General features: G+C 42.5%; 3 protein-coding genes and 1 non-coding gene across 4 annotated transcripts; 1 reads left to right on the top strand and 3 right to left on the bottom strand.

Moving 5' to 3' along the window:
• Window positions 1–23,348: 23,348 nt before the first annotated feature.
• banf1 (barrier to autointegration nuclear assembly factor 1) lies at window positions 23,349–38,721 on the bottom strand. The gene is made up of 3 exons (XM_078230598.1): window positions 38,626–38,721; window positions 29,905–30,047; window positions 23,349–23,708 (listed from the first exon to the last, which is right to left on the bottom strand). Exons 2-3 carry the CDS (start codon window positions 30,028–30,030, stop codon window positions 23,562–23,564), a joined length of 273 nt encoding a protein of 90 aa, XP_078086724.1. The 5' UTR covers window positions 30,031–30,047; window positions 38,626–38,721; the 3' UTR covers window positions 23,349–23,561.
• Window positions 38,722–55,374: 16,653 nt separating this feature from the next.
• Window positions 55,375–147,019, top strand: pygb (phosphorylase, glycogen; brain). Its single transcript, XM_078230211.1, has 20 exons — window positions 55,375–55,857; window positions 74,439–74,540; window positions 79,933–80,011; window positions 84,049–84,152; window positions 86,551–86,682; window positions 88,101–88,212; window positions 103,905–103,987; window positions 106,529–106,672; window positions 111,844–111,936; window positions 114,039–114,185; window positions 122,122–122,285; window positions 125,413–125,527; window positions 126,343–126,444; window positions 126,929–127,076; window positions 131,803–131,861; window positions 135,934–136,075; window positions 137,765–137,972; window positions 138,831–138,965; window positions 141,956–142,022; window positions 145,863–147,019. Exons 1-20 carry the CDS (start codon window positions 55,615–55,617, stop codon window positions 146,013–146,015), a joined length of 2,532 nt encoding a protein of 843 aa, XP_078086337.1. The 5' UTR covers window positions 55,375–55,614; the 3' UTR covers window positions 146,016–147,019.
• A 6,324-nt stretch (window positions 147,020–153,343) lies between these two features.
• On the bottom strand, window positions 153,344–153,536 carry LOC144504918 (U2 spliceosomal RNA). Its single transcript, XR_013499715.1, has one exon. It is a non-coding gene; the product is annotated as a U2 spliceosomal RNA (small nuclear RNA).
• Window positions 153,537–163,017: 9,481 nt separating this feature from the next.
• Window positions 163,018–283,502, bottom strand: abhd12 (abhydrolase domain containing 12, lysophospholipase). Its single transcript, XM_078230210.1, has 13 exons — window positions 283,099–283,502; window positions 263,933–264,057; window positions 261,980–262,085; window positions 245,714–245,833; window positions 242,424–242,454; window positions 229,196–229,241; window positions 200,869–200,998; window positions 196,523–196,560; window positions 194,204–194,283; window positions 188,433–188,515; window positions 181,406–181,484; window positions 176,785–176,900; window positions 163,018–164,543 (listed from the first exon to the last, which is right to left on the bottom strand). The coding sequence occupies exons 1-13, from the start codon at window positions 283,275–283,277 to the stop codon at window positions 164,510–164,512; spliced, it is 1,167 nt and encodes a 388-aa protein (XP_078086336.1). The 5' UTR covers window positions 283,278–283,502; the 3' UTR covers window positions 163,018–164,509.
• Window positions 283,503–288,291: the final 4,789 nt, after the last annotated feature.

Here is a 288,291-nt window from a genome sequence, read left to right as displayed (position 1 = left end):
GGTCCCAGATGGTTATACTTCCTGCATTTTTCATCCCACACCTTCTCAAGACTTCCGCAATTGTCTTCGAACCGGATGGTAACATCCAACGCCGCGACACGTTGATCTTTTTCCCTCTTGAAAATAATGTCGGGTTTCCAAAGGGAGCCATCTTTGACAATTAGTCATGGCTCCAGGTAGGATGTCCAGCCGTATTTTCTGACATAATTACGTAGTTGATCTAAGATTTTATTGTGGCGCTTTATCCTCATATTCTTTACAAATGGGCAGAAGCCAGAAATATGTCCAATTGTTTCTGTCACTGCCTCACATCGTCGGCAGATTTTTATGGCTAAGGGTCTTCCTCTTGTTAGAGTCGCCCTTGTGGGGTATAGATTACAACGTAAAAGTATATTGTTGATAAACCGGTTGGAGTTCAACTGAAATGCAGCTTTAATCCAGCTATTTGATATTTTGTCATTATTATAATAATAGATCCCAACTCGTTGGCATTGTAGCCTCCGCCATTTATCAAATTCCCATTCCCTCCACCCCGCATATTTGTTTGGTGGCTTCTTGGGACCTGCTTCCTCCTCACGAAGAAGTGGCATTGCTGCCCTGATCATGTCCATATCATCATCGTTACCTTCATCAGTATCGGGTACGAAGTCCTCGATCTCTCTCAAAACATTGAGAGTGCGTAATTCCTCGATGTTATCATCGATGTTCTGTTCACAATACTGGAATGAGGCACGGATGATCCGGTCCTTGGAAGCGGATAGTGATTCCCATTTTCGAATGACTGCAGATGGGATTTGCACTTCTAATTTGGGAATCCCCAGACCTCCATTCCTGATACGGGAATAAAGGACTCCATCCGTTATGTGGGGGGGAAGATGTAGGAATTGTTTAACGGCGTTCCTGATTATTTGCTCCAACTTAATGAGCACATTCTGTGAGGCTTCAGAAAGGATCAAGTGAAAGTACAGTCTAGGGATAACATGAACTGTCAAGATCTCCACGCATTGTCTTGGCCGGAGAGCTGCAGCCTGCAAGCTAGATACCCAAGCTTTCAGTTTCCAAGCGCCTTCCTCCACGCCTGCCCATGGATCTATTCGAGCACCCAGGTATTTTTCAGTCTCACCTGGGGGGATATAAGAGACTACCTCCTTCCAAAGTTGCCAATTCTTTAAATGATTGTACAGGAAGGTCTTCCTCTTAACCGTAAAATGGAAGCCTTTTGTCTTATTGATGTTAATAGACAGTCCTGGATGGTCACAAAAGGACTGCAGAATCTTCAGGTTTCGTCCCATCCCGACAGGTGAATCGCTCAGGAGAGCAATGTCATCCGCAAAGGCCAAAGCCGAGCAGCTGACTCGTGCTCCATCCAGGGTCAGACCCGAGTTGGCCTCTTCCAGACTGCAAATCAATGGATCCAGTGCAATGTTGAAGAGGATTGGTGAGAGTGAGTCTCCTTGCTTGACACCCCTCTCAATTTTTATTGGGGCGGTCTTGGACTTATTGCCCTCGATCACCATTGTGTTACCAGTGTAGAGGTTCTGAATGAGCTCCACAAAGGCTTTTGGGAGGCGTACACGCTGTAGTGATTTCAGTAGTATATGCCCCACAGAGTCAAACGCCTTCGCCAAATCAACAAAGACAACTGCAAGGTCCTTTTGATTCTTCTTCGCTCCCTTCATGATGTTTTGTAGCACGGCAATATTCTCGTTGCAACCGGGAGTTGCAGCTAAAAACCCTTTTTGTCCAGGGTTAATGTCGACAGTGTCGCTCAGCCTCTTAGCCATGATTTTAGTGAAGAGGCGTAGCAGCATGGGACCTATTGTGATTGGGCACCAGTTATCAATGTCTTTCAGGTGTTCTTGATCCTCACATTTAGGAATCAAGACTGTTCGACTCTGTTTCATGGAATCAGGAATCGTCTTTGACTTCAACCAGAGGGTGAAGAGGCGGGGTATTCTTCTGTCATGTGCCTCATGTATGTTGCGGATGTCCTCGATCTATTTACCATCCGGTCTAGGTGCACTGGCTTCCTTAATCCCCTTGATGGCTGTGGTCACCTCTTCAGCCACAACTGGCTTCATCAACTCTCCATTATCCATTTTTCCGGTGTAGGCGGTGTATTTAGTGATGTTAGCCTTATTGTTCTGCTTGGAGAGTTTCTCACGAAACCTTTCCTCCAGCTCCGTATTGGATAGCGGGCATAAAGTTGATGCGGGTGCCCCCATGATCTGCCGGGCAAGTTGACGCCTATTATTATAGAGCAGTTGGGTTGCTCTGAAGATTTGTTTACGCTTTGTCCATCGTTTCTTTGCTCCAGTATTGACATCATTCTTGGGTCTTCCTTTATCCTTCCTATGCAGACTCACCCGTGGTCCTTTCGTCTCCTTCGTGTCTTTCACACCGTTCATCAGCTGGTCGGTGATACTTTCCATTAGCCCAATTCCCAGGGCAAGACTATCAGGATCATTCCTCACATTCAGGAGCTCTTCGGCCTGTGTGAGCTGGTCATCCACATCCCTATGTGTAGGGACTAAGGCCGGGGGCCGTCTAGCCAATCCTGTACGCGAGTTCGGATCCACAACATCGACCTCTTCCGGTTCTTGTTCGGAGTCCGGGGGTTCTTCCACAACAACTGCCATTGCAGCAGCTTGTGCCACCTTGAATTTTCCTGCAAGTAGCCTGCGTTTATCAGATTTGTTTCGGCTCTTTGGATGTTAATACTGTATGGATATCCTTATTGGTGGACCTGTACCCCGCAAATCTTACCTCCAACTCTTCAAGTAATGTTAACTCTTCCTCTGACCATATAGATGTTTGCCTTCCACGTTTTGTCAGAACCTGCAGTGCGTTCTTCAGGCGTTTGGTATTCTGAAGAACAGGATGTCGGTGTCTTTCATGCTGAGAGAGTCCCCATGCCGATGTGAAAGTAAGTTCACACGCGCTGCACTGATGTTCCCCAACTGTCAAGGATCACATCTCACCTTTACACTTCGGGTAGTGGCAAGCGATGGAGTGATACTCTCCAGATTTACCACATCACAAACATTTAGTCCGAATTCATTTGATCTTATGCACTGTATTAAGATGTTTGTTAAATTCACCGACCGTTAGAAGGATGGTGTCGCAGGACTTGCAGAACAACGCATCGGTAGGGTAATGGATGATCACTTCCCTTACCTCTATCCGGTCTTGAGATGGTTCAATGATTACTGGTTCGATGAAGGCAACCGCATCTTCGGTACCTACATCTTCATCAATTACGGCGATGGTAGCCAAAGTTCCCATTCCAGTTTTCAGGGCTTGATACTCTTTATTGTAGAAGGTGCGTGTGGTTATCACGACATCCTCCGCTGGATGGGCCGTCCAGTCGGACTCCTCCAATAGGTTGTTCGTCATCAACTATTGCAGTGACTGACTCTTGTGGTCTGGGGCCTGAGTACATCACCCAATAGTGCTGGTAGTATTGTTCAGGTCTCAAGATCGCATCTTCCGTTTGAGTGGAGACCGATCTTGTTGCAAGTTCATTAGAACTAAATCCTGTGTGACCTAACATTTTGAATTTGTCACAGTGAGCGGTCATGGACTCCACTGCGGGGTGGTTTTTTCTCCGGGACGCTACCCCTCCGGACTCCTGCCTTCTGAGCAGATTCTTCAAATTTTCTTTCACCTTCACGTGGTTTTCTACCTAAAGTCATTTGGCCCTCGGTAGCAAGCTACCAAGGTTACCAGCGGGGCCAACGAGGAGGCACGACTGTCACTGTGATCGACAAAAACACGCCAAAATGATCACAGTGGTAACTACCCAGAGTTAACTCTCCAGTGAGACCCTTCTAAGAGAGTCTTGGTTACCCCCTAGTCTCTACCTCCTCATTGGATTGCCCAAAGTCCTGAACTTTCAGTCGCACTGAAAATGAAATTAGAAGCCAAAAATGCTGAGCAAACCAGGAAGCATCTGCGGACAGATTAACAGGCCTAATGTTTCAGCTTGATGACCTTTTGTCAGTTCAGAAAAAGGTTCGCTGTAACAGGTTTTAAACAAGTACAAAGACAGCGAGGGGGTGGGGGGAGAATAAAAGGGAAGGCCTGTGATGAGATGGAAGACAGAAGAGATTAAATTATAAGAGATGATGATGTAAAGCAAAAGATGATGGTAACGGGACAATGAGAAACAAAAGATGGATCTAGAGACAGTGTAAGTGGGAATTGCGCTATCATTTTTTGGATTGCAGCTGCCATCCAAAAAATGAGTCTGATCTGAAATTGCTGAATGCCATGTTAAGTCCAGGAGTTTGTAAAATGCCCAATCAAAGTTAAAAATGAAGAATGGAAAAAGATCTGCTCAGTATTGTCAACATTGGCTTTTATTTCAGGCTTCCAGTATCTGCAGTGTTTTGCTTTGGTAGCAGTGAAAGTGACCCTGGGTGTCCACTGAAAATTGCCGAATGCTCCTGGGATTTAAGACTGAGTTAAGACCAAATCCAGAGGGTGGATTCCACTGTTCCTCAGACCTCGCCCCATGAAAGCTAAGAATTTCTGTGACTGCCAACGTGATTGAACCATTGATTCATTCTGTCCTGCTCATCCAATGTGAGATCTAAGAAACCAATCCTCCTTCACCACCTGATTACAAGTGGATTCATTTCTCCTTTTTAAATACATATTGTTACGTAATTCATGGAAGTTATTCAAACTTCAGTTCAATTGAAAGTAGAATCTGAAGCTGGAAATACACAGCTTCCAAAAATGGTGTAAATAAATTTAATTTTTGGTGTACAACTTGCAGCTGTAGCAATTGTTTAAGCATACTGTGCATTATTGCTGACGCTGAACCTTTGAAAAGAAAGGTGAAACCTTTATCATTTATTGGTGTTCTCATAGCGAACCAGGTTTTCTTGGATAGTTTTTTTAGCATTGATGGTATGATCATTGAACAACACAGAGATAGACCATTTGGCCCATCAAGTTTATACCAGGTCTTTGCAGAACAGCCCAGTTGGTCCACTCCCTGGCACTTCCCATTTCCCTACACTTCTGTTCGCCAGGTTTTTATTTGATTCCCTTTTGAAAATGAATATTGAATCTGTTTCCAGCATCTTAACAGGGAGTGTATTCTAAATCCGAATCATTGGTTTAGTAAAAGTTCTTTTTCCTGTTTCAGGCCTGCTTATTTTGCCAGTAACCTTAAATCTGTGCCCTCTGGTTTTCAACCCTTCAGCCATTAGAAGCAGTCTCTTAATTTAGACTGAACCCTTCCCTGTTCTATGGAGAACAGCCCAACTGCTCCCTCTATCCACATAACTTAATCCCTCATCATTGGAATCATTCTAATCTCTATCATACCCTCTCCAAAGAGTCAACATTCCGAAAAGAATAAACTGCCACACATCCAGTTTTAGTTGCAACGCTGGTTTGTTTCCTGTCTGAGTGAGAAAGGAAAAGGACAAAGAGAGCAAATGCAATTAGAATAGTAATCATTGTAAAGCTGAGTGTTTTTCTTTTGTTGTTTGATTACAGCATTTTTGGTTAGATTGAGAATTTGTAGCATATTACATTAATCTTACCAGCAACACCTCCCAGTTATAAACCATTCATTAAATAATTCAGTTTTTTAAACTCTTCAGAAACTTTTTTTTAAACAACTTTATACAGCATTATATTCTCAAAATTTGTAATAGGTCATAAAGTATCTTCAAGAGTAACTAAATTTGCAGGACACGGACCCAGAATTTGCTGGGAAATACTGCTGTTACTGTGCAAATAACTCAGAAAATTGTGACAGGGAAGAAATACTCCATGAGCTGTGAATCTCCACAAATTGCTGGTCAGTTTGCACCACTCCTCTAATGGCCTCACTAAAACAGCAGCCTGCTCTCAACCCCACTGTGAGTTTCAAGAAATTGGTGCATTTGCGCTGTAAGTTGGGATTCAATGCCACAGAAAGAGAGAACTGGCAGATAAAAACACAAAGAATGTTTATTGATGAGACTGCAATGCCACTTGATCTCTCCAACCCAGGAAAGGAACATTTGAAATTGAGGAGTCTTCTTCCTGCAGGTAATAACTTGTTTTTGAAGGTTGTTCTTAAATTTTAAACATTTACAACTTTTTACTTTTCTGCCTTTTTTCTCTAGTTTTCTTATTTCTTGTTCATCGTGTCTATTTCATCATTCTTAATTCTTAATCGTTAGTGAAGTCGGAAAATATACCTCTATAGGCTGGTATGAGTCAAAATACAGTCATGCTTTATTCTCATAAGCTTATGAGAGAACTTGACCCCTTGAAAGCGGAAGCCAAAATTCTCTCTGAACACAAGAAGCGTGGATATTTATACATCAGGGTTCCCAATACAAGCCATAAAGCAAAATCCAGTTAACAGTCCTTGATCATAAATTATAGTTCCTTTAACAGCTTCTGATAGTCTCTGGATCATGGTTAGAGACCATCTGGTATCCTTGGGTCATAAAGCACAATTTTTCTGGTTGTTGCAGTCAAGGTGTCACCTCTGGTCCCCTGCTCTTCCCGCAGCTTTTCCTTTGAAGTGACTGAGTGCAACTGTCCCAGTGGGAGTCCTCCTTCAAACGGCCATTCTCGCACTCTACCATTTGGTCGCTGCTTCCTCTGTTTAAGTCATAGACAAGCCCACGGGAAAGAAAGACTTACCCCCTAACATCTATATTTAACTGTCTGTTTTATCAGAATGATATAAACAAGCGAGGGAACCATGAACAAATGGCTTATGGTACAGGAGCAATATAAACAAAGGGGTGACTAGCCACAAGTAAACGATATGTTTATGATACATTCCAGATACAAAGTTCAATCTTTTAGGCACAAAATACATTGAGTACAAAAGAAAACATTAACCCTTTCCCTTCTTCAGTTAGAAACATTGAAGATAGGAGGAGGCCATTTGGCCCTTCGAGCCTGCTCCACCATTCATCACAATCATGGCTGATCATCCAACTCAATTGCCTAATCCTGCTTTTTCCCCATAACCTTTGATCCCATTCACTCCAAGTGCTATATCCAGCCACCTCTTGAATACATTCAATGTTTTGGCATCAATTACTACCTGTGGTAAATTCCACAGGCTCACCACTCTTTGGGTGAAGAAATGTCTCCTCCCCTCTGTCCTAAATGGTATACCCCGAATCCTCAGACTATGACCCCTGGTTCTGGACTCTCCCCCCCACCATTGGGAATATCCTGTTAGCATTTTATAAGTCTATGAGATTCCCCCCTCAATTGTCTGAATTCCAGCGAAAACAATCCTAACCTAGTCAATCTCTCCTCACATCAGTCCTGCCATCCCCAAAATCAGCCTGGTAAACCTTCACTGCACTCCCTCAAGAGCAAGAACATCCTTCCTCAGGAAAGGAAACCAAAACTGCACACAATATTTTAGGTGTGGTCTCACCAAAGCCCTGTATAATTACAACAACACATCCCTGCTCCTGAGCTCTAAACCTCTCTCAATGAAGGCCAACATGCCATTTGCCTTCTTTACCGCCTGCTGCATCTGCATGCTTACCTTCAGTGACTGGTGCACAAGGACACCCAGGTCCCGCTGCACACTCCCCCCTTCCAATTTACAGCCATTCAGGTAGTAATCTGCCAGTTAGCAAAATTCACTGATGATTCTCATTCATCTAGGTCCTAGATGCTTCACTGCCATTATCAGTTTGAAGTTCCAGCAACTAACACAGAAATTATGAGCCGAATGGCTTCCATCTGTGCCATCAGGTTTCTGTGGAATTTCCTGTTGGTGGGGAATGCATCCCTGCCGATTGCAGCAGCCTCAGCCATTTAATGCCTCAAGGAGGTTTGATTGGAGACGGGACTTCCATCTCCGAGAGCTGCTAGCCAATCTGACTGGCCAGCTGCTCTGTACTCGCAGAGCACCAGTGGTTGCAGTGGCCAAGACTGGGACTGCAAACCGTCCCCAGATTCTAAGTCCTTGAAGTCCAGGGCAAGTTAAATGCAGGGGATCTCGGAAGGGGAGGCATGGTAAGATCTAGAAGTGGGGTGGGAAGGGAGGAAGCACCCACACGGGCAGACCTAAGGAAGGAAAAGGGGCTGCTCAGTGGAGCTCACACTAGTCCCCTTCACATCTGAGGCTCTGACAGGCTAATTTGCTGGGCTTTCCCCACCCCTGTACTCCACCTATCAGCCTCAAAATTACAACTTAGTTTTGCCAATGTACGACCAGCATTCTTTTGGTCTTCTTCTTCTGCTGAACTTGACTAAAAGCAAGTTTATTAGTTAGTTAATTCATTTGTGTCACAAGTAGGCTTACATTAACACTGCAATGAAGTTACTGTGAAAATCCCCTAGTCGCCACACTCCGGAGCCTGTTCGGGTACACTGAGGAGAGTTTTACCAGGCCAATGCACCTAACCAACACAATTCTTTCGGACTGTGGGAGGAAACTGGAGCACCCGGAGGAAACCCATGCAGACTCGGGGAGAACGTGCAAATTCCACACAAACAGTTACCCAAGCCAAGAATCGAACCCGGGTCCCTGGCACTGTGAGGTAGCAGTGCTAACCACTGTGCCACCATACCGCTGTTTAATATGCTGTAATGCTGTTTAATAGGAAAAAAGTCACACTCCATCTGGGTCCACAATATTTTAACATTAGATAACTCTGAACATGAGCATGTTTCCACTTATAAATATCTTGGCATCTGGCTGGAACATGCTGATGTTTAATTCCCATATTAACATTTTACAAGCTAAGGTTAAGTCTAGACTTGGTTTTCTGTATCACAATAAATCCTCACTCTGCCAGATACACCATAATTCAAGTGTCTGACCTGATTTTGAAGACGGTGACCTTATTTATAAAATGGCCTCCAAAACCTTTGTTGGGAAAGTTAGACGCCCTCTTTCACTCTGCCATTAGAATTGTGACTGGTGTCCCTTTGCACACCCATCGCTGCGACCTGAACATGCTGGTTAACTGGCTTTCATTGCATACATGCCATCGACTCCACTGGCTTCTGTTCACTTATTCAACCTTGCTTGGGGAAAACACCTGCCTATTGGAAAAGGTTGTTACATTTTACTGTCACGTCTTATAATCTGAGGTCATGTGAATTGATCACTCCAAGAGTGAGCAGTCTTTGGTTGTAATTAATTTCAGTTTGCAGCTGCCAGTCTCTGAATGAGGTACAACTAAAGCTGAAGCTACCTAATTTTTATTACTGAGGATGCCTTTCCCCAAAAGGTTAAGGCTTTGTTGCTGATACTCTGATTTGCTAAACTGTCAATTCTCTTTATTTGTATTTTATTTTTAGTGTTGAAATTAATTGTATTGTGTAATTTCTATCACTACAGCTTTAGCCTCATGGCCAGGTCATTATTGTAAATGAGAATTGGTTCTTGATTGACTTATCTGGCTAAATAAAGGTTAAATACAATTCATTTTAAAATGTGGCCAGGTGGCTAATAATTGACCACATAAAGGCCTCAATTGGGGCAAAGGTGGGCCTCCCATGGTCTTGCCCAACCCACGCAAAATTACGGACAGGGCGTAGAGATGGCCCTCGGAGAATTTTGCAGGCCCCTCCTTTCTGCAGCCCTGCTGGTGGGAGACAATAAAATTCTGTCTTGTGTTTTTAAATTAAGATATTGAGCTGAAGGGTGAGAAAAGAAGTCTTATGGGACAATTGCCCATTGTTTGTCCCAACAATAGTTGGGCAATATTTTGTTTCTGATTTCCTCCCAGTCTGTCACCCCACACCCATCACCAAGAATTAATTGGGCGCTAGCTACTTCCAAATGCATGGGACACCTGCCTATAACAGTTGGTTCCCTTGAGGCCCAGTATCTGCTTTTGGACCCTCATGCCATATTTTGGCAATGCTTGTTAAACATACAGGCTCAGCTCAATTTTTTGCCAAATCCACAGCCATCCCAACCAACAATCCTGTAAAGGCTGCTGGGGGACTGCCAAAAGATGTTTGTTTGCCTTAATATGGAGCTGGAAGTGGTGTTCAGAGCTCAAAGCAATGCTGTTAGACCATACTGGCAATATCCTGCTTTCCTTTTCCATCCCTATTGTATCAGAGGTTCACTGGCCACTTTGAACAGGTTTCTGCCAAAAACCAATTTACTGGCTAATGTGTTTGATGGAAGTAACTTGTTACGGTGTTCACGTTTACCCCTACCATATTTTAATGGAACCAAAGAGTTTAACAACCCTGTGCACAATAAGAAGGGAATATTTGACAGCAAACTGAGTCCTGAGATTTCCTGGCCAGGCAGCAACTTAGTTATAAATATTTATCACTGTTCTTTGGAAACATTTCAATCTCCTGAGAAGGAATTATTTCCAAAACGCTGTGCAGAGTTTTCTGTCTTTCCTCAGGACTGGAATCTGCTTTTTAAAAAGAAAACTACACTTTAAAATATATAATTTGCTTATTGAGTAGCCAAAGTAAGTACTCAGGGATGTAATATTTTCCTGAGTATTTGGTAACTGGCAAGTATTCAACTAAATCATAGAAGATTACAGCACAGAAGGAAGCCATTCAGTGTGGTGTTGGGGCAGGTCCTCTGAAAGAGCAATTCACCTTGTGCCACTCCCCTGCCTTTTCCCTGTAGCCCTGCAATTTATTTTCAGATAATGATTCAATTCATTTTTGAAAACCTCACTTGACCCCTGCTTCTACCACACTCAGGCAGTGCATTCCAGATTCTAACCACTCGTGTGAAAAAATTTCTCCTTATGTCACTATTGCTCCTTTCACCAATTGCCTTAAATCTCGCTCCTTCCACCAATGGGAAGAGTTTTTCCCCACCTACTCTATCCAGACCCCTCATGATTTTGAATCCTTCATCAAATATCCCCTCAATCTTCTCTTCTACAAGGAGAACAGTCCCAACCTCTCCAATCTTTCTACGTGACTGAAGTTCCTCATTCCTGAAACCATTCTGCTAAATCTTTTCTGCACGCTCTGTAATGCCTTCACCTCCTTCCGAGTGCCTCGGACCATTCACAATGCTTTCAGTTGAGACTGAGTTAAGTTGCTTTTGTACTCTATGCCTCTATTAGGGAGACATAGTGGTTAGCACTGCTGCCTCACAGTGTCAGGGGCCAGGGTTCGATTCCCAGCCTTGGGTCACTCTGTGTGGAGTTTGTATGTTCTCCCTGTGTCTGCGTGGGTCCCCTCCGGGTGCTCCGGTTTCCTCCCACAGTCCGAAAGACGTGCTGGTTAGACGCATTGGCCATGCTAAATTTGCCCCTTAGTGTCAGGGGGACTAGCTAGGGTAAATGCACGGGGTTATGGGGATAGGGCCTGGGTGGAATTGTGCTCGGTGCAGACTTGATGGGCCGAATGGCCGCCTCCTGCACTGTAGAAATCTATGTCTATTGATAAAGCCCAGGATGCTGCATACTTTATTAATGGCCCTCTCAACTTGCCATCGTTGACTCTTGCCCATTATTACCCATGTCCCTCTGCTCCTAAATCTCCTTCACAATTGTAGCCTTCATTTTATATCATCTCTTTTTATAGGAAGTGATAAAGATGATTGATAAGGGCAGAGCAGTGGATGTCTCTTAAGGTTAACGTGCAGGTTCAGTCGGCAGTTAGGAAAACAAATGCAATGTTAGCATTCATGTCGAGAGGGCGAGAATACAAGGGCTAGAATACAGGGATGTACTTCTGAAGCTTTATAAGGCTCTGGTCAGACCCCATTTGGAGTACTGTGAGCAGTTTTGGGCCCCATATCTAAGGAAGGATGTGTTGACCTTGGAAAGGGTCGAGAGGAGGTTCACAAGAATGATCCCTGGAATGAAGAGCTTGTCGTATGAGGAACGGTTGAGGACTCTGGGTCTGAAAACATTTGAGTTTAGAAGGATGAGGGGGATCTTAATGAAACTTACTGCGAGGCCTGGATAGAGTGGACGTGGAGAGGATGTTTCCATTGGCAGGAAAATCTAGAACCAGAGGGCACAACCTCAGGCTAAAGGGACGATCCTTTAAAACAGAGATGAGGAGGAATTTCTTCAGCCAGTGAGTGGTGAATCTGTGGAACTCTTTGCCGCAGAAGGCTGTGGAGGCCAGGTCATTGAGTGTCTTTAAGACAGAGATAGATAGGTTTTTGATTAATGAGGGGATCAGGGATTATGGGGAAAAGGCAGGAGAATGGGAATGAGAAAAATATCAGCCATGATTGAATGGCAGAGCAGACTCGACGGGCCTAATGGCTTAATTCTTCTCCTATGTCTTATGGACTTTAGTAAGGCCTATGACAAGGTCCCTCATGGCAGGCTGATACAGAAGTCACATGGGATCCGTGGTGAGATGGTAAGATGGATACAGAACTGGCTTTGTCATAGAAGACAGAGTAGCAGTGGAAGGTTGTTTTTTTTCTGACTGGAAATCTGTGACCAGTAGTGTTCTGCTGGGACCCACTTTTTTAATAATATATATATATATAAATGATATTTGAAGAGAATGTAGGTGGTCTGATTAGTAAGTTTGCGGATGACACAAAGATTGGGGAGCTGCGAATAGCAAGGAGGATTGCCAGAGGATACAGCAGGATATAGATAGGCTTAAAGCTTGAGTGGAGAAATGGCAGATGGAATTTAGTCGGGACAAATGTGAGGTGATGCATTTGGAAAGTCTGATGCGGGAGGAAAGTATACAGTAAATGGCAGAACCCTTAGAAGCATTAACATACAGAGGGATCTAGGCGCACAGGTCCACAGTTCCTTAAAGTAGCAACACAAATGGATAAGGTGGTCAAGAAGGTATATGGCATGCTTGCGTTCATTGGTGGGGGCATAGAGTATAAAAATTAGCAAATCATGTTGCAGCTGTGTCGAACTTTAGTTGGGCCACATTTGGAATATTGCGTATAGTTCTGGTTGCCACACCACCAGAAGGATGTGGAGGCTTTGGAGAGGGTACATAAAAGGTTTACCAGGATTTGCCTAGTTTGGAGGGTATTAACTATGAGGAGAGATTGGACAAATATGGTTTGTTTTTACTTGAATGTCAGAGACTGAGGGGCGACCTGACAGAAGTTTGCAAAATTATGAGAGGCATGGATAATTGAAGTCTTTTTCCTAGGGTAGAAATGTTGATTACTAGGGCACATAGGTTTAGGGGAAAGGAGACGAGAGGCAAGTTTTTTACACAGATGGTAAATGCCTGGAATGTGCTGCCAGAGGAGGTGACAGAAGCAGATACAATACCAATGTTTAAGAGGCATCTTAGCAGATACATGAATAGGCAGGGAATGGAGGGATACGGACCGCATAGAGGCAAAAGGTCTTTGGTTTAGAAAGGCTTTGTGTGTCAGCGCAGGCTTGTGGGTCGATAGGGTCTGTTCCTGTGCTGTACTGCTTTTTGTTTTCTCTGGGCTCTTCTACCTAAATGAATCATTTCACTCTTCTCTGCATTAAATTTCATCTGCCACTCGTCCACCCATTCCACCAACTTGTTGATGTTCTTTTGAAATTCTATTCTCCTCGTGTTTCACAATTCTTCCAGGTTTTGTATCATCTGCAAAATTTTGAAATTGTGCCCTGGACACTAAGTTGTAGATCATTTATCATATAGGTGGCGGTACGGTAGCACAGTGATTAGCCGTCTCACAACACCAGGGACCGAGGTTCGATTCCGGCCTTGGGTGACACTGTGTGTGGAGTTTGCATGTTCTCCCCAGGTCCTCCTAACACTGATCCCTGGGGGACTCTACTGTAAACCTTGCTCCAAACAGAAAATTCACCACTACTCTTTTCTGTCACTCAGCCAATTTTGTATCCATCACAAAAAGTGAGTATGCAGATAGAGCAAGAATGTTGTCCTCTTTTATCAGAGTAATGGACCATATATATACAGATGTTGTACTTTAGTTACACAGGGCATTGGTGAGACCACAACTTGAATACTGTTTTGGCCTCCTTAAGGAAGGATGTAAATGCATTGGAAATGGTTCAGATGAGGTCTACAAGATTGATACCTGGCATGAGTAAGTTGTTTTATGAGGAAAGATTAAACAGACTGGGATTGTTTCCACTGGAGCTGAGAAGAGTGAGGGGTGACTTGATTGAAGTATATAAATATCCTGAACAGTCTTGACAAGGTGGACGCGGAAAGAATGTTTCCTCTTGTGGGTGAATCCAAAACTAGAGGACACTGTTTTGAAATTTTTCGGACAGAGATGAGAATTTCTTTCCCTCAGAAGGTTTATGACTTTGGAACTCTGCCTCAAAGGGTGGTGGAGGTGGGGTCATTGAATATTTTTAAAACAGAGGTAGATTAATTCCCTTCACAAGAATCTACGATTATTGGGGTAGATGGGAACATGGAATTTGAAGCACAAACAGCCATGATCTTACTGATAGGTGGAGCAGGCTCAAGGGGCTGAATGGCCTACTTCATAGAAACCCTACAGTGCAGAAGGAGGCCATTCGGCCCATCGAGTCTGCACCGACCACAATCCCACCCAGGCCCAACCCCCACATTTTAACCAATAATCGCTCTAACCTACACATCCCAGGACTCTAAGGGGCAATTTTTAACCTGGCCAATCAACCTAACCCGCACATCTTTGGACTGTGGGAGGAAACCGGAGCACCCGGAGGAAACCCACGCAGACACGAGGAGAATGTGCAAACTCCACACAGACAGTGACCCAAGCCGGGAATCGAACCCGGGACCCTGGAGCTGTGAAGCAGCAGTGCTAACCACTGTGCTACCGTGCCGCCCCGACAGCTCCTATTTTGTATTTAGCTGCTCTTCCTTTATTCCGTAAGCTCGACTTTGCTTACAGGCCTGTGTGGCACTTTATCAGATGCCTTTGTAAGTACATATCAATGGTATTATCCTCATCATCCTTCTCTGTTATCTCATCAAATAAACTCCAAGTTAGTTAAACACAATTTGCCTGTAACAAATCCATGCTGGCTTTTCTTCATTCACCTGCATTTGCCGAAGTGACTATTAATTTTGTCCTGAATTAATATCTCTAGAAGCTTCCCCACCACTCATCACCCTTTTACTGTTTGAATGCCTGAAGAAAACTTTTGGATTCCCTCTCATGCTCTCTCTTTGCTACTGTTTGCTTTTTCAGTTCCCCTCTGAATCTTCTATATTGTGCTGGTTCAATTGTACGATCCACCTGACATCGAACTTTTTTCTGTTTCATCTTAATTTCTGTTTCTTTTATCATCCAATGAGCTCTGGATTTGTTGAGGCTGCCTTCCCCCTGTAGTGTTCAACTACAGTTCAATTGCCTGTTAATATCTTCCAATTTATCTGGGTCAGATCTATTCTTACGCCATTGAAGTTGGCTTTCCCCTTGTTAATTATTCTTACTTTGGATTGCTCCTTGTCCTTTTCCATAACCAACTTAAACTTTACGATATAATGATCACTGTCCCCTAACTGTTTCTCTACTGACATTTGATCCACATGGCCTACCTCATTTCCAAGAACCAGATCCTTAATACCTCCTTTCTTACTGGACTACAGCATACTGCTGTAGAAAATTCTCCTGAACACACTAGGAACTCTTGCCCTTCTCTGCTCCTAACAACTAGCCCAGTCTATATTCAGATAATTAAAGTTTCCCCCATTTTCAATACTCTGTAATTGTTGCACTTCTCTGTAATTTCCTTGCAGATTTATTCCTCCGCAGGTATGAGATTTGCCAAAGATAAAAAAAAGTCCCAGAATTAGTGATCAAAGACAAAAAGGTCACCAAGTTTTCTGTGAAAAGGAATTGTGTAATTATAGCATTTGTGTTTTTTGTGATCTTTAGTGATATGCAAATACTTTTTGGCCACTTCAAATGGGCGGAATTATTAGGCTTTAATTGGGTACAAATATTAGTCTTCCCTTTGTTTACCTTGTGTAATAGTGCATTTTCATTAGTGAGCTGTAAAGGATTTATTTACAAGGATCTACAAGAGCAGCAGCAGTATTTCTGCAGCTAGTTCTGGAATACCTCTCCCTAAGTAGAACTCCTCCCCCTTTGGTGATTCCCCATTCTGAGTCCCAATTGGCCACCCAGGGCAGTTGACCCTTCAAGGGTCAATCACCGCACCTTTTATTACCATCGAGACTGTAAACCAATAAACTTGTGCAAAATCACCGAAGTGATTTCAGCATTCAGTGCTGTTAGTGCATGTAATACAGGATGAAGTCTAAAATAACAGAACATGGCCTGGCTAGATTATTCACATATGAAGCAAAGTAAAAGTATGGAAGTGCTTTACAAACTACTTTATAATGTGACCCCACTTTAACTTCCCAGCCTTTTCTCAACAGCAATTAGGGACAAACAACAAATACTGGACTTGTCAGTGCTGCCCACATCCTATGAATGAATATATAGACTCTTAAATGGTGACAATGTAACCATTCTGGATACATACTTCTCCAGATCAGGCCAGGGTTGGTCCCTGTTCTCATGGAGTATTTTGTCCTTGGGCATCTTCTTCAGTATAAATGCCTACTTCTATTCTCACACCAGTTTTTCATGAAAACCAAATTCTCTCACTGCAGTAGTTATTTGATGAGTTACCATATGGTATGACATTTACCTTCAAATCAGCTTCATATTTCGTTTGTTTTATTGACTCATCAGGGGACCTGATGAAGTGTATCCCAGGACGTTGTGGGAGGCTGGGGAGGAAATTGCAGGTCCCCTAGCCGAGATATTTGAATCATCGATGGTCACGGGTGAGGTGCCTGAAGATTGGAGAGTGGCAAATGTTGTGCCTTTGTTTAAAAAGGGCTGCAGGGAAAAGCCTGGGAACTACAGGCCAGTGAGCCTCACATTTGTGGGTGAGCAAATTGTTGGAAGGTATTTTGAGAGACAGGATCTACAGGCATTTAGAGATGCAAGGACTGATTAGGGACAGTCAGCGTGGCTTTGTGAGTCATGTCATGTCTCACAAATTTAATTGAGCTTTTTGAAGGGATAACCAAGAAGGTAGATGAGGGCAATGCAGTTGATGTTGTCTACATGGACTTTAGCAAGGCCTTTGACAAGGTACCGCATGGTAGGTTGTTGCATAAAGTTAAATCTCACAGGATCCAGGGTGAGGTATCTAAATGGATACAAAATTGACTAGAGGGTGCTTGTAGAGAGTTGTTTTTCAAACTGGAGGCCTGTGACCAGCAGTGTGCCTCAGGGATCAGTGCTGGGCCCACTGTTATTTGTCATTTATATTAATGATTTGGATGAGAATATGGGAGGCAATGTTAGTAAGTTTGCAGATGACACCAAGATTGGTGGCATAGTGGACAGTGAAGAAAGTTATCTCCGATTGCAACGGGATCTTGATCAATTGGGCCAGTGGGCTGACAAATGGCAGATGGAGTTTAATTTAGACAAATGCGAGGTGATGCATTTTGGCAGATTGAACCAGGGCAGGACTTGCTCAGTTAATGGTAAGGCGTTGGGGAGAGTTACAGAACAAAGAGATCTAGGGGTACTTGTTCATAGCTCCTTGAAAGTGGAGTCACAGGTGGACAGAGTGGTGAAGAAGGCATTTGGCATGCTTGGTTTCATCAGTCAGAACATTGAATACAGGAGTTGGGACATCTTGTTGAAGTTGTACAAGACATTGGTAAGGCCACACTTGGAATACTGTGTGCAATTCTGGTCACCCTATTATAGAAAGGATATTATTAAAGTAGAAAGAGCGCAGAAAGGATTTACTAGGATGCTGCCAGGACTTGGTGGATTGAGCTATAAGGAGAGGCTGAATAGACTGGGACTTTTTTCTCCGGAGCTGAGCTGAGGGGTGATCTTATAGAGGTCTATAAAATAATGAGAGGCACAGATCAGCTAGATAGTCAATATCTTTTCCCAAAGGTAGGGGAGTCTAAAATTAGAGGGCATAGGTTTAAGGTGAGAGGGGAGAGATACAAAAGTGTCCAGAGGGGCAATTCTTTCACACACAGGATGGTGAGTGTCTGGAATAAGCTGCCAGAGGTAGTAGTAGAGGTGGGTACAAATTTTGCCTTTTAAAAAGCATTTAGATAGTTACATGGGTACGATGGGTATAGAGGGATATGGGCCAAATGCAGGCAATTGGGATTAGCTTAGGGGTTTTAAAAAAAAAGGACGGCATGGACAAGTTGGGCCGAAGGGCCTGTTTCCATGCTGTAAACCTCTATGACTCATTTCTCTTTGTTGTTTGACACACAGGGATCACTGTCTGGACATAAGTATTTGCATAAACATGATTTCATTGAGACATTGTATTGTGTGCCAGGTCAACTCGTATACCACAATCCAATATAGATATGGAGGTTCTTATTCCTTGTTGACATAAAGCTCAGTGATGCCCCTCTTTCCCCGCCTGCGCACACATTGGCCAAAGATTTCTGGCCCTTCCTATTGGCAGGATCTTCCAGTCCCACCAATGGCGACCCCCTGCCCCACTGCAAACACATAGCGCATTCTCCGGTGGCAGAGGTGCAGGGCACACAAAATTCTGTAGACATCGGGACTGGGAGATTCCACTGCTAGCGAATGGCAGAATATATCCGCGGCTGGAAAATCCCACCGATTGTAACCATGCTCCCAAATCCCCCACCAAGAGGCTGGATAGGCTGGGGTTGTTTTCCTTAAAGCAGGCAAGGCTGAGGAGGGATCTGATTGAGGTGTATAAAATTATGAGAGGCGTGGATAGGAAGAAATATGTCCTATTTCCTCGGGAATCAATAACCAGGTGGCATAGACTTATGGTGAGGGGCAGGAAATTGAGAGGGGATTTGAGGAAAAACATTTTCCACCCAGAGGGTGGTGGGAATTTGGAATCCACTGCCTGAAAGGGTGGTGGAGGTGGGAACGCAGCATTTAGATGAGCATTTGAAACGCCACAGCATACAAGGATATGGAGTGCTGGAAATTGGGATTAGATAGGTGCTTGATAGCTGATAAAGACATGATGGGCAGAAGGGCCTCTTTCTGTACTGTGAAGCTCTATGACTCATTCAGCAGTTCTTTTTCCCAACACCCACCCCACTCACTCATCAGTCAGGCCTTTCCAACAGCCTTACAGCAGCACAGAGCCTCCCATTACCATGCACCACCTTCTCATGCCCAATTGGAAAATAAACAGATTCTTTGTCCAAAAAAGCACTGCTGCCTCAAAGCACCAGGGACCCGGGTTCGATTCCAAGCCTTGGGTGACTGTGTGGCGTTTGCACATTCTCTGCGTGGGTTTCCTCTGGGTGCTCTGGTTTCCTCCCATAGTGCAAAGATGTGCAGGGTAGGTGGATTGGCCATACTAAATTGCCCCTTAGTGTCCCATGATGTGTAGGTTAGGAGAAATTAGCGGAGTAAATGAGGGGTGACGGGGATAGGCTGGAGGATGGGCCTGGATAAGATGCTTAGTCGGAGAGTTGGTGCAGACTCGATGGGCCAAATGGCCTCCTTCGGCATTGTAGGAATTGTATGAATTAGACGATTCTTAATTGTCAAATAGCCTCTCCCCTTCCTGCCCCATCTCCAATATTTTTAAACTGAGCAACAACGAAAAAGAAAAACAATTCTTTATAATGTCCCTACCTTTTTTCTCCCACATTTGCTTGCAGCAATAACCTAGAGATTCACCTTCAATTTCTGGAGACATCAGGGCAATCCAAAATACAGTGGAGAAAACCCATCTTGCATTCTTAGTGAATCTTTCCATACCAAAAAACTAGCATTTGCTGATCTTTTCTCATTTTTTTTTACTCCTTGACCCTCTCCTTCACTAAGAGTACTCACTTTTCAATCTCAAAAAAATTACGAGTATTCTTCAAAAGATAAATAGTTTACTATTGAAAAAGCTCAAGTCAATGTTTGCCATCTGGGAAGATTCTGTTATTCCAGCAACAAACTCCTCAGCCAGGTTCAGGCCTCGAAGGATAAAGTATTTGCCACCAGCACTGGCTGGTGCAGACATGATGGGCTGAAGGATTACATTTCCTGGAAGCTCTTAAGAGTTGATTATAATTATTTGATTAAGTAGTATACAAAGAGCAACAGATACTTTGGTAAAAGCCAAGGTAGTTTATGAAGCCAGGCCACCATGGTTGAAAACCAGGACCCTCTCAACCAGTTGACACACAGGTTCTGCTGTTCTCTTGCCCTTTCCCCCCACTGCCCCCACTTCTGAAACTCAAGTTCCACTGTGCCCTCTTTTCCCCATCCACTACAAGCCTCAGAATTCCACTGAGCAGCCAGCAACAGAACACATCTGTCCAGTGGGATGAATGGATCCAAGGTCGGCAATAGGTTGACAAATCACTGTTGGAGTTCAGGTCAGGTAGAGATTGAGCTCACTAACCACACAGAGGCAGAGATCAGAAAATCATTTCCAAAGGAAGAATTCCATGCAGAAATCTGCCAATGGCAGAAATTTCTCACCCCGGTTTTCTACCTGTTCTGACTAGATGGTGCTCTATGACTGCACTGAGCAATTGCACCTTTTTATCTGTAACTGCCACCCCTCCTCCTTTCATGAACACCTTGTATCCAGGAATATTTAATACCCAATCCTGCCTTTCCTTGAGCCAGGTGTCTGTAATTTCCACATCATGGCCGCGATTCTCCCATTGCGGCCTGCCACTTTTATGACGGGTCCGGCTGGGAGACGCACGTCTGCAGCCTTAAACGGGGATTTGCACATATACCAGGAACGCATGCGCATCGCCCAGAACCAGCAAACAGGCATCGGCCAGACCACGCTGGAAACCAGCAGGAGGGCAGGTAAATAGTTTAAATCTGTTTATAATCTATTTTAAATATGTAGATTTGTTAATTATCAGGACCTGAAAGAATCTCCCACCCCGCCATGAGTACTTCATTCCAGCGGGTTCAGACTAGCTCCCCACGTTCGGGGAGCTAGTGGGAGATCCTGCCGGAATGAAGAGGGGCAATCGGGGCCCCCCCAGGGGGTCGGGCGGTGGGGGATGGTGCCCCCTGGGCATGGGCACCCTGGCAGTGCTGGCCTGTGCCCCCTGGCACTGCCCAAGGGGGCAAGGCCTAAGGGTGATCAGTGGGGTGGGGAGCCCCACTTCCACTCTGCATTGGGATCGATCTGAGATAGTGGGATGGCAGCGATTGGGGGGGGGGGGTCTGCCAGGGTGAGGATGGTGGGGGGATCGTCACTGCTAGAGGATGGGGCCTGGGCATCGGGGCGCTCCAGGACGGGGCGGGGGAGGGGGCCGCGATCGGACTGTGCGGGAGGCTATCGGGGCAGCACTGCGGGGATCCTGGGCTGGCTAGCAAACAGGAGTTTGACAGTTTGGGGCCACTGCGCATGCGCAGAGTTCCAGAACTGTCAAACTCCGGCGTGAATAGGTCCTGCTCCCCCCCCGGGTTTTTAATGAGACTCACGAATGGGACCTCTTCAGTGCACAGAGTGCGGAGATTCAGGTGAGAAGCTGAACTGTCAGAACCGTTGGGATTTAGAAGTTTTTCTGACAATTCAGCACTTTTGGGAGAATCGCCCCCCCCCCCCCCCCCCCATATTTCCATGTGGTTATCAACTCACCAATCTTATTTATCACACTCTATGCATTCACATACATGGACTGTAACCCTAATTTAAACTATTAGATTCCCTCATATTGAGTCAACCTAATTCTTACTCGAGTACTATCTCTCCCAATGTTCTTTTACATCTTCGTATCACCTCCTGGTTCCCACACCCCTGCCAAATTAGTTTAAACCCTCCCCAGTAACAAATCATTCAAGAAAGCAGGTCCCAGCTCGGATGAGGTGATACCAATGTCCCAAGAACCTAAAGCCCTCCTTCCTGCACCACCTCTCCAGCTAAATGTTCAATTGCTCTGACCTCTTATTTCTGTACTTGCAGGTATCAGGAGTAATCTGGAGATTATGACTTTTGAGGTCCTGCTTACTCATTTCCTACCCAGCTCTTTGAATTCTGATTGCAGAACCACATCCCTTTTTCTACCTATGTCAATCCCAATGTGGATTACATCCGCTGTCTATTAATCCTCCCCGCTCAAAGTGCTCTGCAGCTGTTATGTTACATCTTTGACCCTGATACCACGGTGGCAACATGCCTTTCCCTGGATTCATGCCTGCAGCCACAGAAATGTCTGTCTGTTCCCTATCAAACCTCCTATCACTATTGCTCTTCCAGTCTTATTCATGCTCCCCTGTACAGTTGAACCAGCTGTGGTGGCATGGACTTTGGCTCAGGTTGCACTCTCCATGTTAAACATCACTTTCATCAGTATTCAGAATTCAGTACTGGTTGGAAACTGAGATGAACTCAGCGGACTCCAACACTACCTGCCTTGTCCTCCTTGACTGCCTGACAGTCCCTAATTCCTCCTCCACCTACAGACCCTTATGCTGTATGTGACACATCTGTAAAAGTGCGATCCACAAAGCTCTCTCCAGCACAGATACTCTAAATATAATGGTACCCAATATTCTGTACTGAAAGCTCTCCCAGATGCCCTATCTGTGTGTGGAGGCCCACCCTCCAAAAATACTGACATTCTTTGAGATTCATCCTACAGAGGAAGACAATGTAATCATTGCAGGAAATGTATTTTGAATCAGTAAAGGTGAACAGATGGTAATGTGTTATAAGAAACAAGAGTGGAGAGCATAGAATTTGTGAGAATGATGCATACATAGAATCCCTACAGTACAGAAGGAGGCCATTCGGCCCATCGAGTCTGCATCAACTTTGACATAGCATCTTACCCAGGCCCACTCCCGCAACCACACATATTTACCTCGCTAATCCCTCTAACCTACACATCTTTGGACACCGAGGGGCACATCCAATCTGGCTAACCTGGACATCTTTGGACTGTGGGAGGAAACCAGAGCACCTGGAGGAAACCCACGCATAGGGGAGCACATGTAGACTCCACAAAGACAGTCACTCAAGGCCAGAATTGAACCCAGGTCTCTGACATTGTACGACAGCAGTGCTAACCACTGTGCCACCGTGCCGCCCATCTTCAGACAAACTCAAATCTCTGACCCTCCCAAATTCCTGCAATATTCTTGGCTCGGTGGACCCATTTAAAAAAACTACAATTTGTTAAACTTTGATGTCAGATGTAAAGCGGGGGTGTAATTCTAAGGATTATAACTGCTTGCATATTGGCTTTTTTGTAAAGAAAGGATTCAGTCCATAAACATTCAAATTACACATGGTTAAAAGTCCATACTCCACATTGGAAAATAGGTGATTTTAATTTATTATATCTAATTTTTCCCTTAACCTTTTTTTTAGATTACTAGTTTTATGGCTATTTTAGCCCTGAGCTTTTTACCTTATTTTCTTTGTAAGAGCAAGGGCACACAGACAAGTTTGCCCATAAGCATTTATTGAAGCCTGTACCAGAGGATTGATGTTGCATGCAAAATTGATTTGTCTACAAAACAATTATTTAAACTGGATTGTAAGTAGTGAAATTCACATATGCGTAAGATAAACTTTAGACATGCTTTGGGCAAGCATGGGGAAATTGGTGTTAGTCTGCAACACATTTATTTAAGCTAGATCAATACATGTTTTGGACAAGAATCTTAACTACAGGAAAGCATTGCACCATTCTTGTAAACAAGTAGTGCACTGTCCAGCTTGTTTGCTGTTGGCTCCACAGATATCTTTCAACCAATCTTTAAACAATTCATCGTCCTTTCTCAAAACAAGGAACTGACCTAACACTACATATGCCTGAAAAAGAGAAAAGAAAATTGTAAATTTGTTTTAGTAAACACATTATGGTTTAATTTACTGAGAGCTTAATGTCTGTGTATAAAAGGTACAGACAAATACTAATGCTCATCACACTGACACAGCAAGTTGCAGTAGTAACACTGTCACCACGAAGATCACTGTTTTACGCACATACAGCACAGAAACAAGATATTCGGCCTAACAAGCATATGGTGGTGTTTGCACTCGCAAGCCACCTTCCACCCATCTTCATATAATCTCATTAACATTTTTTTTTCTTCCTTATGTACTTATCTAGCTTACCCTTAAATGTATCTATGTTATTCACTTTACCATTCCTTGTGGTCGCAAGTTCCATTTTAACCACTGTGGGTAAAGAAGTTTCCCCTGAATCCCCCACGCAATCTGTTGGTGACTATTTTATATTTATTATCCCCCATTCTGCTCTTGCCTGCAAGTAAAATCATTTTCCCTGTTTACCCAATCAAACTCTTTCATAATCTTGAAAAATTTCTCTCAAGTAACCCATCAGTCTTTGCTTATCACAAGAATCGTAAGAACTAGGGGCAGGAATCAACAATTCAGCCCCTCAAGCCTGATCTGCCATTTAATACAATCATGGCTGATCTCACCTCGGCCTCAACTCCACTTTCCTGCTTTCAAACCCTTACTAATTAAAAATCTGTCCACCTCATCCTTAAATTTCCTCACATCCCAACATCCACCATGCTCTGGGGTAGTGAATTCCACAGACACACAACCCTTTGAGAGTAATAATTTCTCCTCATCTCTGTTTTAAATCTGCTACCCTTTATCCTAAAACTATGACCTCTTGTTTTAGATTGCCCTACAAGAGGAAACTTTTTCTCCATATCTACTTTGTCAATCCACCTTATCATCTTGTACACCTCAATTAGATCTCCTCTCATTCTTCTAAACTCCAGGGAGCATTAGGCCTAAACTACCCAATCTCTCTTCATAAATCACGTCTGGAATCAATCTAACGAACCTCCTCTGAACTGCCTCCAATGCAACTACATCCCTCCTCAAGTAAGGGGACCAAAACTACATACAATATTCCAAGTGTGGTCTCACTAATGCTTTGTACAGGACAGTACTTTTATATTCTATTCCTTTAGCAATAAGTGGCAAGATTCCATTTGCCTTCCTTATTACCTGCTGTATCTGCATACTAGTTTTCTGCAATTCATGTACAAGAATACCCAGATCCCTCTGCACCATAGAATAACGAAGTTTCTCTCCATTTAGATAATGATTTGCCTTTGTATTTTTCCAAAATGGATAAACTAACACTTCCATCTGTCAAATTTTGCCCCATTCACCTATCCATATCCATTTGTAAATTTCTTATTTCATTATCGCAACTTAACATCGCACCTATTCTAGTGTAATCTGCAAATTTGGCTATAGTACCTATTATCCCTGCATCCAATTCATTAATATAGATTATAAATAGTTGGGGCTTGAGGACTGAACCCTGTGGCACCCCACTAGTTACATCTTGTCAATCCGAGAAAGACCCATTTATCCCGACTCTCTGCTTTCTGTTCGTTAGCCAATCCTCTATCCAAGCTAATAAATTACCCTAATCCCATCTGAACTAACCTTCTGTATTAACCTTTTGTGTGGCACCTTATCAAATGCCTTCTGGAAGTCCAGATATACAGGATCACTATTATCCATCTTGCTTGGTACATTTTCAAAGAACTCAAGCAAATTAGTCAAACGTGATTTACCCTTCCTAAAACCATGCTGACTCTGATGGATTGTGTTTTGACTTTCTAAATGTCCTGTTATTACTTCCTTTATAATGGATTCAAACAATTTCCCAACAACAGTTAACCGAATTGACCTATAGTTCCTTACATTTTGTCTCTTTCCCTTTTTGAATAAGGGTATTATATTATCATTTTTCCAATCCGCTAGAACCATTTTTGCATCCAGGGAATTTTGGAATATTATAACCAATGGATCTACTATCTCCAACACCATTTCCTCAAAGACCTGGAGAATTGCCTGTCTTCAAGCCCAATAGTTTGCTCAGTACTTTTTCCCTAGTGGTGATGATAGTTCTAAGTTCCTCCCTTTCTACAACCTTTGCATTTACTGTTACAATTGAGAAAATACTCATTTCCTCCGCCATGAAAACTGAGGCAAAATATTGATTTAGCGTCTCAGCTATTTCTGCATCCCCCACTATTAATTCCCCAGCCTCATTTTCTAGAGAAAAGAGCCCCAGCTGTTCAATCTTTCTTAATAAATGTAGCTTCTCAGTTTTGGTAACATTCTAGTAAATTGTTTTTTGCACTTTCACCAGTTTCTCTACGTCCTTCAAAAATGTGGAGTCCAGAACTATTCACAGTACTCCAAGTGTACTCTAACCAAAATTTTACACAAGTTTAACACACCTTCTCTGCTTTTCAATTCTATTCTTATAAAAATGAACCCCTTTATTTTCTTTGCTTAATTTTATACCTTATTAACCTATATTACATTTGTGTATCTGTACCCCTGATCCCTCTGCTCCTTAACAAAGGCAAAATACCACAGAACTGGAACTACTCAGCATGCCAGACAGTATCAATGGAAATTAATGGCCCAAATATTAGTTGGGAGGCAATATAGGGATGGGATGAGAGGCATTTTACTATATTATAAATGCAATATCGATATAACTATTTTTATTGCAACATAGAAGTGAGGAGAGAGCAGAGTGGGATGAAGAATTGAAACGGAAGCTCAGGGTCATTCTAGTAGACTGAAGAGAGTGTTCTGCAAAATTATCACCCAATCTACGTTTGCTCTCTCCAGTGTGGAGGTGACTACATCGTGACTGGTGAATACAGTAGACTAAATTAAAGGAAGTACAAGTATATCACTGTTTCACTTGGAAGGAGTGTTCGGAGCTCCAGACTACGGGAAAGAAGGAATTGAAAAGGGCAAGTGTTACATCTCTTTTGATTGCAATGGAAAGAGTTCAAGTTTTGGACATGATGGGATATGGGTCAAGTGAAGTGAGTAGTCCCTTTCAAATGCTGAAAGGGGAGGGGAAGATGTAATTCATGGTGGTATCATGCAGGTGGTGACAAATGGCAAAGAATGATTTGTTGAAGGTGGGGACAAGGGGGAACATATTGTGGTTCTGGAAGGGTGGAAAGAGGGGAGGGCAAAAGTGCAGGAAATGTGACTGACATGCTAAATGGTCCAAGCAACCAGAGTGGAGGGGAATTCTCAATTAGGGAAAAATGGGGACATTTCTGAGGCTTTGGAGTTGAAGGTGGTATAGTCACTGGAAGTATGGAATAAAGTTCTTACAAGACGTATGGGAATCATTGTACAGAAATGATAGACAGGTCAGGAAAGTGAAAAGTGGGAGATGGACCAGGGAGAGGGGGCGGAAATTTCAAGCAAAGTTGATTTGATTTTCTAGTTTAGGGTGAGATTAGAAAGTGATATAGGTACCAGAAAAAGAGGGGAACAAGGGGACCTCAGTTAAAACGAGAGCACTATATGACTGTAACACTACATTCTGCACTCTCTCGCTTCCTTCTCTATGAACAGTATGTTTTGTCTGTATACCACGCAAGAAACAATACTTTTCACTGTATGTTAATACATGTAACAATAATAAATCAAATCAAAAGCAAAGAATGGTCTGGGCATCCCACAAAACAAAGGCATAGTCAGGGTCCATAAGAATTCCTATAGCAACTTTTTTTATTTGGAAGAAGTGCAAGGAGTTCACGGGGAGCTTTTCAATATAAGAACATGTTCAGCTAGATGGAGAAAGTGGTGATGGATGAGGGTTGAGTGGGTCCTCCCTTCAGGAGGGCTGTCCTGGGTAGAGAATGGGGATTTAACAGGTCTGCAGTTTATAGTGAAATAAAGATGTATAGGGCAGAAACCTGGAAACTGTTAAAGTGTGCAGAGCATCAGGAGAGTTGCGGATATAGGTTGGAAGATACTGGACATTAGACAGGAAGAAATAGGTTGCATGGGTCAAGAACAGGCTGAAATGAAGGGTATATCATGACAAACCTATTTGTGGATCATGTGCAGGAGATAAAAGCAGGCTTTGCGGGGTTGGGAAACTGAGGTTGGTGGCTGTTGGGGGAATCATTCCCAGAGGAGATAAGGTCAGTCAGTGATGTTATGGGAAATGATAGCATGGTAGGAGACAACATTTCAGCTTTTATAAGGTAGAGCTCTGTTCACCAAACAACAATAGGACTAACCTCGTCAGCATGTTTAATGACAACATTAGGATTGGAAGAGATTAGAAGCATAGAAACATAGAAGGTAGGAACAGGAGGAGGCCATTTGGCCCTTAGTGCCTGCTCTGCCATTAATCACGATCATGGCTAATCGTCCAACTCAATAGCCTAATCCTGCTTTCTCGCCATAACCTTTGATCCCATTCACCCCATGTTCTATATCTAGCCGTCTCTTGAATACATTCAATGTTTTTGCATCAACTACTTCCTGTGGTAATGAATTCCACAGGCTCACCACTCTTTGGGTGCAAAAATGTCTCTTCATTTCCGTCCTAAATAGTCTACCCCGAATCCTCAGACTGTGACTCCTGGTTCTGGACACACCCACCATCGGGAATATCCTTCCTGCATCTACCCTGTCTAGTCCTGTTAGCATTTTATAAGTCTCTTTGAGATCCCTCTCATTCGTCTGAACTCCAGTGAAAACACTCCTAACCTAGTCAATCTCTCCTCATACATCAGTCCCGCCATCCCCAGAATCAGACTGGTAAACCTTCGCTGCACTCCCTCGAGAGCAAGAAATCCTTCCTCAGAAAAGGAGACCAAAACTGCACACATTATAGGTGTGGCCTCACCAAGGCCCTGTATAATTGTAACAACACATCCCTGCTCCTGTACTCGAAACCTCTCGCAATGAAGGCCAACACTTCTTTACCGCCTGGTACACCTGCATGCTTACCTTCAGTGATTGGTGCACAAGGACACCTAGGTCCTGCTGCACACTCACCTCCCCCAATTTACAGCCATTCAGGTAGTAATCTGCTTTCTTGTTTTTGCTTCCAAAGTGAATAACCTCACATTTATCCAAATTAAACTGCATCTGCCATTGATTTGCCCACTCACCCAACCTGTCCAGATCATGCTGAAGGATCTCTGCATCCTCATCAGAGTTCACCCTCCCACCTAACTTGGTATCATCTGCAAACTTTGAGATGTTCCATTTTGTTTCTTCTTTCAAATCATTTATATTGTGAATAGCTGGGGTCCCAGCACCGATTCCTGAGGAGATGGAGTGTTGTAAGTTCCAGAGGTTAGAGTAGGTTAGAATGAAGGGAACAGAGAAACTGAGCTGGCCAATGCTACACCAGTAGTTCTCAATAAAAGAATTGAGAGAAAGTGGGTGAGTTCCAGGTGGAAGGAGAATAATGAAGATAGAAGAAAGGCTCTGTAGTGTGGGGGTAGGCAGGGGGAGCATGGCCGAATAAGTAGGTACAGAGGCAAAGGAAGAGAAGTTCAGCATCATTTGGAACTTGCAGTCCTTGACACTCAAAAGAAATAAAAATAAAATTGTTAATGTGGCAGATGGAGCAGAAGATGAAATCAAACTGCAACAACTCGAGAGTAAGTCAATGCTGTTGGAGAGATCAAGAGCGGACATGTGGGGGCAATGGTTTTGAGCATGTATCTCGGCTAGTGGCAAGAACATTGGTTCAAAGAATTTTTAAGATCATGAAGATAGCTGTCATCATGAGTGGATCTGAAACAAGAAGGATGGAAATTCAGTTGGAATCTTCAAAAACTAAGAGTCAGAAATAGTTTGGGGGGGGGGGGGTATGCGTATGAAATTGACTTTTAGTATAGACACCTGATCAAACATGAGAAGAGAAGCAGAAAGCAATGAAAGCAAACAAGGTAAAAGAGACAAATGCAAATCTTGTCAGACAGAAGAGCAGAACTTCATGATGATTGGCATTCTGGAAGTGGCAGTGAATTAAACACTAGTAATAAAAACAAAATACTGCAGATGCTGGAAATCTGAAATGTAAACAGAAAGTGCTGGAAATACTCAGCAGATCAGTCGACATCTGTGGCAAAGAGAATTAGAGATGTAACAAATTATGAGCCAGCACATTTAATTTACAAGGAATATGTAGCCTCCTTCTATCAAAGTATGTTACCTTATCAAAGCCTCGCTCTTCCAGTTTTCTTCCAAGTGTTGTTCCAATACCAGCCAAGGAGGAAACTGACTTGTTCCCCATAGGTTCAGAAACAAAGTTCCTGTGTTTGTGTGACGTTGAAATCATTGTACAGGATTCTGAACCTGTTGACAACAGTAATCAATAGTTATACGAAGCTCCTGACCTTCTATTTTGTTCCACTTTCTCCAGCCTGTTCTCCAACGATATAATCATCACATTTCTACCCCGTTTCAGCTCTGAAACAAACTTGAAGTATTAACTGTTTCTTTCTCCACATATGTTGCCAGACCTGCTGAGTCTTTCCTGCATTTTTTGTTTTTATTTCAGATTTCCAGCATCTGCAGTATTTTGCTTTTATTATAAACAGGGGAAGTGAAGTCACAACCTCTTCTAACACACTAAAGCAGGCAAGTATAAAGGTCTCAGGCACTCAAAGAAGCCAGGGAAAAGGTAAGTAAGGTTCTGGTGGCTCGGATGGTTGGGGGGAGGCGGGGGGCAGGAAGATAGGAAAGGGGTGGAGGAGTTGGGGTGTCAGTAGGGTGATTAGGGCATGGGGGGTCAGGAGGTAGACATGGGGGGAGAAATCAGGGAGGTAGTTAGGGAGGGTTGAGATGGTGGTCAGGGTTTGGGGGTTAGTTGAGGAATTGGGAAGGTAGTCCAGGGTTGAGGAGGGTAGTCAGAGTGGAGGTCGGGGGAAGTCTGGAGGTCTGGGAGAGTAGTCGGGTGTGGAGAAAGTAGTCAGGAGGGTGTCGAGGGAGTTGTTTGGAGTAGTCCAGCAGGGAGTGGTCAATAGTATAGTTACCCAGGAGTTGGAAGTGATTTTAATCCTTCTAACTTTTCCTGGGTAACTATTCTGCAAAGAGTCAGAACCATCCAAAGACTCCGATTTAAATCAGAGTTTCAGATGATTCCTGGTGCAACAATATTCCTGCAATTTTTTTTGCCCTTCAAATATTTATCCAATTCTCCTTTGGTAGCTCTTACTGAATCTGTTTCTACCACCCTATCAGACAATTCATTACAAATCCTAATCATACATTGCGTAAATGTAATCCTCATGTCGCCTCTGGTTCGTTCTCAGACCCTAAATTTATGCTCTCAGCTGATCAACCCTTTAGCCATTAGAAATGACTTCACTTAAATAACTTCTTCATCATTTTAAACAGCTCCATCAAATCTCTTCTTAATCTTCTCTCCTCAACGGAGAACAATTCCGTTCTCTCCATTCTATCCATGGAACTATAATCCCTCATTCCTGGAACCATAATAGTAAAAAAAAGGCAATATACTGCTGATGCTGGAAATCAGAAATTAAATGGAAATGCTCAGCATGTCTAACAGCATCTGTGGAGAGAGAAAAATGAATTAATGCTTGCCACGGATGGGGGAGATAAACTCAAACCCCAAATTTCCTTCCTTTCTGTCCGTAATCAGTGTATTCTATTTTTATGTATGCTTCTAAACACCTGTGAGTCTGTAGTCAATGTTAAAAGTACCACCAGCAGACTTCCATGGGTTTAAACAAAGAGGATTATTTATTCACACACCTCAAAAGATCTAAATATTACATACTTGCACACCACACATTCAGGAAAGGTATAGTTAAAGAAGATGGTGCATTTCTACAAGAATCAAGCCAAACTAAATAGTTAACAGTTGATCTGTCTTTGCAGGTCCAGTGAAGAAGAATGCTTTTTCCCATTCTTGAATTGTAGTTCAGATAAATTCAGATATCAGGGTTACTGCAGGGTTCCTTCAAAGAGAAGACTGTTTAGCAGGTCATGAAGTCAGGCACTCATTGTACCAGAAGATCCAATTTCTTTACAGGTGAACTCCGAGCTTTGAAATCAGGCAGGGAGGCTTTATAAAAACATTTTTAAGCATATGGTTCTTAAAAGATTAAGGAAACATTGTGTTTAGCTGCAGCTGTTGTCTAGTCAGTATTATTCTGCAGACTGCAACATCCCCCACCCGCCCCCCCACCCTGCCCCCTGGTCTCCTCTGAGTTTTGGGAGAAAAGGATTTTAGTATGTGACATCCAGTTTCAATCACATGGTCAACAACCATTGATATGCAATAGAAGATAAATGGTGGTCTTTCACACTTAACTTGTGGATGACTGGACTCTTTGTTACATTGCAAATCTGAAGACCTGGGGGTAATTTTCCCGTGCGGCCTGCCACGAGGAAGTCCCGTCCCCATATGGTCTAGGAGTTCATTGATTCTTTATTTTGGAGTAAGCTTCGAACAATGGCAGGTGTGAATTACACAAAGGAATGCTTTCTAGGCATGTCCATTCAAGGGGGTTACCATCACCCAGTATGATTCCATTTGGAACTTTCTGGAAGCTCGATAGTCGGTGTTGAGGTTGCAAAGGTCATCTGACCCCCTTGACAGCCATCTTAACAGTTCATCAGAGTCCATTGTTAAATAAATGAATTCAGTTCCAGAGGTTTCCATATGGGCATAAACCATGTTTAAAGTTAATAATTTGGCATGCCTTTTACTGGGCATGACATAATTCAAATCATCACCAACCGCTCCTGTCCCAAAAAATAAATGGCCATAGGTTATGAGCTGAACTTATTGAATTCAGTGTGGAGTTTGGAAAGTTGTAAAGTGCTTAATCGAATGTTGAAATGCTGATCTGCAAGATTTCACTGCGCTTCACTGGAACAGTATAGGAGGCTGAGGAAAATGGTGGGGCGAATTTTCCCGTTCAGCTCGCCACGGGAATCATAGTAGGCAAGGGGCAGACCATGGAAAGGTCCTTTGACCTCGAGCAGGATTTGCTGGTTTCAGGGCAAGCGCAGCTGGAAAATCCCACCTGGTATGTAACTGAAAAGCCATGATGTGAAGGTGGCTGGGGTAAACACAGTATGAAGTCTCACAACACCAGGTTAAACTCCAACAGGTTTATTTGGTAGCACAAGCCACTAGCTTTCGGAGCGCTGCTCCTTCATCAGGTAAGTGGGAGTTCTGTTCACAAACAGGGCATATAAAGACACAAACTCAATTTACAAAATAATGGTTGGAATGCGAGTCTTTACAGGTAATCAAGTCTTAAAGGTACAGACAATGTGAGTGGAGAGAGGGTTAAGCACAGGTTAAAGAGATGTGTATTGTCTCCAGCCAGGACAGTTAGTGAGATTTTACAAGCCCAGGCCACAGCGAAAACCGCACCGACCTCCTCAGAAGACAGACACAGGACACGGCGGACAGAGTATCCTTCGTCGTCCAGTACTTTCCCGGAGCGGAGAAGCTACGACATTTTCTCCGGAGCCTTCAACATGTCATTGATGAAGACAAACATCTCGCCAAGGCCATCCCCACTTCTTGCCTTCAAACAACCGCACAACTCAAACAGACCATTGTCCGCAGCAAACTACCCAGCCTTCAGGAGAACAGTGACCACGACACCACACAATCCTGCCACAGCAACCTCTGCAAGACGTGCCGGATCATCGACACGGATGCCATCATCCACCAGGTACACGGTACATACACTTGCAACTCGGCCAACGTTGTCTACCTGATACGCTGCAGGAAAGGATGTTCCGAGGCATGGTACATTGGGAGACCATGCAGACGCTACGACAACGGATAAATGAACACCGCTCGACAATCACCATGCAAGAGTGTTCTCTTCCTGTTGGGGAACACTTCAGCGGTCACGGGCATTCGGCCTCTGATCTTCGGGTAAGCGTTCTCCAAGGCGGCCTTCATGACATACAACAACGCAGAGTCACTGAGCAGAGACTGATAGCCAAGTTCCACACACATGAGGACGGCCTCAACCCGGATCTTGGGTTCATGTCACATTATCTGTAACCCCCACGACTTCCCTGGGTTTGCAAAATCTCACTAACTGTCCTGGCTGGAGACAATACACATCTCTTTAACCTGTGCTTAACCCTCTCTCCACTCACATTGTCTGTACCTTTAAGACTTGATTACCTGTAAAGACTCGCATTCCAATCATTATTTTGTAAATTGAGTTTGTGTCTTTATATGCCCTGTTTGTGAACAGAACTCCCACTTACTTGATGAAGGAGCAGCGCTCCGAAAGCTAGTGGCTTGTGCTACCAAATAAATCTGTTGGACTTTAACCTGGTGTTGTGAGACTTCTTACATTTGCAGACCAAATGGAGGTGTTCTACAAAGTGGTCATCAATTCTGCATTTGGTTCCTCCACTATCAAGATCGCACCATGAATAGTAAATATAGTATACTAAATTGGAAGAAGTACAAGCAAATTCTTTTTCACCTAGAAGGAATGTGTGGGAGTGAAAATGTAGGAGATGAAGGGCAAGATTTGCATCTTAAGTATTTCAAAGGATCCCTACCGTGCAGAAAGAGGCCATTCGGTCCATCGTGCTTGCACCAACAACAATCCCAGCCAGGCCCTATCCCCGTAACCCCACTTATTTACCCTACTAATCCCCCTGACACTAAGGGTCAATTTAGCATGGCCAATCAAGCTAACCTGCATATCTTTGGAGTGTAGGAGGAAACTGAAGCACCTGGAGGAAACCCACACAGACACAGGTAGAATTGCGTGGGAATGTGCTGTGGGAAGAGGATGTGCCAGGGATCACAGAGAAACCAGTCCATTTGGGAGGTAAGGGAAAGCTGTGTTTGGTGATGACATCATGTTGGAGGAGGCAGAATAGCCAGGATTTTACGACCTCGCTCGGGTGAAGCTCATAAAATCCCGCCCGAGGCCAACGGAGAATTCCGTTCTGCGAGCCTCGCCTGCCCCGATTCCAGGGCGGGCATGGCGGTAAAATTCCGCAAATATAATGAACATGGAGTCTAGTGGGGTGAAAGGTGAGAACAAGGAGAACCCTATCATGATTCTAAGGGGTGAGACCAGAAATGTGGAAAATTAAATGGGTATGGAACACTGAATTGTTAGATGTGATAGAAAAGAGAAACTCAGAGCGGAATAGAGTCCATACAAGAAACATGCATAGTCAAGGTAGCTATGGGATTCAGTGGCCTTATAGTGGACATTGGTTGATAGTCTAGCCCCAGAAATGGCAAGAGAAGTTGAGTGTTTCTTTACTTGTCTCATGATCACTCCCTTTTGCCTTTCACCATTACACCTTTTGTCATTTAATGTCTCCTGCCTTTGGTGCTTTAAGAACTATCCTTTTGTCCTTTCCTCGCCTCACCTTCCCTCCCTTCGTACTTGCTTGTCACATCATTAACTTTTCAGGTTCTGATCGACTTGAAACAGTTTCTCACTCCAAAGATGCTGCCAGATCTGAGAATTTCCAGCGTTTCTGTTCTATACCATTCTACAAAGCCTTCATGTCCTTCCTAAAGGAATAAACATCTCATGTCCATTGTGTTGGAAGGACTTTTCAATCCCTGTCTGTCTGTGAAGAGGGAAATAGAAATAGAATCAAGGCTTATGAAACAAACAGGTGGTGAGGGCAGTGCAGTCAGACTTCTGAATAGGAAGTTGCGAAAGCTTTAAACCACCTCAGACAGAAATGGTGGTGGAACAGTTAAAATACTTACATTGAGTAAGGTATAAAGTCAGGGTTTTTTTGTATTATTATGTAGGATGAATTGTAACTATTGCTCTGTGTGTTCAATTGCAGTGAAGCAAAAAAGCGTAATGGCATTCAGCTGCCCTTGCCTCACCCAGGGGCAGCACAATGGCAGTGGTTAGCACTGCTGCCTCACACTGCCAGGGATGTGGTTTCAATTCCTGGCTTGGGTCACTGTCAGTGCGGAGTCTGCATGTTCTCCTCATGTCTGCATGAGTTTCCTCTGGGTGCTCCAGCTTCCTCCCACAGTCCGAAAGACGTGCTGGTTAGGTGCATTGGCTATGCTAAATTCCCCCTCAGTGCACCCAAACAGGCGCCGGAGTGTGGCGACCAGGGGATTTTCACAGTAACTTCATTGCAGTGTTAATGTAAGCCTACTTGTGACACTAATAAACTAAAACCAGTTGTTTATTCATTCAGACCTCTCAGGGACAAAGGAGGGGAATTATGCTTAGAACCAAAGGAAGTAGGAGAGATCCTAAACGAATACTTTGCATCAGTATTCACAAAGGAGAGGGACATGTTGACTGGTATTGTCTCAGAGAGATGTGTTGACCCGTTAGAAAAAATCTTAATTACAAGGGAGAAAGTGTTAGGTTTTTTAGGAAACATCAAGACAGATAAATCCCCAGGGCCAGATGGCATCTATCCTAGACTCCTCAGGGAGGCAAGAGATGAAATTGCTGGGCCTCTAACAGAAATCTTTGTCTCTTCACTGGACACAGGTGAGGTCCCAGAGGATTGGAGGATAGCAAATGTGGTCCTGTTATTTAAGAAGGGTAGCAAGGATAACCCGGGTAATTATAGGCCGGTGAGCTTGACGTCCATGGTAGGGAAATTGTTGGAGAAGATTCTTAGAGATAGAATATATGCGCATTTAGAACTGAATAATCTCATTAGCGATAGACAGCATGGTTTTGTACGAGGGAGGTCATGCCTCACAAATTTGGTTGAGTTTTTTGAGGAGGTGACAAAAATGATTGACGAGGGAAGGGCCGTGGATGTCGTCTATATAGATTTTAGTAAAGCGTTTGACAAGGTCCCTCATGGCAGGCTGGTGCAAAAGGTTAAATCTCACGGGATAAAAGGTGAGCTAGCTAGATGGGTGGAGAACTGGCTTAGCCATAGAAGACAGAGGGTAACAGTAGAGGGGTCTTTTTCCAGTTGGAGGTCTGTGACTAGTGGTGTTCCACAGGGCTCTGTACTGGGACCTCTGCTGTTTGTGATATATATAAATGATTTGGAGGAAGATGTAGCTGGTGGGATCAGTAAGTTTGCAGACGACACAAAGATTGCTAGAGTTGCGGATAGTGATGAACATTGTCAGAGAATACAGCAGGATATAGATAGGCTGGAACATTGGGCGGAGAAATGGCAGATAGAATTTAATCCAGATAAATGCGAAGTGATGCATTTTGGTAGATCTAATGTAAGGGGGAGCTATACAATAAATGGCAGAACCAGCAGGAGTTTAGACACACAGAGTGACCTGGGTGTACAAGTCCACAGATCCTTAAAGGTGGCAGCACAGGTGGAGAGGGTGGTGAAGAAGGCATATGGCATGCTTGCCTTTATTGGACGGGGCATAGAATATAAAAGTTGGCATATGAAGTTGCAGCTGTATAGAACGTTGGTTAGGCCACATTTGGAATACTGCATCCAGTTCTGGTCGCCACACTACCAGAAGGACGTGGAGGCTTTGGAGAGAGTACAGAGAAGGTTTACCAGGATGTTGCCTGGTATGGAGGGTCTTAGTTATGAGGAGAGATTGGGTAAACTGGGGTTGTTCTCCCTGGAAAGACGGAGGATGAGGGGCGACCTAATAGAGGTGTATAAAATTATGAAGGGCATAGATAGGGTGAGGGGGGGCAAGGTTCAACACAGATGTCAGGGGGATGTATTTTATGATGTGGAGATGCCTGCGTTGGACTGGGGTAAACACAGTAAGAAGTTTAACAACACCAGGTTAAAGTCCAACAGGTTTATTTGGTAGCAAAAGCCACACAAGCTTTCGGAGCTGCAAACCCCTTCTTCAGGTGAAAATACTCTTTGTGAAGAAACACACTTCTCACCTGAAGAAGGGGCTTGCAGCTCCGAAAGCTTGTGTGGCTTTTGCTACCAAATAAACCTGTTGGACTTTAACCGGATGTATTTTACACAGAGGGTGGTGGGGGCCTGGAATGCACTGCCAAGCAAGGTGATTGAGGCGGACATGCTGGGATCGTTTAAGACTTATCTAGATAGCCACATCAACAGACTGGGAATAGAGGGGTACAAATGAATGGTCTAGTTGGGCACATGAGCGGCGCAGGCTTGGAGGGCCGAAGGGCCTGTTCCTGTGCTGTATTGTTCTTTGTGCATTCTGCTTCTGAAGTAGTTGGATTTGAACTAAGTGTTATTGTCCAGGAATATTCATATGTACAGTTGGATATAGGACAGTAAGTCAACTCCCATAACTGGGGCTCAGACTGTTTAAAGTGGCAACAGCAGACCCGAATTTGTACCAGTCAGAAAAAGGTAATAGTGAAAATCACAATTACAACCAATGGCTCATTTAAGCACATTCCCCTAATGCCAGCCTCCCACTGCCCGGTTTCAGCAAGGTTTTAATTCAGTGCCAAGCATTCATAGGTTATCCAATTACCTAACTGCACCAGATGGCAGATTAAAAACACAGCCTATCCTGGGTTAAACTAGTTTTGAATTTCTGAATAATTTATCACTTGCTGTGGGGGATGGGGAGAATAGGTTTTTTAAACAAGGAAAGATGAAGATTTGTTCCTCACTGCTTCTAAATCCTCACATTCCCTCTAAATCCTCACCCTCCCTCTGATTCGACTGAGGGAGGGAATGAGGGCCCAAAGGCCACCTCAAAGCCTCCTTCATCCGCCCCTCATCCCCACTGCCCCTCTCCCGCTTTCCCTCCTCTTCTATCCCCCTCATTCCCATATTCTCTCCTCCCCATTCCTGTTTATCGCCTCTCCCGTTCCCGCCCCTTGTTATTTGCCCTTTATCCTCACCCACTCGCCCCGTGCTGCCCTCAGGGCTCTCAGATTCTCCGTCGCCGCCGCTTTCCTGTTGGGGGGGGGACATTGGGGGAGGGGATTATTGTTCAAAGCCAAAGGCCGGTAGGACTCACCACGTGACCGGCTCGCTCTGCCCGCTCACGCTCTGCCCCGTGCCTCCCGCCTCCTGCCCAACGGCCGTCCCGCTCGCCGCTCGCGGAGCCCCCTGGCGCAAGAGCCACCAGAACTCCTCCCCTAACGGCTGCCACGTGCTCGGCGCCGCCAACCTGGCGCCCATTCACAAGCCGTCAAATGCAGAGATTTTGGCGGGAACCAAAGTGGGATTGTGAAGAAATATATGTGTTTAAGGTGTAGTCTTAACAAACACGACTGCGATCATAGAATAGAATCCCTACAATGCAGAAGGAGCCCATCCAGTCTGCACCGACTTGCCAGCATCCCACCCTTTCCCCATGTGTTTACCTCACTGATTCACCTAACCTTAACATCTTGGCTTCCTCCCATAGTCTGAAAGATGTGCTGGTTAGGTGCATTGGTCATGCTAAATTCTCCCTCAGTGTACGCAAACAGGCACTGGAGTGTGACAATTTGGGGATTTTCACACTAACTTCATTGCAATGTTAATGTAAGCCTACTTGTGACACCAATAAATAAACTTAACCTCACTGCCTCACAGCACCAGGGGCCCGGGTTTGATTCCCAACTTGGGTCACTGTCTGTGCAGTCTGCACGTTCTCCCCATGTCTGTGTAGATTTCCTCCGGATGCTCTGGTTTCCTCTCAGTCCAAAAGACATGCTGGTGAGGTGCATTGGCCATGCTAAATTCCCCCTCAGTGTACCCGAACAGGCGACTAGGGGATTTTCACAGTAGCTTCATTGCAGTATTAATGTAAGTCTACACCAGTAAATAAACTTTATCTTGGCACACCAGGGGGCAATTTAGCATAGCCAATCCACCTAACCCACACATCTTGGCACATTAAAGGGATTTTCACAGTAACTTCATTGCAGTGTTAATGCAAGCCTACTAGTGACACTAATAAACAAACTTTAAACTCAAGGGCAATTATTTAACATAGCCAATCCACCTAACCTGTATATCTTAGGAGTGTGGGAGGAAACCCACGCAGACATGGGGAGAACGTGCAGACTCCGCACAGTCACCCAAGCCTGGAATTGAACCCGGGTCCCTGGCGCTGTGTCACCCTAATGGATTAGGAGGTTATATATCCCAATCACGGTAACTCTATCCCCCTCTACAACCCTCTCCAACATTTCTGTATTCCCCACTCCCGGCCCTGAGCCCTGGAATTCCCTTCCTGAACCTCCTTATGTGTGTCTCTTCTTTCATTCCACCCCTTAAAGCTTAAAGTTTCCATTAAGCGTTTGGTCAGCTGCCCTAATATCTCCTTTAATTGGATGTTTTTTTCTGTCTTATTATACTCCTATGGAGCGGCCTGGGATGGATTTCTATCTTAACGCCACTATATAAATAAAAATTATTGTTTGTTTTAAGCTCCTTAGAATATTTATTATCTGATTGGTAATGTTTCATTTACTTGGAGCAAGATTTATCCATATTACACCAATGCAAAATTTGTCCTGAAATCCTGTAGGCAGCACGGTGGCACAATGGTTAGCACTGCTGCCTCACAGTGCCAGGCACCCAGGTTCGATTCCTGGCTTGGGTCACTGTTTGTGTGGAGTTTGCATGTTCTCCCCGTGTCTGCGTGGGTTTTCTCTGGATGCTCTGGTTTCCTCCCACAATCCAAAGATGTGCGGGATAGGTGGATTGACCATGCTAAATTCCCCCTTAGTGTCAGGGGGACTAATTAGGGGGTTTATGCATGGGAGTTATGGGGATAGGGCCTGGGTGAGATTGTGGTCGGTGCAGACTCGATGGGCCAAATGGCCTCCTTCTACACTGTAGGATTCTATGATTTAAGTAATGAAATGACATCTTTAAAGTGACACTTTTGACAAGAAAATATTTTGATATGTTGTATCTGCATTTTATAGAATAGAGTCCCTACAGTGCAGTGGAGGCCATTTGGCCTATTGAGTCTGCACTGTCTCTCTGACAGAGTATTTTACCCAGGTCCTTTCCCCCACCCTATCCCCATAACCCCACACATTTACCATGGCTAATCCATCTAGCTTACGCATCTTGGGACAATTACTATGCATCTAAGGGACAATTTAGCATGGCCAATCCACCTAACCTGCACATCTTTGGACTGTGGGAGGAAAGCGCGGCACCCATGCAGATACAGGGAGAACGTGTAAACTCCACACACACAGTCACCCAAGGCCAGAATTGAACCCGGGTTCCTGCGTGGTGAGGCAGCTTACCACTGTGCCATTGTAATGTAACTCGTCTTGTTTCTTTAAATATTCATGTCAGAACCAATGAAGAATTATTAATGAAAGACGGGCAGGATCAGATTCGGTGTTAATTTTCAAAAGGGAATTGGATATACCTAAAACAGCCAGCGGCCATGGGGCAAGGGTTGGGGAGTGGGATTAATTGGATGACAATGGGCTTGATGCTCTGGTGGCAGACGGACTTCATCCCAGATAAATGCGTAGTGGTCCATTTTGGCAGGTCGAATGGGATGAAGGAGTACAATATTAAGGGAAAGACTCTTAGTACTGTAGAGGATCAGAAGGATCTTGGGGTCCGGATCCATAGGACTCTAAAATCGGCCCCGCAGGTGGAGGAGGTGATTAAGAAGGCGTATGGTGTGCTGGCCTTCATCAATCGAGGGATTGAGTTTAGGAGTCCGGGGATAATGATGCAGCTATATAAGACCCTCGTCAGACCCCACTTGGAGTACTGTGCTCAGTTCTGGTCGCCTCATTACAGGAAGGATGTGGAAAAGATTGAAAGGGTGCAGAGGAGATTTACAAGGATGTTGCCTGGATTGAGTGGCATGCATTATGAGGATAGGCTGATGGAGCTTGGTCTTTTCTCCTTGGAGAGACGTAGGATGAGAGGAGACCTAATAGAGGTATATAAGATGTTAAGAGGCATAGATCGGGTGGACTCTCGGAGGCTTTTTCCCAGGGTGGAAATGGCTGCTATGAGAGGACACAGGTTTAAGGTGCTGGGGGGTAGGTACAGGGAAAATGTTAGGGGAAAGTTTTTCACACAGAGGGTGGTGGGCGAGTGGAATTGGCTGCCGTCAGTGGTGGTGGAAGCAAACTCAATAGGGTCTTTTAAGAGACTCCTGGATGAGTACATGGGACTTAATAGGATGGAGGGTTATAGGTAGGCCTAAAAGGTAGGGATATGTTCGGCACAACTTGTGGGGCCGAAGGGCCTGTTTTGTGCTGTAGTTTTCTATGTTTCTATGATGGGCAGAATGATCTCCTATACTATTAGATTCAATTTGTAAAATTTGCTCATGGTAAACTATGTACAAACGTCTGATGTGTAACTGCAACTGAAGATTGCAATCTTGGAGGAATATTGGAACAAGATTAGCCTATTCAGCACCTTAAGCCATTCAATTAAGTCTGTATCTTAATTCCATTAAAAGGCAATTCACATACCAGTTCACATATGGACTGAATTTGGTTTGTTCAGCACAGGATCAGGATGCTGGCAAATTAAACATAAGCATCAAAAGGAAGATGAAGAGGATGACAAAGACCAGCACAAAGGGGAAATGAAGGGCAGTTTAAGAGCAGGAAGACATGCCCCAATCTTGTTGAAGAGTGAATTTCAATCAAAAAGATTGAAAAAGAGGGAAGCAAAGCAAAATCAACACCCTTTTCTACGGAGATTCAAAATATTTTCAGGCTTTTGATGCAAGATCATGCTGTGAATGCATAACTGATTTGCAATCACAACCCAAATATCGAATGAAGTGGCTCAGCTGGTAGCACTCTCATCTCTGAGTCAAAAGGTTGTGGGTTTAAGTCCCATGCTTGAACACTTGAGTACTTAATCAAGGCTGTTATTTCGGTAATTATTGAGGGTGTGCTGCACTACCGCAACTGTTGTATTCTGGATGAGACATTAAATCGAAGCCCGGTCTGCCCACTCTCATGGATATTAACCAAAAGCTCAACTGCACCTTCATATCAACATTGTGGATACAAAGGCAAGTCAAAGGCTGGGAATTTGGCACGGAGTAACTCACCTGACTTCCCAAAGCTTGACCATCATCTACAAGGCCCAAGTCAAGCGGGTGATGGAATACTCTCCAGTTGCCTGGATGAGTGCAGCTCAAAAAGCTTGATATCATCCAGGACAAAGTAACCTCCTTGATCAGCAGCCCCGATGGACTGCAGCAAAATCGTCAAACCTCCTATAGCACCTTCCAAACCCATGAGCTCTACCACCTAAAAGACAAGGGAAGCTGATACAAGGAAACACCACCACCTGCAAGCTCCCTCTACACCACACACAGTCCTGACTTGGAGCTACGTGACTTCACTATCACTGAGTCAAAGACCTTGAACTCCCGTCCTAACAGCACTGGGTGTGTCTACACCAGGTAGACTGCAGTGATTGTCAATGGCAATTAGGATAGGTAATAAATACTGATGTTGCCAGGGACACTCACCATTCCATGAAAGAATTAAAACAAAAATGTTACAGCACTATTTGGAAGAAGGACAAGTGAGTTCTCCCTGATATCCTAGCCACTATTTATTCCTCATTGTGCGACCTTGCTCTGTGCAAATTGGCTGCAGTGATTTCTACATTATAATACCAATTACATTTCAGAAGTATTGCACTGATTGCAAAGCACTTTGGTAACCTAAAGTTGTTAAGAATTATGAATAAATACTTTATTTTTATTTTCCATTAACAACGGGCCTAATCAGAATGTGTGACCTGGTATCATCCAACTGAGTCAATAACGCTTCCCCAATTAATATGGGAAATTCCTTAACGACATAGATGCTAATTATATTTTCATAACTTCACCAAAGCTTCACCTACAATGCAATATGCTTGCCTTAGCATATGAAATAGGACCAAGAGTAGGCCATTTGGTTCTTTGAGCCTCCTCCCATTCATCAAGATTATGCCTGATCTTCTAACTCAACTGCACCTTTATATACTATCCTTAGAGCCCTTAATTCCTTTAATAGACAAAATTCTAGCAATGTGTCCTGAATATACTCAACAATTGAGCATTAACAACTTTCTGAGGTAGATAATTACAAAGATTCACAATTGTTTGAAGAATGTTTTCTCACCTCCATCCCAAATGATCCCTTATTTTAAGATTGTGACTCCAAGTTCTAGATTTCACAGTCAGGAAAAGTTTTCTCAGCTAGTACCATGTCAAATCCCTTAATAATTTTATATGTTTCAATTACATTCTGCCATTCTTCTAAAATCCAGGGAGCATAAGCCTAGTATGCTCAATCTCTCCTCATAGCATAATCGCCTCATCCCAGGAACTAGTCTAGTGTTGCTTTGTTGCATTCCTTCTAGTAAATATCCTTAAGTAAAAGACTAAAACTGCACATAATATTGATGGTATATTCTCGCCAAAGCTCTGTATAATCGTAGTAAGATTTCTTCACTCTTATACCCCAAACCCTCTGTAACAAAAGCTAACATTCCATTTGCCTTCCTAGTGTTGCTGTATCTGCATGGAGAGTTTTTATGATTCATGAACAGGGACACTCAAATCCCTTTGAATGCAAAGATTTTCCATCATTCAAAAAATGTTCTGCTTTCTTTATTTTTCCTCGCAAAGTGAATACCTTGATTCTAGGCCACATTGTACTCCATCTACCATTTTATATAAAAACAGAAAATGCTGCAAAAGTTCAGCAGTTCTGGGAGTATCTGTGGAGAGAGAAACAAAGTTAATATTTTGAGTCCATTATGATTTCTTTGGAAATGGAGAGCAGTAGTAATGTGATGGGTTTTATGCTGATGAACAAAGGGAGGGGCAGGTGGAGCAAAATGGTCAGGGATAGGCTAGAAAGCAGGAGAGATTAAATGACCAAGATGTCTTGGAAGTCGACAAAAGGAATGGTAATGATAGTATTAAAGGCTAATTGTGGTTCAGAGTAGGTACTAATAGCAGAATAAAGGTCAGCCCTGTCTGGAAGCAAAATAGTAGAATGTGTTAATAGCTGAAAATAGTTCAGCACTGTCTGAAAGCAAAAACATTTGAACAAGATAAAGATTGGCACTTGGGGTAGGAAAAAAAGCAAAATGGAGGACAGAGTTTATGGTCTGAAGTTGAACTTAATGTTCATGCCAGATTGTAAATAATCAGAAGATGGTGTGCCGTTCCTCCAGCTTGCATTGGGCTTCACTGGAACATTGTTTCAGTGTTCCAGGGCGGCATGGTGGCACAGCGGTTAGCACTGCTGCCACACAGTGCAAGGGACCCGGGTTCAATTCCAGCCTCAGGTCACTGTGTGTGTGGAGTTTGCACGTTCTCCCCGTGTCTGCGTGGGATTCCTCCGGGTGCTCCGGTTTCCTCCCAGAGTCCAAAGACGTGCAGGTTAGGTGGAATGGCTATGCTAAATTGTCAGGGGGACTAGCAGGGCAAATGAATGGGGTAATGGGATAGGGCTGGGTGGGATTGTTGTCGGTGCAGACTCGACGGACGAAATGGCTTCCTTCTGCACTGTAGGGATTCTATGGCCTGTATCAGGCCAAGGATAGAAATGTGAGCCGAGAACCAAGATGATGAAATGAAATAACAATTGAAGATCAGGGTCATGCTTGTGAACTAAGCTAAGGTGCTCCACAAAGTGGTCAACCAATCTGGGTTTCGTTCCCTTAGTTCCGAGGAGACTGTATTGTGAGCATCGAATACAATATACTCAACTAAAAAGAAGTAGAAGTAAATTGCTACTTCACCTGCAAGAAGTGTTTGGAGCTTTGAACAGTGAGGAGGGAAGAGGTAAAGGTGTTATACCTCCTGGGAATGCATGTAACAGTGTTGTGGGAAGGGAATGAGATGTTGGGATTGATGGCGGAGTTGATCAGGGGTCACAGGTGTCACTTCAGAATGCTGAAGGGAGATGAGGGGATGGTGTGCCACAAATCATGCTGGAGTTTGCAGAAATAGTGGAGAGTGAACCTTTAATTATGGAGGCTGGTGGGGTGGAAAATAAGAACAAGGAGAACCTTCTTGTTGTTCTCGGAGGGAGGGGAGGAGTGAAGGCAGAAGTATGGAAAATGTGTCGGACACGGTTCAGGGCCTTGTCAACTATGGGGGGGGGGGGGGCGGGTGGGGGGGCGGTGGGATCTTCAGTTTAGGGAAAAGGAAGACATGTCAAAAGCATTGTTCTGGAAGGTAGTTTCGTCAGAATAAATGTGACAGAGATTGAGAAGTTTTGAGAATGGAATGGAGTCCTTACATGAAGCAGGAGGTGTCGTTGAATTAGCTGTGCGAGTTGCTGGGCTTGTAATGAATTTGGTAGATGGCTATTGTGATGATACTGTGCCTTTAAGAAATGTATTCATATCATGTTTCTCTGTATTACATGGTGCTGATTTGTCTGGGTACCATGCTGAGAATGCAGGCTAATAATTGATTTTAGCTAGGGATGGGTTTGTTTCAATCTGAGTAAATATTTTTTTTTTTATTTTGGTTTTTTCACTCGGGTTTCAGTGTAGGGTTTTGATTAGGTTGATGACGAAGTAATGTGCTTAAGTGGAGGAACTAAGCTTATAGGGAAAAGCAGGCAGTTACTGCCAAGTTCTGAAAGAAGCAAGAGGTCTCTCTCTCTGGAGGTTACAAGGAGAAAAAGGTCTTTCTCCCTATGTCTCCCTCTCTCCAGAGATGTTCTGGAAGCTCAAGGAGTGGCAGCCCAAGTAAGAGTACTTAAGATTGTGTGTTGCTAACTGTTTTTGAAAAGGAGTCTAAGAGAAATATTGCTTGCTAATAGAGATAGGTTATCAGTTAGGAATTGTATCTTGCCATGTTTAAGTATTTCAATTGGTAAAAGTTAAGCTAATTCATTTGTTATAGTTAAACTGTATCATTAAATGAAGTTTGTTTTGATAAAAGTTTCCGAGTGTGTCAACAGAATCACACCAGGGGTGAAGCATCTTATCCTCACATTAATGCCAAAATGGAAATACTGTTGGGGCCGAGTCAGTCTTCACGATCCGTACCTTAACACTAACAGCAATAAGGAGATAGAGAGGCCAAGGCAGGGAAGGGAAGTTTCAAAGATGGACTACGTCAATGAGAGAGAAGGATGGAACTTGAAAGGAAAATTAATGAATTTAGGCTGTTCGAGTTGAGAAAATGAAGGGGTACTAATACAGTCAATGTACCAGAAAGAGAGTTGTGGGCAGGGGCTTGAGGAGGTCCGGACAAGGAATGGGTCACATGCCCCACATGAGAAAGCTGATATAACAGGGGCCCATGTGGGTACCCAGTGTTACACCCTTTATTTGGAGGAAGTGAGACAAGTTAAAGGAGAAACTGTTCAATGAGAGAACAAGTTCAGCCAGTTGGAATAAGGTGATGGTGAATGGGGATTGTTTGGGTCTCCATTAAAGGATGAAATGCAAAACCCTCAGACTGTCCTATGAGAATTGGAGGTGTAGAGGGATTGGGTGTCCATCAAGGAGGCGGTTAGGGCCAAAATTTTTGAAATGATGCAAGGTGCCAGAATGATCACAAGTGTAGGTGAGAAGAGATGACACGAGAGAGAAAATAGTGTCAAGATCGGAGAAAATAAGTTCATTGGGACAGGAACATGCTGAGATGGGTCTAACAGGATGGTCCTGTTTGTGGATTTTGGAAAGGAGGTAGAAGAGGGATGTCTGGATTTGGGTGTCTAGGAGGTTGGAGACTGGAGATAAAATCTCCAAAAGAGATGAAGTCAGTGACAGTCCTGAAAACAGTTTGATTTCAGTGATGGGATCATGGTCCAAAGGGAGGTAGGTAGAAGTATCAGAGTTGGTGCTCAGCCTTTACAATGTAGAGATTGATATGCCTGACAACAGCAGCACCACCCTTGTCAGCAAGTTCAATAACAAAGTTAGGTTGGACCTGAGGGAACAGAGTGCAGCAAGTTCAGAGGGAGACAGCTTGGAGAAGATGAAAGGAAAAGAGAAATTAAGGTCCCTGATGCTATGCTGACAGTTTTCAACAAAAAGATCAAGGGTGGATAAGAGGCCAGAGGGAGCACGTCCAGGTACAGGGAGAGTACTAGATGCAGGTGAAAGGATCCATTGAGCAGGGCGAGGAATACTGCCCAAAGTAGTGAGCATGGAAGCAAAGATAATGGAAGAGCAGTTCAATGTCGCGCTAAGCCCAAAATTCATTGGAGTGAGCGAGTATAGGGATAAAGCTGAGTCCTTTCCTGAGCACAGACCATTCAGCGTCAGAGGGCATAAATGTTGCTTTAACAGCTGATCACATGATTTGATGGTGATGTCATTAGGGTGTTTCCACAGGCTGCTGTTTTACTTTCAGTTTGTACTCTGTGCTGTGCTTTTTCAATAAAACCTGTCGTGTTAGTTTGAATCTACTTGTGCAAACCACATTTTCTTTTTGTTAAAATCCACAACCTCAAATATAGGACATTATAGAAAGAAGATTGGCAACGAGTTGTGATTTTCTTACACAATGAAAGAAAAGCACAACTCGTTGCCAATTTTCTTTCATTATGAACATCGAGAAAAGATCCTAAATAGTAGAAAAAAATTGTGGGTCCTCACACTTCAAGTATTAGAAAGCTGGGGAGAAGTAATGGCAGGATTAAAGATTGAAGTGCCAATAAAAGACTCGAGTAGAAAAGAGCCCTCTGTGGTTTTTAAAGAAAGGGGGTTTCTAACCAAAGGGTGTGATTCTAGGCAGTATTAAAAAGGGGAGCATTGGGAAAACAGTAAAGTAAAAATATATACTGAGTATTCTAGAATCAATATTGCCTGTAAGAGAAATGGTGGGTGTTGGGGACCATATCAGAAACTCCAAAGTATATAAAGAAGTTAGCCTAAACCTCAACTTCTGTTTGATTTTGGCATTAGTATGAGCATAAGGTGTTTCACTCCAGGTATAATTTGATTGACCCACCAGGAATCTTTTATTAAAACAAATTTTATTTAACAACACAATTAAAATATAACAAAGAATCAATATAACATTTACCAATTGAAAGTACTTAAACATGACAAAGTATAATTCTTAACAACTATCTATCTCTAGTTCCAATATAAGTAATATCTCCATGGAGATAAATCCTATTTCAGAACCAATTAGCACCAAAAACAGATATGCTCGGGTGAACACTAGATTTCAAACTGTTTCATAGAAACCCTACAGTGTAGAAAGAGGCCATTCGGCCCATCGAGTCTACACCGACCACAATCTCACCCAGGCCCTACCCCCATATCCACCCGCTAATCCCTCTAACCTACGCAGCTCAAGACACTAAGGGGCAATTTTAGCACAGCCAATCAACCTAACCCGCACATCTTTGGACTGTGGGAGGAAACCGGAGCACCCGGAGGAAACCCACGCAGACACGAGGAGAATGTGCAAACTCCACACAGACAGTGACCCAAGCCGGGAATCGGTTTAAGGTTTAACACCTCTGGACAGATACAGAAAGACATTTGCCTTCTGACTCCCATACAGCAGTTTCCAAAGAAATTCTACCTTCAAGCAGCAACACTTCAGAGAAAGAGACCTGTTTTCTGGCAGATTCCAGTCTCCAAATCCAGAGAAAGGGGCGGACAGAGAAGTATTTATTTCTTCTCTCTACAGACCCCAAACAGCAACTGAGCTGGGTTTCTCTGTGCGAGCCTTGCCCTACCCAGTCATATGACCTTACTTGTCAATCAACCTAATCAAGCCCCACTCTGAAAAACCCCAGAGAAAAACACAAAAATAACAATCCTGCATTATTCCAGATTGAAACAGACATTTTAGCAATTAAGATCAATTATGCTCCTGCAGTAACAACAGGGGCCGTTGGGTACAGACAAAGTGGCATCGATAATAAACCAGATTGCTAAAACGAATCCTACACAAGAAACATGGCACAAATACATTTCATAAAGGCACAGTATCATCACAGTGGGTCAATTAGGATCCATCGGCTCTTTCAGTGAAGAAAATGAATCATGCAGTTCCAATGAGCAGTGTTTTCAGTACTTTGTGTATGCAAATAAAGTTGCAAGCAAGTTGTTCATATCAGTTTTGCTCAGTACAATAAGATGTAAAACCTTAAAAATGCTCCGGAGCTTTGTTCATCCAGCAAAGCCAGGGACCAAAACCTATGATGACTTGACAAAGATCCTTGAAGAGCATTACTCTGCAAAACCATTGATCATCGCAGAACGATTCAGGTTCCACCAAAGTAATCAAGTGAAAGTTGAAAGCATTGCTCCGTTTGTGGCAACATAGAAACTAGAAGCAGAAGTAGGCCATTCAACCCTTTGAGCCTGCTCTGCCATTTACTTTGATCATTATGGCTGATAATCAAATTCAATATCCTGATACCCCCTTCCCCCCCCTATCCCTTGATCCATTTAGCCCCAAGAGCTGTATTTAATTTCTTCTTAAAATTACACAACGTTTTGGCCTCAACTACTTTCTATGGTAGTGAACTCCATACATTCACCACCCTCTGAGTGAAGAAATTTCTCCTCGCCTCAGTTCGAAAAGATTTACCCCTTATCCTCAAACTATGACCCCGAGTTCTGGACTACTACTTCCCCTACTACTGGGAACATTTTTTCTGAATCTACCCTGTCTAACCCTCTCAGAATTTTGTAAGTTTCTAAGTTTGTAAGATCTCCTCTCACTCTTCCAAACTCCAGTGATTATAATCATAACCGACTTAGTCTCTCCTCATATGACAGATCTGCCATCCCAGGAATCAGCCTAGTAAACCTTCGCTGTAAACCCCACTAGTCACTGTACTCCCTCTATAGCAAGGACATTCTTCCTCAGATAAAGACACCATACTCCACATATGGCCTCATCAACGCCCTATACAATTGCAGCAAAACATCCCTATTCCTATAGTCAAATCCTGTCATTATGAAGGCAACATACCATTTGCCTTCTTTATTGCCTGCTGTCCTGCATGCTTACTTTCAGTGACTGATGCACGAGGACACCAAGGTCTTGCTAAGTATCCACATCTCTCAATTTACATCCATTCAAGTAATAATCTGTCTTCCTATTACTACTATCAAAGTGGATAGCCTCACACTCATCCACATTATACTGCATCTGCCATGCATAAGACCACATATTCAGCCTGTCCAAATCACACTGTAGTATCTCTGCACCCTCCTCAGAGCTCACCCTCCCACCCAACTTCGTATCATCTGCAAATTTGGAGATAATATTTGGAGAGTTTAAATTTGGAGAGTTCCCTCTTCCAAATCATTAATATACAACGTGAATAGTTGGGGACCTAGCACAGATCCCTGCAGAACCCCACTAGTCACTGACTGCCAATCAGAAAAAGACCCATTCATGTCAACTCTTTGCCTCCTATCTGCTAACCAGCTTTCTATCCATCTCAAGACATTACCTGCAATCATGTGATTTAACTTTATATAGTAGTCTGTTATGTGAGACCTTGTCAAAACCCTTCTGAAAGTCTAAATAAACCACATCCACTGGTTCTCCTTGGTCAATTCTACAAGTTACATCCTCAAAGAATTCCAATAGATTCGTCAAGCACGATTTCCCCTTTGTAAATCCATGCTGACTTTGTCTGATTATACCACTGCCTTCCAAATGCTGAGTTATGAAATCCTTGATAATAGACTCTAGCAACTTCCCCAGTACCAATGTTAGGCTCACTGGTCTAAAGTTGCCTGTTTTCTTTCGACTTTTTTGAATAACGGGTTTACATTAGCTATCCTCCAATCTGTAGGAACCAGTGCAAAGTCCTAAGAATTTGGGAAAATAGCCACCAATGGATCTACTATTTCCAGGGCCACTTCTTTAAGTACTCTGGGATGAAGATTATGGGGACCTGGAGATTTATCCACCTTCAGTCCCATCAATTTCCCCAGAACCATTTCTCTACCAAAGCTGATTTCCTTTAGCTCCTCACTAAAACTTGTTTCTCTTAGAACTTCTGGTACATAATTCATGTCTTCCTTTGTGAAGACTGAAACAACCTTAAAAAGAGTGGCACAACGTTATGAGTTTGGTGAGTCATTAGAAGATACTCTTCGAGATCGTCAAGTTTGTGACCTCCAAAATGAAGCTATCCAAAGAAGATTGCTTACTGAACTTGCTTTGACTTTAAAGAGAGCAGTAGAAACTATGTTTTTGATGGAACTGGCTGTTAAAGAGGCTTCCCAATATGGTGCAGGAATGAAGATCCACATGTTGGGAACTGCTCATAAGCAATCAGAATAGCAACAAGCATGTAACAGATGTGCCAGAAAGGGCCATTTAGCAAGTAAATGCTGGAACAAGGATAGTCGATGCAAGAATTGTGGCAAAATGATCACATTGCAAAATCTTGTTGGACTAGACTAGCTACCCTGAGAAGAATATTCAGAAGAAAAATCTGGTACCTTCAAGAAAAAGGGCAAGTTGCATATCTACAACATGGAAAAAAAGAATTATGACTGTGAAGAAGAGAACGCCCAGAAATATGATGAAGTGCTCCAACTGAATGTCTTATCCATATAGAAATAATAGCAAATTGGATTATTATTTAAATGGAAAAAAATTACAACATGCTGCTGTGCAAAGGGACCTGGGGGTCCTTGTGCATGAGTCGCAAAAACTCAGTCTGCAAGTACAACAGGTGATCAAGAAGGCAAATGGGATGTTGGCATTAATCGCGAGTGGGATAGAATATAAAAGCAGAGAAGTCTTGCTGCATCTGTACAAGGCATTGGTGAGGCCGCAGCTGGAATACTGTGTGCAGTTTTGGTCCCCTTACTTGCGAAAGGCCTTGGAGGGAGTGCAGAGAAGGTTCACCAGGTTGATACCGGAGATGAGGGGTGGAGATTATGAGGAGAGATTGAGCAGATTAGGTTTGTACTCGTTGGAGTTTAGAAGGCTGAGGGGTGATCTTATAGAGGCCTATAAGATAATGAAGGGGCTGGATAGGGTAGAAGTGGAGAGATTCTTTCCACTTAGAAAGGAAACCAGAACTAGAGGGCACAGCCTCAAAATAAAGGGGGGTCAGTTTAGGACAGAGTTGAGGAGGAACTTCTTCTCTCAGAGGGTGGTGAATCTCTGGAATTCTCTGCCCACTGAAGTGGTGGAGGCTACCTCGTTGAATATGTTTAAGTCACGGATAGATGGATTTCTGATCGGTAGGGGAATTAAGGGTTATGGGGATCAGGCGGGTAAGTGGAACTGATTCACTTCAGATCAGCCATGATCTTATTGAATGGCGGGGCAGGCTCAAGGGGCTAGATGGCCTACTCCTGCTCCTATTTCTTATGTTCTTATCACATAGATTCTGGGTGATTCTGAAGTGAAGTGGACAAACTATCAGGATGGAGGTTGATACTGGTGCTGCTGCACCATGGCTGATCAGACTCTTCAAGCCTTTTATGCCCACTCTCTCCATAACCCTTTATGTTGTTGTTGTTCCGAAATCTATCAATCTCTGCTTTAAACATACACAATGCCTGAGCTTCCACAGCCCTCTGGGATAGAGAATTCTAAAGATACACAACCCTCTGTGTAAAGAAATTTCTCTTCATCTCAGTCCTAAGTGGCATTCCCTTATTTTGAAATTGTTACCCTTGATTCTAGCCTCTCCAACCAATCTTACCTGCATCTACCTTGTCTATTCCTTTAAGCATTTATAGGTTTCAATGAAATCACCTCTCATTCTTTGAAACTCTTGAAAATAGAACATAGAACATAGAACATTACAGCGCAGTACAGGCCCTTCGGCCCTCGATGTTGCACCAACCAGTGAAACCAATCTAAAGCCCTAATCTAAATAGAGGGCCAGTTTGCTCAATCTTTTCATAAGACAGTCCTGCCAATCCCAGAACATGTCTGGTGAACTTTTGTTGCACTCTCTTTATGGTAATAATGTCCTTTCTGAGATAAGAGGAACAAAACTGCACACAGTACTCCAGATGCAGTCTAACCAAGCTCCCATACAATTAAAGCAAGACCTCACTACTCCTGTATTAAAGGTTAACATTCCATTAGCCTACCTTTCTGCACCTGCTTGCTAGCCTTCAAGGACTTATGGACAAGGACACCCAGGTCCCGTTATACATCTACACTTTCTAAGTTCTTACCATTTAGGAAATACTCTACACACCTGTTCTTTCTACCAAAGCTGATTACCTCACATTTTTCCACATTATATTCCATCTACCAAGTTCTTGCCCGTGCCTTCTTAGCGCAGTAGGCAGCGCGTCAGTCTCATAATCTGAAGGCCAAGTTCTTGCCCACTCACCAAGTCTGTCCAAATCTTCCTGTAGCCACTTTCAGTCTTCCTCACAACCCACATTCCTGCCTAGCTCTGTATCATCTGTTGACTTAGAAATATTACATTTTGTCCCCACATCCAAATCATTGATATATACTGTGAGCAGCTGGGGCCCCAAGTACTGATCCTTGTGGTACTCCACTAGCCACAGTCTGCCAACACGAGAATAACCAGTTTATTCCTAACCTCTGATTTTTGCCTGAAGGCCAATCCTCAATGCACGACATGACAGTATGTTATCACCTATCCCATGTGCACCTAGTGATGCTGTTGGTACTGGAGAATTATTGGCGGGCAACTCTCTGAGGTGTAACTTCAACAGGTTGACGACAAGGCAACCGTCCTTCTGCGGGGTTGGCTCCATCCTGACCTTTAACCGGGGAGGGGAATTTTATCCCGTTTCTTTAGCTTTGATTATGTTCCAAATTTCTGTAAAGCACCTTAGTGCCTGAGACCCTATAATCGTATCATCCTTGCTGCCCCTTCTGGACTCACTGCTTAATTTTACTGTAAACTCTACTCGAAAGTCGTGCCATTTCCTTTGCTGCTTTTGAATTTATCCTTTCCTGAATCATCGCACCTCATCCCCCATTTTATAAAGTTAATGCTTTGTCTTCTTGCTGAGACTGCTGAATTTTTTTCAGCCTCTTATCGACAGTTCTAATAGTAATTTATCGCAAAAGGTTTGCAGACTACTTCAGTATTTGGAAGCTGTAGCAATGTGAAAAATAATTGGATTTACTCACTCAAGGTTAACCTTAATCATTGATTTCCTGGTACAGTAGTCAGATCCAATCTTTTTGCTTCTGAGGCTCATCTACCTTGTTAGAATTCTAAAGACCCCCTGTAATACATCAGTTTTTTAAATCAATATCAAAATACCAAATCTTCCCCATGCTTATATGGGGCTGCTTTCTTGGTACTTGATTAGGAAATCTTCCACCAGGGAATTTTCACAGGAGGTGCACAGTGAATGCAGTCCATTCTTGCATTGATCAATTGACAAGTTTTAAAAAGTTTATTTGTATTTGCAATGATGGGGGTGCAGTCTATTTCAGTGGGGATCTGATCTACCTCACTGCGTTATGGGGGTCACCACCTCTCTGTTTATGTGGGGTGCAACCTATTTCATTCCTCAGATGAGGATGCATGCTATCTCACAGTTTATAAGGGGGTGCAATCTTTCTCAGTTTAAGTGGGGATCCAATCTGCACCTTTCTTAATCATGAGGGTCTATCTTACTCTGTTAATATGGGAGTGCAGTCTATCTTACTGTTCATATGGGGTGGAATCTACCACTATATGAGATCAATCTGTTTCACTTGAGGTGCATTCTGTTCCAATCAGTTATGGGGCGTTCCCTCCCTTTTACGTGGGGTGCAATCTGTAATTTGGCTCTCTGCGATTATGCACTTGGCGACATGTCACTCAACGTTGGGTGTCCCCCAACCCTGCTTGGGGTGCAACTTTCTGTGTGGCGTCGTTTGCAGTGGAGGAGGCTCGCAAATGTTTTGCATGTTCTGCCTTTCTCCCTCCCCCTTCCTGTGTCCAGAGCGCTACGTACTGAGCACGTCTCATAGCAGGAAGGACGAGGCGCAACCAACGATTGGGCTTAGTCTGAGCGGAGCCGGAGCCCTGTGCAGAACTTCGCGTCTCCCATTGCAGTCCCAGAACCTCCTCCCACCGAACAAGATACCATGGCCACCCCACTGACAGACTTTGAAAGGAGGAAGCAAATAAGCGTGAGGGGGATCGCCGAGCTCGGGGACGTGGTGGAGTTGAAGAAAAGCTTCAACAGGCATCTGCATTTCACACTGGTCAAGGACAGAAATGTCGCCACCCCTCGGGATTACTACTTCGCCCTGGCTCACACCATCCGCGACCACCTGGTTGGACGGTGGATCCGCACCCAACAGCATTACTACGAGAAAGATCCTAAGGTGGGTAATGGACTATACTCCACCAACCAAACCTAGTCACGTCCCAGCTCGGACGGGAATCATTACATCTTCCGCTTATCAGCCGTTGATTGATACTGCTTGCACAACATTGCATTGGAAATTTACCCCTCCATTGCAATTGAAGTGTGCAAGAGTGAGAGAGAGGAACTTTTATATAATGGCTATGCAAACATATCTTGGGAATTTATGGTCAGACCAGTTTTAAAACGGTTGAATATTAATCTAAAAAAGCGCCCCCTCAAGCATTTGAATGTTTTTTCACATTCCACATAACATGTTCTGTGGTTTATTTGTTTTACATCCTCATCCTGTACTACAAAAGAAAATGACATAATATGGAGAATTGTGAAAATCGAGGAATATCTGCTAAAAATATTTACAGGAAGCTTTCGATTTTCTTGTCTAAACAAGTACTAGTCCAGTCAGATGCAGCCCTTAAATACTGTGAAATTGTCTTAGGTTCGTAGTTTGAAGTTAATTATATTGGGACTTGCATAGATTTGACCTGAATTTGTCCTGTGTGGTTTTGGTTTAGTTTGGTTATACCGTAAATCTTTAAGGGAATGCCGCATAGTATATACGCGCTTAGAAAAGTACTCTACTTGATTTATCCTGAATCACTCTGATTAGAATCATTAGAAGTGATACAGCTTAGAGGCCATTCTGGCTCTCTGCAAGAGCAGATCAGCTAGCCCCACTCTCCAGCGCTTTCCCTGTAGTTCTGGATTTTCTTTTCTCTTCAGGTGCTTATCCAATTTCTTTGGAAAGCCACAATTGAATCTACTTTCACCAGACTCTGCAGTAGTGCATTTTAAATCCTAACCACTCGCTGTGTAAAAATGTTTTTCCTCGTGTTGCCTGGTTCTTTTGCTGTTCACTTTTTATATTGGTGTCCTCTGGTTCTCGACCCTTCAGTAAGAGTTTTAACAACACCAGGTTAAAGTCCAACAGGTTTATTTGGTAGCAAATACCATTAACTTTCGGAGCGCTGCTCCTTCGTCAGATGGAGTGGAAATGTGCTCTCAAACAGGGCACAGAGACACACAAATCAAGTTACAGAATACTGATTAGAATGCAAATCCCTACAACCAGCCAGATCTTAAAGATACAGACAATGTGGGTGGAGGGAGCATTAAGCACAGGTTAAAGAGATGTGTATTGTCTCCAGCCAGGACAGCCTGCAAGTCCAGGAGGCAAGGTGTGGGGGTTACTGATGTGTCAACCCTTCTGCCAGTGGAAGCAATTTCTTCCTATCTATCATTCATGATTTTGAACATTTCTATCAAATTGCCTCGCAACTTTCTATTGAAGGAAAACAGCCTTGTTTTCTCCAATCTGTCCAATTAACTGAAGTTTCTTACATCTCTAGAACCATCTCTCAAGTCTGTTTTTGCACTCGAGCCTTCACATCCTCAAAGGTATGGTGCCTAGAATTGCACACAATATTGCAGCTGAGGTCAAAACTATATTTTATAAATGTTCATTAGAGAAAATGATGGAAACACTCCGCAGATCTGGTAGCATCTGTGGAGTGAAAAACAAGAATTAACGTTTCGGGTCATGGTCTTTCACTAGAACTGGAAAAGTTAGAAATTTAATAACTTTTTAAGGACATGAAATGGAGAAAGGTGGAAGAAGAACAAAAGAGAAGGTCTGGGATTAGACAGAAGATGGGAGACATTAAATGCGCAAGATTTGGTGCGAATAGTCAGTGAATGTTAATGGGACAAGTAAAGAAACAAAAAATGGGCCCAGAGAAGGTGTACATGGCAGAATACTGAATAGCTACTGTCCAAAAACAAAAATGAGAAAAACAAGATAAAGACCAGAATCTGCAGAGAAAAAGAAACAAAATGGTGAGGTAGAGATTATAGTCTGAAATTGTTGAGCTCAATGCGGCTAGAGGGCTACAAAGTACCAAATTAAAAGATGTGGTGCTGTTTTCGAGCCTGTGTTCAGCTTCATTGGAACTCTGCGCTAGGGTGTGGACAAAGATGTCACGTAAGGCCAAAGTGAGAATTAAAATGGGAAGTCACTGGAAGTTCGAGATCCGGCTCATGGACTGAGCAGAGGTATTCCACAAAACGTTGACTTAATATGCATTTGGTCTCAACATAGAGGAAATTACATTGTGAGCAGTGAATACGGTGTACTAAATTGAAAAGAGTACATGTGAGTCACTCATTCATCTGGAAGGGATGTTTGGGTCTTGGATGTTGAGGAGCATGGAGGTAAAAGCATAGGTGTTGCATCTCCTGCACTTTGAAGTTAGTAGGATCCAAACCAGTTGAAGTCAAAACCAAGAACTTTACTGAGAGTTTATTGACTTTGTTCAGTCTCACAGCTCTCCTCTTCCACCAATGTACCAGTATGCCGTATTTAAACTATTTTTAGTGTACCACTAAAACAAACAAATGAACTAATAATCAGATTAACTAATTAACAGCTGCTTAAAGGGTAAAATCCCATATTTATATTCCCTTTTGAAATCCCCTATTTGTATATGCTAAAATATGTAATTAAATAACGCCCTTCACATGTGTATCCTAATAGCATAATTAGCATATCATTAACATTAGATGGAATGGTGGCATGGGAAGAGATGGGGTTTTGGGGTTAGCAGAGTGTTATGGAGTGAACGGTCTCAACGGAATTCTCAAAGGTGAGAGGAAATTGTTTGGTAACATAGAAATTAGAAGCAGGAGTAGGCCCTTTGAGCCTGCTCTGCCATTCATTTTGATCATGGCTGATCATTGAACTCAAGATCATGGCTGATCATTGAACTCCATATCATGATTTTATTTCCCCCCTTCCTCCCCATATCATTTGATCCCTTCAGCCCCGAGAGCTATATTTAATTTCTTATTGAAATTGGACAATGTTTTGGCCTCAACTACTTTCTGTGTAGTGAATTCCGCACATTTCACCACCCTCTGGGTGAAGAAATTTCTCCTCGCCTCAGTTCAAAAAGGTTTACCCCTTATTCTCAAACCATGACCCTTAGTTCTGGACTCTTACTGGATCAGGCAGAAATAGCAGAGGATGATCAATTGAATACGGAGGCTGGTGGGGTGAAATGTGAAGACAAGGGGAATCCTATCATGGTTCTAGGAGAAAGGGTGAGAGCAGACGTGTGGGAAATGGGTCAGATACATTTGAGAGCCCTTTGAACCATGATTGGGGAATGGGGAATCCACAGTTAAGGAAATGATACATCAGAGGCGCTGGTATGGAAGGTCAGATCATCAGAATAGATGCAATGGAAAAACTGGGAGACTGGAATGGAATCCTTACAGGGGACAGGGTGTGGGCATATGTAGTCAAGATAGCTGTGGGAGTCCTGTTTGTGCATATGGAGAAGAATGTTGAATTGGAATTGTATTGGTTGGGGGACGATGAGGTTGAAGACTGTTGAGGGATGGTCTCTTGAGATAAGTCACCGACAGTCCTGGTAATACAAACTTGGTGTTCTACGGTGGGGTCATGGTCTGGAGTGTGTAGTGTAAGGTGTAGGAGGAAGTGTCTGAGAGTTGATGTTTGTCTTCTGCTAGGTGGAGGTCAGTATGCCAGACAACAACACCACCCTTGTCAGCAGGTTGATAATGAAGGTGTTGGTGTAAAAGCTAAATACCGTGAATGCTGGACATTTGAACAAAACCCTGGAAAAACAGCCTCTGTGGGGAGAGAAATATAATTAATGTTTCGAGACCAATAAGGCTCTTTTTTTTGTGGGAAGAATTCACTACATTAGTTTCATGCTCATGTTTCCGTCTTTGACCTGCTGCAGTGTTCTAGTAAAGCCCAATGCAAGCATGAGGAACGGCACTTCATCTTCTGATTAGGTGCTTTTACAGCCTTTGGACTCAACATTGAGTTCAACAACTTCAGACCGTGAAATCTGTTCCCCATTTTGTTTTGCTTTTGCCACGTGCCAATGTGTATCTTGTTTTTCATATTTTGCTTTCAGAGAGCTGTCCTTTGTTCTACCATTGACAAATACTTTGTTTCTTTACAACCATTACATTCCTTTTGCCTTCTGTTCCATGAATCTTTTCATTTAATCTCTTCTGCCCTCTAACACCTATCCCCTGACCTTCCTTCTTCCCCTGTCTGACACTCCAACCCCACCCTTTTCTCAACAACATAAAATCATCACATTTCTATCTCTCATCAGTTTTGGACTAGGTCATTTTGTATTTGAAACATTAACTCTGTTTCTCTGCATAGATGCTGCCAGACCTGCTGACTTTTCCTGGCACTTTCTGTTTTGCTGTGCATGTTGGCTTTTCTTCATTAATTCACACTTGTCCAAGTGGTTGTTAATTTTGTCCAAGATTATTGTTTGTAATAGTTTTCCCACGACTGAGGTTAAACTGTTTGGCCTGTAGCTGCTGGGTTTATCCTTGTACCCTTTTTGGACAAAGGTGTAACATTTGCAATTCTCCAGTCCTCTGTCATCACCTCTGCATCTAAGGAACATTGTGAAGAAGGGAGTCAGTCAGTTTAGCTCAGTTGGCTGGATGATTGGTTAATGATGCAGAGTGATGCCAACATGTGGGTACAATTCCCGTACCGGCTGAGGTTATTCATGAAGGCCCACCTTCTCAACCTTGCCCCTCGCCTGAGGTGTGGTGATCTTCAGGTTAAATCACCACTGCCAGTCAGCTCTTCTCCCTCAAAGGGGAGAACAGTCTATGGTCACCTGGGACTATGGCAACTTTACCTACTTATAACTGGACATCAGAATGCATGAAATATCTGGGGTAAGCGCTCAGATTCTTTCTCCCTTCCATGTGATGAAATATCTATCTGTATGCAGTCTGCAAGTTCTCCATAATAATAAAGTGGCTTTCAGACCATTGATTGAGATAATGCCATCCAGATTGGATTAGTGTAGCAGCATTATCAAAGTGTTGCAGAAAATAAATACTCAATTAATTTATCTTCCCCTTGAGGTTTTTTAAAATAAAAGAGAGAACTTGCATTAATGTAACATCTTTCATGACTTTTTGGTTGTAAAACACTCGAGACATGCCAATTTATTTTTGAGGAGTAGTCACTGTTGTAGTATAGGACAATATGTTCACGGGAAGGACCCACAAACAACAATGAATTAAATCGGGACACTAAGAGAACTCCCCTGCTCTTTAAATGTCGGATCCTTTATGTTCACCTGAGATGGTAGATGGGGCCTCCGTTTGGATGGCACCTATCATTTCAGCATTTCCTCAATACAGCATTGGGAGTGCTAGGCTAGATGTTGTGCTCAAGTCTCTGGAGTGAGGTTGAACCCTTGACACAGAAGGGTTACCCCTGAACTGACTCTGCGTTTGATACTAAATTATTATTGCAACTGTTGCTGAATCATTGTGGAGTGGAAGAACAAAACTAATTGCCTTAAATGGTCTTAAACTAAATTTTCTGGCCTCAAAACTAACCACATGTGAGATTCAACCTGGGCAAGTTACAGAGACTAGAAATGCTTATGTGCAGGGGAGAACCTGGTGTCCAGACAGATTTAATTATTTAAGTAGTCTGCTGTATTCGCGTTTCTTATCCTTGAACTAATTAACAAAAGTCTCGTGTCTCTGAATGTTTGTTTGGATTATTGTATAATGTGCATGTACTGTTAGATAAACTCCACCTTTGCACTAATTGACCAGTATCTTCGTGTAAACATTCTAAAATGCTGAACCCTATGTCCTGGCACTTAATTCAAGTTTTGCAAGCTACAGAATATAGAACTTTAATTATTTTCATTCTGAAACAATTCTAATGTTTTGTGGTCACCAGTTTAATGTGCCAGGTTAACTTAATGACTAAGTATGCTTTCTCAAAAATATGATTTAACCTTTTTTAAATATAAAATTCAAAACTTCTCTAACAATGTGCAGTGTAATTATTACTGAAATTTAGGAACTCAATTTAACCAAGTTATTAAAATAAGATGCTTGGGAATTGAAGTTGGATTTGAGTTGAAAGGGACTGAACTGGATCACTTTCAGTTAACAGAAAAGCTAGGACTTGACTTCATTCGGCTTGTCTGTGGTGATTTAATTCCAATGTGTCGGTGTATTGCTGCAGTTGAACTTGGCAACTCTGGGTGCATTATAGAGAAGAATCCGTTTCTGGAAAGAAAGACTTGTATTTGCATCACAACTTTCATTACCTCGGGGCACCCCAAATTGCAGCACAGATAATTAAGTGCTTTTGCAGTTTGGTTAATGCAGTCCTACAAACAGCAGTTTCTGTGGTATTGGTTGATGCCAAGTATTTGTCAAGGCACGTAAGTAAACTCCCCTGCTCTTCAAATAGTTCCGTGGGATCTTTTATGCCCACCTGATGGGGCAGCCTCTGCTAAATGTCTCATCTGAAAGTTGGCATCTTCTCAAAAGTGCACCTGAGTGGCAGCCTGAATTTTGTGCTCAAGCCTTTAAGGTGGAAATTTGAACTCCTGACCTTCCCAGAATTAAGGGTGAGAGTACTATCACTGAGCTGTGATTGTTGCAACACTCAATTAAATTTTAAAAAATTCTTTGGGCTGATATTAAAGCAACATTCATCAGTAGTTTTCATAAGTGTCTTGAGAAAAATGACACGTTCAAGAAGGAACTAATTGGTGCAGCCAGCCTGTTACTTGCAACTTTGAGAACTGAAACTTGTTCCTTGCAAGTTCTGCTCAGTGTGTCCTCTTCTGCTTCACACAGGTGATGGATTTATTTTTGCAGTTGTGACATTAAGGTATGCAATGTTACTGAGTCAAGCTGGCAAATGTTTTATAGGATACAATGTGGCATGGTTTTGGCATTTGAAAAGTTTCATTCAAATGAGAGTGACCGGAAGTTCAAAGCAACACACAAAGGAACAAACATGACAGATAATAGGAGTAGGCCGTTCAGACCGTTGAGTCTGTTTCATCATTTGATTAGATCATGGTTAATCTGTATCTTAACTCCAATTATTTATCTTGATTCTGTAATCCTATTTTGCCTCACAAAAATTTAACAATCTTTGTCTTGAAATTTCCAATTGACCTTGCCTCATGAACTCTTTGAAGGAGAGTTCCATCTTTCCACTACCCTGGCATCTGGCCTAGTTCTAATTTTAAAGTTGTACTCTGTTCTGGACTGCCTCACCGGAGAAAATAGTTCCTATTGAATTGTTTAGTGTTGTTGGACACCTCTATTAGACCACACCTTAATCTTCTATATCTAAGGCATTTGGGATCTAGGTTTAATCTAACCTAATTTAAAGGACAGTAACTCTGAAAGTGCAATACTGCCTTGAAATGTCGCCCGAATTGTGTGTTTGTATGTGTGGAGTAGGACTTGAACATGCTATCTTCTGATTTGAGCGAGAGTGATACCACTGAGCCTTTGTGGGATATTTTAGCTTACCAGCAGTAATGTGAGAAGGGTGTAATTCTGTATTTTAAAACACCACCTAATATTTAAGATTTATTGGGCCATTTCTTTCAAAAGATTGTGCTTTAAGTCACTTAGAAACATAGAAAAACCTTACTAAGAAAATCTTACTAAGTTCCATGTACTTATCTAAAAGTCCCTATCGAATCCACTTCCTCCACTGTTACTGGCGTTCCATTCCACACACTCACCACCCTCAGTGAAAAACCTAACCCTGCCTGACATCTCCTCTGTACCTACTCCCCAGACCTTAAACCTGTGTCCTCTTGTGGCAATCATTTCAGCCCTGGAAAAAAGCCTCTGACTATCCACTCGATCAATACCTCTATCAGGTCACCCCTCATCCTTCATCTCTCCAAGAAGAAAAGGCCGAGCTCACTCAACCTACCCTCATAAGGCATGCTCCCCAACCCAGGCAACATCCTTGTAAATCTCCTCTGCACCCTTTCTATGGCTTCCACATCCTTCCTGTAATGAGGCGACCAGAATTGAGCACAGTACTCCCAAGTGGGGTCTGACCAGGGTCTTGTATAGTTGCAACATTATCTCACGACTCCTAAACTCAATTCCTCAATTGATGAAGGCCAGTACACCATACGCCGCCTTAACCACAGCCTCAACCTGCACAGGTGCTTTGAGCGTCCTATGAACTCGGACCCCAAGATCCTTCTGATCTTCCATTCTGCCAAGAGTCCTACCATTAATATAATATTCTGCCATCCTATTTGACCTGCCAAAATGAACCACCTCACACTTATCTGGGTTGAACTCCATCTGCCACTTCTCCGCCCAGTCTTGCATCCTATCAATGTCTCGCTGCAACTTCTGACATCCCTCCACACTATCCACAACACCTCCAACCTTTGTGTCATCAGCAAACTTACCAACCCATCCCTCCACTTCCTCATCCAGGTCATTTATAAAAATGACAAAGAGCAAGGGTCCCAGAACAGATCCCTGGGGAACACCACTGGTGACCGACCTCCATGCAGAATATGACCCATCTATAACCACTCTTTGCCTTCTGTGGGCAAACCAGTTCTGGATCCACAAAGCAATGTCCCCTTGGATCCCATGCCCCTTCACTTTCTCAGTAAGCCTTGCATGGGGCACCTTATCAGATGCCTTGCTGAAGTCCATATATACTACATCTACTGCTCATCCTTCATCAATGTGTTTAGTCACATCCTCAAAAAATTCAATCAGGCTTGTAAGGCATGATCTGCCTTTGACAAAGCCATGCTGACTATTCTTAATCATATTATACCTCTCCAAATGTTCATTAATCCTGCCTCTCAGGATATTCATCAACTTACCAACTATTGAGGTTAGACTCACTGGTCGATAATTTCCAGGGCTATCTCTACTCCCTTTCTTGAATAAAGGAACAACATCTGCAATCCTCCGGAACCTCTCCCGTCTCCATTGATGATGCAAAGATCATCGCCAGAGGCTCAGCAATCTCCTCCCTCGCCTCCCACAGTAGCCTGGGGTACATCTCATCCGGTCCCGGCGACTTATCTAACTTGATGTTTTTCAAAAGCTCCAACACGTCCTCTTTCTTAATATCTACATGCTCAAGCTTTTCAGTCTGCTGCAAGTCTGCACTACAACCATCAAAATCCTTTTCCATAGTGAATACTGAAGTAAAGTATTTATTAAGTACCTCTGCTATTTCTTCCGGTTCCATACAAACTTTCCCACCGTCACACTTGATAGGTCCTATTCTTTCACGTCTTATCCTCTTGGCTCTTCACATTCTTGTAGAATGCCTTGGGGTTTTCCTTAATCCTGCCTGCCATGGCCTTCTCATGACCCCTTCTGACTCTCCTAATTTCCTTTTTAAGATCCTTCCTATTAGCCGTATACTCTTCAAGATCTCTAACATTACCTAGCTCCCTGAACCTTTTGTAAGCTTTTCTTTTCTTCTTGACTAGATTCATTACAGCCTTTGTACACCATGGTTCCTGTAACCTACCATAACTTCCCTGTCTCATTGGAACGTTGCTATGCAGAACTCCAGACAAATATTCCCTGAAACTTTGCCACGTTTCTTCCGTGCATTTCCGTGAGAAAACCTCTTTCCAATTTAAGCCTCCAATTTCTTGCCTGATAGCCTCATAATTCCCCTTACTCCAATTAAACACTTTTCTAACTTGTTTGATCCTATCTCTCTCCAATGCCATTGTAAAGGAGATAGAATTATGATCACTATCTCCAAAATGCTCTCCCACTGAGAGATCTGACACCTGCCCAGGTTCATTTCCCAATACCAAATCAAGTACAGTCTCTCCTCTTGTAGGTTTATCCACATACTGTCAAGAAACCCTCCTGAACACACCTAACAAACTCCTCCCCATCTATACCCCTTACTCAAGGGAGATTCAAATCTATATTTGGGAAATTAAAATCTCCCATCACGATAACTCTGTTATTATTATCCCTGTTACTATTGGGCGGCCTATACAAAACACCCAGTCAAGTTATTGACCCTTTCCTGTTCCTAACCTCCACCCACAGACACTCCGTAGACAATCCTTCCGTGGTGTCCATCTTTTCTGCAGCTGTGACACTCCCCCACCTCTTTTGCCTCCCTCCCTGTCCCTTCTGAAACATCTGAAACCCGGCACTTGAAGTAACCAGTCCTGTCTCTGAGTCATCCAAGTCTCTGTAATGGCCACCACATCATATTTCCAAGTAGTGACCCACACTCTAAGCTCATCCACTTTGTTCACAACACTCACTTGATGGGATACCCGAGACACTGCATATTCCTTCAGAGCTAGTCAGTTCTTCGTTTTGACCACTGATAACAGAATAACTTGCAACACCTTTTGTTTGAATAAAGGGGTGGATAAATTGCATTTGTTTAATTGGAAATAACTTGCATTTTATACTGCTTTCACAATGCCCTAAAGCATTTTATCATCTATGAAATGGCTTTGTAGTGTAGTGACTATACTAATGTTTTTCATTGACTGTAAAGCACTTTGCACTAGTATATAAATGCAAGTTCCTTCTTCCTTTCTGCTTTGAGACTCATTCAAACATAGTTCTGCTTTAAAATAATAAAGCAGCTGAATTTTTCAGCTCTGCAGTCAGCAATAAATAGTGTTAGTCACAACAACCCCAACTACAATGGCATATTGACTGCCTTGTCATGCCAGTTGACCCAAATATTACACTGCCTGCACCATAGTACAGTTGGTGTAGGCAGGAGTGAGAAGGCCATTTTTTTTCTTAAACTTTGTGAACAAAGGAAGAATAGGGTGCTCTGTGCCTGAGTGCACATTCTCCTCCCTCTCTCTCTCTCTTTCTCCCCCCCCGCCCACCCACCCCCAACATGCACAAAATATCACCACACCTTCCAAAGCCCACTCATACCACATTCCACAGATAGCAGGAATAGACCATTTGGCCCTTGAGCTTGTTCCACCATTCAAAAGAGGTCATATCAGAGCTGTGGCCTAACTCCGTTTATATACTTCGCCCCATATCCCTTACTACTTTGGGTTAAAAAGCTCCCCAATTTAAAATTGGCAATTGATATGCTATCAATTGCTGTTTGTGTAAAAGTCTCAAACTCCAACTACCCTCGTGTGTAGAGGTGTTTCCAAATCTCTCTCCTGGCAAACCATGTTTTTTAAAGCTCTGCTTCCTAGTTGTAAACTTTCCAAATAGAGAAAATAGGGTTGAAACCCAATCAGTTCACCTTTCATAGAGTTAAAACTTTGATCATAAAACCCCATAACCATCTAAATTCAGGGAAATACAATCCTGGGGCAAGATTTTCCATGGTGTGTATTGTAACAGTGGAAGGACTTGCCAATGGCTAACAGCAGATCTTCTGGTCCTACCATTCAGTGGGGCACCCCACGCTGCCAGGAAACCCGCGGTAGGGGTTTACAATTGTGGGACCAGAAGATCCTGCTGGCAGGACTGGTTGGAAAATCTTGATCCTAGTTTGTGTAATCACTTATTGTAATTTTGCCATATTCTGGTAAACCTACACTGCGCTTCCTCCAATATCTACACATACTTCCTTAGATGTGATACCCAGAACTGTTCCCAGTTCTCCAGGTGTGTTTTTACCATGGCTTTGCATTGCTGAGGCATTATATCTAGCCCATCGTGTTCTACTCTTCTCGATGTAGAGACTAGCATTTCCATTTGCCTTTTGATTGTTTTCTGAGTCTTTCCATGACATTTTTATTATCCAATTCCAAACCACTTTGCACCTCAACTATTTCCAGGTTTATACCATTTAAAAATTACTCTATCTGTTTTGGGTTCAAAGCTGATGACCTCACATTTCCTACATTGAAATCCATTTGCCACAGTTTTGGCCATTCACCTAATCTTGTCATTTTACTGCTTACGATGTCACTGGCAAATTTGGATATATGGCCTTCTATCCCATAATCTAAATTAATAAATATGGGACCCAGATCGTTAGCAGAATAGTATAACATAGAAAAGCAATCCGGTCAGAAGGAATACAGTGGTAGTAAGTTTCAAGGTTGTAAGACCAGGCTGGAGGGTCTCTAATGCCAGGAGTATTAAAGGTAAAATGGATGAGTTAAGGGCGAGGATTGGCACGTATAATTATGATATTGTAGCCATCATAGAGACAAGTCAGGGGCAGAATTGGCAGCTCAATGTCCTGGGATATAGAATCTTTAGGCGAGGAGGAGGCATTGCATTATTAGTTAAGGAGGCAGTTACTGCAGTAAGGAGAGATATCTTGGAAGGGGCATCAAATGAAGCTTTGTGGGTAGAGCTTAGGAATAAGAAAAGGAAAGCTACGTTGCTAGGCGTTTACTATAGACCCCCAGATAGTTAGCGGGAAATTGAAGAGCAAATATGTGCACAATTCAGAGGGATGTAAAAATAAGAGGGTAGTTATACTAGGTGATTTCAACTTTTCCAGCATTAATTGGGATAGCTATCATGTTAAGGACTTAGATGGAGTAGAGTTCTTAAAAAGTATGCAGGAAAATGTCTTGGGTCAATATGTAGACAATCCAACAAGGGAAGGAGCTGTGCTGAATCGAATTCTGGGGAATGAAGCTGGACAGGTGGTTGATGTGTTGGTGGGAGAGCATTTTGGTGATAGCGACCACAACATGGTTCAATTCAAATTTGTTCTGCACAAAGAAACTGACAAGTTGTGGAAAAAAGTTTTGGATTGGGGGAGAGTAGATTTTAACACAATTAGGCAGGATCTGGTCAAGATAAACTGGAATGAGTTACTTTTGAAGAAATCTACAGAAGAGCAGGGGGGTGGTGTTCAAAGATGAAATGGGGGAGGGTCACACCCAACATGTTCCCTCTAGGGTAATAAGAAGCTGAAACAAACCCAGAGAACCATGGATGACTAGAGACATTCAGTTTACAATGAGAAGTTAAAAGCCTCTCTTTTCCAAGTGTATAAGGAGAGTAAGTCTGCAGAGGCATCAGTGGAGTACAGAAAGTACAGGATGGAGCTTAAAAATCAATTGGGAGAGCAAAGAGGGGATATGAGAAAGCTCTGGCTGGTAAAAGTAGGGAAAATCCTAAGATATTCTATAAGTATATCAATGGGAAGAGGACAACCAGGGAAAGAGTAGGGTCCATTAGGGATCGAGGGGGAAATCTGTGGGTGGAGGCAGAGGACATTGGTCAGGTGTTAAATGAATATTTCACATCTGTCTTCACCCATGAGAATGAGGAGGTAGTTATGGAACTTGGGGGGAGAGAGACTGAGGCTCTAGAGAAAATTATCATAGGGAGTGACAAGGTATTGATGAGCTTAAAAGTGGACAAATCTCCAGGTTTGGATGAATTGTGTCCGAGGCTGTTGTGGGAGGAAATTGCAAGGGCTCCGACCTAAATTTTTTATTCCTCCCTGGCCACCGGGGAGGTGGCCAGGGAGTTTGTGTCTTTATATGCTCTGTTTGTGAACAGAATTCCCACTCACCTGAAGAAGGGGCTTGCAGCTCTGAAAGCTTGTGTGGCTTTTGCTACCAAATAAACCTGTTGGACTTTAACCTGGTGTTGTTAAACTTCTTACTGTGTTTGCCCCAGTCCAACGCCGGCATCTCCACATCATCACCGGGGAGGTGCCAGAGGACTGGAGAACAGCTAATGTGGTCCCACTATTTAAGAGAGGTTGTAGAGACAAGCCAGGGAAATACATACCAGCGAGTCTCACGTCTGTGGTTGGGAAACTGCAGAAAATTCTGAAGAGAATCTATCTCCATTTGGAGAGGCAAGGTTTGATCAGGGATAGTCAGCATGGTTTTGTCGGAGGGAGGTCATGCCTAACAAATTTGATTGAATTTTTTGAGCATGTAACCAAGTGTGTGGATGAGGGTAGTGAGGTTGATGTAGTTTACATGGATTTCAGCAAAGCCTTTGACAAAGTCCTACATGGGAGACTTATTAACAATGCTAAAGCACATGTGATACAGGGTGATCTGAAAAGGTGGATTCATAATTGGTTTAGTGGTAGGAGACAGAGGGTGGTGGCAGACGGCTGCTTTAGTGACTGGAGGCCAGTGACCAGTGGCGCACTACAGGGATCCATGTTGGGGCCCCCTATTGTTCGTCATTTTATATAAATGACAGATGACTATGTGAGGGGGTGGGATCAGTAAGTTTGCTGATGACACAAAGATTGGCCGGGTGGTTAACAGTGAGGCTGAGTGTCTTGGGTTACAGGAAGATATAGATGAAATGGTCAAATGGGTGGATAAACGGCACATGGAATTTAACCCTGAAAAGTGTGAGGTGATGCACTTTGGAAGGAGTAATTTGACAAGGAAGTATATTATGAAAGGTCTGACACTGGGAAGTTCCGAAGAACAAAGGGACCTCGACGTGTTTGTCCTTGGATCTCTGAAGGCGGAAAGGCAGGTAAAAAAGGCATATGGCACACACTCCTTTATCAATCGGAGTATAGATTACAAAAGCAGAGAGGTCATGATGGAGTTGTATAGAATTTTGGTGAGACCACAGCTGGAGTATTGTGTGCTGTTCTGGTTGCCACATTATAGGAAAGACATGAACGCACTGGAAGGGGTGCAGAGGAGATTCACCAGGATGCTGCCTGGGATGGAACATTTAAGTTCTGAAGAGTGTTTGGGTAAACTTGGGTTGTTTTCATTGGAGCAGACAAGACTGAGGGGCGACCTGATTGAGGTGTTCAAGATTGAGGGGCATGGACAGGGTGGGTAGGGAGCAGCTGTTCCCCTTAGTTGAAGGGTCAGTTAAGAGGGGATATGAGTTAAAAGTGAGGGGTGGGAGGTTTAGGGGGGATTTGAGGAAAAACCTTTTTACTGAGGGTGGTGATGGTTTGGAATGCACTGCCCGGGAGGGTGTTGGAGGCGGGATGCCTCACATCCTTTAAAAAGTACCTGGATGAGTACTTGGCACACCATAACATTCAAGGCTATGGGCCAAGTGCTGGCAAGTGGGATTAGATGGGCAGGTCAGGGCTTTTCATGCACTGGTGCAGACTCAATGAGCCGAAGGGCCTCTCCTGCACTGTAGTATTCTGTGATATGGTGATACTATTTTCTTTGACATGTTTTAATTTTTTGCCAGATGGAAAGATATGTTTAGTTTGTCCCTTTCTTGCTCCAATACTAAGAGTAGAAAATGACTAGGAATAGTCAGTTGGATGTATTGGGCATTGAGGAGGTGTTGAGATGGATTGTAAGAGACATCTAAAAGAAGGAAAGAGGTTAGTGAGGGAATTAAGGTTAGGGCCGCGACAGCTGAAGGGATGGTTGCCACTGGTGGAGTGATTAAAATAAGGGATGCACGTGAGTCTTCGGAGGAATGTTGATTTCTCAACGATTTATAGGACTGGAAGCGATTCCAGAAATTGGGACGAAGCAGGACCACGAAGGAATTTGAAAACCAGGATGAGAATTTTAAAATCAAGACATTGCTCAACACTTGTAGTTTAGTGAGCATGGATGATTGTTGAATGGGACTTGGTGTGAGTTAGGATGCAGGCAGCAGAATTCTGTACAAGTTTAAGTTTGTGAAGGATGAAAAATGGGAAACTGGCCAGGAGTGCGTTGCAATAATGTCTAGAGATGGATGAAGGTTTCAGCAGCAGATTAGTTGAGACGGGCAGAGTCGGTGATGCTACAGAACTGGGAATAAGCTGTCCTAATAATGGAATGTGGTTGGAAACTTATGTCAGATCAAATGCAATGCCGAGTTTGAACAGTCTGATTCAGTGTCAGGCAGTTGCCAGCAGAGGAATGGAGTTTGTAATAGAGACCAAAAGCATTGGCTTTGGTTTTCCCAATAGTAGTTGGAGGAAATTTCTGCTTATCCAGGAATGGATAATTGATGAGTACCCTGACAATTTGAGATGGTGATGTTGAGAGACATAGTCGTGAGGTAGAGCTTACAAATGGAATTTTAAGTTGTTGTCAGAAGATATCACCAAGGGACAACATATAAGAAATAAGATGGGGGACAGTTAGACAATGAAGAAAAGGCATCAGAAGAGGATAATGTGGTCAACAATGTAAAAGGCTGCAGATTGGTCAAGAAGGGTATGGTTGGATAGTTCACCAGTCATGGAGCATGTCCTTTTTGATAAAAGCTGTTTGGATACTTAATTAAAAAGCAATCATGTGACCTAACTAAAGAGAATGTTTTTGGTCTAAAAATAGGTAAGAACACCAAGATGGTTGACAGCCTAACAAGGGATATGATCAACTGACCTCTTAGGAACTTAGTTTAAATGATAGCAATGGGTTTTTATTTTCTGCATATAGGAAACATAATTTGATCTGGGCAAGCTGTTCACTCATGAAACAACTGAGAAAAATACACCTGACCATTCACACAGGACTCCTTGATATGGCTGGAGTCCATAGAGGAAAGCCTCCCAGCGACATGCCAGAGGCACATCCTGCAACACTGGATCCACTGTTCTGAGGGCAACAGCATGCCACCCTAAGGAAAGGTTCTCCCTCTGTTGTGATGGTCTGACAGCTTACAAGTCTTCAGTGGCCACCTCCATCCTGAGTAGTCTTTATGGCCTCCTATCTACAAGGGCCACACACAACATTTCCCAATGGGGCTACCAGATGTCCAGAATCTCAGTTTCTCCTATTGGCCTCCTGGTTGTGGAGGCTGCCTGCTGTCTTTAATTGGATGGGGCACCTGGAGATGGCCTCTTAATTGGCCACCTGCTCAAATCTCCTTCATGGTCCCTCCATGAGGTTCTCCAGGTTCCTGCCCTAGGACTCTGCCAGGTTTTGGGATCAGGACCCTGCAATTGAAATTCAGCCCATGTTTTGCAGAGTATTAACGCAGGTCTCTGGATTACAGAAACATTACCACTATGTTAGTATATCCCATACTGTTTAAGTAGTCTAGGAGTCCAATGTCATTGTCATTTTAATTTTTGAAAGCCAGTAAATATTTCCGAAACTGATTTCACCAAGCCATAATTCTACCACAGATATTTAAAACTTTAATCTGCATCAACAAAATTGGCATGTGGACAGTGAGGAAGGTTATCTCCAATTGCAGCAGGACCTTGATCAATTGGGCCAGTGGACTGATGAATGGCAGATGGAGTTTAATTTAGACAAATGCGAGGTAATGCATTTTGGTAGATTGAACCAGGGCAGGACTTACTCAGTTAATGGTAGGGCATTGGAGAGTGTTACAGAACAAAGAGATCTAGGGGTACATGTTCATAGCTCCTTGAAAGTGGAGTCACAGGTGGACAGAGTGGTGAAGAAGGCATTTGGCATGCTTGGTTTCATTGGTCAGAATAATGAATACAGGAGTTGGGACGTCTTGTTGAAGTTGTACAAGACATTGGTAAGGCCACACTTGGAATACTGTGTGCAATTCTGGTCACCCTGTTATAGAAAGGATATTAAACTAGAAAGAGTGCAGAAAAGATTTACTAGGATGCTACCGGGACTTGATGGATTGAGTTATAAGGAAAGACTGAATAGACTGGGACTTTTTTCTCTGGAGCGTAGGAGGCTGAGGGGTGACCTTAGAGGTCTATAAAATAATGAGGGGCATAGACAAGGTAGATAGTCAATATCTTTTCCCAAAGGTAGGGGAGTCTAAAACTAGAGGGCATAGGTTTAAGGGGAGAGGTACAAAAGTGTCCAGAGGGGCAATTTTTTTCACAGGGTGGTGAGTGTCTGGAACAAGCTGTCAGAGGTGGTAGTAGAGGCGGGTACAATTTTATCTTTTAAAAAGCATTTAGATAGTTACTTGGGTATGATGGGTATAGAGGGATATGGGCCAAATGTGGGCAATTGGGATTAGTTTAGGGGTTTCAAAAAAAAAAATAAGGGCGGCATGAACAAGTTGGACCGAAGGGCCTGTTTCCATGCTGTAAACCTCTGACTCTGATTATCTTGCTGTTATCTCACTGCTGTTCTTGGGGCTTTCTCATGCACAAACTAACTGCCACATGTGACAAACACTTCTAAAGTTCTTCATTCAATGTAAAGTGTACAGAACCTTAGTTAGGCCTCATTTGGAATATTGTGTACAATTCTGATCGCCACACTACCAGAAGGATGTGGATGCTTTGGAGAGGGTACAGAAGAGGATGTTGCCTGGTCTGGAGGGTATTAGATATTAGGAGAGGTTGGATAAATCCGGTTTCTTCTCACTGGAACAACGGCGATTGAGGGGCGACCAGATGGGAGTCTACAAGATTGAGTGGCATGGACAGAGTGGATAGTCAGATGCTCTTTTCTAGGGTAGAAAAGTGAAATTCTAAAGTGCGTGGGGGAGAAGTTTAGAGGAGTTGTGAGAGGCAAGTTTTTTTTACACAAGAGGGTGGTGAATGTCTGGAACGCAGTGCCAGGGGAGGGGGTGGGAGCAGGTACGATAGCGGCATTTAAGGGGCATCTAGATGAATACATGAATAGGATGGGAATGGAAGGATATGGACTCTAAGTGCATACGATTTTAGTTTAGGCAGACATCGTGATCGGCACCAGCTTGGAGGGCCCGAGGGCCTGTTCCTGTACTGTACGGTTCTTCTTTTGTTTTGAGGTGCCCTGAGGTCACAAAGGTGCAATATAAATGTAACTTTTCTTCATTGCTATAGTAAATTCTTTTTTCCCTCCTGTGTTTTTGCAGCGTATCTACTACCTGTCTCTGGAGTTCTACATGGGCCGAACCTTGCAGAACACTATGGTGAACCTGGGGCTGGAGAATGCCAGTGATGAGGCCATGTATCAGGTATGGTGTCTGACAGCAGTGCCATTGGCTGGATCGTAGTATTCTGTTACCTAGTCTGGACTGCAGCATAATATTACCTCGTTCATATTCAGCAGTTTGATGCATAGATGTGATAAGCCAATGTGGAATTATAGGAACCTATTATTAGTTAAGGTGAGGCATATTCGAGCTACTTTAGGATTATATAGTGAAGGGTAATGGTGCTGTAATTTTTCTTTTCAGTGTTGTTTAATTTTCATATTGTCATATGGTTTTTAATTCCACTGCTTCGGCCAAGGTCTTATCACATTCTACATACATTCAAACTGACCAACTGTGAACAGGGACAAAATCTCTCGTTTTAAAATGAGTCTATTCTGTTATTTATTTGTGAGGGAGCAGCTATAAGAGGATCATGTCTTTCGTTTGATTGTGATTTTTTTCTCTCCATTCTTTATCCCCCCCCCCCATCTATTTGATTATTTAAAAACTTTCTATTTCTTAATTGTTTCTTCCGTTCAACGTTTGAGCTGAGCTTCACACACTGATACAACTATTTAATTTCATGTCTGCAATATTGTCTCGATTTCAAGTTTATGGCTTCCTGACTTCACTCCTTAAAAGCCCCCTCAGGGTCTCCTATTTTCTCGATGCTCCTTGCTCCCAGTATATTGAACTGGAAATTCTCATTTTCAATTTGCAAGTCTTCATCACAGCTTCCTCTAATTTCTTCCTCTCCCCAACCTTTACCCTTTCTGTCCTCCTATGTATCCCATCCATCTGAGAGCTATCCTAAGTTTTTTCAGCCATCTTGGCCTAACTCTCTGGAAATCCCTTTCTGAAAACTTCCTCCTTTGCTACTCCCCTCCCTACCTTCTGGGGTGACACAGTGGTTCGCACTGTTGTCTCACAGCTCCAGGGACCTGGGTTCAATTCCGACCTTGTGTGACTGTCTGTGGAGTCTGCACGTTCTCCCATGCCTGTGTGCTCCAGTATCCTCCCACAGTCCAAAGTTGTGCAGGTTAGGTAGATTACGGGGATAAGTCAGGGGAGAGGGCCTGTGTAAGATACTGTCAGAGAGTCAGTGCAGAATCAATGAACCAAATTGCCTCTCCTGAACTGTAGGGATTCTACCTATGATCTTTAAAAACCTCCTCAAAACTCCTTTATTTGCTCCCACCGTACTATTGGTGGTCATCTGCTCAGGATCTGTTTTGCTTCTGTGAAGTGACTGAGATGCTTTCTGTTAATAACGTCTTGCCTTGATGGTTTGCCTTTAATATAGTAAAACACCCCAGGCCACTTTGCAGGAGTGTAAATCAGACAAAATGTGACACAGCCAGAGAAGGAGCTATTAGGACAGTTGACCAAACACTTGTTCAAGGAAGTCGGTTTTGAGAAACATCTTGAAGGAAGAGAGGTGGAAAAGTTCAAGGAGAGAAATCTTGAACTAAGGACATAGATGATTGAGAATGTTGGAGGAAGGAAGTGGGAGATGCACAAGTTTCCAAGTCAGAGGAACTCTGAGTTCTCAGAGGTTTGTAGGGCTCAAGGTGCTTGCTGAGAAAGGGAGGAGAAAGAGAATGAAAGAAAGGGGACGATTCTCCCAAAACAATTCTAAATGCCGAATTTGCGAGAAAACTGGAGTAATTCACACTGGTCTTTTCAGTGGAAGCTCGCACTATAATCTCCCACACTCTATGCACTGCAGAGGCTGCCAGCGTGAATATCATTAAATTTCAGGGGGTGGGGCCTATTCACGTCGGAGAGGCTGAAATCAGTGGGCCTCTGCGCATGCGCAGTGGCCTCACACTGTCAGCCTACAGTTTGCTGGCCAGCTCGATTGCAGCGGGATGGGAGAATCGCGCCCTCCATATTTTGTTGGTTAAAAAGAAAAAGGAGGCTTATGTTCGGATGAGACGTGAGCACTCGGGTAGTGCACTAGAAAGCTTTAGATTGGCTAAGAGGGAGTTGAAGAGCGAGCTTAGAAGGGCTAAAAGGGGACATGAGAAGACTTTGGCGGATAGGGTTAGAGAGAATCCTAAGGCGTTCTATAGGTATGTCAAGAACAGAAGGTTGGTTAGGGCAAGTTTAGGGCCAGTTATAGATGGCAGAGGGAAGTTATGTGTGGAACCGGAGGAGATTGGTGAAGCATTGAACCAATATTTCTCTTCGGTGTTCACGCAAGGGGACATGAATATAGCTGAGGAGGACACTGGGTTGCAAGGGAGTAGAATAGACAGTATTACAGTTGATAAGGAGGATGTGCAGGATATTCTGGAGGGTCTGAAAATAGATAAATCCCCTGGTCCGGATGGGATTTATCCAAGGATTCTCTGGGAGGCAAGAGAAGTGATTGCAGAGCCTCTGGCTCTGATCTTCAGGTCGTCGTTGGCCTCTGGTATAGTACCAGAAGATTGGAGGTTAGCGAATGTTGTCCCATTGTTTAAGAAGGGGAACAGAGACTTCCCCGGGAATTATAGACCGGTGAGTCTCACTTCTGTTGTCGGCAAGATGTTGGAAAAAATTATAAGGGATAGGATTTATAGTTATTTGGAGAGTAATGAATTGATAGGTGATAGTCAGCATGGTTTTGTGGCAGGTAGGTCGTGCCTTACTAACCTTATTGAGTTTTTTGAGAAAGTGACCAAGGAGGTGGATGGGGGCAAGGCAGTGGACGTGGTATATATGGATTTTAGTAAGGCGTTTGATAAGGTTCACCATGGTAGGCTTCTGCAGAAAATGCAGATGTATGGGATTGGGGGTGATCTAGGAAATTGGATCAGGAATTGGCTAGCGGATAGGAAACAGAGGGTGGTGGTTGATAGTAAATATTCATCATGGAGTGCGGTTACAAGTGGTGTACCTCAGGGATCTGTTTTGGGGCCACTGCTGTTTGTAATATTTATTAATGATCTGGATGAGGGTATAGTTGGGTGGATTAGCAAATTTGCTGATGACACCAAAGTCGGTGGTGTGGTAGACAGTGAGGAAGGGTGTCGTAGTTTGCAGGAAGACTTAGACAGGTTGCAAAGTTGGGCCGAGAGGTGGCGGATGGAGTTTAATGCGGAGAAGTGTGAGGTAATTCACTTTGGTAGGAATAACAGATGTGTTGAGTATAGGGCTAACGGGAGGACTTTGAATAGTGTGGAGGAGCAGAGGGATCTAGGTGTATGTGTGCATAGATCCCTGAAAGTTGGGAATCAAGTAGATAAGGTTGTTAAGAAGGCATATGGTGTCTTGGCGTTTATTGGTAGGGGGATTGAATTTAGGAGTCGTAGCGTTATGTTGCAACTGTACACAACTCTGGTGCGGCCGCACTTGGAGTACTGTGTGCAGTTCTGGTCCCCACATTACAGGAAGGATGTGGAGGCTTTGGAGAGGGTGCAGAGGAGGTTTACCAGGATGTTGCCTGGTATGGAGGGGAGATCCTATGAGGAGAGGCTGAGGGATTTGGGATTGTTTTCGCTGGAAAGGCGGCGGCTAAGAGGGGATCTTATTGAAACATATAAGATGATTAGAGGTTTAGATAGGGTGGATAGTGATAGCCTTTTTCCTCTGATGGAGAAATCCAGCACGAGGGGGCATGGCTTTAAATTGAGGGGGGGTAGTTATAGAACCGATGTCAGGGGTAGGTTCTTTACCCAGAGGGTGGTGAGGGATTGGAATGCCCTGCCAGCATCAGTTGTAAATGCGCCTAGTTTGGGGGCGTTTAAGAGATCCGTAGATAGGTTCATGGACGAAAAGAAATTGGTTTAGGTTGGAGGGTCACAGTTTTTTTTTTTAACTGGTCGGTGCAACATCGTGGGCCGAAGGGCCTGTTCTGCGCTGTAATGTTCTATGTTCTATGTTCTATATGAATTTTAAAATCGGGGTGGGATTCTTCAATCTCATATATGTAGCTGCCCCGCTACAAGTGAAAAGAGAATTTGCCGTTCCAGGCAAAACGCCATTCATTTTCAGCGGCACCAGAGAATCTCAGCCAAAATCTGAGGTTTTCAGCCCATTTCTAACTGGACCAGGAGCCAGTGCAGGTCGGCAAGCTTGACTATGAGCTTAAATGTATGGAAGGCAAGTCACTGTTCTTGCAAGGTGGATTACATTAACATCGGAGCTGAATATTTTCCATTCTGCTTATAGGTATATGTTTCTGCTAGTGACTTAATAAAATTACTGTACAACTTTAAAAATTGTGTTGAAGCAAATACCAAAACCTGACATTGATTTTAGCTCCTTCTGACTGCAGTGCTATAAAAATCCCATTTTGAAACCTATAAATGAAACAATGAATGTACTGGCAATCTGCAACTGCACAGGTGGTAATTGTCTTTCTGTTTTATACTTCATTGCAGCCTGCAGTAATGTGCTTCAGCATTCTTTAATATTTTCTTGCTAAGCGCAGTTTCCAAGCAGCAATGAGCACACTACTTCAACCCAAAGAGGATTTTATTGCTGCACCATATGCTCATTACTTAGGAAGTTGTATTGATTTATTCAACATCTAGGACATTGGCATTCAGCGCACAGTTTCACTAGCCAAGAGCAGTCATTTTAGCTAATGGATGGAGAGACTGCATCTCCAATTGAATTGTATAGAACAGGAGGACGACATTTGGGCCATCCCTCCTGAAAGAGTTATCCAATTATTCCTACTTCCTCTGCTTTTTCTCCATTGTGCTGCACATTTCTTCTTTCCAGGTACACATTCAGTTTCCTTTGTAAGTAACTATTGAATCAGCTTCCACCCTCTTTCTGTTAGCACATTCCCAATTTTAAAAAAAAACGTACTGCATTATCTCCACCTTGGTTCTTTTTCCAATTCTATTAGATCTGCACCCTGTGGTTACTGACCATCCCTCCCCAGGCCTCCCCAACAGTGAAAACAATTTCACCACATGTATTCTATTCAAACTTCATAATTTTGAACACGTCTATCAAATTGCCCCATCAAAGTGCTGACACAGGCATTTATTTCCATATGTGGTCATCGCTAGCTAGGCCAGCATGAGACCAAATAGCTAGCGCCGCTGCTTTAAGAAGTTGTAACATTCTACGAATTAGAGAAATAGCAAAATGCACAATATAATTTTGAGCTGTAGTAGCAAAATTGTTTCTACGCAGTATTCTGGTAAAACTTTGGACAGAGAAGGCAAGTCAGATCACTTTTACCCTTGAACCAATTGTAATTCGAAGTGAACAGAAAAAGGGGAATAGAAGTAAAACCACCTGGAGTAGTTCTGATGAAGGGTCATCATAGATGCTGCCTGACCTATTACGTATTTCCAACATTTTCTGTTTTTATTTCAGATTTACAGCATCTGCAGTATTTTGCTTTTCTGTGAGCAGGATATATTAGCAGAGATTAAATGTTTAATTCTTATTTGGTAAAACTTTCATTCCTCCCAACTTCTAGCTGGGTTTAGATATTGAAGAACTGGAAGAAATTGAAGAAGACGCCGGACTTGGCAACGGAGGTCTTGGAAGATTGGCAGGTAGTCAAAATTCTCATTTGATAATCCATAAGATTTATTTCCACCCTTGCTTTGTGCACACACAAAACAAAGTGTAAGTTTGGTTTATGATGTGGAGATGCCACTCGCCTGATGAAGGATGAAGGAAGTTCCGAAAGCTCATGCTACCAAATAAGCCTGTTGGACTTTAACCTGGTGTCATGAGACTTGGACTGATACTTATTTGAATTTTGTGCCTTTCTCTGCTCTCCCCTCACATTTATGTAGATAAACTTTCTGGGAGCTATGTTCAAACCCATTGAGGGGTTTGTCTTAATACTGTAACTCACTGTGGGAGATCTGGGATTGAATGACTTGTTGCCAATATGTCTACCTCCCATCCCCCTTCCAGTTGGCAGCAATGTGTACAAGTCTGGATCCCAAGGGGCAAACGAGAGTGGTTTAAATGTGGAGTAAGCTTCGTAATGGCTCTGAAATGGGCCTTTCTTTTGCATCTCCTCTTCTAACTGTTGATTGGGGCAACTGGGCAGCAGCCATTTTTTTTTTGCAGTTATCCTGATACATTGTTGGAAGAAAGTACAGGAAGAAATTATTGTGTGTCTTTCGCATCCTTTAGTTCGCCAAAGCACTTTTGGTTAGTAGCTAATTTTCATGTAAAGCCCCACAACTGCAAAGGGATAAATTACTAGATCATTTGAGGGTGGGGTGGAGGGGGGAACAGTTTAGATGTTTGTTGAGGGATAAATATTGGACTAGAACTCCAGGAGATCTCCTGCTTTTCTTCGAAATAGTGCTGTAGAATTTCTTGCCTCCATCTGAAAGGGCAGATGGAGCCTCATTTTAATGTCTCATTTGAAAATATTGGTTCCTCCACCAATGAACTCAACTTTGACAAAGGGTCATCTGGACTTGAAACATCAGCTCTTCTCTCCTTACAGATGCTGCCAGACTTGCTGAGATTTTCCAGCATTTTCTCTTTTGGTTCCTCCACCAGTGTGGCGCACTCAATACAGCGCTACCTCATTCAAAGGGCATCTTGCCATAAAAATAATTAATTGACACTTGCTAATTACATTTGGTCTTTATTTTTATCCTGTTTCCTTTTAATGACTAGCAAAGGAACAAATCATGTAAATGCACCATTGTATTCAGAAGGAAAGTTTTGCATTTGGAAAATGCTTTCAGTGGCATCTGCATATCCCAAAATGCTTCACAGCCAAGAAATAGCTTTGAAGCATAGTCACTGGTGTGATGTAGGAAAGGTAGTGGCTAATTTTCACAGTATGCTTCCACAAACAGCAACGTGATAATTTTGTTTGTGATTTTTGTTCAAGGATGAATAAATAGTGAATATTGGAGAGAACTTGACTGCTTTTCCTCAAAATCATGTCCTGGAATCTTTTATGTTCACCTGACATGTCAAACCTAGTCTTGGTTAAATATCTCATCAGGAAAATGGCATCTCCTGGCACAGGAACACTTTCTTAGTAATGCACTGGGAGTATCAGCTTTGATTTTATACTCCAGTAGAGTGGGGCTTGCACCCATAAGAATATATGAAATAGGAACGGGAGTAGACCATTCAGTCCTTCGAGCCTGCCCTCCCATTCAATATGATCGTGGCTGATTTTCTGACTCAAGTGCCAGAGCACTTTGTAGCGAGCTGGAGCTGACACCTTGGGGTACAGTTTCCACTTTGTTGCAGTTTCTCTCCGAAGTTTGCCAGTTTTCCATAATGAGATTGTAGTTGAAACTTCTCCCCAAACTAATTTTTTGTTGCTGGACAAAAAATCTTTCATGAAGCAGTGCAACCAGGCAGTGTTTTAGAGTATAAATTTTCATTTGCTTGTATTATAAAATGTGATGTATTTGAGTAGTACATACAAATTAGGGACAGGCCACTTGGCACCTTCAGCCTGCTCCATCATTCCAAAAGATCATGGCTGATCTAATTTTAACCTCAGCCCCGTATTCCTGCCCACCCCTGATAACCTTTCACCCCCTTGCTTATGAAGACTAGCGAATGCTTTAAAGACATTCAAAGACTCTGCCTCAACCACCTTTTGAGGAAGACCATTCTCTCAGCCCTCAGAGAAAATTTCCCTCATCTGTCTTAAACATATGGCCCTTTATTTTTCTTATAGTGACCCTCTAGTTCGAGATTCTCCCTCAAAAAGAAACATTTTTTCCATATCCATCCTGTCAAGACCCCTCAGGATCTTGTATGTTTCAATCAAGTCGTCTTTTGCTCCTCCAAATTCCCAACGGATACAAGCACAGCCTTTCTTTATTAGACAACCCATACATTCTAGGTATTAATCTAGTAACCCTTCTGCACTGCTGCCAATGCATTTATATATTTTTTAAAATGAGGCCATTATTGTATATCGAACTCCAGATGTGGTCTTTCCAATGACCTGTATAACTGAAGCATAATCTCCCTACTGTTGTATGCCATTCCTGTTGTAATAAGTCTTTGCCAATTACTTGCTACTCTTGCCAACTAACCTTTAGCAATTCATGCACTAGGACACTCCGATCCATGTGCGTCAGAGTTCCACAATCTCTCACCATTTAGATAATTTGCTTCTTTATTCTTCCTGCCAAAATGGACACTTTCATATTTTCCCACATTATACTCTATTTGCCCACTCATTTAACCTATGCATGTCCTTTTATAGCTTTCGTATGTGCTTTTCAGAGCTTACTTTTCTACCTATCTTTGTGTCATCAGCAAATTTAGCAACCATACATTGGTCCCTTCATCAAAATTTATGTAAATTGTAAAGAATTGAGGTCCCAGCACCAATTCCATGGCACACCACTCATCACATCCTGCCAACCAGGAAATGATTGCCTGGTGCAGTTTAATGATTACAGCTGGAAGTGGATCTATCACTAGAAATAAGGGAGTAGAAATTTGTCTAAAGCAGTGGCACAAAATAGGAGGTGTTGGATTGGACATCTTTTATCTGCAGAAGCTGCTGTAATTAACTGCAATGGAACCAAAAATCAACACTTGGGCTGAATTTTATGGCCCCGTAACGGAGGGAGCGGTGCTGGAAAATGCGTCAAGCCTTTCAAAAGTCCAATGACTTCAGTGGGAGTGGAAAATCCTGCAAGCTGAAAATTCCACCCTCTATGTATAAAATATGGCTGATCCACTATCGCCCATTTTGTGAGCCATAGGTGAATTTCTACGCCAAGTAGGTCTAGTCCATGAGTAACCTGAATTTAAATAACTTAAACTTACTGAACAATTTTAGCCTTTTTGGCACACAGTTGTCAGTTTTTAAATTTTATTTAACATTTTATGAATTTAGCTGTTGTTCTTTCTGGCTAAAAATATGCTTATTTTAAACGCCTCCTCTAAGGCGCACAACAGATGTAATTGACAGAATTGTGCAATAGTGATTAATTCGAGCTGGGGATATGGCTAGTTTTGTGGGTGGGGTCAACATCCCGCACAATATTTTTTTAAAAACTAGCTCAAAAGACCATGCAAACTTAATTTGCATTGGGTGTAACTTGCATTTTAAATTCATCGATCATAGAAACCCTACAGTGCAGAAGAAGGCCAATCGGCCCATCGAGTCTGCACAGACAACAATCCTACCACATGCCCTATCCCCTAAACCCCACACATTTACCCCACTAATCCCTCTAACCTACACATCACAGACTACTACGGGGCAATTTAGCATGGCCAATCAACCTAACCTGCACATCTTTGGACTGTGGGAGGAAACCGGAGCACCCAAAGGAAATCCATGCAGACATGGGGAGAATGTGCAAACTCTACACAGACTGTGACCCAAGCCAGGAATCGAACCCGGGTCCCTGGAGCTGTGAGGCAGCAGCGCTAACCACCGTGCCGCCCAACTTTGAACTTTTTGTGCTGGGTTCACCAATTTCAGCCAAGTTGCATTGCAAAAATCAATGCCACACAGTGGAGCTTTACCCTCTCATTTGTAATATGGTGATCTAACATTGAAAAGTGAATGTACCAATAAACCAATGCTAGCACTTTTGCTCATTGTTTGTATTCTTGTATTTAGCCTGTTTCCTTGATTCATTGGCCAGCCTGGGTTTGGCAGCATATGGCTATGGAATTCGCTATGAATTTGGTATTTTTAATCAGAAGATTCTTAATGGCTGGCAGGTGAGTTTGCTGAAATGATTAAATTCCCTAATCTGTTGATCAAAAGAGTCAAAAATAAGTGTATTTGTTATTGCTGTTGGACCACTTCACATACAGCTATCTGCCAACAAAACCGACTCAGTTGACTGTAGAACTCAGGTAGCCAGCTGGTGAAAGATAGAACATTGGAGCCTAATCTGTGTGCGCTTATAAGCTTTAATATACAGAGAAACACACTGGGTGAGATTCTCAGGGCAGGTTCACTACGGGTGAAAATCCCGTCATGGCCGCTAACACTCGAGGGCTATAACAGGATTTATGTCAGCGTGGTCTCCGTTTGAGATCTGCCGTGTGCCCCACCCCACTAGCAACGTAATCTGGGCCTGAACCTGGTTTCTATCAATTTAAATGGATTATAATAACATCATACAGCTTCATGCTGTTGCTTCCAGGAATCATTGCTGATTTTTGAAAACAAAAACTGGTCATGAAGACCAGGCTGGGGGTTCAGAGGTAAGTATTCCCCCTGAGTGGTGAGAGACATGGCTGTGCCAACCTGGCAGTGTCTGAGGCAAGCTCTGTTTCCCCATTGGAGAATTCCCTTATAGGGTGAGGGGAATGGATGATTTTTGGGGAGGGGGAGGGGGGTTTGCAGGCAAGGAGAGAGACTATGGGAGAGGGGGTGCTCTGGTGCTTGCTGGGGGAAGGAGGGTGGTCACCCTGATGTTTACTGGGGGAAGAGGTGGGTGGGAGGAGAAACCAGTGGGTTTCACACAGCTTTTCTCACCTGATCCAGCACTCTGCAATTTTGGGAAAATTCCACCTACTCTGTATGGTGCGCTTCCAAACAGAAATACTTATTTCATTCTGTTTCTATGTGCACCTGAATGCAATTAAAACCTAACATCTACAATTAACATTGGCTGTCTGCAAGCCAGTCTGCAAAATTAAAGCTCTTGGAATTGAAGAAAATCATTGAGATGGTTCAGGTGATTAAAGACAGAGTGTGGTTAATGGATATGTACTTTAATTGGAAAGACAAGATCAGTAGTGTCCCAAGAGGATCTCTGTATAGTTATTAATTTTAGCTTGGATCACAAAATAGAGAACTATATATCTAAGTTTGCCAATTACAGAAAATTGATTAATGTAGTAAGTTGTGTAAGAGCATAAAATTAGAGATTGGTAGATTAAGGGAGATTAACTATGGCAGGTGGATTTCAATGCAGGCTAAGTGGTCATCCATTTAAGATGAAAGGAGTATCATTTAGATTGGGAAAAGTAGGAAATGTGGAGGTCCAAAATGTTTCAAGGGCTCCTGCAGACAGATAATGTAGTTAGGTACAAAAAGCAATCTCTTTCACTCAGTACCAATGTAGCTTTTGATGACAGTTTACATTTAGAAACAATTAATGTACAATTAGCAAGTCGTCATTGATTCTTCCACAGCACAGTATTCGTAGAAACAAAGTCCTACCTGCATGGCAATGAATGGGTTGATCTGACATTACAAGCCCTGCGTCTGATTTCAGTCGTTATCCAATTTAGATGCTAGTCCCTTTACATGCATGTATGTGATTTTTGTTTCTTGCCTTGGTCTGGTGGACGTGGCCGAATGAAATGGGTTCTGAGGCCCTTCTGTTTCTTCCAGTAGGGCCTGCAAAACAGTAGGTATCCATGATGATTTTGCTACAAATCTTTGACCATTTTCGCCATTTACCAGGGAGACCATCTGTCCCCCACCAGAGAATTCCAGACAAATAATATGCGCAGAGGGGACTGAAATCCCAAATTCCTGCACTGCAGCATGAACTTTTTATCACTGCTTTCCTTAAGGCAGAGAGCAGTCCCAAGTGTAAGGCTGGTCAAGGTGATGTGTGTGGCACAATAAAATTGTGAGCTGTGGCCTCTTCTGCTTAATGAATAACTCTTGAATGCCCACATTCTGGACCCATCAACAACTGTCTTTATGCCGCCAACTCTTTGTTTTCAGTCTGGAGTTGCACTAATTTTCAAGCATTAAAATTGAGTTACAGTGGGAAGAAGTTTGGGAAGCACTGGTATAGATGCACTTAAGGGGTAGCTAGACAAACATCTGAGGGAGAAGAGAATGTGAGGTTATAATAGATTTAGTAGAGGAAAGGTTAGGAGAGGCTCCAGTAGAGCAGAAATGGTGGCACTGGTTGAGCCAAGTGATCTGTTTGTGTGTCATTACCTTTGTAAGCTACAATTTTGAGCCCTTAGATTTGTCACAAAAAATTAAAATTTGCACTGTTTTTATATTACATTCCATTTGATCTTTTTTCTAATCTCTCAAATTGCAGGCCTTTAGAAAACAAAACAAATCCGCAGGAGATAAATTGCAACTGTTGCATTCCATTAATTTGTTTGTTGTTTTATTTACTTTATTCATTTAAAGGTGGAAGAAGCTGATGATTGGCTGCGCTATGGTAACCCTTGGGAAAAGGCACGGCCGGAATACATGCTCCCTGTTCATTTCTATGGGCGGGTTGAGCATACCGCAGAAGGCTCCAAATGGGTCGATACTCAGGTGTGTACCGCTTAACCTGCAACGTGTAGGATTTTTAGGGGAGAGCCATAGGTTTCAGTCACACCATCGAAGCTACTGACTATACCAACCCCTAGGAATTTTCTGTCCGGAACAACAATCGTTCATTTCATCAGTTCCTCGAGCCTTTATAGCTTTCTTGAGGAAAGTGTTCCGGATAGTCGCTACCTTTTTTTTTTGTGGAAAAACTGAGAAAAAAGTATTCATAGAATTAAACAAAGAACAACAAAGAACAGTACAGCACAGGAAACAGGCCCTTCGGCCCTCCAAGCCTGTGCCGCTCCTTGGTCCAACTAGACCAATTGTTTGTATCCCTCCATTCTCAGGCTGCTCATGTGACTATCCAGGTAAGTCTTAAACGATGTCAGCGTGCCTGCCTCCACCACCCTACTTGGCAGCGCATTCCAGGCCCCCACCACCCTACTTGGCAGCGCATTCCAGGCCCCCACCACCCTCTGTGTAAAAAACAGCACAGAAAAGCTTATCATTCCAATGTCAGTTCTCTGAAATAGCTATCCAATTAGTCCCAATTTGCCTGTTTCCCTCCCCATAATTTAGCAAATTTTCCTTTTCAATTACTTTTCCCTTTTGAAAATGACTATGGAACCTGCATCCACTGCACTTTTTGGGTAGGTTCTTCTTTTAAGATGGTTTCTGGCAAGGAGAGGGAAGGCAATGTATTGGTGTGGGAGAGAGTGGCATGAAATGGTAAGATATCAGTTTGTGCTCATACTTTTGTGTTATGGCTGATCTTTATGTGCCACCAGAGAAATTGATGAGACAAAGCAAGATGCTTTCCATCAAGATCAGAAAATGAATTTCATTCCCACAAATCTATAGCATCCCATTCTATGGTATAACATTTTGGGATCTAAAGAGGGAAAACAGTCAGCTCTTGCCAGAAAAAGACGGTAGTGCTAGCAACTTGGACGTTCATATCATGCGTAGGTAACTAAACATTGGAAGTCTGAAGGGGAAGAGGATATATTAGCTTTGCAGAGTGACGATGCAGATATGTCACAATCATGAATCATGAGATGTAAATGGTTAAATTGCAAGTTGAGGTTGCAGGTATTACTTAAATTCGCTTTGAGTTCAGAAGATTGAGGAGTAATTTGCGAGACACAAAATCTGGAATTCTTTGCCCCAAAAGGCTATAGATGCTAAGAGGCAATTGAATTTCACAGTTGAAATCAATAGGTTTTTGTTAGGTACGGGAATGAAGAAATATAGAGCAATAGAGGATAACGGGTAAGAGGCAAATCAGCCATGATCTCATTGAAAGGCAGAGCAAATTCAAAGGGCTGAATCAGCTACCCTTGTTCCAAAGGAAAGTATTGCATCTTTGCTGCTGGTGAGGAGTTCTGTGTCAAATAATGACCCTGTGTTAATGAAAACAGGTTGTCCTTGCCATGCCCTATGACACTCCAGTGCCGGGATTTAGGAACAACACCGTCAACACCATGAGGCTGTGGTCTGCCAAGGCTCCCAACGACTTCAACCTGAAAGACTGTAAGTTGTCAGAAAACTTCTCTGCAGTTGTGAAAACCTTGTTCCTGGTATCAGTACAAGCTAATATGACTATGTATTCAACAATGATTGGCTTGTGGTTTCCATCATGTACATATTTAGTGGTCCTTGTGTGAAAGAATGTATCTGAGCAGGTATTGAGGGGATGTGAGAGTTGAGATCATAGCCATGGTTTTGGAGATGTCTGTAGGAGATTTTTGAAGAAATGTTCTATGCAGGTGGTTTGAATGGCTGAGGAATCCAGCCCCAATGATGGAACAGATGCAGAGAGATATTAAAAAGAGGAATTGAGGAAACTGGTTGGAAAAGACAAGCTGCAGTAGTGCTCTTGTCTGAGTCAAAAAATTGTGGGTTCAAAACTCAGTCCAGAGTACAAAATCTAGGCTGACAGTTTCTGTGCAGTACTGAGAGTGCTGTATTGTTGGGAGGTTTCATTTTACAGATGACAGATTAAACTGAAGTTCCATCTACCCTCTCGGGTGGATGTGAAAAAGAGCATAGCATTATTACAAGGTAACAGCAAGGGAGTTTTCATGTGTTCTGAACAATCTTTATTCCTCAACCAACATTACTCCTGACAGATTATCTCGTCATTTCATGTTTTATTCATTTGTGGGATGTGGGTGTTGCTGATTAGGCCAGCGTTTATTGCCCTTCAGAAGGTGATGGTGAGCTGCTGCCTTGAACCACTGCATTCCATGTAGTGTAAGTACACCCACAGTGCTGTTAGGGAGCAGTTTCAAGGATTTTGCCCCAGCAACAGTGAATGAACAGCGATATATTTCCAAATCAGGATGGTGAGTGGTTTGGAGAGAAGCTCCCAGGTGGTGGTGTAATTAAATATGGGGGTACTTAGTAACCACTGTCCCCTTCTACACAGAGTTCTGGGATATCTGAAGCTGCAAAGTGCACAGATGGGGAAGGCCAGGGAAGAAACTTTGGTGCCTTTGATTCTTGAGAAGTTATTTGTTCATGAGCAAAGTTTTCAGCAGCCTTGGGTGTGGTTGGGTCTTAAGCAAACAATGGTCCAGAGCAAAGAGATGATCTTAGTGACCTATCAAACATGAATCTGTGCTCAGGACTGAAGGGGCTGGATTTTTCCATTGGTGGTAGTGATGGCAATGGTGCTCGCTTTTCAATCAATCCACCTACCTACCATGAAACCCTTGGCAAAGATTTCATTTAGGAGGAAGAATTCCCTCTCAGCATCAGCTACAGAGTCCCAGTTGCACTGTATAGCACAAGTGAAATTGGCAGGCAGGTGTGGGCTCATCATCCACTCACTGCAACGCAAAACTGGGTAAATCAGGTTGCAAAAGTGAAAAGGCATTGGAACAAAGGATTAAATTGGATTTACTTGAAATGATTCATATAATTTTAAATATTTTAAAATAAGTACAATTTTGATTAACAATTTTGCATATGTATTGAGGAAGTCGGATAAATCATTTTTACATTAAAACACGTAGACATTCTGATTAAATCATGCTAAAATGCCACAGATTTTGCTTTTAACAAGATTTGCCAAACTTTCATGTTGACCTTTTAACATGATTGCCGGAATTTTACCACCTCACCCGCCACTGAACCGGAGCGGGTGAGGGACGGACAACGGAAATGTCTGTTGACCTCGGATGGGAATTTCCAGTCTCGCTTGAGTGAGGCCATAAAATCCCACCCAATGTATCTAATTTGTTCAAAAATGTTGACAGAACAATTAAACAGCGTGATACATCTTAAAACATAGTCAAATTAATATTATTTAAGACAACCTTTGAATCCATTTGAACATTTAAAAGATCCTATTGGTGTGGGCCTCTTAGGTATTTGCAAAATGAGAGATTACTTTTAATGCCTGTACTCATTTTCTGGGGAACTTGTTCACTGTTATTTGCTATTAGGTGGACTTTTTTGCCTTGCATAGTTAAATGAAAGGAGGCTTGTTTCCATGTTAATTGAATTCCTAACTGTTTGCAACAATCAGGACTCCATTTCATGCCTCTCCAGCTTTGTATAAGTGTTTTTATTTTTCCTCCTCCCCTTCTGAACAATAACGAAGTATAATAAATTATAGGTGACAGTATTGGTTTTCCCTTGTTTGAATGGTAAACTTGTATTTTTGGAGAGCGATGAAAAATGTGAACGGAGGGGAGGAGGGGGTTGGAGTAGCAGTTGGCCCAGTTCTTAAAGTACAAATACCACCTCCAGCTACAAAGAGACAATAACAGCAAATCATTTGCAGTCTTTTTCTTTCATTTGTATATGGCTGAATCTGCCAACTTGCAGCAAAGCCTCTATTCATCTGTCTCTCTAGTTTTGGATGATTTAAGTGACACTTGGTCAAACTGCAGATGGAACAGTGAAAGGGTTTGTTTCTTTTACCCCACTTTGTGTGCAAGGGAGGGAAACTAATGTCATGCATGATTTCTTCTCTCCCTCCCATCCCCGTTATTCTTAAATGCAGGTCACTGTAGCATACATCTGAAACATTTCCCTGGGTCAGAATCCATTTAGTTAGTATGTTTTATGAATGCTGATCGAAAGACCCAGTATCTGACTGTGGTGTTAGCTGTATTGCACCAATGGATATCCCAGCAGTTTGGGAGTTATTTTTCTAAACAGGAGTCCTTGCAATGCTCATGAGCTGGTTAACATGCAGTTTTGATGGACAGCTCCTCCGTTTTTAATCAGAGATTTGCAGAGAGACTATTCGGTGATGCTAATCTTGCAGGCTGGCCAGTCATTTTTAATTTACTATCCCTAACAGGAATTGCATGTGGCTAAAATTGATGGTCTGGAAAAGACTATCTGATCACACTAATCTTGTCCCATGAGTGCTGGCACATCATGACTAGATGCTTGCTACCTGCAGCCATGTGATGTCCTGGCCTGTGAAAAATTCCCTTCCACCCTCTTCAGGTGATCAAATCTGGTCCAGGAAATCGCAGGGATCAAATGCTATCTATGCAACCACTTACCTTCTCCATGATTTAATCTGTGTCCTAGTCATGTCTGGCTCCCTCCTGAAGGCGTGTAGAGTTGGTACATAGTACTCCAGTCAGCAAAATATTCCAATGATTGAAAGGTAGTCGTCTTTAAATAATTTTCAACCTAAAACACCAGTGAAGCTGAGTTTTATTCCGAGCCCATGTGTTGCTTCTAGAGTGTACTTCTGTTGTGCCATTTCTGGAGTCCATCGCTCAGTACATGTCAACAATATAGGTGCGAAGATTCTCCTGTGTGTGGTTCATCCGTTGTCATGTGCTGCTTTTGCAACACCTATAGCTAGCTTTGCCCACCCTCCAGGGTTGTCTTTGATTCTCTTGAACATTGGTACAAGGAACTCTGGAAAACAAATCAGAGCACATCAAATAACTGTTGTTTTTTATTTGCTTGAATATTTTTGCCTATTAATTATAAATAAACATGGAAAAACTACAGCACAAAACAGGCCCTTCGGCCCCACAAGTTGTGCCGAACATATCCCTACCTTTTAGGCCTACCTATAACCCTCCATCCTATTACGTCCCATGTACTCATCCAGGAGTCTCTTAAAAGACCCTATTGAGTTTGTCTCCACCACCACTGACGGCAGCCGATTCCACTCGCCCACCACCCTCTGTGAAATGGGACTAGTTAATGGCTGGTTGACTTGCAGTTAAGAATCATCAGGGAGGTGGTATCAGAGTGGTACTGTTACTGGGCTAATAATCCAGAGACCCACCACGGCAGATTATGATTCACTAATGCCCTTTAGGGAAGGAAATCTATCATCCTTACCTAGTCTGCCTTGCATGTCAACCAGATCAATGTGGTTGTCTCTTAAAAAGGCCTAGCAGGCCACTCAATTCAAGGACGATAAATGTTGACTCAGCCAGCAACACCCACATCCCATGAATTATTTTTCAAAGGGGGAGTCTGTTTGTCTTCCAGTAGCTGTGGGTTGGAGATCTTGTGTGGCCTATGCAGTAGCATGGTTGGTAGGGTAGATGGTTATGTGATGAAACCCCCTCAAATCTATTCAACCAGCATTAACAAATCCTCAGACACCTACTATGGTGTCTGAGGATGAATTTATGATGTGTATAGGAGAGGGAATGCTTGTGTATGAGGTGCTTTATGTAAAATGTGGCGGCCTGCTGTAGACTGTTGGAGCTATCTGAGGTTCCCGTGCAAGGAGCGAGTGGGATATTCTCAAATGACTGTTCGGAGGAATTCTTTCTTGCCTGACTTGCAGGGAGTGGCTTGGTCAGAAAGCCACGGGGAACCTGTGCTTAGGGATTTGCCCCACACTATGGTGTCCATGAATTGGCTTGGATGTCGTCCTAATCGATGGACTGACTTTCAGTTGCGAGGTGAATTGGTCAGTGAAGGCCACAGGAGCAGGAACGTAAATGCTGGAGTTGATTGAAATAGAGGAGGTGGGGGTCGATCAGATGAACTGTTGATCCTGAGAATGTAGAGATTGGGCTAATGTTACGCCGCTGTTTAAAAAAGGAAGGAGACAAAAGGCGGGTAACTATAGGCCGGTCAGCTTAACGTCTGTAGTAGGGAAAATGCTGGAATCCATTATTAAAGAGGAGATAGCAGGGCATCTGGATAGAAATGGTTCGATCAATCAGACGCAGCATGGATTCATGAGGGGAAAGTCGTGCTTGACGAACATGTTGGATTTTTATGAAGATGTGACGAGGGCGGTTGATGGAGGAGAACCGGTGGATGCGGTGTTTTTGGATTTCCAAAAGGCGTTTGATAAGGTGCCCCATAAAAGGCTGCTGAAGAAGATTTGGGCACACGGAGTTGGGGGTAGTGTGTTAAAGTGGATTGGGGACTGGCTATCCGACCGGAAGCAAAGAGTCGGAATAAATGGGTGTTTTTCTGGTTGGAGGAAGGTAACTAGTGGCGTGCCGCAGGGATCGGTACTCGGGCCGCAACTGTTTACCATTTATATAGATGATCTGGAGGAGGGGACGGAGTGTAGGGTAACGAAGTTTGCAGACGACACAAAGATAAGTGGAAAAGTGAATCGTGTGGAGGACGGAGAAGATCTGCAGAGAGATTTGGACAGGCTGAGTGAGTGGGCGAGGATATGGCAAATGGAGTATAACGTTGATAAATGCGAGGTTATACACTTTGGAGGAAATAATAACAAATGGGATTACTATCTCAATGGAAACAAATTAAAACATGCTACCGTGCAAAGGGACCTGGGGGTCCTTGTGCATGAGACGCAAAAGCCCAGTCTGCAGGTACAACAGGTGATCAAGAAGGCAAATGGGATGTTGGCCTATATTGCGAAGGGGATAGAATATAAAAGCAGGGATGTCTTGATGCACCTGTACAGGGCATTGGTGAGGCCGCAGCTGGAATACTGTGTGCAGTATTGGTCCCCTTATATGAGGAAGGATATATTGGCATTGGAGGGAGTGCAGAGAAGGTTCACCAGGTTGATACCGGAGATGAGGGGTTTGGATTATGAGGAGAGGCTGAGGAGATTGGGTTTGTACTCGTTGGAGTTTAGAAGGATGAGGGGGGATCTTATGGAGACTTATAAGATAATGCGGGGGCTGGATAGGGTGGAGGCGGAGAGATTCTTTCCACTTAGTAAGGAAGTTAAAACTAGAGGACACAGCCTCAAAATAAAGGGGGGTCGGTTTAAGACAGAGTTGAGGAGGAACTTCTTCTCCCAGAGGGTGGTGAATCTCTGGAATTCTCTGCCCACTGAGGTGGTGGAGGCTACCTCACTGAATATGTTTAAAGCGCGGATGGATGGATTCCTGAGCGGTAAGGGAATTAAGGGTTATGGGGATCAGGCGGGTAAGTGGTACTGATCCACGTCAGATCAGCCATGATCTTATTGAATGGCGGGGCAGGCTCGAGGGGCTAGATGGCCTACTCCTGCTCCTATTTCTTATGTTCTTATAAGAGGGATGGGGATTTGGAGGCCTCTAGGGATCAATGGGGTGGGTTTTAGGGGACCTGGTGGTGTGATCAGGAATTCAAGAGGGAAGGTTTTAGGGAAATGCCTGATTGCAGGTAGGTAGATGGATCTGGGAATTAGTTGCGGGGGATGCATTCTTTGAGACCATAAGCAGCTTGCACGATTCACTTTTCTTCCCACATGGCGACGGGCCTGGCTGCCGATGGTGCATTTCCAGCTGTAGCAAGATGAAGCCCCTAATGGTTCAGTAACTACCCTGAAGGGGTTTGTTAGGGGAATTCACTGGGGCATCCAATCCGGAGGGTCCTACATGTAGCCAAATCCAGCTAAACACAAAGACTTACGAGAGACAATATGTAGTTAAAGACGTTCTTTATTTGACCAGTACATATTGGGGGAGAGATGTGGGATGGATTCCAGCTTCACTCAGAAATTACATCGCATGAACACTTCTGATGTACTATTTTCAAAGATTCTTATTCCCTGCTCCACCTGTCATCCAAATGGATGATCCAATTACATTAATGCACACTTTACCTCGGTCAATAGCATTTTAGCCCTTAGCATAATTAGGCACTCATTGGTTAACTGGACCTGGAAATCTTTCCCCCTGCTACTACCTTGCCTATGCAAGTCTGACAGGTTCAAGGTTCCCCCTTGCCACTTGGCTGTGGAAACTGAAAGGGAGAATTTTGCCTAACTAGTTATACCTTATCGTCACAGCTGCCACAGAGGCCAAGAGTAAAGAATGGAATGGTCCTTCATTTTAATTTGCGATTAAATCCTTCTATGCATACCACTATCTTGGTGTCTTCCAAAGCCTTTCACCGAGTAGGTTCTATACTTAGTTGCTCCAGCAAATGTGGCCTGTCTGGTTCTGCTTTTTCCTATTATGCTTTTAGGGCCACCCTTGGCCAAAGCTTACAAGACATTCAAAACTACATTTTAAAATTACAATATTTGTTAACAATTCACAACTATTGATATTGTGTTTAATAGACAATACCTTCATATATGTGGGAGGCACACCGTAATACCTTTGGTATAAGGCACATCATGGTCCCTATTTTAAACTAACCTACTTTGGTTTAAAAGCCCCTGAATAAGCAGGGATTTCAACATCCCCTGCTACAGGCTTCAATTGGTGACAGGACAGAAAGGCAGACCGTGGGCCTTCCCACCAGGGACTTAATCGGGGTAGAGGTGATGGTGTCCCTATCAACCAGTATTCTGCCTGATTAAATGCCCCTGCCTCCAAACCCACCACAGAGGAGAGCATAAAATCCTGCCCATTGTGCATGAGGGTAATGGGTTTGGGTTTGAACTACCTGAGGCAGTGTGTGAGAGGAGGAGGAGGCATGATCCGTAAAAGTGTTTGGAACTAGTGAATGCACTATGTAAGGAGGGAAAGAAGTTGCTAAACAAAGCCTTTTTTGCCATGAGGCATTCGCTGTGTACGGATGGGAAGGGTTGCAAATAACTTTGAACTATCTGAAAAAAGGCTGGGAATGGGTCAAGCCAGGAGGTAATACAAAGATGTAGGGTCACAGATTCAGGACATGATTGCCAAATGTAAATAACTGTTTCTTCATCCAAACAAAAATATGTGGCTAAAGAACCTTGTTTATTTTCACGAAAACAGACCAGTGCCGTACAGCTAGCCAGTTTCAGATCTATTTTTAGAAGAACTGCAGCGAAACAATTGGCTGGGTATCAAATCTCTTATGCCGTTAGATGTATTCCCAGCCCCCATGAGCAGGAGATCAGAGTTCCAGCCTGAATTCTGGGTTGACATCCAGTGTCCAATGGGAATAGAGTGGTGATTCCCCCCCCCACACCCTCCTGTTTTGCTGAAGCATTGAATTCAGCACATTGTGTTTCTTATGGATTGCCAACTCTGTGTTGACATGTTCCCAGAGGTTACTGCACGCGACCTCTAACCACTCCACTCAATCAACAGCTATTGTTTTCCCACCCCCACCTAGTGTTGCACAGAAAAAATTTTTTTTATTGCCTCTGAAGTATTTCTCCCTGATTGGACACAGCCGTGTCCAAATTTAATGTCTAATTCTTGGATAATCGTAAAATCTCTACAGTGCAGAAGGAGGCCATTTGGCCCATCGACACTGCACCGACCACAATCGCACCCAGGCCCTATTCCCATAACCCTATATATTTACCCTGCTAATCCCCCTGACACTAGGGTCAATTTAGCATGGCAATCAACCTAACTTGCACATCTTTGAACTGTGGGAGGAAACTGGAGCACCCGGAGGAAACCCACACAGACACAGGGAGAATGTGTGGAGTTTACACAGTGACTTGAAGCCAGAATTGAACCCGGGTCCCTGGCGCTGTGAAGCAGCAGTGCTTAACCACTCCAGCACAGTTCTGTAAGTTGGTTACCTTGCAGCACAGAACAGTCGGGTTTGTAAATTCTTTATTGGTGTATTCTATAACCGAGGTCTAGGTGGACAAGGCCAAATAACCCATGAGGATCCTCCAGCATTGTTGAGGCAAGTCTTATAGACCGAAAGGACTTTACTTTTAACATAACATCATTCACAGCTTTTAGAATGTCTCAAAGCTTCATTGTTAATGAAGTACTTCTGTAGTGTAGTCAATGCTGTAACACAGGAAAAGATGTAGTCAAATTATGCGTAGCAAGATCTTGCAGCCAGATAAAATGAAAGGTCATGGACTTTAAACATCATTTAGAGAGAGAAACAGAATTATAATGTTGGACCTGTTGAATATTTTTTTGCATTTTTGGTTCATTTCAGGTTTCCAGCACCTGCTGTATTTTATTTTAGTGTTGGGATGATCGGATAATCTGTTTTATTAATGTGGGTTGAAGGATAACTAGGATGCCTTGCACTTCAAATTTTCATGTTTTGTCCAACGTCAGTGAAGCACACTTGTACAACTATCCCTGTCACCAGTCTCAACTTGGTTACCTTCAATTCATGGGCTGCATGATCCCAGATCAACCATTCTTGTAAACTTTCTAATAATACAAACAAACCATGGCTTATACTTGTGTAGAACTGCTGAGTTGGATTTTGATCATGGCCCCCAAAATATAATGAGCGGTAAATCAAAACCAGCAAAGGTCAATTTTTAGCCCAACATGTGGAATCAAAATTGGTTCAAAAAGAATGAATGGCATTTATGCAGAGCCTTTCATGACTTCAGGACATTCTCTAATGTGCAATACAGCCAGTGACTGTTAAGGAACCATGTTTATTTGTATGAAAACCTACTTCAACCAATTTATGCACAGTAATATCCCACTAACGACAAAATAAATGACCAATTAATCTGTTTTAGGTTGGGTTGATGGATAAATATTTGCCATGATAGCAGGGAGAATGCTTTTGATCTTTGAAATATGGAATCATTTAAGTGCACCTGAGAAGGCAAACTGTTTACATCTATTTGGAAATATATACTTCTGACAGTATAGCAATCTTTAGTACTGCACTGGAGTGTGACCTGCCAACATCAATTGATGCTAGAGGTTACCACCAAGCAAGCAAACTGCTAAATGAGACCTGTGACAGGTGTTGTTCCATTGTGTTCTGTGAAGGTACTCCATCAAATTGAAACCAGTCTCAATATTTCTAAAAGGTCTTCCTTAGTCTCTGGCTGCCAGCCTTTGCCTATATCTGCAGGTTCTGTGTACAGAATTGTTTGGAGAGTTAACACCACGATGGTTGCAGCCTCGGAAGCAGATTGCACTCTGCTAAACAAGCCCATCGTTGAAGGGTGTTGGTGCAGGGCCAGCAATGCAGCTTAAACAGTGAAAGCAGATTCCAATCCTGTTACTCAATCCTGGTTTGTGTCAAATCAGATTCTATTTCAAGGCGTGTACTGACTAACATTCCTTTCAAAGACACTAAAATGAGGCCAACTTGTCATGTAATGAAACAAATAAATAAAATTTACTCATGAAACATTAGTGGGTCCCCACACTGGGCAGCTCTGAACATATTCCAGGAAGTACCATCTAATGACCTCTAACTGCTCTGTCCCAACACTCCTGCCACTGCTTGTCTATTCTTTTGGCACCCTCCTTTCCATGCCAATTGGAAAGTGAATAGAAGCTTTGTTATCTGATTGGCTGGTTCATAATTCTGGAGATTGTCAACTGGCCTCCATTTTCCTATGTTTTCAAATCCCTCCTTGGAGTTGCCCTTCTGTATCACCGTGACCTACATCTCTCCAAGAACTTCCTTCAACTCTGACCTCTTGTTCAATCCCCTAATTCCTTTGCTCATCATTAGTGGCAGTGCCTTTAGCCACCTGAGTTCTGAGCTCTGGATTTTTCTCCCTAAAACCCTCTGCCTCCCCAGCTCGCTTTTCTGTCGTGACTCTCCATAAAATCTGCCCCTCATCCTGATATCATTTTCTTGGGTTTGCTGTCATTTGATTTACACTGTAAAATACCATAGGATATTTTTACTCAGTTAAAGATGCTGTATAAATGTTAGCTCTTGTTGTACTGGCATAATTTGCAGCAAGGAAAACTAACAGGTTTATCTATAAACTTTTTCCAGTCTTTTCTAATCCCTTTGTGATATCAAAATGAAATGTTAGTTTCCAGTACAGGAGTGAGATAGTTAAAATCTTGACCATTCTTCTCCTTTATATGGTGCTGTAAGTATGGGCGAGTGACATGCTCGCTGAAGTGCTGAGTTTCCACTGAGTAGATTATAAACTTGAGAACTTTTGGCACTGTGCTATGAACTGTTTGTTGTGACATTCTTCACAGTTTGAATGTAATAACATTGAGACAATATGTAAATCGATTAAAGATTTCTCCAAGTGAAAATAAAAATGCCTTGGGTGCGACCTCATCAGATCAAAGGCTCTCTGCTCCCAAAGAAAGAAGGAGCTTGCATTGTTCCCTCCAAGGTGAAGGAATCATGATCATAAATCATAAATCATGATCATAAATCATAATCCCTGAAGAATCAGTAACAACATAAGGAACAGGACACGCACAAGCAATGCTCGTTTTTAAGATGCGTGCATACTCTGCAACACATCATTCTTAAAAGGGCTCTGCAGTGCAACAAACATGTCATGTGCTCAGTGGGAAATTAGAGGGAACACTATGATGTCACGAAGTACATTGCAACCAATGAAGTATTTTTGAAGTGTAATCACAGTTGTAATTGAGGAAAACATGGTAGCTAAATAGTACACAGCAAGCTCCCACAAACCCCACATTTACCCTGCTAATCCCACTAACCTACACATCTTGAGACATTAAGGGACAACTTGGCATAGCCAATCCACCTAACCTGCATATCTTTGGACTGCAGGAGGAAACCAGAGCACACCCACTGGGAGAGCATGCAAACTCCATGCAGTCACCCAAGGCCAGAATTGAACCTGGGTCCCTGGCTATGTGAGGCAGCAGTGCTAACCACTGTGCCACCCTATGATTCTGTGCTCTGCTTCCAATAATTCGTGGCATCTTTTACATTCACCTGAGAGGGCAGATGGGCTCTAAGTATGACATCCCATCTGAGACACTGATCTCGAAGAGGACAGCGCTACTTCAGTACCTTTTCTTTAATGTTTTCATGGGATGTGAGCGTAGTTGGTGAGGCCAGCACTTGTCCATCCCTGCCCTTGAAAAGGTGGTGGTGAGCCACTGCCTTGAACCACAGCAGAGATGTATTGTAGATACCTGCGTGGTGCTTTTAGGAAGATGTTCTAAGTTTTTGACCCAGTAATGGCAATAAGTATTGGTCATGCAAGAACTCTGTCGTCTTGTTCCAGTGCAGTGGAAGTGTCAGCCTAGATTTTGTACTTGAATCTCTGGAATAGGACTTAAACCCAGCACCTTCTGACTGAGATGAGAGTGCTATGAAATATAACCTTGTAATGGGTAGGGTGTGTAACACTTGTATTGTGCCACTGAATTCCCTTGATGATTGACTTTAGCTATTTACCAAATGTAGAAGTGGAGATGCAGCTTTCCACGTCTTTTCCAGGGCAGTTTTACTTCAGCCCCATGTGTGTAAAAATATCTATACTTTTAGGGAAGCCAGGAGCATTGGTTAAACCCTTGCACAATGCAGTAGTATCTCATGTGTACATAAGTGCGTGCGGGGATGTTGTACCCTGTTCTGTATTACACAACCTCTTGCATTGGATTCTCTTATTTCTGAAGTTGCTGCCTTATACTGGTTGACAGTAATTCAGCAATAACAGGGAGGTTTGCACAAGACTATAGGATTTGCATGTGTCTGGAGTTTCTGATCAGTTCCACTGCATCTCCCTCCCAGTCCTCCTAACCTGCCAGTTTCCAGCTGCTTCAGACTTTAAAAGTAAAAGCAGAACTTTGCAAAATCAGGCAAAATAAATGGCTGTTATGATTTTGGGCTTCACTCATTTTTCTCATGCTCAGAAAACTCCTGTAACCATGAGCTGTTTATTTATTTATATAAAATAATTGGCATTGGTTCATTTCTTCGATCCCCTCTATTGGGCAGCAGACCCATCTCTAAGATCATTAAGACCCTGACCCAATGCAAATCACATTTCTTGGCAAGCTGGAACATGACGTGGAATCTGCTCTTACCTCCCAAATATCACCTGCAATGGGAAAATACAGCTGAGTTTGAATCCCAGATTGAGAATTTGAATACTATTTTAAACTGGTACGTGTAAAGGTAACTAGGGAGTTGTTGAATTGTTGTAAGTACCCATGTGGCAGACTAGGGGAATGGTAGCGTATTGCTGATGTTTCTGGTTTGGTAATCCAGGAGTCTGGACCAATGTTACATATACACGGCAGCTATTGGATTTAAATAAATCTGGAATTAAAAGCCCATCTGGTTTAATAATTCCTGCTGTCCTTGCCCAGTTTGGTCTTAATCTGACTCCAGGCCCACAGCAGTTTGGTTGACTCTTGGCCTAGTTATATTGTAAGAAGTTTAACAACACCAGGTTAAAGTCCAACAGGTTTATTTGGTAGCAAAAGCCACACAAGCTTTCGAGGCTCTGAGCCCCTTCTTCAGGTGAGTAGGAATTCTGTTCACAAACAGAACTTATAAGACACAGACTCAATTTACATGAATAATGGTTGGAATGCGAATACTTACAACTAATCCAGTCTTTAAGAAACAAAACAATGGGAGTGGAGAGAGCATCAAGACAGGCTAAAAAGATGTGTATTGTCTCCAGACAAGACAGCCAGTGAAACTCTGCAGGTCCACGCAACTGTGGGAGTTACAAATAGTGTGACATAAATTCTGATTCTAGGATCGCATGATAAAGACTCAGGAGGAAAAAAGCAGAAATATTTATGTGAAATAGTGTGACATAAACCCAATATCCCGGTTGAGGCCGTCCTTGTGTGTGCGGAACCTGGCTATCAGTTTCTGCTCCGCGACTCTGCGCTGTCGTGTGTCGCGAAGGCCGCCTTGGAGAACGCTTACCCGAATATCAGAGGCCGAATGCCCATGACCGCTGAAGTGCTCCCCAACAGGAAGAGAACAGTCTTGCCTGGTGATTGTCGAGCGGTGTTCATTCATCCGTTGTCGCAGCGTCTGCATAGTTTCCCCAATGTACCATGCCTCGGGGCATGGTACATTGGGGAAACTATGCAGACGCTGCGACAACGGATGAATGAACACCGCTCGACAATCACCAGGCAAGACTGTTCTCTTCCTGTTGGGGAGCACTTCAGCGGTCATGGGCATTCGGCCTCTGATATTCGGGTAAGCGTTCTCCAAGGCGGCCTTCGCGACACACGACAGCGCAGAGTCGCGGAGCAGAAACTGATAGCCAGGTTCCGCACACACAAGGACGGCCTCAACCGGGATATTGGGTTTATGTCACACTATTTCACATAAATATTTCTGCTTTTTTCCTCCTGAGTCTTTATCATGCGATCCTAGAATCAGAATTTATGTCACACTATTTGTAACTCCCACAGTTGCGTGGACCTGCAGAGTTTCACTGGCTGTCTTGTCTGGAGACAATACACATCTTTTTAGCCTGTCTTGATGCTCTCTCCACTCCCATTGTTTTGTTTCTTAAAGACTGGATTAGTTGTAAGTATTCGCATTCCAACCATTATTCATGTAAATTGAGTCTGTGTCTTATAAGTTCTGTTTGTGAACAGAATTCCTACTCACCTGAAGAAGGGGCTCAGAGCCTCGAAAGTTTGTGTGGCTTTTGCTACCAAATAAACCTGTTGGACTTTAACCTGGTGTTGTTAAACTTCTTACTGTGTTTACCCCAGTCCAACGCCGGCATCTCCACATCCTAGTTATATTGAACAGAGAGAGAACCACAAAACAGAAATAAAACCAGATCCACTGCCCAGCATTGACTCGGCACCAAATGTGATGAAGGCAACTCAACCCTGGTATCGCTGATTTGTTCTCCTCACTAACATCCCAAAATTGGGAGAGCTGTCCCACATATTAGTCGAGCAATACCCTGACATAGTCGTAGTCAAAGAACAAAGAACAAGAGCAAAGAACAAAGAACAGTACAGCACAGGAAACAGGCCCTTCGGCCCTCCAAGCCTGTGCCGCTCCTTGGTCCAACTAGACCAATTGTTTGTATCCCTCCATTCCCAGGCTGCTCATGTGACTATCCAGGTAAGTCTTAAACGATGTCAGCGTGCCTGCCTCCACCACCCTACTTGGCAGCGCATTCCAGGCCCCCACCACCCTCTGTGTAAAAAACGTCCCTCTGATATCTGAGTTATACTTCGCCCCTCTCGGCTTGAGCCCGTGACCCCTCGTGATCGTCACCTCCGACCTGGGAAAAAGCTTCCCACTGTTCACCCTATCTATACCCTTCATAATCTTGTACACCTCTATTAGATCTCCCCTCATTCTCCGTCTTTCCAAAGAGTACAACCCCAGTCTACCCAATCTCTCCTCATAGCTAAGACCCTCCATACCAGGCAACATCCTGGTAAACCTTCTCTGCACTCTCTCTAACGCCTCCACGTCCTTCTGGTAATGCGGCGACCAGAACTGGACGCAGTACTCCAAATGTGGCCTAACCAGCGTTCTATACAGCTGCATCACCAGACTCCAGCTTTTATACTCTATACCCCGTCCTATAAAGGCAAGCATACCATATGCCTTCTTCACCACCACCTCCACCTGTGTTGCCACCTTCAAGGATTTGTGGACTTGCACACCTAGGTCCCTCTGTGTTTCTATACTCCTGATGACTCTGCCATTTATTGTATAACTCCTCCCTACATTATTTCTTCCAAAATGCATCACTTCGCATTTATCTGGATTAAACTCCATCTGCCACCTCTCCGCCCAATTTTCCAGCCTATTTATATCCTGCTGTATTGCCCGACAATGCTCTTCGCTATCCGCAAGTCCAGCCAACTTCGTGTCATCCGCAAACTTGCTGATAACACCAGTTACACCTTCTTCCAAATCATTTATATATATCACAAATAGCAGAGGTCACAGAATCAGACCTTACAACCGACATCCCAGACTCCTCCATCACCATCCATGAACATGTCCTAACTCCTGACCCACCAACAGACCAGACCCAGTAGAGGTGGTGGCAGTGGGAATACAGTCCTGACATATTGGTAAAATGGCTGGGGGGTTTTTTCTCTTTATTGGCTGGTTTAAACTGGCTTCTTTCTGCACTGAACTTTTCTATGGGCAGGTCATTGTACTGGTGATATTAAATGGGGAAAGTTGTGTGTTTTGTTTCATAGTTAATGTTGGTGACTATATCCAGGCTGTGTTGGATCGTAACCTGGCTGAGAATATATCTCGAGTGCTGTACCCCAACGACAATGTAAGTATGCCATTTTGAACTTCTGCTTCTCTGTTTACCGCACCTCCATCCCCCACTTCCTGTAAGCAATGAGTGGAATTTTGATTCTATGATGGGGGTTTTCCCCAACAGTTGGAATGAATAGGATCAATGTGGTGGGACCCTGTGCTGCTCCTAATCGGGTGGCCCTGCAACATTGAAGTGTAGTCAGACAATTAACTGGGCAATATCTGCCTCCAACACAATCCGAGGCCAGCTGGTCTCCATTGGCGGTGGCAGCACTAACAGGTGCCAATAATTCTGAGGCTTTCGCAATGAATGATTACTGGATCCCAGGAGACTGAGTGAGGCGAGTGGGAAGCAAAGGGGTTTTGATGCAAGGGAAAGGAATGGATTTTTCCGTGGCCGTTCCCCTCCTGATGCTGGGTCCCTTAATCAGGCAGGTTTTGTGGATTTGCTGGACAGCCCTTTTAAGAGGCACAAAAACAGCGCAAGTCCCATTAAATCCTCGAGCCACTATTAAATCCAAACAAGTCCCCCCCCCCCCCCCTTAATTCTCCCAAAACTGGGAATTGAATGTGGATATTCCCACCTGTTTCTCCATGTGTCCCTACCATCATAGCCACGCTGGCCGGCTCCATTAAATTTCGGCCAGTTACACTAGAGACTTTCCACAAACATCAAGGCACTCCCAGAAAGCAATTGTCATAATTCTCTTAAGATGGTGCCAGCTATCCTAAAAGAGTTGCAATGTCACTTTGATAAATACTCTCGTATGAAGCAAAGTTCCTGCACCCTTGCTTAATGCTGATGTCAAAGATTATGAGAAAGAAAAGACTGCCATGGGGGGGGGGGTGTAGCATTAGCTGATTGTAGAATATTAAAGAACATGAGGCCATTTGGCCCATTATGCATGCATAGCTTCTTCAATGTGCTGACCAGTTAGTCCCACTCTACTCTTTTGCCATTGCTCTGCAATACTTTCCCTTTTAATTGTTAAAGCTTCTGTGTTTCAAATGATCTCTAGAAAAGAGGAGGCTGAAAAATGGCCTGATGGAGTTCTTAAAAATTATGAAGGGGTAGTTTTAGAGAAGATATTTCCGCTTGGCAAATTCAGGAGAAACTACAAAATTTACCACCAAGATGAGTAGTTAAGGTGAATAGGATCAATGTATTTGAGGGGTATCTAGCTAAACATATGAGGGGGAATATATGCTGATGGGGTTAAATTGAGAGGTAGGGGGAAGCTCATGTGGAACTTGGAGGAAAGGGATAGAACAATTGGCTCAATGACCCATTTGCCTTCCATTTTATGCAACTCTAAGTGGACACTTTAGGCCTGAATTTTCAATGCCAGGAAGGCAGATTTGGGACAATCCCCAGCTCCTCGAACTCAACCAGGGAGGAAATGTCCTGGCTGCCAATTGCAGAGGTGAGCTGGTCAAAATGCCTGTCTTGGTGCACCAGAACTGTATTGATGCCGCATGTCCCCGCACCAACTACGCCCATGACTCTCTACCTCATAGCCCTTCTTGCCTCTTTCCTCTTCTCCAACCTGTGGCTCCTATTAATTACACTCCTCCCCTGCCTCTACCCATGGCCCCCATTGCCTCTTTCACCCCGCCTCTCCACATTGCCCCTCGCACCCTGCATGTCAACCATGCCTATGTAAACACCCCCATGGCCCCTTTACAATCCCTATATCAATATCGTGCCAATCCATGCTTCCCAATCCACCATCTTTTAGACCTACATGCCAACTCTCTCAGTATACATCATGGGCAGACCTCAGGACCCACGCTGAGATTAAATAAAGTTCGAAGTGTCTGTTGCAGACTTAGACAAGTTACTGCCAAGTCTAATCTGCGCATGCTAATGAAACTTGGACGTTACTGAAGGCATAATTGACGGGCTGTAATGCGCATGCTCAAATTTTGAATTAACCCAATGAAAATGAGAGGTGCCATGTTCAGGGGTGGAACTTCCATATTTCGGCCTCCACCATTTTTTTCAATGGCGGAGGGGCTACCCGTCATTCTGAAAATCCAGGCCTTGCTGATAGCTGCTCTGTGTGCGCTAGCTGATCTTCTGCTGTGGTCTTCTTGGAAAATGTGGCCTTGAGCACAGGTCATGTTTACAAGAAATGCAAGAGGAATGTTTTTTTTTGAAAATCAAAGGTGGCGGGGGTAAGTACGTGGAACAAATTACTGGCATGAGAGATGAACAGTAAAACTCCTTGGGTTTCAAGAAACAACTAGATGTCCTCTTGTGGATAAGTTAGTTTGAGGGTTACGAGAAATGAGCCAAGATTAGGCGAGATAGATAGAGCAAATATTTTCCACTTCAACTGCCTAACATGGTTATTGTATAATATTTGAAAGTGAGACAGTGTCTTTCAGCCCCTCTTTAGTGACCCTGCTTTCCTCCTCTGTCTCCCAATCCACCCCCACACAAAATGATTGGGCCCATGCAACGCAGTGGGACCATTATCAATGTTTTAGTACATTTGCCTTAAGCTTGTTGACTTTGTGATAGAAAGTTAAATATCATCATACCAATTAGTTCTTTGAAGGTAAAGAGCTCCGTTTAAAGCAAGAATACTTTGTGGTAGCTGCCTCACTCCAGGACATCATCCGTCGCTTCAAGTCCTCAAAGTTTGGTTGTCGGGATCCAGTCCGAACTTCATTTGAAACTTTCCCAGACAAGGTAAGCTTCCCAAAGGTGATGCATTAGCAGAAGTTATCTGCAGCATAATTTAATATATTTTGCAATATTTATAACCCCCAGCATCCTGGGGATTACATTTAACCAGAAATTTTACTGGACCAGCTACATAAATACTGGGCCAGCCAGAGGCTGGGAATTCTGCACCACATAACTCGCCTCTTCACTCCCCAGTGTCTTTCCCACAACAGGGCACAAGCCAGGAACTTTCTCCAGTTGTATACACAAACTGAATAAATTTTACATTTTTAAAAAGACCCAGAGTATTATGAAAAAAGCAGAAGAACCAACATTAACCAATATTTATCCCTGTCAACATCAACAGATAAATCTGATTACTATCACATTGTTGTTTGTGAATCTTGCTCTGTGCAAATTGCCTCCTGCATTTTTCATATTGCAACAGTCACTACACTTGAAATTACTTAACTTCCCAAAACAGATTGGAGTCAGTTATGAGGACATAAAAGTGTTATATAAATGCAAGTATATTTTTAAACATAAGCTTCAAAAATCACCAATTTCAATAAACATAGAATTATTGCAGCATAAAAGGAATCATGACAGGGTAGATGTAGGTGGGATGTTTCCCCTGGCTGGTAAGTCTAAAACTAAGGGACACGGGCTCAGAATAAGCGCCAAACAATTTAAAACTGATATGAAGAGGAATTTCTTCACTAGAGGATGGTGAATCTTTGGAATTTTCTACCTCCGAGGACTGTGGAAGCTCAATCACTGAGCATGTTCAAGACCGAAATCAGTAGATTTCTAGAAACTAATAGTGCGGGAAAGTGGCACTGAGATAGATCAGCCATGATCTAATTGAATGGCAGAGCAGGCTTGATGGGCCAAAATGGCCCAACTTCTGTTCCTGTTTCTTGTGTACATCGGAGATGCAGTTCTTATTGGTGATCCCATAGTTAAGGGGACAGATGGGCATTCTATAAACCTATATTCTATATCATGAGTCCTAAGGGTGCGTTGCCCTCCAGTGCTAAGGTAAAGGAGATCATGAGGGATACAAAATATTCCGGGGGAAGTGAGTGAGCCAGGAGTTGTGGTGCATGTCAGTTCTGGTGGCATAGAGAGGAAGGTACTGAGGTCATGCAGTCAAATTTTCAGGAGTAGGGAGGAAGTTGTGGAGGTCTTGAGGCGCAATCAGTAGCATTCCTGCATCTGAACCAGAAGCTCTGGATTTGAGTCCCTCCCCATGACATGATGGCCAAGGAAGGTGTTCACAACGCAACCAAACATGTTGACTATCAACGTACAAATCTTTCCAACACAAGCTTGGCAGTCCAAGTGAGGGAGGTTCTCTGCACATTTCCAGCAAGACTACTACATCCCTGTACCCCAATCTGGCAAAATTAGAATATGAAAATATAATGGCAGTTAACATACAAAGGAACCCAAAAGTCTTTGACCAGCATGTATATAGTAATGGGTAGGAGGAGGTGGGATGGGCCCTATTAGGAATAAAGAAGGCTTATATGCTTAGCGATGCAGAGCAAGGCTATGAATACTTGGAGAAAGTTTGTATCAGTGTTTAATAAGAACAAGGATGCTGTCAAAAATTGATAGAAGCAGAGTGATAAAGGTACCGCGCAAGGCTGGTTATGAGAGGAGGTGAGTCACCTGGTCCAGACAGCTTGCATCCCAGGTTGGTAAAGGAAGTGGGTGTGGTGATAGCAGAGGACTTGCGATAATCCTCTCTCCTTTTTCTCCCCCGCCCCCCTGTTGTTGGGGAGTCATAGTGACATCTTAGCCATGGTAAATGTGTGGGTTTACAAGGATAGTGCAGAAGGGAGGGTCTGGGTGGGATGCTCTTTCGGTGAGTCAGTACAGACCTGATGGGCCGAATGGCTTCTCTGCATTGTAGGGATTCATAGTAAAGGGTGTAAGAATGTTGTTCTTAACTATAGGTCATTCAGTTTAGCATCAGTGGTGGGTAAGGTTTTAAAAACAGTAGCCAGGGGGAAAAGACCAACACTTGGGAAGGTTTGGAGTAATTAAGAGCCAGTACCAGTTTGTAAAAGGCTGATCGTGCTTGAATGTTTTGATGAAGTAACAGAGAAGGTTGATGAAGGGAATGCAGTGGATGTTGTCGACATGAATTCTAAAGTGTTTGACAAACAACTGCATAAAAAGCTGGTAAAGAAAATTGAGGCTCGTTGAATAGAAGGATCCATGGCTGCTTGGATTTAAAAAGTGATTTAAGAGTAGGAAACAGTGAGTCATAGCAAATAGCTGTTTTTCAGACTGGAGAATGGTAGACAGTGGTATGTATGTTTCCGAGCCAGGACCACTGTTTTGTTTTTAATATATACATGGTTTGAAATTTTATCCAGTATTCCAAAATTTGCAAATGATACCAAACTTGGAGGTGTGGCAAGCAGTGTTAGTGAGCAATTGCCTGTAACAAGGCAGAAATAGGCGAGCAGAATGGACAGATAAGTAGCAAGTGGAATTTAATACAGAAATGTGAGGTCCTTTTGACAGAAGGGATAGGGAGAGGCAATATAGAGTTAATGGCACAATTCTGAAGAGTGTTCAGGGATAGAGGGATCTGAGGGTTCACAGAATTATGGAACGAGTAGAACAGACTGTCTGTAAGAGCTGCCCAACTAATCCTATGTCCATGCCTTTCCTCATAGCTCTGAAATGTTATTTTAATCTCTTCAGATACTTATCCAATTCATGCACATAGATCTTTGAAGGTGGAAAGAATTATTGATAAAGTATATCGAATCTTGGGCTTCATAAATAGAGGAACGGAATACAAAAGCAGGGTAGATCGGCTGAACCTTTATGAAGCTCCGCTAAGGCCACAACACGAGTATTGCATCCAGTTCTGGCCACCACACCTTAAGAAGGATGTGAGGGTCCTGAAGAATGTACAGAGGAGATTTATCAAAATGATTTTAAGAATAAGGATTTCAGCTACAGACTTGAATTGGAGAAGCTCGGGTTGTTCTTGGAGCAAAGGAGTTTGAGGGGGGATTTGATGGAGGTGTACAAGATTATGACAAGTTTAGATAAAGTAGACCAAAAAAAAGCTTTTCCATTAGTGAATGTACAAGGACGAGGGGGACAAATTTCAGGTTTTGGCCAAGAACTGAGGGAACACTTTTTAGGCAGTGAGTGGTAATGACCTCGAACTCACTGTTTATGAAGGTTGTGGAAGCAGAAATGATCAATAATTGATTTGAAAAGAAGATTTGTTGAAAACCTGAGGGAAATAAACTTTTGAGGCTTGAGGGATAGAGCAGGAACTGGGCCTGACTACATTGCTCGAGAGAACTGGGAAGGACTTGATGGACCAAATTAATTTCTTCAGTGCCATTATGGCTCAATGACCCGCAATATTTATTTCTCAGTTTCTTCTATGTCCATCTACCTGTTTCTTTCTTTCCATTCTGTTTTGTTTTTCCTTATCCCAATCAATTTAAGCTGGTTTTGTTCCTGATATTTAAAAAGAAAAAGAAGCTGCATTGGTGTAGATGACTCAATAAGATGAACAAAATGCATAACCAAGCAATTGTTTTCATGCCAAAATCGATGGACTTTGATTGCTAATGGGACTGATTGCTCTGCCAAACAGGAAGGGCAGAATAAATTAATGAGTTGAGAGAAGTGTGCCTTCAGTTGGCAGCAAGGTTATCGATTCATAGAATGGTTGCAGCACAGAAGGAGATCATTTGGCTTGTCTTGTCTGTGCTAGCTCTCTACCAAGGATTGATGTATTGGAATTGTCACTGGGCATGTAATCCAGAGAGCCCGGGTAATGCTCTGGGGACCAATTTTGAATCCCACTATGGCAGATGGTAGAATTTGAATTCAATAAAAACCTGGAGTTAAAAGGTCAAATGATGACCATGAAGCAATTGTGGATTGTTGTAAAAACCCTACGTGTGATTCCAGGCTCACAGCAAAGAACTCTGAAATACCTTAGCAAGACACTCAGTTCAAGGGCAATTGGGATGGGCAACAAGTGTGAAGCCCATATCCCATGAAAGAATAAAAGAAACTCAATGGGTGCAATCTTACCTGCCGTTCACGCCACGCTCCCACTGCAGTGAGGTCAAAGAATATGGCAGTCAGCCATATCTCCGTTCACTGCAGCAGGATGGGAAAATCCCGGCAGCATGAACAGTGATGAGATTCCAGCCAATTGCCTGCCTTTTTACTCTGTACCCCTGTAATTGTTTCCTTTTCTAATAATGGTCCTTTTGAAAGCAATGATTTTTCTGTTTCCAGCATACCCTCAGGCAGAGGGTAATCACTCATTACATTTTTTTTTAAAATCCTCGTCGCCATTACTACTTTTGCCAATCATCTTGAATCAGTGCATTCTAGATCTGTCTTTCTGCCAATTAGTACAGTTTTATCCTGTCCTTATTAACTTAGTCCAGACTCCTCTTGATTTTTAACACCTCTATCAAATATCCTCTTAATATTTTCTTCTCCATGGAGAACAGTCTTCTTCAGTCTATCTGCATCACTGAAGCTCCACATTCCTGAAACCATTCTCCTGAATCTTTTCTGCATCCTGTCCAATGCCTTCACATTCTTCTTAAAGTCTGTTGCCCAGTGTTGACACAATACTCCAGTTAAGGTAGAATCGGTGTTTATATCGGTTTATCCAAACTCCCTAGCTTTTGTACTCTAAACTCCACTTATAAAACCCAAGATCTTGTGTGCTTTATTAAATGCTTTCTCGGCCTGCCCTACTTCAGTGATCTGTGCACGTGTACCCTTGGATCTTCCTGTTCCTGCACTCGCTATAGAATGTTTTTTAATTTTATGTTGCCTTTCTTCTTACCAAAATGAAACACCTCGCACTTTGAGGTGTAAACTATGTTCTATTTGCAGCAGCAAGGCACATTCCATGATGCCAATGGCTCCTGCAGTAATGTAGAAGAAAACGCTTGCATTTATATAGTGCTTTTCATGACCCTAGACTGTCCCAGGATGTTAATGTGCTTTTGAAGTGCGGTTACTCTCGTAATGTAGGAAACATGGAAGCCATGTTTCACACAGCACATTCCCACGATCAAAACATTAGTTCTGTGTTCTCTCCACAGATGTTGCCTGGGATTTTCCAGAAATTTCTGTTTTTGTTTGTATTAAAGTTGATATTCCTTTGTTCACAGGTTGCCATTCAGCTCAATGACACCCATCCGGCCCTGGCCATTCCCGAGCTGATGAGAATCCTGGTAGATGTGGAGAAACTAGATTGGGAAAAGGTATGGGTTTGACGAGTAATTTCCATTTCTCATTTTCAAGCCAGTAAACACCATCCTTGGCACTTTGCAACAACAGTAGCATGTACTTGTATAGTCCCATTAATGTAATAACACGTCCAAAGATGTTTCTCAGGAACATTGTCGATCAAAAAGAAATATTAGGGCAGATAATCAAAGCAGCTTGGTCATAGAGAGGTTTCCAATATGTTTCATGAGCTACAACTTTAATTTATTTTGAGATGCTGACTGCCCATCCTATTGAATCTCTAATTTGTGTTCTGTACAAGAATCTTAAAAGCAAAATTTAGTTTACATGAGTGACTATGTCGTTGTTAGAATCATAGAATCCCTACAGTGCAGAGGGAGGCCGTTTGGCCCATCAAGCCTGCACTGACAAATCCCACCCAGGCCCTATTCCCGTAACCCCAGGTATTTACTCTGCTAGTCCCCCTGACACTTGTTGGGATCTGGTCTGGCTGTGACCTAGCCTATTGCTGGAAATTTCATGTGCAGTCTGTTCTGACAGATGCCTCTCCTGAGCCCACAGCAGGGAGGCTGCTTCTCCATTGTGCTATTGTATCAATGGTTTCCCTGCGTAAAGCAGCTACCGTTTTGACCAGTAAACCCTAATTAGTTCACTAATGTTCTTGGGGGAATGAAACCCGCATCCTTACCCTTTCTAGCCTCCATGTGACTCCACTTCCCCAATGACGTGGTACACCCTGTTACGCATTGATCAGTAGCTACCACAGAGAAGAGTAATGAATCCCTACAACTAGTGGTTGTAGTAAAACATGATGTAGGTTTATTAAGAAGGTGTTGCTTATTCCAGGTCTAATATGGAAGAGCAACAAAAGCCCCCAAATCTCTCTACTTGCGTCACTATGGATCATAAGACATTATACCAGGAGAGATGCAACCACTTTAAATACATTAACTTCTTAACTATCCTTTGAAGTAGCCCAGCGATCACTCTGTTGTATAAAACTTTAACACGCCAGAGGTTGAATCATTACAAAGCAGCCATTTCAAACAAAATAATTAAATTAACCTGAAATTGAAAACCCAGCTGCCGCCAATAACATGCAACTGTTAGAGACAGTTAAGAGATTTTGTTTTTGTTTGGGAAGAGAGGAGAGAAGTTAACAGCACAGTGAGGGAGCACAGCATCACATTATGTCGGGCACAGTTTGCACCATCCTTTTTTTTCGGACAATGCGCCTTTAATTGAACTGAGTGGGGAAGAAGGAAAGCAATCCATTCATCATCAAGATCAAGAACACTTTGGTTTGAGAAATCTGTTTCAATCTGCTTGTCTCTAATCTACATTGAGTTCTCACTCTTATTCATTCTTTAAACATCACTGGCAATGATTGTCCATTTCTTGTTGTCCCGAAAATTTGAAGTGAGCCTTCATCCTTAACTGCTGCTGTCTGGGTTGGATAGCGGTTTTACACAAATGAATGGCTAGTTAGGCCACTTGAGAGAGCAGCTAAGAGTCAACCATGTTGATGTGAGATGAAGAGTTGCATGTAAACAGGGCTGTAAAAAGGCAACTGGTTTCCTTCCCTGGAAGGGCATAAGTGAGTTAGTTGAGTTTTACTGACCTAAAAGAGGCTGCTTTAAAGCAAGTAAGACTTTCATCCTGGCAAATAATTCTGAAATTAGGCAACTGAACTACAAAGGTGATTTTATACTCCTAATTATGCTCATCAGTGCAGGTTCCATTCAGTCATTTGTGATCAACTTTCTGCCAGTGCTCACCACCTAGTTAGTGGATACTGCTAATTCTCCCTTTTTGTTTAGAAAGGACTAGTCTATTCAATGGGAAGAGCCAGATAATTGGCTGAAGTATCATTTAACATAAAACCGCCAAGTATGTACATAGACCATCTTGGTAGTCACATCGTTGACTAATCAGAACAATCAATCTTTATCAATTAGTCTACAACATGCCCAGATATGAGATGAGGAAGACACCAATGGTGGTGAGCTTGGTAATCATAGGGCCAAAGCTACCTGAATCACCAAAGCATGTTACATTTATTGTGCCTCACATTACTCTTGTACTGAATTTTTTTTTTTCCTTTTTCTCTTGAAAGGCTTGGGATATAACCAAACAAACCTGCGCTTATACCAACCACACGGTGCTACCTGAAGCTCTGGAACGCTGGCCAGTTCAGATGTTCGAGCATCTTCTGCCGAGACATTTGCAAATCATCTATGCAATCAACCAGAAGCACTTGGACGTAAGAAATATTTGAACAATTTCCACGTGCTCTCCTTCACTTTCCTTTCCATACTGAGCTCTTTATCTGGTTCAATTTTCCATTGCTTGGGATGAGAGAGTTACCCTATGACGTGAGGCTGAATCAATTCGGCCTATTATTCTTTGCAGTTTAGAAGAATGAGAGGGGTTCTGAAGGTGCTTGACAGGGTAGGTACTGAAATATTGTGTCATTTGCTTGGGAATCTTGATCAATGGGGCACAACTTTGAGAAAAGATGACGATTGTTCAGGGTTTAAATGAGGAGAAATGTATTCACTGTGTTGTGAATCTTTAGAATTCTTTCTGCCAGAGGATTGTGCGTGGTCTATTGTTGAATATATTTAAGGCTGGAATAGACAGATTTTTGATCTCAAAGGAGAGAGGACAGGAAAGTGAAGTTGAAGCCCAAGACAACCACTGTTGCATGGCCTTCTCTTAACTCTTGTGTTCTCTGCTCTTTCTGACTTTTAAAACCCAGGCTTGGCTTCACCTGATTATTGACTCCCTGACTTATTCCATTCAATCTCTGAGGTATTCTACATGGTTCAGCTTTGAAGAACAGGATTAGGCAACTCAGCTCCTCGAATGTGTTCTGCTATTCAATTAGATTATGGCGGATCTCTACTTCAGCTTCTGCTGTTGCCCTATATATGTCTTGGAAACCTTTACAGAAAACTAATCGATACGTCTTGAAAATTTCAAGTGTTCCATACATCTGTGGCCTTTGGAGGCAGAGAACTCCAGGATCTCTTTTGGAAAACAAAGTGAAGGGAGAAATCATTTGGATTTACAAACCTTACACAAAATCAGTGTGTCACTTTACTGTTTTATTTCATATTTGAGATTCTGAAAACAAATGCGTTTATTTTCTGATAACACTCTAATTCAGAGGTGCACCTGCAGTGGAGGAAATGTAACAGCTGGAACTATCATTCACCTTAATTGTTAAATATGTTAATGATGAACTTAGTAAGAACGTGAGTAAAGGATAGGCCACACAACCCCTCAAACTATTCTGCTATTCAGTAAACCAGCACTAGAGGGGACACAGAAGAGGCCAAAATGTTGGTTCAAGGGGGAACTTGAATGGGTGCTCTCCTTTAGCTGAGGTTTGAGATTGTCTGCCCAACTCCAACAACAGAATCCAAAATGGCTATTGACGAGGATCTGAGAGCTGCTGGTCTGTCCTCTCTGGCAAGGGATCACTTTGATCTAATTCAATGGGTCACACACTGCCTTTACACCCCGCCCAATATTACCTCCATTGAGTTCATTATTAACTGCTTTAACATCCTGACCGGCACCTTCAAAGTTTTGTGAAGAAACATCTCCTTTGAGATGTGTGTTGGTGTGTATTATGTCTCTTCACTCTTTCTGTTATTGAATTTCATCTGTTGTGTATCTGCCATTCCTGAAGTCTTTTGCAATCTTCCTCGACATTTACCACACTTACAGATTTGTAGATGACATAAAACTTGAATCATTTATCCCCAGGATCAAGTGACTCGTGTACCAAAAATAGCTGCGGTCCCATGGAGAGTGTCATTGTTTCATTCACCACAATACTTTGATTTTTGTTCCTTATCTAACTGTGTACCCCAGCTGCTGTTATCTTTTTATCCCATGGGCTTCAATTTTGCTTAAAAAATCCCTAATGTGTTACTTCATCACCGAGCAGTTCTTGTACACAACATCAATTGCACCACCCTCATCCATTGTTACCACACCCCAAAAACTCAATCACTTTAGTCAAACACCATTTGCCCATACCAAATCTATGCTGGCTCTCCTTTATTAGTCAATGCTTGTCCAAGAGTCTGTCAGTTTTCTCCTGGAATATCAATTCTAAAAATCTTCCCCACACCAGAGTTACAATTGGCAAATTTATCCTCCAATCTTTCGGCACGAGTTCTATATCCGAAGAGGATTGAAATGTTGTGGCCAACGCCTCTGCAGTTTCTTCCCATCCCTCAGCCAGGTGACCTATCTATTTGTACCAAAAAGACTGTTAGCAATTGGAACCTTTTTTATTTTTAACTCGTCCAGTGGCCTGGCAGCTGCCTCATTTGCCAAAGCTTTAGTAAAGTCCTCAAGGTTGGAAAACACTGATGCAAAGTACTCCTTCAGTTCTTCAGCCATGCCTTCTGCCACCACCAGGAAATCTGCATTTTGTTCTTTAAGTTGCACCATCGCTTCTCCTACAGGCAGATTAGCAGAAAAGGGCTTTTGGAGTCCCTTCTATGTTAGCCAACAATTTATTCATATATTGTCTTTGCCCTCTTCCTTTTTTACTTCTACTTTTCATATTCAACCTGATTCTCCCCATCAAACTGGTATCCGTCATGCACCCACCCTTTCTACTTCATTCTTCTGCCTATATGCTTTGTCATCCGGGGAGTCCTGGCTTTTGTTGACCCTTTTCCCCCTTATGGGAATGTACTTGGACTATACTTGAACTATCTTCTTTAAAGGCTCTCGTAATTTTCTTTTAAAAAATTCTGTAATTTCTCTGAAAATCTTGTGTAAAGATGTTCTTCCTAACATGACTGAATGGCATAACTCTAATTTTAAAGTTATGCATCCTCTTCTGCACTCCGAGGAAACAGTTTATCTCCAGTTACCACATCAAATCCTTTAGAACATAGAACAGTACAGCACAGAACAGGCCCTTCGGCCCACGATGTTGTGGCCGAGCTTTATCTGAAACCAAGATCAAGCTATCCCACTCCCTATCATCCTGGTTTGCTCCATGTGCCTATCCAATAACCGCTTAAATGTTCCTAAAGTGTCTGACTCCACTATCACTGCAGGCAGTCCATTCCACACCCCAACCACTCTCTGCGTAAAGAACCTACCTCTGATATCCTTCCTGTATCTCCCACCACTTTAATCATATTAAGCACCTCAATTAGACCACACTTTAACCTTCTATACTCGAAGAGTATTTAATCCTTAAACATTCTTTTTGTGGTATTTTGGCAATTCTTAGCACATATCGATGACATAATTTGAAGCTTCAAAGGTTGGTACCTGGCCACATGAGGGAATTGATTTAACATGTAGTTAACACTAATTAATTGAAAATTAATGGCTGTTGGGTTAGTGCTGGTGGCACATAAGCATGTAATACATCCTGGTGGTGAGATTTCCATTTGAAGTTGACAGCTGTGTTTATAATTCCAGTTTTACTGCTGTTCAATTGCTCATGAGAATAAATCTTAACATCTGTGTTTCAAATCAGGATATCACTCAGAAATGAGATGGGAAGGGAGGTAGGGTGTTCTGGGGGAATGCATTTTTATCTTAATTCCAGGATTGTTGATCTGTCAGAATGGTTCAACATGTGTTGCAGAATCTACCTGCTTTTAATTCAGATGCAGGTCTTGCTTGGCTCAATTGGTTTAATTCTCTTCTGAATCAGAAGGTCAGAGGTTCAAGCCCAACCCCTGAGGCTTCAGCACATTTCCTATTCCGGTGCTAGGGGAGTGCTGCAGTCAGAGGTGCTATCTTTCAAAATTAACTTTAAAGAAGGCCGTTGTTTTCTCTCTATGGACATAAAGATATCATGACACTCTTTCTATAAAGAGTAGGAGAATTCATCCTGATGTCCTATTCAATATTTTGGGGGTTTTCAATCTTTTTACTTCTGAGGTCCACCCTTTAGTGCTATAAGAATTTAAAGGACCCCAAAAACATAGCACAAGTATTTTTATTGTGAAAATTACTTGTACAGCTAAAGACCCAGCCCCATCTCCAAAACTCTGCACATTTACCACAACTAATCCACTGAAGCTGCACATCTTTGGACCCTGGGGAGAAACCGGAGCACCTGGAGGAAACCCATGCAGACATGGGGAGAATGTGAAAACGCCACACACACAACCAAGGCTGGAATTGAACTTGGGTCCCTGGCACTGTGAAGCAGCAGTGCTAACCACTCTGCCACCGTGTCCCACGAAAACTATTTATCTCAAAAACTAAGGGATAGATTTCCTTGAAACCTGGTATATGGTATTGCCCAAGGAAGAATTGATTAGCTTTTGGTGCACGTGAGTCCAGATCCTGGAATATCTAGGAACCTTGGAAAATGGGGCAAAGTTTTTTTGGGTTTTTTTTATTTAGAATGTTGTGGATTACCGCAGCTGCTGGGATGGAATTGTCATAGCTGCCAAAACGTGAGCAGAGTTTTCAGTAAGTGAATTGGCCTGAAGTCTGCTTAGTGAGATGGAAAAAATGTTTTTTTTTGTGGTGACAGCATCATCCAGGCAAGGGAGAAACCTCAATGAAGAGCTGCGTAATTGTAGTAATGTTGAATTAGCACAGCTTGGCAGAGATATGCACTCTGAGTGCCCTCTTATGTTATGTTTGTTTTGCTCATTGTGAAACTTGGTTATAGGACCAGGTCAAAGCTTGGATGAGAGCACAGTTACCAGATTGAGGTTCAAACCAGGGATATTGGCATCCCATAGAGGTTCAGGTGTAGGGTGCAATGAAGAAATGCAGCAGCAAACTGTCTTGTGTCTGCATGAATGGCAGAGGGGCCATTGACTGAATAAAAGGTTGTGAAAAATTATTTCAGGAGATGGGGAGAGTGAGGTATAGGTTGTGCAAAGCCCTTATTCTACATGTTTTGTTTTTGACAGACCCCCAACCCTCGCAACCAAATATTTCACATTTAATATTCTCATTCTTGTATTTAAGCCCTTTCACACTTTCATCCATCCCGTCCCCCTCTCTGGAGATCTCCAACTTTATAACCTGCTGAGTACTTTGCATTCCTCCACAAAGGCCTTTAGTGTATCACTGCTCCCAGCCCCATCTTTTATAGAGATGAGGGAAGGAACAGGTATGGGGATCTAGGAGCATAGCGAGGATGGGAATTGTACATGAGGTATTGGGGGGGACAAGAAGTCAATGTTAATCAATGAGGTGGGATAAGATGCAAGCAGCCGGGAATTAGATGAAATGAAGTACAGCCTGTACCTGCTTAAAAAAAATATTACTGGGTCTCTGATAGTGTGAAATCCTTCTAAGGAATTCAGTAAGTAACCTTTCGACACTGAGCAAACAGCTGGTTTCTAATTTTGTGTTGAATAACATCCAGCACCCCAGCTTTACAGAAATGTGAAGGCAGGGGCGTGGGAAGTAAATTGCTGTCAGAAAACTATGAGAAGAGGCAGCCTTTAGAGACAGTTGTAACATGGGTGAGGGGGTCAGATTGGGTGCGAGCGGGGATTTAAATGGCCAGATAACGAAAACCTGTTAGGAAGCTGGCTCTAACCTGCCAATATCTAGCTTTTACTTGGGCAGGGCAGGGGCAGGCAGCCAACCTGCTTCCAGGAGAGGTGTTGGTATTTTAAATATGTTATCCACTGAGCTCAGGATCAGATCTAGCTGGTTCTGAGGCCTCTTCTCCAGTCTTCTGTACCAACTGGAAGCCAACCCCTGGGCAAGGGATTTATCAGTGATGGAACTAAAATTCTACAACCTGTGGGAGAATCCAGAGTTCTGGTTTTTCTGTGCACTGCTCCACTCCCCCACTCCATCTCCAAGCGTTTCAAGAAGACATAACTGACACTTGGCTAAAAAAGATGTAGCAGCAAAAACAGTGAGAAGAACTCGAGGAGCTCCAAGCTTTAAACTGAAACAAATGGTTACAACAATGAGAGGCTACCTTAATTGCACACTCCTACTTCATAATCCACTCTGATCTCCTCTTGACCCAAACTCTTTGCCCACTTCATGCCCCACTTTGCGCACTGGAGTCTCAGGCTAGCCTCACCATTCCACTCAAGTGATGGTACATGCCACAACGCGATGCAGCTCGGGGAAGCGCTGCTTTGAACAATTGATAGTTTAGTGCCGATTGCTTTCCCAGCTGGGAGAGGTGAACTGTACAAGTCTGTGGAGTCAGACACTTTAGGAACATTTAAGCGGTTATTGGATAGGCACATGGAGCACACCAGGATGATAGGGAGTGGGATAGCTTGATCTTCTTTTCAGATAAAGCTCGGCACAACATCGTGGGCCAAAGGGCCTGTTCTGTGCTGTACTGTTCTATGTCTATGTATTTTTATTTGGCAATCTCATGTCTGAAAGTAAAAAGGCTTTTTGATTTGAAATGAGAAGTAAGTGGGTGAAGTAAAAAGTTCAAAATCGGAACATGTAGTTTTGAAAGTACTGTAAATATTAGAGAGGTGTCAGCTGATTCGGCAAACTTTACATTTAGCACATTTGCTGATCACTTTTTTGAAGGGCACCTTAATCTTCTCAGTTACCTAGTGGGTGGTGGACCCCAATCCTTGAAAAACATCACTAAAATAAGTGGTCTTGCCACTATCACATTGCTGTTTGTGGTTTTGTGAGACAGTTGAGCATAGGAATAGGAAAATCATGTTGCAGCTGCATAAGACTTTGATTCGGCCGTATTTGGAGTATTGTGTACAATTCTGGTCACACTACCGGAAGGATGTTGATGCGTTGGAAAGGGTGCAGAAGAGATTTACCAGGAAGTTGCCTGGTTTGGACAATATGCACTATGAAGAAAGGTTGAACAAACTTGGATTGTTTTCGTTGGAGTGTCAGAGGATGAGGGGGGACCTGATAGAGGTCTACAAGATTGACCGGCTTTGATAGAGTGGATAATCAGAATCTTTTTCCCAGGTTCAAAGAGTCAATTACTCAAGGGCTTAGGTTGAGAGGGGGAAAGTTTAAGGGGCAAGTTTTTCTCACACTTGGTAGTGAATGCCTGGAATGCACTGCTGGAGGAGGTAGTAGAAGCAGATTCTATAACAACGTTCAAGAGGCATCTAGATACATGAATAGAGGGGTGTGGACCACGTACAGGCAAGAAAATATTAGATTAGAGAAGCATCTGTGTTGGCACAGACTTGATGGGCCAAAGTGCCTGTTCCTGTGCTGTATTTTTCTTTAGTTGACTGTTTTCTACATTACAACGGTAACTAAACTTCAGAATCTTTTTTTGGATGGTTTGGAACATTCTGTCAGAAAAGACACAATATAAAATTTTTCTTTCCACCAATGTTAGTAGTGTAACAATTGGGCTTAAATTGCCACTCATGCAATTAAGATGAAGATTTACTCAGGGAATTTAATGGGTGCGGATCATCTGCTCCTTCAGCTTGAGCACAATCTAGGACAGCAGGATCTCTTGTTTCTATATTGCAGTTTCCAGGCAGCAGGTGATCAAGGGGGTCATCCAACCTGACTCTCTGCCCCTCTACTTTCATGGCTGGGTGTCCCTGGAGAGGGAGCATACAGTGTCCATGGGCACCATTGAGGCCTTCTGTGTCCGTTGGGCACCACAGGGACTGAAGTGCCTTCTTTTGGTTTAATATTTTAAGTTTCATTTGTGATTCTTTTCTGTTTAGGGCAGTTTCCCTTTAAGGGGCTACCCTTTTTGTTTGAAAATAAATCAATGACGCACACATTTCGGTCATGTCTCTTATATTTTGAACACACTTTTCTGTCAAAATATGGCATGTTTGACGAATATCCCTTTAAACATTCAGTGGAATATGTAACTATTCATAGCTTTTTACAGTGAGCTAGATAACGTTCAATCCAGCACAACTTGCACGCGTGTTATGATAAGATCAGAATCAGTTCACACTGTATCGGTCCTTGTTGTCTTGTTCAAACTCTTCAGATTTGGGCCTGTTATTTTTAAAAAAGCTTTTGGAGAGAAACTGAACATAGTAACCAAAGATTTAATCTTAAGTATGTTGTTTGCCAGCTTATAGGGTTCTTTTAAGGTTGTTTTTCATTCCCTACCCACTGATATTTAGATGTCCTTCATTGTAACCCAGTCAGCGTGCTCATTAGGTTAAAGGACTAAAATAATCTTTTATTCTTTACTAGTTCAGGTTGACCCAAGTGCTCACTTTTTGTTCTAGAATATTGCAGCACTGTATCCTGGTGATATGGACCGCCTGGCACGAATGTCGCTGATCGAAGAAGGAGATCCCAAGAGGATTAACATGGCACACCTGAGCGTTGTTGGATCGCACGCTGTGAACGGGGTTGCACGAATTCATTCAGAAATTGTGAAAAGCACGATGTAAGTGGTGTCTAAGCAACAGATAAATGGTTGTCCTTGTGTAAAGGAAGAGTTAACTTTTGCTTTTAAGTGAGCTTCTGGTCACATTATCTGACTGGAATCCCTCTTTACTAACCGCACCAGTGTTTTAGCTGATAACGTGGTTCAGCAGAGGTCTCGAGCAATCTGTTTGCGCAGCCTTGAGAATTACCACATATATCTCATATAGAAATATAGGAACAAGAGCAGATTATTCTGCTCCTCAAGTTTGTTCCGCCATTTGGTTGATTTGTATCTTAACGCCCTTTTCCTTCTTTGGTTCCCTATCACTTTAGTTCTCTTGACTGTTTATATTCTCTCCATGTCTGTTATAGCCTCAACAGTTTTTTGAGAGAGTTCCAAATTTCCATGATTCTTGATATGAAGAAATGCTTCTTGACATCACATCTGAATGGTCCAGCTCTAACTTAAAGGTTATGCCCAATTAGAGTCATAGAGATGTACAGAAACAGGTCCTTACAGCCCAATTTGTCCATGCCAACCAGGTTTCCTGAACTGAAGCAGTCCCATATGCCTCAGTTTGGCCCAAATCCCTCTTAAACCTTTCCCATCCATGTATCTGTCCAAATGTAATTGTACCTGCCTCTGCCACCACCTCTGGCAGCTCATTCCATTTACGCATCACCCTCAGAACAACATTCTGACTTGGACATTTATCGCAAGGTCAACGTTCTGTCAGCACCTTCACAGGGACTGTCGTGGTTCAAGAGGAAGGCTCAACAACACCTTCTGTACGGCAGTTAGGGATGGACAATACATGTTGGCCTTGCCAGTGATTCCCACATGTTACAGAAATGAGGGACATGGTGAAAGTCTTTCTACAATGCAGGAGGAGGGTGAACAAAAACAAAGGTCTTTTTTGTAACAGTGAAGCAAATGGTCTCTTTAGCTATGTCATGTATGGATATACATTTTTTATAATTAAGTTTATAGATATAAACAAGTCCCAGCTATTGGTGAGTGTTTAGTACACAGTCTAAAGCATTAGGTATATGTAAACTCAAAAAGTCAATGTAAAATTTTACCTTTTTTATTGTGGTAAGATAACATTCACAAATTACTTATGAAGTAAACTTGCACTTGTTAAATACAAATATAAAAATTTTAACTTCATGGAGTGCTTTTTGATTGTTATGGCTGACATGACACTTGTTTAGATTCATTTTCACAAGTTCTGAATTGATGCCACATTGTACCATCAATGTTAAGTTGCAACCCTCATTCAAATGAACTGTTTGTCAGATTATGGTTGAACAGTTGGTCTGAAGTATATGACTCAAATTCTACTTGTGATGAACATATAGAACATAAAACAGCACAGTACAGGCCCTTCGGCCCTCGATGTTGTGCCGAGCTTGGTCCGAAACCAAGATCAAGCTATCCCACTCCCTATCATTCTGGTGTGCTCCATGTGCCTATCCAATAACCGCTTGAAAGTTCCTAAAGTGTCCGACTCCACTATCACAGCAGGCAGTCCATTCCACATCCCAACCACTCTGAGTAAAGAACCGACCTCAGACATCCCTCCTATATCTCCCACCATGAACCTTATAGTTATGCCCCCTAGTAACAGCTACATGCACCCAAGGAAATAGTCTCTGAACATCCACTCTATCTATCCCCCTCATCATCTTATAAACCTCTATTAAGTCACCCCTCATCCTCCTATGCTCTAAAGAGAAAAGCCCTAGCTCCTCAACCTTTCCTCATAAGACCTACCCTTCAAACCAGGCAGCATCCTGGTAAATCTCCTCTGCACTCTCTCCAATGCTTCCACATCCTTTTTATAGCGAGGTGACCAGAACTGCTCACAGTATTCCAAATGTGGTCTCACCAAGGTCCTGTACAGTTGCAGCATAACTCCACGGCTCTTAAATTCAAACCCCCTGTTAATAAACACTAACACACTACAGGCCTTCTTCATGGCTCTATCCACTTGAGTGGCAACTTTCAGCGATCTGTGGATATGAACCCCACGATCTCTCTGTTCCTCCACATTCCTCAGAACCCTGCCGTTGACCCTGTAATCCGCATTCAAATTTGTCCTACCAAAATGAATCACCTCGCACTTATCAGGGTTAAACTCCATCTGTCATTTTTCGGCCCAGCTCTGCATCCTATCAATGTCTCTTTGCAGCCTACAACAACCCTCCACCTCATCCACTACTCCACCAATCTTGGTGTCATCAGCAAATTTACTGACCCACCCTTCAGCCCCCTCCTCCAAGTCATTGATAAAAATCACAAATAGCAGAGGACCCAGCACTGATCCCTGTGGTACACCGCTGTGGTAACCAGTCTGAAAATTTTCCATCCACCACCCCCCCTCTGTCTTCTATGAGATATGATCTGGAGATGCCGGCGTTGGACTGGGGTAAACACAGTAAGAAGTTTAACAACACCAGGTTAAAGTCAACCTGGTGTTGTTAAACTTCTTTCTATGAGATAGCCAGTTACTTATCCAATCGGCCAAATTTCCCTCTATCCCACATGATGGTTCATTTAAAAGCTCTGGTGGGGATGAATGTTGTTCCATGAATGAGGTATTTATGGTACTTGTTTTCTTTTCGATATTACAATTTAATTTGGAATAACTGAGTTTTAAAAGTTATATGCAGTGGAGTAAATTGGAAATTCACTTCTACGTATTGTCCCAATTCCAATTTGCTTATGCTTGATTGTGGAGGAAATAATCATCCAAATATGTTTGAAACATCATGCATCAAATAGAAAACACATTTCCAAAAAGTAATAATTCTCTTGTCCACTTATTGCAGTGATCCTAGCCCTGAATTTAGCACCATTTTAGCTCTACGTTGCAACAGTGCCTACACGTCAAAATTAGGAGTGAAGTGTAGGCACTTGGTTGTGAAGTGTTTTGGGCTGTCCTAAAGTCATGAAAGATGTTAGATAAATGTAAGTCTTTTTCTCATTTTGAATAACCTACCGAAACAACCTGTGACTGGGTGCAATTTACTTCTAAACATTTTGTTTAATCGCATCTGCCACTCCTCTAATCTGTCACCGCAAAGTCAAGTTAGCATGAAAATAAAACCACCTCATCTTCGTCTTTGACTTCATTTTCCAGTTTCAAGGATTTCTATGAAGTTGAACCAGATAAATTCCAGAATAAGACGAATGGGATCACTCCAAGACGTTGGCTATTGCTATGCAACCCTGGCCTTGCAGATATCATAGCTGAGGTAAGAATTCTTTGGTTGGCAGAGATAGGGATAGAAACTCAATTAACAGTGAGTTGGTCTGAAAGGAACTTTAATAACTACACAGCCTTGTTTAAAAAGTTGTAGCAAGTTGGAGGGGCAGAGAGATATCAGAACAAGAAAGCATTTTGGTGGAGTATGTTCCAAATTTCTACTGCCGTTTCGATTTCCTGACCTCACTCATTGATGACCTAGCTCTAAATGAAAACCTGTCCCGCCAGGTTTTCACTATTTACCCAATTGAATACTTTCATCATTTTAAACACTCCGATTAGATTATTCTCCATTTCCTATATTCAAGGAAACATGAGTAGTTTGTTGTTTAACCCTAAGTTGTTCTAACTTAGTTTTCTGTACAAGTTGTCTCTAAAACTGGAGCAATGGCACTCTCTGCTTTCATGATCCTGTGACAACTGTAGATTTGCAGAGCTTAAAAGATATTGGAGCATTTTTATGAAAATAACTTTGACTTTGCCTTGTGATTTTTAAACAGCCATACATTTAACCCTCCCAGTACCTCCCTGCCTTGCCCCTCTCATTTTAAGATATTCTCTGAAACACGTCTCTTGAACCAGTCTTTTGGTCATTTGCCCATATACATTATTATGTAACATGTTGTCTTTTTAAAAAAATATCTCCTGCAAAGCACCTTGGGATGGTTTCCTACATTAATTGCAGTATACAAATGGAAGTTGTTATTATAAATGGAGGAAGTTTGCCCTTTGCAAAACGCTCTGCTTTTTCTCAGCCCACTTCATACTTAGCCAGCGAGAATAACAAATCTTTTTTCCCTGTAGAGGATTGGAGAGGGTTTCATCACAGACCTGTACCAGCTGAAGGAATTGTTGAACCACGTTGACAACGAAGCTTTCATTAGAGATGTGGCCAACATTAAGCAGGTACAATTAACAATTAAATAAATTCTTTTTCTGTAGCTTGTGTTGTGTGAAATTAAGGATCATATAAGTTGGAAGATGTCATCACTTCATCTATAGGTGTCACCCTTGGCTCAGTGGCACAACTCTCTCCTTTTTGAGTCAGAAGGTTGTGGGTTCAAGTCATATTTCAGAGACTTGAGCCCCATAATCCAGTGAAGTGCTGTCTTTCAGATGAGACATGAAACTGAGGCTCTTTCTCCTCTCTTGGGTGAATGTAAATGATTCCCTTGAAGTCGAGAATGGAAGTTCTCCCCAGTGTCCTCTCCAGCGTTTGTCTTTGAACCAACATCAATCAGTAAAACGTTGGACCTTAACTCTATCTAAATTAGCTGCTGTATTTCCTGCATTATAAAAGTGACCACACTTCATGAGTACTGCTTTTTGTAACATTAAGTATGCAATAAAAGACTGATGAATTATTTGTTGGGATGACGTTTTATTTCAGGAGAACAAACTGAAATTTGCCGTCTATTTGGAAAATGAGTACAAGGTTAAAATAAACCCTTCCTCTATCTTTGATGTCCATGTGAAGCGGATCCATGAGTATAAGAGACAGCTATTAAACTGTTTACATATTATCACTCTCTACAACCGTAAGTCCCAACTGTAAATGGTTCTTTTTGCATTATTCCTATTATGCATCCTTTGTCAATGACTGTCAATGTTTGCCTAAAGGAGAATAAAGACGTCATATTCAGCCCCTTATCTGCACAGCTACCACTAGTTACCTTCTATAAGTAGGTGGTTTGGGAAGGTAGCACTGAGTTTCTGCATACCATTTTTACATTTTGGAGGCTGATTTGAGTTCTGATAAGAGCCCTATGAGTTTGATCTTTCGTGAGAATGGGCTGCAAAGTAAAATTGGTCCCAATTGGCACACTTGGCAATCTTGCTGTAGCCATTGAATAGCTAATGAAGAAAATAGAAAGTGCCTCAATGTTGCAGTACATTTTATTGTTTTTAAAGTTTGGAGCTGAAGCACATTGTGGTTGTAGAGGAGAGAGTACTTCACATTGTACTGATCCGCATTGTACTTGACCTTGCGAGTCAGATGCTATGTAGGGAAATTAAATAAGAGTTCCATTTTCCACAAATAACATGAATATAAGGTGCTGTTGAAGGAGCCTTGGTGAGTTGCAGTAGTGCATCTTGTAGATGGTGTGCACTGCTACCATTGCATGGATGTGGAGGGAGTGAATGTTTTAAGGTGGTCAATGAGGTGCCAATCAAGTGGGCTTCTTTGTCCTTTAGGTTGTTGGAACTGTACTCATGAAGGCAAATGGGAATGTATTCTGTGATAGTCCACCACCATTCACAACTGGGTGTGGCATGACTAGAGCTTTAATTGGACACTAGTTGTGGAATCACTTAGCTCCATCTGTCGCATGCTACTTCTGCTGTTTAGTATGTATGTATGTTGTCCTGCGTTGTAGCATCACTAGGTTGACATCTAATTTTTAGGTATACCTGGTGTTGCTCTAGGCCTGCTCTTCCACACTCCATTGAACCATGGTTTGTCCCCTTGATGGTAATGGTAGAGTGCAGGATATGCTCGGTCATGAGATTACAAATTTTGTTTGAATACAATTCTGCTGTTGCTGATGGCCCACAGCACCTCATGGATGCCTAATTTTGAACTGCTAGGTCCATTCTGATTTGCTATTTTGCACACTCTTTGATATCCATGGGTCTTAGATTTGGGAGTCACGCCCTTTTTTCTTTACAGGAAAATAATTGTTCTGAACTGTCTCTATCATGTCCTTGAATATCTCCCACTATTCTGACACTGACTTACTTTTCAGTTAGTTGTCTCCAATCCAATTTTACCACATCATATCTCTCAGTTTATTAAAATTGGTCTTTCACCAATTGAAAGCTTACTCTTGGCCTGTCTTTGCCTTTTTCACAGTAAGGAGTCTAACAACACCAGGTTAAAGTCCAACAGGTTTATTTGGTAGCAAACGCCACTAGCTTTCAGAGCACTGCTCCTTCGTCAGGTGAGTGGGAGATCTGCTCACAGACAGCAAACAGGGCATATAAAGACACAAACTCAATTTACAGAATAATGATTGGAATGCGAGCCTTTACAGCTAATGAAGTCTTAAAGGTACAATGTGAGTGGAGAGAGCAATAAGCACAGGTTAAAGAGATGTGTATTGTCTCCAGACAGGACAGCCAGTGAGATTTTGCAAGTCCAGGCAAGTTGTGGGGGTTACAGATAGTGTGACATGAACCCAAGATCCCGGTTGAGGCCGTCCTCGTGTGTGCAGAACTTGGCTATCAGTCTCTGCTCAGCGACTCTGCGCTGTCATGTGTCGTAAAGGCCGCCTTGGAGAACGCTTACCCGGAGATCAGAGGCCGAATGCCCATGACCTGCTGAAGTGTTCCCCAACAGGAAGAGAACAGTCTTGCCGAGTGATTGTCGAGCGGTGTTCGTTCATTCGTTGTCGTAGCATCTGCATGGTCTCCCCAATGTACCATGCCTCGGGACATCCTTTCCTACAGCGTATCAGGTAGACAACGTTGGCCGAATTGCAAGAGTATGTACCGTGTACCTGGTAGATAGTGTTCTCACGTGAGATGATGGCATCTGTGTCGATGATCCGGCAGGTCTTGCAGAGGTTGCTGTGGCAGGGTTGTGTGGTGTCATGGTCACTGTTCTCCTGAAGGCTGGGTAGTTTGCTGCGGACAATGGTCTGTTTGAGGTTGTGCGGTTGTTTGAAGACAAGAAGTGGGGGTGTGGGGATGGCCTTGGCGAGATGTTCGTCTTCATCAATGAAATGTTGAAGGCTCCAGAGGAGATGCCGTAGCTTCTCTGCTCCGGGGAAGTACTGGACGATGAAGGGTACTCTGTCCACCGTGTCCTGTGTTTGTCTTCTGAGGAGGTCGGTGTGGTTTTTCGCTGTGACGCGTCGGAACTGTCGATCGATGAGTCGAGCGCCATATCCTGTTCTTATGAGGGCATCTTTCAGCGTCTGTAGGTGTCTGTTATAATCCTCCCCATCTGAGCAGATGCTGTGTATACGGAGGGCTTGTCCGTAGGGGATGGCTTCTTTAACGTGTTTAGGATGGAAGCTGGAGACATGGAGCATCGTGAGGTTATCCGTGGGCTTGCGGTACAGTGAGGTGCTGAGATGACCGTCCTTGATGGAGACGCGTGTGTCCAAGAATGCAACTGATTCCGGAGAGTAGTCCGTGGTGAGTCTGATGGGCTCTCATTCCACGTCCGTGCCCTCATCCCACATACTCCCTGGGTTGGAGATCTCTACTGCCTCCCGAAGATACACAAGGCAAACACACCCGGCCGTCCCATTGTATCGGGCAATGGGACCCTGTGTGAGAACCTCTCCGGCTATGTCGAGGGCATCCTGAAACCCATTGTACAAAGAACCCCCAGCTTTTGTCATGACACTACGGACTTCCTACAGAAACTCAGCACACATGGAGCAGTTGAACCAGGAGCACTCCTCGTCACAATGGATGTCTCGGCACTCTACACCAGTATCCTCCACAATGATGGCATTGCTGCAACTGCCTCAGTACTCAACACCGACAACTGCAGTTTCCAGATGCAATTTTACAACTCATCCGCTTCATCCTGGACCACAATGTCTTCACCTTCAACAACCAGCTCTTCTTCCAGACACACGGAACAGCCATGGGGACGAAATTCGCACCTCAATATGCCAACATCTTCATGCACAGGTTCGAACAAGACTTCTTCACCGCACAGGACCTTCAACCGATGCTATACACTAGATACATCGATGACATTTTCTTCGTTTGGACTCGTGGTGAACAATCACTGAAACAACTCTATGATGACATCAACAAGTTCCATCCCACCATCAGACTCACCATGGACTACTCTCCGGAATCGGTTGCATTCTTGGACACGCATCTCCATTTAAGGACGGGCACCTCACTGTACCCCAAGCTCACGGATAACCTCACGATGTTCCACTTCTCCAGCTTCCACCCTAAACACGTTAAAGAAGCCATCCCCTACGGACAAGCCCTCCGTATACACATGATCTGCTCAGATGAGGAGGATCGCACCAGACACTGAAAGATGCCCTCATAAGAACAGGATATGGCGCTCGACTTGTCGATCAACAGTTCCGACGCGCCACAGTGAAAAACCACACCGACCTCCTCAGAAGACGGACACGGTGGACAGAGTACCCTTCGTCCAGTACTTCCCCGGAGCGGAGAAGCTACGGCATCTCCTCCTCCGGAGCCTTCAACATGTCATTGATGAAGACTAACATCTCGCCAAGGCCATCCCCACACCCCCACTTCTTGCCTTCAAACAACCGCACAACCTCAAACAGACCATTGTCCGCAGCAAACTACCCAGCCTTCAGGAGAACAGTGACCACAACACCACACAACCCTGCCACAGCAACTGCTGCAAAACGTGCCGGATCATCGACACGGATGCCATCATCTCACGTGAGAACACCATCTACCAGGTACACGGTACCTACTCTTGCAACTCGGCCAACATTGTCTACCTGATACGCTGCAGGAAAGGATGTCCCGAGGCATGGTACATTGGGGAGACCATGCAGACGCTACGACAACGGATGAATGAACACCGCTCGACAATCACCAGGCAAGACTGTTCTCTTCCTGTTGGGGAGCACTTCAGCGGTCACGGGCATTCGGCCTCTGATATTCGGGTAAGCGTTCTCCAAGGCAGCCTTCACGACACACGACAGCGCAGAGTCGCTGAGCAGCGACTGATAGCCAAGTTCCACACACACGAGGACAGCCTCAACCGGGATCTTGGGTTCATGTCACGCGATCTGTAACCCCCATAACTTGCCTGGACTTGCAAAATCTCACTGGCTGTCCTGTCTGGAGACAATACACATCTCTTTAACCTGTGCTTATTGCTCTCTCCACTCACATTGTACCTTTAAGACTTCATTAGCTGTAAAGGCTCGCATTCCAATCATTATTCATTATTCTGTAAATAGAGTTTGTGTCTTTATATGCCCTGTTTGCTGTTTGAGCAGATCTCCCACTCACCTGAGCAGCGCTCCGAAAGCTAGTGGCGTTTGCTACCAAATAAGCCTGTTGGACTTTAACCTGGTGTTAGACTCCTTACTGTGTTTACCCCAGTCCAACGCCGACATCTGACCAATTAATGTTGATTTTGCCAGTGAAGCCAAAATGGATTTTTAAAATTTGTCAATGCTGGACTAGTGATAATAACTAATAATCATAGATGTCCTCATATTGATTGTAAACACAAGATGAAAGGTACCAGCAATAATCTTCCATTTTGAAATGATCTCTCTTCTCTTTCAGGTATCAAAAAGGACCCGAACAAAACCTTTGTGCCAAGGACAGTCCTGATCGGAGGGAAGGTAAGGAAAAGCAGAAGACCAAGAAGGGATCTCATTTCAGCAGCTAGTCACATTCTTTTCATAGAACATAGAACAGAACAGGCCCTTTGGCCCACGATGTTGTGCCGAGCTTTATCTGAAGCCAAGATCAAGCTATCCCACTCCCTATCATCCTGGTGTGCTCCATGTGCCTATCCAATAACCGCTTAAATGTTCCTAAAGTGTCTGACTCCACTATCACTGCAGGCAGTCCATTCCACACCCCAACCACTCTCTGCGTAAAGAACCTACCTCTGATACCCTACTTTTTCAGGGAAGCAAATGTTTCCGGTCATAGAAGATTGTGTTTGTAGCTGGTTCAGTGAAGTGCTTTGACCAGATTTTCAGAAACACAGTAAGATATGAGAGTGCTTTGATTTTAAAATTCTCATCCTTGTGTTGAAATCTCCCCCAGCCTCATCCCTCCCCATTCTCTAAACTCCTCCAGCCCCACAACTTCCCATGATTTCTATGCTCCGCCAATTCTGACCTCTTACGTCCTCACATCTGTCATCCCAGCATTGGCTGTTTGTCCTAATCTCTGGAATTCCCTCCTTATACTTCTTGCGCCTCTACCTCTTTCTGCTCCTCTAAAATGCTTCCTAAAATCTAGTCCTTTGGCAAGCTTTAATTCATTCATCCTAATGACCTTGTGTGGCATCAGATTTCATAAGATCATAAATAGGAACAGGAATAGGCCATTTGGCCCATTGAGCCTGTTCTGCCATTGAATAACATCACACCTGATCTGATTGTGGCCTTAACTGCCTGTCCCCCATAATCCTTGACACCCCCACCCCCGTCAGTGAAAAATCTGATTAACTCCGCCTTGAATATATTCAGTGACCCAGCCTCCACTGCTCTCTAAGAGAATTCCATATAATGGCTGGAATTCCAACATAAGGGATGGGAGCAGAGTTGGACCATATGGCCATTGTGGCTACTCTGCCACTCAGTACAATCATGGCTGACCTTGAGCTTCAACTCCACTTTCTTGCCTGTTCCCCATATCTCTCGATTCCCTGATAGACCAATATTTTCTATCCCAGTCTTAAATATAGTCAGTGATGGAGCATCCACGACCTTTTGGAATAGAGAATTCCAGAAGTTCACAGCTGTTTGCGTGAAGACATTTCGTCTCATTTCAATCCTAAATTATCGACCCCTGAGACTATACCCCAATGTCTAGATTTGCCAGCCAGCAAAAACAACTTCTCCGTGCCTACCATGTCAAGCCGTTCCAGAATCTTATGTTTTCAAAAGATGATCTTTCATTCTTCTAAACTCCAGAGAATCTAGGCCTAATTGACTTGGTCTCTTTTATCCCAGGAACCAACCTTGGCTGTACTGCCTCCAAGCCAAGTATATCCCTCCTTAGGAGACCGAAACTGCGCGCACTATTTTAGGAATGGTCTCGACAAAGCCCAGTACAAGACTTCCTTATTATAATACCCAGTCCCATGCAATAAGGACCAGCATGCCATTTGCCTTCCTAATTGCTTATCGCACCTGCATACCAACTTTGAGTTCCTGGTAAGAGCACACCCAAGTCTCTCTGAAAAATCAACATGCCTTGTTTTAAAAAAAAAAATCTGCTTTTCTATTCTTGAGTGAAGTGAATCACCTCATACTTGCCCAAGGCAGTAACCAACAATCTTAGTAATCTATCGCTGGAATGCTGCGAGGGTTTGCTATGCCCCTTTGAACACTCCGATCCGTAGCCATGATGACAGCACACTGCTATGGCAGCAAGAATGAATCTGATTGGAGTTCAATTCCACTGCAACACTGAGATGTTGAGTGTTTCCGCTTGTGCTGCAGTGAAAGCTGAGACAGCAGCCACCAGATGCTGCATTGTGGCTGGGTCCCCCAAGTATTGAGACGTTGGTGGATTGGATAAGTTCCAAGTTCTCTGCGCTGCTCTATGCCATGTTGGAATAGGACTCCTCCATTCTCCTCTCCTTGCCAGTTATGAGCTAATGACTGGCAGACTTTTCAATGTACCAAGCATCTTGGCTTGCATGCTTACTAGAGTTGTTCCACGTTTGAAGTGAGTCTCCTTGCAGAACTTGTCTGTGAACTTTATTCGCCAATTGCTGGTATCTGAAATGGTAGCTGAGAGTGTCCGATCAGGTGACTGTGCTTCTCTATTGGAGGTCTGGTGAAGATCTTGCCCTTCACAGTCAGCAGCTTGCATTTCATGCCAATTAGCAGGATGAGAATGATGTGGGATTTGGAGAGGGTCATAAATCAGAAACATAATGCCCATAACTTCCTCCTTCCTCTACCCCCAGCTTGAGTGAGGAGGGTTGGGCGAGAGTCGGGCTGCACAATTTCAGTGAGGGCAAGTTCATTGAGTGGCAGTCCAATGGAAGTTAAGGGTCAATGTAATCCTAAATGGTCTCTGTAATGTATGCAATGGCCTCCACTAAAGCTGACTTCATGATGTGGAGCACAGTCTATTCCATGGTGATTCAGACATGTTTGCACTCTTCCAGTTATGCACTGCTCTCTATCCTGTTGAGAGCCACCTTGTCCTGCAAGAGAGGCAAAAACATCAGTGATTGTATTGCACTGTTTGGGTGATGTGGAAGCTGAGAGGTTGATGCGAGGGTGATGATGTTGGAGGTGCTGAAGAATTATCTGAATATTAGACCTGAGTCCTAACTGTTATTGCAATAGTGATGGGGTATGTTGCACTGAGCAGCATGGGAGGTTGGTGTTGTATTGGGTAGGAGGTATCGTGTGATGTTGCATTCATTGACTTTGACCACTGGTTATTGAACCTGCAATGCTGCTGCTTGGGCCTGACTCTGTGAATTGACCACCCTGGCTATTTGCTGCTACTCCCTTCTAAGGGTGCCCATTGAAAGCCCCCTGGAGAAAACAAGCCACCTCCATGTCAGTCTTTTTGAGTAAAACCTCCAGCACCATATCCTTACACCTTGGAGACTTCTTTCTTCCCGGTTTCTCTACGTGGGGCACTTCTTACTGCTCCATTCCTGCTGAGACTGTCACCAGCAGATGCTTGAAAGGTAGGTTGTCTTTGAGATTCAAGCTAGCTGGAATACGTGCTTGCTGCTGGGCTTCCTGTTGAGGGTTCAGCCAGATAGCAGCGTTGGTTGCATATCGCTGCAATCATGAAAATGAGGAAGCAGCACGACGTTTGTGTGCTGCCTGTCTCAACCAGAGCGAATTCAGACAAATTACAATCCGAACATGGGAGCAAACCAGTTTTTAGTCATTTAATCTTCATTTGTATTCCTGTTATTCATATTTATAATAACTCCAAAGGGCTTGCAATACAAAGGGGTGAACATTTGTTGTGGTTGTGTAAAACACTGGTTAGATCCCATTTAGAGTGCTGCCTTGGCCAGGCTACTGCGCCCCCGGAAGATGTATTGATTTTGGAAGGGGCGTAGTGCAGATTTGCATTAATGATGTTGGTATAAAAAGGGCTAAGTTATGAGCCCCCCCCTCCCCCCAACTATAGAAGATTAAGGGTGATCTGTTGAGGTATTTCAGATGATTAAGTGTTTTGATGGGGTAGCTAGTGTGAAAAGTGCAGAACAAGCAGGAAATTACTTTAAAATTAGAACTGGCCTTTCCGGGGCAATGTTGGGGAAACATTGCCAAACACAAAGGGCAGTGTCAATCTAGAACACTCCTCCAAAAACCTGCCATGTCTCCGTCAATTGAGAATTTCAAAACTGATGCTGATAAATTTTGTAATATGGGATCAAAGTGGATGGTGGAATTAATGTACAGATCACCTATGATTTAATTGAATGGCGAAAGAGACTTGAGGGGTAATGGCCTACTGTTTTCTAAAGATAGTAACTTAGGCTACTAAGATATATTATATATATATATATATTACATGTGTGTTTGTTTGAATATATTTATGTATACACATACATACATGACTGCTCACCATCTGACTGACTTATTTTCATATGTCCATGTATCCATTTTTCCAGATGAAACTGCTTTGTGTCTCTCCTACAACTGGGCTATGCTATCTGCTTAAATGTGTTTTCTTGGTTATTTACAGGCAGCTCCAGGCTACCATATGGCCAAGATGATCATCAAACTTATCACTTCTGTTGGAAATATTGTTAACAATGACCCCATCGTGGGTGACCGACTGAAGGTCATCTACCTGGAGAACTACCGGGTGTCTCTGGCTGAGAAAGGTACCGCAGACAGAGTCACAGGAATGGAATGCTCTTGTGCATGTATTGAAATTTGTTGGCTATTGCCAGAGAGAGAACAAAAACTATGAGAAGTGGTTCTCCTGAGCCAGTTTCAGAAACTCTTGGCTGTAAATTTATATTAACAATATAATGGCAGAGCAAGTGGGGATAAGAAATATGCCATATAGCCTGGTGAGTTTCTACATATTAGTTAGATCATTGTGATTTTGTATTCTAACTTAATCCATTTTAGTCCCACAACCTAAAGTCCACCAATCTCAGTTTCAACATTTTGAACTGATCCAGCCTCAACAGCTTTTGGGATTGAGGGGAAGTATTTCCAGATTTCGTCCACTTTCTTTTTTTTTCTGTGAAGAATTATATCCTGACATCATTCTCAGTGGCTTAGCTCAAATTTTAAGGTTATGCCCCCTTGCTCTAGACTCTCATTAGAGGAAATAAATTAAGGGAAGACTTCTGATATAGCTGTTTGAAAAATTTTCAAATCTCAAGCAAAGTATGAATGAGAAATCCTTCAGCATTCTTGGCCTGCTGTTTCCACGAACTAGTCACAAACTATCCAATTGTGGACTGTGCTCTGGGGGGATTCTTACCAAAAAAAACTTGATGGGCATGAAAACGGGAGAGTTTCTGACCTGTTTTTTGGGCAAGTTCAAATCCAGTATCTTATCCACTTAGTGCAGGAATAAAATGGGCTAAACTATTCCTCACCTGTAGGGGATGGGGCTTAAATCGTCAGCAAGCCTGCTGTAGCAGCAGCGGGCACTATTGCACATGCGCAGACTTCTGCGGCTGCACATGCGCAATGGCAACCAGGTCAGAGAGTGAGAGAAATCTGTCAGGCCTCTGCTGCTGCAGCCGGCCTCGACCCAGCACTTCCCCCTCAGGCCCCATCCCCTAGCTATCGCAGATTGATCGTGAGTCCTATCCCACCCTGAAATATTGCCACCCAGACTAATTGCCTGCAGAGCCCACAGGATCCTGGCCCCCGGTAGGCCCTGTCTCAGGCTCATCAATTACATGTAAATCAGCATTTCAATATATTTAAATTTATTCAGCCTCGCGCTAGAAATGGGTGCCCATCGGCCGGTGGGGCACAATGGTAAGATCGCCCTCCCCCCGGAATCTATTTAATCTCATCTCCCTGATTCGAATTTCAAAAAATGAAAAAGATGTGCATCTCCCTCCAGTGATCTGACTTCAAAAGTACTTAATTGGTTAAGTGTTTTTGGATGGTATGAGGTTATAAAAAGGACTACATAAATTTAACTTCATCTAATGTGACAAAACAGCTACTGACAAGAACTGATACAAGCATTTCTCCAAGTCTTGTATCCTTCGCCCCACCTTTGGCAGCTGTGCCTTCGGCTGTCTAGGCCCTGAGCCTTGGAATTCCCTCCCTAAGCTTCTCTCCTCTAAGAACCTGCTGAAAACCCACCTCTTGGACCAGGTTTATGGTCATGCTGTAATATCTCCTGATATGTCTTGGTGTCACTTTGTCTGTGCAGAGCCCTAGGGCATTTTATCATGTTGAAGATGCTACATAAATGTATGTAGGTATAATTTGAAAGAATCAACTCAACAAGAGAAATGAAACATTGTCAACATTTTGAAAAACACAGCTAAGCTGATGCTGCTTTCTCCCTCTCCCTTCACTTCTCGTAACAGTGATCCCTGCATCCGACCTGTCTGAACAGATTTCAACAGCTGGTACAGAGGCCTCCGGCACAGGGAACATGAAGTTTATGCTGAATGGAGCCCTGACAATAGGAACCATGGATGGTGCCAACGTAGAAATGGCGGAAGAGGCTGGAGAGGAGAACCTCTTCATCTTTGGGATGCGAGTGGAAGATGTCGAGGCACTCGATAGAAAGGGGTTGGTAATAAATTAATGTGATGACTTGTTTTAACACAGCAATTTAGATCCCTTTGTCTCTTTGATCTCAGCCATGGTTTGGTCGTCACATCCCTGCCTCTGCATCAGAAGGTCGTGGATTCAAGCTCCACTCCAGAGACTTGAATACAAAATCCAGGTTGATACTCCACTGCAGTACTGAGGGCGTGTAACTGTGTCTGAAGTGCCATTGTCATTTAGATGGGTCATTAAATAAAATCTCTATCTACTATCTCTCTGCACCAATAGAGGAAGAAGAGGTGGGGGAACTTAGTCCAGTGCCATGGCCAGATTTATCCCTCAATTGGCACCTCACAAATTGGCTACAATGTTTCCTACGTGACTTCACTTCCAAAATGCTTCATTGGTTGTCAAGCTCTTTGGGGCATCCACAAGTTGTGAATGGCACTATATAAATGCAATTTATTTTATCAACACATTGCTCTTCTTTTCTGTCTGCTGTTTGCACCATGGAAGTAATTGAAAATAGTATTTGAAACTTCCATTGTAGGTAACAATTTCCCAGGTTACCTGTCCCAATCAGTAATCCTCCTGCATGGTTACAGGAGGAACATTTCTGTGAAAGTTAATGATTCGTATTTCCTCTATGGTGTTTCTGATTCCTCGTCTGTTTTGAATGGCCCTTAAGAGACAGCCCAGGAAATGGTTTATCTGCAACTTACTGTACAAAGATGGGTAAAGTTGAGACGCCTGTCAGTCATGAAGAATGAAAAAGCTTGGTAGACCAAATGGCCGCCTCCGCTTCCTAAAGTTCCTTAACTACACCTGTGGAAGAACAGTTTGTGCACAAATTACTCTTTGATTTTCTGTCTTGTGCAGGTACAATGCTAAAGACTACTTCGATAAGCTGCCAGAGCTGAGACAAGCCATGGATCAGATCAGCTGTGGATACTTCTCCCCTAAAGAGCCAGAGCAGTTTAAAGACATTGTTAGCATGTTGATGCACCATGACAGGTAACTGGCATCAGATAGATAAGCTATTGATGGATTACCCACTGACATAGTTACATTACTGGCTGAGTACTCCAGAGAAAAAGTTCAAAACCAGCCATGGCAGATGGAAAATTGAATTGTTTGACTTTTGCCGGCACGGCCAGCATTTGTTACTCATCCCTGATGCCCTTGAGAAAATGCTGGTCAGCTACCACCTGAACCGCTCCAGTCCATGTGGAGTTAGATACAACTCTTGGGGTGAAGGGGATCAAAAGGAGTGGGTGAAAGGTGGCATCAGGTTATTGAGTTGGATGATCAGCCATGATAATGAATGGCGGAGCAGGCTTGAGGGGCCAAAATGTCCTACTCCTGCTCCTATGTTCTGTGATACACCCACAATGTAGTTCAGGAGATGTCTGATACTTGTGTGACAAAAATGTTAAGTTGTTACGTAACTGCAGATTCCTGAATGTTGTCCCGGTACTGTATGAAGTATACACTTGCCCATTACAAATCTATGTTGGCTCTTATTTGCTCATCCAAGTGACTCTTCATTTTCTCTTTAAAGAGGGCGATCTTACCCAAAGAGTTCTAAGTGCTAAACAAGTGTGAAAACAGGAGAGAATCGTGCTCATTTTTTGGGCAAGCTCCCAGTCACAATCGCACTCTCCAGCCTTGCCCCCGACCATCTGGGGGGTTCCATTGGCCTCTGTCCCCACCAGTGAGGCCATCACATCTGGTCCCCATTGGTGGAGACTGGCGTGACAAGCCAGTAAGATCGCACCCATAGTTTCTAAAAACCTCCCACTACTGACATTAAGCTAATTGGCCTGAAGTTACAGCTTCATCATTCTCCCCTTTTTTTGAACATTTGAAATCCTGCATTGCTTTGGCATCAAAGGAGGAGTAGGAAGATTATGGCCAGAACCTCCTCGCACCCAATCTATCTATCTCTTCAAAAGCTGTCCATTTTCCTGTTACGTTTCTGTCTGGCAAACTTTGACCACAATTTACCCAGACCAGTCCCCTTCTCAATTCGCTGAAATCAGCCGCCTTCCAGTTGAAGTATTTTTATTCTATATTCCTCTTTGCCTTATTCCTCTGTTTTTGCAGCTCAGTAATATATTTGTAAATCAGCCTTTCTAGTTCCTTCCCACTGTTTGGTGGCCTGTAAAGTACATCAAAAAGCATTTTAGCTACACTGTTGTTTCTTAACTCTAAACAGATTCTGCCTTTGACCTCTCAATGACAATCTCCTTCTAACATTGTGAGCAAGGGCGGCACGGTAGCACAGTGGTTAGCACTGCTGCTTCACAGCTCCAGGGTCCCGGGTTCGATTCCCGGCTCGGGTCACTGTCTGTGTGGAGTTTGCACATTCTCCTCGTGTCTGCGTGGGTTTCCTCCGGGTGCTCCGGTTTCCTCCCACAGTCCAAAGATGTGCGGGTTAGGTTGATTGGCCAGTTTACAAAATTGCCCCTTAGAGTCCTGGGATGTGTAGGTTAGAGGGAATAGCGGGTAAAATATGTGGGGGTAGGGCCTGGGATTGTGGTCGGTGCAGACTCGATGGACCGAATGGCCTCCTTCTGCACTGTAGGGTTTCTATGATTTCTATGATATTTAACACCAGTCTCTCCCCTTCCTCCATGCACCTAGTTTCTACTTTATAATGCTATGGCCAGGATTCTCCCAAGAAAATTCTACGTCCCCTATTTGTGGGAAAATGCGAGTAAATCCTGCTGGTTTTTTCAGCATGATTCACTCTGAAAATCTGTGGGTGGGGCCTATTCCCACCTGAGGTCGGCAGCATAGTGCTGAGTGGGCCACTGTGCATGTGCCGATTTTTGTCAGAGCTGAAATTAGTTCATGCGCAGAGTAGCCCCACATTGCCGGCCCCAGATCGCTGGCCAGTCCCATACCCCCAATCGCTGGCCTCTCAGACCCCGATCACCCTTTCCCTCCTCCTGCCTGCGATCCCAATTGCAGAGCAGCAGCGGGACCCCGCCCGTCTCCACCAATTGGCATTGCCCAAGGAGCACCCTTTTGCCCGTGACCTCTTGGGTGTTTGGGGGGGGTGGTCGTCAATGGCCTTTCTTCCCTCCAGCGAGGTTGGCCACCTGCTCTCCGTTAGTGGAGAGCAGTAGTTATCCCTGCTGGAGTGAAGCACTCCAGGCGGTGGGGGGGGAGACACTAGCGAGCCCAGAGATTTCAGTCCCAGGCCCACTAATGAAATGGGAATTGCAATTTCCATATGGGAACCAGCTCTGCGCTGGTTTCCGCCACGGAGACGATAACTCTGGAAATCTTAGTCTGCGGGATTCGCGGAGGCCGGAGCACCCAGCAGGAAGCCTGTGAAACGGCCTCCGCTGATGTCTCCTGGCCCGCTGTGCTGCTCGAGCGGCGCAGCAGGCTGGGAGAATCGCCCCTTGCACCTTTATTTCAACCCCTTCTTAAGTTAATTTAAACCCTCCTCCCAGGCACTAGTTAACCAATCCATAAGGATATTTGTCCCAGCTCTGTTCAGGTGCTTTCAACAGGTCCCTCCTCCCATTATATTATTTACTCCTTAACAAGAGCCACTGAGATTTCAAACATAACAAACCTTGCATATTAGATATCCAAATCTTTAGCCTAGATGTTTACTTTAGAATCTATGATCCGCCAGCTCCATTCTTCGATTGTGTGTTTGATGTGAGAAACCACTTTCTCCTCCGTTTTCACCCCAGTTATGATTCACTCAGCTCCATCTCATAACTTTGTATCCCTTTAGATATTAATTTAGCTGGAATATCAAACGGGAAAATATACCAAATGCTCTTTGACATTTAAAAAAAAAAATTCTCATTTGAAACCCTGGCCATACATGACATAAGCTGAATTATTTATTCTAATTACCAATGTGCTTCTATCTGGCATTTGTGTCTAAGTACTAGTTTGTTTAATCCTTCTCTTTGAATTGGTTGTTTGCAGGATCTCTGTATTGGGTACTTAATCTTGGCTTTCATTTCTTTCAGGTTTAAAGTGTTTGCTGACTTCGAAGCATACATCAAAAGTCAAGAGAAAGTTAGTGAGCTTTATAAGGTGAGGCTCCTACAAGGCTTACTGTGTTAATGCAGTCTCCAAATACACCTGGTGAATCACTCCTTGGCTTGTCAACTCTGGACTATATTGTATGGGAGATTGCCTTGCGTGACCTCCAGCTGCTCCGCCCCCATCCTTCCATCATTGGTCACCCAGTCCATCATTAATGATACCCACAATTTACTGTGCTCTAAAGCCATTGTATCCATTGAGTGGTTTGCCCTCTGCACCAGGGTTGTTATAAATGCCAGGCTCCAGTTTATTGAAGGAAGTGCTATGGCAGTTTATCACTGATACTGCTCTACTCAGGAAAGGTAGGGCAATACCCAGATGCTACGGTCTAGCGTCACAAATACCATACCACCCAGCAAGAAAGGCACATCACCATCCTAAATAGGAAACGAAATATGAATATGGCAGACAGTGGAAGAGGAAGTATAAAGGTGGGATATGTGGAGAAAATTCTAAAGTTATATCCAAGTAGAGGGGGGGAGAAACAGAAGTCCCTCAATCAAGCAACTAATGAGGTCGGCAGGGATGCCAGTTGAATGCCTGGGGTCACATATTGGATTTGCATTAATCAATGAGTTTTGTGCTCATCACGGAGAGGATTATTAGTGTTGAGCATGGATAATCACCAGGTACAGTCTATGATCAGAATTGAAATAATGCAAATTAATTTCATATAAGATCGTGATGGTTAACTAATAAGTGATTTTTAATCAGCTCTGTCAGTACTAGATTTGAACTCATTTCCCAGGGTGATCACCTAACCCACTCAATATTCTGATTACCTCTGGAAAGAAATGTAAACCTTGAGTTTTGCAAGGTGGTTAAATCCTTTTTTTTCACATTTTTAGTCAGGCTTCATTGCCTGTATTCCAATCAAGCTTGTTTATGAGTGATATAGGTGCTGGAGGACATGGAATAAATCTGGGTAGAAATGGCAAGGGGAAGAAAACCCTGGTGGGAGTAATCTATTGGTCCCTAAAAAAAATAGTTCCACAATGGGGTACAGTATAAAGCAGGAAATACTGGAGGCTTGTAAGAAAGGTATGGCAATAATCATGGTTGATTTTAATATGCATATAGACTGGATTAATCAAATTGGCAAGGGCAGCCTTGAGGGAGAGTTCATTGAATATATCAGAGATTATTTCTTGGAGCAATATTTTGTGCAACCAACCAGAGCAGGCTATTCTGGATTTGGTATTGTGTAATGAGGTGGGATTAATTAATGATCTCGTAGTTAAGGATCCTCTAGGGAAGAGTGATGCTAGAATTTCAAATTCAGTTTGAAGGTGAGAAACTGGAGTCCCCCACAATATTCTGAAGTTAAACAAAGGTAATTATATAGATATGAGGATAGACTTGGCCCTAGTGGATGTTGGTCTCTTGGAGAATGGGACTGGGGAGTTAATAGTGGGGAACATAGAAACGGCGAGACACTAAATCAGTATTTTGCCTCGGTTTTCTTGGTGAGAACACTAGTGCTATCACAAAGTAACAGGTAATGCAGAGGCTATAAAAAGAAAGGAACTTGAAACAATCATCACCAAGGGGAAAAAGTCCTAAGTAAACTATTGGAATTGAAGGCAGACAAGTCCCCAGGGCCGGATGGCCTACATCCTAGAGTCTTAAAGGAAGTGGCAGTGGAGATAGTGGATCCATTGGTTATAATATTCCAAAATTCCTGGTTGCAGGAAAGGTCCCAGTGGATTGGAAAATCTAATATAAAGCTGTTATTCAAGAAGGGAGGGAGGCAGAAAGTAGGAAACTGCAGACTAGTTAGTTTAACATCTGTCATTGGGAATTGTTAGAATCCATGACTAAGGAAGTAATAACTGGATATTTGGGTGTCAGCGTGGTTTTATGAAAGGTAAATCATGTTTGACTAATTTGCTGTAATTCTCTGAAGATGTAACGAGCAAAGTGGATATTGGGGATCCAAAGCAGCGAGTCAGGGTAAATGGATCTTTCTCGGATTGACACCATGTAACTAGTGGGGTGTCACATGGTTTGGTCCTTGGGGCCCCAACTATTTATAATCTATATTAATGACTTGGGTGCAAGGATAAAGGTTCAATAGTCAAATTTGCAGATGACACAAAGAATAGGTGGGATAGTAAGTTGTAATGAGGAAACAAGAAATTTACAAATGGATGTGGATAGGTTAGGTGAATGGGCCAAAATTTGCCAGATCGAGTTTAATATGGATAAGCGTGAGGTCAGAAAAATAGAAAGACAACTTATCTAAATGGAGAAAAACTTCAGAGCGCTTCGGTGCAGAGTGATCTGGGTGTATTTATGCATGAATCGCAAAAACGAATATGCAGGTAGTAGCAAAGGCAAATGGAATTTTGGTATTCATTGCTAAAGGAATAAAATATAAAAGTAGGAATGTGTTGCTGCAGCTGTACAAGGCATTAGTGAGACCACACCTGTAGTACTGTGCGCAGTTTTGGTCCCTTTACTTGAGGAGGGATGTAGTTGCATTAGAGGTGGTTCAGAGGTGGTTCACCAGATTGATTCCAGAGATGAGGGGTTTGTCTTATAAAGAGAGATTGAACAGTTTAGGTCTATACTGTCTAGAATTTAGAAGAATGAGAGATCTAATTGAGATATACAAGATGATAAAGGAGATGGATACGGTAGACGTAAAGAGGATCTTTCCTCTTGTAGGGCATTCTAGAACAAGAGATCATAGTTTTAGAATAAAGAGTAGCAGATTAAAAACATGAGAAATTACTTCTCTCAAAGGGGCGTGAATCTGTGGAATTCACTACCCCAGAGCATGGTAGTAAATTGAATAAATTTGAGGAGATAGACATTTTTAATTGGAGGGATGAAGGATTATGGAGAATGGACAGGAAAGCAGAGTTGAGGTCGAGATGAAATCAGCTATGAACCTATTGAATGGTGGAGAAAGCTCGGGGCTGAATTACCTTCTCCTGTTCCGAGTTCTTGTGTTCTAACTGCAGCAAGCAGAAAAGAAAAACACAAACAGTAATAGTGTCGGGAGTAAAGGATCCAGGGTAGAATTAGACTTGGTAAAGAAAACACACTAGCACTGATATGATGAACCAGTGGTCGGATTCTATATTGTAATAGTCATTGAATGTAATGGCATACAATCAGATGTTTTGACTCAGAGCACTGATATTGATCATTCTAAGGTACTGATCAACATAAATAGAATCCCTTTAGTGCATAAGGCCATTCGGCACATTGAATCTGCACTGACAGTGATCCCATCCAGGCCGTATCTTCGTAACCCCACATATTTATCCTGCCGACCCCCCTGACACTAATGGACAATTTAGCACGGCCAATCCACCTAACCCGTACATCTTTGGACTGTTGGAGGAAACCGCAACACTCGGAAGAAATCCACGCAGACACGGGGAGAACGTGCAAACTCCACACAGACGGTGACCCGAGCTGGGAATTGAACCCGAGTCCCGGGCACTGAGATAGCAGTGCTAACCACTGTGCCCATGTGCCACCCTTGGTGATCGTGATCATTAAATCTGTAATCCCCTGTATGCAATGTCCCCAAAAGTATTGATTCGAATTGTGTCTGTGACAGAATTAATTATCTGAATAAATATTATGGAAGGGTTGTATGTGTATCTCAGTCAGAATCTCTGACTTGGTGCCTTTTTCAGCATCTGGCCTGTTTCTGTTTGGCATCAGTACTGTTTCAGCCTGTGCCCTGGCAACGGTGCTGCTTCCTTCCATCCACCTGTGGCCCAGCACGATGCCACTCCTGTCATGTATTTCACCAAGATTTTTTTTTCTGGTCGTGTTTTGCAAATCAGTTTTGTGCTTTGTTCACAGAATTCAAGGGAATGGACCAAGATGGTTATTAAAAACATCGCAAACTCTGGCAAGTTCTCAAGTGATAGAACCATCAAGCAGTATGCCAGAGAGATCTGGGGGGTGGAGCCCTCTGATGTGAAGATTCCTCCTCCAAATGAACCCAAAGCTTAGAATATCAAGTGCCTACAAGTTATCATGATGGGCAGCGTTTGCAATCTAAGCCGATATGTTTTTGTTTAATAACTCTGCCCATATACCTGATTAGTGTTTATTATGGTAATGGCATTAGTCTTTGTCTTTATAAAACACACCTTATTTACTTTATTAAGAACGTGTTTAACTGAAAGGATGTTTGTCTGTTACCTGATCAGCTTTTTTTTTAAAGATAGATTTCTTTAATATGATGTATTTGCCTGCTCCTCAAAGGATTAACATTTTGAGCCTGCATTGTTATTTGTTTGCACTCGACATTCTGTGATCTTGCTCGTGTCCAGTGGGCCGAGCTCAATCTGGAATTGCCTGTTGTACTGTTTCTTCCATTATTGCCTTTAACAGGTGTGCCTGCACTGTTTCATTTGGTGGATGTTCTCGAGTGCAGTATTAGTAATTATAAGCAAGCAAGTCAGCGATTTCCTTGTGCATGAATGCGAAGACAATTTTACTGAAGTTGCGAGCACTCGAGGCTTGAAACAAAAAATTTAAAAGAATAAATTAAAATGTTCACATAGCACATGTGTGACAGTTCCTTCATTCAGAATCATGGCCTGGCCTTTTTTTTTGTATCATTGATTTGTTGGACATTCAAATTGACTTTGCAGTTCAAAGTTACCTCTTCAGTGAAGCAAGCAAAGGGGAACAGTCAGTAAAACAATGACCTATTGGATGTACTCAGTTAGTTATTGATGCCTTCTCGATCCGTTATGCTGTGTATTCAAGCGACCCAATCTAATCTATTGATGACCTGATTTTTTTTTTAGTGAGATATTACCAATTTCTTGTGAGTTTTGTTAAATCTGGGTGTGGTTTGAAGAGTGTGTGTTAGCGTCTGGTTAATCGGAACAGTTACTTTCTGCTGCACTGGTGTTCCCTGGCCTGGTTTACAAAAGGTCCTTTCTACCTCTGGTTCACCATTACTAAAGGCTCTGGAACAAGAAATGGTAAATAGAAACAAAGGGAAAATAAAAATAATGTAAAGAATTTTTTTTTTTAAAAAAGCACTGTTTCTATTAGTAAAACGAATTTGCATTTATTCAATGCCTCAGGATTGAGGTAATGTAGGAAACATGACAGCAGTGATCAAGTCATCTCTTTTGGTGGTTAGTTGAGAGATCAATGTTTGCCACGACACTAGTGAAAATTCCCCTGTTTTTCTTCAAACTGGAGAAATCGTGGGTGAGATTTTCTGGTCGCACCTGTCATAGGAATCACAGAAAATTCAGGATAATTTAAAGGTCCGTTGACCTTGGAGTGGGAATTTCCAGCCTTTTGGGGCACGCATAGCTGGAAAATCCCACCTTGTATCTTTCGTGTCCACTTGAGAGGGCAGATGGGACTTTGGTTTAATACCTCATCTGAAAAATGTCACCTGCAGCACGCCCCAAGTACTACTGAGACTATCAGCCTGGATTGTGTGTTGAAGCCACTGGAGCAGGACTCGATCCTGCAATCTTCTGAGTCCAGATTGAGAGTATTGGTACTGAGCCGTGAGTGACATTGCAGAATCTTTTGTTCGTTCGTTTGGGCACAATTTTCCTGACCAAGAGAATGAGCAGCGATATTGCTCCTTTGCCAAAATCTAACTAGGGCCTTCCACCCCCATCCTATTCCGTTCCCTGCACAAGCTTTAGTTGAACTGAAGTTGAACTAGTTGCAAGAATACAACTACCTGGCTCCTGATCTCATCACAGCCAATTCGATTAATTCCACATGATATCAAGAAACAGCTGTAGGCATGGGATATTTGAAGTTTAATGTTTGTTTATTAGTCACAAGTAGGCTTGCATTAACATCGCAATGAAATTACTGCAAAAATCCACTGTAGGCATGGGATATTGCAAGGGCTACGGGCTCTGACAATATTCTAGCAGAGAGGTCTTGTGCTCCAGAATTAGCCACATCCCTAGCCAAACTATTCCAATACAGCTATAACACTTGTATCTACCTGCCAATGTGACACATTGTCCAGGTAAGTCCAGACAAAGCAGGACAAATCTAACACGGCCAGTGACCATCCCATCAGTCTACTCTCGATCATCAATAAAGTATAGTGTCAGCAAACTTTTGATTTACCTTGGATGTCTAGCTTCTTATCCAGCTAACTTGATCCTTACAGCTGTCTCTTTAGCTCAGAGCACTTGTTTTACTTCAACTTCATCCCAACAGGACTTTGTTCAACTTCTTGTTTTTCCTTTAATTTATCTGTCTTTCTGAGGCATTCTTTTTGTCCCCCTGCTTGATTTTTGGGACTTGCCTTTTGTCCTTTTGGAAAGTCTGCTCTCTGCAGCTCCCTTGTGCTGTCCAGTTTCTCCTGGCTCTAGCTTACAATTAACTCAAAAGGTTCTTCCTGTCCTAGGGTGGCCCCTGGTTGCTAAGCACCAGCCTTTGCTTTCACATTGTAAACCTAATTAGCATGTATGCATCTAAACCAAACTGAAGTAATTAACCTTTCAAATACAAAATTAAACTTAGAAATACAAATATAGATCATTGAAAACTACCTTTATGTAACACCTCCACAACTGCTGCACAGTGGCACCAGTGTACCATCTACAAGATGCATTGCAACAATTCACCTCTGCTACTTTGGCAACATCTTCCAAACCTATAACTTCTACCACCTAGAAGGACAAGGGCAACAGATGCATGGGAACACCCTCTTTAACAGTATTGCTGTTGTACCTACACCACATGGACTGCAGTGGTCCAGAAAAGGAGACCAAAAATGCACACAATACTCGTAAGTGTGGCCTCACCAAGATGCTGTATAATTGCAACACATCCCTGTTCCTGTACTCAAAACCTCTCACAATGAAGGCAAACATACCATTTGCCTTCCTTACCGCCTGCTTCACCTGCATGCTGACCTTCAGCGACTGTGCTCCTTCAGGCCGCATGAGAAAGCATTGGATTCTCTTGCTGTGGCTTCGCTCCTTATCCACTTTGAACACCCCTCTGGATCACTTACCTCTGTGGTGGTATATGCTTGTGAGCAGCCACGGTTCAGAGGTCTGAAGGCAGTGGCCTGTTGCCAGAAATTCTGCTTTTGCATACTGGGCCCAGTCTTGGCAGGAGACACCAACTAGCCAAAGAGACCTTTGCAGATGAGGCACAGGAGTTGGAAGTTTCCTTGACTTCATTTTGCAGAGGGATAGGTAATTTATCCTCAGCCTTGGCCTGTCCTTACCCTCTACCCCTACCAGCATAACTCCCAGCCTGGAGTTAAAATCAGGCCCTTGGAGAACTACTTGATGCAAGATCTGACATTTCCTTTTTCTCCCAACATAATTTTCCTAGTTTCCCATTAAGGGTCACTTCTCATTCTACATTGTGTTCCATCTAGGAGACGAGTGCCACCCTACATCCTGCTCCATCAAATGCCATAGTGGATGTAGTTCAGGTGTAGTTTGATGAATTCCGTCACTTACATTGTGGTAAGCATTGAAACTTCCTTGTGGCTGTATTACAAAGCAGTTAACTGACACTGTGCAAGAGTTGTGACCAACAGCCTGATGGAGGCAGATTCAACCGTGGCTTTCCAAAGGGAATTGGGTAACAATCTGAAGAGGAAACATGTTCAGGGCTACGGAGAAAAGGGAGGGGAGTTGGGACTAGGAAAGTTGCTCTTGCAGTGAGCTGACCCAGCCATGATGGGCTGAATGGCCTCCTGTGATTATAACCATTCTGTGACTCATGCAGTTGGTGGGAAAATTGAGGGGGGGTAGTTATAGAACCGATGTCAGGGGTAGGTTCTTTACCCAGAGGGTGGTGAGGGATTGGAATGCCCTGCCAGCATCAGTAGTAAATGCGCCTAGTTTGGGGGCGTTTAAGAGATCCGTAGATAGGTTCATGGACGAAAAGAAATTGGTTTAGGTTGGAGGGTCACAGTTTTTTTTTTTAACTGGTCGGTGCAACATCGTGGGCCGAAGGGCCTGTTCTGCGCTGTAATGTTCTATGTTCTATGTTCTAAAACTTTAAATTAGTTTGAGATGATGTAGGAGCTTTCTCTCACATGCTCTGTTTCTCCTACTTTTTCCTCACTCTTTTTCACTTCCACTCGTTTTCCCTCACTTTTGTCTCACCTCTTGCTTTTGTCATCTCCTCTTTTCCATACTTGCAAATCTTTCTAACAGTCAGAGCAGAGTGGAGACTTGGACAAGCAGCATGAAAACAGAGAGAGTCAGTGAAGGATTTTCAATAGGGCAGTAATACAACAGTAACCAAGTAACAGTAACCTTCAAAATGCATTTGAAGGAGCCAGGGAATAGGAGCTAAACGTGATCAGGGAGTAGGCAGTTAAAGGACATGGGGGCATGGGATCTGGGATTGTTCTATTTCCATAAAAACATATCCTGCAAACCTGTGCCAAATGTTAGTTAGAGCTTCACGGTTAGCAAATGACTGCATCTGTGGAATTGCCTCACATGGGTGGTGCGGTGGCACAGTGGTTAGCATCGCTGCCTCAGTGCCAGGGACCCAGGTTCAATTCTGGTCTCAGGTCACTGTCTGTGTGGAGTTTGCACTTTTTCTCCCCATGTCTGTGTGGGTGACCTCCGGGTGCGCTGGTTTCCTCCCGTAGTCCAAAAATGTGCGGGTTAGGTTGTTTGGCTCTGCTAAATTGGCCCTAGTGTCGGAGATTAGCAGGGTAAATGTGTGGGATTATGGAAATAGGACCTGGGTGGGATTCTGGTTGGTACAGACTCAATGGGCCGAATGACCTCCTTCTGTACTATAGGGATTCTATGATTTTATTCTATGAAGCCAGGACCCAATAATAAACCAACTGGATGCATACAGGACTCCACAGGTGCATATTTTGTGAATATTCATATTTAGTGAAAATTACAAAATAAAACCTGCCAAATTTATGGCAAAGTAATGAACGCTCTAAATCTTAGATTCAAATTCAAAACACTGAAAAAATTCATGAGTGAATTACACATTGTGAACATCCAGCTCTTGCCACTAGATGGCACACCCTATCAAAGTACATCAGCAACTGAAGCAACACACATCATTGCCATATCATCCTGCCCTGATTTGATCCAATATTTTCTGAAGCCGCAACCTCTACACACACATTCCCTGCATGCAAACACCAGCAGTTGATTTACTTAAAGCATCTATTGTAAGCACCAAAATGCACTTTGAAGCACTGATCCAATTAATCCCACTCCTCTGCTCTTCCTAAAACCTTGCAAATTTTCCCTTTGCAATATGTATATCCAATTCCCATTTGAAAATTACAATGATATCTGTTTCCACCACCATGCAGTGCCATCTAAACCAAAACTCTCCGGGTCAAGTATGTATTTTTCCTCATCGCGTCCCTGGTATCTTTAACAGATTCTAGCAAGGAAATTAAGAGTTCATTTCAGTGGGAGGCTAAGTTTATCTTCAAATCACACAAGAAACCAATGTTCTTGATTTTTTTTTAATGGCTCATCTATTCTTAGAATAGGGCTGGACTTGATTAAAACCAACATTTATTGCCGGTCCAATCGGGTATCTGTACCTGCCATAGTATCAGAAGGGCTTGTATCAAAGTTACAAATGACATATGTTGGTGGTTCTCAAACTTTTTTGTCTGCGAACCACTTAACCAGGGCAAAAAACCTTTACAAGCCACCTAACTGTCCCAATCCACCCCATGTCACTTGCCAACACAAAAACATTCATCAGAATTAATGGGAAGAATGGCTCTGCCTTTGATGAGACGCCAGTGAGGTGATGATTAGTCCCCAGTTGGAGAATTTCAGGCTCATGTCAGGCTCCGTGTTCTGCCAGCTCTTCTTCGTTTTTGCCCTACAAGTATTTAAAATCTGATGTACCAGTTGCATGTTGTTAGGAATGGCAGCACATGCTACAGAATGAAATCAGCAAGTCCAGAATACTCGCACAGTACGCCGAGCCAGGGGTCCATTACACCTTTCTCAGAAAATACTAGCACACTGGATGGGTGGGTCCACCGACCCATGTGATGAGGACAAAGTCAAACTAACCTTCCTCACTCTTCTTGACCTGCGTCACAGCTTATCACATCATCCTTCCCCATTGCCGCTCCACCATCCAGCTGGGTTAGGCTGCAATCATCTGGTTCCATTCTTATCCATCCGCTGATAACCAGAGAACTGTCATTAATAACTTCTCTTCCTATTCCTCCAGCTATTTCTGGTATCCCTCAGGGACCTATCCTTGGACCCCCTCCTATTTCTCATCTCCTTGCTGTCCTTCAGCACCATCATCCGAAAACATATCAGTTTCCACATGGATGCCCATGATAACAGCCATCGCTACCTTCACCCCTCTTGAAATTGTCCCAAACACTGCACGTCGGAGACTTAGGCTAGATATGTGGAATTTTCTGAGATACTTACCCTGAAAATGTTATACAACTTACCCTGGAAATATTCACAATCTTGATGAAATACTTGAACTGGAGAGATGAGGCTTCAACTGCATATCACTAAGACTGCTGATTCCCACCTCCATGACATTGTCAATCTGTGTCCTGCCACAGCTCTTCTACTGCCAGAATCCTCATTCTTGACTTTGTTACCTCCCATCTTCATTATTCTTATAATATGAGTGGCCTCTCATATTCTCATATTCTATCCTCCATAAATGTAAAGTTACCCAAAACTCTGCTGCCCATGTCTCAACTTACACCAAATATTATGCACCCATCACCCATGCTCTTAGTAAAATTGTTTCATGGGATGAAAGCATCAAAGGGAAGGCCAGCATTTGTTACCCATCCCTAATTACCCTTGATCTGAGTGGGTTTTCAAGACATTTCAGTGGGCAGTTAAGGATCAACCACTGTACTGTGGGTCTGAGTCATATATAGGCCAGATCAGATAAGGACAGAAAATTTCTTTCCCTAAAAGGACATTAATGAAATGGAAGGATTTTTACAACAATTGATTAATTGTTTCATGGTCTCTATTTTTTTTTGTTTATATCCAATTCAATCCAATCAAGTCCAATTCAGAGTCTCATCAAGTGAGACATTCCCGATCCAAGCTGACAAGACAAGGCTCTCAGCTCCTGTCTTGGGCTTGATCTACATGATCCAAGCTGATAGGAGTAGGCATTGCACCTCCTCCAAGGCTTGATCTCATTTGCATCTTAGCCAAAAGGCCTAGATTTTTTTTTTGTATTTTTATTCCAATTCAATCAAATCAAGTCCAATTCAGAATCTCAACAAGTTGAGACATTTCTGATCCAGGCTGACAAGACAGGGCCTACACTCCTGTCTTGGGCCTGATCTACATGAGCCAAGCTGATTGGAGGAGGGGGAGGTTTCCTCCTCCAAGGCTTGATCTCATTTGCATCTTAGCCAAAAGGCCGAGATGCCGCTTTTAAAAATTGCTTCATATGAACATGAAGCTTAAATGTAACCCAATGACCTCGACCAAACGCAGCATCCAATCCATACTACACTTGATCTTAGCCAAAAGGCCGAGAAGCGATGGTCACTATTCTTAGACTCACTTTGGATTCCAAATTTTATAAGTTGAATTTAAATTTCACCCACTGCAATGGTCTCTCTTACACTTTCCTCTTTTAAGGCATCCTTAAAACCTACCTCTTTGATAAAGCTTTTGGTCACCTGTCCAAATATTTCCTCCTGTGACTCAGAGCCATATTTTATTTTGTGATGCCTCTCTTCCCTAAAGCCATTTCATTTTCAGATTTTTGAAAATGTTATTCAAATTCTCAAACTGCAGTGGTGGGATTCGAACTCGTGTCCTCTGGGTTTATTAATCTAGTAACGTAGTCATAACATTGCCACACGCGTAACTTTGTCCAGAGCAAGACAGGAGGCAAAGACACTTGGGTCAATTTAAACTTGATGAAATTAACATGAATGGACTCAAAAATAATAATCCACTTGCTGCAATTTTCACAAGAGTTGAAGCTGTTACCTGTTTCAGGTGGGAGGTCACTTTAAATCTGCAAAACTGGGTCCTATGACATGACCGACTGTCATTTCAGGACAGGAGCTGCCAGGCATCACACCACATGATCTCTAGCTAATTTCACTGGGGATAGAGCCATAGGGGGCCGAGAGCAGCTTCCTCTGGACAAACTAAACTGGGTCACTGCCATCCTGCTCTTCCTCACGTGTTTCATACAGCTTTCCCAGTACAGTGCAAGTCTGGTTCCAAAGTGCCGCATGGGAATCTCCATTTGGGGAAAGGACAACTTGGTGTGTGATAAGGACCCCCCCACACACACACACCCCCCCACACACACACACACACACAACTTCAGCATCTTGTCGATCAATGAGATACTCAAAATTAAATCAACCTTCCAGTGAGCCTGAATGAGAAAGAGACAAGGCATTGAATTAACAAGACTGTGATTAGTGTCAAAGCAAATGACTGCAGTTGTTGGAATCTGAAACAAACAGAAAATGCTGTAAAATCCCAGAGGGTCTGACAGCAGCTCTGGTGAGAGAATAGAGTAAATGTTTTGAGTCGGGATGACCCTTGGTCAGAGCTTAGTGAAGGGTCATCCAGACTCAAAACGTTAGCTCTATTCTGTCTCCAGTGATTAGTGTAATTAGGTCTCAAATTTCTCACTGGAACTCAAACATACTTGCCTACTTGTAAATGTGGACCTCATACATGTACTATTATTTCAGCCTGAAATATCCTCCTGGGGGCTGAATCTGTGCCCATCTTACAAGCTACATCTTAGTATTGTTACAAAGACGTGCTTTAAGATGCAATTTCTATTTTTTTCTTGCTGAAATGTTTGAAAACTGAGTCCCCCAACACACAATGGAAAAATTGCCCAGACTACTGCAACACATCCAATTTTGCATTTCACCAAATGCAACAAAGACAGTCCGCTTCCTGAGGGGTGTGAAAGATTCCATTCTCTGTCGATTCACATCATCCTGAGACTTTTCAAATGTTTCTAAGATGAGACATCAAAATCTGAAACAGGTAATAACTGCAGCAGACATGAACTGATGGAATTTATCTGGGCTATACACCCAGCAAAGGTACTTCAAAGACCCTTTTACCAAGCCAGAGAGGGACACAGGCTGTTTGAAGCCATGTTCCCTCTCTGTCTCTTTCTTTCAAAAGTGCTATGCCCGGTTTGCAAAGTAGCCTGAAATCCTGAAAAATCTAATGCAAAGACATGGATATCCACTCCATACAACTACACACAGAAAGACAAGTGAACAAAATGGCCACAGCATGGAACCACAGCATCGAGATCAACCAAAGAACAGCTAACTGCACACTCTTTTATTTTAACCTTCATGAACTGTAAAAAAAAACCTTATAAGCCTATTCTCTTACTCTGCCATTTGTACTGGTGAGCGAGTGTGTGAGTGTGCGCGTGTGTGCGGATCCAGACAAATGCATGTGGCTATATGAATATTGGTTGTGATTTGCCTAGTTTTGGTTTAGGAAGCAGTTTCAATAAACTTCTCTTGCTCTTTGTTAAACCTAAGAAAACTGAACAAATTTGTTATAACTCAAAGCATAAATAGTGGGACTCTTACAAAAGTAGCAAAGTGCTTTCTCTTTAGATTCTCTAAAAAAGAACACATTATGGTCAAATAGGGGAGCATTTCACCCTGCCTCACATGGTCCACCATTGAATGGACCTAAATAATCAGGACTGAGAGAAATGTCAGACCCACATCAGCACATTTCTTTTCAGTCTTACAATTTAAAGGTTTTAAATCATATTTTGCTATAAAATTAGATTCAAATAAACAGATAATGCAGAGAGGGTCTCAGGGAGGAAGAATGATGAAAACATTGCAATTAGAAGTTCAAAAGAACAATTTTCATTACTGCTGCACCCGAAAATCTGGTTGCAACGTCGAGAAACTGATACATGCATTTGAGAGTGGCTGGGCTTTGGCCAGTCTGATGGGTGGAAACTTGTTCAGGTGAGGATTTGATGTTAAAGATGCATGTTATAATTAATTATGTATTAACCTAGGCCCACAATTCATGATCCTTTCTTTAAGCCATGATGTGTTCGGATTACAGGCATATCTGGACAAACGAGGAGGAAACCCGGCCACTGTTTGTCACCTACCTCCTTACGCAACGGTTAAGGATCTGAAGTAGAACTGTACACCCCCCATGAATGTGAGGCCACACGTATCAGTATGAAACAAAGGCAGCCGCGGTCACGGGCATTCAGCCTCTGATCTTCGGGTAAGCGTTCTCCAAGGCGGCCTTCATGACACACGACAACGCAGAGTCGCAGAGCAGAGACTGATAGCCAAGTTCCGCACACATGAGGACGGCCTGAACCGGGATCTTGGGTTCATGTCACACTATCTGTAACCCCCACGACTTGCCTGGGCTTGCAAAATCTCATTAACTGTCCTGTCGGGAGACAATACACATCTCTTTAACCTGTGCTTAACGCTCTCTCCACTCACATTGTCTGTACCTTGACAAAGACTTGATCACCTATAAAGACTCGCATTCCAATCATTATTTTGTAAATTGAGTTTGTGTCTTTATATGCCCTGTTGGTGGACAGAACTCCCACTTATCTGACGAAGGAGCAGCACTCCGAAAGCCTGTGACTTTTGCTACCAAATAAACCTGTTGGGACTTTAACCTGGTGTTGTGAGACTTCTTACTGAGCTCAACATACTCAGGATCATTTATTTTAAAATATACACTACGTAAAATCAGTTAATGTTTAAGCAAAGTCCTAGAGTCAGCAGCTTACAAAATGTACAAGATCAACTGACTTTCCTCAGTCAAGACATTGCTTGATGCTGATATGCTTGAAGTTCACAGGACTATTTTACCATTCTGTCTTGTCAGCATGTGGCAAAGAAATCTTACTAAAACCGTGACAAGTTTGAAATACGCAAAACTTGCTGCACCTTTGCCAGAAATGAAACATAACAATTTACAGCATAGACATGGAGCAGTTGGGGAAAATGTTCTTTGATGGTGTTCATACTCCACACAAGCCTGTTACCTTATTTCATATAACCCTACCGACAAATCCTTCTATTCCTTTCTCCCACAGGTACTAAATTGTGCCCTTAAATGCATCTTCACTTATTCCATTTGATAGCAGGTTCAATACTTTAATTATGCTCAAGTAAATAAGCTTTTCCTGAATTCTTTCCTGTATTTCTTAGTGGTTTTCTTATATTTATTGCCCCTAGTTTTGATCTCAACCACAAATAGAAACAGCTTTGTGAAGGGGTTCAATAGTGTAGATGCAGATTCACAAATCTCTAACACGGTGGCAAAATGGTTAGCACTGCTGCCTCACAGCACCAGGGACCCAGGTTCAATTCTGGGCTTGGCTCACTGTCTGTATGCAGTTTGCCTGCTCTCCCTTTAGGTTTTTAAGAGAGCTTCAAGATTTTAGGTGTCCAGATCACCAACAACCTGTCCTGGTCCCCCCATGCCGACATTATAGTTAAGAAAGCCCACCAACGCCTCTACTTTCTCAGAAGACTAAGGAAATTTGGCATGTCAGCTACGACTCTCACCAACCTTTACAGATGCACCATAGAAAGCATTCTTTCTAGTTGTATCACATTTTGGTATGGCTCCTGCTCTGCCCAAGACCGCATGAAACTACAAAAGATCGTGAATGTAGCCAATCCATCACACAAACCAGCCTCCCATCCATTGACTCTGTCTACACTTCCTGCTGCCTTGGCAAAGTAGCCAGCAAAATTAAGGACATTCTCTCTTCCACCTTCTTCCGTCAGGAAAAAGATACACAAGTCTTAAGTCATGTACCAACCGACTCAAGGACAGCTTCTTCCCTGCTGCCATCAGACTTTTGAAAGAACCTACCCTCACACTAAGTTGATCTTTCTCTACATCCTAGCTATGACTGTAACACTACATTCTGCACTCTCTCATTTCCTTCTCTGTGAACGGTAAGCTTTGTTTGTCTAGTGCGTTAGAAACAGTACTTTTCACTGTATGCATGTGACAATAATGAATCAAATCAAATCTCCGTGTGCGTGTGGGTTCCCTCCGAGTACTCCGGTTTTCTCCCACAGTCCAAAGATGTGCGGGTTAGGTGGATTGGCCATGTTAAATTGTCCCTTAGTGTCCCAAAATATGGAGCTTAGAGGGATTAGTAGGATAAATGTGTGGGGTTACAGGAAGAGGGCCTGGTTCAGATACTCTGTCTGAGGATCAGTACAGAGTCAATGGGCTGAATGGTCTCCTTCTGCACTGTAGGGATTCTATGAAGTCACCTTCTCTAGAGTACCAACAAGGCAAGAGCATTTGTGAAACATAGCTAGCAATTCCTACTCTTTTTTTCAAAATTCATTCTCGGGGAGGGCAAATCCAGCATTTATTACCCATCCTAGTTTTCCAAATAGGAAGTGGGAGTGGATTTTCTGCTTGAACAGCTGCAGTTTAGGTGGTGAACACACTCCTACAATGCTGCTAGGCAGGGCGCGCCACAATTTTGATTCCACAAGGCGCTGAAGTATTTATAATCAAAATGTAATAATCCAGATTTAAGAAATTGCTATCACTGGCAATGGAGCAATGATGGCAAACACTAACTGCTTTTCCTTTATTAGCTGCAAAATCCAGACCAAACTATAATCTCTGGCATATGGGCTGTGACTCTGACGTATCCTTTCTAAATTATGAAAATACAGATATAATAGTCTCCTGTGCTGGTAGAACAATGCAGCATCAAAAGCTACATTTAGTTGTGGTGTTACTGAATGCGTCACTGAAGGTAACACATCTCAAATTATTTTTCACCTCTGCCAACGCTGTAATAATATTGATTTTAGTTGCCCCCCCATTTAGGTTTTTAAAATTAATTTGTGAATATGTTCATTAATAGCTGTATTACATAATAAACTAGAGTGGTGAGAGAGCTAATGCATTTTAAATGGCAAAAGCAGATAAAGTGTTTGAATAATTCCACATCATTAATGAAACATGAAGAATACCAGAAGCAGTTCTTGAAGTGGCCTGGTTTCGGTCTGCCTGCAAAAAAAAATCTCTCCTTCAGGATCACTTATACACACCCAAGAAAAAAATCTGAAATGTTTGGAAAATGAGTCACGGTTCCAATTAATCATCTTTAAAACTCAAGCTGCCACAATTGTGCAATTTTTCTTTACAGCTTCCCAGAGCATTCTAACCTGTGAATTAGTAACTTCCAATTATTAAATTCCTTCATTATTCAAAAGAACCCAAGGTCTCTTGACATGAATCAAATATGTTAAGGTGGAATGCACTTTATTTAAAAAAAAATTAGAATTACAAGTAACCAATAAGCAAAGTACGAACATATAATTAACACATTCTACTCTCAACTAAATTGGCTGCCTGCTTGCTTACCGATGATACTTCAACAAATTGCACAGGGAAGCTTCATTAATAAAGCAGTTTTTCCTCAGCACAGACCAGCTATCTGAAGGTGACTAAATTAATGTGGGGGAATTTAGAGCTTCAACAAGCGTGAAACACAAATGATTAATTTGTGACTAAGCACCTGACTTGCAGAGAACAATTACAGGGCTGCTCGCTTTTGATAAACAAGATAAGGGAAGTTTTACTTTGAACATTTTGATTTTAATTCAGCCTTGACTCCATGTTTAAGCTGACAGTGAGCTTCAGTGCAGATATCAAATGTCAGTAGACACACAGAGGCCACATATACCGCAGAATTAGCATTACAAAACTATATTGCAAGTTTAACCATTAAATAAACTGAAGCAACCCTGTAACCAGTAGTACTTACGACAAAGTAAGTAAGAATTTCTCTCTGTTTCACACAACCATGGACAATAGCACCCAATACTGGCAGCCATGATTTTCTATATAGCTGTCACTGCTAGGATCAACAAGATTTAATTAGTAAAGCATTTTTCCAGAAGACTCTGGTCCCCACCTGCAAAATGATTAAAAATAGTTACACAGGTTAGATGGTAGCCTCATTAAGTAAATGCTAACTATTGGTTTTAGACTTTAACAGAAACACCACAGCTCAAGAGGCGAATGCTATTGCTGGGGACCCAATGTTAAGATCCTGTTTCAAACAAGTTGGTTGCCAAAGATACCTTTGAAGATGAATGGGCCAAAAATCTTTCATGTTTATATAGTGCCTTTCGTGACCTCAGGACAACTCAAAGCAATTTGGAGCTAATGAAGGCACTTTTGAAGTGTACTCACTGCTGTAATGCAAGGAAAGCAGCAGCAAATTTATACAGGATCAAAACAGCAGAATAAATGAAAATGAAATCATGTGTTTCAGAGCTGTTGGCTGTGGGACAAATATTGGCCAGGGCACCAGGAGAACTCCCAAACTTCTCTTTAAGATATTGAATGGAATTGTACGTCAGTCGGAGAGGGCAGATGGTGCCTCGGTTGGAACAACTCATCTGAAGGATAGTCTCTCAAGGATCCGCAGTGCCTCAGCGTTGCGCTGGAGTTTGTGTGCTCCAGGTTCTGTAGCTGGCCTTGCACCCACAACCTCCTCTCGCAGGGGTGCAAGTGCTGCAAATGAGCCAAGGATGTGACATCATGGTTATTTTCAGAACTGCTCTAGAAATGGATATAGCAGGGATTCAGGAGAACCCATGCCAAATTTCTACTCAGGGATTCTTCTGCACAATAGTTGCTCACTGAAGTAGGGGCAAGAATATCAACTATCCATGCAAGACATTTTATCAGTGTTTTTATTTGGCATGTACACATGTCCCAGTTGAAACAAGTCAATATCTTGTTAAACTCCATTTTTGACAGATGGGGATTGGAAAAGTAAAATGAAATGTCCAGATACCCAAGGATCAACTACATTGGATCAGTAGCACAGTCCGTCATCAAAAGATAAATTACAAACTAAGTCAAATTTCCTATGCTACAGACGTCCACTTGGATCCCTGTTATTTCCCCAGAACATGTACACAGGATAGAGAAATAACATCCATTGAACCAGTGCTTCTTGAAACTGGATAGCCAGTAAGGTTTCCACTTGAGAGAGACACTGACAGATCTGGCTTACACACTTTTGCTAGGTGACCTTAGACAACTCCAGGGAAGACATTTAAGTACATGAGGTACATGAAGTACATTTGTTATGCTTGACAAATCTATTGGAATTCTTTGAAGATGTAACTGGTAGAGTTGACAAGGGGGAACCAGTAGATGTAGTATATTTGGACTTTGGAAAGTGTTTGACAAAGTCCCGCAGTAAAGATTATTGTGCAAGAACAAAGAGTAGGAATTAATGGGTGCTTTTCAAATTGGCAGGCAGTAACTGCTGGAGTGCCACAGGGATTGGTGGTGGAACCCCAGCTATTCACAATATATATTAATGGTTTGGATGAGGGAACAAAATGTAACATCTCAAAGTTTGCACATGATACCAAGTTGGGTGGGAGGGTGAACTGTGATGAGGATGCAGAGATCCTTCACAATGATCTGGACAGGTTGAGTGAGTGGGCTCATCAATGGCAGATGCAGTATCATTTGGATAAGTGTGAGGTTATTCATTTTGGAAGCAAAAACAAGGCGGCAGACTGCTACCTGAATGGCTGTAAACTGGGAGAGGGGAGTGTGCAGTGGGACCTGGGTGTCCTTGTGCACCAGTCACTGAAGGTAATCATGCAGGTGCAGCAGGCGGTAAAGAAGGCAAATGGCATGTTGGCCTTCATTGCGAGAGGCTTTGAGTACAGGAGCAGGGATGTGTTGTTGCAATTATACAGGGTCTTGGTAAGGACACACCTAGAATATTGTGTGCAGTTTTGGTCTCCTTTTCTGAGGATGGATGTTCTTGCTCTCAAGGGAGTGCAGCGAAGGTTTACCAGGCTGATTCCGGGGATGACAGGACTGATGTATAAGGAAAGATTGACTAGGTTAGGATTGTTTTCGCTGGAGTTCAGACAAATGAGGGGGGCATCTCATAGAGACTTATAAAATTCTAACAAGACTAGACAGGATAGATGCAGGGAGGATGTTCTCGATGATGGGGGAGTCCAGAACCAGGGGTCACAGTCTGAAAATTCAGGATAGACGATTTAGGACGGAGTTGAGGAGACATTTCTTCACTCAGAGTGGTGAGCTTGTGGAATTCGTTACCCCAGGAAGTAGTTGATGCCAAAACATAGAACGTGATCAAGAGGTGGCTGGATACAGCACTCGGGGAAAATGGGGTCAAAGGTTATGGGGAAAAAGCAGGATTAGGCTATTGAGTTGGATGATCAGCCATAATCTTAATGAATGGCGGAGCAGACTTGAAGGGCCAAATGGCCTCCTCCTGCTCCTATGTTTCTAGTTTCTATGAGGCAGAAAGGAGTTGGATATGATGGATAGAGTGAAATGAAGAGAAATGGAAGGAGGCTCACAGGTGGAGCATAAACACTGGTGCTGCTGGGTCTGCGTTGTAAAATCCTACATGTTATCCCAGCTGAAGGGGCTGACTACATATCTTTCTCGAAGCCGTAGCATGTCTGGTCTTGCTGGTGGAGGTATCCTACCCTACTCCTCTGGGAGGGACAGACAAACCTCTGTCCAACTGCTGAAACAGGTCAATGTGATTCTCACTAAAACAATTCCAGAAATGGGACAAATCTGAGAAATAAAAAACAGAATCCCATTCCACTGGGAATTATATTGCCTCCCGAAACATGAGCCCGTCATCTTTTGCTTGCTTCAGCTAATGGTTCTATTTTGTTGGCCCAAAATTTTGTATTTTTGTCACAGCTTTCCAGTATTTCCAAGTTTTAATTTTATGCTCGAAGCTGTTTCTGTAAATATTTAATAAGTAAGCTGTACTATGCATCTACGCAAGGAGTCTGCTTTCTCCTGCTGACTGCAAACTAGGCGGTTGTTTCTAATCTTCTTCATTGTAACATTGTGTTAATACAAGTTCTGCTCTTTTTAATAATTAATACTATATTATTTATATAGATGTATACATCTTGTTCAGAACATATTTTACAGCAACTGATTTTATTTCAATTTTAGTAGCATGTTATGTTGTTTCCCAGAAGCAACCAGTGATTAACACATATTCCACACAAGTATTGTTACAGCTGTAGAGTTGCTCAGTGTACTAGAAGTGCGTAGGCAACACTATGATAACAGTTCACAATACAAGTAACAAGCAGGACAGTTAGTTGCAATTCTTTTGGTTTGTTCTGGTGATCATACTAATGCCCACAGTTTGCTTACATCACATTAGAGATCTTCCACAAACTTCTCAAACTATGTGGATTCATTAGGACACGTGACAGTCTTACAGTGGTATAATTGATGCAAAGACAAGTCAACATTTGATTCAGTTTTAAATATTTGACTTGGAATTTAAGGAAAGTTGGGTGGAATTTTGTGCTCATCAAAATGATGGGAATTTAAATAGTTTGATCAATTCTATTGCCCATTTCAGCATCAAGATCTCCTAGATCAGGAACAGCACAGTCAGCTATACAATACAAAGCTACTCCAATCTCAAAAGACTATCAATGGATGGAACTTTCCTGCTTTCCACACTAGTTATCATTATGGCCTCCCTAAGCAGGGTTGTTCATTTTGTGCTGTGGGGGCTTCTTAAACCCACCAGGAATTGGGAGGAGGCTGCTCAGTCATTTTGCATAGGACCATTACATCTAGCAAGTTGCCATTAATCTTCAGCTGATTGAGATACACAATTGCCGTCCCCACCTACCCTCATTCACTTTGAGGGAGGTCACAAGAGCAAGAGGCAGACACTGAGCATGAAATAGGAAGGAAGACAAATTATTTGTTTAATATACTAGATAATGTCATTGTTTACAGCTGACATTTGCCTACTTGAATACTTTGATGTTAGTATACTGAGACAGAATCCTCTGAACTCAGTCTAAAGGTACGAACCTTCAAAACTCTTTGCACCAAACTGAATTCAGGGAGGTTATTACATCTTATAACATTTCATCATAAAACCTTCACCCAGCAAAACAGAACTGAAAAGGCATGTCCATTGGTACAAGCGACACAATTGGACTTAAGAAATGATTAGGTCTGAACTCTCAAAAATAAAAGTATTGCAGTTGAAAATAAAGTCCTGTGATTCAGTAGCAACAAATGGAGGGCGATGATTGAGAATCGTAGTTCAAAATTACCCTGATCATCTATCATTTATTTTTGCACTTTAGAAACTTAACCAATTTTTACTCTGCAAGAATTCCATGATTGTGGTCATGAAAACAAAAACGTATGCCTTCATTTCTTTATAACAAGAACTAAACTCTCAAGTACTAATTAAGTCCTTCACTTTGTTCTTCAGCTGTGCTGATGAGCTCCCTCATGCGTGACAAAAAAAATCCAAGCAGAACCATTTTGGTTTCGCGTTCAAATGAAATAGGTTTGTAGAATGCAAATCAACAGAAGTCATGCAAATTGCTTGACATAAACTGAAGTCTTCATGCAGCTCCAAAGATGTCCACCTCGTTACTGCTGAGAATTTGGGTCACTTAGGAACTTCCTGGGTCAAGAGAAAAAGAGGAATATTTACAATGATTCAGAAACATTTCTATTACTCGTGGATATTCTGCAGCATTACTCATGGTGAGACAGTGATGCTGTTTTGTAACAAGTCCTCCCTAAGCCCAGACAACATCCTTTAATCCTATTTCTTACAAAGCTAGAATTGTCGCCAGCCAGTGAACAGTACATCAATCCCCCTGCTATCTCAAACTATCCCCACAATAAGATATCTCCATAACACTTTTCTCACCCACTCAGTTCGTACAAAAGTCTGTCTTTCTTTCTCCCCCCTCAGATATGGTCTAAATCTCTTTCCTTCTGTCTCCTGGTGTACTTTCCAAAAATCAAGGTGGTCTTGCTTCTCTGCACTTACAACCCATAGCAGATCTCTCACATTTTCTCTTCTTCTCCCACACTCAACAATATTGATCCCCCAGTTTGTCCCCCTCTCTTCAAGGCCACAGCACTGAAGAAGTTAGTGATTGGAGATGGACTCCAAAACTCGAGCATATTGGGACTACTGTTGGTTTATCAATGGTCATCAAGCTCTTTGTGCAAATGCCAACCATTTCAAACATTTTTACCCCAGAAGCCACTAAGAAATTGTCATTGCCACATAGATCCATCCAGCTGGGAATTTGGCTGGTGCTGATGAATGATTAATAGGGACAATGGATCGGATCCTGCAGAAGTGACCTTGAGGGAACAGGAGAAGTCATTTCAGGATCATAAGATCAGGAGTAGGCCATTCAGTCCCTCAAACCTGCCCCATGATTTAATTGGATCATAATATGGTTGGAAATGAGCTCCACTTCAACCAGGCTGCTATTGTCCTGGTGAAACAGATAATTATATATTTTTTTTAAAAAGAGGTTGGGGGGGTCATGTGAAGGAGGATTTAGAAATCTAAAAAGAAAAGTTGTGGCAACAGAGCACTTTTGTGATTTGGTTAAAGACAAATCGAGTGGGGCCAGAAAGGACAGAATGTTTAACGGTAATTTTTTTTCAGCGTTCTTCCAATTATAAAATATGCACACACTAAACAAATCCATTTCAGATAGGTTGGCTTCATATAGCACACCTTTGCTGATAGCTTAAGAGGCCAATCCTTGAAAGGCAACTTTTGCCACAACTACCGCACCTGAAATTACAAAGTGTGCTGTGGGTTGCTGTTTCCAGCATTACTGCTGCCATAATCAGTGGTAATAGTTCATCAGCAAATAACAACTGGGCAAAGAGTGGTTAAAAAAATAAATTTAAAATCTCTATCTGAATGCATGGAGCATTGATAACACTAGTGTGGCACAATTGGGTTTGATATAATCACCATTACAGTTACAAGATTAAGATCAAGAAAGAAACATGTTGGGGTACATAACATTTCAAAAAGACAGGGAGAATGGGATGAAGTAGGTTTGATAACGGATGGCATAAGGACAGAGGTAAGAAAGGACCCTGATTCAAAGATCAGAAAGTAGAGTCAGTATGGATGGATCAAGAATACTGATGGAAGCAGTTAAGGCCCTGAACAGTAGTTATACCAATGGACAGGGCATTATGCAAAAAATATTTGGAGCTTGGAACAAAGGCAATGCAATAGCCACGGGGAATTTTAATCTTCTAATAGAATGGACAAATTAAATGGGGAAAGGCGAGTTTGCAAAATGCTTTCATGACAGAACAATGCATTGTGCATCCAAGCAAAAACAAGCTACTTTACATCTAATGTGCAATCAGGATTAGTTCTCTCATTGTTAAAGATTTACTGGGAAAAAGTGATTGTACACAATTGAATTGCATATTAAGTTTGAGAGAGACGTACGCGAGGCCAAATCTAGAATCTTAAACAAAGCCAATTAAATACTATTGAGGTGAGAGATTCATTGGATAGGTAAACAAAATGGTAGATAGGGCAGCAAATGAACATTGAAAAATATTTAAACAAATAGAATCAGAGAATCCCTACAGTGCAGGAGGCAGCCATTCGGCCCATCGACCCTGCACCAACAACAATCCCACCCAGGCTCTATCCCCGTAACCCCACACATTTACCCTTCTGATTCCCCCTGACACTAAGGGGCAATTTACCATGGCCAATCCACCTAACCTGCACATCTTTGGAGTGTGGGAGGAAACCGGAGCACCCGGAGGAAACTCAGGCAGACATGGGGAGAATATGCAGACTCCGCACGGACAGGGGCCCGAGGTTGGAATTGAGCTCAGATCGCTGGCGTTGTCAGGCAGCACTGCTAACCACTGTGCCACCCAAATGCCCAAAAAATATTTGTTTCACTAAAAAAACAAAACCTCAGAGAGAGAAAAAAAAACAGTCCATGGTTTACTTGGAAAGTTAAGAATAGTATTAGATTAAAAGAAGAGGCTTACAACGTTTTGAAGTATGGTAGCAAGTCTGAGAATTGAGTGTTTTAGAAATCAGCAAAGGACGGCCAATAAGTTGATGAAAAGGGGGGAAAATGTAATAAGATAAATTAGCCAGGAATATAGAAACAGATAAGAGCTTTTATGAGTACATAAAAAATACAGTAGCTGAATGTTGATCATGGGGAATGGAGGAAACTGCAAAGATCTTGAACAATATTTTACATTTGTCTTCACAGTAGAAAATGCAAATTACATACCAGAATTAGAGAATAACAAGGGGATAATAATATTGAGGAATCTAAGTGATTAATATCAGCAGAGAAAATGTATTAGAGAGACGTGAGGGACTAGAGCCAATAAATCAACAAGATCTAATGACTTCAGATACCGAAGCAGTCTATATGCAGCAGGACCTGGACAACATTCAGGCTTGGGCAAATAAGTGGAAAGCAATATTTGTGACAGGCAATGACCATCTCCCCATGACGTTCAACAGTACTACCATTATCCCCCACATTCAACATCCTGGGGATTATCATCAACCAGAAACGTAACTGGACTAGCCATATAAATACTGTGGCTACAAGAGCAGTTCACAGGCTGGGAATTTGCACAGAGTAACTCACTCCCTGACTCCTCAAAGCCTGTCCACCATTTACAACGCATAATTCAGAAGGATGATGGAATGCTCTCCACTTGCCTGGATAAGCGTGGCTCCAACAACACTGAAGCAGCTCGACACCATCCAGGACAAAATAGCCTGCTTTATCAGCGTATTAAACATTCACTCCGTCCACAATTGAAGCACAGCACAAGGTACACTACAGCAACTCACCAAGGCTCCTTCCAAACCCATGACCTCTACCAGCTAGAAGGACATGGGTAGCACAATACCACCATTGGCAAGCTCCCCAGGCAGACTATAACAGTTCCCAAGGCGGCAGCTAACCATTACCTTCTCCAGGCAATAAGGGATGAACAACAGATGTTGGCATTGCCAGTGACAAGGAAAACAATTTTAGGGTTCTAGAAGAGTTGTGGAGATGGTGGATGTACTGGTGAGGATTTTCCAATATTCCCTAGAATTGAGAATGGTTCCAGTGGATTGAAAGTTAGCAAATGCAATACAGCTATTCAAAAACGGTGTAAGAAGGGAAACAGGGAACTACAGGACAATTAGCCTGACATCAGTTGTCAACAAAATGCTGGAAACTATTTGAAGGAAATCATAACACTGCACTGAGAAAATCATAGGATAATTTGATAGATCCAACATTCTTCTAGGCAAGACAAGTAGTGTTTGGCAAATTTATTAGAATTTTTGGGAAGATAATACTAGTAAGGTATATAAAGAGGAGCCAGTAGATGTGGCATACTTGGATTTCCAAAGATGTTCTTTGGCGGGGGAATATATTAGCATGGCTGGAGGATTAGTTAACAGATGGGAAGCAGAGAGTTGAGCTAAATGGGGCATTTTTCATGTTGTCAGGCTGCAACTAAAGAGCAAAGAACAGTAACAGCACAGGAACAGGCCTTTTGGCCCACCAAGTCTGTACTGACACAGATGCCTCTCTAATCTAATATTTTCTTGCCTCTATGTGGTTCATATCCCTCTATCCCCTGCCTATTCATGTATCTATCCAGATGCCTCTTGAACATTGTTATAGAATCTGCTTCCACCACCTCCTCCAGCAGCGCGTTCCAGGCATTCACTGCAGTCTGTAAAAAAACTTGCCCCTCTCACTCTCAAACTAGGCCGCCGAGTAACTGACCCTTCGAACCTGGGAAAAAGACTCCGACTATCCACTTTATCCAAACCTGTCGTAATTTTGTAAACCTCTATCAGGGTCCCCCCTCATCCTCCGATGCTCCAATTAAAACAATCCAAGTTTGTTCAACCTTTCTTCATAGTCCATATCCTCCAAACCAGGCAACATCCTGGTAAATCTCTACTGCACCCTTTCCAATGCATCAACATCCTTCCGGTAGTGTGGTGACCAGAATTGTACACAATACTCCAAATATGGCCTAACCAAAGTCTTATACAGCTGCAACATGATTTTCCAATTCCTATATTCAACACCCTGACCGATGAAGGCCAGCATGCCATACACCTTCTTGACCACCTTGTCCACCTGGGTTGCCACCTTCATGAAACAGTGGATCTGCACACCTAGATCCCTCTGTATGCTAATATTTCTAAGGGGTCTACCATTTACTGTATACTTTCCTTCTGCAGTACACCTTCCAAATCGCATCACCTCACATATATCCGGGTTAAATTCCATCTGCCATCTTTCGGTCCAGGTCTCCAGCCGATTTATATCCTGCTGTATCCTCTGACAATCCTCCTCACTATCTGCCACTTCCCCAATTTTTGTATCATCTGCAAATTTACTAATCAGATTACCTACATTTTCCTCCAAATCACTTATATATATTACAAACAACAGAGGCCCCAGCACTGATCCTCATGGAACACCGCTTGTCACAGACCCCCAGTTAGAAAAGTACCCTTCCACTGCTACTCTCTGCTTTCTATGTCCAAGCCAGTTTTGTATCCATCTTACCAGCTCACCTCGGATCCCGTATGACTTCACCTTCTGTATCAGCCTGCCATGAGGAACCGTATCGAAGGCTTTACTAAAGTCCATGTATACAACATCCACTGCCCTGCCCAATTTTTCTTGTCTCTTCCTCAAAGAATTCAAACAAGTTTGTGAGACACGACCTCCCCTTCACAAAACCATGCTGCCTATCGCTAATAAGCCTATTTTCTTCCAGATGTGAGTACATCCTGTCCCTAAGAATCTTCTCCAATAATTTCCCCACCACTGATGTAAGGCTCACAGGCTGTAATTTCCTGGATTGTCTCTTCTGCCCTTCTTAAGCAGAGGAACAATGTTAACTACTCTCCAATCCTCTGGCACCTCACTCGTGACTAAAGAGGATACAAAGATTTTGGCCAAGGCCTCAGCAATTTCTTCCCTCCCCTCTCTCAGTATTCTGGGATAGACCCTATCCAGCCCTGGGGACTTGTTCATCTTAATGTTTTTCAAAACTTCCAATACCTCCTCCCTTCCTATCTCAAGTCTGAGAATGTCAACATCTTCCTTTCTACACTCACCATCCACCACATTCTTCTCCTTTGTGAATACTGATGCAAAGTATTCGTTAAGGACCTCACCCATCTCATCTGGCTCCTTGAGTGGAGCTACCCTTTCCTTAGCTACCCTCTTCCTCCTTATATACACATAAAGTGCCTTGTGATTTTCCTTAATCCTGCCTGCCAAGGGCATTTCATGGCCCCTTTTTGCCCTCACAAGTCGCTGTTTAAGCTCTTTCCTGCTATCTTTGTATTCCTCAAGAACCTTATCCTTTTTCAATTCCCTGAAATTTATGTATGCCTCCTTCTTCTTTTTCACTAAGTTCACAATCTCTCTCATCATCCAGGGTTCCCAATCTTGCCATCTTTATCCTTCAATTTTACAGGGACATATTTGCCTTGAATTGTTAACAACTGACTTTTAAAAGACTCCTACATATTGGATGTGGATTTACCCTGAAACAGCCGTCCCCAGTCTACATTCCCTAGCTCATGTCCAATACTGTCGTAGTTAGCCTTCTCCAGTTTAGTACTTTCACCCTGGGACTACTTCTACCCTTTTCTACAAATATCTTGAAACTTATAGAATTGTGATCACTGTTCCCAAAATGGTCCCCCACTGAGACATCAATCACCTGTCTGGGCTCCCAGAACAAGGTCTAAGATAGCCCGTGAGTTGGACTATCTACATATTGCCTCAAGAAGCACTCTTGGATGGGGCAGAGTTTGTTCAGTGTGTCCAAGTCCCTAGCACTAAAGGAATCCCAGTCTATGTTGGGGAAGTTAAAATTGCCCATCACAACAACCTTGTTTTTTTACATCTTCACATAATCCGCTTCCCATAGTTCCTCCACTTCACACTGGCTGTTGGGAGGTCTGTAGTACAACCCCAACAGCGTGATTGCACTGCTTCTGTTCCTGAGTTCCACCCATATGGCCTCACTGCATGACCCCACCAAGGTGTCTTCTCTCTATATAGCTGTAACATTCTCCCTAATCAGTACAGCAACACCCCCACCTCTTCTGTCACCCTATCTCACCTGAAGCATCTAAATCCTGGAATGCTAAGCTGCCAGTCCTGTCCTTCTTTCATCCAAGTCTCCATAATTTTCACAACATCATAATTTCCACGTAGTAATCCAAGCTTGAAGTTCATCCGCCTTACCCGTCATACTCCTTGTATTAAAGCAAACACACTTCAGACCATTTGTTCTGTCATGTTTTGTACATTCTCCACATGTTTTATTTCTCTTGGCCTTATTGGACCCATTCACGGAGTTCTCCACAGTCTCTGTACTCTGTACCATGGCCCTTTTTGTCTTTGGTTTCTCTGCCTTCCATTTTTCCCCTTTCTGCCTTTTGTTTCTGTCACCACTTTACTTCCCTCTGACTTCCTGCATCGGTTCCCACCTCCCTGCCACATTAGCTTAAACCTTCCCCAACAGCACTAGCAAACACTCCCCCTAGGACATTGGTTCCAGTCCTGCCCAGGTGCAGACCGTCATATTTGTACTGGTTCCACCTCCCCCAGAACCGGCTCCAATGTCCCAGGAATTTGAATCCCTCTCTCTTGCACCATCTCTCAAGCCACGTACTCATCTTAGCTATCCTGACATTCCTGCTGACTAGCACATGGCACTGGTAGCAATCCTGAGATTACTATCTTTGAGGTCCTACTTTTTAGTTTAACTCCCTAATGTCAGTTTGTAGGAACTCATCCCGTTTTTTTTACCTATATCGTTGATGCTTATATGCACCACGACAGCTGGCTGTTCACCCTCCCCCTCCAGAATTCCCTGCAGCCACTCCGAAACATCCTTGATCCTTGCACCAGGGAAGCAACATACCATCCTGGAGTCTCGTTTGCATCCACAGAAATGCTTGTCTATTCCCCTTACAACTGAATCCCCTATCACTATAGCTCTGCCACTCTGTCCTGCCCTCCTGTGCAGCGGAGCCAGCCATGGTGCCATGAACCTGGCTGCTGCCACCTTCCCCTGGTGAGCCATCTGCCCCAATAGTATCCAAAACAGTGTATCTATTTTGGAGGGAGATTACCGTAGGGGTCCCCTATACTGCCTTCCTACTCTTCCTTTGTCTGGTGGTAACCCATTCCCTATCTCCCTCAGTAATTTTTATCTGTGGTGTGACCAACTCACTGAACATGCCATCCACTTCTTCAGCATCGTGGATGCTCCAAGTGAATCCATCTGCAGCTCCAGAGCCGTCAAGTGATCTAACAGAAGCTGCAGTTGGACACACTTCTTGCACGTGAAGGAGCCAGGGACACTGGCATGCCACCTAGTAACATGCCACGAAGGTCATTGCTCCGGCCTCAACTACTATAGCTCAAGTGAGTGGACAAATGAAGTATAATGTGGGGAAGTGTGATGTTATTCACTTTGGTCATAAGAAAAGCAGAGTAAAAAGCATGGAACTTTTAAATGTTGGTGTTCAGAGGTAAGCGTACTTGTACAAGGGACATAAAATGTTAGCACACAGGTGCACATGCAATTAGGAAGGTAAATGTCATGTTGCTTTTAGTGCAAGGGAACTGGAGTTTAACAAGAAGGTAATCATGCTACAGTTGCATTGGGCTTTGGTAAATCCACACCTGGGGCAACGTGCGCAGTTCTAGTCAAAAAGAGGGTATTTTTGCCTGTGATGTGGTACAGTGCCGGTTCACTATATTGGTACACGGCTGAGAGCGTTGTACTATGTTGAGAGGCTGAGTAAATTGAGCCTGGACCCAAGAATGGGAGGTGATTTAATTGAAATATTCAAGATTCTGAAGAGGCTCAACAGGGTTGCTTCCCCTTACTGGAAATCTGGAGAAGAGGGCATACACTTAAACTGAAAAGGTTGATCATTTAGGACCTAGTGAAGAGAAATGTCTTCACTAAGAGGACTGTGAATCTTTGGAATTGTCTACCACAGAGGTTGTGATTGATAGATTTTTAATCTCTCAGAGAATCAAGAGAAAAGGGAAGCAGGCAGGAAAGTGGAATTGAGACAGAAGAACAGCCATAATTGTACTGAATAGCACAGCAGGCTCAAAGGGTGACATCGTCTACTCCTGATTGTCTCTGAATGGGCAGAAAGCATTCTGAAGGGAGAGGGTGAGCAGCTAGAGGTCATGGTACATTTTGGTACAAAACGACATAGGTAGGAAGAGTAATGAGGTCCTGCAGCAGCAGTTTAGGGAGTTAGGTAGAAAGTTAAAAAGCAGGACCTTTAGGTTGTAATCTCAGAATTACTCCCTGTGCCACGTGCCAGTGAGGCTAGAAATAGGAAGATAGTGCAACTCAACACGTGGCTAAACAGCTGGTGTAGGAGGGAGGGTTTCAGGTTCCTGGACCATTGGGATGTCTTCCGGGGCAGGTGGGACCTGTACAAGAAGGACTGGCTGCATCTAAACTGGAAGGGCATAAATATTCTGGCCAGGAGGTTTGCTAGTGTCACACAGGAGGATTTAAACTAGTTTGGCGGAGGGGTGGGAGCCAAAGCAAAGGTGAATTAGCTGAAGGGGAACCAGAGAGTAGGGCCAGTAAGACTCAGAGAAGGAGCAGGCAGGGTGTGATTGCTGATCAAAGAGGGTCTGGTGGACTGAAGTGCATTTGTTTCAATGCGAGAAGTGTAACAGGTGAGGCAGATGAACTTAGAGCTTGGATCAGTACTTGGAACTATGATGTTGTTGCTAATACAGAGACTTGGTTAAGGGAAGGACAAGACTGGCAACTTAATGTTCCAGGATACAGATGTTTCAGGCAGGATAGAGGGGGATGTAAAAAGGGTGGGGGAGTTGCACTGCTGATTAAGGAGAATATCACCTCGGAGGGCTCATACAGCGAGGCAATATGAGTAGAGCTTAGGAATAGGAAGGGTGTAGTCACAATATTGGGGGTTTACTATCAGCCGCCCAACAGCCAGTGGGAGATAGAGGAACAGATAGGTAGACAAATTTTGGCAAGGGTTGTTGTGGTGGGAGATTTTAACTTCCCCTATATTGACTGGGACTCACTTAGTGGTAGGGGCGTGGATGGGACAGAGTTTGTAAGGGGCATCCAGGAGGGCTTCTTGAAGCAGTTTGTAGATAGTCCAACTAGGGAAGGGGTCGTCCTGGACCTGGTATTGGGGAATGAACCCAGCCAGGTGGTCGACGTTTCAGTAGGGGAGCAGCTTGGGAACAGTGACCACAACTCAGTAAGCTTTAAGGTACTGATGGATAAAGATAAGTGTGGTCCTCACGTGAAGGTACTAAATTGGGGGAAGGCTAATTACAATATTAGGTAGGAACTGAAGAATGTAGATTGGGGGCAGGCAGATGTATGAGGGCAAATACACATCTGGCATGTGGGAGGCTTTCAAGTGTAAGTTGATAGGGATTCAGGATCGGCACATTCCTATAAGGATGAAGGATAAGTATGGCAAGTTTTGGGAACATTGGAAAACGAGAGATATTGGGAGCCTAGTCAAAGAGAAAAAGGAAGCATTTGTCAAAGCTAGGAGGCTGGGAACACACGAAGCAAGTGTGGAATACAACGAAAGTAGAAAGAAACTTAGGCAGAGTAAGGATGGCTAAAAGGGGTCATGAAAAGTCATTGGCCAGCAGGATTAAGGAAAATCCCAAGGCTTTTTATACATATATAAAGAGCAAGAGGACAGCGAGGGAGAGGGTTGGCCTAATCAAGGACAGGGAAGGGAATCTATGCATGGAGCCAGAGGAAATGGGCGAGGTATTAAATGAGTACTTTGCGTCAGTATTCACCAAAGAGAAGGATTTGGTGGATGATGAGTCTGGGAAAGGGTGTGTAGATAGTTTGAGTCATGTTGAGATCAAAAAGGAGGTGGTATTGGGGTTCTTGAGAAACATTAAGGTAGACAAGTCCCCAGAGCCTCTGGGATATACTGAATACTGAAAGAAGCAAGGGAGGAAATTGCTGGGGCCTTGAGAGAAATCTTTGTGGCTACAGGGGAGGTCCCAGATGATTGGAGAATAGCCAATGTTGTTCCTTTGTTTAAGAAGGGTAACAAGAATAATCCAGGTAATTACAGGCCGGTGAGCTTGACATCAGTGGTAGGGAAATTATTGGAGAGGATTCTTCGAGACAGGATTTACACCCACTAGGAAGTAACTGGACATATTAGCGAGGAGACAACATGGTTTTGTGAAGGGGAGATTGTGCCTCACTAACTTGATCAAGTTTTTCGAGGAAGTGACGAAGATGATTGATGAGGGTAGGGTAGTGAATGTTGTGTACATGGACTTCAGTAAAGCCTTTAACAAGGTCCCGCGTGGCAGACTGGTGCAGAAGGTTAAGTCGCTTGGGATCAGAGGTGAGCCGGCAAGGTAGATACAGAACTGGCTTGATCATAGAAGTGGAGATGCCGGTGTTTATTAGCATTGATTAGCTTGATTAGCATTCCAATCATTATTCTGTAAATTGAGTTTGTCTCTGTATGCCCTGTTTGTGAGCACATCTCACTTCACCTGACGAAGGGGCAGTGCTCCGAAAGCTAGTGGCATTTGCTACCAAATAAACCTGTTGGACTTTGACCTGGTGTTGTTAGACTTCTTACTGTGTTGATCATAGAAGACAGAGGGTAGTAGTGGAAGGGTGCATTTCTGAATGGAGGGCTGTGACAAGTGGCATTCCTTGTTTGCAACTGGATTAATTAGTAAGTTTGCAGACGACACAAAGGTTGGTGGTTTGTGGATAGCGATGAGGACCATCAGAGGATACAGCAGGACATAAATCAGTTGGAGACTTGGACGGAGAGATGGCAGATGCAGTTTAATCCGGACAAATGTGAGGTAATGCATTTTGGAAGGTCTAATACAGATAGGAAACATACAGTAAATGGCAGAAACCTAAAAAGGGTATTGATAGGCAGAGGGATCTGGGTGTACAGGTACACAGGTCACTGAAAGTGGAGAAGGTAGTCAGGAAGGCATACGGCATGCTTGCCTTCATTGGCCGGGGCATCGAGTCTAAAAATTGGCAAGTCATGTTGCAGCTTTATAGAACATTAGTTAGGCCGCACTTGGAATATAGTGTTCAATTCTGGTCGCCACACTACCAGAAGGATGTGGAGGCTTTGGAGAGGGTACAGAAAAGATTTACCAGGATGTTGCCTGGTATGGAGGGCATTAGCTACAAGGAGAGGTTGGAGAAACTTGGTTTGTTCTCACTGGAATGACAGAGGTTGAGGGGCAACCTGATGGAAGTCTACAAGATTATGAGGGGCATGGACAGAGTGGATAGTAAAATGCTTTTTCCCAGGATGGAAGAGTCAATTACTAGGTGGCATAGGCTTAAGGTGCGAGGGGCAAGGTTTAAAGGAGATGTACGAGGCATGTTTTTTTTTTACACAGAGGGTGGTGGGTGCCTGGAACTCACTGCCGGGGGACGTAGTAACTTTTAAGGGGCATCTTGACAAATGCATGAATAGGATGGGAATAGAGGGATAGGGATCCCGGAAGGGTAGGGGGTTTTAGTTCAGTCGGGCAGCATGGTCGGTGCAGGCTTGGAGGACCGAAGAGCCTGTTCCTGTGCTGTAATCTACTTTGTTCTTTTGATTCTATTTCTTATGCTCTTATAGTTGATCGATGCCTGAATCCCATTTACTCACCTTAGCTGCAGCTCCCATGGTATCTTTACCTCATAAAACAGATGTAGCCACTGAACTGGGGCGGATAGAAGTGGAACAGTAAGAGCACCTTACTGTTAGAAAACAAGAGTACATTTACCTTAATATTTGAGGGAGCTGTGGGCTCTTGTATATGTACTTGTGCCTGTAGCCAAGGTCTTTGTGGAAGGGAATAAATTGCACTTTCCTACTATGTGACGATGCAATGTCATAAAGCTGTGGAGAAACAGAAAAGTTTAAATGCTGATGGAACCGAGAAAGATCATTGCTTTCAAAAGTTGTCATTCTATGAAGACAGACCAGGGCCTGCTCACTTGATGCCAAATGAAGAAGATTGCACTAGACCAAAAATCCGCTCAGATAACACAGTGATAGTAAAACTCATCTCAATAATGCACCATATACACCCAATACACCCACTGTGACCATCAGCATAGTCTTTTATATGCTCTTGCATCTATGCTTTTAACATTAGAGTGAATACCTCTGTAAAAATGTTTTGCATCCTCTTTTTAAATTGCTGAGAGCCTTGTAACATAGAAGTTCTGAATGTTTGAAATCTTTATCTTCACAGCAGCATCCTGGAGATTAATCTTCAATTCCTGAAGACTCCAAGATAACACTGGAGGGCTGGCAACCCAGCCTTGAGACTTTTTCCACAACAGAGATTGGGCAAGGGAAGTCAAACCTCCATTAAGCCATCAACAAATGGTTCAGCGTTGCCACTCCGTGCCATAAATAATGATTAAAATGATATCAGAGGAGACCATTTGGCATAGATTCTCTGGCTTTTTCAATTAACAATCCAGTTAGGCCACTCACCTGCTCTTGCCTCTTATCCCTGCAATTTTTTTTCCTTCAAGTATTTATCCAATTCCTTTATGAAGGTTACTGTTGAATCTGCACCCAGCACCCTATCAGACATTCATTGCACTAAAAGCTCTCTCATGTCGCCTCTGGTTCTTTTGCCAATTACCATGAAGCCCTCTGAGCATTCATCCACTAAAAACAGTTTCTATTTATCGACTCTAAACATTCACAATTATAAACACCTCTATTAAATCCCCCTTTATCCTTCTCTGCTCGAAGGAGATAAACCCCAACTTCTCTAGGTTATCAATATAACGGCATTGTTTATCTACATTCCTTATTAACAGGACATGTTGTTCACATGCCTGACACCAGACTCCTGGAGCAATTGAGTTCCAAGTAGAACAGCCGCAGCAGGAGATTCCCAGGAGGGCAGCAGAAATGCTTTAGGGATGTCCTCAAAGCATCCCTGATTAGACCAAGCATCCCTCCCAATTCATGGGAGTGTCTGGCTTGTGACCGGGAAGGCACTGAGCACATGGAAAGACTTCATCGAGAACATCGGCTTCTGATGAAAGTGAGGTGGTGTGGGATAGAGGGAAAGTTGGCCGATTGGATAGGTAACTGGCTGTCTGATCGAAGACAGAGGGTGGTGGTGGATGGAAAATTTTCGGATTGGAGGCAGGTTGCTAGCGGAGTGCCGCAGGGATCAGTGCTTGGTCCTCTGCTCTTTGTGATTTTTATTAATGACTTAAGAGGAGGGGGCTGAAGGGTGGATCAGTAAATTTGCTGATGACACCAAGATTGGTGGAGTAGTGGATGAGGTGGAGGGCTGTTGTAGGCTGCAAAGAGATATAGATAGGATGCAAAGCTGGGCTGAAAAATGGCAAATGGAGTTTAACCCTGATAAATGTGAGGTGATTCATTTTGGTAGGACTAATTTAAATGTGGATTACAGGGTCAAAGGTAGGGTTCTGAAGACTGGAGGAACAGAGAGATCTTGGGGTTCATATCCACAGATCTCTAAAGGTTGCCACTCAAGTGGATAGAGCTGTGAAGAAGGCCTATAGTGTGTTAGCTTTTATTAACAGGGGGTTGGAGTTTAAGAGCCATGGGGTTATGCTGCAACTGTACAAGACCTTGGTGAGACCACATTTGGAATATTGTGTGCAGTTCTGGTCACCTCACTTTAAGAAGGATGTGGAAGTGCTGGAAAGAGTGCAGAGGAGATTTACCAGGATGCTGCCTGGTTTGGAGGGTAGGTCTTATGAGGAAAGGTTGAGGGAGCTAGGGCTGTTCTCTCTGGAGCGGAGGAGGCTGAGGGGAGACTTAATAGAGGTTTATAAAATGATGAAGGGGATAGATAGAGTGAACGTTCAAAGACTATTTCCTCGGGTGGATGGAGCTATTACAAGGGGGCATAACTATAGGGTTCATGGTGGGAGATATAGGAAGGATGTCAGAGGTAGGTTCTTTATGCAGAGAGTGGTTGGGGTGTGGAATGGACTGCCTGCAGTGATAGTGGAGTCAGACACTTGAGGAACATTTAAGCGGTTATTGGATAGGCACATGGAGCACACCAGGATGATAGGGAGTGGGATAGCTTGATCTTGGTTTCAGATAAAGCTCGGCACAACATCGTGGGCCGAAGGGCCTGTTCTGTGCTGTACTGTTCTATGTTCTAACATGCAGAGGCAAAGTCAAGGCATTAAAGAGAGCACTCAAATTTCCAAATGCCTCAACCACCTGAGCAGCGAAGCACCTCCTGGCCGCAGTGACACAGTGTACAGTTCACATATTGGACTTACCAACCATCTCGGGGCTCAAAGCAGAGTGGGAGGAAATCATTCACGATCCCAAGGAACTACCTAAAAAGATTCCTTATCTATGGAACTATTCTAATAAATCTCCTGCGCACCCACTCAAAGGGGGCGATTCTCCCACCCCGCTGCTCTAATTCTCTAGTGCAATGGAGTGGGAGAAGCTCAAGGCCGGGCATGCGTGGGATTCACTACATTTCTGGCACCGTCAGATCTACGCCGAAATCCGGCGGGAAGACCAGGTAAGAGATTTTAATCTGTTTTTAATGTAATTTAAATGAGATTAGGGGGCCCGGAACGGAATTCTCCAAGCCCACTAGCCTCTCCCACTCCACCAGAGCATTTCACTTTAGCGGGGCTTACAGTAGGTCCCCACTTTTGGGGAACTATTGGGACGACCCCACTGGAGTGAAGGAGGGGGACAATTGGGGCTCCCAGAGGGTGGAGTGGTGACCCCTGAGCATGGGCACCTTGGCAATGCCAGCCTGTGCCCCCGGCATTGCCGAAGGGGCAAAGTGCCTATGCCCGGGGGCACCATGGCACTGCCCATCAGGCATGGGGTGGGGCCTAGGGGGCAATCGGTGGGGGTCCTGCTGCTACTCTGCACAAGGATCAGTCAGGGCAGGAGGGAGACCAGCGATCGGGGCGGGCAGGCTGGAGACTGGGGTGGGCCTGCTTGCTGAGGGGTCAGCACTGCTGGGGTGGGGATGGGGAGTCAAGGCTGGCCCGGGAATGGTTGGGGGGGGCCACGATCAGGCCAGGGGGTTTGAGGGCAGCACTGCAGGGTTCCCGGGCTGGCCAGCAAACAGGAGGCTGACAGTGCGGGACGACTGCGCATGCACAGAGGCCAGCTGGTTTCAGCCTCCCGGGCAGGAATAGATCCCGCCCACTGAAATCTAATGATATTCACGCTGGTGGCTTCTGCAGTGCACAGAGTGTGGGAGATTCTAGTCTGACCTCCCACCGAAAAAAAACAGCGTGGATTACTTCTGTTTTCCCGTGAATTCGACACTTCGAACTGTTTTGGGAGAATTCTGGCCAAAGTCTCTCATGCTCTCAAAGGTTCAGTGTCCAGAGTTGGATACAGTAACTCCACCTGAGGCCACTCGTATTTTGGATAGGTGTATTAAAGTTATTTTAAAATCACTGAAGATCGATGGAACTCTGGCAAATTAAATTCTCCGTAATGTGATTATGGAATATATTCTGACTAGTTCCAGTGGATAAGGCTTTCCGATTGGGGATGAATTAAAAATAACCGCAGCTGCCTTTATTTCAGTGTGATTGTAATCTCTAAAGAATCTTTTCCAACTGGTAAAGTGTGAATGATATTTTTCTTTGTACTTATTTTTAGAAGTTTTACTGAAAATCTGATGAGCAGCAGGTACGTAAGTGCAAGTAGCAAATTAATTAACTAATTTTAATTAACTTTAATAAAGGATTTATATTTAGATAAAAAATGGAAAACTTATAATAATTTCGCAACTTCATGACTTCCTGAGACATATTACAGTTAATGAAGTATTTTTGAAGTGTGGTCACTTGTAGTGAAGGATTATGAGGCAGCCAATCTGGACACAGCAAGCTCCCATGAACAGAAATGTGTTAATGACCAGGTTTGGGTGTTGGATGAGGGATAATTATTGTCTAGGACATTGACGAAACCTTCCTGCTCTTCTCTGAATAGTAGCATGGATTGGTTTCTTACTTCCATTTTAAGAGGACAGACAGGGTTGTAGTTTAACATCTCAACCAAAAGATGGCACCTCCAATAGTGCAGCACTGCCTCAGTATGACACTGTGAATGCCATCCTGGGTTACCTGTTCTAGCCTTTGCAGTGACCTTGTGTCTCAGAAGCGAGCGTTGCTACCACTGAGCAATAACTGACATCAGTTTAATATCAAAGAACAGGGTTTAACCCTGGAAATGAAAATTAACAGAATTATCAAAAACCTCAGTGGACCGCCATCACAATCTTACATTTGCAAAACTCTAAGTTGTAAAGGTTCAATAAGAGAAAGATATTAAACTAATAGAAAAATCATCACAAGTTCATTCAAGCACTGGAAGTTAGTTTGTGCCTAACAGACCTTTCTTCCCAGGTGAAAGGGGATGACAGCATCATCTTCGGCATGAAGAATCAGCAACGGGCAGGTGATATGCTGCACACTGCAGGAAAAACAAAGGAACAAGGCAGTTGACACATAATTGAGCAAAACACAACATGCAGTGATGAGTGACAGAAACAACCTTATGTTCAGTTTCTCTTATTTTTGCTTAGCTTCATGCAAGTCTTTTAAATGCTACACTCAAAATGGAAGTGACACCTTCATTCAAAATCGACAAGTTTCCTTGAAGGGAGCTGCCACGTTTAATACCTCTATTGCACAGTTAAGAGAATGTGACTTTCTGTAGCCCCATCAGGGTTAGATGACTTGAAAGGATATGGTGGACAAATAGTTTAGCCATCCGCTGCCAGATCTGATTGGACTATGTATAGCACCACCTAGTCCTGCTCTCATCTGTTAAAACTGCTCCAGGATCATCCCGGATTGCCCAATTAACCCCGGTTTCTTTATTTACTGAAAAGCATCCTCTTAAATCATCCTCTTAAAATCCTCTCCCCTCCACCCTCACCGCCAACAAGTGAAAACAGATCATGGACTTCTTTGTCACCGAGACTGCATTTATTCAATCAGATGCCTTTGCCGTGTCCCTCCCACCAGGCCAAAATTCCTCTAAAGCTGCCCTAGCCCTAAACTCGTATCTTTCTCTGGTTTCTCTCCTATTTCCCCATATGCCCTCTCTGAATACATATTGCCTGTGAAATTCACCTCCTGTTCCTTTAATCTTATTAACCGTTAATCTGTGGACCACCTAAGTTCCCCTGATCTCGTGTTATTCCTCTCCCCTTTAAAAATGCCATTTTAACTCCTCTCCTGAAAGAAACTCTTGACCTCAACATCCTTGCAAACTACCACCTCATGGAATTCATTCATGGGTTATGGCTGTTTCTGACAAATCTAGCATTTTATGCTCATCCCCAATTGCTCAAGCAGTGCTTGGGGCCTTTTAATATCATATATAGGCCAAACCAGGTAAGGACAGCACGGTGGCACAATGGTTCGCACTGCTGCCTCACAGCACCAGGGACCCGGGTTCAATTCCCAGCTTGGGTCACTGGCTGTGTGGAGTCTGTACGTTCTCCCCATGTCTGCGTGGGTTTCCTCCGGGTGCTCCAGTTTCCTCCCACAGTCCAAAGATGTGCGGGCTAGGTGGATTGGCCATCCTAAATTGCCCCTTAGGGTCAGGGTGACTAGCTACGGTAAATGCTTAGGGTTGTGGGGATAAGGTCTGGGTGGAATTGTGGTTGGCGCAGACTCGATGGGCTGAATGGCCTCCTGCACTATAGGATTCTATAATTTCCTTCTCTAAAGGGCATTAGTGAACAGGATGTTTTTTATGACAACTGATGTTAGTTTCATGATCACCATTATTGAGATTCACTTTCAATTCCAGATTTTTATTAATTGAATTTAAATTCCACCAGCTGCTATGGTGAGATTTGAACCCATTTCCCTTGAGTATTAGCCTAGATTACTAGCCCAGTTGCATTGCCACTGTGCTACCTTCTCCCCTGCACACCCCATCCTAAGCTACCCTTTCATCCCCATTGTCTTTGAATGTGTGTTGCCTCCTAAATCTGTGCCCATCTTTCTCAGAACTCCATTTCTGAATGCTTATCAGGTTTCCTTCCATAGTCCCAAAATGGTTCTCAGAGTCACAAATAGCATCCTATGTCTGTAACAAAGACAAAAAATCCAACCTCATGCTTCTTGGCTTATCTGCACCCTCTGATATGGGTGATCACAACATCATCCTCCTCCAACTCCTCTTCCGTTATCCAAACTGGTTGGGATTGCTCTCACCTGGTTCCATTCTAATCGTACTTGGTGTATCACTTGCAATGGCTTTTTTTTTGTTCCAGAACTATTATTTGCCATCTCCCCAAAAGGATCAATCCTCAGCGCTCTCCTATTTCTTATCTACTTGCTGAAAGCAGAGTTTTCACATATACCCTGAGAATACCCAGCTCAACCACACTAGTATCTCCCCAGGATTCCTCCATATTATCAGACAGCATAACCAACGTTCTTGATGAGCACAAATTTTCTCCAATTAAATGTTGGGAAGACTAAAATTACTGTTCCTGGTCCCCGCTCCAAACTCCGTTCCCTAACTACAGACTGACTGCTCCTGGCAAAAGTCTGAAACTAAACCGGTCTGTCTGCAACCTAGAGATCATATTCTATCTCGAGATGAGCTTCCAATGACATTTGCACCACCACACGACCATTTAATCTCCATCTTTTAAAGTCACCCAACTTCAGTCCTGGTAAGCAATGTCTTGATTTTAAAATTCTTATCCTTGGTTTCAAACCCATACCGGCCTCACCCTTTCTTATCTTAAGCTCCTCCAGCCGCAGAACCCTCAGAGATAGCTGAGCTTATTTAATTCTGGTCTACTTAACATTTCTACTTCAATTGTTCCACCAATGGTGGCCACACCCTCAGATGCCTGGGTTTGGAGTTCTGGAATGCCCTCGCTCCCGACATATCTCCTCCTCTCTACCTCGTCTTCTCCTTTAAGATATTAAAGGGGGTAAATGGGTGTTTTTTTGATTGGTGATCAGTGACTAGTGGTTTGCGTCAGGGATCAGTGTTGGGACAGCAATTGCTTACGATTTACATAGATGATTTGGAGTTGGGGACCAAGTGTAGTGTGTCAAAATTCACAGATGACACGAAGGTGGGTGGCAGAGTAAAGTGTGGGAGGACGCTGAAAATCTGCAAAGGGATACAGATAGTCTAAGTGAGTGGGCAAGGGTCTGGCAGATGGAGTACAATGTTGGTAAATGTGAGGTCATCCATTTTGGTAGGAATAACAGCAAAATGGACTATTATTTAAATAATAAAAAATTGCAGCATGCTGCCATGCAGAGGGACCTTGGCGTCCTTGTGCATGAATCAGGGAAAGCTGGTATGCAGGTGCAGCAGGTAATTAAGAAGGCAAATGGAATTTTGTCCTTCATTGCTGGAGGGATGGAGTTTAAAAACAGCGAGGTTATGTTGCAGTTGTATAAGGTGCTGGTGAGGCCACACCTGGAGTACTGTGTACAGCTTTGGTCTCCTTACTTGAGAAAGGATATACTGGCACTGGAGTGGGTACAGAGGAGATTCACTCAGTTGATTCCGGAGTTGAGAGGGTTGGCTTATGAGGAGAGACTGAGTAGACTGGGGCTATATTCATTGGAATTCAGAAGAATGAGGGGAGACCTTATAGAAACATAAGGTTATGAAGGGAAGTTGTTTCCACTGGCAAGTGAAACTAGAACTAGGGGCATTGCCTCAAAATAAGGAGAGCTGATTTAGGACTGAATTGAGGAGGAACTTCTTCACACAAAGTGTTGTGAATCTGTGGAATTCCCTGCCCAGTGAAGCAGTTGAGGCTACCTCATTGAATGTTTTTAAGGCAAGGATAGATAAATGTTTGAACAGTAAAGGAATTAAGGGTTACGGTGAATGGGTAGGTAAGTGGAGCTGAGTCCATGAAAAGAGCAGCCATGATCTTATTGAATGGCGGAGCAGGCTCGAGGGGCCAGGTGGCCTACTCCTGCTCCTAGTTCTTATGTTCTTATTCCTTTAAATCTCTCCCTTTGACAAAGCCTTTGGTCAATTGACTAAATATTGCTCATCACGGTCTTATTTTACTATATAAATAGGAGTCATTTGTTTGTTCTTTGTATTGTTTGGCCTACAGTAATTGACTGACACACTGACTTTCAAAACAAGTTACTATTCTTTTTAAAAGTACAAAAACAAGCAAGTTTATGCGTCTCAATGGAAAAATATGCATTACGAAAACTGATAAAAATAAAAGCATCCATGCCAACTAGGGCAAGCGATGGTTAGTTTTTTTCACTTCACTCAGGATGAGTTGCTTTGTGTAATCATATGGTATTAAGCGAATGGGAATTGAGTTCATACCGTCACAGAATTTTGTCTCGCTGGGGAAAACATGAATATTAGCTCTGCAAGCCTGTGTTCAACTCTCACAAGGACTATGTTTCGAGTTTGCTCACAAATAAAACTACAATTTTTAAAGAGCTAGATCAGGCACTATGGTCTAAATGGCCTTTCCCATTTCATATCATGCCTTCCCTCCCCTCCGCCCCCCAGCCCAACTCACCAACCCCCTCACCCACCCCCAACCTCCCTGTCGCACTCTTTGACATGACGTTTATTTTTCAGTTTCTCTCAAATTTCCTTCTCTCCTGAGAAAGGATTTAAGAAACTCTCTGGTACCTTACTCGATGTTAGTCGTGGCTCAGTACAGTTCCAATCGTGATTTGAAGCTTTACTCCAGCTTTGCGATTTTGTGCTGACACTCTCGTAAGGTACTGTGAGAGTGCGGCACTGTCAGAGGGGCTGTCTTTCAGGTGAGATGTTAAATCAAGGCCCCCTCTGTCCTCCCAAGGTTCACATAGCACCATTTCAAAGATATGCGGGGGAGTTTTTGTCCCAGTCAAAAATCAATCCTCAACCAACATCGCTAACAAGATTATCTGGACATTAGAACATTACTGTTTGTGGAACCTTGCTGCATGCAAGTGGGCTGCCGCATTTCCCCACATGATAACAGTAACTACACAGAGGCGCTTTAGGATGTCCTGAGATTTTAAAAGGCCAAATTAAAACAAGTCTTTCTTTCTCACTCAAGGAGTGAGCCTCAGCATTGAGGGCAGCAGGATATTTGCCTATTGCCAAACATATCCTCACTCGATTCCAGTGGTAGCCAATAAATATTTATCAGGCTTGAAAACTTGACCAAATTCCTCTTTCTAACTCAGGTACTCGTGCTAACTCCCAGCAGAGATCTGCTACCTGAGCAGAGTTCAGAGATCTTTTAGGTTCAGCTGCTTATTTATCATCACTCACTGACGGCGGCGGGGTGGCACAGTGGTTAGCACTGCTGCCTCAGTGCCAGGGACCCGGGTTCAATTCCAACTTCGGGCAACTGTCTGTGTGGAGTTTGTACGTTCTCCCCGTGTCTGCGTGGGTTTCCTCCAGGTGCTCTGGTTTCCTTCCACAGTCCAAAGATGTGTGGGTTAGGTTGATTGGCTATGCTAAATTGCCCCTTAGTGTCAAGGGGATTAGGAGAGTAAATATGTGGGGTTATGGGGATGGGACCTGGGATTGTCGGTGCAGGCTCAATGGGCGAAATGGCCTCCTTTCTGCACAGTATATTCTATGAGCCATCAAGTAAAGTCTGCGTTTATTTTAATATTTAGACTGCAGCCCCAATTCCTGTGAGTGAGGCAGAGTCAAACAAACCGTCCTGTCTTTAAGGATGCCTCCTTGCACTATCTTCTCAACCGTCCTCCAAAAAAGAAAGAAAGAGCGGCACGGTAGCACAGTGGTTAGCACTGCTGCTTCACAGCTCCAGGGACCTGTGTTCGATTCCCGGCTTGTGTCACTGTCTGTGTGGAGTTTGCACATTCTCCTCGTGTCTGCGTGGGTTTCCTCCGGGTGCTCCGGTTTCCTCCCACAGTCCAAAGATGTGCAGGTTAGGTTGATTGGCCATGCTAAAATTGCCCCTTAGTGTCCTGGGATGCATAGATTAGAGGGATTAGCGGGTAAGTATGTAGGAATATGGGGGCAAGGCCTGGGTGGGATTGTGGTCGGCGTAGACTCGATGGGCCGAATGGCCTCTTTCTGTACTGTAGGGTTTCTATGATTTCTATGATCTCTCAACTTTATGTGATGATGGAGGATAAAAACAACAGTTCCAAAGAACTGTCTACTGCTGGAGAGGTTTCAGGGCAGGAGAAGCATCATTTACTGGAGGGGTTTTTATAATTAGAATATACACCGAGGTAAAAAAAATTGAGGCAACATTAAAACGCCTTTGATGTAGTAAAAACAGGGACACTACTGATGCACGGCAAGGTGGCAATTGGCCAAATCCAGACTAAAAAAAATTCACTCAAGAATTTTTGCTCTGGAAAAAATAAAAAACCAAGGATTGCTTGCTGAGCAAAAATTTTCAGCAATGCAGGAACTCGGGAAGAAAAGATCATTGACTGCTGAATCTTCAGAGATATTTAGTTGATTTTTGTATTTTATTGCTGAAAAAAATTAATGTTTAAACTGGAAAATCGTGACAGGCAAATATTTCAAAAATGTCACCAAATTACATGGAAAATATAATTTACTGAGTAATCAGGTTAAAACAACAACCAGAACTGGTTGGAATATTGTACAATTAGCAACTGGCTTCAAATGGATGCAAAAGAAAAAAACATTTGTATTTATGCAGGATCTTTCATATCCTCAGGATGCCCCAAGCATTTCATTGTTAACAAAGTACTTTTGCAGTGCAGTCATTGTTGTAACGTAGGAAAAATGGCTGCTAACTTGGGCAAAGCAAGGTCTTGCAAAAAGCAATTTGTTCTTTCACGAACAGGGTCATGGGTACATTTATGTTCACCTGAGGGGGCAGAAGAGTCTCAGTTTAACTTCTTATCTGAAAAACAATACTTCTGACAGGACAGCACTCCCATAGAACCATACCAGAAAGCATCAACACTGTAGCACATCTATTAAAATCGGTCTGATTATTATGGGGGATGTCACAGGAAATATAGAATCTCTACTGTGCAGAAGGAGGCCATTCAGCCCATCGTGCCTGCACCAACAGCAATCCTACCCATGCCCTATCCCCATATCTTTACCCTGCTAATCCCCATGATGCTAAGGGGCAATTTATCATGGCCAATCAGCCTAACCCGCACATCTTTGGACTGTGGGAGGAAACTGGATCACCTGGAGGAAACCCATGCAGACACGGGGAGAACGTGCAAACTCCATAAGGACAGTGACCCTGAGGCTGGAATTGAACCTGGGTCCCTAGTGCTGTGAAGCAGCAGTGCTAATCACTGTGCCCCCCAAATATACTTATATAAATTCCACAAGGAACAAATGGTATTGGAAATAGCCAAATATTCTTTTCTGAAAAACAATACTTTGAAGTGCCCTTAAAAATAACTGACTTACTTCTCATCGCTTGGGAATATAATACCACTCTCGGTGATTGGATCCAGGAAGAACCAGTCAAAGCCGGGTAGGTACCTATAGATCTGAAATATCAAGTCAATAAGTATGTCAGAATGTTGTAGTGCGATCTCTGAATGTTACATCACCTGCACACAGAAATCAATGATCACTGTTACAACACAGTGCACAGCACGCCATACTCAAAGGACAAGAGAATACATTGATAGGTTAAAAAGTTGGAAGCTACAATTCTGCTGTTGTCAAAATAATGCTACTCCTTGAAGGGTCGGTAGATTTAAACATGCCAAGTTTCAAACAGATTTCAATAGTTTGCTCACAAGAACGGTGTCAGCTTTTTTCTAATTTTTCTTTCCTTATCAGTATCTTCCTACTACTTCATTTTCTCCCCTCAACTCCTCAGCCTCATTTTATGGCATTCTCCATTTATCCGCTTTCCAATTTCTTCTTATTTCTGCATTATTTTGTAGAGGCTGATTGCCACAGGTTACTGGAAGGAACACTGGATGGATCTTGGTCTTTATAGCCTAGAAATAACTGGGTTCCTTTGTTAACTTTGCTTCCCTGCTCTCTGCCCCACTCCCCCTTTCCAATAATCGCATTCCCAGTTCCCAGCTTTGGAATGCTCATCTTTTTCTTTTCTTTAGTCTCGAGAGTCATCAAATCCCTCTCCCAACTCGTGTTTGAACAACTGCACAATTACAGTTTCTTTCTGCAGGACTCAAAAGTACAAGTCCCAAGAGGAAAACAAGACACCTGAGCTCAAAGTTGATGCTTGGGGGGAAATACTGAGGAGAATAAGGTTGGAAAGGTTTACTGTGCAAAATGTTCAAAAATATACTTTCAACACAAAACAAAATATGGTACAATAATCTACATAAATAACACCACATGTACACACATGTAAAATATAATCCATTGATCAGTTTAAACCAACAACCAGAAGCTGCTGAAACATTCTGTAATCAGCAATTGGCTTCAGATAAATGAAAATATCTTCCCATCAGTACCAAGACACGACACTGCAGTATATAAAGGCATTTGGGGAGGAGGAAATGACTGGGGCACTTAGGAAGAGAGGACAGACTGGGGAGCTATGGAGCAACAGCCTGCAAATCAAGATTAGAGTTAAAAGTTGTTGAATCATGCATGTGCTTGGATCTTCCTCAACCTGTGCTTGGGATGAATCAACAAGAAATAAAAGCTTGCATTTAGATCACAACGTGACAGATCTCAAAATATCTCAAGAACTTCATAAACAAAGACTGACTTTGAAAACGAATGACTGATGTTATGCAGGCAAATACAGCAGCTGGCAATGAATGCTGGCCTTGCCAGCGGTGCTCACATCCTAAGAACGAAAACAATGCCATTTTGCAAGCCTATTTGAAGATTTTTGTTCTAGACTTTCAAATACTGGCATGAGGTCTTGGTTTTCCACCTGAATCCTGCGTCAGACAAATGGGGCTTTAGTTTATGATCAACCCTGAATGACAGCACCTGTGACACTCATTTACTACATTGGACTGGAGCACATTATGTGCTCAAAATCAAAAGTGTTGATTCAACTATTTGGGCAAGAGAATTCTCCAACTAAGCCAAATTCAAAGTCCTATTGCAGTTTATATTTAATGGTGCCCAAGAACCAATAACATTCCTCAAATCAAACTGATGGTCAAATACCAACTCAATTTGAAGAATATATCATGGCAGCAGAGCGCAATCATTATGAGCTGTTCTGTATTAAACAGGAATGTCATCATTTTATTCATAGTTCCATAATTGCATTCTCACAGCCAGAATACTGGGCAGAATTCTCCCAACCAGCCTACAGTGGGTTTGGCAGTAGGCAGGCGCGTGAATCCAGTGGGAGCCAAAAAACTTTGGAAACCTGCCAGTGTAAAATCCCACTGCAATTCTCCCAATCGCTGGCAGATGGCGGAGACACAATGTGCAACTCATGAATGCTCATTTAAACAGCTGCCCATTGCATCCCGTCAGGCCTTCCAATCTTGCATCACACCAGCGAGAATTTACATTGGCGTCAATTGTGAATGAGTGGTGTACACAAGGCGGCCCTCAGTTCACCAGAGACTTTAGGGTGGGTGCCACAATGTTCTGCCATAGTGCTGCGCTGCTCCTGTTGCACTGTTCACCACTGCCGGGGCAGACGGGTTCCTGCCTTACATCTCCATGCCGAGCTGCTCTTTATGGTTATCACCGTGCTGCTGGACCCATGGACCCTCCTGTATCACCAAGTCAGATCAGTACAGTGCCTGGCGTTGGGGAGTCCAGGGTTCTCCCTCCCCCTGGTGCCACACAGCAGTGTCTATCTGGACAGGACTCAGGCAGCCATCGCTGCACAGGTTCAGAGTTCGACTGGGGGTGGGTTGCAAAGTGAGGCTGGGGATAGGCCATGTAGCCTTAAGGCGACAAGGGTGGGGGCAATGTGGAAGGAGGGCTGTATGTGGAGGGGGAGGGCTGGGCATGGGCTCATGATGGCATGAAGAGGGGCAAGGAGGTGGATGAGGATGAAGAAAATTGGAAGGCAAAGGGAAGACCAAGAGGAAGGAAGCTGGACCCCAACAAGGCTGCATGAAAAGCTCACAAAGGGCGTCAAAAGGATACCACATCGTTTACTGCAAGGAGATTCCAGGTGCAGTGAATAGATGTCCAAGTGGAGGGTGGGTACCTCGCTGGTGATGGGCTCAGCGGGAGGGTTGTTGAATCAAGAAACCGACTTCTCCTTGAGGCTGCTAGCTTTTCCCTCTGGATTGCTGACATCCTGCACGGTCTGGTCAGACACGTTGGCTGGAGAGAGTGATACGAGTGTGTTGGACTGGTGTTTAAATATGGTAAGAAGTCTCACAACACCAGGTTAAAGTCCAACAGGTTTATTTGGTAGCAAAAGCCACTAGCTTTCGGGGTGCTTGCTGTCCCTTCGTCAGGTGAGTGGGAGTTCTGTTCACAAACAGGGCATATAAAGACACAAGCTCAATTTACAAAATAATGATTGGAATGCGAGTCTTTACAGGTAACCAAGTCTTAAAGGTACAGACAATGTGAGTGGAGAGAGCGTTAAGCACAGGTTAAAGAGATGTGTATTGTCTCCAGACAGGACAGATATTTATCCCCACGACTTGCCTGGACTTGCAAAATCTCACTAACTGTCCTAGCTGGAGACAATACACATCTCTTTAACCTGTGCCTAACCCTCTCTCCACTCACATTGTCTGTACCTTTAAGACTTGGTTACCTGTAAAGACTCGCATCCCAATCATTATTTTGTAAATTGAGTTTGTGCCTGTATATGCCCTGTTTGTGAACAGAACTCCCACTCACCTGACGAAGGAGCAGCGAGCACTCCGAAAGCTAGTGGCTTTTTCTACCAAATAAACCTGTTGGACTTTAACCTGGTGTTGAGAGACTTCTTACTGTGTTTACCCCAGTCCAACGCCGGCATCTCCACATCATGTCTAAATATGGTGCCAGGACTTTTGAACCCACTGGCTGGCAGCAGGTGATGAATCAGTTGCCGGCCTGCCAGGTGACTCGGAGGGAAAAATACTTGTGCATAATTAATTAACGAGGTTCCAAGCATTGAATCTGGCGTGGGATCCCGCTAAATACATCTGCTGTCCCACAAAGAGTCCTAGTTGCATCTTTCAGCTTCTCTCATTTTGCCCGGGCAGCCACAATGCTGGTTGCATCGACTTATCATCGACTGGCCTTAGGTCTGTCCCTTCTCCTTCTTCCTGGCAATCCCATGTCCATTATCCCGTTTCCTTTCTCGATGCAACAAATGACTATACTGTTTCAATCTCTTCTCAGCAACTTCCTTCAATGCTTCAATAATCTTCGTTGACCTAGCTTCATAGTTGTAATAAATAACAGTTGCCATCTGTTGCCATTTGGAAGAGAACAAGGAAACCCGAGTAGCTTAAATATTTTATTACCATTAAATAAATGCTTCTAATAAAGATACAATGATCACGCAGGATTCAAGGTAGAATAGAGAGCTAATTAAAATAGGTGAAGCACTTTTGATGGACAATGGTACCTCAGTGGCAGAATAAAACCAACTGAATCATTCATTACAGCTATTAACACATGATTCAGCATGATTCTTTCTGGTGAGAACTGAAAAGATTGACAGCTAACTGCTCCCAAACGTCAGCCTACATTTCTCTAATATACTTATCTAATAAAATAATATATTTATATATTTCTCTAATATATAGATCGGCAGCATGGTAGCACAGTGGTTAGCATTGCTGCTTCACAGCGCCAGGGTCCTGGGTTCGATCCCCAGCTTGGGTCACTGTCTGTGTGGAGTTTACACGTTCTCCCTGCCTGCGTGGTTTCCTCCGGGTGCTCTGGTTTCCTCCAACATTCGGAAAGATGTGTTGGTTAGGTGCATTGACCCGAACAGGCGCCGGACTGTGGCGACTCGGGGAATTTCACAGTAACGTAATTGCAGTGTTAATGTAAGCCTTACTTATGACTAACAGATAAACTTTATATTTAGATGGCTGTATATCTACTAAAGCCTAAACTGAGGGTTGATTATTGGACTGTCCAACAACTTAAGATATTATTAGAATCCTGTGAAATAATATGGTAGAGGTGGTGTTATAGTGGAGTCTCCAGCAATTACAACAATATGCCTTCATGTAGGACCTCGTAACATAATAAAACATCCCAAGATGCTGCACAGGAACATTATTGGACAAAATCCTACTTAAGGCCACATAAAGAGATAGGAGGACTGATGATCAAAAGCTTGGTTGAAGAGGAAGGTCTTGAAAGGAGGCAAGGTAGAGTGGTGAAAGCATTTAGCGAAATAATTCTAGAGCTTAGGGCCTAATCAATCTCTCTACTACAAGCAAACCAGAAAATATATATAGGAGCTTTAAAAAGTGCTTTCTTTCATTTTCTTTGAACACTTTTGATCGTTAGTTATTACGATATTGGATATAGGAAAAAGAGCTGCATAACGGAGTTTTAAAATCATCCAAATGAGTAACTAAGAACATGTTGGTTTCAAATTGACATGGGAAGGTGGTGTTCCACAAGAATAGAAATGTTGGGTGGACAGAAGCACAACGGCAGGGTGATCGAATGCAGGATGCCATGTCTTGAACCTCCCTGGAATGCAATTCAACTGGATTTGGAAACCCTTTGCAGGGGCTGTTGAAGGAGCACTTTTTACTGGGGTATTGCAGTAATTGCAGCAAAAGACCTGTGGCTGTTTGGAAGCTGACTCAAATTCTGGAAGGTTGCAAGGAGAGATGGAGATCAGAGCTGAGCAATGACGTTAAAATATGAGGAATAAAAACAGTAAGCTTGGAGCTTGAAACAGACAAGGCAGGAAGACCGAAATCTGCCCATCATGGCTCACAAAAATAACAAAGTCATTTTTATTTGTGAATCCAAAAACCACATTTCCTGTGGGGAATTATTAGTCCAATTCAAACTTTAGGTCCCTTTTTTGATTCATTCAAGGAATGCGAGCTTTGCGGTCTAGGCCAGCATTCATTGTCCATCCCTAATTGCCCTCGAGACAGTGGTGGTGAGCTGCCTTCTTGAACCGTTGCAGTCCAGTTCTGCAAGGAATTGGAATCAGGATTGGTGTTACTGTGGCGATCAAATGATCTATCCGTACCAGTAAAAATGGGGCCTCATGCATATCTGTGGTGCATGGAAAATAATTTGTCCTTTTAACAACATCATATCACCTACAGACCACCTACCAGTGAAAAAGGGTGGCTTTTGGCTTCCTCCCGAATGTTCGTGAAAGGAGATTCCAGTATTAGAGCATCTGGCGGGGCCTCTAAGAATGAAAGCAGTCATATGTAACAAAATTAAAAGCACAAGATCAATATTTTAGAATCATACTGTAATAAATTGAAAATTAAACAACATTCATTGGCTGTACATTTCTCAAACCTTCCTGTGAAACTAACATCTTCAGTAATAGCAGAGTTTAATTTTGCTGGTGTACATTGCAGGTGTACATTGCAGGTGGAAAGGCTGTTTATTGAGAGTAGAAGACTCTTTCAGTGTTCAACGTATTACACAAGCAGGTCTCAACACTTCCACTGCCATTATACCATCAAAATATATTACAGCATTTGAAAAGCTTTGCACTTCCCATGCTTACCCCACTACCCTGCCAATGAACAAATAGAAATAGGTGCAGGCATTCAGCCCCTTGCATCTTTCTGCCATTCAATTAGATTACGGCTGCTTTGTATCCCAAATCTGTTTACCCACCTTTGTCCTTATCCAACAAAAAGATTATTCATCCTGGCCTTTTGAATATGAACTGATCCAACAACCCTAGTCTTTTTGGGGGGGGGGGGGAACGCGTTCAACATTTTAATTAACTTTTATATGAACAACAGGTTCCTGATTTCATTCCTAACTGACACCTTTAATTTTATTATGTCCTTTGTTAAACTCCCCATCATGGGCCATAGTTTATCCACTATTTTAAAGACCTCAATTAGGTAACCCCTGAAACCTTCCTGAACTTGAGAATACAAACCAAGTTTATGAACCCTGTCTTTGTAATTTAATTTTTTTAACAAGTCCTGGTATCATTCTGCAGCCTTTCCAAGGTCAAAATATCTTTCTTAAGGCCTAAAACAGAAACTCGTTCTGCTGGTGTAGTCCGACTGAGAGGATGTACAATAGAAGTATAATTTCCTCACACTTGAAATCCAAAGTTCCTGAAATAAAAGTCAATTTCTTGTGGTTTTTTGAATGCTTTTTGCAATTTGTTTATGCGGACACCTAAATGTTTGGTACTTTTCCAGTAACACAGTGTACCCAATCACAAGGTCAAGAGCAAAAACCTCCAGAGTTGCTGCTGATCCCCGAATAAATGAAGTTGATACCATTTAGTTGAACATTGACATTTAACACTGCAACTTAGTGGGGTGGTGGGTGGGAAACAGTGGCCAGGAAAGACTATGTAACTTTGCTGAATTATATTTAGCATTGACTCATCATAACGTCAAATCCATAAAGCAAATCATAAAAGAAAATGTAGAGTTCATCAAACCTATTCCCTCGAGTGTAGCAGATACAAGTTGTATTGTCACAGCCTTCTCTTACTTAAATTTCTTGGAAGAGGTGATTAAATTCATAAATCTTCCAGGAAAGAAAATTTGTTAACTTTGTACGAAGCCTTGAATAATGTGCTTCATATTGAACCATTAATCAATCACTTCTGCTGAATTCATTACATAACCTCCAATCTCATTTCTAGCTGGATAATAATCCAACTATTTTAAGGGAGTGCAAGGTTTGATCACTAATTAACTTTGATGAAAGTTAATTTCACACATTCCTCAGCCTTAGATTATATAACATAGCTCTCAGCATATAAATCAACCACTGAAGCCCTCCATTGTTTCAAAAACGGAGGTTGACTTATATGCTGAGTATAAAATGTGAGCTATCAACGTGGGTGGACACCATTTTGAAATGTGGTGAACAAACATAACATTGGTAATTATTATTGTGATATGACAAGAATACAAATGAGACACGTTGGGCAGGATTCTCCTGTCTTGTCTATGGCGGGACCCCTTCTGAGCGAGAATGGAAAATTAGACCAAATTCCAGCTAAAATGTCACTCACTTTCAGCGGCACCGGAAAATCCCATCCGCGAACGAGGACAGATGATTTAGGGCTTTAGTTCAACTTGTATGCAATCTACATTAGAATACTATATAGAGTTTTGGTCTTTGTGTTACAAATTGGACACAGAAGCACAAAGAAAGATTTACAAGGACATTACCAGAATGGAGAGAGTACAACAATCAGCAAAGTCTGAAACACAGTTCATAAGAATGTTGCTACTTCATTTACAAACTAAATTTTGTAGCAAGCTGAGCTGATTGATTAGTTTGCGGTCTTGGAACTAATGCTGAGTTACTCATTCTAGAATGCATAGGGTTAATTTTTGCAATGCTGATTGTTGCAAGTATAGATGCAATTTCAACAAGAAAAGCAAGGATGGTTGCAGCAATTTAACCAACAAGTTGATGAAGCACTTTACCTTTTTCACACAGATGCCGTACAACGTTTGTGGCAACTCTGCAAAGAGAGGAGAGAAATTATTCTCTACTTCCAGTATTAGGTACACTAGAGAACACAACAAATTAAAAATTCAGAATGTCTTTATTAAGCGAGCACGCAACAGATGTTCTATTTTAATCTGCGTATACCATCCCACTTACTAAATCATTTAACCATTCACAAATAAAATCACTTGTTAACCAATACACAATTCAACAAAAGACAAGAGTAAAGTACTGATGGTGAAAATCTGAAATAAAAATAGAAAATGCTAGAATACTGGCAGTATCCTTGGAGAGAGAGAGATTGGCTTGAGGGATGACTTGAGGGCCCTTTAATAATGTCGGGTGAGCCCCAACTCTGGGATTCCTGACCCCATTGCCAGGATTTCCTATTTTCAGAAGTGGCAGCTCCATTGCAGGGACAGGCATGTCTTAGTGCTCTGTAATTTTGGTGGAGTTAAGCCAGCTTTTCAGAGTCTTGGTTCATGGCAATTCAAGGGATGTCATGAACCATAGTCTGTATGAGGACATCTTTTGCAAGGCAAGTTCAAAAGGTCCTCCTCATGGCTGCCCAACCACCCCCCCCATGCCCTCTCATGCTCCCCATGCCAAGCTATGCTACAACCTCTATGGCCCTTCATGCATCCCCATGCTCCATGCACAATGTAGAACAAAATAACCCTATCATGACAGTAGGATTGTGAAAAAATGTTTTTAAAAATCATCCATTGATAACTTTTCACTTTCCCAAAAGCACTCCTTTTTACTATGGCCCAATAAGAGAGTCAATCATTCAGACACTTCAAACTATCAAAAGCTGAAACTGCAAGCACTTGAACCCTCTATCTTGTGTATATAAAATTGTGAAATTGATAACTCTGGCTTTCTGATCTATCAAACAACATTTTCCCTGGGGATCAGGTGTTTCAACTGGCTAATGGATTTCTGGGCTTTCACCCAAGCCTCATTCCTGTCTGAGAGCCCAGAAGTGTAATCCTGGCTAAGAACCCAGGAACCCATTGGTGCACTAAACCGATTGAGCCCTGAGAAAGATATTGCTCGATTGTCAGCGCTGGTTCGCTAATCCATGCTGTCAATTTTACAATGTTTATTTATACAAGATAAATAGGTTTGAAGTATAATCAAGTGCCTACAGTTTCAGCTCGTAATCCTTAAACTTTTTACTACAGTCCAATAAACAGTTAAAGTGGCAAATTATCAATTAATTTTTAAAGCTTTTTTTACACTTCCGACTACCACTATTATGTTCATTGGTTATTTACAGTGTATAGTGGGTGAATGGGCATTGAAGTTCCCTAGCTTGGCATGGGAATATGGGGGGGTGAGAGGGGTGGAGGTTGGAGGGCCAGTTCTTATTTTAACTGGGACAAAGTCCCACAGCACCAAGGTTTTAAATAGAGCATCTCCATACCCAAATGTCCCTATGGCTGCCTTCGAACCCTTCCCAGGTCAGCTCGACTGACTGCAGCCCACACTCACTCCCACCACAATGAAAATCCCATCCATGCAGTTACTTTCTCCCGAGGCAGGTGGGCTGAGCCAAGACTCTTCCTGCAAACTATCTTGAGGATGGAAATCCAGCCAAATGTTTGGGATGAATTACCCTTTGTCAGATCGGGAAACACTTGAGAGATGAAAGACTTTTAGGCAAGGAAGAAATAAATATTGCAACAAAAGGGTGGAAAGCAGGAGAGAATGAATAACAAAAGGGATGATGATGCAAGGCAAAAGAAGATGGAACTGTTTTTGATGATTGTTGATCAAAAAGATTCTGCTTTTCCTATTTACACCTCCGGATGCATTTTTCTTTCTTTTATTATCCCATTCTCATTTCCTTTGGGCTCACACCATCATTGTTTTGATCATTTAACCTCTCCTGCCCTGTGCTATATCACAAATCCTTTTTTTAAAAATTACCTGCCCTGCCATTGCTTTTCACCTACAGCAGTGGCTATGACCTGCCCAAGAGCAAGCCCTTTGCTCATTTCTCTACTTCTTACAGTCTTGCACTTTGCTGCCAATAGGAACATACCATTTTCAATGACCAGCTGCCTTGCTTAAAACTGGTACATCTTGAAGGACTCCCAATTCTGAAAAAGGATCACTGACCAAATGAAGCATTACCTCTCTCCACAGGTGCTGTCTGATCTGCTGAGTATTTCTGTTTCTCAATGCAACAAACTTGACTTCATCTCGTGTCACAAGGTCAAAATAATCAATCATTGGCTGCTTCTCTGTTCTGACAATTGATCATTTAAATATTATAGCATCGATTATGCTCAGTTCAGTTATATCTACTGAGACTACATTGCATTAAGATAAATAAAATCTGTATTGTGCATCTTAATATTTCAAATAACTTTTTTAAAGAAGGTAAATGTAAAATTCAGAATATTTAATTTTTTCTTTGCTTAGCTCTCTTTCATTTCCCTCGGTATATTTGTCTACCTCATGCCACATGCTGGTTTGTGGGAGGAAAAACCCCAAATTTATACCTCTCCTCAGCAAGAACAAAATAGAGGCAATATCTACGCAGACTTAGTTGATACCCTGAATGCACCAAGCCACCAGAAATAACCACTTAGTAATGCCATTTTACATGGTGATATCATTAATAAGTAATCCTACAAACATGTGGGATGAGTTTTAGATGAACCGGCAGAATAACACTGATATGTTCAAACACAGTAAGAAGTTTAACAACACCAGGTTAAAGTCCAACAGGTTTATTTGGTAGCAAAAGCCAACTTTACTACCAAATAAACCTGTTGGACTTTAACCTGGTGTTGTTAAACTTCTTACTGTGTTTACCCCAGTCCAACGCCGGCGTCTCCACATCATGTTCAAACACTGCAGTAGAAGGTAGAGGAATGTAGGGTTGTGCCTGGGATTCCCTACAATGCAACATCGAAATTGTTACTGTGCCAGTAATTTCTAAATAAAGACTATACTGTTTAAATTAATAGACCTAACTTTACCACCTGTAGGACAGGTAATTGCACAGGAATGTCTCAGAGCCTCACTCCATGTCACATACTATCATTAGCTCAAAATTCTGCAATTCCTTACCTAACAAGTGCGGTGGGAACAACTTCCCAACAGGACTGCAGCAGTCCAAGGCAGCCCACCATTTTCTCAAAAGCAATCCTAGATGCTCGTGAGTGCTGGCCTTGCTGGAGATGCCCAGATTCCCCAGGATGAATTTTTTTTTTTAAAGCTCTTGAATGAGATATTGTGCATTACTTTAGTGTTCCAACTTTTGCATGCAAGACAGTGTTGTATAAACAGATTAAAGTGAAGTACATTGGCACACAGTTGTTTACAGTTAAACCTACTGTTCTGGTGCATGTGTAAACACAAAAGACAGAATTAATTTAATTTGTATTGTGGCAAAAATACATCTTTCCACAGCACAAATTACTTCTTTCCTGGTACCCTCAATACGCTGACTTAATATTTTTGTAGGGCCCTATAAAAGGTGAAAGACGGAGCAAATACTTCACAAATTAAAAAGAGGACATCAATGTCTTGACAAGCTGGAGATATTGTTACTTTCCAAATTTAGATTGGGAAGCATCCCTCCAAAGTTGGTCTTAAGTTTTCTCATGTTGTCTTATTATCAGAGCACAGCAGGCTAATCATACCTGCGTCTGCACACTGATTGGAGTAGGATTAATTGAATAGTTCAATGTTCTTTCCCCATAGCCCTGCAAATGTTTTCTTTGCAAATATTTTACAATTTCCTTCTGCTTCCACAACCTGTGGGCAGTGAATTGCAGATGTTTAGTACCACTTTTCATTTAAATTGTACTGGCAACTGCTGCATGTGCAGAGGATGCTGGAACATATCTGGATGGCTCCAATAGGCCATTTCTATCTCTCCCTGAGACACTTGGCAATTGTAACAAATGTGCTGGTAATGAATTTTCCGTCGTAGTTATAGCCCTAAACATAATTTTCCTCAATCAAGATGGTATTGATGTAATTTTAGCCATGTGACTAACAGTAGTTGATGTTAGGAAGCGTAACGTAGCCCCAATCCTTATGCATGCATCCTCCTTCTCAAAACTTTTATTAGAATTACTGAATTATGCCAAAAAAACTTCTTAACCTCTGAAGCCCACATAAGCAGACAGAGATGGAAAGTCTGAAAATGTCTTACTCTATTGTTTTTGTGGTTCGGATTATTCTTCAAAAAATATTTTAATAAAAATAAAACAATTGCAGAAAGTCACCAAAAGCTCCTTGAAATAATTGAGGATTTCCTTACGTGAAAGCCAGCTATAAACAATTAGTTACTTACCCTGTGCCTAGTGAGTGCCCCCAAATGTAGACTGAATTCTTTCCACTCCTGGCTTTTAGCCAATTGTAAGTATAGACAGCATCTGTGGTCATTCCCCTCTCTGAGGGGGTCCCTTCGGAGTCTCCCCATCCTGGATTCAAGAGACAAACCAAGATAAAAGAGCTGTTTTACAAACTTTAAGAATCATATTTTGACATTCTTTGAATCTTGCAAGCTGGGAATAACGCCCTCCCTTTGACATTCAATGGCATTACATCACTGAATCCTTCACGATCAACATCTTGGGGGTTTACCATTGACCAGAAACTGAACTAGACCATCCAGCTAAATACAGTGGCTACAAGAGCAGGTCACAAGTTGGGAATTCTACAGAGAGTAACTCACCTCCTGGCTCCCCAAAGCCTGTCCACTATCTACAAGGAACAAGTCAGGAGTGTGATGGAATACTCTCCACTTGCCTGAATGGGTGCAGTTCCAATAAAATTTAAGCTTGACACCATCCAGGACAAAGCAAGCATCAAATCCACCACCTTAAATATTCACTCCCTCCACCACTGAAGTACTGTGGCAGCAGTGTGTACAATATGCAAGAAGCACTGCAGCAACTCATAAAATAGCACTTTTCAAACCTCGACCTCTATCACTTAGATAGACAAGGGCAGCAGATGCATGGGAACACCATCACGTGCAAGTTGCACTCAAGCCACATACCAGCCTGACTTGGCACATACTGCTGGCACCTCCCTCCCTGACTCAGTCCTCCCGGCCCTCTCCATGCAATGTTTCCATCTCCAGCCATTATGAGTCGCAATTTATCTGACATCGGTGATGATTAGTTATTCCAGGGTGCCAAAACAATCCTGTATTCCGCTACATGCATTGGCAGTTTCAATGTTTTTCATACCACAATCTGCTGCGGCAAAATTCTAATGCAGGAAATTATATAGTGTAATCGTGAACATGTTTGCAGCCTGGGAAAGAATGCAGTAGATGTAAGCAGAATTTACTGAATGCCATTTGGGTTGTCTCTACTGGGTCATATATGGCATTCTAATCCAGAGACAATTCCATAAATCTGCTTCAGCTTTTCTTCAGATCTGCTGTACTTTATAACTCAGGGCTCTTCAGTTGCTGGCTTTGATGTTACAGGCAGTGCAAATACATGTGTCGCAAGTGTGCTTCCTGCAGCATCACTAAAATTGACCTATACCATTAGCTTGCAGTGGTTCTCCTCAATTTTTATACGCAAATGTATCACCTCACATATTTCTACATTGAATTTCATCTGCCACGTGTCCACTATTTCCACCAGCCTCAACCTCGTGAAGTCCATTACTGTTTATTTATTAGTGTCACAAGTAGGCTTACATTAACATTGCAATGAAGTTACTGTGAAAATCCCCCATACTTCCAAGTTTCATGTCATCAGCAAGTTTTGTAATTTTACCCAAATTATCATTCATTAATGATTTTAGAATAAATGTCACATGCATGATACTATCAGGTATCCTTCAGTTGCAGTTTTACTCAATATTTCCTAACCTTGTTACTCATGCCCTCTAGTTTAAGTGAACTTGCCTAAAAGTTGGTCATTGCCAACATCTTCCAGTTCTGACGGAAGATCAACCCGAGACATTAACTCTGTTTCTCTCTCCACAATGCCAACCGACTAAGCATTTCCAGCATTTTCTGTCCTTACTTCAGATTTCAAGCACTGCAGTATTTTATTTCTGTTAAGTATCTTGCTTATGTCCACTTCCATTTTTAAAAAATGCATTATGTTCTGTCTCGGTTTTATTTTCTACAATGAAAACAAGGCAAATTACCTTCACATCTTGGTATGTGGCACTTTTCTCCAAAGGTGATGAGAATTGCACTTAGAATGCAAGGCTCCAATGATTCATGCAAAATAACTACTTTTGATTTCTAAACAAATGCCCTTGAGGGGGAAATTGCTTGGAAGCATTACTTGTGACCTTCATGTTCGTTAGTTAAACATTGATAGTCCCATGTGCAATGTCTTAACACTGTTTTTTCTCAAAGTAGACATGTTTCACTTATTTGTCAAATGCTTACAAGAGATTATTGAATCAGTGGAGGAGGGCCATCTATAATGTTACAGACTTTCAGAAGTTCAATATGCTGGGCTTGAAGAATACCTAGCTGAATTAAGAACTGCTTTGGTGATACAAAATGATAGTCTATAATAAATGGAAAATGCTCAGTCTCAGATTCAGCAACTGACAAGAATCTTATAATCTAGTTGCACTCTTTCCCCATGGCTCTGCAAATTTTCCTTTTCAACTATACATTAATTTTCTTTCAAAAGTTAATATTGAATTTGCTCCAGAACTCTTTCAGGATGTGCATTTCAGATCATAATTTGTTGCATGAAAAATTCTCATTTCATCTGTATCTTTTGCTAGTTACTATAAACCTGGACCCTTTGGTTAAAGGCCATTTGCCAGTGGTAACCATTTCCCCCTTTCTATTCCATCAAAAGTCCTCCATTTTGAATATCTCTGTAAAATCTCCCTTAACATTCACTGGTCTAAAGACAATATCCCATCCTCCCTAGTCTCTCCATGTAACTGTAAAGTCTCGCATCCCTGCTACCATTCATAGAATCCCTACAGTGGATGAGGAGGCCATTTGGCCCATCAAGTCTGCATCGACCACAATCCCACCCACGCCCTATCCCCATAACCCCATATATTTACCCGAGCTAGTCCCCCTGACACTCAGGGGCAATTTAGCGTGGCCGATCCACCTAACCCGCACATCTTTGGACTGCGGTAGGAAACCGGAGCACCCGGAGGAAACCCCCGCAGACTCAGGGAGAAAGTGCAAACTCCACACAGACAGTGACCCAAGCCAGGAATCGAACCCAGATCCCTGGCGCTGTGAGGCAGCAGTGCTAACCACCGTGCCACCCCACCAAGGCTCAAGCAATACTAGAGATCAGAAGAATCTGTTCTCCTAACATGACCTAGAGCACTGGAAAAGATTTCCAACAACAGTACATAGAACAGTACAGCACAGAACAGGCCCTTTGGCCCACGATGTTGTGCCGAGCTTTATCTGAAACCAAGATCAAGCTATCCCACTCCCTATCATCCTGGTGTGCTCCATGTGCCTATCCAATAACCGCTTAAATGTTCCTAAAGTGTCTGACTCCACTATCACTGCAGGCAGTCCATTCCACACCCCAACCACTCTCTGCGTAAAGAACCTACCTCTGATGTCCTTCCTATATCTCCCACCATGAACCCTATAGTTATGCCCCCTTGTAATAGCTTCATCCACCCGAGGAAATAGTCTTTGAACGTTCGCTCTATCTATCCCCTTCATCATTTTATAAATCTCTATTAAGTCTCCCCTCAGCCTCCTCCGCTCCAGAGAGAACAGCCCGAGCTCCCTCAACCTTTCCTCATAAAACCTACCCTCCAAACCAGGCAGCATCCTGGTAAATCTCCTCTGCACTCTTTCCAGCGCTTCCACTTCCTTCTTATAGTGAGGTGACCAGAACTGCACACAATATTCCAAATGTGGTCTCACCAAGGTCCTGTACAGTTGCAGCATAACCCCACGGCTCTTAAACTCCAACCCCCTGTTAATAAAAGCTAACACACTATAGGCCTTCTTCACAGCTCTATCCACTTGAGTGGCAACCTTCAGAGATCTGTGGATATGGACCCCAAGATCTCTGTTCCTCCACAGTCTTCAGAACCCTACCTTTGACCCTGTAATCCACATTTAAATTAGTCCTACCAAAATGAATCACCTCACTTTTATCAGGGTTAAACTCCATTTGCCATTTTTCAGCCCAGCTTTGCAGCCTACAACAGCCCTCCACCTCATCCACTACTCCACCAATCTTGGTGTCATCAGCAAACTTACTGATCCACCCTTCAGCCCTCCTCCATGTCATTAATAAAAATCACAAAGAGCAGAGGACCAAGCACTGATCCCTGTGGCACTCCGTAGTTGGTAATGTATCAACCAATTCCCTCAGAATGGGGGTGGATCTGGCTGGAGAACACATTTTATGCAATGGGGGAAAGCACAGAATTGAGATACATTTTGGGAGCATTGAGTGGGGAAGATGAGTACAGAGATCTGAACCACTGAGGAAAGCATGGTATGTGGTGGGTGGCGATGTGTGTAAAGACACAATGGGAGTAGGAATATCCAGTATGTGGGGGTGGGGACAGATGTTTGCTTACTGACACACTGGGAATAGGTGTGCCCAGTAGCACAAGAGAAACCAAAGTCCAGGCTTCTCAGCATGCTGTTAAGTTCTGCCTCTACAGTACGCAACCTTTGGCTGTGACAACTTCCCACCCAGATGCACCGTGAGTCACAGGTTTGGCATCGAGTCAAATGGGAGTTCAACGAAGGAGGGCACAAGAGCAGGTAAGTTTGATCACTGACCAGAGGTGGGGCAAGGTGTTTAACTCCTGATCAGAAGGACAGGGGAAGGGGGAAGAATTCCTTGTTCCTCTTGGGCCACTGAAGGGCTATGAAGACAATTGTCTTCTTCTGGATTTTACTCACCTTGCTGCAGCTGCCAGGTTTCCCCGCGGCCTGGGAAACCCAGCTGGTCACCGGTAAGCCTGATCAAGCAAAGCTGATCGAGTCAGAGGCTTTCAACCTCATTAACGTATTTAAAGTGCCAAACTTCCTTCTGCGAATTGGTTGCTCCCTCCCTCAGAAAAACCGGAAGTCGGCAGATGGGAGCTAGATTCCTGATATGCTTTGAATTTTTACCCTTTAACCTTTTCCACCCACACACAATCCCTCCTAACCAACCCATAATAATGTTTCCAGGCTCCATTGGGATTGGGGTTTGGAGGGGTGGGGGTGGGGGGGGGGGGGGGGGGGGGGGAATAGGTGAACTTGGGTGTCTTTCCCAAGTTCAGGCAACTTGCTCAATTTTTTTAAAATGCTAGCGATAAAAACAAAATGCTAAACAAAAAATGTTTTTTAATTGAGATGATTGACAAGCTCACAAACAGTCTAAACATTTCGCAATCTGAATACTGAAACTCAGTCTCAGTTTCTCCTGGAATACCAAAGTTGTTTTGTGTGAAGCAGTGGGCTCTGAGCACACACAAGTTGGACACCAGACTGCTGTTTCTGCATGCCAACTTCAGAAACAGCATCAAGTTGGCAAGACCCAAAGGGAACATATTGCACCTGCATTTTGCATTTAAAATTTACTAATGTTAAGGTTTATTATTCAAGTAATTCATTGCATAAGCTCAATAGCCCAAACCCCTCCAGCATTCTCACCACAGAATACAAGTAAAGCTGCCCACATTCTCTATACGGGGCTTGCGCAGAATAGAAATAAGGATCATTAATGACAAGTCGGCATGTTAAGCACAATAATTGCAATCACATTAAATACAGTCCTTTGCTAAAAATAACACACTTATACATACAGTTCTAGGCACACTTGGAATTCTATCTAAACTTCCGGTTAACGGCTTGCCAAATTCCCCTGCAGATAACAACTAAGCTTATGCAGAACCACGGAACTGATGAAATGGTCTGCAAGGGAGGACGTGATGGTAAATTAAATTATATTCATATGATTAAGAGGAGAGTACAGTTTTGTGTCTGTTTGAACTGAGTGGTGTATGTCAGAAATATTTATTTATCCTTTTGTGAAGCACAAAAATGGGCAATATTTTAAATGACAGTGCAAAATGAAATCTAAAATGTCACAATGGGGCAGAGGTTAGCCGAAAGCTGCAGTGCTTTGGCAAAAATATGCCTCAACTAGTGTAATTGATAGACTGCAAGTTTATGAGCTTATTATTTTCAGGTCAGAGTTATTTTAAAGCTGGTATTCACCAGTATAGAATAAATGGTTGAAGCTGGCATTATAGAATCATAGAATAATACAACACAGGAGCCCATTTGGCCCATCATGTCTGTGCCAGCTCTTTAAAAGAGCCATCGTTTAAAGAGTTGCACTTCTCTGCTCTTTTATCAATTTCTTTTTGATTTAATTTGTCACATGTATTAGTATACAGTGAAAAGTATTGTTTTGTGTGCTATACAAAGCATACTATTCATAGAAAAGGAAAGGAGAGGGTGCAGAATGCAGTGTTACATTATAACAAGAATGTAGAGAAAGATCAGCTAATATAAGGTAGGAACATTCAAGAGTCTGATGGCAGCAGAGAAGAAGCTGTTCTTGAGTCGGTTGGTACGTGACCTCAGACCTTTATCTTTTTCACAATGGAAAAATGTGGGAGAGTACGTCCAGGGTGCATGTGGTCCTTGATCATTTTTGAAAGTTATATAGAATCTGCTTCCACCATCCAGTGTATTCCAGATCAAAACAACCTGCTGCGTAGAAAAATGTTCTTCATCTTGCCTCTGGTTCTTTTAACAATTGTTCTCTCTTCAGGTTACCAACACTTCAGTCATTGGAAATAGTTTCCTTTTATCTATTTTCATCAAAACCCCTCATGATTTTGAACATTTCTACTCAATCTCCCCTTATCCATCTCTGCTCCACAAGAGAACAAGCTCAGTGGTCACTCCATGCAACTGAATTCTTTCATCCCTGATACCATGCTAGTAAATCTCATCTACATCCTTTCTAGAGCTTTGACTAAAAAGTGTGGCTACCCAAATTGGGCACAATATTCCAGCTGGAGCCTAATCAGTGTTTTATAAACGTTTGGCATAACTTTGTTTTTCAGCAGGATTCTTACCGGAGAGTGAGTCAGACAGACTGCCTTCTCAGCTGCTCTGAACCAGCTCTGGGGCAGGGGAGGTAGAGTTAACCACAATTCCTCTTTTTATAAAGCCAAGGATTCAGTTTGCCTTTTCAATAGTCTTTTCAGGCGGCACGGTAGCACAGTGGTTAGCACTGCTGCTTCACAGCTCCAGGGACCTGGGTTCGATTCCCGGCTCGGGTCACTGTCTGTGTGGAGTTTGCACATTCTCCTCGTGTCTGCGTGGGTTTCCTCCGGGTGCTCTGGTTTCCTCCCACAATCCAAAGATGTGCGGGTTAGGCTGATTGGCCATGATAAAATTGCCCCTTAGTTTCCTGAGATGCATAGGTTAGAGGGATTAGCGGATAAAATATGTAGGGATATGGGGGTAGGGCCTGGGTGGGATTGTGGTCGGTGCAGACTCGATGGGCCGAATGGCCTCTTTCTGCACTTTAGGGTTTCTATGATTCTATGAATTTGTCCTACCACCTTCAAAAGGCTGGTGTATTTATACTACAAGATTTCTACAAAGTTGTACCATTGAGTTTATATCATTTCAAACAAAATTTATCATTCCACAGTTCTCTGTGGGTTAACTTGCATCTGGTGTGTATCTGTTCATTTCACCAGCCTATGTCCTCCTGTAATTTGCTACCATCACTTTCACTGCTTACCACATATTACATTTCATATGATCTGCCCTGTAAACAAAAGAAGGCATCACTAATATATCAAAAAATTCCAACACCTGAAGAACGTCATTGCACACTTCCTGCAAATATGAAAAGAACCTTTGTCCATTACTCTTCTTTCTGCCCTTTAGCCAATTACACATCCGCGCACCCACCGTTCCTTTAAATTTCATGACCAAAAGCTTTGTCAAAGAAGTAGGTTTTAAGAAGCATCCTAAAAGAAGAAAGCAAAGTAGAGAAACAGAAGTATAGGACGCGTATTCCAGAACTTGGAGCCTAGGCAAACTGAAAACACAGCCACCAATGGTGGAGCAATTAAAATTGGGGGTGCACAGAGGCCAGAATTAGTGAATGCAGGTACCTTATAGGGATGTGGGACTGGTGGAGATCATAAAGATAGGGAGGGGCATGGCCATGGGACGATTTGCAACCATGTTAAGAATTTTTTTTAAAATCAAGATTTTTCTTGGCCAGCAGCCAATATAGGTCTCATTTATGTTAATTTAGTACCTCAGCCTCCACAAAAGATCTTCTGTTCGCTCTCTAATTAGCCCACCCTTTCAGTAACTAACATTGTATTATTTGGATGCTTATAAAAGACTTTTGGGTTCCTTGTTATGTTACTCAATCTATTCTTGCTTTGCCACCCCCTCCCTCACCATTTATCTTTTCAGCTGTCTTCTATACTCTTTTCTCTGACATTTATCATGAGCCTGCTTTTTTGGATTGGCTTTAATTTTGATATAATTGTAATTAAAACGACCTTGATTAGTGAAGCTGGACTGTGAGGTGGCAGCAAATTACTTTGTGCAATCACTTATTGATGCCATGTTTCAACTGGGATAACCCTAATAATTATGAATGTACAATCCAGGACAGAACTGAGGTATATAGACCAAGGTGGTTATTGGTACTATCCTTGGCTTGCTGATCTCAGGCATGACAGTGCAAGGTTTGCCAAAAGTGACTTGCATCTGCACTTGGAAGGGAGGAAAGCAAAATCATTCAGGATACAAAGGAAAGCATTTGTATGTACACAGCAATGTGCACAATCTCAGGACATAGCAAAATGCTTTACCGCCAATGACTTACTTTAAGTGCAATCACTATTATAATGCAAGAAAGCTCAACTAATTTGCACACAGCAAGGCCCCATAAACAGCAGCGAGATAAATTACCAGATTATCTGTTTCAATGATGCCAATTGAGGGGTAATTATTTGCCAAGACAATAATAAGCTATTTTTCAAATGGTGTCATGGAATCTTTCACACTCACCTAGGAGAACAAACTAGCCTTTTGTGTAATGTTTCATCCAAAAGACCAAAAGTGCAGCACTCCATGTAAAGTTTGCTGACTGCTTGTTTTTGAGCCAGAGAAACTAGTGACTAAGAACATTTGTTGCTGGCAGAACCAATGCATTGATCTATTAAAAGACTGTATTTTCTGATGATCAAACAAATCAGAAACATTTTTAGGTCTGCAGATCAATATGTGTCAAAGTTCTGTTCTGAAGATACATAATGAACATAGGTTTGAAACTCTGGCTGGTTGGAAACTGGAACTTTTTAAAAGTCTGTTAAGCCGAGCAACATCTATGTCAGCTAGGGTGTCAAGATTTTAACTTTGAAGTGAGCTTGCATACCGACAGATACCATGGAGAAATTCTGCTCTGACAGGGTTCATTCTTGAATGCTGCAGAGAAAAATTCAGTTTTGGGTTTTGTGTGAATTGAAAGTTCTCCTATCTGATACTAACTACTGAAATACTGAGGTACAACTGAAATGTTTGCCCAAAAAGTGCAAGTAACTGAAATCAAATTTGACTGTTTTATTCATTGACACCAGGAGATTACAAACACAAAGTTAGTTTATTTCTCAGCCATGGAAATATTTATCACCAGGTGACTACAGTAAGAAAACACATCAATTCTGGAAGTTCAAACTAGATTACAATAATGTTGAATTTGTGTTGAAATGCATACTCTTTATCTGATGCACTGCACCTCTACTTTCTCAAGAGACTAAGGAAATCTGGCATGTCCGCTATGACTCTCACCAACTTTTCCAGAAGCACCATAGAAAGCATTCTTTCTGGTTGTATCACAGCTTAGTATGGCTCCTCCTCTGTCCAACACCGCAAGAAACTACAAAGGGTCGTGAACAAAGCCCAGTCCATCACGCAAACCAGCCTCCCACTCATTAACTCTGTCTACACTTCCCGCTGCCTCAGAAAAGCAGCCAGCATAGTCATGGACCCCACCCGCCCTGGACATACTCTCTTCCGTCTCGAAAAAGATACAAAGCTGTGAGGGCACGTACCAACCAACTCAAGAACAGCTTCTTCCCTGCCGCTATCAGACTTTTGAATGGACCTGCCTCATATTAAGTTGATCTTTCTCTACACCGTGACCGTAACACTACATTCTGCACTCTCTCCTTTCCTTCTCTATGTACAGTATGCTTTGTCTGTATAGCACGCAAGAAACAATACTTTTCACTGTATACTAATACGTGACAATAATAAATCAAAACAACTTGTCAAGGCTTTTTTTTGATAGCATCACCACCTGGAAGGATAAGGGTAGCAGGTACAAGGGAACACTATCACTTCCAAGTCATACACCATCCCAACTTGCAATGCATAGCATCTTTCCTGTATCCTCACTGGGTTGGAATCCTAGAACTCCCTACCCAATAGCACTGTGGCAATACTTGCATTACATGGGCATCAACAGTTCAAGAACATGGCCCTACCATTATATTTCTCAAGGACAATTAGGGATCAGCAATAAATGTTGCTGGTGAATTAATTAATCAAATATTGAGTTTGTACCTTCCTAATGGGTGTTGCGCTTTAAAAAAAGCAGATGGTTTGAAAGTTGGCTGAAGCAAGAAAATGGGCTCTTTCAATAAATGAATTGAGAGAGCTTGGATTAAAATGAGCAAAGGTGGCAATTTTAAAAAATTATTTATTCATAGGTCATGGGCGTCACTGGCTGGCCAGCATTTATTGCCCATTTCTAGTTGCCTGAGGGCTGTTAAGCGTTAATCACATCGCTGTGGCTCTGGAGTCACATGTAGGCCAGACCAGGTAAGGACGGCAGATTTCCTTCCCTAAAAGGACATTAGTGAACCAGATAGGTTTTCCCGACAATCATTTCATGGTCATCAGTAGATTCTTAATTCCATGTTTTTTTAAATTGAATTCAAATTCTACCATCTGCTGTGGCGGGATTCGAACCTGGGTCTCCAGAGCATTAGCTGAGTTTCTGGATTAATAGTCAAACAATAATACTACTAAGCCATTGGCTCCCCAGGCCATTGCCTTCCTGGCATAGCATCAGGATTTTGGTATAACCGAAAACCTACTGTAAATGAAGTTGATTGCACACTAACACCCAAACAGGCAAAAGTGGACTTCCTCAGGCACCATCACTTCCCCTCTCTCTGTCCAATGCTAAGCTGTTCTCGTCATTTTAATTCTGGCACAACATGACCTAATCAGACGTTGAAGATTTACTTAGCCTTCACAGTGTGTGTATTTTTCTTACCTTTATAACAGCTGTGGATCACACAAATTAAAAATAAAGTACATGGCAGTTCTCGGCAAAGTGCCAAATGCCGTGGCGTTTTCATTGCGCTAACACAATTATAAAAGTTCTTGGCCACTCAGCATTTCATCTGCTGTCTCATCAATGAAATGAATCACATTTATCTTTCACTGCACAAAGTTCAAAGAAAGGGCAACCATCAGCAGAAACACAGCCTTTTCAGAAAATTGTGCAAAACGGATGGGTTATTCAAAAATCAAATGCAATAGGGTAGAATTTCTGCTTGCAACATCAGTGTAATTCTGGCAAAAATCGGTACAACCACTGGGAAATTTTAAACATGAGTTATGTCCAAAACCACTTGCATTAGTGTTTTCCACAATCTTGCAAACTGGTTTTTAAGATTCAACTCACCCGGATTAGGTTACACCAACAAAATTGGCCATGCCCACAGCCAAAATTGCAAGATTCTGCTAATCACGTCGGTTCAGGAAGACTCTACAACTTGTTTATTTTCTTAGATATAAAATAACTCTTTCTCCCACCCACCCCCCCCCCCCCATGTCAAAAACATTTACTTTACTAAGAAACCAACCATTGCACACAAATAAACTTTTTTAAAAGTTTAATACATCCTGAATTTATATCATGTCTTTAATGTAATAAAACATCCCAAGGCACCGAGTGTTATAAAAAAAAAATTGATATCATGTCACATAAGAGCAGATGATCAAATGCTTGGTCAGAAATTTTAAGGACTGTCTCAAAGCAGAAAAGAGAGGTCCAGAGGTGAAGGAGGCAATTCCAGAACTGTTTCACGTGATTTGAAATCAGGTTACACATAGCTGGAGGACTGGACACAAAAATAATGTTGGATAAACCCAATTTCAGCAGTATCAATTAAACTGTGCAAGGTTATCAGTCTTACATAGATTAGTAATACAATTTAGTGGAGAGAGAGAAACATCAAGTTTGATTATCATCCCAACTTTAAAATTACGTAATCACTTAAAATTAAGAGGTTACATTTGTGATATCCAATTATATTTGATAGGAAACTTGAATTATAATGTATATGGTGCAATTTTAAGCACATTTCATGTCCAGTTATAACAGACGTAATCTTCCACAGAGTTGGCAGAGTTCCACTCTGCTCCTGCTTTCCACTCTGCTCCTGCTTTCTTACTCGAAATATTTTTCAATCCTACCTTACGCAATTTTCTGACTCAGGCCGGGCAAGATCTGGGCAGAACAACAATTCCCTTGTGTCTACCACTGAGGAGAAATCAAGCCAGATGTAAGTAGGCCCCACCTATTTTTTTTAAAAATGGCACTACCTGCCATAAACCGGGTAAGTTAAAAAGGTCCAGCGAAGTTCAGAGAAAGACTTAGTGAAACACATCGTGCCGCAGTCTCTGCCCCACCGCACCAACGGGGAGGAGCTCATGCTGGCCGGTGGCTGTGGGGCACCAATCAGAGCCTGATAGGAATGCAGAGCAACACTGGACTCTGATTGGCCAAGTCCCCTTAGAGCAGGACTCAACTATTGTTATTGCAATTTTGCCTCTGAATGCCTTGTCCAACCTGTTCCGGGTGGTTCCTGGTCCCTCCTACACCGCCTTGTCCCAGAGTCACCAAGCCAGGATGGCTGTGAATTTCCGATTTCAGCCCATCCTGGACCTCCTGTTCAATGAGCCACTCCAAGTGCTAGTAGCTAGCCCCTTTAAAGGGCGTTCTCTCCCACTACTGGCAGCCCAGCATGGACAAGAAAGTGAAGGAGGAGAAAAGAGCAGGCAGCAAAGAGCAAGTGCCAGAATCCCCAGTAGGAACGGGTAAGGGAGGATGAAGAATGGAAGAAGTTTGAGCAAAAGAAATTGACCCGGAATGGCTCAAACAGGGAGCCCAGCTGCTGGAGAGTGGCATGGAGATGTCAGTGGAAGAGGTGATTCAAGCCTGGCCAAGCTTTTCTGCACCACTGCAGGCCTGGCTTTTGTGGCTGTGACCTCCTATCTGTCAGGTTATATCCCAAGCTGCAAACTGGACAAGTCAGATTTATTTGAAGTTCTAGAATCTTTATAGATGTAGTTCCTCTTTAATGCTATTTTTTTTAAAAATTAAGACATTTAAATCTCGTTTCCTCTGTGTTCTCCCTAGTTCTGCAGTTGAAGGTGGATGATTGCCTGTGTAGACCTGTCTGATTTGGGGGGGTCCGCTGTGTCGGGAAGGTGAATTTCTTTGCTAATTGCGGACAGTGCGCATTTGCATCAGACTTGCACCCATTTTGCGCCAAGCTCCGTTGGAAATTGGGGTTCTTGTGGTTATATGCAGTCATGCATTAGGGCAGTAGTTCTGAAACTTTTTTCACTGGGCCGCACTTTCGGAATAAAAATTTGCTCGCGCCACACCAAATTTTTTATTGATAAGAAATGCATTCAAAAACAAAAAAAACAACTCCTAGCAGTGCTTGATTCATAATATAGAACACAACTACTTTATAATATCATGGGACATCCAGAAAATATAAAACAATGCTTGTTTAAAACCATGTTTTAATGTTTCTTTGGTTGTCCTTGAATCTTCCCGCCACACTTGCCATCCTCTCTCGCCGCACCAGTGTGGCGTGCCGCACCCTTTGGGAACCACTGCAGTAGGGCAATGATCAGTTTGGCACACAGCCCACAGCAAGGCTGAATTTCCTCTTCCCAGTGCCTAGACAGATACTTAAACCCAGGCAGAATGGCAAAATTCCCAGCACAATGCTGCCCTCCCATGATACAAATCACACTATGAGGAGGGAAAGTAGAGTGCTCAGCCTGGTCTTTGGGTTAGTGACCCAGATGCTGATCCGTTGAGTTCTAAAATGTCCTGAATGCACCTCAGGATGATCCTCTGGAACCTTGATGATTGTGAAATTCTTGTTGGCGGTACACAGATGGTCAACCTCTGGTCTACATTTCTCTGTTCGCCATATTGTAACAAATGCTTAACCTGTCTATTTTTGAGGCTGCCCACTTCATTCAAACAGTGGATGCAGTAATCAGAAGGACAAATTAGGGGCTCTTTGTGCCAATCAGGACAAGCTTACTGAGCGAGTGGCTACTTGCGGTTTCAGTGTTCTCTGGTGATATATATGAATGACTCCTGTAATATTATTGATGTTGATTATGTAACTGTGCTGAAAGGTCAGGAAATACCATGTTAGCAGGTAAATACTGAAATGATGAGTTTAAAACGACCTGCAGGCTGCACTTTGTGTGGGATCACATTGTCATTTTAAACTAGCATTTAATGTCCAATGAAATGAGATGTGTTTGATCAAGGTTGTTTCCTTTGCAAAATCTTAATCAAGGATATGTACTGAATTCTCCATTAATATTGCAACCAATAACTATTTAGCATTTGAAATGCAAAAGTCATTGGCTGGGGTGTGATGCCATTGAAGTGGGACGTAATGTCATAGGGAGTGGGTGTGGTGGCCACGTTCACAGGTCCTTGAAAGGCCAGGGGAAGTGCATAAGGGTTGGGAATGTTTCAGAAAGAGAAGAAAAGTTAATCCAATTGTGGGGCAGCTATTTCAGTGTTTCTAATTTTAGCAAGGTTAGACAAATAGAAAAGTGATACCTGACGTAATTTTAATTGTTAATTTTTGTTGCCAAGATTAGTATAAGCTGAAGTTTCCAACTCCACTTAATCGATGCAGTTAACACACAACCCCAATGTCAGTGCTTTCTATTGTGCACTAACTATTGCACCATAGCACTTTCATGCTATCCTCTGTGCCAGATAATTCTGTTTGTCACTAAAGACAAAACAAAACCGATTCCAGTGCAGTATGACAACCAAGAATAGAGTTTTGCTAGCTCCTCAAGCCTAAATTTCTCCATTAATGGAATTCGAACAATTGCTGGCAGGGCTAGCATTTATTGCTAATTTCCAATAGCCCTTGAGAAAATGGAAGCGAGCAGCCTTCGTGAACCACTGCACTCCATATGATGGAGGTAATAGCAGTGTTGTTGAGGAAGGATTCTCACATAGTAATAAGAGGAACAGCAATATATTTTCAACTTAGAGTGGTGGGAGACCCAAGAATGCAAGAAACTAGAAAAGGTCGTGAATGAGGCCTAGTTCATCACGCAAACCAGCCTCCACTGATTCTGTCTACACTTCCCACTGCCTCAGCAAAGTAGCCAGCATAATTAAGGACCCCACGCATCCCGGACATTCTCTCTTCCACCTGGAATAATATACAAAAGTCTGAGGTCACGTACCAACTGATTCAAGAACAGCTTCTTCCCTTCTGCCATCAGACTTTTGAATGGACCTACCTTGCATTAAGTCGATCTTTCTCTACACCCTAGCTATGACTGTAACACTACACTCTGCACTCTCGTATTTTCTTCTATGAACTGTATGCTTTGTCTGCATAGTGCACAAGAAACAATACTTTTCACTGTATGCTAATACATGTGACAATAATAAATCAAATCAAAATCACGTGGATAGTAGTCCTAGAAGTAGAGTTTGCAGGTTCGGAAGGTGCTGTCGAAGAAGCCAGAGTTTGTAGTAGAAGTGCATCTATTGGTGACAAACACAGCAGCCACAGATGTTAATGGTGGGATTCAAAAATGGGTCATTCAACATTAAGGGTGGAGGCTAGATTCTCCTGTTGGAGCTGGTCAGTCCAAGCCTACTATCCAAATTTTGTTGCACGTGGCAATGGGCTGCTTCATTATCGCAGGAATTGCAACTGGAACTGAAAGCTGTGCAATTGTCCACAAACATTACCATTTCTGAACTTATGATGAAGGGAAGATCATTGATTAAACAGCTATAGGTTGGTTGGGGCTACATCACTGCCTCAAGGAACTCCTGCAATGTCATGTATTCTGCTAAATAATTTCTAGGTTTGCAGGATTACTCAACTCCAGATCTTATTACAAACTTGCTCTGAACAGAAGAGCTCTATTCCAGAGTGAGGTGAGAGCGCCCTTGACATTAAGGTTACATTTGACCAAATGTGGCACCAGAGGGCTTTAGTAATACTGAAGTAAATGCAGATCAGTGGAAACTGCGGCAATGTCCTGGGGCTAGGTATAACTACAGCCAGTGAAGTTTTCCCTCTTGAGGCAAAGAGAGCAAGCCTTAGAGGAAACAGCACCAAGATCAACAAAAAAAAAAAGCAGGATGAGCATCTGCAAGAACAGAGATTAAAAAACCTATGGAAACATAGCTCCAGAGACCAATATGTAAAAGGCGGCAGCACAGAAACAGGGAACGTACTCTCTAGGAGGTCAAAATCAGATGCAAGCTAAATACGAAAGAAAGAAATTAAAGTGACATTACAATTGCAGCAAGAGTGGATTAGCGGGCAACAGCTTTGAAAGGTGATTTTCTTATTTTCACCACATTAATCAGGAGTTTATTGGTGGTCAGTTTGGGTAGTGGTCTAATAGAGGCATTTAAAATGCTTCCAAAGTTTTGGAGCTTCATACAAGTAGTGTTTCAAAACAGAAAAGAAAATTACAACAAACTAAGAAGAAGGTAGTATAGATAATTAGACGAGGATATGATGGTCTGTCTGGATGACTTTGTGAAAAGCAAAATTGTCTTGAGTAAACACATCTGCAACAAATATCCCAGTTTGAAATTTCACCGGCTAAAGAGTTGAGCTGAAGAGTAATTTGGAGACACTCAGACAAATAAGGGAAGGGGAGAAGTATCTGGGCAATTTGCTCTAGACTTCATTCACACCTTGTAGCAAGATGTGGGTTCCGAACACAGTTGGTGCAGCTAATAATTTCAGAGTAAGGAGAAATCAGGTGAGCTAGATAATGAGGATCCGGAGAACCAAATTTAATTCAACAGATACAATCTATTATTAATTAGTGTCACAAGTCAGCTTATATTAACACTGCAATGAAGGTACTGTGAAAATCCACTAGTTGCCACACTCTGGCGCCTGTTCGGATATACCGAGCGAGAATTTAGCATGGCCAGCACATCTTTCGGCTGCGGGAGGAGCACCTGGAGGAAACCCATGCAGACACGGGGAAAACATGCAGACTCCACACAGACAGTGACCCAAGCCTGAAGTAGAACCCGGGTGCCTGGCACTGTGAGGCAGCGGTGCTAACCACTGTGCTACCATGTTGCCTGAAGAAAATAGTAAGTAAAATGTTAGAGCAGAAGTGCATGGGGATCAAACAAGTATTTTTCATACAAATGCACAGAGTGCAAGATCCAAATTAATTGAAATGCAGGTTTAACTCAGAGGGTATAACATAGTTTTCTTCTTATGCAGACATAGAATCCCTACACTGCAGAAGGAGGCCATTCAGCCCATTGAGACTCAGCATCTTACCCAGGCCCACCCTGCCCCTTCCCCGCAATCCCTAATCGACCTTACTTACACAATTTGGGAAACCGAGGGGCAATTTAGCAAGAGCAATTCACCTAACCTGCACATCTTTGGACTGTGGGAGGAAACCCATGCAGACATAGTGAGAACGTGCATACTCCACACAGACAGTCACTCAAGGCAGGAATTGAATCTGGGTCCCTGGCACTGTGAGGCAGCTAACCACAGTGCTACCATGCCACCCTGTCCTTCTGGATTGGAGATTTCTTGCTTCTTCTCTGGTCCAATGAGTTCGGAGATAGCTGACAAGTTCAATGCGCGATCTGCAGAGCCTGCTACATGCAGGACAGGTGCTGCTTGAAGGAAAGAAGAGTTGTTTGTGCACTCTGACTCTTCGACTTCGCCTGTGTGTGTGTGTGTGTTCCTGACAAAATCTCATGGTGTGTTTGGTGCACTCTGGAATAAACCTTCTCCATTTGGTTAGTCACAAGCCAGAGACTCCCCATGAGTTAGCAGGAACATTCAATCTACTAAGGGATGCTTTGATGAAATCCCTAAAGCATTCCCACTGGCCTCCTGGAAGTCTCCTGCCTTGACCAAGTTCCGAGTAAAGCAGTTGCTTTGGGAGTCTAGTGTCAGGTGTACAAAAAACATATCCTGCCTGGTGGAGCTGGTTTTGAGGTTGCAGCTGCTCAATTTCATATCCTTCATACAGGAAGAGGAGTGCGTGCCGGTGATCCTGACTATGTTCATGAAGAAAGACAAGTCCAATTGCATCAACTATGGAGGAGTCTTCCTGCTATGTGTCACAGCAAATCCTCCTCAATCGCCAGCTCCTGGAGATCTTGATTGTAGAGTCACAGTGCAGCTTTCAACCATCATGGGGCACCACCGACATGATCTTCACTGCATGGCAAATCTGAGAAAAATGCAAGGAACACAACCAACCTCTGTACATGGCCTTTTCCTATCTCAGCTGTGAAAGGCTGTGAAGTATCCTCCTCAAATTTGGCTGCCCACAGAAATCTATGGCCATCATCCACGATGATATGCAAGCTGCGATCCTCACCAGTGAACAAACCACCACAGACCCCATTAGTGAAGACTGGGGTCAAACAAGGCTGTGTCATCCACCAGCCCCCTTCCTCACAATACTGTACCTCATCTCCAGGAAATTGCCTACAGATAATTCATGAAACAGATGAGAAACTGTTTGACGCATGCTGCCTTCAATCCAAAACCACTCCAATTTCAGTCATTGAATTCCAGTGTGCAGATGATGCTTCTGTGCACTCACTTGAACGGAGTTCCAGATCATCGTTCCCTCCTTCTCAAAAGCATGAGAATGTCGGCCTTTCACTCACTAAGCACCCAGAAAATCAAGGCCCTCTTCCAGCCAGCTCCCACAGCACAACACCTCCCTCCATCAATTATGATCTATGACGAAATCCTGGAAAACATGGACCATTTTCCATATCTTGACTGCCTCCTCTAGACAAAAATGAATATAAATGACAAATTATCATCATCACAGCCAATGAGCCTGCTCAGTCTATGGCCAAGGGAAAAAAGGAGTATTTGAGAACCAGGATCTCAAGCCTGTGATTAAGATTATGGTTTACCAGACAGCAGTGATCCTTTCACTCTTGCACATTTCAGAAACTTGGACAATTTCAAAGCACTGGAGCAGTACCACCATTGGTACCTTCACAAGATCTTCCAAACTGCGTAGCAAGAAAGGCAACTCATCAGCAATGTCCTCTCCCAAACTAACATGCCTAGCATCGAGGCACAATGACATTGTAGTCATTATGGAGACAGGACTGCAAGGCAGCCAGGAATGAGAATTAATTATGCTGGGTTATAAGGATTGAAACTGACCATCACAATGAATAGTTGAAGCCAGGAGCATGGATGAATTTGAGAAGTTAGATAAACCATGAGCAGAGAGACATAAAAGGATATGCTGACAGGGTTAAATGAAGAGGGATGGGAGGAGACAAAAGTGGAGCATAAACACCAGCATGTTGGAATGCATAGTATGTTTCAGTGCCATACACTATGTAACATGCGAACAATTTTTCAAGTGCATCAAATGTTCACGGATCAGAAATAGCATAGGAATCAACAATTTTTTCAACTCTCCCTCAAAGCAATAGTCTCTATATTTCCTATAGTCCTTCATTTGGCTTTAAATGCAATATAGATTTTTATAAACTTGTGCCTCCTGCAAATAACACTAACAAGATTTTCCCAAACTGACATGGGGATGTCCTCAGATTCTGAAAGTCAATGTATAAATGCAAGCCGAAAAGAAAAATACTCCGTCCCCATTTCCAAGTGTTGCAAGTCGATCAAAGCTCAGTCTTTCTCCATCTTCAGACAAAGCACCTCACTGCCATTTAACACCTCCAGCTCAGATCACAAGAGTATGGCAGGCAGAGGTTTCAATGATAGAACCTCCATTTGCTCATTTTATAGCATAGTTAGGCGGCATGGTAGCACAGTGGTTAGCACTGCTGCTTCACAGCTCCAGGGACCTGGGTTCGATTCCCGGCTTGGGTCACTGTCTGTGTGGAGTTTGCACATTCTCCTCGTGTCTGCGTGGGTTTCCTCCGGGTGCGCCGGTTTCCTCCCACAATCCAAAGATGTGCGTGTGAAGTTGATTGGCCATGCTAAAATTGCCCTTAGTGTCCTGGGATGTGTAGGTTAGAGGGATTAGTAGGTAAATGTGTAGGAATATGGGGGTAGGGCCTGGGTGGGATTGTGGTTGGTGCAGACTCGATGGGCCGAATGGCCTCTTTCTGTGCTGTAGGGTTTCTAAGATTTCTAAGAATTAATGCTCAGCAATCAAATGATTTAGCCAAGGCAGGTGAAAATAAAGCACAGCTATTCAATGTGTTGAGAGCTCTGATGTGAGACACCACAGAATATCACTCCAGCATGCTTCAAATTAGCCCAGATTACAGGCCAGGAAAGAAAGAAAAATCAAAATGAAAGATCACAGGTAAGCAGATTGCCAGCCTTTCCTTTATATCATTGCATTGGCCTGAATGGGCGCCGGAATGTGGCGACTAGGGGAATTTCACAGTAACCTCATTGCAATGTTAATGTAAGCTTTACTTGTGACTAATAAATAAACTTTAACTTTATATCAGAAAGGATATACAGTGTGGAGAGAAAAGATTTATTTTAAAAGCAATATGTAAACATGGAGGAAAACAGTAATAGTGAAAGGGCTATTAACACTGGAGTCAGCACTGAAAGTACTAACTGTAAAGCTCAGGCTGCATTAATGTGATACTTTGCTACCAAATAAACCTGTGTGGCTTTTGCTACCAAATAAACCTGTTGGACTTTAACCTGGTGTTGTTAAACTTCTTACTGTGTTTACCCCAGTCCAACGCCGGCATCTCCACATCTTAATGTGATACTGACAGTGATCTGAGGTTCTGCCTCACTGACTGTGAAAACTCAAAAAAATAAATCTAATGCGGTATTGTGATAAGAGGAAGCTCGGAAATACCTGAGGGAGAGTGGAGTAGGAGGCTATGTCAAAAGGTCGAAATGAAGGGTAGAATGGTAGCAAACTGGCAAAATCGGCTGTCCATATTCATCCCCCCTTCCCATTGCTAGTTTACTATCCTGTTGAAATTCAATATCAACCCCAATATCTCCTACTCACTGCTGGGCCGTGGTTAGTTATAAACATAAAGAAAGGTCTTTAATTGATATAACACAATTCATTCACCACCTCAATGCTTTACATCCAATGAAGTATTTCTGAAGTGTAGTTACTGAAAGGGAAACGCAGCAAGGTCCCACAAACAGCAATGAGAAAATGATCAGAAACTTTGTTGTTGTGATAAGGGTTGAGGGATAAATACTGCTTGAACATTTGCTTGAAACTGTTGAGACTTTTGTGGTGATAACATTCTCCTACACTCTTGCGCACTGTGATCATTAGCATTTGTCTGGCTAATCCAGGTACCCAAATGTGAACTGGCAAATGTCTGGTGTGCCAACTGAACCTACTAATTTTTCTCCCAAGTTGGAGGCCAGGATGAGTGGGACTGGGCAGCTGGGGATACAAGAATGCTCAAGGAGTAGGAGGGGGGGCAGGAAAGGAGGATAAGAATACTGGGAATAATACTAACACAAGAAATTTGAAACAAGAAAAGGCCATTTGGCCCATCAAGCCAATTCCCTTCCAGAGAATTACTACTATTTGGATATTTCCTAGACTCTATCTCACCTGATCATCGAAAAGAAAAGTTCCACAATATTCCCCATAATCCATTAGAGATAAACCAAACTACTTCACCCCATTATCCAAACAAAACTATCTGGTCACCATGGTCCCCATTTTTCTCAAGAAAGTACTTGATCAAATTCATATACAATTATTAATGTAACCATCAATTATTTTCCGATATAGATTAGTTGATGTTGCTCATCATTTTGTAGAATGTTCCAAAAACTGCTTACCAATACTGATGAAATGTCAGCTGTGCACCCCCATAGATTCTGCCCGACCTGTATACTTTCCACCTTTCCCCATTTATAAGTTGGTATTTAATTGTTCGTCAGATTGTTAGAAGGGAAGTTATTTGATGAAGGAGAGGCAGTAGTGCACTTGATGTGTATATGGACTTTTAAAAAGGTACAGTGTCACATAATCACTAATGTGAAGCCAGTGGAATTAAAGGGGAAGTGGCTCTGTGGATAACAAAATAGGCTATGGGTATATATACAAATCAAGAAGGTGAGATAGAACAAGTTCAGGCTGTAAAATAGGCATGTGGTATTCTTAGCAATCGTTATAAATAACAGGCTTATAACATTTTTATGTTTAGGACTGTGTTAGGATAAAATGCAGGGGTCATGTTACCAGTCTGAAATTTGCCTGACAATAAGGCCCGAGTGATGTGGCTGTTAAAAGTTTAAAGGACAGCCTGGATTATTTTACTGGAAAGAAGGTGCAAGGTGTTCACATTTGGAGACAATGGCAGCAGGATTTGTGTTTATGATAGTTAGGCTGCTACTCTCTAACATGATGTGGAGATGCCGGCGTTGGACTGGGGTAAACACAGTAAGAAGTTTAACAACACCAGGTTAAAGTCCAACAGGTTTATTTGGTAGCAAAAGCCACACAAGCTTTCGAGGCTCTGAGCCCCTTCTTCAGGTCTGAAGAAGGGGCTCAGAGCCTCGAAAGCTTGTGTGGCTTTTGCTACCAAATAAACCTGTTGGACTTTAACCTGGTGTTGTTAAACTTCTTACTCTCTAACATCCCAGGAAAAAGTGTCTGTAACGTTAGATTATAAACAGTTATGCTCTCTTCCCACGCAACTGTCTTTGGACAACTCAGAATAAGTTCAAAAAAGTATTAAATTAGAATATAGTACTTCATTTCAAATTAAGATGAAACATAATGCACTTCCATTTCTCTCCTGGAAAATATTTTCCCAGTTAATCGCATACACAAGACAAGGTGAGCTTCAATAATCAGGTTGTATTATATACACAAACATTAGCCATTTTTGTTCATTCCTGCACTAACAGGAACTCATTGTTGGTTGATCAAGACACAACATGAATATATCTCTTAACACTTACCAAGGCCTAAATGTAAGAACAGAACGACATGAAATGAATACAAGATTGTTATTACTAGAGAATACTAGAGATGTGCCTTGTGCTTTGGCAGGAGCTTTTTAGTGGAGACACAAATGAAGATGTTGGAAATAAATAGGTGCCTGAACAAATTGTCTTAATCAAAAAATAAATTTTCATTCACTTCACCCAAAAAATGCCGAAGAATGGAATATTTTGTACATCCTGCATTAAACATTGGTATCTTGAGCTTTACATAAAGTTCTATATCCTTTGTCCCAACAATGCACTTCCTATAGCCGCTCTAGGCAAACATCAAGTAGTCCCAAACTATGGCCCATGTTATGCTTGGAACTACATGTGCTCAAAATTACATTTGCAGTACCACAGATCATCTAACTTGTAACCTGCGCATCAAAGGAAGAAAGATTCTCAGCGCGTCAATTTGGACCGGCTCCCAGATGGATTGGTCCACTTTGTGCCTATTAACAAGCACACAACCTGCAGTTCTTTCATTTCTCACCTGGCCAATATCATTTTATTCTCTTTGTTCAAAGTCCTCCACTGAAATAAAATTACAGCTCAGAACATTCATTTGTACAGTTCCCTGATAGAAAAGTACCAGTACAGATGGTGTGCACCTGACCATTTAGTCCATGTGGGCAGCGTGACATAAAATTCATAAACTTTTCTAGCTTAGTTGCGAGGGGGACATTAATTGTGGAGAAATTTTACCCCAGTAGTAGAATGCGAATGAGGGATGGACCTGAAAATGTGGAGAGGGTGGGCCAGAAAGATTGCATGCAACATGGCAAATAGGGACGAGTAGCTACTGTCCACGGAATTGTGACTCCAACATACCTCTGCGGTTTTAGAAGCAGAGGGAGGAATTGGCAAATGGACATCGCAAAGCACTCTACAGCTAATTAAGTACTTTTTGAAGAGCTGTCACTGTTGTTATGAAGGCAAAGTGGCAGCTCAGCAAACTCTCACAGATAGCAATGTGATAATGACCAAATAATCTGTTTTTTGTGATGTTGATAGAGGGAAATATATTGGCCGATACACTGAGATAACGCTCCAATTTATTTTTAAATGGGATCTTTTACATTCATCCGAGAAGGAAAATAGGATCCTGGTTTAATTCCTCATTTGAAAGTTAGCACTGGGGTGTTAGCTTTAATTTCTGTGCTCAACCCCTGGAGTGGGTCTTGAAACCGGAAGTGTGTGATTCAGAGGTGACCACGCAACCAAGCCATACCTACAAATTTCAGGTCGAAAAGAAAAGGCCAAATTTAGCTGGCTTATGTAGGATTCTATGATTTCCATGGACTCTCCTTTCCAAACTGTCTCTTCCCTTGTTCTAATCAATGCATTTATGCTACAGGAATCATTTTAATTGCCAAACTACAATGGGAAAGAAAATCTGACAAGGTACGAATCAGCAGGTTGGGGGGGGGGATTTCAATCTCTATCACAAAGAGTAGTTGGGTAACAACACTACTGAACGAGCCCTGAAGAAAATATGTCAGACCGAGCTTGAGGCAAGTAGTGAGAACTCCAATACAAGGGAAAGGCACACTTGATCTTGTCCTCACCAAATCTACTTGTCTCAGATGCATATGCCCATGACAGCATTGATAAGAGTGACCACTGCAGTCCTGTGGAGACATGGTCCTGTCTTCACATTGAGATACCATCCATCGTGCTGTGTGGCATTCTCACCATCCTAAATGGGATAGATTCACATCAGATCTCGCTGCTCAAAACTGGACATCCATGAGGCACTGTGGAGCAGGAGGAGCAACAGAATCTTATTCCACCATAACCTCCTTACACAACATACCCCTCACTCTACCATGACCATCAAGCTACAGGATCAAGCCTGGTTTGATAAGGAGTGTAGGAAAGCATTCTAAAAGCAACCCCTGATGTACCTAAACTTGAGATAGCAAGAGATGCTACAACACAGGACTATAAACATGCTGTATAGCAGAAGCAGCTTACTGTAGACAGAGCCAAGCAATCATACAATCAATGGATCAGATTAAAGGTCTACAATCCTGCCACATCCAGTTGTGAATGGTAGTAAGCAAGTAGCAGGAGGAGAAGGCACCACAAACATATCCATCCTCAAATAATAAGGGCTGCCAAACACGTCAGTGCAAAAGATAAGGTTGAAGAGTTTACACCCATCCTCAGTCAGAGTGCCCAGCGAACGATCTGTCTCTGCCCCGTCCCGGCATGACAGATCCCAAAATTCAGCAAATTCAATTCACTCTATATGTTATCAAGAAATGGCTGGGCACAATGGGTACAACAATGGTAGCTGTCACCACCATACCAACTTGGAAATAGATAGAGTTACTTCATTGTTGCAGAGTCCAAATCCTCAAACTCCTTTCCTAATAGTAGTGTGGATGAACCTATGCCACAGACTGCAGCGTTCAAGAATGCGGCCTTCTTGGTGTCTCCATTGCCTTCTCCTGTGCAACCAAGCATGAATAATTAATGCTCGTCTTGCCAGTAATACCATGTCTCATGAATGAATAAAAATAAAATCAGAATGGAAACTTTCAGCCCATTTGACTGTACTTGATTCCAGCTCTCGTCCCAGAGATGAACGGAGATAGTGTGAGTACCCACTGCATGGTGACCTCAGGTTTAACACATTGGCAAGTTGCCTGTATTATTATAAGCCCAAAACGTACTTCCAGCAATGAAACAAATTAAATCAAGACAATATCTAAAAACCGCTAGAAGTACAATAAAGTTAATCATTCCATGCGGTTCGAGTGTAATAATAAATCCAATATCAGAATTGTTATGAGCCTTGGCTAGACCCCAAAGTTGTTGGTGAGATCTTGTTCAGGACCAATACATTTTGTTTAGCAGACAAAATTCAAGATTTAAGACACCTACTTATAGAATAAAACCATAAGATTCCACAGGTTTTGAACAAACAAAAATAAATTTTACTGTGCAAGATCAGAAAGATAAACAATTTACAATATCTATCTTATACTCTAGCATTCAGGGCAAGTATGATATACATGTAAATTAACAGGCAAACTGTGGTCGGACACACTGTTACACAATAAATGACAGAAGTGACCAAAACTGACTCCCCGGGAACAACCCACTCAAACATTAGTCATGCTCGAGTTAATGAATTTCACTGAAGCTCCATCCCTCTCACGAGGTTTTCCAATTTTCACCCCCAAAGATCTCACCTTGGAATTCTCTCCAAAAGTTGTTTCAACTCGATTCAATAACGCCCATCTTGCAGGGTTTCAATCTCACCTGCTGAGGTCCCATTCCCCGTATTCGCGAGTACACTCAAGCATCAACATACAAACACAATTTCAGCTCTTCAACTCCATCAAGCAGAATGCTACTGCTCCAAAGGTTTACCTTTGCTCCAACAGCCTGCAGCACAGAGTCACCAACATTCGGCCACCATCTTGGATCTTCAGGATTTCTCCTGAACCCTCTTCAATTACCAAGGCTTCTCCTAAGCCCAAGTCATTTAAAGTCTGCTCTTTGAGGCCTATTTCTAATTGGAGTTAGTTTCTCTGCTCCTCTCAACATAACTGGGACCCATTTGTGTCCCTTACCTCCTCTACCTGTTCCCCCTCCCTTGTCCTTCTCGCTCAAACACTTCTTAATTCTGGTATTACACATTCAGCCACACTCATTTGCCCCCCCACCATGCCAGTACACTGTGCCTGTCCGAGGCCCAAAGAATGTGAAGATGTTGGACTACACATATGCAGGAGAAGGTCCGAAGACTGTCAGGACTTGGAATTCACAAAATCATAGAATCCCTACAATATAGAAGGCCATTCAGCCCATCGAGCCTACACAGACAATAATCTCACCTAGGCCTTATCTCCATAACCCAACACATTTACCCTGCTAGTCTCCCTGACATTAAGGGGCAATTTACCACTGCCAATCAACCTAACCTGCACAACTATGGACTGTGGGAGGAAACCAAAGCACCTGGAGGAAACTCACGCAGACACAGGGAGAACATGCAAGCTCCACACAGACAACCACCCAAGGCTGGAATGCAACCCTTTCCTAACCTCGTTCCAACAGGCAGGTAAGTATGAGTTTTGTCACAAAAAAAAAGTTATGCCATGCAGCTAAATAAAAAAACGAAACATAACACAATTCATTTCCAAACATACAGAGTAGAAATTCTATTAAATCTCCAAAAATGAGTCTCTCCAAAAATTGGTCACCATTTCTTCAAAGGACGGCATAACAAAAGGTCGTTAAAATCATGTCAGCAAAAATTACAAAAGCCACACCTTTAAATCTTTTAAATTAATATCACGCACTAATCACAACAGGTGAAACTTGAATTGCACCTTCACTAGAGGGAATTTTAGATCTTAAGGCCTGGATGAAGGTACAAGTTAAAGGCAGTGGGGGCAAAAAAAAGAAATCAGAATTGGAGGAACACAGCTGTTAGAGAGAGTCATAACAGAGTTCAAAGGCAGGTTAGGGCAAGACCATGGGGAGATTTGAACAATAGGATGAGAATTTTAATTATTCCAATTGCATTCATAGTTACTCACATCCCTTTCCTCTCAACTGAGACTCAATGAGCAGCTTTAAGGATATTCGGTGAAGTATTTTCATTTGGCTTTATGACCAAGAAATTTCACAATACTGCCCGGTTAACTTTTTGAATACTCAAAAGACCTTTACAACTTTCACAATGTACACACACCAAAGCTATAAAACTGACCAGCAATTCTTATGGGATCCCGGAGGTCACAGTCCCCCATCAAGAATGCATGTGACTTGGCCTCTAATCTCGATCAATGCTACCCTACAGGTAGCAACACAGTCCATAAGCAATTAGCTTTACAATTGTATCTTCTTTTTGCTGAGGTGTGTCATATCCTTAACAACAAAGCCAAGATAAAGCATCTTGCAAATTGAAACAAGCACATTTGCTTGTATTCTCTGAAAGAAGACAACATTTGAATTTGTCATGTGCACGTTCTAAATCAGACAGATTGCATCCAAACACTGCCCCATCAAGATCATGAGACATAGTGAAACTGTAGACGGTAGCGATTAAAGCTCAATTATATTGCTAGTTCTGCTTACGTAGTAGATTCCGTGCAATTATGTAATTCTAGCTATTCTTGTCCCTTCATGCAGCACTGCTTTTAAATTGCATTTATTTTGAATCTTTTACGCTGCATATGCTATTTATTTTTGTACCACCCATTACTTGGAGACATTAATATGCCCATATACAATTATTTGTCAGATCTGTATCAACAGATATGCAAATAAACACACTTGAAATCTTTTTTAACCTAGATGTTCAGAGTTACAGACCTACTTACCCCTATAATCGAATGCGACTACATGGTAGCCTTGCAAGCTCAGGACCTATAAATTGGGAGAAAGAAAAGAATAATATAGAGATAGAAGGACAAATAAATTCAGCATTTGAATCATCACAGGCATAATTAATAAATATATTGTAGTCAGGGAAAATAGATCAATAGAATCTCCCCTTAACAGCGTACACATGAACAACATACGTATTTTCATTGAGAAATATCCATACCTTCAAACTGCTCAAATATGGGAGCACAAGAAAATATGACTTCTTAATTGTGTTAAGGATAGTTCATTCCCCAGATATATTTATTGGGATCCAATCATCATACAAAGAAGCTATAATGGGTGCAATTTTCCTGGCCCGCTGCACTGGTCAAGTAGCATAGTGGGCCGGGAAATTTCAATGGGAGGCCAAAAATGGGAATCATGACAGGTGTCCAGCTGGTCGTGATCTTCCTGGGCCATTTTTTTGCAACGTAATCAGCCTCATGTCAGGAACAAAACAAATCTGATTACAATATACAAATAATAATTTGCAACTCTTTGGAGGGCCCGGGACGCAATCGTCCAGGCTCGCTAATGTTTCTGACCCTGCCAGTGGTCAGAAACATAAGTGACCAGCAGGGACCACATACAGTATCCAACAACAGGGACCAGGTGTGGTGGCCTCGCTGGTTGGACCAGAGGCTAGGGACAGGGGGTTGCCCCAAGTGCCAGCTTGTCAGTGTCACAGGGGCTGGTGTTGGCTAGTGATCCGCGCTTGGAGGACGAGGCTAGCCATCAGAAGGCCGTCAACTGGTTGGGGGGGGGGGGGGGGGGGGGGAGAGAGAGAGAGAAGAGAAGAGAAGAGAAGAGAAGAGAAGAGAAGAGAAGAGAGAGAGAGAGAGAGAGAGAAAGAAAGAAAGAGAGAGAGAGAGAGAAATTCCCAGTATACTGGGAGATCAGTGTATGTGCAGTGGCCCCTTCAGCAGTCTGATGCCAGCCTTTTGGACCTCATGGACGGCATAGTAGCACAGCGGTTAGCACTACTGCTTCACAGCACCAGGGACCCGGGTTCAATTCCCAGCTTGGGTCACTATGTGGAGTCTGCACGTTCTCCCCGTGTCTGTGTGGTTTTCCTCCGGGTGCTCCAGTTTCCACCCACATTCTGAAAAACGTGCTGGTTGTGTGCATTGACCCAAACAGGTGCCGGACTGTGGCGACTAGGGGAATTTCATAGAAATCATAAAAATCATAGAAACCCTACAGTGCAGGAGGCCTTTCGGCCCATCGAGTCCGCACCGACCACAATCCCACCCAGGCCCTACCCCCACATATTTTACCCGCTAATCCCTCTAACCTACGCATCTCAGGGGCAATTCTAACCTGGCCAATCAACCTAACCCGCACATCTTTGGACTGTGGGAGGAAACCGGAGCACCCGGAGGAAACCCACACAAACACGAGGAGAATTTGCGTATGTGGGAGGAAACTGGAGCACCCGGAGGAAAACCACAGACACGGGGAGAACGTGCAGACTCCACATAGTGACCCAAGCTGGGAATTGAACCCGGGTCCCTGGTGCTGTGAAGCAGTAGTGCTAACCGCTGTGCTACTGTGCCGTCCATGAGGTCCAAAAGGCTGGCATCAGACTGCTGAAGGGGCCACTGCACATACACTGATCACAGTAACTTCGAAACTCCATGTAGGGCGGCACGGTAGCACAGTGGTTTGCACTGCTGCTTCACAGCTCCAGGGACCTGGGTTCGATTCCCGGCTTGGGTCACTGTCTGTGTGGAGTTTGCACATTCTCCTCCCACAGTCCAAAGATGTGCGGGGTAGGTTGATTGGCCATGCTAAAATTGCCCTTAGTGTCCTGGGATGCGTAGGTTAGAGGGATTAGTGGGTAAAATATGTAGGGATATGGGGGTAGGGTCTAGGTGGGATTGTGGTCGGTGCAGACTCGATGGGCCGAATGGCCTTTCTCTGTGCTGTACGGTTTCGAAGATTTCATTGCAGTATTAATGTAAGCTTTACTTGTGACTAATAAATAAAATTAAAATAATGTTTTCCTGTTCATTGGGCACTTAGTTTCTTTTGGGAGAATAGCACCCAATATTATCCTCTGCATATTATTTAACAAGTGAATGTGCTGCTGCTAAACTCTTACAAATCTATTAAAAATGAGAAAAGTAACAGAAATTGCCCCTTTCAGAGTTTTGTTACTGTATTGCAAGTGCTGCGCATGTTTTCCAGCTCACTTTAAAGCCGCAGCTTCACACTAACTGTATACAGTTCTGATGGCTCAGAGGCCAAAGGTGAAGAGGCAAGATAAACTAGACTTCAGTAGTGAGGGATTGCATATATTAAATCGAATGTCATTCCTCATTCATTAGGATAACACTTTTAGTGTAAAACAAACTGCCACAAACAAGCCCAATTCTGTTTTCACTGGCTGCCCATGCTTAAAAGAAGATTTAAATAATGTCCAGATCAAATATTTCATTGACATTGGATGAGGGATAAATATTGACTGGGATACCAGGGAGAATTCCCCTAATTTTAAAATGGTGTTACAGGATTTTCTTTTACTTCATAATTTCAGTGTCAGTAGATAGATTACAGAAACAGAAATCATAGAATAGCTACACCAACACTACAGGAAGCCAATCTGCACCAGCTCTGCCAAAGTAATTCAGCTAGTCCCTCACCCTTTCCCTTAACCCAGCAAATATTTTGTCTTCAAGTGTTTACCCAATTTCCCTGTAAAAACAATCAAATTTGCCTCTACCATACTAAGGCAGTGCATTTCAGATCCTAACCATTTGTTGCCTTTGGTTCTTTAGCCCATCATCTCAAAACTGTTTCCTCTGGTCCTAGGCCACAGTGCCAAAGGGATGTTTCTCTCCAGCTACTCACTTCCAGCAAACTAGAGGAACTGTCAGGCTCTCTTTGCTGAGAAAAAGGCTTTAAAATTTGGTCTCAGAAAAGGCTGTTTGCACATGTGGGTGGGCTGATCTTGGAATATGGCTGCATCAACAGGTATTATTGGACAACAGAGAGTTTAGTCATGACCAAATATCTTTTGGTGCATATGTGGAGCAGCCAGAGTTGTTTTCCCACAGTTAACATTATGTTTGGAAATCCTGATAATCCAGTTGATCAAAGAATAGGAGAAAAGTAAATGATATTTCTGATGGAAACAAGCCCAGTTGTGCAGGAAACGCTCAATATTTTGCTTGCCCTGGTGTGTAAACTTGAGCAGCACTGTAATTCCAAACCAATAGAGATTGCAAAAAGCTATCAGAACAAGGATTCAGTTGGCCGGTGAGAACATTGGAGAGTTTATTATGGCCTTATAAAAGCTTCACTCCATTGCGATTTGGGAGAATTTCAAGAGAGCATTGAAGAGGTATGTGCAGTTTAAAGAATGAATGCATTCGCAATCAGTTGCTGACATTGTCAAAGTTAACTTTCAACATAATTTGTCAACAGGATTATCTATGGAAATGGTGGAACGTGCTTCGAGAGAAGTTAGAAGTTAACAACTGCCTATCATCTGATGTAAATAAGCTCCAGCTGAGAAAGGCGGCCCCAAAGGCAGTTAGTAATAGCAGCAGTACTACAAAGTAGGTCAACATCAGGCAGAGCATTGTTCATTTCCAATGGCAGAGTGCCATGGCTGCAAAGGTAATCGCACCAAGGCAGGTCAGAGGAAGGTAAGTGGAGAAAACATTGGCTGAAGGAAATGACAGTCACCGCATACAGTTGTCAAACATCAGATTGTTGCGAGATCAGTTAAAATCCATACAATATGAAGCACAAGGATGTCTATTGGAATTTCACAAGCAATATGGTCCATAGTGTTGTGATGCTACTGCAAGTAGTATTGGATGGAGCTCTGGTAAACACAGGTACATCAATTAGTGCGATTCTTGAATCACTGCACCTGGAATAGCTGACTCGATATCAAGTGGAGAAATGGGGCTTAGGATTACAAAGTTATGGAGGGGGAAAAAAATTTCCATAATGGGAAATGTGTCGGATCCAGTCATGTGCAACAAGCAATGTATATATTTGTCCATCATTGTGGGTGAAGGGCAAAAGAGCGGCCTCATTAGGAAGTAACTGGTCAGCAGCTCTTCAATTAAATTGGAACGAGCTTTTTTGTATCAAAGCAAAAATTCACATCGCAAGAGGACATGATTGAAAAGCAGCCTCAGGTGTTTAGTTAAACTGACAAACCAATTCAAAAATACAAGACTAACGTACAGGTTCAGAGGAATTCAAGACCAGTCGACTGCAGGCCTTGTTCAGTACCCTGCGGTCAAAGGGAGCAAGAGCTGAAAATATTCGAGTCTGAAAACATTGTCTCTAAAGTGCAAAGTAATTGGGCTATTAGCATAGTGGTAGCAGCAAAGTCAGATAGTAGAACAATATTAAATGATTATAAAGTATTGTAAATCAGCCACTGGAATATAATCAACCCAATATTTTGCCAAATACAGAGGATCTGTTCAGTATGTTGTTAGGAGACCAATTTTTTTCAAAGTTAGAAACAAACAAAGAAACAAAGAACAGTACAGCACAGGAAACAGGCCCTTCGGCCCTCCAAGCCTGTGCCGCTCCTTGGTCCAACTAGACCAATCGTTAGTATCCCACCATTCTCAGGCTGCTCATGTGACTATCCAGGTAAGTCTTAAACGATGTCAGCGTGCCTGCCGCCACCACCCTACTTGGCAGCGCATTCCAGGCCCCCACCACCCTCTGACAAATGCCCATCTGCTATTTGTGTTAGCTGATGAGTCAAAGTTATACGTGACTAAATACACACAAGTCTAGGTCAGTTTTATAGAGTGTCATTTGATGTTTCTTCAGACCCTGGAATTTTCCAAGGGGTAATGAACCAATTTTTTCAAGAAATTCAGGGAATAGTATGCTATTTGAAAGATATATTTATTTCAACTCCAAAAAAAGGCAGACCCATTACAATAGACTGAAAAAGGTGCTCCAATGTTCGGAAAAGCATGGAGTTCCAGCAAAAGCAATGTAAATACTTCAAAACTCTGTAGAGCATTTGGGTCATAGGGTAGACAAAGATGTGTTACATCCAACCATGAGGAAGAAAAAAGAAATGCATCAAAATATCTCGAGCACTGTTCATTTTTGGACCTTGTGAATTACTGCAGTAAATTCATATCAAATTTGACAACCCAACTGCAATGATTGAATGAACCCTTGAGCAAGGGCGTTTCATGCATTTGGACAAAGGAGTGTGATAAAGCATTCAATCTATGAGAACACCAATTCATTGGTGGTACAATGCTTGTACATTACCATGTGTCCAAAAAAGGTTAAGTTAGCTTATGATGCCTCTACATATGTAGTAAGTGCTGTGAACTCATTTGGATAATGGCGAGGATAGGCTGACCTCCTTTGCGTCATGCAGCAAACTTATGCTCAGATAGAATGCTAAGCATTGCCTTTGTCTAAGAAGATTTCATAAATCTTTGTACAGTTATGGTTTTACAATAGAAGCTGTTGATGAGCCAATGTCCATTTTCAATCTAAAGTCGCCGGTATCCATTTTATCTCCAGTCCAAATGCAGAAATACACTTTGATTTTGTTGGCTTATCAACAGGGAATTAAGTACAGACGATCAGAAGATCATTGTAATGTCTTTCATTGGTAGGACAAGTCATAGGGACTCATGGCAAGGGTACGCAACTATATCATAAATGGGTGGCCAACACATACTGGATTTAGAAATCAGGCAATTCTTTTGTGAGAAGGAACAAGTTGCCAATTGATAAAGGTTGTGTTATGTGATTCCTGAAAGGTACAGATTGAACTTGCAATGTGATCTTCATGTCAACACATAGGACGAGCTTGACAAAGAATCTATCAACGAGCCAGTTTTGCTGGCCAGGATTAGATAAGGACATAGAAGGCAAGTGAAACAATGTAGAGTATGTTAAGCAATAGGAAAGAAGTTTCCATCGGTATCAAAAGTCAGTGCCAGAAATCTAAAGGACAGCTAGTTAAGGAAACTAGAAAAACGAAGGAGTTTCCAAGAAGCCTGAAGTGAAAGGATCAGAGGAAACTGGAACTTGAACAGGATACTGTTTATTGAAGCCCACAGACAGAGCTGAGAAAGAGTTGGATAGTGAGAAACCAGAAAGATATCTAAAATGGTTCTAAGAGTTGAGCTACAAACTGTGTGGCGAGTGATGGGTGAATTAATTGTGGAGCAATACGTGGCTGGATCTCAGAGTTTGTGTAAAAGCATCAAGACAAAGGAAGACTGAAAGGAGAGTTGGAAAACCTGGAGGCAGATCCCTACTGAAACAGCTGAGGGAAAGCCTTGCTTGAAAGGATAGAAGAAAAACCTGGAAACAAATCCTTGATGAAAACAAGATAAAACAGTGCTCTGCAAGATGATTTTGAAGCATGTCTTTTTGAGTGAAATTGTCATATGACAATCATCGGGGTGGGGGGGGGGGGGGGGGGGGGAACTTGGGGAGAAGTCCACACAAGATCAGTTGAGTGGCATCTGCCATTTGGTTGCAGAGTGGGGCTTTTACTGATCACAGTAAGCCTGTGGCTTTACTGAAAATCTTGTGGCATAAGATACATTTTGTAACCTGCATTATCTTTAAACTCTGCATATATTTAAGGTTTAGTGGAAGTGAAGGAGTATTGAATTATAGTCAAACTTGCCATGTTTAATAAATACTTTCTGTTAAAAGCCAACTGTTCTGTGACTCTCTTTATCCATGTTCAAAAAACGTAAAAGTTCTGTAATGTTCCAACTATATTAGGGATGGTGGGTTTTAACAAGAAAAGATGTGGTTGGCGTACGTAGCTTCAAACTAACAACAGATTTATTCTGAGAGGACTTGCTTGTAGATTACAAACCGAAAGTAAAATAGCCTGTGCAAACACCATAATGTGATCAGCTCTTAAAGCAATCTGCAACTACTTTATATAACATCCCTCCTCCTTTACTTCTGTGGTCAGGACCATAAATTACTACAATGTTAGATAGGATCAATAATACTCTAGACATAATACTATGCATCATTAATCATGATGTGCAGTCAATAAGGGGGATGCCTGTTCCTCTTTGGTTGTATATGACATTCTGGAATTTGGATGTCCTTTACCCCAGAAGTATGATTTGGAACTTCAGTAGACATTTCTTCTCTTGGAACCAATCCTGCATCTTTCCCATGTAGAGCAGTAGCAGAGACAATCAGGAACTCTGATTCAACAAAGGCTTCCATTGTAGCATCACAATACTAGGGACCAAAGAATTTGGGACTTCCGGAGAAGATGCCAAGAAATCATTTCCAGGTGACAACAGTTGGTTAGCAAAAGCACCAAACTGCTGCATCTTTGGTTTGAATGCTGTAAGAAACTGGACCGGTTTTTAGCCAAAACTATGGTTGGTATCCATTTCTCACTTGTGGTATAATTATGCACTAACAAATTTCTTTGTTGAAATAAGGGTTGTTTTAAGAACGTAAGAACTAGGAGCAGGAGTAGGCCATTTGGCCTACTTGAGCCTGCTCTGCCATTCAATAAGATCATGGCTGATCTTTTTATGGACTCAGCTCCACTTACCCGCCCGCTCACCATAACCCTTAATTCCTTTACGGTTTGAAAATGTATCTATCCTTGCCTTAAAAACATTCAATGAGGTAGCCTCAACTGCTTCCTCATTCCACAGATTCACAACCCTTTGGGTGAAGAAGTTTCTCCTCAACTCATTCCTAAATCTGCTCCCCCTTATTTTGAGGCCATGCCCCTAGTTCTAGTTTCACCCGCCAGTGGAAACAACTTCCCTGCTTCTATCTTATCTATTCCCTTCATAATGTTTCTATAAGATCTCCCCTCATTCTTCTGAATTCCAATGAGTATAGCCCCAGTCTACTCAGTCTCTCCTCATAAGCCAACCCTCTCAATTCTGGAATCAACCTAGTGAATCTCCTCTGCACCCCCTCCAGTGCCAGTATATCCTTTCTCAAGTAAGGAGACCAAAACTGTACACACTACTCCAGGTGTGGCCTCACCAGTACCTTATACAGCTGCAACATAACCCCGTAGTTTTTAAACTCCATCCCTCTAGCAATGAAGGACAAAATTCTATTTGATGCCTTAATTACCTGCTGCACCTGCAAACCAACCTTTTGTGATTCATGCACAAGGACACCCAGGTCCCTCTGCACAGCAGCATGCTGCAATTTTTTTACCATTTAAATAACAGTGCATTTTGCTGTTATTCCTACCAAAATGGATGACCTCACGTTTACCAACATTGTACTCCATCTGCCAGACCCTCGCCCATTCGCCTTAGCCTATCTATATCCCTTTGCAGACTGTGTGTTCTCTGCACACTTTGCTCTGCCATTCATCTTAGTCATGATGTGGAGATGCCGGCGTTGGACTGGGGTAAACACAGTAAGAAGTTTAACAACACCAGGTTAAAGTCCAACAGGTTTATTGGGTAGCAAAAGCCACAAGCTTTCGGAGCCTTAAGCCCCTTCTTCAGGTGACACTCATCTTAGTGTCATCTGCGAATTTTGACACACTATACTTGATCCCCAACTCCGAATCATCTATGTAAATCATCTATGTAAATTGTAAAAAATTGTGGTCCCAACACTGATCCCTGAGGCACACCACTGGTCACTGATCGCCAACCAGAAAAACAAACAATCATTTACCCCCACTTTTTGCTTTCTGTTAGTTAACCAATCCTCTATCCATGCTAATATATTACCCGTAACACCGTGCACCTTTATCTTATGCAGCAGCTTTTGGTGCAGCACCTTGGGAAATGCCTTCTGGAAATCCACCTCATCCACAGGTTCCCCATTGTCCATCGCACACGTAATGTTCTCAAAGAATTCCACCAAATCGGCCAAACATGACTGCCCTTCATGAACCCATGTTCAGCCTTCCCAATGGGACAATTTATATCCAGATGTCTCGCTATTTCTTCCTTGATGATCGATTCAAGCATTTTCCCTACTACAGAAATTAAGCTAACCGGCCTACCCACCTTTTGTCTACCTCCTTTTTTAAAACAGTGGCGTCACATTTGCTATTTTCCAATCTGTGGGAACCACCCCAGAGTCCTGCAAATTTTGGTAAATTACCACTAATGCATTTGCTATTTCCCCCACCATCTCTTTTAGTACCTTGGCCTGCATTCCCATCAGGGCCAGGAGACCTTTCTACCTTTAGCCCCATTAGTTTGCCCGACACTATCTCTTTAGTGATAATGATCGTTTCTAGGTCCTCACTTACCATAGCCTCCTTGCCATCAATTTCTGGCATGTTATTTGTGTCTTCTACTGTGAAGACCGACACAAAATACTTGTTCAATGCCTCAGCCATTTTCTCATTTCCATTTATTACATCCCCCTTCTCAACCTCTAAAGGTTGAATGTTTACTTTAGCCACTCTTTTTCATTTTATATATTTGTAGAAACTTTTGCGATTTGTTTTTATATTCTGAGCTAGTTTACTCTCATATTCCATCTTACTTTTCTTTATCGCATTTTTCGTGGCTGTTGACCTTTAAAGATTTCCCAATCCCCTCGTCTCCCACTAATCTTTGCCACTTTGTATGCATTTTCTTTCAATTTGATACTCTCCTTTATTTCCTTAAATATCCATGGCTGATTATCTCTTTTTCTACAGCCCTTCCTCGTCACTGGTATATACTTTTCCTGAGCACTGTGAAAATCACTTTGAGGGTCCTCCACTGTTCCACCATAAAGTTTTGCCCTCACCTCTCTTCTAGCAACTTGAGATAGTTGTTGACACTCTACTATCTCTGAAGTTCCTGGAGGTAACAACAAATCAAACAGTTCTCAAATATGAGGGATGAGATTGCAGAGCCTTTGGCTTTGATCTTTGGGTCCTCGCTGTCCACGGGGATGGTGCCAGAGGACTGGAGAATGGCGAATGTTGTTCCTCTGTTTAAGAAAGGGAATAGAAATGACGCTGATAATTATAGACCGGTTAGTCTTACTTCGGTGGTTGGTAAATTGATAGAAAAGGTCCTTAGAGATGGGATTTACGACCATTTAGAAAGATGCGGATTAATCCGGGATAGTCAGCGTGGATTCGTGAAGGGCAAGTCGTGCCTCACAAATTTGATTTTTTGAGGAGGTAACTAAGTGTGTTGATGAAGGTAGGGCAGTTGATGTCATATACATGGATTTTAGTAAGGCGTTTGATAAGATCCCCCATGGGCGGCTTATGATGAAAGTGAGGAGGTGTAGGATAGAGGGAAAGTTGGCCGATTGGATAGGTAACTGGCTGTCTGTTGGGGTGTGGAATGGTTGGGGGTCGATGGAAAATTTTCGGATTGGAGGCAGGTTGCTAGCGGAGTGCCGCAGGGATCAGTGCTTGGTCCTCTGCTCTTTGTGATTTTTATTAATGACTTAGAGGAGGGGGCTGAAGGGTGGTTCAGTAAATTTGCTGATGACACCAAGATTGGTGGAGTAGTGGATGAGGTGGAGGGCTGTTGTAGACTGCAAAGAGACATAGATAGGATGCAAAGCTGGGCTGAAAAATGGCAAATGGAGTTTAACCCTGATAAATGTGAGGTGATTCATTTTGGTAGGACTAATTTAAATGTGGATTACAGGGTCAAAGGTAGGGTTCTGAAGACTGGAGGAACAGAGAGATCTTGGGGTTCATATCCACAGATCTCTAAAGGTTGCCACTCAAGTGGATAGAGCTGTGAAGAAGGCCTATAGTGTGTTAGCTTTTATTAACAGGGGGTTGGAGTTTAAGAGCCGTGGGGTTATGCTGCAACTGTACAGGACCTTGGTGAGACCACATTTGGAGTATTGTGTGCAGTTCTGGTCACCTCACTATAGGAAGGATGTGGAAGCGCTGGAAAGAGTGCAGAGGAGATTTACCAGGATGCTGCCTGGTTTGGAGGGTAGGTCTTATGAGGAAAGGTGGTTGGGGTGTGGAATGGACTGCCTGCAGTGATAGTGGCGTCAGACACTTTAGGAACATTTAAGCGGTTATTGGATAGGCACATGGAGCACACCAGGATGATAGGGAGTGGGATAGCTTGATCTTGGTTTCAGATAAAGCTCAGCACAACATCGTGGGTCGAAGGGCCTGTTCTGTGCTGTACTGTTCTATGTTCTATGTTCTATATGTGGTACTCTCATATTTGGTGAAGATGTTTGGTACTGGAAAGGTTAGGTTTCAACCTATAGAACACATTTAATCTTCAGAGATTCATACAGAAGAAGGGATTTGGGAAGAATCAAACAAGTCTGATGAAATGGATAATTGGGATACATGCGGGAATTGGATAGTTGGGATATATGCGGGGTACTCCAACACAGATTGTGCCTGGAACCAGTAGAGATTTGAGTCAGAATTGGACAAACGTGTCTGATGATGAGAAAAATTCAATTGAAGTTGAAAGTCAAAATCAGTCTTTGCTGGAGAAAATTTCTCAGACTCAAGCCAAGATCCTTCCTCAAGTTTTGTGAGTTTTGGGTCAAGAAAGGCAGCATCCTCTTAGGAATAACTTGTGTTTAGCTGGATTTGTAAATAAATTAAAACCATGATGTATATATACACAAGTTGCATTGATTCTGAACACTAACATTTTCATTAAGGAGGGAGGAGTATAATAGCACCCTTGTGACCTTGTTCATGTGTATTAGCCTACTAAGAGGTTAATGATGCTGCCTCTCTTTATTTTCATTCTCGTATTAATCCTGTTTGCCCTTGCAACAACAATTTGCCTTAATTTAGGAAAGTTCACAGAATTGAGGTTCAGAGAACAATCTATTAATTGTCATGTCATAGCATTGAACAATTTGAGCTTTGTGCAAAGAGATAATGTTTTGAAACTTTTGTATTATCCGGAGCAGTAACAGACAGATTTGTGTTACAAAAGTTTAGATAGTTCAGAATCATCACCACCAAACAGCACTTCAGAATTGAAATACAGCCAAGATGGTGATCAAAAATACTCTGGTGATCCTTGAATTCCTGCTTTATTAAGCTGTATTTCCATTGAGGCTGCTGGAATCTGATGACTATCATTAATATTATGGTGCATATTATTAAAATAGCGCCAGGCATCAGACACTCAATCACAGAATCCCTACAGTGCAGGAGGAGGCTGTTCGGCCTATTGAGTCTGCAACTCTCTGACAGAGTATCTTAGGCAGGCCCTATCCCCTGCCCTTTCCCCGTAACCCCACAATCTAACTAATCTATCTAACCTATGCATCTTGGGACATTAAGGGACAATCTAACATGTCCAATCCATCTAACCTGCAGTTCTTTGGACTGTGGGACAAAACCAGAGCACCCAGAGGAAACATGCAGAAAAGGGGAGAACATGCAAACTCCACAGTCACCCAAGGCCGGAATTGAACCCAGGTTCCATGCACTGAGGCAGCAGTGCTAACCAGAGCCACCATGGAGCTTTTTTTTGACCTGTTATATCAAATACGACTCAACAGGACGTGTTCGGTTGCACAAGACAAACAGAAATTCAGTAACATCGAAAGTTTTGTTTCCTCACTTTTTAAAGCAAAATTATTTGTGCAAGACTTTTGGCCTAGTTCATGTCGAAACCAGAAGCCAAGAAAGCACATGGTCAAATCTTGGATTTTATCTGTGTTATGTACTGCATGACTGACTAGACCTATTTATTCAAGGTTTTGATCAATGAGTGATTTCAAGTGGATTGGTCTGGAAGCGTCAGTTCCGTGATACTGTAGAACTTACACCAATCCCAACTGCAAATAATTTTGTTAGTGGTGGGCTCATCCAAGATCTGCTATGCTCTATTCATCATTCAAGAAGGGATTCAGCAGTCAATGCCCTGATGTGCAGCATTATGGCTTTGTATGACTGAGAAAGGAACCAAGGTGCTATTGATTGGAGGATTAAAAAGTACCCGTACAAAATGCATAATTTGGGGCTCTGCCAGATGCCAACTTTAGTTTGAAAACGAGACAACAGCAAACCTGAAAAATCACTGAAAAAAATAATTCCAATACTATATCTGGAAAATTTGTCAGGAAATATGTTAAACCAAGAGATTTAAATGGAGTTGAACGCAAGAATGAACAAAAATAGATAACATACAAAGTGAATATTTCTGACATTTGAGTGGCACGAATACCACACTAATAATATCCCTCCACCCCCACAACAATTTAGTTTTAAATGCCTCTTACCTTATATAGCTGAACCCTGTGATCCCCACCTCTGCAGACAAATAAAAAAGGTAAAATAGAACAAATTTCAAGCAAAATTATTTTCCTGAAGCTTTTTGATTTCATTCAATTTAGTTTTATTGGCTTGTCATTTTCATTCTAAGTTTAATATTTAAATCAAAATTAGCCACTTTTACATTTTTAAAATACAAAAAGGTATCATGATGATTATTACAAATAAAATTACCATATAGAAGTTATAATAAAACCTTCTGCCAGATTAAATATTTATCAAGGTGATCATCTTAACGATTTTCAGTACGATCATACGAAATGAATGACAACTAACAAATGCAGAAATACAGAAAAAATATTTAAAATATATCTTTTGCAACTTTACCCAGATATTCATTTTCATGGAAAAATTTAAATCATCTCTTTAAAAAGCTAATTTCCATTGTTACTGATGTACAGGATGATTCATGCAGAGCTCAATTCTGGATAGCAGGTTAATCATTCAAATCATGGACAGTTTTTTTAAAAATAAGTTCTATTTCAAGATGGTTTAGGTCCTAGAAAGGTCCTGTTTGAAATAAAAGAACAGGCTCCTAAAAACAAAAAAAGGGAAAGGACAATCCACTACTGGCCATAATGCAGGACACCTACAGTAATAAACATGGCACTAGGAATGTATTTGACAAATATGATGAGTGCATTGGGTAATTAATTAACATTGAAACAGTGGAAATGCAAATTGGTAATGCGATACTGAACTTGGAAAAGATGCAATTAAATAGAAAGCAAGTTCTACTTGGGCCTGTTGGTCATCTTAGCATTTATAACGCAGGTGTAATTTGGGGAACCCTTCTAAAAACCAGGTTAGCAACAATGGATAGCTTGCTTTGGTGCAAAGAAGCTGACATTGTCCCCAAGTTAACATATCTTCCCTCCATAGGTGGCATGTGAAGATCTTAAAACCAGGGATTGACTGATCAAATGAAGCAATCGGTCTACCCAAGCACAGTACAAACTGCTGCCCAGAGAAAGATGCACACTTTCATTAGAGAAATCCTGGCAAATCTGAATCAGCACTAGAGTCGAAACTCAGACAATAGACCTAGATGAAAGTACTATCCTGTCTTGGAATTATATTGCCATTCTTTCATTATCACTGGGTCAAAATCCTGGAACTCCCTCCTTAACAGCACTGTGCGTGTACCTACACCACATGGATTGCAGTGATTCAAGGCGGCAACTTAACACCACCTTCTCAAGTGCATTTAGGGATGGGCAATAAATACTGACCGAGTAAGCAAATCCCACATTCTGCAAAATGATTTTTTTTAAAATCAGCATTAGGCAGTACAAGTCTTTGAACATGAAGTTCTGGTAGACTTGTGATTAATGCTACAGGAAGGTTGATTAGATCATGAGGAGAATGACACTATTGCCCACAGACATTTAAGCCAATGTAGACCGCAGCTGGTTAAGGGTGGATATACTGTCTGGCCCATTGCTGTGTTATGTTTCCGCCTAATGCTCAATGCCTTATCTGATCAGGAGTTGGATCTGTGGTTTTAAGAAAGTGAACTCAAAGTCTCCCTGCCTAAAGAAGTCAGGCTTTAACATTCTCCTAGACAGTTTAATGTCTCGGCAAATGAATTATTTAAGCAGGTTCGAGAAATCTAGTCACGTTGAAATAGGGCAAAGAGTCATCATGTGATTCAGGCACCCGGAAAAAGTTACGCAATCTGATGTTAAAATTTTAAAAGCTGGAAAGAACCAGAAGCAGAGGTGATTCAACTGAAACAGGCCTGGTGATTAAGTTGGTCTTTAAAGTATCAGTGACTTTGCAAAAAGAGATCACACTACAAAACTTCACCACAAAATTGAAGAACAAGACTGTAAACTTTTCCTTTTAAATACACGCAACAGATTTATGATGTAGGATTTTGTGGTGATAACTAATGGAAAGCCTAAAAAATTCTGTACATTGCAGACAATGCCCCTAGGTGATTATCCCAGATAGAATAACAGATCCATTTGCATGTGCAAATTGGACAAATGATGTGTTTTTATTACTAAAGAGTTAAGTGACTACAAACTAGAAATCACTCAATCCAGTGACAGTTAGAACTAGAAGAAACATAGATGCTGAATGGAGGGAGGGAAACTTTGCTTTGTGACGAACTGACCCAGTGAACAATTCCATAACATTCAATATGATTTCCTTAGTACACAGCCGAGCTGCAGTTTTATTTTTTTTTTAAAGTCACATTCTCTTCTTTCCCGCTTATAAATCAAAATCTGTGCGTGTAAGCTTAAGCATTCCCATTTGTTATTTGTAACGCAATTATAAACAATATTTTACACCCACATTTCAGATTTAGCTATAACTAACAATCAGGAATCTTCCTCTGTGGTTGTTCCTAATTTTTGATCGAGGTGGTTGGTGCAGGCTCAAATGGACCGAATGGTCTCCTTCTGCACTGTAGGAATTCCATGATTCTTAAGAACAGCAAAATACAGAACTGAAACTGGAGTTTTTAAAACCATGTTGTTATATTGCATTTGATGAAAGCCTGATACGTCTGAAGTATCAGTGCAACTTTAAAATTCTCATTGTTGCATTCAGTTTTCTCTGCAGCACCATATTTCTGTACCTATCTAATTTCATCCAGCCCTGCAACCCTCAGATCGCTGTGCTCTTTCAATTTTGACCTCCTGCACATGCTCAGTTATCTCTGCTCTACCATAGGCAGCCATGCCCTCAGCTGTCCAGGTCCTCGCTCTGGAGTTCCCTCAATAAACCTCTCCACCTCTCTCTCCTCCTTTAAGCCACTCCTTAAAATCTACCTCTGTGACCAAGGTTTTGGTCACCAGACCTATTACCCCCAAACAGCTCAGTATCAAATTGCACAATTAAAATCCTGCGAGATACCTCGAGACGTTTTCCTATGTTAAAGCAAATGAAAGTTTATGTTGATATATTAGCCTCAGAGAAAGCAGCCATTTTTAATCCCTTTCTTAGCAAGAAGTCTCACAACACCAGGTTAAAAGTCCAACAGGTTTATCTGGAATCATGAGTTTTCGGAGCGCTGCTCCTTCATCAGGTGAGTGGAGGTTAGTTCACAAACACGTCATATATAGGCAAAGACACTTTCTTGGATGAACTGTCAGTTAGCAATATTCTGAACCCTACTCATTCCTTTCCTGTCCTGGGCGTGAAATTAAATGTGGAAACTGGAGATTCTGTTTAAGGACAAAATTAAAAGGTGAGCATCCATGGATTAAAAATACCAGCTCCTTACCTGGTGCCTGCATTACCATGGAAGTAAAGAATGATAGGGTGGCCTGATGCCAAAGTTCCTTCATACCATGTCTGGTCCTTTCCCTGAGCTTCCTTCCATAGACTGGCAGGTACCGTGTGCCTATCAAAAAGTAGAGAGTAGGTTAGTGTTCAACCCAGAGAACAGAAATAGACACATTTCTATGAAATAAATGGGAGCACAATTCCTGCATTAGTCATGGATGTGTGGACTCCATGACTGCTACCAATGGCACCGTACAAACTGCTGAAAGGAGGTGCACCTGCAGCAGATCATTTATAGGCTTTCATCAAAGGATACATCATCATGCTGCAGTAAAATTATCTGAATCCTGAATAAGTTATATTACTGTAGGCAAATTCATGGAGCAAGCAGCCCTAGATTCACATCACTGACTGTAACACGACTATTTCAACACTGCCCTGAGCAACAGACACATAACTAACTAATCTGTGAACATGTCTGGGAGTGATTTCCCATTAATGTGAACAATGGAGAACTGGATTTTGGATTTGAATGTTGACTCTTCAAATCCCACGGCAGTCCATCACTCAAACATCATTTTCCGCACATCAGTTTGGGTTGGATTTAAGCCTCATATCCAGAGATCCAAATTGAGTAATACTTTGATCTCTGGAATCTTGGCTTAAATCCAATACTGACTGCAGCTTCTTCCAACCATTGACTGCCAAACATCCTCCACGAAATGAGTTTGGGCAGCTTCAGTACAGGTCCATTAGGCACAAAATTCTTGGTAGCAAATTGAACCTTTCACCCACAAAGCCAAAGAAGGGGTATGGGAAAACACCACAACAGGGCAGGAGGAGATGATAGTCTACTGAAATTGAAGCAGAGGCATGGTGTTGGAGAAAAAGGCATTGAATTGCCGTATATCTCATTTTAAATCTTATGATGTTGACACTGGGTCACCAAAATAAAGATATTCCATTCCTCATGCACCAATATCACTGACAGCATTGGATACAAAGAAGAGTAATCCTAAAAGTCACTCTGCTCATTTGAGAGAGTTCACCAATACACCAGGCTGCTATATAGAACACAGTACCCAACTAAACAGAGTTGCTTTAGCCAAATGGAAAATAAATGACATTATACAGCATGCCCTGCTTGCAAAGGAATTGCAATTATCATCACTTCAAGATCAAGATCATCTTGAAACTAAACTATGAAGGTAGGTTTTGTTTCAAAAATTGTCTATAATCAAACCAGATGACAAAAGGATTTTGGTACCATAAGCACATCTGACCTGATTGTTCTGATCTGATTCTACAGAAGACCGCTGGCATCTTTTCAACAGCAAACGCCAACATGTTTTTATGCTGGCCTTTTGTTTGCCAGCTGAGCAGTAAAAGTTAACCTGAACAAGCTAGACTTTGTTTCGTACAGCATCAACACACTATTGTTAAACTGCAAATATTCAGATTTAAACCAATTCTGGTACCATTGTTCTGATGTTTCAATAAATAATAAACACTACGAGACGCATTTATAAGACCAATAATAAACAAATGGATTTTAGTTTTGTACAATTTGCAAGATTTGGTCGCTAAGTCTTTCAATTCCCATATAACCAGATCAGAAGAACAACTGTGACTTATTGGAAACATTCAAAGGGGAACTGCACAGTTTCAATTTCAACAGGAAGCAAAGGGATATGGGTTTTAAAAAGGACAAATACAGGCAGATTTGGTTTTGATACTGGAACTGGATGAATGATTGAGCTAATGTGCTGAATTGCATTTTCTTATTCCCACAGTACTGAACTCAACAAGATTTTCTACAAAACTTAAGGTTATATTTTTCTAAAAATAAAAATCTAAATGAGACTCTGGAATCTAAATGAACAGCTTCAGTTCTACACATGATACATTTGCAAACCAGGCTAATGAATCATCTCATCTTTAATTAGTACAAAGGAACAACTCTCAAACAAACACCTTGCATTTTATGTAGCACATTTTATTTAGATTACAAAATTCCATGCATCAGTGTACAAGTAGAAAGGTGACACTGTCTGCAGATGATTGTGTCACAGGACAGGAGGCAAAAGAACAGACCAAACCTAGATCCTCAGGAGGATTCCAGAGTTGAGAGTTGTGTGGACAGTGGCAGGTGGGAGAGGCGAGGGCAGTCCCAGCAATCTGGATGACAGACAACAGGCAGTGAAGAGGTTTGTACAAAATTTCAGAGAACGCTATTCATGACTGTAAATGCCATTCCAGTGCAACAGCAGAAACCCTGATGGGAGGGAATCAAACAGCGAATTGCAGAAGTGACAGACAGATTTAGGAGACAGCATCACATTCACAGAGGAAAGGAAAGTTGTAGATAATACAGATACTGTAGTTTGTCAGGAAAAGGGATTTGGGGAAAGTAATTATGACTGGTTTTGAAGGGTGAGGGAAACAGTGCAATTTACAATCTCAACTAGCACTGGAGCCATGAGATTATTGAAATGGGGTAAAGGGAGCAGGTGATGTGCTCATAGACAGGGTGAGAAAGAGAAAAACTAAGGAAAGGAAATGGAGAGGAAAAGTCAAAAATATGCATTCATATAGCACCTTCGAGTGTTCTGTGGATTTTTCACAGTGTTTTACAACCAATTATGTACTTTTTGTTGTAATGTAGGAAACCCAGAAACCAATTTTCAATAGTGAAATATACGGCAAAGGAGAAAAGGACTAGATAATCTTTTTGTTAGCGAAACTGTCCTGATTTTTAAATAGCACCTTGGAATTTTACATTCACCTGAGAAAGCTTAGGGGCCTTGATTTAATATCTCCTCTGAAAAGAGCACCTCCAACAACAGTGCACAGTTTCAATTTCAGCAGGAAGCAAAGGGATATGGGTTTTAAAAGGACAAACACAGGCAGATTTGGTTTTGATACTGGAACAGGGTGAATGGCTGAGCTAATGTGCTGAATTGCATTTTCTCAGTATTGCACTGGAAGTTTCAGCCGAGATTTTGTCTTCAGGTCTTTGGAATGGGACTGCGATCCATAACCTTTTGACTACAGAATGCCAACCACTGAGCCATAACCGATAGTAGGGTCACCCAATTTAAAAGGCAATCTTCACCATTTTCACTCATCTCCCTGTAATCCAGGTCAAGAGTAACAGAGACTAAAACAAAAAGTGAACAAAGGTCCTTTGCTCAAACTCTCAGTGATGGAAAGATACGCAGTGTAGTGGAAACTGAGAAAATGGGGAGAAAAAAAACAAAGGGAGTTTCTGTACATTTTACACAACCAACGTGCCTATTCTAGTCTTATTACTTATTTAATTGACATAGAGGGTAGGCGTTCTTGCCTCTTACCCAGATATCCTTCCTGACCTGAGTTCTGTTGAGATCTCCTGACTGCTGTAATGACTGTTACTAAAACAGTGGGCTGGTCGCAAATTTAGTGCTTTCTAAATCAAAATCAAATAGAAAATGGAAGATTATGAGAACTGACTATAACATTTTCTGTCAAGCCAATAATTGTCACAAGCTTTAAATAAAGTTTAATATTCACTTCAGATTTTTAAAATTGTATAAACAGAAAATAGTAATGGAAATCTATCGTTATATCTATTTTAAAACCAAATAGGTTGGAGATTAGTCTCACAATTACTGCAATTTTAACAATTTATAAAATTCATGCCTACTGTCACCATGACTGTTATTTTGATTGCTGAAAAATCTTGTTGCAAAGTTGAATCTTAAAAATTGCACAACTTATTTTCATTGAAATGTTATACTTGGGTTCAGATTACCAAATGATGAAAGGAAACTTGTACTAGGTTCTAAAGCACCAGATTACTTTGATGTTAAACTATAATTTTTTTTAAGAAAATCAATAATTCTTGGGATGTATTTACTGCACATAGAGACCCTACAGTACAGAAAGAGGCCATTCGGCCCATCGAGTCTGCATCAACCACAATTCCACCCAGGCCCTACCCCCATATCCCTACATATTTACCCACTAATCCCTCTAACCTACACATCTCAGGACACCAAGGGGCAATTTAAACATGGCCAATCAACCTAACCCGCACATCTTTGGAACGTGGGAGGAAACCGGAGCACCCGGAGGAAACCCACGCAGACACGAGGAGAATGTGCAAACTCCACACAGACAGCGACCTAAGCCGGGAATCACATCTCTAAGTTGTGCCGAGGTGGTGATGGTGGGTCACCTTCTTGAAGCACTTTGATACAACTGGCTAACAAAGTAGTTTTGTTAGGTTACTTCAAAGTGGCAATTAAGAGTCAACCATGTGGAACTGGAGTAACATATAGGTCAAGTCAGGCAAGGACAGTAGCTTTCCTTCCTTCCAGGGACATTAGTGAACTCGTCAGGTGTTTTTTTTTAAAATGACAATCCCAGAGCTTCATTGCCATGCTGATGTGGTACTGGACTCACCTATTAGGGCAGATTGGTTAAAGACATTAGGCTTTCTTCCCTGAAGGATATTTATCAAAGTTCAATGCTAAAACAAATTTACAACCATTTTACATCCTTTATAATTCTAACAATCAGAAGCATATAATGTAACAGCTCTAGTCCTTTGGTGACAAGTCTGATTAAAATATATCTGTTAGTTACAAGATTATCACAATGCAAGACTAGTTGCTTTATTAAGTTGTATTCATTGTAACAAGAACGATTCAATCTGATTTATTTGATACAAGTAAATCACACGAGTTTAGGATGGTGGATTCACAACAGGAAAATTAACTCCAGGGGATGTGTTGGCCAGTTGCTAAAACAGTTGGCAGAGTGATCAATGGTAGTTAGGAAGGCAAACAAAGTTGAGATGCATGGAGAGGAGTAATTCTAAAGTTACACAAAGCCTCACTAAGACCTCTGCACAGTACTGCATGCAGTTTTGATCCAGGTTTTAAAACACTACTAGCTTAATTTCAAGAATGAAAGCAACAGAGGATGAGAAGAGATTAGCTATCTTGGGACATCTCCCTCTCCCCAAGAGATTTTTTTTTCATAGAATCAAAGAACGGTGACAGCACAAGAGGAGGCCACATCAGGCTACCATTTCCAGGCTCTCTGCTAATTTCACTCCCTTGTCTTTTCCTCCATAACCCTGTAATTATTTTCTCTTCAGATAATTGTTCAATTCTTTTTGAAAGTCACAATTGAGTCTGCCTTCATCATACTGGGGAAGTGTATTCCAGATCCTAAGCATTTGCTGCATCAAAACGTTCCTCATGTTGCTCTTGTTTCTCTTCCTATTAATTTTAAATCTGTCTCGTGGTTCTCAACCCTTCCATTAATGGGAACAGTTTCTCCCCATCTACTCTGTCAAAAACCTCCATCAAATCTCCTCTCAACTTTCTCATTGCACAGGAGAACAGTCCAAGGTTCTCCAATCTTTCCATTTAACAGAAGTCCCTCATTTCTGGAACCAGTCTCAAATACTTTTGCCTTCTCTCCAATGCTTTTGTATCCTTCCTAAAGTGTGGTGTCTAGAACTGGACACAATACTCCAGCAGAACTGTGTTTTATGAAGATTCACCACAACCTCCTTATTGTACACTTTGCCTCTATTTATAAATCTCAGGATGACATATGTTTTATTAACTGCTTTCTCAATGTCCCTGCCCCCTATGTATAGATATACCCATAGATCCCTCTACTCCTGCACCCACTTTGGAATTGTACCCTTAGTTTTATATTGGCTCTCCTCACTTTTGAGCCAAAATGTATCACTTTATACTTCTCCACATGGCTATATATCCATCCATTCCAACACCATGTTTGTGCCCTCTTGAAGTTATCACTGTCTTCCTCACGGTTCACAATATTTGCAAGTTTTGTGTTACCAGCAAATTGTGCCCGAACATCTAAAGCTAGCGCATTAATACATAAAGAAAAGCAATGATCCTGGTACCAACCCATGAGGAACTCCCTGACATACCTTCCTCTAGTCAGAAACAACCTTTGATCACTATCTTCTCAGAAGGCCAGGAGTTCTGAAGCCTCAGCACCGCCACTGAGCACTGCTGAGGCAAGGCACAGCACTTGGGACACTTCAGAATAGAAGCACTCCCAGACAGTTGGGCTAGACTGATCACAGGGCGAACATCTCCAGGGATCGATGGAGTTACAAAGACCGCCTTTCCTGCTCATGGCCCTTCTATGGGGCATGGAGCCCCAGGCTCCAATGACCCCCTGAAATTCTGCAGAGGCAAAATGCCACTGACTCATTAAATAGTTCTTAATTGTACCCTTAATTATGCAAACCATCTGGCTGTTTCTTGGATACTTCCCTTGCAAGGGTCAGTGGCAGCAAGCCTCCCCCTCCCACTCCAACTCCGTTCCCATCATCTGGAGGCTGTTACAATTCAGCTTCATACTTCCAAAATATTAGAGCATTCAGAGAGAAGAAACAAGAAACATAGAAAAATAGCAAATAGGAGCAGGAGTAAGCCATTTGGCCCTTCAGCCTGCTCCACCATTCATTATGACTATGGCTGATCATCCAACTCATTAACCTGTTCCCACTTTCCGCCCATTACCTTTGATCCCGTTAGCCCTAAGTGCTATACCCAACTCCCCCTTGAAAACTTACAATGCTTTGGCCTCAACTACTTTCTGAGGGAGAGAATTCCACAGATTCACCACTCTCTGGCTGAAGAAATTTCTCCTAAATGTTTTAACCCATACCCTTAGACTGTGACCCCTGGTTCTGGACTCCCCCATCATCAGGAATATCCTTTCTGCATCTACCCTGCAGGTTTCTGAGATTCTCCCTCATTCTTCTAAACTCCAGCGAATATAATCCTAACCGACTCAATCCCTCCTCATACATCAGTCCCGCCATCCCAGGAATCAGTCTGGTAAACTTTTACTGCGCTCCTTCCATCGGAAGGATGTTCTTGCTCAGATAAGGAGACTAAAACTACATACAATATTCCAGATGTAGTCTCACCAAAGCCCTGGATAACTGCAGCAAAGCATAACCATTTGCCTTCTTCACTGCTTGTTGCACCTGCACGCTGATGTACAAGGACACTCTAGTCTCGTTGCACATTTCCCTCTTTCAATTTATAGCCATTCAGATAATATGTCTTCCTATTTTTGCTACCGTAGTGGATAACCTCACATTTATCCACATTATACTGCATCCACTGTGCATCTGTCCACTCTATCAACTGGTCCAAATCACACTGAAACATCTCTGCATTCTCCTCACAGTTCACCCTCCCACCCAGTTTTGTGTCATCTGCAAATTTGGAGGGTGACCGTTTCATCCTAACTAGGCCTCTTTTTGGCTGATCACAAGAGTTGGCCCGTCTTACACAGCTGGGACGGGCGCTACTTTCCACCTGAAGCAATTTACCCACAGTACAAGTCTCTTTAATGAAATATAAATGCAAGAAAGTGCCCCCCAAAAAAACCATGGGTGGGGTTTTCTGGCTGTGCTCGCCCCGAAAACAGAAAGTCCCGTCCAAGGTCAACGGACCTTTCTACGGTGTGTCCCTTGCCTGCTACAAATTCTGTGGTGGGCAGAACGGGAAAATTTGCCCCCATTGCTCTAAATGTGATCAAACTATGATTTGAAAAGAACAGATTGCATTGCGAACCACTTGCATCTATTTTATACCGTGCCCTTTAACCTCATTTTGCCCAAATGTTTCGTCTGGATTCACAATGTGGGATAACACAAGAGATCCACAATGTACTAAAAGTTTCTGAATGCAAAAAACTCCAGCAAAAATTTGCTCTGCTATCCTTCCGCATAACAAATGCTAACCTCAGCCAAGCTGGAAAGTCACCACCATCCCAAAAGGGAGATATCAGAAGGTGTACCCCAATGGTGTTGTTACGTAATTGATAATGACCAAAGGCAGCATTACTGGAGGCAATGGAAGGCCCAACTAGCTCATTCCTTCAACCATGACCTGGAGCAAGAGAATCAATTCAGTCTAGTACTTGAGCACAAAAATAAAAGCTGACACTCCATTGCAGTACAGAGAGAGCATCGCATCATTGGTGATGCCATTGTTTGGATGAGACCATATAATGAGGCTTTATCTTGCCCTTAGGTAGACATTAAAGGTTCCAAAGAAGAGCAATTAAGCTATCCCTAGTCTCATGGCCAATATTTATCCTTTAAATCAAGATCACAAAAACGGTTTGCCTGGTCATTATCGCATTGCTGTTTGTGGGAGATTGCTGTGTGCAGATTGGCTGTCCCGTTTCCTGCATTATAACAGTGACTACATTTCAAAAGTACTTCACTGGCTGTAAAGCACTTCAAGATATCTGGGAGCCATCTAAAATGCAAGCCTTCCCTTTTTAAAGCAAGCAACTTAAAAACTTACATCTTGATCTGATTGGGCGGCATGATAGCACAGTGGTTAGCACTGCTGCCTCACAGCGCCAGGGACCCGGTTTCAATTCCTGGCTTGGGTCACTGTCTGTGTGGAGTTTGCACATTCTCCCCGTGTCTGCGTGGGTTTCCTCCCACATTCTGAAAGATATGCTGGTTAGGTGCCTTGACCCGAACAGGTGCCGGGCTGTGGCGACTCGGGGAATTTCACAGTAACTTCATTGCGGTGTTAATGTAAGCCTTACTTGTGACTAATAAATAAACTTTACTTCAAGACATAAACAATAGCAAATAATGAAGTATCGAGCAGTCAACCCAAGTGTTAAAAAGCATGGCACGTTAAGTGCTGACAACACAGAATGAAGTCACTTGATCTGTTGTGCCTATCCAAATCGTCCCATTCTCTGCTCTTCCCACTAACCATGAAATTTGCGTTGCCTTTTCGACAAAGATGAATTTCCTACTATCCCACAATTCACACAAGATGCTATCAAGTTTTCTCTCTATATATACACAAAGTCTTTAAAAATCATGTGGCTTGACATCAATTTCTATTAAACACCCATCTCACATTGGATGCAAGCTCCTTCCTTATCTTTCATGATGGTTAACAAAGATACTATTCCAAATACATAGTGTCGATGAACTGACTAGGCCCTTTTTTTTAAAAAAAGGAAACAAAACATCTTTCAATTAACATTTAAAAAATAGATTATAAGTCGTTGGAGATATTTCTTTGTGCTCTAACACCCATCAGTTCTCTACAATCATTGATATTAACACCATTAAGAATCAATATTAATGATTAGTCATTTGATAGCACAGAACTTAAGTATTTCTGAAAAAAAAGACATGCTATCAAAACTTTTCATCTTGCATTTAGGATTCCACGAAAGAAATTATCAACTAACAGGGGAACAATAATTTATCCTGCATAAGAGAGTGCTGATTGGTTGGCAAGTGAACTCTGACTGCTACAAGCAATACCATGGAGAATGCAGCAAGGAACAGTTAACATAGAACATAGAACAGTACAGCGCGGTACAGGCCCTTCGGCCCTCGATGTTGTGCCGAGCTTTGTCCAAAACCAAGATCAAGCTATCCCACTCCCTATCATTCTGGTGTGCTCCATGTGCCTATCCAATAACCGCTTGAAAGTTCCTAAACTGTCCGACTCCACTATCACAGCAGGCAGTCCATTCCACACCCCAACCACTCTCTGAGTAAAGAACGTACCTCGGACATCCCTCCTATATCTCCCACCATGAACCTTATAGTTATGCCCCCTAGTAACAGCTACATCCATCCAAGGAAATAGTCTCTGAACATCCACTCTATCTATCCCCTTAATCATCTTATAAACCTCTATTAAGTCGCTTCTCATCCTCCTCCGCTCTAAAGAGAAAAGCCCTAGCTCCCTCAACCTTTCCTCATAAGACCTACCCTCCAAACTAGGCAGCATTCTAGTAAATCTCCTCTGCACTCTCTCCAATGCTTCCACATCCTTTTTATAGTGAGGTGACCAGAACTGCACACAATATTCCAAATGTGGTCTCACCAAGGTCCTGTACAGTTGCAGCATAACCTCACGGCTCTTAAACTCAAAACCCCTGTTAATAAAAGCTAACACACTATAGGCCTTCTTCACGGCTCTATCCACTTGAGTGGCAACCTTCAGAGATCTGTGGATATGAACCCCCAAATCTCTCTGTTCCTCCACATTCCTCAGAACCCTGCCGTTGACCCTGTAATCCGCATTCAAATTTGTCCTACCAAAATGAATCACCTCGCACTTATCAGGGTTAAACTCCATCTGCCATTTTTCGGCCCAGCTCTGCATCCTATCAATGTCTCTTTGCAGCCTACAACAACCCTTCACCTCATCCACTACTTCACCAATCTTGGCGTCATCAGCAAATTTACTGACCCACCCTTCAGCCCCCTCCTTCAAGTCATTGATAAAAATCACAAATAGCAGAGGACCCAACACTGATCCCTGTGGTACACCGCTGGTAACTGGTCTCCAATCTGAAAATTTTCCATCCACCACCACCCTCTGTCTTCTATGAGATACAGTAAGAAGTTTAACAACACCAGGTTAAAGTCCAACAGGTTTATTTGGTAGCAAAAGCCACACAAGCTTTCGGAGCTCCAAGCCCCTTCTTCAGGGCTTGGAGCTCCGAAAGCTTGTGTGGCTTTTGCTACCAAATAAACCTGTTGGACTTTAACCTGGTGTTGTTAAACTTCTTACTGTGTTTACCCCAGTCCAACACCGGCATCTCCACATCATGACTTCTATGAGATAGCCAGTTACTTATCCAATCGGCCAAATTTCTCTCTATCCCTCACCTCCTTACTTTCTTCATGAGCCGACCATGGGGAACCTTATCAAACGCCTTATTAAAATCCATGTATATGACATCAACTGCTCTACCTTCATCTACACACTTAGTTACCTCCTCAAAGAATTCAATCAAATTTGTTAGGCAAGACTTACCCTTCATGAATCTGTGTTGACTATCTCGGATTAAGCTGCATCTTTCCAAATGGTCATAAATCCTATCCTTCAGGACCTTTTCCATTAACTTACCGACCACCGAAGTAAGACTAACCGGCCTATAATTACCAGGGTCATTCCTATTTCCTTTCTTGAACAGAGGAACAACATTCGCCACTCTCCAGTCCTCTGGCACTATCCCCGTGGACAGTGAGGACCCAAAGATCAAAGCCAAAGGCTCTGCAATCTCATCCCTTGCCTCCCAAAGAATCCTAGGATATATCCCATCTGGCCCAGGGGACTTATCGACCCTTAGGTTTTTCAAAATTGCTAATACATCTTCCCTCAGAACATCCACCTTCTCCAGCCTATCAGCCTGTATCACACTCTCATCCTCAAAAACATAGCCCCTCTCCTTGGTGAACACTGAAGAAAAGTATTCATTCATCGCCTCTCCTATCTCTTCTGACTCCATGCACAAGTTCCCACGACTATCCTTGACCGGCCCCAACCTCACCCTGGTCATTCTTTTATTCTTCACACAAGAGTAAAAAGCCTTGGGGTTTTCCTTGATCCGACCTGCCAAGGACTTCTCATGCCCCCTCCCAAGCCCATTTTTTAGCTCATTCCTTGTTACCTTGTAACCCTCAAGCGACCCAACTGAACCTTGTTTTCTCATCCTTACATACGCTTCCTTTTTCCTCTTGACAAGACATTCAACCTCTTTTGTGAACCTTGGTTCCCTCACTCGGCCATTTCCTCCCTGCCTGACAGGGATATACCTATCAAGGACACGCAGTATTTGTTCCTTGAACAAGCTCCACTTTTCATTTGTGCCTTTCCCTGACAGTTTCTGTTCCCATCTTATGTTCCCTAATTCTTGCCTAATCGCATCATAATTACCCCTCCCCCAATTATAAACCTTGCCCTGCCATACGGCCCTATCCCTCTTCATTGCAATAATGAAAGACACTGAATTGTGGTCACTATCTCCAAAGTGCTCTCCCATAAACAAATCTAACACTTGGCCCGGTTCATTACCCAGTACCAAGTCCAATGTGGCCCCACCTCTTGTCGGCCTATCCACATATTGTGTCAGGAAACCCTCCTGCACACACTGTACAAAAACTGTCCCATCCGAATTATTCGACCTATAAAGGTTCCAATCAATATTTGGAAAGCTAAAGTCACCCATGACAACTACCCTGTGACCTCCACACCTATCCATAATCTGCTTTGCAATTTCTTCCTCCAGATCTCTATTACTATTTGGGGGCCTATAGAAAACTCCTAACAACGTGACCGCTCCTTTCCTATTTCTAACTTCAGCCCATATTACCTCAGTAGGCAGATCCCCCTCGAACTGCCTTTCTGCAGCCGTTAAACTATCCTTGATTAACAATGCTACTCCTCCACCTCTTTTACCACCTTCCCTATTCTTACTGAAACATCTATACCCGGAACTTCCAACAACCATTCCTGTCCCTGTTCTAACCATGTCTCCGTAATGACCACAACATCGTAGTCCCAAGTACCAATCCACGCTCCAAGTTCACCTACCTTATTCCGGATGCTCCTTGCATTGAAGTAGACACACTTCAACCCAACTTCCTGTCTGCCGGTACACTCCTGCGACCTTGATACCCTCCTCAGTACCACATTACACAACACTGGCTTCTGGACTACAGCTCGTTTTCCCATCCCCCTGACAAATTAGCTTAAACCCCCCCGAAGAGCCGTAGCAAATTTCCCTCCCAGGATATTGGTGCCCCTCGGGTTCAGGTGCAAACCGTCCTGTTTGTACAGGTCCCACCTTCCCCAGAACGTGCTCCAATTATCCATGTAACTGAAACCCTCCCTCCTACACCATCCCTGCAGCCACGTGTTCATCTGCACTCTCTCCCTGTTCCTCAACTCGCTAGCACGTGGCACCGGCAACAAACCAGAGATGACAACATGGTTTGTCCTGGCTCTCAGCTTCCACCTTAGCTCCCTAAATTCCTGTTTTAAATCCCCGTCCCTTCTCTTACCTATGTCATCGGTATCGATGTGTACCATTGAGCCTGCACCGACCACAATTCCACCCAGGCTCTTATCCCCGTAACCCCACATATTTACCCCACCAATCTCCCTAACCTACACATCTTTGGACAGAAAGGGGCAATTTACCATGGCCAATCAACCTAACCGGCACATCTTTGGAGTGTGGGAGGAAATCAGAGCACCCGAAGGAAAGCCACGCAGACATGGGGAGAATGTGCAGACGCCACAGTCATCTAAGGCTGGAATTGAACCCGGGTCCCCCACAGCACCGCCCGTCCACTGACAGGATGCTATCATCAAGCCAAGATCATCTTCTTTCACACAAATGAACAAAGCGGTAAATGGTGTGATGCCAGGTATATAGGCTGTATGTCCCAATGAATAGCGGATCATATCAAACAGCGTGTCCCTTTGACTGTTTGCAACAGGCAAAGTGCTGACTGTACCCAATTAGTCTGCGCTTGCAAAACTCAGTTTTATGCTTCATTTTCCATGACAATGCCTCCACCAGAGTCCACTTGCCAACTAATCAGCACTCTTCTCATGCAGCATAAATCGTTGTTCCTGTTACAATTGGTAGTTTCTTGTGAGCCATCCGGATGAATGCAAGATGAAAAGCTTTGATAGCATGTCTCTTTATCTCAGCAATGCAGATGGATTAAGTGAGAAAGCACAATTCTTTAAGATGACAGAATGGGGGAAAGAGATAAAGATAGTAAGAAAGTGAGGGAGGAGATGAAGAAGCAAGGAGTGGGTATGGGAGGGGAAGACATGAAAAGGCAGGAAGGGAAAAGGCAAGGAGAGAAAGTTGAAGAGATAAGGAGACAGATGAAAAGACAGGAAGGAGAAGAAACAAGATTAGTACTGCCTTTCACAACCACAGGATGTCCAAATAACAGATTATATTTATATAGCGTTTTACAAGATGACGAGTCACAAATGGAGAAAGAAGTCAGGTAACCAAAAGTTTGATAAAATAGAAAAGTTTTAAGGAGTGTCTCAAAGGAGGAGAGTGAAGTAGAGAGGCAGAGAGTCATAGGAAGAACTTGTGGCCAAGGCAATCAAAGGCCGGCAACCAATGGGGATTCACAAGCATCGCAAGAATGCAGCTATCTAAAAGGGTCATGGGGCTGGAGGAGATTAGAGCGCGCGCACAGGAACGTGCCTCAAGGACGAGAATTTTAAAATCAAGATATGGCTTGGCTGGGAGCCGGTTAAGTTCATCATTAACAAAGAACAAAGAAAATTACAGCACAGGAACAGGCCCTTCAGCCCTCCAGGCCTGCACCGATCATGCTGCCCGACTGAACTAAAACCCCCTACCCTTCCAGGGACCGTATCCCTCTATTCCCATCCTATTCATGTATTTGTCAAGACGCCCCTTAAAAGTCACTACCGTATCCGCTTCCACTACCTCCCCCGGCAACGAGTTCCAGGCACCCACTACTTTGTGTAAAAAATCTGCCTCGTACATCTCCTTTAAAACTTGCCCCTCGCACCTTAAACCTATGCCCCCTAGTAATTGACTCTTCCACCCTGGGAAAAAGCTTCTGACTATCCACTCTGTCCATGTCTCTCAATCTTGTAGACTTCTATCAGGTCTCCCCTCAACCTCCGTCGCTCCAGTGAGAACAAACCAAGTTTCTCCAACCTCTCCTCATAGCTAATGCCCTCCATACCAGGCAACATCCTGGTAAATCTTTTCTGTAACCCTCTCCAAAGCCGCCACATCCTTCTGGTAGTGTGGCGACCAGAATTGAACTCTATATTCCAAGTGCGGCCGAACTAAGGTTCTATAAAGCTGCAACATGACTTGCCAATTTTTAAACTCAATGCCCCAGCCAATGAAGACAAGCATGCCGTATGCCTTCTTGACTACCTTCTCCACCTGCATTGCCATTTTCAGTGGCCTGTGTACCTGTACACCCAGATCCCTCTGCCTATCAATACTATTAAGGATTCTGCCATTTACTGTATATTTCCTATCTGTATTAGACTTTCCAAAATGCATTACCTCACATTTGTCCAGATTAAACTCCATCTGCCATCTCTCCACCCAAATCTCCAACTGATCTATATCCTGCTGTATCCTCCGATGGTCCTCATCACTATCCGCAAATCCACCAACCTTTGTGTCATCCGCAAACTTACTAATCAAACCAGTTACAATTTCCTCCAAATCATTTATATATATTACAAACAGCAAAGGTCCCAGCACTGATCCCTGAGGAACGCCACTTGTCACAGCCCTCCATTCAGAAACGCACCCTTCCACTGCTACCCTCTGTCTTCTTTGACAGAGTAAGAAGTTTAACAACACCAGGTTAAAGTCCAACAGGTTTATTTGGTAGCAAAAGCCACACAAGCTTTCGGAGCCGTAAGCCTCTTCTTCAGGCGAGTGGGAATTCTGTTCACAAACAGGGCATATAAAGACACAAACTCAATTTACAGAATAATGGTTGGAATGCGAATACTTACAGCTAATCAAGTCTTTAAGGTGCAAACAATGTGAGTGGAGAGAGCACCAAGACAGGCTAAAGATTATGTCTTGATGCTCTCTCCACTCACAGGCTCCGAAAGCTTGTGTGGCTTTTGCTACCAAATAAACCTGTTGGACTTTAACCTGGTGTTGTTAAACTTCTTACTGTGTTTACCCCAGTCCAACGCCAGCATCTCCACATCATGACTTCTTTGACCGAGCCAGTTTTGTATCCACCTTGCCAGCTCACCTCTGATCCCATGCGACTTCACCTTCTGCACCAGTCTGCCATGAGGGACCTTGTCAAAGGCCTTACTGAAGTCCATGTAGACAATATCCACTGCCCGACCCTCAATCATATTCGTCACGTTTGTGATGAAACAGTTGCTATACAAGGTTGTCGTAACATAGCAAACTCCACAGCTAATTCTCCCACAAGCAGAATATGGCACAGCAATCGCTCAAACAGCAAAATAATAATGACCAACTAAGCTGCTTTAATGATGCCGATCGAGGGATAACTTTCCTGCTCTTCTTCAAAATAGTGCCGTGGGATCTTTCACATCCATCTGAGAGAGCACTTAGGGCCACAGTTTAACATCTCATCCAAAAAAGTTTCAACAGTGCAGCACACGCTTTGTTCTGCACTGGACTATCAGCCTATATTTCATGTTCTGGTGCATGGAGTGGGATTCAAATACAACCTTTTGACTCACATGAGCATGCAAGCAACTTAGCCAAAGTTGACACTGGTACAAAAATGGAAATCACTAGAAACTCCAGAGCAAGTTATTCATCATCTGTGAAATCAAGACGAACTTCCACCATCTTCAGTCTTTCAGTTTTCTACCAGCCTCTGCTCACTTACCAAGCACCAATAGTAATTGTCCCTTCAGGTTTAAGATAAAAATTCCACGTGTGGTTCAACCCTTGGTCCTGTGGCCTTTTCAAGTCAATGAAATATGGTAGCCGCACTGTGAAAGAAAGTGACATTGATGAAAACTTTGGAGTGTTATAACAGTAAAGACCATGTCAAAGCACTTGCATGTAATTACACCCAAATCCACAATGATTTCCCTTTGTGATCTCCTTCATGAATCAAAATCTTTATAAATGCACTCTTGTGCAGAAAACTGCTAATTCATTTTCTAACACTTCCATATTTGCTGTAACATTTGAAAATGATTTGGATATTTTCTAATATTTAAATATCAAGATGTACCCACAAGACATTTACATTTGCAAAGAATCAATATTTTGGATGTCAAAATGTAAAACATTTGTGCTCCTGTCATAAAAGTTATTTCAGTGAACACTGAAAGATATTTGCTGAAAAATAAAAGATTTATTTTCCTGTTTTCTGAAGTCCCACAAGTTGCAGTTTGAAACCCACCAAACATCCCCCAAATTATAAAGTCCTCTTCCTTGTCATATTATGATATGGTTCCAAGGACAGTAATCTCCCTCAAGCATCCCACGGTCACTCTTCACCTGTGAACTTTTACAGCAAGCATCTGCTGAGTTGTTTAAATCATAGGAGTTGGGGGGGGGGGGGGGGGGGGGGGGGGGAGAGGGGGGGGGGGCATTGCAACAGACCTAGTCCTTTTGTATAGCAATCAGGAGTACAGACTCTGGCTGGTTTTCAATTAAATTAACCCTGGGGAGTTATATCCAACTGCTGTTTTAGCTGATAACAGTTCATTATGCCCTGGCCACAGGGAAAACCTGGGGCCTTCCTAGTCTGTTTAACTCAGGACTAATGGGAAGATCCCTTATACAATATTTCAAATCCAAAATGAACATTTTGAATAACCCTTATAAGTAACTGTGTAAATGGGAGGAACACTGATGTATTATCTTGTGCTGGTTAACAAAAAAGAAGTATTTCATTTGCTGTAAAAAAATAGAATAGAGCAATAGAACCATCTACGTTATAAAGGCAGATCAACATGGGTGCACTTTTGAGAAGTATATTTAGGTTAAAGTGAGTGGTACTGGAGGTTTCCATTCATCAACAGTGGAATGTGACTATTTAATTCAAGGGTGGAAGATACTAAAGAGCAACATTTGCTTAAAAAAGAGTGACATTTATCATTGGATCCACCAAAATTATATGTGAATGTTAAACCATCAGCTATTTTAATGGCAAATACACAATCTCTCAGACTCTTAAAGAGTCACACCAAGATCTACAAGATGTCGCACAAAATAGTGATGCTTATCCATCTGGAGGTATTTTGAACATACAGAACTAGAGCTCTGATCAAAAACCTACTCCATTAGCTTTGGAAATGTGTGGAGATTAGCATAAGGAGTAGCAGGGAACACAAGGGAACAAAACCAACAGATACAGGAGGATTTCAAAAGGGCGCAAGAACTAAGTTCCCAAGGGAAAAGATAGCCAGCTCAACAATATTTGCTTATTTCATAGGAAAAAAGCCAAAAAGGTCATGAGGTACACATGATCTAACTGAATGGTGGAAAAACCCCTAGGGGCTGAATAGCCTACGCCTGTACAGCCCATGCCTGTACTCATATGCATAGAAAATTGTCAGCTCTCCAAAAAAGGAGACTTTAGGAGGGGTGACCAAAAGCTTGTTCAAAGAAGTGGGGTTTAATAACGGTCATTAAGGAGTAGACACAATGGTCTTAAATGAATAGACACAGATAGAAAGGCAGAGGGACTTGAGGAGAGAATTCTAGAGCTCGGGATCTAAATGTCTGAAGGCACGCCACTGAAGGCTGCTAAAAGTGATAAAAAAAGGTAAAAGTGGTCAAATTCACTGAATTGCTACTCAGTGGCACATCATACTATACTCACCAAAATTTAAGAAGACCAGCTTGGCTTGAATGGCTGGACACAGTTTTACTACGAAAGGAATGCATATGTACACAGCTAACAACCACACAGCTAGCTTCTTGATTCTGTACAACAATCGTGATCGCCTAAAATGTGGGAAAAGGAGGAAAAAAGTCATTCAAAAACAAAACTAAACATTGTACTCAGTGTATAGTGAATAAAGTGAAATTTCTTCCTGCAATCCTATTTCATTCCTTAATTCTAATCAACTATAACGACCATTAAAAACAAAAATAAATGAATACAGGGGCAATGTATTGTTTCAAAATCTCAATTTCAGATTTAATAGCTCCATGAAAAGAAATTCTAGCTAAATAGGTTAGCATATAATGAGCAATTATTAAATTATGCATATCTGCAAATTAAACAAGTGCTCACAAAATTAATCAGACAATGAAATGTTTATCTTCAAACACTGGTTACTTGTAGCGTTAGTTTGCCCAAAATATCACCGCAAAAATATAGCATAATCTACACAGTAATGCACTACTGTGGTTATCACCATAAGGATTAGCATACATGGAGAAAGAAAGGTAAAACTGAACCATTATTTTTTCGCTGTCTGTCCATAAGCAGAGGCGTTTAAATTTTTGAAATAGGCTGGGACCTGTTTCACTGTACCTTCTGTTTGTGAGGTCAATTTTTAAAGTGACTTGCAGCAAACTCTCTTTAGGGTTAAATCAAAAGGATAGTTTGTTCACACAGTCAAACACAGGAAATGATTGCAACTTCACATAAGAACATAAGAAATAGGAGCAGGAGTAGGCCATCTAGCCCCTCGAGCCTGCCCCGCCATTCAATAAGATCATGGCTGATCTGAAGTGGATCAGTTCAACTTACCCGCCTGATCCCTATAACCCCTAATTCCCTTACCGATCAGGAATCCATCTATCCGTGATTTAAACATATTCAACGAGGTAGCCTCCACCACTTCAGTGGGCAGAGAATTCCAGAGATTCACCACCCTCCGAGAGAAGAAGTTCCTCCTCAACTCTGTCCTAAACCGACCCCCCTTTATTTTGAGGCTGTGCCCTCTAGTTCTAGTTTCCTTTCTAAGTGGAAAGAATCTCTCCCTCTCTACCCTATCCAGCCCCTTCATTATCTTATAGGTCTCTATATGACTATACAATAAGAAGATAGGAAAGAGGAGTATTAAAACTCTGAATAACTTGAAGAAAAAGAACCATGTGTGTGGATATCGATTCACATGATTGCCTGAGTCCAAAATGTCAGAGTCAAGTGAGGGTTCCTTCAAGGAGGAGCTAAGTTCGGCTAGCTGAAGCAGGATTTTTCAGAATTCCTTTCAAGTTGAGGATGACACAGCAAGATGAGGTTGGAATACAGAGGCTGGTCTATTTGGCAGGAATCTTCCAGAGAAACAGGGCTCAAGGAGGCTTGATGCAGATTTTTGGTCAGCCTAGAGTCCTGCTTTGATGTCTTCAGGCTGGAACTTAAACAAGTTGCGGGTCTCAAAATATATTTAAAACTTTCCAAAGGCCAGGATCTTAGACCATGTGACATAGGGCCATTAATGAGTTAGTTCCAAGCTAACCAGCAGTTTCTCTGAGCAAAATCCATTGTTTACTTTCAGAGATAAATGTTTGTGTTTAGTGCCTCTGCAGGGTTAAGGAGTTTCAATTACTCTCCCTTTGTTATAGTCTGGCTGGGGACATGTCTGCTGGTCCCTGGCTTTATTAATTGTAATGTGTCCTCACAATGAGAAGTGAGAGATTTCACAAGGGTGAAGGTTGAGATTTGCGTCCTGTCATGAATTTGTGAATTACATGATCTGTGGCTACCATCTTTTGGTTCAGCAAAGTCCACTTTTTAAAAAAGCAAAAAGGTAATGTTTGATTTAACAGCTTATGATCTCTTTCATGTCTTGGGGATGTGACACCAGGAAGGCTTCAGTCTCAATTACAGATTCAGGCTGAGATACAATCAGCTCAGTATCCCAGGGATACAGGCAGAGGTAAAAAAAACAATATTCCAGCCCTCAGTTGGCTCATTCTTGGTAACTATACATATGAATAGTGGGGATAGAATTGGTTTTGACCCCATACCCAGCACCTACCTTGAATATTGGGAAAGGAAGAGGGACCATAAGGTAGTGCTTTAGGATGCTCACAAGATATAGAGAATAATTTACATATTACAGAACCTATGATTATTTTAAAAGCTTGCAATTAATAAATGCTGCATTCATTACAAGTTTTATTTATTAGTGTCACAAGTAGGCTTACATTAACATTGCAATGAAATTACTGTGAATCCCTACTAATTCTAATTTAGCCAGAGATTTACAGAATTACTGAAGCTTTACAGGTTAGAAGGAAGCCATTTGGCCCATTGAGTCTGCACTGGCTCTCCGAAAGAGCATTCTACCTAATCCCACTCCCCTGCATTCTTCCCGTAACCTTGCACATAGTAATCCAATTCCTTTTTGAATACCTCAATCAAACATGCCTCTACCCACTTTCAGGAAGTTCATTCCAGACTCCAGTCACTCTGAAAATATTTTCCCCTCACATTATCTCTACTCCTTTTGCCCATTATTTTGAGTCTGTGCCCTCTAGTTCTTGATGTTCTGTTTGAGTGGGAAGTTTCCCATTGTTTGCCCTGTCCATACCCCTCAGGATCCTGAATGCCTCTATCAAATCTCCTAATCACAGTAAGGGTTCCAATATTGTTACTACCACTAAAGTAAAGCTAATTTGTCTATAGTTGACTGAATTTATTCCATCTCCTTTTCAGATAGCAGCTTTCACACACTTTGAGCCAAATGGTGAGACCTGAAGGTACATGCGGGATTTGAACACAATTTATGCTAACATTCCAGTCAATTTTCATAGTTTATTTGAGACATTAAAACCAAAGCCGCGACTGTAACACTACATTCTGCACTCTGTTTCCTTCTCTATGAACTGTATGCTTTGCCTGTATAGCACGCAAGAAACAATACTTTTCTCTGTATGCTAATACATATGACAATAATAAATTAAATCATAATGGTAGATCATAAGAAATGAGCCGGAGTAGGACTTTTGGCCCTGCTCCATAATCTATAATATTTCAGCTGATTGGATTGAGGCTTTAATTCTACTTTCCTGCCTATTCTCATAATCCTGGACTCCATTGTAGATCAAAAATCTACCTAACTCAGCCTTGAATATATTCAATGACCCATTGTTCTCAATGAAAGAGAATTCCAAAGACTAAACAACAATCTGAGAGAAAAACATTCTTCCTCATCTCCATTTTACATGGGAGACTACTTATTTTTAAAATGTCATAAAGGTCTACAGCACAGAAAAAGGCCCTTTAGCCCATCAAGTCTGCACCAAAGACAAACCACCCAACTCTTCTAATCCCATTTTCCAGCACTTGGTCCATAGCCTTGTGTGCCTTGGGATCGCAGGTGCACATCTAAATACTCTTAAATGTTATGTCTCTCTCTCTGCCTCCACCACTCTTTCAGGAGGTATACCCTAGTTCTAGTTTCCCCATGAGGGGAAACTAGAGCCACCATTGTGTCAAGGCCTACTCAGTTTGAAATCTCCATCCTTATAAACTTAAAGTATAACAGAAGCATCAGCCATTAACATTCACGAGTGCAGTAAGTGGAGCTGAATGCACAAAAAGATCAGCCATGATCTTATTGAATGGCAGGAGGGGCCAGATGGCCTACTCCTGCTCCAAGTTCTTATGTTCTTTTAACTCAGTAGGTGCATTCTCACTGAGTCAGTATGCGTTGGTTCAAGCCTCATTCTGGAGACTTGAAATAATTAAAGCTGGCACTCGAGTTGAGTACTGAGGTAATACTGCACTGTCAGAAATGCCATGTTAAACCAAAGACACGTCTGTGCTTTCAAGTGGACATAAATAAAATCCTATGGGACTAACAAGACAACAAGAAATGTTGTTTTCCTCTAGGTCCAGTCCAATCGCTCAAAGTAATCACTTAAATAGAAGTCTGATCATTATCACATTGCTGTTTGAGAGAGATTGCTGTGCACAACTTGATTGCCACATTTCCTAAAACAGTGACTACATTTCAAAAGTACTTCCTTGGTTGTAAAGCGTCTTGGGACAACCCGAGGTTGCTGCATAAATGCAAGCCTTTCTTTACATTAACCTGCATGACATTCTGATAAGATATTGAAAGTAATCAAGCCAGGTTCAGGTACACAACTTCATATCTGGTAAAATCCCAATGCTACCAAGGAAGTAATGGAGCTGGCCAGTTCTTTCAGAGTAGGAAAGGAACCAAGGACTAAAAGCAACACATAAATGGCATGAAGTAACAAGGAGAGAACAGATGATAAAACCATGAAAACAGGGCATGAGGGGGTTGAAATTTAGCTTGATGGGTGGATAAGGAACAGAGCCGCCAATAGCAAGTTAGCCATCATACACCCTTTTCGCACAGAAGTCAATGGGGAAAAAAACCAGGCAAGATGTAAAATGGGCATCCATTCCAACTGCAACTCCTTCATGCCCCCTTCTAAGTTGAATTTTACCGACCACCACCCCCCCGCCCCCTCCCCTCCCACCCAAGATGTGAGTACACAGAATTTACTCCACAGAAACAGTCCAATTGGCCAACAGATCCATAATTCCAAAGTAAATGCTCCACACCAGCCTCTCCCTACACTATCAGCATATCCTTCATTCTCTCCCCACCACATGCATTTATCTGAGTATTCCCTTAAATGCATCTTTGCTATTTGTCTCAACCATGTGGCAGCAGATTCTACATTTTAACCATTTTTTCAAAAAAAAAGTTTCTCCCGAATTCAGATTTTTGAGATATAAATCTGAACTGGATATAGCTGTTTAAAAGACGACAAACTCGAATGGAAATCCCTGTATTTATATCATAATATAAAATGGACCTAAAGATTTACAAATACATTCTTCCAAATGAATGAGTCTACTAGCTTATCATTTTATTGCCTGAAAGCCCAAGGACAAGGAATGTACAGCAAATGGCTCTGCAGTGACAGATGCAAGTAGAAAATCTGACCCAGAACATAATCAAAGTTCACTTGAAATTATCGGAATTGAGATGATACCCAATCTGTATGGGGTTCAGATAAAATGACAAACAGTCTGACCTTTACTCTTGTGGGTCATGATGTGATATGAGCCCCTTAATTACATTAGCGTCATTGAAAGATAGAGTTTCCAAGGTTTAAAATAAAATATTCTGGGGTTTGGCTCAATTGCCTTTTGCAGGAGATCAGTTTGAAATGTTCCAGAACCTTTCCTCCTAACGTAAATAAGAACAGTTTTGTCAATGATAGGATATTTTTTTTTAAATTCAGAAAGGTTGGTAAACACATGAAACAACATAACCAGGGATTGCAGTTCAGAAAGGAACCAAATAAGGTCCCGTTGACAAGTATAGAATTTAGGGTTATTAGACTTGGGAATAAATCAAGGGCACCTTGAAGGAAGTTCAGTGGGTAAGCTGAACAGATCAATGATCTATTCCTACCTGAAATTGTTACCTCATTAGCCTGTACATCTCTCAGATTATTTAAACTGCTCCACAGCAGCTACTTCAAGGTTGTCAGCTAATCTCTCACTCATGTTATTTACGATACCACCTGAATTCCCTTGACGGAATTACTGAACAGTAATCCCTCCTGGGTATCCATTATCTCCATGTAATACAATCCAAGCCAGCTATTATTCCATTTGTGTATGCTAAACAACACAACTTGGTGCTCTGCCAAAGGTGCAATATGAGTTCAGAAGCACTGTTATACAAAGCTGTTAAAATGGCATATTAATATCTCAAAGTCTACTACAGATCTGACAGAAGAATTTTAATGTTTAACTGTACAAGAGTTAATAGTTTAATATTTGATGCTATTCATTCTTAATGGTAATTCTATATACACATTCATTTAAAAACGGGAATAGGGTTTTATAATTTCTTAGAAATTTGTAAATTAAAGCATTTGGGAACTAAAGAAAGGAAAATAGCAATTTAACATGTTGACAGGTCAAATTTTCTAGAACTGCATTTCAGGACATATCAGCTTTCATCTGATTAAGATACTCCACTTTGTATATACAGAAATTGAATCAGATCTAGACGGGCACAGCCCGTTCTGGTTTCCATTAGATCACTAGGATCATATTGGATTTCTACTAGGTTGGCCATGGAGAACTAAATACAAAATGCAAACAACTTAATTAAGATAATTACCTCAAAATACAAGGTCAGATTGGGACTTTCCAACTACGATGGGGCAGAATGAATGGCAGTAGAGAGAGGAAAAAAGTAAATGAAACTTAAAAACATGGGAAGGCTTGTAAACTGCCTTTCTTTTTAAACATAGTGCAGCTGTTTAGAGGTACACACCATTACTCCAGAAGACCATTTTTTAAAGAATTTGCAACCTTATGTGCTTTAAAAATGGGAAAAATGCTGGAACGCTTAGTAAATTTATCTGTTGACAACTTACAAAGAAACTCGGTATTAACAAAAATCAATTCTTCCAGTTCATTCAGCTGAAATCTTTCACGCTGAGGCTGGCTTCCTTTGGGTGAGGAGGGAAGGAAAAGAGCTGACGTGTCCTTTCCCTCTAGACTGGAAAATTTGTTGAGAACGAAATAAGTCACTGTCGTCTGGAAACATCACTCAAATCTTTGAGAACAGTTAATCTGTTTCAAGGACTCAAGTGAAACAGGGGAACAAAGTGCCTTCTTAAGCAAATGGGAACACAGCATCGGTTTTGGCTTCAGATGCCTGGTCCGTGTCTGCGCACACTGCTTCCAAAGTTGAAACTGGAAGTAAAGCCCGTCTAAAGCCTCTGTGGAGTTTGCACATTCTCCCCGTGGCTGAGTGGGTTCCTTCCAGGTGCTCCGGTTTCCTCCCACACTCCAAAGATGGGTGGGCCCTGCTAAATTGCCCCTTTAGTGTCAGGGGGATTAGTGGGGTAAACAGGTGGGGTTAGAGAGATAGGGCCTGGGTGGAATTGTTGTCAGTGTAGACTAGATGGGCCGAATGGTCTCCTTCTGCACTGTAGAGACTCTATGATTCTAAACTGTTAATTACCATCTAGTTTGTTGCGTTTTGGACTATTAAACTTAAATGTTCTTAACCTTTTACAAATTGAAGATACATACACAGATTATAAATGGAATACTCATGGCCTTAGTCAATTTTTAAAGGACGTATGCAGTTGGCTCAGTGGTAGCACTTCACTTCTAAGTTAGGTGTCAACTCTGGCTCAGAGGTAGTGCGCATACACCCAAGTCAGAAGGTCGTAAATTCCAGTTCTATAAAAATACTTGAGCATATAATCTCGGCCTACATATCAGTACAATAATGAAGATATTATCTTTCAGATGACATGTCATAGTGAGACCCCCATCTTCCTTCTTTTTTAAAGTTTATTAATTAGTCACAAGTAAGGCTTACAGTAACACTGCAATGAGGTTACTGTGAAATTCCCCTAGTCGCCACACTGCGGTGCCTGTCTGGGTCAATGCACCTAACCAGCACGTCCTTCAGACTGTGGGAGGAAACCGGAGCACCCAGAGGAAATCCACGCAGACACGGGGCGAATGTACAAACTCAGGTACAGTCAGTGACCCAAGCCGGGAATCGAACCCGGGTCCATGGCGCTGTGAGGCAGCAGTGCTAACCACTGTGCCATCATCCTCTCAGGGGGACGGAAAAAATCCCATGGTACAATTTCAAAAAGAGCAAGGGAAGTTCACCTTGGTATTCTAGCCAATATTATCCTTCATCACAAACAACATAAATTGGCACTGTCATTTCTTCCAACAGTGTTCATACTTCAATAGGATTTAAACTGACTCAAGGGTTCAAAATAAATGGGGGAAGCAGACAAAATTGACCCAGAACACTACCAGTAGCCCACAAAAAGGTGATGACAGGGCAACAAATTCAAGAAAGGTCACCCCTGTTCCATCCATTGTGGTTCCTCTGGTCCAGTTATGAAGTTATGAACGCACAAGGAGCAGGAAAACAATATCTAGTTTAATTGGAGGAGCAGTCAGTAGGTGTGGGAGGATGTGAAGAATTGCTCCTCCACTCCCAAATTCAGTCTCTGCCATGCTGCTGCCCCATCTCCTTCAATGATATGCTCCCTCTCGTTCACTCACGATGTTCCATGCAGAGACAGAAGCTATGATTGGAGGAGCAGCAAGAGCAGAAGTAATTATCTTAGATAATGACCCATTCAACCTGAACATTCGCCAGGACGGTGACAACCAGTTTGAACCAAACTTTCAACATCCTCTGGGACCAGAATGAGGTCTAGGTTTAAAAAAAAACAAAAAAGGATTGAGGCAAGTAGAAAGAAGGGCAGGAATAGACCCCGAGGACCTGCAGAGAACAGGGACAGCAGCCAGTGGAGGGGTCAGTCACATTTTAATTTTGTGTGGTGGTAGTGTGGATGGGGGTGGGGACTGCAGAGGCAATGAGAAATGAGAAGAGAACCATGCAGATTCATTTGCCCTTTTACTAACTTAACAAAACAGCTCACGCCTATTTGATTTCTGTTTCATTGCATCAAACAATCTGATCTTTGTTTACTATTGTAAATTGCTCAACCATGTGTTACCAAATAAAGACATTACTTTGCAAAATAAGATTTTAATCTAGCATTGACACATGATTAGCATACTATTTTGATCTGCTAAATCCTTGGCTTGAGATTGAATGAGCTATTATATATTAGCATCTTTCTTTTGGTATTTGTGCTATCTTGGGCTAAAGAAGAAAAAAATTTGACACAAATACAGAAGGTAATGCTGCTACATTACTGTATCACCTAATAAAAGACAAGGTGAGAAATAAAATGGAGCCCCTGAAATTCAAATGGTAGACCTTTAAAAAAATAACAAATACATTTATTTTGATCTGACTAAAGTGTTTTGGAACATACGGAGGTCACAAAACATGCTTCATAAATAAACGTTATTTCTTTATTCAGGAGATCCAAAGATCATTCTTTAAATTGGCTACATAATCTAGATTGATAATTCAGTTTAGCATAACTCTCCGGTTTCGTTGCCCATATGGGTGGGAAAAGTAGAGCAGGGAGTTCTCCCCGCCATCCTCCCCAATATTAATTCTTCAACCACTCCATCACAACTAGTCATACATTGCATTAACGTTGTGCTTGCTACTTGAGTCAATTCACTTGAAAGTAAAAGCATTTTGGAAAGTTTGAAAAACATGCTAAGATGTACATATTCACATTTTGATGACATATGCATACAAAATATTCCACCATCTCTTAAGAGCATGGTGCAAGATGAATCTCCTGATTAACAATCATATGGGCTTTGCCATAACTTGGGACATCATTAACAGTCACTTTGAGAAATGTTGATTAATTAAAACACAAATTGCGCTTCACTAACTTGAGGTAACAGAAAGGGTTGACGAGGATACTGCAATGGATAAGTACAATAATGTTGAAAAGGCATTCGATAACTTGTCAGCAAAGTCAAAACCCATAGAATAAAAAAATGACACTGCCAACATGGATGCAAAGTTGGCTGACTGACAGGAAGCAATAGTTGTAAGCTGTTGTTTCCCCAGACAGGAGGAAAGGTTTTTGGGGTTCTCCAGAAGTTGTTGATAGGACTTCAAATTTTCTTCATATTTATTAATGACCTGGACTTCATGAAACAAAATTTAGAAGTGTGTGAATTGTTAGGAAGTCAATGGTTAACTTGAAGAGGACATGGGCAGGCTGGTGGAATGGGAGCACAAGTGATAGATGAAATTTAATGTCGAGAAATGTGGAGTGATGCATTTTGGTGTGAAGAGCAAGATGCAACAATACAAATGGTAAAAAGGTAAAGGTAAAGTCACCATAGTCCCAGATGACCACCGGCTGCTCTCCCTTTTAGAATAGAGTTGACTGGTGGTGATTGAACAGAGGATCACTATACCTCAGGTGAGGGGCAAGATTGAGAAGGCAGGTCTCCATGAATAACCTCAGCCAGTACAGGAATTGAACCCGTGCTTTTGGTGTTGTTCTGCATCACCAACCACCTATCCAGCCAATCGAGCTAATTGACTCTCCAAATATAAAAGGGTACAATTCTAAAGAGGGTGCAGGGACTCCTTGGGGAGAGATGTGCACAAATCATTGAAGGCAGTAGGGAAAGCTGAAAAAAGCTTATTAAAGCTAGCAGGGTTCTGAGCTATATTAATAGAGGCGTAGAATACAAAAATAAGGAAGTTATGATAAACCTGTATAAAACATTGGTCTAAACTCCACTGGAGTAATGTGTCCAGTTTAGGGAACCACACTTTAGGAAGGATGTATTGACATCAGAGAGGGTTAAAAAAAGGTTCATAAGAATAGTTCCCGATGATATGGATAGATTGGAGAAGCTATGGCTATTCTCCTGGAAGAAAAGTAAGAGGAGATTTAACTGAGCTTTTCAGATCATGAAGAATCTGGACAGGGCAGAGAGGCAGATATTGTTCCTGTTGGTAGAATTAAGAACCAGAGTACTCCGACTTACGGTGTCTGGTGAAAGAAAAATTGATTAACTGAGGAAAACTTTTTTTTTGCAACACATCAGGTGGTTAGGATCTGAAATGTATTGTGGTGGAGGCAGATTCAACCAAGCTCTTCAGAATATTAGATAATTTTAAAATTTATTTCATGGGAAGTCGGTGTTGTTATCAAAGCCAGCATTCGATGCCAATCCCTAATTACCATTTCATAGGGCAGTAAGAGTCAACCTGATTGCTGTGGGTCTGGGGTCACATACAGGCAAGGTTGGCAGATTTGCTTCCTTAAAGGGTATTAGCAAATCAGATTTTTTTTATTAATAATCAATTGTAGTTTCAAGTTCACCATTACCAAGACTAGATTTATTAATTACATTTAAATTCCACCAGTTACCATAGCAGGATTTGAACATATGCCCCCAGAGTATTAGCCTGGGCCTCTGGAGTACAAGTCCAGTGACATTACCATTATGTTATCATCTACCTCCCCATTCCTTCCCCAACCTAACCTGTAGAGAAAAAACTTGCAGGGCAGGTTAAAAAGGCAGGGGTCTGTAAGTAGGGGAGCTGCTCTTGCAGATAGTAGACACAGACAAGACAGGCCTCCTTTTGTGCAGTACTCCAATTCTATAATCTCGTGCTTAAAAATAGTTTCTCCTTTTGGAAAGATAGCTTCATGTGACGGTTTTCTAGATGGCTGACGGGCTGACTTTAGTCTGAATTATTCAAAACAGGAATTATAAATCAGTATGGGTTACAGGCCAGAGAAGCATTCCATCAGTGGTACTTGAGACAACATCCCTGAACTGTCCTGGCATGGCGAAGATTCTACCAAAGAATGTCAGAAGGCTGGAGGGGGGCATCAGTAATGGAAAAATATTGATCCACAATAATAAAATCCTGCCAAAGAATGTGGATACTGATTGTACTTGTAGCTTTTTATTATTGATTGTATATGGAATCTAAAGTGTCAGCAAATGCAGCAGTTTCTGCTTGAGAGCTATTCTCGATTAAAACAAAGTCATCAATTTAACTGCTTTTTCAGAATCCGCACTGCACATGCCTACAAAAAATTCACGCAATCTGGCAGCAAATAGAACTCGCCCTTTGTGGAGGAGGAATAACTCGCATGCTAATCCCCCCCCCCCCCCCCCCCCGCCCCCCCGCACTTTCCTTTCTAAGTCTTGCATAGTTTCTTTTGATCAGGTTCGCCTTTCCCTGTGATCAAATGGGAATGAATTAGGAAGATGCAAATATAAATATAATAAATGGTCATATATAAAATAGAAATAGAAACCATTTGCTAAGTTTCTCCTATCCCTCTGAAAGCACTGACTTGCTGCAAAGTTTTAATATACATCAGAGATGCTCTATTCCCTTGTACAAGTGGCCTTGGAGGTGGCCTTAGTTCATGCAGAAAGCTAGACAATGAGCAACAGCAGGATTTTCAGCCACCAGGGACATCAGAACCTACCTGTTCACTCTACATTTTCCATCACAGGGTCAAAAATAAAGGAAAATCCAAAGGTGTTTTATAAGTATATTAAGGCCAGGAGGATGACCAGGGATAAAGTAGGGCCCATTAGGGACCAACGTGGCAATTTGTGTGTGGAGCCAGAAGATGTAGGTGAGGTTTTAAATGAGTACATTCCATCTGTGTTCACTGTGGAGAAGGACGATGTAGATATAGAAATCAGGGAGAGCATTGCGATTTACTTGAACAACTTAACATTGAAAGGGAGGAGATGTTAACAGTTTTAACAGGCCTAAAATCCCCAAGCCCAAGTGAGATTTATCCCAGGTTGCTGTGGGAGACAAGGGATGAGATTACAGCAGCTCTGACAATTTTCAAATCTTCTCTGGCCACAGGAGAGGAGATTGGAGGACAGTTAATGTGGTACCATTATTCAATTGAAGTAGGAAAAACTAGGAAAGTACAGGCCAGTAAATCTAACTTCAGCAGTAGGGAAATGATTGGAAAAAATTCTGAGGGACAGAACGGGAAGAGAAGGATTAATCAAAGATAGTCACCATGGCTTTGTCAAAGAGAGATCATTTTAACAAACTTTTCAAGGAGGTGACTAGGTGTGCAGATGAGGGTAGTGCAAGACAGGGCTCTCACCTCCTGGCTTGGGCTTGACCTACATGATCCAAGCTGATTGGAATAGGCATTGCACCTCCTCCAAGGCTTGATTTCATTTGCATCTTAGCCAAAAGGCCGAGATGCCGCTTTTAAAAATTGCTTCAAAATGAAGCTAAAATGTAACCTAATGACTTCAACCAAGTACAGCATGTCGACACTACACTTAACCTTAGCCGTACTCTCTGGCCTCTGGATAGATTATTGATCAACAAGGGGTGAAAGGTTATCGGGGGGAGGGGGGGGGAATAATGGGAGTCTGGAGTTGAGGGCGTTTCTTCAGAAGGAACTCTTCAAAATGCAGCTAATGAAAATACAACAAAACTTATTCCAACTTATAAATCAAAGAAAGGGTTTAATAAAGAAACATCATTACTCCAAACTTGGGGCCTCGCCCTGGGCCACTCCCAAGTTCTCCACAATTCTACATAGTTCCTTATTTATAGTGAATCAGCTGGCCAGCTGACTATTACATCACTAATTGGTTCCATGGTTTACTGTGTCAGCTGACCCTTTCATTTTGTTCCCATTGGTCGCATTACATCCTATACAAAGTTGTCACTGGTTACATTCTAACAGAGGGTACAATCAGATCAGCTATGATCTTATTGAATAACGGAGCAGGCTCAAGGGGCCTGCTCCTAATTCATATGTTCGTAAATTCGATTGAGGTGTTCAAGAGAGAATTGGATTTCTATCTGAAAAGAAAGAATGCGCATGGTTACAGGGATAAGGCAGGGGAGTAGGACTAGGTAGAATGGGCCCAATGACCTCCTCTTGCACTGTAAATATTCTGTAATAATCTAGGCTTTAGAATTATAAACAATTTCTAAATCTGAGGACAACATTAAATTAAAAGAAACAATTAACAGAAAGTAGGGTGAGAACCATTGACAAGACAACAATAAACTTGTCAAATGGGTTTGTAATTGGCAAATGAATTTCAACATGGAAAGATATAATACCTCACATTATCCAAGAGAAATAATGTTACATATTTTTTGGGAAATAAGAAACTAAATGGAGTAGAGGAGCAAATGAATCTGGGAGCACAAATCGCTAAAAAGTAGCAACACATATCAATAACACCAAAAGAAAAACAAACCAAGAGGTTATTTCTAGAGGGGCCGGATTGAAAAGTGGAGAAGTACAGAGCACAGAATAACTCCAGTTATTATTATTATTAGGTCACCATATTCTGAAGATGATAGAGGTACTTCATGAAGAGGGTGCAAAAATATTTATAAGGATTATTCCAGAACTGCAAGGATACACCCATTAAGAAACCAAAAAATTGAGTTTCTTTTACCTTAAAAAGTGAAGACTGATAGGTAACCCAAGAAACTGTCAAAGTACTTAAGGTTTTGACAGAGTAGATACAGAGGGTGGATTTTACCATTGTACAGAAAGTCCCAGTGTCAGGCACAATGGTTGCATGGGCAGGCAACAGGACAGGAAACTAGACCTTGCAAGCTATGTCCAGTTAACCGCAGGCAGGCTTGGGAGCCCGCCAATAGCAGCTGGTGGGTGGGAAGTCCAGGCAGCTGAAACGGAGGCGTCAAATTTAAAGGGCAGTCAACACTGGGATCATAGGTTTCATACATTGAGAAGACAGAGAGAGGCCAAACAAGAGAGTCTTTGAAGTAATGGTTTCACACACATCCAGGTAACATTTAAAAGCCTCATCAAAACTGCAATCAGTTGACTTGTTAACAAGTTCAACTGCCTGTTTGCTGCTGCCATGTGTGCTCATCACCCTGCAGCCCACCACTGTCCAGGATATTTCAACAGCAGCAGGGACAAGCCAGGCTTCTGCTTCAATGTGTGAAGCACAGTGCTTCAAAATTTCACAGCAATTGTATGGAGGCGAGAGTGCAATGGCAGCTCAGTGTTGGCTGGTGGTGTCATTCATTTAAGAGTAGCAGTGTTGCAATACTGGGAATACAAGAATCAGTAAAACATGGGAGTAATGCCCTGGAGGTTCTGCTGAGTGTATGTAAGCATGAGGCAGAAGAATGGAAGGGAAACGCCAAAATGCAATTCATCCATTCAGCCAGGGGTTAATAGACCTTGAGAGGTGAGTGCTTTAAATAACAATAGATGTCATGAACTCAGATTTTGAGTGCTCCAAATGAGAAGGGGGAAAACACAGAGGGAAACGGGTTAAGCCAGCTTGAGTGAGGTTGCAACATCCAAATGAACAGCGGGCTCATCAGGGTGTAAAAAGACATGGAACAGGAGGGTGAAGAGGGCCACGCAATAGGGTAACCCCTGCCATATTACCGGGCCAACCACCTACTAGCCTGTCATGCCGGGGCTGAGAAAACCCTGCCGAGAAAGATGATTTTCACATGTGGGGGAAAGAGTAAATCAGAGGCCATCAATTTAAGATAATAACTGAGAAATCAAATAAGTTCAGAATAAACATCTTCAACATGACATGGCATGAATATGGAACCTGCTACCATGGGGGGTAGTTGAGGCCAACAGTACAGTATATAAGAGAAGCTCGGTAGACATATAAGAAAGGTGGAATAGAAAGTTTTGTGAATAGAGATAACTGAAATGGAAGCAGGCTCAAACATAACTGATTAGAAACACAGAAAATAGGAGGAAGAGTAGGCTACCTGGCCCTTTGAGCCTGCTCCACCACTCAATATGATCATGGTTGATCCTCTATCTCAACACCATATATCTGTGCTCTCCCCATGCCCTTTGACGCTAAGTCTGAAAAAATCTATTTCCATCTTAAATATATTAAGTGACTTGGCCTCTACAGCCTTCTGTGGTAGAGAATTCCACAGGTTCACCACCCTCTGGAGTGAAGCTTCTCCTCATTTCAGTCTCAGGATATGGGGTAGACCATTTCATGATCTACCCGTATCCTGAGACTGTGACCCCCTTGTTTTAGAAACCACCCCCCCCCCCCCCCCCCCCCCAGCTGAAGTAAACAGCATCGCTAAATCCAGTCTGTCCAGTGGTGCTCAAATTTTATACATTTCAAATAGATCCCCCCTCAATCTTCTAAATTCCAGCAAACACAAGCGCAGTCAACCGAATCTCTCTTCATACAACAATCTTGCCATCCCAGGAATTGGTTTGGTGAGCATTTACTGCACTCCTTCTACAGCAAGTATGTCCTTTCTTAGATAAGGAGACCAAAGCTGCACACCAAGGCCGTGTACAACTGCAGTAAAATATACCTGTTCCTGTACACAAGAACACTTGCAATGATGGCCAACATTTGCCTTCCCAACTGCTTGCTGTCCCTCCATGCTTGCTTTCAATGGCTGGTGTACTAGGATACCTAGTCCAAATCATTGATGTACATTGTGAAAAGCACTAATCCCTACCGGACTCTCTTTGAAAAAGGCTTATTTATTCCTACTATGTTTCCTGTCTGCTGACCAATTTTCAATCCACATTAATATATTACCCCCAATCCCATGTACTTTAAATTTTTCACACTAGCCTCTTATATGGAACTTTATCAGCCACTGGTTCATCCTCATCTACTCTACTCGTTACATCCTCCAAAAAAACTCCAAACACGATTTCCCTTTCATAAATCCACACTGGGCCAAATAGCCTGTTTTTCTCCTGCATATTACACACAACTCTATGTAAATTCAATTAAATCTATTTTTTATAATTTCTTCAGCGTCAAGACAAACATTGGCTAGGATCAAATATGAAATTCACACTTGTGCAGTTGTGGATGCTGCTCTGGGGATAAGGCACACAGCTGTAGCGAGGCAAAGTTTTAATCTTCAATTGTATGTACCTGACCTTGGAGTACTCGAATATAGCACTGGATGAAAATGTTTCACGCTCCCCGTTCATATCATTCATCTTGATGAAAACAGAATCTTCCCCTCGCCTCGAACCTACCTATTTTCTCAACCAACAGCATTCAGCAAAAATAAGTGATGACACCAAGTCATAAGTTAAACCCATTTAGCGTGTTGAATATATATTTGTGCAAATGGCATTTAAAGCAACTGCTTTTGATCAGCATGCTGCTCTTGCTCCAGCTCACTAATCATGGTATCACTGCACTGTAGGTTAAGGGAACATTCCAGCTAACATCTTTCTGTAATACTAAGTAGCTACAGGGACAAATTTTATTGAACAAATCAGAATAATGCAAATGATTTTTAAAGAATGCTTTCAACAATTTGAATGCCTTTCTTGTCAACATTTAATGATAGAGAGACATGGGCCTCTGAGAAAATACTGACAAAGCATAGTGGTATAATGCATGCTTCCTCTTCCCTCTCCTGCAATTAAGCAAATCACAAAAGTGATTTAGGGTATACACTAGATTCTGTGCATAGGATGAAACTACTAACAAAAAAAAAAGTAACAAGCTTATAATGTAAAATAAGCATTGAATGTAATCTATCAGCACAGGACCAATCAGCTCTTTGCATAAAAATAATCCAGTGGCTTGATTATTAAATCTTCTGAAAGCTATTTTAAGGAGGTTACATTAATGCAGGCAAGCAAAATTATAGCATCAAGCTTGGCAAGGTATACTGTAGCTAGTATGTAGTGAGCCCCAATTTGAGGAGCCTCCAACTCTTAAGCCTCATTTTAAATAAAAATCAAATATTTTTTAGAAAATTACATTTTGGATAGTTTAGGAGTAATTTGACATAAAACAAGTGGCAAGCGCAGCACAGTCAAGATGAAAAAGACAACTTTGCACCCATGGTTCCCAAAGTTCCACAGCACTGGAGTTTTTCCTGTATCATGTCTAGGTCTTTTGTAGATTGGTTGCAATGATTAAACAACTCCACTATTGCTATTCCATAGGACTATGAGGATGATAGGAACAAAAGTAGGTGGACCTTGTGCATCTATCTACAAGCAATTCCTATTTTCCTAATAATTTAACTATATGAATTTCTTTCTTAAATGTTATTACTGACAACTTTCATGGCCAGTTATGGCAAAGCAATCCAACTGTCTGAAAACTCTTGCTTTCAGTACTATCCCTAAATTTATTCCCTCTCAGCAACTTGGAATACGAGGAAGCTATTTTGGCCATCAAGTATGTTCTGTCATTCAACAAGACTTCATAAATCTGTCTTTGTCCCATGTCCCTTAATACCTTTGTTAATAAAAATCTATAATTTGATATTTAAAATTAACAATTGATCTAGCATCCAATGCCAATTGCAGAAGAGAATTCCAAGCTTTTACACCCAGTATGTATAATTTCAATTCTAAAATGGTCTGGTTCTAATTTTTAGACATTACCTCCTAGTCCTTGACTCCCTAACCAACAGAAACAGTTTTTTTTATTTCCTATCTACCCTACATGTTCCTCTTAATATCTTAAAAACTTTGATTAAATCACTCCTTATCTAGATTCCAAATACTTGGAATCTACTTGGTGCAATCCAACATAATTTAACCATATGGGGGGGGGGGGGGGGTGTTCTAGTAAGTCTACACTGCACTCACTTTAAAGCCAATATACCATAAGGTGTGGTAGGCACAACTGCTTACAGTATGCAAAGTGTAGTCTAATCAGGTCTTTGTGAAAGTTGAAGCAAAACTTCCCCTTGTATTCTAACTGAAAAGGCCAGCATTCTATTAAACTTTTTTGATAATTTTCTGTACCTGTTCAGGGCATTTTTTGGAGGAGAAAAGGGGAGGATAGGTGGGGTGGCAAGAAATAGGAGAAATATCCTAATCCATGTCATTCGCACAAATCCATAAACGTGTATGAGTGGCATTAATCGAGGATTAAGCCATTCTTCTTGATATGAACATCACAATAGGGCCAAAAAATGGTGGTGTCAACATTTTAAATTGAATATGACTATCAGACTGAAACTTTTCAGTTACTTAATTCTGCATCTACGGATAATAGTGGAATTATTAGAAATGCTATAAATCTTCCAAAGTATACAAACACAATGTTTATTTAAAATGTTAAACTTAACCAACAACGGTGGCACAATGTATACCGTGGTCGACAATTCCATTGCAGTAAACAAGATTTGGATGCTTATCCTCTGAGCCATTTAGTCATCTTCCTCACTGATAGGTGTTTGGATTCTTGGGAGATTAACCGAGTTATCCCTTAAAGGGCAGTGCAATTAATTACACAATTGTCAAATTATATTCTGACCGTTTTTGCCCAACCAAAGTAAATTTTTCTTTTTTTTCCTCAAAATGACCTTTTCCGTCTTTGAGGAAAGCTGATTCAACCTTCAAACACATGTGAAACCTACGGCCAGATCTGTGTCAGTATCCAGAAAGGTTATCTGCTTGTTATTGCCCTACACTTGCAACTCGAAGGAGACAAGGCTTATTATGCATTCTAGAAATCGGTCCTTTAATGTTTCACCCGATTTGACCAGGCAGATTTCGAACGCATTATCACAACTACAGTATGGATTTCTCTGTTATTCAGTACTAGCCCACGCAGAGAAGCGCTGGTCTTACCTCCGATAACCAGTTATCATTCCCGTCTTTGCGTCTGTGTCGAGGTCGTTATCCCTTCCCTTGCTGGGTGCTGCTTTCTGGCTGTGCTTCAATCTTGGTGAAGACTGTGCCGAGTCCTTTTGTAGGGTCGTGACGGTCGTGTCATGTTCTACTGTCAGGGAATTATTCCTCCTTCGCATTACTAGAAAAAGAAAACGCGAAGAGCCACCTTTATTTAGGGGAGAATAAAAGAGAGAGGGGCTAAAATAGATGGGCTGAAGGCGAAGCGCTGGGAATGGGAGTTAATGGGACCGGTGGAGATCAGCTGCACGAAAGCAGAGCGCTCAGACTTCAGCCTTCCAGTGTTTTGGTTTTTCTAAAGGCACCCAGTTTAGTACATTGTTTGCAGCGACTCCCACCGCTTCGAATCAGCTGATCAGCTACAACCTCCAACCTCTCACCCGTTTGGAGGAAACACGCCTCCCGCATTTTAAGATTAAAAAGTGTTGAATTGGGCATCCATTTTTCAAGCAGGCAGGTTGGAAAGAGTCACTAAATAATTGAACTTGTAAGATGAACCCTTTTTTAAAAAAGAAATAAAACTTCTCCCGGCCGATTTCTATGAGCTGGCTTCTTGTGTGAAGATCAGAAATACAATGCAGCAGTTGCCTGGGAGTAAGTTGCAAATCAGTATTTCAATTGGGAGTGTAGTTTAAAAAAATGAGGGACAGAATTAATTACTCCAGTCTTCTTCCATTATCAACATTATTATGAACAGAGGACCTCGGGTTAAGGTAAATGGCAAAAAATCCAAAGGCAAGATTTTTTTTTGTTGCAAAGCGAGTTGTTATAAGCTGGAATGCACTGCCTGTCAGGACGGTGGAAGTAAATTCAATAGTAACTTTCAAAAGCGATTTGGCTATCCCTATTATTGAAAAGGAGAGTATGCAGGGCTAACGGGAAAGACCATGGGGCTTTAATTGGATATATTATTTGTCATTACACGATTTCCTCGACTTCAGTTAGGGGGAAGAATAATTATTATCAAATAGTAACTTGGACTATAATTATGAGAAATGTTTATGATCAGTGTGCAATTTAACATCATTAAATACAAAAAGCAATGTACAGTAATTGCAGATTTGATAATGCAACAAACTTTGATTTAAATATAGTAGAACGTTTCACAATCTTGGGACCTTATGAAATGTTTTGCAGCCAATTAAGTGATTTTTAAAGTGTAGTCAACTGTTGAAATGTTAAAAAATGTACCTAATTAGTGCACAACGAGGTCCCACTAACAGTAAATGATCAGATTATCTGTGTTGATGGAGGAATAAGCATTAGCCAAATAATGAGGTGAAGGATAGAAATGAAGTCTAAATTTTACACATTTTACACAAGTTTTTATTTACAGAAACACACATTACAAACATCCATCTCCTAATGTAACAACTACAGTTTCAGTCTGCTCTGATACAGAAACCCAAGTGAATCCCTAGTTAATGCCCATCACCAGGGTACAATTATATAGTCAATTATGATACAGTTAACACAGGGTACCAAGAGAATATCTATGCTCTTTTTCTCAATAGTGTCAATGGATTATTTACATCCACCTGAAAGGGCAGACGAGGCCTTGGTCTAACATCTTATCTTGAAGGACAGATTTTCCTTGGATTGAAAATAAAGCTGCATTAACAGGCAATATAAGCCTGACCCTTACTTATGCATTTATGAAGTTGTTTGCTGCCGGGTAGGCTCTGGCCTGCAATGTCACTGTCAACATCTGAATGACAGCTGACTGGGAAAAGAGCTATGCTTGGAAATTACATTCAAATTCCTTTGTAAAGACACACAGAAACAAACGAATTTACAAAATGTAGCTCAATTATATTCACAGGAGTCAAAACAGTGATTGCACATACAATTAAAATGAAACTTTAACAATAGGATTGAAAGACATCTGTCAGGCAGTCTGTTTCATCCCAGCTGTCAAGCTGACCAAATTTATAATCATAGATTCCCTACAATGCAGAAGGAGGCCATTTGGCTCATTGAGCCTGCACTGACAACAATCCCACCCAGGGCCTATCCGCATAACCCCATGTATTTACCCTGCTAGTCCCCCTGATACCAAGGGTCAATTTAGCATGGCCAATCAACCTAACCCGCACATCTTTGGAGTGTGAGAAGAAACCGGAGGAAATCCACGCTGACGTGGAGAGAATGTGCAAAATCCACACAGACAGTGACTCGAGGCCTGAATTGAACCTGGGTCCCTGGCGCTGTGAGGCAGCAACGCTAACCACCGTGCCACCAGTTAATGCAGTAGTATCTAATCAGTTAAGTGCAAAGAAATGCTCCTTAGAAATAAAGTATTTGAAGTGACCTTTTGTATTCCGGACTTTAAAATACATTCTCATCAGCTTGAGGAGGCATGTGGTATCTCGCACAAAGTGAATGCCAACCTGCCATGCAAAGATTTTAAGAGATTTTCTTATTCGAAATTTGACCTCCCATTCATCACAGCTTGTGTAATATCATCTTGTCATGCTCCTCAAAAAATTCACACCTCAGAATCTGATTTCACCCCCTTTACCTGCTGCCTACTCAGGTGGAAATAGATGGGGTGCAGTCTTGGTGTATAGAAGCTGAGCATGAATTTCCAAGCTGAATTAATAATCAAAAGTTCCTCTTTCTATCTCCGTGATATCATGTCCACCAAAACTCTCAATCTAGACTTGAACTCAAACTCTAATTTCAGGTTCTCATATGAGAAACTCATCCAATTCTGTTCAAAATGGTGGTATCTTTTGGCTTCATTCTTTCAGTAAATAACCAGAATTTCAGATTTTTAAAAAAGTTACTGTTCCTAACAAGATCATAACACCAGCACCATTAAAAACATGTTTTCTTTCTTTCAGGTATTAAGGTGCTAAGTCAATAGAGATGCAGTGGCAGACTTTTAAGGGGATATTTCAGAAAACACAGAATAGATATAGTCCAACGAGGAAAAAATTGCAAGGGGAGAATCTGTCATCCATGGTTAACCAAAAAAGTTAAAGATAGTATCAAATTTAAAGAAAAAGCATATAATTACACAAAATGGGTGGACCGTCAGAAGAGTGAACAGGATATAAAAAAACAGCGAAGAATAACTAAATCATTAATGAGGGAAACATTTGAGAAAGCTAGGTAGAAAAATAATAGAGTTGCTACAGATATCTAAAAAAAGAGTTGAAGGGAGCATTGATCCTCTAGAAAGTGAGTGCAGAATTAATAATGCAAAATAAGGAGATGGCAGATGAGTTGAATAGGTAGATTGCTGTGGTCTTCACTTGAAACATCCCAGTAAGAGCCGTAAATTAGGAATTGGGAGAAAGGAACTCAAGAAAATTACAATACCAGGGAAGTAAATACTCAGAAAATTGTTGGAACAGTGACAAGTCCCCAGGTTCTGATGGATTTCGTCCTAGAATGTTAAAATAAGTGGCTGGTGAGATAGTTGATGCATTGGCTTTAATCTTCCAAAATTCACTAGATACACGGAAGGTTTTATTAGACTGGAAAATAGTTACTATAACTCCTTCATTCAAAAAGAGAGGGAGACAGAGAGCAGAAAGCTGTAGGCCAGTTAGTTTAACATCTGTCATATGGAAAATGTTAAAAGCTATTGAGGCATTATAACAGGGCATGTAGATAAATTCCAGGTAATCAGGCAGAACCAATGTGGTTTTGTGAAAGGGAAATCCTGTTTAACCAATTTATTGGAGTTCTTTGAAAAAGTAATAGGTGCTGTGGATAAAGGGGAACCAGTGAATATGCTGTACTTAGATTTTCAGAAGGCATTTAATAAGATGCCACATCAACGTTTGTGTAAAATAAAAGCTCATGGTGTAAGGGGTAACATTGTCAAGGATAGAAGATTAGTTAGCTAACAAGAAGCAGAAGTATAAATGAATCATTTTCTGGTTTGGCAAGATGGCCAAGTCGTGTGCCACAGGGATCAGTACTGGGGCCTCAACTCTATAATTTATAAAAATGGTTTGGATGAAGGGACTGAAGGTTATGGATACTAAATTTACTGATGATACAAGGTAGGTAAGAAAGTAAGTTGTGAAGAAGACATAATAAGGCTATAACGGGCTATATGTAGCTTAAGTGAGTGGGCAAAGACCTGGCAAATGGAATATGATGTGGGTAAATATGAAATAATCCATTTTGACAGGATGAATGAAGAAACATCATCTAAATGGTGAGAGATTGCAGAACTCTTAAAATGCAGTGGAATCTGGGTGTCCTAGTGCCTGAATTGTAAAAGGTTAGTATGCAAGTAATTAGGAAAGCAAATGGAATGTTATCATTTATTGTGAAGGGAATTGAAGACAAGAGTTGGGGTGGTTGTGCTTTATTTATACAGGGCATTGGTGAGGCCACATCTGGAGTAGTGTACACAGTATTGGTCTCATTTAAGGAAGATTGCAAATGCGTTAGAAGGTGAGAGAAGGTTTACTAAATTAATACCTGGAATGGGCAACTTGTCTTGAGGAAAGGCTGAACAAGCTAGGCTTGTATCTTCCAGTGTTTAGAAGAGTAAGAGATGACTTGATTGAAGCCTTTTAAGATCTTGAGGGGACCTGACAGGGTGGATGTGAAAAATATTTTTTCTTTTGTAGGGGAATCTAGAACCGGGCACTGTTTAAAAATAAGAGGTCACTCATTTAAGACAGAGATGAGGAAACATTTTTTTCTCCTAAGGGCCATGACTCTTTGGAACTATCTTGCTCAAAAGGCAGTGGAGCCAGAATCTTTAAATATTTTTAAAGAACAGGTAGACAGATTCTTGATGAGGAAGGGAGCAAAGGATTATTAGTCGGGAGGAATGTGAAGTTGTGGTTAAAATCAGATCAGCCATGATCTTACTGAATGGCAGAGCAGACTCAAAGGGCTGAATGGCCTACTCCTGCTCCTAATTCTTATGCATTTCCATGAAATAGGTTTTGATTCACAGAGCACTAGCATGAATACTGGGAAAGAAGGAGCAGCAAGGTTGGAATAGCCTTCACCTGAACCATGCCAGGACCAGCATCCTGGCGAATAACTGGAGCTGTAGAGAGGGCTTTAAACTAAATAGGTGGTGGGAGGTGTAGTAAATTAAAGAGAAAGGACAAGCCAGTAGTGCAAGCTAGGAATATAAGTAATGATTAATAG

This window comes from Mustelus asterias, chromosome 15 (genome assembly GCF_964213995.1).
Source record: "Mustelus asterias chromosome 15, sMusAst1.hap1.1, whole genome shotgun sequence".
NCBI lineage: Eukaryota > Metazoa > Chordata > Chondrichthyes > Carcharhiniformes > Triakidae > Mustelus > Mustelus asterias.
The sequence above is the reverse complement of the archived record's forward strand: the minus strand, read 5'-3'. Positions and strand labels throughout refer to the sequence as shown.

Bases quoted from the DNA above. Each gene is read 5' to 3' on its own strand.
- pygb (XM_078230211.1), top strand. From the start codon at position 55,615: ATGGCCACCCCACTGACAGACTTTGAAAGGAGGAAGCAAATAAGCGTG. The intron at 80,012-84,048 runs GTAGTCAAAATT...TCTTGTATTTAG, and splicing joins AGGTCTTGGAAGATTGGCAG to CCTGTTTCCTTGATTCATTG. The intron at 138,966-141,955 runs GTAACTGGCATC...CATTTCTTTCAG, and splicing joins ATGTTGATGCACCATGACAG to GTTTAAAGTGTTTGCTGACT.
- banf1 (XM_078230598.1), bottom strand. From the start codon at position 30,030: ATGATTTCAACGTCACACAAACACAGGAACTTTGTTTCTGAACCTATG. The intron at 23,709-29,904 runs GTAACATACTTT...TCTCTTTTTCAG, and splicing joins AAGAGCGAGGCTTTGATAAG to GCATATGTAGTGTTAGGTCA.
- abhd12 (XM_078230210.1), bottom strand. From the start codon at position 283,277: ATGCGAAGGAGGAATAATTCCCTGACAGTAGAACATGACACGACCGTC. The intron at 229,242-242,423 runs GTAAGAGGCATT...CCCAATTTATAG, and splicing joins ACAGGGTTCAGCTATATAAG to GTCCTGAGCTTGCAAGGCTA. The intron at 164,544-176,784 runs GTAAATGTACTC...CTCTTGACCCAG, and splicing joins CAGCTCCCTCAAATATTAAG to GAAGTTCCTAAGTGACCCAA.